At 39.7% G+C, this 288,358-nt stretch overlaps 9 protein-coding genes across 21 annotated transcripts in view; 5 read left to right on the top strand and 4 right to left on the bottom strand.

The window, feature by feature from the left end:
* The window catches only part of ehd4 (EH-domain containing 4), a 36,341-nt gene extending 12,979 nt beyond the window's left edge, over positions 1–23,362 (bottom strand). Inside the window, exons 1-3 of the mRNA XM_086274386.1 lie at positions 22,910–23,362; positions 16,930–17,106; positions 13,949–14,046 (exon numbers count right to left, since the gene is read on the bottom strand). Coding sequence (XP_086130512.1) covers positions 13,949–14,046; positions 16,930–17,106; positions 22,910–23,139 — 505 coding nt within the window. The 5' untranslated portion in view covers positions 23,140–23,362. The remainder of the gene's footprint in view (positions 1–13,948; positions 14,047–16,929; positions 17,107–22,909) is intronic.
* A 107-nt stretch (positions 23,363–23,469) lies between these two features.
* Positions 23,470–39,285, top strand: g2e3 (G2/M-phase specific E3 ubiquitin protein ligase). Of its 2 annotated transcripts, none has more exons than XM_086275576.1 (17): positions 23,470–23,608; positions 26,895–26,969; positions 27,303–27,400; positions 27,828–27,929; positions 28,605–28,729; positions 30,727–30,895; positions 31,710–31,816; positions 31,939–32,055; positions 33,072–33,196; positions 33,381–33,474; positions 33,547–33,717; positions 33,806–33,960; positions 34,057–34,241; positions 34,338–34,510; positions 35,637–35,676; positions 35,922–36,093; positions 36,285–39,285. In XM_086275576.1, the coding sequence occupies exons 2-17, from the start codon at positions 26,912–26,914 to the stop codon at positions 36,581–36,583; spliced, it is 2,190 nt and encodes a 729-aa protein (XP_086131702.1). In that variant the 5' UTR covers positions 23,470–23,608; positions 26,895–26,911; the 3' UTR covers positions 36,584–39,285. The 2 variants fall into 2 exon arrangements, with proteins under 2 accessions (XP_086131702.1, XP_086131701.1); XM_086275575.1 differs by lacking the exon at positions 23,470–23,608 and adding an exon at positions 25,224–25,378.
* A 3,725-nt stretch (positions 39,286–43,010) lies between these two features.
* On the top strand, positions 43,011–79,592 carry scfd1 (sec1 family domain containing 1). The gene is made up of 25 exons (XM_086274518.1): positions 43,011–43,138; positions 44,321–44,391; positions 45,794–45,882; positions 46,463–46,553; positions 47,520–47,642; positions 48,013–48,100; positions 52,572–52,661; positions 53,577–53,632; positions 54,632–54,717; positions 55,140–55,239; positions 57,593–57,729; positions 58,950–59,040; positions 59,422–59,495; positions 61,840–61,921; positions 62,641–62,737; positions 62,940–63,010; positions 71,573–71,652; positions 71,846–71,908; positions 72,871–72,946; positions 75,220–75,273; positions 77,295–77,347; positions 77,453–77,486; positions 78,158–78,223; positions 79,234–79,302; positions 79,402–79,592. The coding sequence occupies exons 1-25, from the start codon at positions 43,108–43,110 to the stop codon at positions 79,423–79,425; spliced, it is 1,896 nt and encodes a 631-aa protein (XP_086130644.1). The 5' UTR covers positions 43,011–43,107; the 3' UTR covers positions 79,426–79,592.
* A 19,297-nt stretch (positions 79,593–98,889) lies between these two features.
* coch (coagulation factor C homolog, cochlin (Limulus polyphemus)) lies at positions 98,890–114,705 on the top strand. 3 transcript variants are annotated; one of them, XM_086275391.1, is made up of 15 exons: positions 98,890–99,012; positions 100,103–100,154; positions 100,254–100,298; positions 100,857–101,013; positions 102,326–102,459; positions 102,852–102,923; positions 104,417–104,461; positions 106,519–106,666; positions 107,233–107,336; positions 108,190–108,416; positions 109,332–109,446; positions 109,900–110,043; positions 110,126–110,282; positions 110,643–110,737; positions 112,801–114,705. In XM_086275391.1, exons 2-15 carry the CDS (start codon positions 100,124–100,126, stop codon positions 112,971–112,973), a joined length of 1,647 nt encoding a protein of 548 aa, XP_086131517.1. In that variant the 5' UTR covers positions 98,890–99,012; positions 100,103–100,123; the 3' UTR covers positions 112,974–114,705. The 3 variants fall into 3 exon arrangements, with proteins under 3 accessions (XP_086131517.1, XP_086131515.1, XP_086131516.1); XM_086275389.1 differs by having other exon boundaries at positions 104,417–104,473; XM_086275390.1 differs by lacking the exon at positions 98,890–99,012 and adding an exon at positions 99,836–100,021 and having other exon boundaries at positions 104,417–104,473.
* A 4,420-nt stretch (positions 114,706–119,125) lies between these two features.
* strn3 (striatin, calmodulin binding protein 3) lies at positions 119,126–152,052 on the bottom strand. Of its 2 annotated transcripts, XM_086274027.1 has the most exons (16): positions 151,509–152,051; positions 137,622–137,725; positions 134,031–134,104; positions 133,426–133,504; positions 133,133–133,291; positions 132,442–132,580; positions 132,147–132,282; positions 131,776–131,915; positions 131,511–131,689; positions 130,462–130,509; positions 129,506–129,627; positions 128,559–128,726; positions 128,340–128,480; positions 128,141–128,248; positions 127,870–127,956; positions 119,126–123,488 (listed from the first exon to the last, which is right to left on the bottom strand). In XM_086274027.1, exons 1-16 carry the CDS (start codon positions 151,773–151,775, stop codon positions 123,319–123,321), a joined length of 2,121 nt encoding a protein of 706 aa, XP_086130153.1. In that variant the 5' UTR covers positions 151,776–152,051; the 3' UTR covers positions 119,126–123,318. The 2 variants fall into 2 exon arrangements, with proteins under 2 accessions (XP_086130153.1, XP_086130152.1); XM_086274026.1 differs by having other exon boundaries at positions 132,147–132,580; positions 151,509–152,052.
* On the top strand, positions 151,565–159,003 carry ap4s1 (adaptor related protein complex 4 subunit sigma 1). Of its 5 annotated transcripts, none has more exons than XM_086274029.1 (6): positions 151,565–152,306; positions 152,861–153,016; positions 153,101–153,187; positions 153,270–153,338; positions 158,387–158,398; positions 158,750–159,003. In XM_086274029.1, exons 2-6 carry the CDS (start codon positions 152,879–152,881, stop codon positions 158,876–158,878), a joined length of 435 nt encoding a protein of 144 aa, XP_086130155.1. In that variant the 5' UTR covers positions 151,565–152,306; positions 152,861–152,878; the 3' UTR covers positions 158,879–159,003. The 5 variants fall into 5 exon arrangements, with proteins under 5 accessions (XP_086130155.1, XP_086130156.1, XP_086130154.1 ...); XM_086274030.1 differs by lacking the exon at positions 151,565–152,306 and adding an exon at positions 152,376–152,773; XM_086274028.1 differs by lacking the exon at positions 151,565–152,306 and adding an exon at positions 152,390–152,752.
* Positions 159,004–159,575: 572 nt separating this feature from the next.
* Positions 159,576–206,396, bottom strand: hectd1 (HECT domain containing 1). 4 transcript variants are annotated; one of them, XM_086274022.1, is made up of 44 exons: positions 206,212–206,396; positions 201,264–201,423; positions 198,931–199,080; positions 198,596–198,830; positions 197,019–197,246; positions 196,191–196,472; positions 195,828–196,098; positions 195,450–195,526; positions 195,203–195,301; positions 194,935–195,049; positions 194,454–194,628; positions 194,021–194,159; positions 192,837–193,007; positions 192,531–192,753; positions 192,185–192,448; positions 191,819–192,030; positions 191,576–191,722; positions 191,029–191,123; positions 188,868–188,973; positions 188,627–188,761; positions 188,121–188,260; positions 185,287–185,499; positions 183,658–183,768; positions 183,407–183,573; positions 182,980–183,156; positions 178,876–179,883; positions 176,826–177,047; positions 175,648–175,781; positions 175,352–175,508; positions 174,535–174,605; positions 173,940–174,091; positions 173,805–173,859; positions 173,494–173,722; positions 168,560–168,642; positions 168,118–168,245; positions 167,503–167,704; positions 167,236–167,373; positions 163,559–164,043; positions 162,818–162,976; positions 161,827–161,905; positions 161,633–161,726; positions 160,928–161,078; positions 160,591–160,735; positions 159,577–160,510 (listed from the first exon to the last, which is right to left on the bottom strand). In XM_086274022.1, exons 3-44 carry the CDS (start codon positions 199,068–199,070, stop codon positions 160,373–160,375), a joined length of 7,752 nt encoding a protein of 2,583 aa, XP_086130148.1. In that variant the 5' UTR covers positions 199,071–199,080; positions 201,264–201,423; positions 206,212–206,396; the 3' UTR covers positions 159,577–160,372. The 4 variants fall into 4 exon arrangements, with proteins under 4 accessions (XP_086130150.1, XP_086130148.1, XP_086130149.1 ...); XM_086274023.1 differs by having other exon boundaries at positions 178,876–179,733; XM_086274024.1 differs by lacking the exon at positions 176,826–177,047 and having other exon boundaries at positions 159,576–160,510.
* A 5,083-nt stretch (positions 206,397–211,479) lies between these two features.
* heatr5a (HEAT repeat containing 5a) lies at positions 211,480–260,255 on the bottom strand. Of its 2 annotated transcripts, XM_086273757.1 has the most exons (42): positions 259,754–260,255; positions 250,936–251,155; positions 250,635–250,846; positions 247,683–247,791; positions 246,569–246,718; positions 246,190–246,361; positions 245,171–245,331; positions 244,848–245,097; positions 243,773–243,928; positions 242,199–242,449; positions 241,872–241,983; positions 240,847–240,999; positions 240,441–240,540; positions 240,218–240,327; positions 233,332–233,501; positions 233,066–233,229; positions 232,490–232,595; positions 230,548–230,738; positions 229,609–229,768; positions 228,603–228,792; positions 228,344–228,513; positions 225,662–225,688; positions 224,226–224,370; positions 223,670–223,852; positions 223,086–223,325; positions 222,828–223,006; positions 222,570–222,638; positions 222,256–222,435; positions 221,593–221,827; positions 221,325–221,429; positions 221,094–221,228; positions 220,425–220,552; positions 219,878–220,025; positions 218,816–218,989; positions 218,452–218,553; positions 218,100–218,183; positions 217,500–217,676; positions 217,050–217,201; positions 215,401–215,508; positions 215,088–215,190; positions 214,291–214,444; positions 211,480–213,811 (listed from the first exon to the last, which is right to left on the bottom strand). In XM_086273757.1, the coding sequence occupies exons 2-42, from the start codon at positions 251,059–251,061 to the stop codon at positions 213,652–213,654; spliced, it is 6,201 nt and encodes a 2,066-aa protein (XP_086129883.1). In that variant the 5' UTR covers positions 251,062–251,155; positions 259,754–260,255; the 3' UTR covers positions 211,480–213,651. The 2 variants fall into 2 exon arrangements, with proteins under 2 accessions (XP_086129883.1, XP_086129884.1); XM_086273758.1 differs by lacking the exon at positions 225,662–225,688.
* A 6,781-nt stretch (positions 260,256–267,036) lies between these two features.
* hikeshi (heat shock protein nuclear import factor hikeshi) lies at positions 267,037–268,501 on the top strand. Its single transcript, XM_086274543.1, has one exon. It carries the CDS (start codon positions 267,265–267,267, stop codon positions 267,859–267,861), a length of 597 nt encoding a protein of 198 aa, XP_086130669.1. The 5' UTR covers positions 267,037–267,264; the 3' UTR covers positions 267,862–268,501.
* The last annotated feature ends 19,857 nt before the right edge of the window (positions 268,502–288,358 follow it).

Genomic DNA, 288,358 nt, shown 5'->3' with positions numbered 1-288,358 from the left:
AATGCGCCGTATTTGATAGCTTGCTGCGAGACCTCACACCGAGCACATCTACTGCGGGTGTGGTGCCTGTTATCGGACCCGGAGTTAGCAACATCCCCCAAAAACACGAAGAGGAGAGTCCTGGCCCCTAGCCCTGCCAGTGTAGCAGAAATGATGAGGATGATGATGCAGCAGCAGCCGTTCTTCTCTGCGTCAGTAGCTTAATGTTGTTCGTGTGTAATTTACGTTGAGTAGGCTAACCACGTTATTACATTAATGCATGTAAGGTGAACTAGCAAACACCGTCGTTGTTACATGCGGCTGTCTTCTTGTTTGATGGCAGATACTCCCTTCACCCTGGCCAAAAAGGCTAAAATGACCAAAGAAAAAAATCGAAAACAGTTAAACATGAGAGGTTTTTGGACAAAGTTTGTGTTTTTTCCATTGTTTAAGCACTGCTTCCAGCCAAGAATGATACCATATATGCCCTATAGCTGCAGAAAAGGCTAACATTGTTATCTTTTTACAAAAAACAGCTGAATATGAGAGGTTTTTGGACCAATTTTGTGTTCTCCATTCTTTAAGCACCGGTTTGAGCACCGCTTGAGCACCGGCACCGTTTCAAAAGTACCGGTTTGGCACCGGTATCGGATAAAACCTAAACGATACCCATCCCTAATTATGGTTATGGAATGGCCTAGCCAGTCTGCAGACCTCAGTCCTAAAGAAAATCTGTGGACGGCGCTCTTCAAGTTGCCAAACAATAGCCAAGAAACCTGAAGGATTTAGAGAGTTTCTGTAAAGAGTGGGCAAAAATCCTGCCTGAGATTTCTTCAAGTCTAGTGACTAAGTACAAGAAACTTCTTACTGTTGCGATTACAAACAAGGGTTTCTCCACCAAGTTGCCTACTAAGTCATGTTTTGCTTGGGGATCTAATATTATTTCACTCAATGACATGCAACTTAGTGTAAAACTTTTATGTAATGTATTTTTTCTGAATTTTGGGTTGATATTCTGTCTCTGTCAATTTAAATGAAACCACCATAAAATTTAGAGAGTACTAATTTCTTTCTAAATTTCCTTCTAAAACTTACAAATTCAGCACGAGATCAAATAATTATTTCCCTCACTTTAGCATACAGTAGTCCCGATGTAGGTATATTCATAGTGAATTTAACAGCCACAAAACAGTTCTGTTTCTCTCTGGCTCTCTCTCTCTCTGTGTGTGTGTGTGTGTGTGTGTGTGTGTGTGTGTGTGTGTGTGTGTGTGTGTGTGTGTGTGTGTGTGTAAAGTGATATATAGCAATTTGGGTGTGGTTCATCTGAAACTGGGTGACACTGACCTCACTTTTGAAAACTCAAGAGCTTTTATACTCAAACAGGAAGATTGCTGCAGCAGAAGGAAATGTTTCTACTCCTGCTTACATATCTGACTAAATTCTACTTGTCTTTACTGGGTAAATGGGCTGGTATCCAGCACTTCTCTCCTTTTGCTGTGTACTCAGTGCTTCTGCACTAGAAACCATATAAACCCTTCACAAAGATATTTATACAGCATTTTAACTTGAGTTACTTTGTATCTACGGATAGATGCATTGGGGTTAAAATAGTTACCCTCAGTTGAAGGGACAAAAAGTAATTTTGATCTTCTCTTTGTCCTGCCTTGCTTGTCAATCATTTCTGCGCAGTGATGCCTCAAATCACCAAGTATAAAAAAGTAAAATGCCCTAATGGAAACAATAATAATTATAATAATAATAATAATAATCATTGAGGAGCAGCTGAAGCTGAGCAGAAGGTATATGAAGGAGTGTAAGGGTGAAGGAGGTCTGAAACATAAGGAGGACTCTTGCTGCAGAGTTCTGCACCATCTACACCCGACAGAAGAGAGAATGGCATTACAGTAGTCCAGATGAGAGGTGACCAGAGTATGAACCCGGAGTTGAGTGCTGAATTAAAAAAAGAAAAGGGTGAAGCCTAGAAATGTAATGAAGGTGGAACGTGAGACATGACTGATGTGGGCGGTAAAGGAGAGGGGTTTGTCCAAGATGATTCCAAAACCTTTGACACTATGGAAAGCATGGACCTGACAATAGATACAACAAAGGGTTAGGCCTGTAGGCAGGATATGAGGACAGGAGGGGGAAGAGAATTTCTGGGTTCTGTAGAATAATACTATTGTGTGTCATCTGCATGAAAAATGAATTGCATACCAAAATTGTGGACGATATTTCCAAGAGGATGAAGATAAATTATAAAGGCCGCAGCACTGTTCCCTGAGGGACAACATGTTTGACTGACGCGAGAAGTCGGATAATCTTGCCTTGAATAAATTGTTTCCAGTCAGACAGGTAGGCTGTAAACCACTTGAGTGCTGTGTCCTCAATTCCGATGTTAGCCAGATGTTCTAACAGTAACTTGCCATCTTGTGTCTCACTAAATATTAGTTTAGGACCTTTCCTTTCCACCTTACCTACCTTATTTTAGCTGATGTTGGTAAGCTTCAGACAGTACAGCCACTTATTAAGGATGTGTCATTTTAGGATTTTAGAAGACGAGTAAAGGAGGTAAAAACGTATTTATACTATTTATCATAGGACTGTATAAGAAGGCCTGTGAATTGTATGAAGAAAAGGGGTGGGATTAAATAAGCTTATGCTTCTTCCTGCTCCTTTTTGAACATGGACGTTATTTGGAGTTGTGGTTGCTCGTTTTCCTTTTTTGTTTGCTTTGTTCATTTGTCTCTTTTAATTCTATTTTTTTTTTTTATACTTTTTCAACATGTTCAAAATAAAGATTCAATCAATCAATCAAAGAAGGGAAAGGGAGATTCCAGTTAGTTTGTTATATTTTTCCATGCAGTGCTTTTAAGATTTGCACAATAAATCAGGCATAAAAAGGTTCTCAGAAGCTCTCCGTAATTCACTGTCCTCCTGCTCACTTTGAGGTTGCTGGGAAACATATTTATTTGTCCAGGTCTTAACAGGTAGAGCTAAAGTGCACAGTTTACACTGAACACATGGCTTCCAGAGCTGGCTGAGTGTGCATAGAGCACCATCGACCACAGCCAGTGTACCCGAACACATGGGTAGTACAAACACCTTCAGCAAACATTCATACTTTTCTTCTAAATGTGTTTGCCACTTCATCAACCTTAGGTCTAATGGATAACAGACATTTGGAAAATTTTTGAAATACAATAAGAAGCAAATAAGCAAAAATGTACTGCCTAGTAAAAATGTACATAATAATAAAATGTAGAGTAATAAATTAAATGTAATAAAATAAAAAGAAGTACTTGAGAGTGCAAACCACCACGGCAGCTCCATCTCTGGGCAGTATTTAATTTTAAGGGAACAGTATTGTATTTTGAATATATTTATTTTGTTTTCCTTGTTTCCTTTAAACATGCTTTTAGTGTATTAAAAGCAAGGGCAAACCTTCGTTATTTGCCCTGTTGAAACATTTTAATGCACCTGACATAATTTTAAGTATAAATACTTTTTATTATTTTTTTATTTATGGATTAATTCTCTTTCTCTTGACTTCCTTAAATATGTAACCCATCTTGGGGTCAACTTGAAAGAAAGGCAGAAGACTAAAAATGAGATCAGAGGTCAAGTGTGACATGACATTTAGATAAAATTATATTGTGATATTTAGAAGTTTACCAGTATCATTTCCTAAATGCCAATACAAACAATAACAGTAGCATTTTAAAAATAGTTTGAAAAATAAACAATAGACATACCATTTCCTATAGACCTAAATGTTGCCAATACAAACAATGGCATTAAGAAACATAGTTTTAAATAGCTCTATATAGCACTTGTATCACTTTGACCTTCAGATCAAACTATCGACCCTAAAGATGATATCAGAGGTTAAACATTTATATGGTACTCTCTACATGTTGACAATACACCGGGGTATTTTTCAACAAACAAAATTTCAGCATATAAATCATCAAGTTTGCCTTGAAGACCTCGGTCGACCAAGGCCAATGGGTTGTTAACATGACCCCAGTGTACGCCCCTACAAAGTTTAATCACATTTCATTCAACACTTTTCAAGCTATCGTGTTTAAAAACACAACCTCCTTGGCGGAGGTAAAAATGATCTAGAGGTTGGATACCAGCCTATCAGCTGAATTTCACAAATTAAACACAACAGTGGAGCATCCCACTTTGCCTACATTCACAACATCACTTCGGGGCAACAAACATCTGACTGTTTGTGGACACAACACATGTACAATTGCTGATGATGCATATTATGAAGGTTAATGAGGACTACCATCAGCATTTCTAATGTGTAAATTCCAAAACCTAGAACACTGCAATGGCTTTAGTTAACATTAAAAGCTATTACACACCAATCTTTCTGTTCAACCTGACCAAATTATTAAAGTCAATTAAAAGCCCAACAGGTTGGTCTGGTGTCCAAATTTCCAAGACCCCAATGTGATCAAGCATCTACCAGATGTGCTGGCACTAGCCCAACTTATGGAGGCCCCACTAGCTGCCAAGAGAACCAAAAAGGGCCACTGCTTTGTCACTCTCCCCATGGCTTCTGTGCAGGTCTCCTGAGCCCTGCAAGTCTGTTTCCACCTCCTGTCATCACCATTCACATTCACCATTCTGGTTCTATTACAGGACAACTGATTATTTCACATGCTCCAATTCATTTAAAAACGGAAATGCCTTCTCCTTAAATGTCTACTTCCCCTGCACTGCTGGAACATAGTGAATTATTACTTATTCCACAGTGCAGAGGTGGATGTTGCCTTTGTGTACATGTTGGCAATGTCACAAGTGTGCATTACATGAGGGAATGGCACCAAAAACAATGAGGAAATAGTAATTATTAGGATTTAAAGGAAAACAAGCTAAATACAACCTTGAATGTCAAGCTATTAAAATTCACTCTGACTACTGTCAACCCTGAGGAGCATTGTCCAATGAAAAAAATCCAACATTGGATTAATTATGAGTGTTTTGGTGACTCTTAGATAAAAGAAGACATCTGCTGAAGAACTGCAGGTAAGTTTTTTCAATTAAGCTGTTGTTTAGATAGAAAGACTTAAAGTCTACAGCTGGAAGAGACCAATCTGATGATCTCATATTATGAAGAATCTTAATTTTCAGAATGACTGTAATGATCACATAATTAAACACATACACCCAAGAGCTGTCCAGGTTTACTTACCCTACATTAGCAAATCAAAAGGGTGATTGACTGTGACACAGTTAGAATTACACCCATTCAAAGGACAACACATCATGAAGGTTTAACATTTTTTGTAATGAGAATTTCATGATGTTACAAAAGTTGCAAGACTAAACATTCTGAGAGTTGTGGCCACAAAATTCAGCATTTATAGTTTAAAGTTTAGCTTTGGGAGGAAGTAACAGATTTAATATCTAACTAACCGCAAGTAATTATCACAAGTTCACAAGTTCAACTAGGAGTGATGATACGTCCCTGGTCGAGGGTTACCCTAGGCATAACCTAACGACAATTATCTAACCTGATCTCCTAATTAAAAAGAACAGCTCGATTATGGCAAAAATGATAATCACGATTATTTTCACTGAAATTGAGATCTCGATTATTTGACGATATTTATGTAACCCTTTAAGACCTACCATAGAACCAAGTCCGCCAGAGCTTATATTATTTTTTTACATGTTGTAGTGCCATTTGTGGGAGCATTTCAAGTTGCTATACAACTGTTATATTTTAATAATATGTATGCATTAAGTCCATAGTAACTACATTAATTGCAAAAAAGTGCAATAAACTACAAAAAAATTGAAAATAGTTTTTTTTTTTTTAACATATATTTCTACTTGGAGAAATTTAAGAGGCTTATCCCTCAAAACTTTAAATACAAAAAAGTTGCAAAAAATAGTTTACAACAACAGGAAATTTATTTTGAGTGTCTTCATAGTTTTATTTTGGAGATACACAAATTTTTATATATACTGCAGGAAAAACGAAAAAACAATCATATGATGCAAATTTGCAAAGAAAACAGCATGTGCATCAAAATAAACTATTTCCAGCAGTGCAATTTGAGTTCTAAGCATCCCAGAAACTATTCAGAAAAGTCAAACATGACCAGTATAGGTTTTTAAGGCCTACAAGTAAAAAACTACATTTCCGCGAAAATGACGTCACTTCCGGTTTCGGCCAGGAAATGGCGGACATGTGATAGTTCGCGCTGACATCTGTTTCACTGTGGGAAGTGTTACGAACAGCTGATCGGATCGGCAAAGCATGTTTCTGGAATATTATGTTTTTGTTCCTGCAAGCGCTTTTTATGCAATTTTTGCAAAGCTGTATGTGGAAGGAAACCGTGACCGAGGACAAGCTGATGGCATAAGATGTAAGTGCAGCTCCTCCGGTTTCATATACAAAACAAATTATTGCGCTAGCTTACACGGTTCAGGTTCTACAGGGATTTAAAAATAGTTACACAAAACGGAGCGTGCTGCTCTGACCGGATTTAAAGGGTTAACAATGACTTTAAAAAATAATATAAAATAGTGTGCAACACCACTGAAGTTTTTTTTAACCTCTCTTTTCAACCAACAGCAGTCACTCTCCTCTCCAAATAACTTCTGCTTAGCTTTCCGAGCTTCCCTCGGGTCCTCTTAATCAGCGGTCTCCAACCTTTTTTGCGCCACGGACCGGTTTATGCCCGACAATATTTTCACGGACCGGCCTTTAAGGTGTCGCGGATAAATGAGGGAGGGGCTAATAATCGGCTCAGTCATTTTTAATGATCGTTGAAAGCCCAGATCGTAATCGTGATTAAAATTCGATTAATTGAGCAGCCCTAATTTGTGGTAATAGAGATATGAGAAATACAATTCAGCTCACACAATAAACTAATGCAGTTCAGTTTATGGTTCTCACACAAACAACTTTACAAGCAGCTGATTGGCTATTTTTAGGCTGCAGAAGAGGCATGCAAAGGGACGAGGTGGCTGTCAGCAGGAGGTCAAGATGCTGCTGTCCATGCAGTTATCCAGTCTGCACTCAGAAACTTATTTACAACAGCCAAGCCGCAGCCTCCACCTGGCTCAACAGCAATTTTTAATGGGCTGGCTTTAGCTGTGTGGCTGAGGAGGTAGAGCAGGTCATCTACTTACAGAAGGTTGGGGTGGTTCAATCCCTCCATGCCAAGTATCCTTGGGCACGATAATGAACCCCAAATTGCTCCTTGCTGAGAAAAAAGGGTGGGTGGATGATGTTATATAAAGTGCTATGAGTGCTCAAGTAGAGTAAAAAAGGTGCTATATATGAATCAATCTACTAACCATTTATCCCCACACACACACAACCCATACACACATCTTTGAGAGAGGACAGAAAGATACAAGCACCCTGATACTGGGAGGAGTCCAACATACAAAGAAGCATAGACCATGGATCATAGGAGGGAAATCAAGATTTCAGTCATTAATCATGATTCAGTCATATGATCTTGGCCAGAGTGCCAACCGCTACCTGCACACATGCTAGCAGCTCAGCAAGAGACAGTCAGGCTCCAAGTCAATTCTCACTCTTGGGGCATGTCGATGTCACACTATAGCATTCACCTCAATGATGATTGAGCAACGTCCATCCACTGATTAAAGGCAGTGTGTGTGTGTGAATGCTACAAAGAGGTTCTAATGCTCCTATTAGAACTCTGTTACTCCAATCAGACTCCACCCACTGATGACAGACTGGCAGGAGATCAACACATGGGACCAGAGCCCTGTGGGCAAACATCAACTCCACCCTGTAGACAATCCACAAGCCAGCGTCTCTGCCAAACATGCAGCTGTAATGTGTCCATAAAACATGCTCTGTGCTCAGGGAAACACTAGACAGGCAGAGCAGACTTTTGTTATAAAATGGAAAGGATAGTTATTGTTTTTCCTTCCAATAACTATCCACTCTATGACATCACAGACAGATAACTCCCACAAACATTTGCATGGAAGTATATTTGAGATCGGAAAATTTTACCACTGCAAAAACTCAAAAGCAAAAGCCATACCACTGACTGCCAACCCCTTCACAGTCGACGTATTCCTGTTTTAAGTGTCCCCCAGCTCTCCTCCTTTAACTAAATCACTCCCTCAATCATTTGAAAGTTTATATTTGCAAATCATACGTCAAATCCATTATTTTGGACATGAGGAAGCACAGAGAATAGAATCAGGGTGAATGGGGCACATGGTGGTAGGTAGTAGACACCCATTAGTTAGCAGATTTCCAATATAAAGCTTTCAGCTGAGCTTTTAACCCATTGCCATCTTGCTGTTTCGAAACTTGAGATGACAACGATGGGTGAATCTCACTGACAAAATGAGGAATTCTGCACACTGTCCTCCGCTCTAGTCATTTCTAATTTTGTCCATCCTGGTCACACAAAATAAAAAATCTTAACATCGTGAGCTCTGCCACCTGCAGCTCTGACTCCGGTCTTTTTTCAATACCACCGTTTCCAAACAATACATTATAGCAGGCCTCACAAGTATCTAGTAAACCTTCCCTTACACTCTTGCTGGCATTCTACTGTCACAAATCACCCCTGACACTCTCCACCCACTCCACCCTGCCTGCACTCTCTTCTTCACCTCTCTTGTGCATTCTCCATTGCTTTGGACGTATCTCCATGTATTTAAACTTATCTATCCTCACTTTCAATCACAGATGCTTCTACCTACTTTCATTCTTCTTCTCTTCACAGAATATCTCCACCTTTCCAAGCTCTACTCCACCTGCTCCCTACTCTCACTGCAGATCAGAATGTCATCTGAAAACTTTATAGTCCTTGGAGACTCCTGCCTGACCTCATCTGGTAGCTTTTCAATCACCATTCCAATAAAGAAGCCCTGATTTAATCCCACCCCCTACCTTGAATCCATCTGTCACTCCTACCACACATTTTCCTTATAGATGCCCTACACTACTGTCACATACTTCTCTGCCACTTCTGACTTCCTCTTGCAGTACCACACTTCCTCTCTTGGCACCAGCATCACATGCACCACAGCAGAGCTGTTTCTAACCTTCTCTGTATTTCTCCATAAACACTGCCAAAGAAAACATCACATATGTAGTGCTCTTTCTCAGCATGAAGCCATACTAGTCCTCACTAATCATAACTTCTCTCCTCAACCAAGCTTCTACAACTCTTTCCCATAGTTTTCCCAATCTGCTCTCTCTTCAAGACAACTCTATACCTCCACAGGTGGAGTGATTCCCTTCCACTCTTCGCTCTCTTCATACCTGCCCTTTCTTCCTCCTTACTAATCCTATTACCCATTGTTATTTTATAAAAATGCACTCAGTCAAACTGCAGAACTTCATTAATGTTAATTAGGCCTCACAATATGAAAGTCACCTTTCATTAGCAGTGATGATGCTTGACAAATTAAAGGCTGCTACCTGCACAAGTTTGATATCCATGCATATGCACACATTCAAGTTGTCAAATGAGATTGACACAGAGTAATCCTCTGAAGCCCTGCTAGTGACACAGAGATGCACAGGGGACTTTCTTGAATCAATTACAGTTTTTTGGTTTTTAGGTGCAGCAAAGGAACTTTCTATTTTATACCCAGAGCAAAAATTGCATTATTGATACAAAGTGTTGAACTCAGAAAAGATAAAATATGTATACAAATACGAAATATCTATATGATACATGTCTAATATACAGGTGCTTTAGTTGCCGAAACAAATCTTAAATGAAGCCCGACTAAAAAAACATAAAGGCCACATGTCTACACAGCAGGAGGTCTGAAGTGGGTCAAAACATGTTCAATGTGCTGGAAGGCAGCTGCAGCACACACACACACACACACACACACACACACACACACACACACACACACACACACACACACAGAGCTGTTCAGTCATTTTAAACTGCTCAAAGTAACTTAATCAGATGAAACATTCCTGAGCAGTAGCAGCGGCATGACAGTTTGCCATCAGCATGTGCGCAGTGAAGTTTAATCTATTGCTGATGCTGTCTCTATGTGCGTTCATGTTGAGTCACAGTTGGCCCGTCAAAAGTCTTCAAGAGGAATTCAGGCTCAGCTGAGCAGCCCTAAATGCTTCCAGATGGAGGGAAAGCCCCACCACTGCTTCCTGTGGCCCTCATTCCCTCCCTTTAATCCACCATCCCTCCATTGCTGAATCCATCCTTCCATTTGCCCAGCTGAGCTGTTCAAGTAATGGTGTCATTCATAAGGTTGACTCAATGTAAGGGAATCGGGAATTCTGCAATAAAAGGAGAAACTTGTTTCTACAAAAATATTCTAATATAGATAATAAAAAATTAACACATAGTCTAGTTAATGCACCGAAGTTAGATTGGTAGATTTTTGCTATATGCTGCAATCCCTATTACTAGATCCACTACATGTTAAGTGGTGGATCTACGCCATCATCTAATAAAACTGTTTTCATAAAGCTGATTTTATGATAAACCATTCCTGACTATATACAGCTGAGCAGGAGAATGTAGTTGCCCTAATGTGTGTCTTTGTTTTAACAATGTTGCACTTCAGTGGTTAAAATATTCAAGCAATCTAACTAAAGACTACCTACCCACAACATTAAATGTCAACTTTTGTTGCCTCCAAAGTCGAGTTGGTGCCTTATTTGCAAGTTTGGTAATTCAGGCTTGCACACCTCCTTAACATTTTTGATATCTGGACGCACTGTTGTTGACTCTCACTGTCTCTCTAACCACTCGATTCTGACAGATGATCTTCCACAACAAAACTTAAGTGCAGCTGTAATCAGAATCACATATCCTTCCTGTTCTCTGCTGACTTTCATTTGCCAGATTTGTAAAAATGTCTCATTTATACCAGATGGATCTTCCTCTAGGTTTCCCTCTGGGAGCTCCAAGTACTTTGGACAACTTTAGCATCGGCATTTCTGACAATGTAGCATGCCACAATACATACAACTGTGAAGTAAAGGGCTACTTTGAGGACATACAATTTAAAAGGACTCCCTGCTGGTTCCCTGGGGAACTCCTTTGTGACCGTTTATGAACATTAGCAGGTGTGTTTCCCACTGAATCATACAGTCCTGTGCTATAAGCACGACAGCATTAGAAAGCTCAGTATATGGTCTGAGTCTATGTGACTTTCTGGCTCTCCACCCAACATACCACTGCTATTATATAAAACTTTCAGCAAAGATACCCGTGGGATGTAAAATGTAGAGCTTAGTACAGCACAAGCATCTACTCAGAAAAGAGACACCCTTTCATTTCCTTAAAGCAGAATGATATACTTAATAGCATAAAAGCAATTTTGTACTTTTTACCAATGACAGACTAATTTTAAAGTTTTTCATTATTACAAATCATTGCATGTTGTCATTATTTTGCTCACAGAAATTTAGATGATTGTTATAGATATTAGTACTCAGTTCAGATATTTTCTCAATATAATGAAATATTCTATTCTATTCAATTCAGTTTTATTTATATAGCGCCATATCACAACAACAGTTGACTCAAGGCGCTTTATATTGTAAGGTAGACCCTACAATAATACATACAGAGAAAAACTCAACAATCATATGAGACCCTATGAGCAAGCTCTTTGGCAACAGTGGGAAGGAAAAACTCCCTTTTATCAGGAAGAAACCGGCGGCAGAACCAGACTCAGGGAGGGGCGGAGCCATCTGCTGCAACAGGTTGAGGAGAGAGAAGGAAGACGGGATCAAGGACATGCATAATGAAATATTATATTCATTATTTATATTAAAGAACCTCCATGTATTCTGTGGAAGGCTGCATCTTTAGTTCTTCGTTTGGACAAATTTCTAGCAAACTTTATACATATCTATACAATAACACCCTCCTGTTTTTGTTATATCATTGTTCCCATAGACTGTACATGTTAGCCATTATTTGGCAGTGTACCAGTGACCAGTGTTGGGTTTGGGTACTTATTTCTTTTTCCCTGTAGTGAATAATGCAGCACATTTGATTTGCTTTTTATTTTTTAAATGAATGAATACATTATCATATATCGAGCTCCCCAGTGAACATGTTTAGATCAGCTGGTGGAATGTCTTCACATCACGAGGTGTTTGATATTACAAGCCGTTGTATGCCACACTGAATCTTTTTAATCTGTTCATTGAGGGTTGATTTGGTAATGATTCCAGCAAGGAGTGTCATTTTTGATGCCAACTTCACCAACATTTATCTAAAGGCTGGCTGTCAAAGGAGATTTTGTTAGATGTCGTTGGCAAGTGTAGATAGCATCCCTTTAATCCACAGAGCATGAGAAAAGAGATGAAAACAGGTGAAGACAGGATTAGGCATATGGTCTGTGAGAAGACTAAATAAAGCCAGAGTGTTGAAGAACAAAGTATCAGATAGACGATAAGACATGGGGTTAACACAGTTTCTTACAGTTTAAAAAGATGAAGACCAATGTTGGTCCATTTTGAAATATGACTGCTTACGCTGCTGAAACTAAAAATAAGGAAGTTAAATGGAAATTCACATTGTTCCATTTTCTTTCATTTTGATTTTGTGTTGTGAAAGCCGACAGAATTAACCATAACAAAGTGTAATGGGTTAGTGAGGTATGCTGAGCACAAAACCAGAGTCTTCAGTTTCACAAAGGTGGCTCTTTTTATCTGGTTAGACCACTACAGTACCAACTTCAGATAATGTTATGTGCTGGTTTAAAAACAACTGTGGGAGCCACATTTTCCCACATTTTTGACCCAACAGCATGCATTAAAATCAATACAGATTGTTACCTTATGGAATACATTTTTATATTATACATGGTAAGCAGTACGTTAGTAATTCTGGCATATAAAGTCGCCCAGTTACACAAGTGCAAACCTTGCATTCAGTTTACTGTTACCGTCCATAAATACAGAATGTTGTTGTAATTTATCAAGCGTTTAATAAAGGGTGTGTAGTTACTCACAAAAGAATAAATAGCAAAAAAAGAAATGGGAGCCCCGGCTAAAACAACCAAAAGAGGAAGAAGACCATAACCAGCGGCAGGCCCCTGGATTCAGGTTTCTCCCCTAACCTAGTCCTGGGAAACTAAACTAGAAGTAACCAAAACAGAAAACAGTACTACGTGGTTCTTGTCACACATTTTCTCCAATAGATAATATGATTTTTGTCATTCAGGACAGAAAACAGACATTTTTAATGAGGAAAAAAAATAGAAATTTCTTAAAATATTTTTTGACAATCGCTTGAGCCCTGGCACCAAATATATCGAGTCAGGTCAAGATTTTTCAGATGTGTAACTGCTCCCGTGAATTCATTTCCTACGAATCAGTGTCTTTGGTTTCAGATCTGCATTTATAAACACACATCAGCAGCACTGATTCACTAGAGGAAACAGACTGTGAGACAAAAAAGGAAGTGAGACAGAAAAGAGAGATACAGTATTTCACAAGAACCTTTTAGGTTAAATGTTAGCGCAGTTACTCTGTCTAGAGGATTGATCAGCAGGTAAGATCCATAAGTTCTAAAGGAATTTTACTCTAAAACACTGGACCTCAACGTTTGATGGAGATTTAGACTTGTTTGTCTTGAGGTTGTGCAAAACTCTGGCCAGTATTTATCAAAATCTTTTTAAGAAAAACTGACTAATCGTTCAGTCTAGAAAAGAAAAGAAAATTCATGTTGCATGAAGCTAATACATTTTTACTCGACTTAGTCAAAACAAAGAAAAAAAACGGGGAAAAAAGACTTTTCCTTTAACAGAAGACTAATTGACAAACTGCCTTAAGATTAAACTGTGGAGGTCAGCTGCTCACTGACTTAATACAATATGAGGAAGTGAAGGAATGTCAAGGGCTATTATGCAACAACACAACAAACTGAGAGTAGGGTGCCTCCTTTAGGCAGCCAACACACACACACAGACACACACACAGATATCCTACCCCTGCTGATTCGTTGTTTCTCTCCAGACAGGATACCAGGAGTATCAATGATGCTGATGCTCTGAAGAACCTGATTGGGCATCTGGGAGCAGATAAACCTGAACAGTGAGAATTGAGTGAGAATTCATGTTTTCAAGGCAGCAACACTTTTATCTCAGGCTAACGAACTGTCAGCTGGTCAGATAGTTCAAGAAAGTAACATTTCCACAGCCCCATCCACCCAACCACGTACTTTACCCTTGAGGTTATCGTACTACAGCAAATCTCTAAGAAGAACTCTAGTAAGATGAACTTTACAAAAAGTAGTTTAAGCTAGTGTGTAAAAACAGTCACATTGTCAGTGTACAAGAAATATTTCCTCAGGGTGAAAATTCAGGGGGGGTGTGGGTTATCTGTGACATGCAGCAGGATGCAAAGGTTACGGTGTTGCTGCTGTCACCGTGATTGGGGTTAAAACAAAAGGTGGGGTCAAAGGTCAAAGAATGTTCAAAAAGAGTCAAAAATGATAAAGAAAAAAAACTTCTTCTGTGGATAATGTGGCATATCGGTTTGCTCTTTGATGCAGCTGCATATATTTAAGTCAATAATCTGGACCTCGTCTATAGTTGTGACATTTGGATACACCCACTTTCTAACTACGATTGTTTGCATTAGCTGATAATTTTGGACTGCACACTATCGTGCAAATACAGTTTCTTGGCTCCAAAAGAACCATTACGTTCGCAACTACAACATAATGCTGAGCCTGCAAAATACAGAAACCAGTGGGGGATGCTACGTTGGTTGCATCCGTCTTTTATAGGCTATACATTACCATGTAGATTTGCTTGACTTGCTAGACTTGCTTTACTAGTTTATTATTACACCTTGGTTGTTATCATTGTTCTCTCTTATGTTCCAGGTTCTGGTCACTGTACTTCTAATCTCCCTGTCACCTAAATTTAGTCGAGAGGCTACAGGAGCTATAAATTGCCTTGACTTGTCAGGGATGCAGCAGGCTGGCAGCGGGAAAAAACAAAGCCACCATATTGACACATGGTGACGCACACACACACTTCCCCTTGGAAACAATAACTTATTTTGGAGGGTCTCAACGGGACAAGACGGGATTTCAAGCTTAAGGAATGTTTCAGGTGTATATTTACAAACAGACATTCGGAGGGTGGACTGTGTCCACTTCCTCTCTCCTGCTCTTAGACATATTTCTGGACAGAGGAAATACTTTTGAACAGGAGTGGCTTTAGCTAAATTTAAATGCCTGATACAAACTCTGGAATCTGACAGCTAATAGTGTTTATATGTCAGTGTGGGGGGACAGAGGTCACTTCCCACGTTGTAAATGTTTTGAGGAAAGCAGTGACAGAAGTGGGAGGAAGTGCCAGCATTTCTTTGTGTTCATGGAGTGGTGTTTGCCAAAGTGGGAGCAAGGTCATAAGAGCGTCGAAAAAAAAAAAAGAAAAAAAGCCCATATTCAAAATGTGTATTACACGTGAATGAGAGCTATCTGCTGTAAACATATGTACAGACTTACACATTGACGTCATTGGAATAGTATATGTAAAGTAATCCCATGAGTATGATAAATAGCCTATTCAAAAGTTTCTTCTGGATTTAGCTACTTTGGTTCTTGGGTGTGTCTGTCTGTGTGAAAAGTAGTGAAACAAAGTGACAACAATCTACAAAGGCAGAAAATAAGACCAAACCCTCAATTACATGGAATTATTCTCTAAGATCTTGTTGATCTCTTTGAGGACCGGGTCTCTAATGTCACATCAGTCTGCACCCATCTTATTTATCCAACCTCTCTGCATTCTGTCTGCATGAATATAATCTATACAGAAAAAGCAACAAATAAATCACAGCACATCTAAGAAGTCTATAGATCTGTTGTTCCATACTCCTCAGTCTCTCTCCATCAGGAGAAATCACCAGTTTTCTCAGTTGTACTGTATTTCATCGATGACCTCAGCTGCATGATGAAAAAAGGAATTAAGTCTAATGACCAGCAATTAAAATGATTAATGGTTCTGGAGATCAGCAGGCAAACATCCTGAGAGCTCTTCAGTATATGGACTGATCCACTGGTCGATTTGTGTGTTGCTATTATAGATCAGTCAGTCTGAGTTACATTTTATTTGATTGGCTTTGCTTGATTCTTTGTTTTGGTCTCCATCAGACCAAGAAGAGGAGTGGTCCAAAATCCCTCCTGAAATATGAACAAACCTGGTGACCAACTAAACTAAAGGGCTTACCGCACCGCTCGCCAACAAGGGTTTCTCCATCATATTCTCTTTAATAAATAAATCATAATTTTCTCATGATTAAATTTTGCTTTTAATTATTGTAACAAATTTCACTCAAACAGAGAACCAAAACAGAATTTCAAAATTGAAAAGAAACAAAAAAATGGCCTTGGCTAACGATCCAACTAGCTAGTCTTTACCAGCAAGGGTGCATCGACGTTTTATTTTGTTTTCTTAAAAACTTACATTTTTATCATTTTATAGTAAGGTAGGATGTCGAAAGTCTGTTTTTTGTACACTGTGTTTTGGTTTTATGGGGTAATATTGCGCAGTCTGTGGTCTGACACCAAAAATGGAGATTTTTAATCCTCTGAGGTCTACTCTATCATGACCCCAAACCTAAATCTAACCCTAGGCAATCAGAATATATAGTTGGTGTTTTGCTTAAACAGTTTGAAAACAACAAAACACACATAAAAAACTATTCACATCTTGACATAATAGTTCTGTTCTGGCCTAGTCTTAGGGTAGGGTTAAGGTTTGGGTTGCCGCCCTTAATGACTTGGATCTCTGAGGGGTAAATAAAAATTATATCTGAGGGAACCCGATTTTCTCATAAAATACTGTACATCAAATATTAAAACCCTCTTTGAATTCCAGGTTTATAAACATATCTAGATGGACACTGAGGGTTGTTTAAGCTGTGTTTTTCCTTCTTTAATGTGCGCATGCCTTTACCTGTTGAGGAAGGAGTTTCCAAACGCGTTGAGTTTCCTGAAGGGTTTCTTGGGGTCGACGACTAGAGCATTGCCTGGGACAACCCCCTCATTTTCACCATGCATCACTGCTATAAAGCCATCAGTGGTTGGCTCAGGACCGATCCGCATCCCAGGGAAATCTTGTTCCAGTAGATACCTGAGCCAAAGACAGAATATATGTAGTTCAACTTTAACGACTTTCAGGATCTTACTATACTTACAACAATAAGAGTGTTCGAAAAAAACTTTGTTTTAGTGTAGTCCAGAAATTTGCAATCAAGTTCTACATCTGTTAGAATGTCTCGGTCAAATCATTGTTGAAAATCCAGGTCCAAAAACAGGTCCAATAAGATGGAAAAATAAATGAAATACACAAGTCACACAAATGGTTTACTTTTCTTGGACGTGCTCTGTTTGACACCTTCATTCAGTAGAGTCTGGGTACCCCCACCGTTTTAGGCTTCATAAAAAAGGGTGAATAGAAAGCAGTGTTACAATAAGAATATTCTACTAGGGTCAGCAGTGCCTTGCCAAAACCATGCCTAATGTCCAAACTGAAATACTTTCTGAAGTTTTATTGAGTACACTGAGGTGTTTCTGTTAAGTTTTCAAACATTAAAATAAAGGTATTTATCTATAAACATCAAGGCTCTAAAAGTTTTTGGAGGCTTAAAAAACAAGGAAGAATTAAAAAGTTGAAAACTTCGACCCAGAAAAAAGGTTGTTCCATCGTTAATTAACAATTGGATAGTACATTAGGATACAAGGGACCTGGACTTTTATGGATGTTATGTCACAACAGTTACATTAACACAGCACATTATCCTGCTCTTAATGAGTAATAATGTAAAAAGTGCTTAATTTGCTTTTAAATACAACAGGTAACTATACTGAAAATAAAAAACAGGATTGAGCAAGATTAGGGTGGTGCAGGCCGAAACTAAAGCATGGGCAAGAGAATGGAATGCACATGTTAGATCCTGCATATGTTGGCTAACATAAACTTTATGTGGTTGAACACACAACTCATGTGGTTCACACAATAATATCACCTTCCAAAAGATTGCATAACACAAGACTTTTTTAAATAAAACAAAGGTTAAAAATGAGTCTACAATTAGCTCAGACAGCTGACAGCTCAAATAAGGGTGTTTTAAGTAATGGTTTATTACCACAACCTTAAATAAAAACATTAATAATTAATGAGACTTCTTTTAGCAGTCTTGTAGGAATGGAGACCCCATTCCTACAAGACTTTAGACCAAAAGACACAATGATGTTTTAGAGAAAGACTTTTTTGCCATGAACTCAATGATTGCTAGAAAGAAGAGTCTAAGTAAATATCAGCAGCTACTGACGTCGCTGTATATAATGATACATCTGTGTTTACCCTATGACAAAAAATTGTTTTAATGGTTAACATTTTATTTGTGAAAGTTAAAGTTAAAGTACGGTTGGCCCAACAGAGCTCTGACTGTGTGTCAGTCGGGCTACAGTCCTGAGAAGAAAGCTGGATTGTTACTGTTTTCCTTGAACGATGACTGCTTTAAGCTGCACATTTGTGAGTTATAGCAGGGAGTCAAGCATGTCTTACTTGTTGCCTTCCTTTTTAAGAAACCACAGAATCCAGGGTCATATATAGTGATGACGTAACACAATAATCAAATAATTTACCTCTGTGGGAGTAAAGTTTAGGTAGCTGCTCTGCATTGTGTTTGCACATGGTAGAAAATAATAGTGATACTTCTAAACCTCATCAGCCACTTGAATCTAATGAGACTGTCATTTTCAACATCTGCATGTTAAAATCACCTACAATAATTACTTTGTAAGCACAAAATCATATGAAAAGTCTATGAAATCAGATAGAAACTAAGTGCTAAAACAAACAACGTAACAACTAAAACTGTTTTTTGACTTTTCCAAGGCTAATAGTCAGGCTTTCAAACTGTTAAGTCTTGGGTTAATTAATAAGCCAGAGTTTACTGGCTAACAGGGAGAAACCCAATGTTTGATACATTTAATTATGAACTATTGAAAATCAGCTTCACATCGGTCAGACATCAATACCACTATGTAAATTTGTCCCAAAACTGTTCACCCATTATCACTGACTGGGTGTTTAAGAAGAAAAATATTCAGTTTATGATCAGGTTTGTTACAGACAAGAAATAGATAATCACACATTTATGATTCTGAAACAGCACATTTTAACCTTTTTAGTCTTTAAAAAAAAGAGACTAAAAGGGCTAAGTTGATCGTTAAAGCTATTCTTAATTACTTAAACAGCAGTTTGACTTTTAATTTGATGCCAAGGGAAATCCCAGATCTATTGTCACAAAAGCAGGCCATTGGCCAGTTTCTGAGGTTCAGTCACACAGGGCTCTGATCTCTGTAATGGAACAGCTGTGTTTGCACAGACTTTGAAAATAAATCTTTTTCCTTTCCTTTCATCTCAACACTGACCTTGTCTACTTTTCCACTTGCTTTTCCTTATAAAAGAAAAGTGAGAAAGGAAGGAAGAGAGGGAAGATGGCTCTTTCTCGTCATCTCCTGTCTTTGTGGACAGTGCACACTTCAAAGAGTGTGCAAGACCCAAGGATGGAAAACTACCGTGCATGCCCCTATACTGAAATGTCAGAAACGACAGCCCCTTTAATGTTACATGTCACGTGGCCTTACAGTTTAGTCATAATCTTCCCTCATGTTTTCATTCAGCTGCTGATCCACAAGAATTTCCACCTCTAGCTGCAGTTTGAAAAATTGTGGAAGATCCACTCTGATTGTAGTTGTTTATGTGCATTTTTATCTTTGTGCAACTTATGAAAAATGTGAGAAATATCTTTTCTTCTCCTTTCTTGACAACCGCTCATACAGTGTTCTTCAAACTTGGCAGGTAAAATGCCGAGGACCAACGTTAGCACACCGCTGACATATTTTGGCTAAAAGTAATTGTTGCCTGCTGCTTCACTAATTTGTAAGGACAGGTGGACAAATATATTACAGCAGTGGTTGAACATTCATGGATATTAATGCATTCCCAACTCTTCACACAAAGACACCTGGAGATGTTTATAATCTTATTTTGTTAGGCTTTAGTTTCCTATGAAATAATTACTTCTGTCATTCATGCAGAGATTTTGGAGCTTCCACCCATAATCTTCCCATTTCTCCAAGCATTTCCTTATAGCTGTGTAACAGTTACACTGTTTGGTCATTTGTGTTCAGTTAGGAAATTGTGAGTTTTAGTGGGATTATACATTATAGAAAATATGCTAATAGTTATCATCAATTAACATAGATGCAGGTTTGGTCAGATTACTACTACTGTCCAAACAGAATGCACTAAGACCTGTTCGTGTCTATCGAGCCGCCCACTGGGCCACAGCTTACGCCAGGGTTTCAGTTCACCCTTGTGAGACAAGAAGAAGAAGAAAATATGTTGACTCGGCAATTTACTGGCAACATGTTCCCATGATTCAGAGCATTCCGGCGCAAGGTGGAGCTTCGGTTGTGCCCTCACCACCCCCTACCCCACAGACACACACACACACACATTACTAACTGCCAAAGTTTCTCTGCAGCTTGTGTAAGACTTGAAGGGATTGCAGGTCAAATCTGCTGGTCTGCCTTGTTGCCAAAACAACTGTTTTCACTCATCATTCACTCCTTACTTATTCAGAGTTATGAATGTGCCTTATTTGTTTACATTACATCAATGACGTTCTGAAAAAGGCTCAGACACATTCACACATGAGACCTTCAGTGACAAAATCTGCAGGTGCATGTTGGACTTTCAATTCTTCTGCAGGAAGCCCGGCTGCAAATTCATCGAAACTAATCTAACAGCTTATCCGAGAGGTGGTTAGACTGTTACAACCTTAGTGATTAACTCATTAAGATTAAATATGTCAAAACCCTAAAGAGAAGAAGTAATGCAAAATTCCTTTGGAAAATTGGCCAATCTATTTGGTAATTGCAACATTCATTTCTATTATGGGAAAATGAGACTCTGCTACTTTTGGAAACTGTTTCTGATTCTCAGCAAAGCTTGGGTCATACAGAGAGAACAGGTTCCTGAGCTTTTTTAAGGAATATTGTCCCCACACAGCTCAATACTAAACTACTCTTATTAATGGCATGGTAAGATTAAAAGCAAGCTCACACATAAGGCCCTCTATGGCTAGTTTAAGCTAGTGCTATCAGGGGTGCAGCAGGTAAGACACACAGAAGGAAGTTTGGTTTAATTCCAAAAGCCATTAAAACTTTGTATGAAGTGAAAACTCCACTGATAATGTTGACCTGCATCTTTAACTGAAAATAAATATTAATTGCGCTCACTGTAGTCTTCTTTTAGTAAAGACATTTTTTAAATGTTTTTTAAACCTGTAACTATAGACCTGCTAGTTGGATTGGATTTTATGTGACCAGAATTTACTCTGAGACTGCATTCACTTGTTTGACATGTTACAATTTGCTATGATACATGTTCATGCCTTTTTCATGAACATGGAAGGGCTTTAAATTGACATAATTTCACATGAAGTCCTTCCAGTGTAATAAAAATCACTCCATCAGCACGTGGTCTCCAAGCTGCCTTTTTATTCACACCTAATCATCTGGAAGTTTAACCAGAAAACTGAAAATGTATTATTAAGGTTTATGCAACAGGACAATTCTACTGTCAGTTTGCCCATAAAGAAAAGAACTACAGACTTTTAATCTGGCCCTTACATATTATTTCTTTTGCAGCTAAATTATTTATTGAGCAATTGTCCAATATTGAAGGAGGAACCTAAACTGACAGGGATCCTGAACTGTTCCAGTTAACTTTTACCTTATTCCATGATTGCAGGTTATAGAATTCACACACAGTGTCAAAACATAAACATGATGGCAGTGTAATTACCTGTATTTACCTACTCAGCTGCATGAACCTTTAAATCAAATTTCAGATCGTTTCAGGGTTTAAAAAAAAAATCAAAATCTAATTTTGAAATTGAATTCTAAGGGTGACTTAGTTTCTCCCCTTCCCTAAAATCTTTTAGAGGCACACTTTTTTTCTCTTGCTGTTTGTTTCATTTTACCAGTGAGAGGTAAGGGATAATCCAAAAATGCCATCATCTCCTAGCAGCAGTGCAGTGCAGTTCATGGCACCACTGACAGAAATATTGACTTTTCACTTTGAACACAGTGACATAGCACATGAAAAGGTGACTTGTCATGTTTCCTGCAGGTTTTGCCCATGACACATGCTTATATGTGGTTTTTGGTTTGTTTGGTGATTATTTTTGTACCCTGATGACCTTTAAAAGCAGACTGTATTTTTGGTTCTGTTCCTGATATGATGTCACCCCACTTACATAGCAATTATGTTTACTTTGGCCTATCGCACTTAACTGAGGTGGTCATGTCATTTTTTTTTCTCTGTTTCTGAAATAGTGGAACAGAATAATTTAAACTTCGATTCATTATCTAATAGATTCAAAGGGTTGGCTGTGTTTTCCTTGTGTGTTTGTCCACTCTGACTCTGATGAAGGCACGGTAGTGTTGAAATCTCACTCTGTTTGCATAAGTCACGGCTGTGAATTTAACTTGTGTGCTTCCTGTCATTCATAATGCCACAGCTCACTCCCAATGCCCATGAGCCTTAAGATGTGTTGTTTTCAATAGCATGCCACATATTTTTCACAGTATAGAAAGAAAGGATAGTAAAAGTCACTTCGGCACAAATTTGGGATCCCCACGGAGTTTGTCTTTCAATTATATTTCGAGTTGAGATGAAATCAAACGCGTCTTCAACTGTGATATTTTAACGAGATATGACACGAGGTCCCAACAAATAACATTCAAGTGATGCAACAAAAATAGAGGTGGGCTTTTCCCCCTACATCTAGTACAATTTCCGGCCCTTCCAGCCTCTTCACAGACAAGAACACTAGTCAGTTGTAGGTCAGTACCTGATGAAGGTGGTTTTCCCAGTGGAGTACTGGCCGACCAGCAGTACCATGGGTTTACTCTGGAAGTCAGCAGGCTCTAGGGCCGGGGAGTGGAAGTCATGGAAGAGATAGGTCTCTTCCAGCGGCAGCAGCTTCTTGGTGTAAAGAGTCTGCAGTCCCTCCGTAACGGTCTGGTACATCTCTCCTTCTTTGTTGCTGCCACCCTGCTCCTGTTTGACCCAGCTGAACATGCTTCCCGCTGTGTTCTGTATCCAACTTCCTTGTTTCGATGTTTCCAAATATTGCGGCTGTTTTTGCCTCCTTCTCTGTGAGCTCCGTCCTTAGCCTGAGCGGAGGGAAGTGTGTGTCTGGCTCCAGGGAGTCTCGGCTACTCTCAGTACTGTGCCTCCTCTGTGTGCTGCTCTGGGCGTGTGTTTGTGATGTGGAGGGTGCTGATGTGCTTACCTGGGGGCACCGCCCTTCGCCCCGTGACGACACAGACTCTCTCTCACACACACACACACACACACACACACAACGCACATACGGGGACGTTTCAAGAATGTTCTGACAGGGTACCACGGGAGGCTCAGCAACAGCACGGGAGTGCTTTCGCCACATCTAGCGGCAAAACTGAATATTTGCTCACAAACAAATCCGGTGCAGACATTAAACACATGGATAGTTTTTTAGGCCCTCATACAGATGTATGACATGAAAGTAAGTAAAAACTAACTGTAGCCTAATTAAGCCACGGATGGAATAGTACGGAAGGTTTAACTTGAACTAAAAGTGCTCATTATGCAGACTTATATAAATGAGAGTAGCGATTAGATCATAATACTGATTCATTAATGTTTCTATTCCTTTAGTAAAGCAACAGGAGATGGTTCTAATGAATTTAAGCTTAATCTGTAATAATGCAGTAACATATATTAGTAGAAGTATAATGATAAGTAGCAAAAGCCAACATACGGTTACTTCAATCAAACTATTGTGAAGTAAAAAAACTCAAAGGACAGTAATCAAGTAAATATACTAAGTTACTTTCCACCACTAAACTGTCCTTTAGTGGTGGAAAGTAACTTAGGACAGCGAAGAAAGTGAGACAAGTGCAACAATATATGTTAAATAGTGCCATGAAAAAATATTTGCCTACTTCTTGATTTGTTAGTTTTTTAAAAATATTTGTCGCATTTAAATGTTTCAGATCATAAATTACTTCTACTATTACTACTATTAATAATAATGGTAATAAACAAAGATAAACTGTGTAAATACAGTTTTTGAATGATAATGTGAAAATAGAGCTGTTGTTATAGGGAGATGTTGTCCTGTAGCACCCACTATTATTGAAAAACCACCGCAGCATATGTGTTCTATAAGGATTAAATTGCTGGAAGTTAAAATAGCCAAGGGCCAAAACAGAAATTGTCATTTTAGAGATATTTATTTTTTGGATGCTCCTGGTATTGTATAGTTTAAAAGGGTGTACACCTTTCCTTTCAGTGGATCATGCAGTAGCAAAGTTAGACCAAGCACAGTAGCAAATCTAAAAAGAAAAAAATATCACGGTGTTGCAGCCAGTGAAAGTCCAGACATCAACCAGACTGAAATACTGTAGTGAGTTATTAAGAGAGCTATTCATAAAGGAATATCTGTAAACATCAATGAATTGAAGCAACATTTTTTTAAAGAAAAGTTGACTAAAATTCCCCCACAAGTGATGTGGGAGAAAATTGGACAAAAAATCTTCAACCTTCAAGTGACTTATTACTGGCAGAGGTGGTTCCTTAAGTTACTGAATCTTATTAACTTACTTGCTTTTTCACAAACTGTTTCTGCATATTTGCTTAGTGTTTATTAATAAATAATAACACTGTGTATTATGTCATGTTTTGTAGTTCATCTGAGGCTGCATTTACCTAATTTTAAGGCCTGCTAAGAACCATATTATTATTATTATTATTGTTGTTGTTGTTGTTGTTGTTGTTGTTGTTGTTGTTATTCAAAAGTCCAAATAATGAGATCCTGTGTCAAAAGTCATAACCTTTAACTCATGTTAATTTTGAAATACAAAGTGTGTATCATGATTACCAAAGTTTCATTTTAATAAAATTCTGAAAACTTTACCTACCTTAAAAATGTAGTTTGTGTATATATTATGGAGACACTGTTTTTAATCAGGATTTATTTCCTCCACATATCTTAGTTTTTCACCATCTGTTGAGATATTTAATATTATTGAGAGCATTATCAACACCAACCATCAGGGGGCGCGCATGTAGGCAAATGAGAACCTAGTGCGAAAAATCCTCTAAAGCAAACGAAGAAGAGGCGGAAGCGGAAATAAGGTTCTTTTGTTTTGAAAGAGGGAAATTTAAAAACTCGACGGTGTTAGTCGGAAATAAACAAAAGCATTGGGAGTAAGCCTTCAAAAAACGACAGGAAAATGGACGCAAACTAACACTCTTCGCCCCTGAATGTAAAGTAGGTCACCGGAGAAACATTTTGTAGTGTTTAGGTTGCGTTTGAAACCGAGCCTTTCTTTGATGTCAGCGTCTCAGCTGAACGTGTTCAAACTCCTATTTTCCTTCTTGCTCTTAATGTATTTTTCCGACTAAATGTTTACAGATAGGAGTATAATGGAGTAGCTATAACGCAATGTTAGGCATCATGTTAGGAACATTTGGTCGACTGTAGGTCTAACAGAGAGAGCTGTCGATCTTAGCACAACGGAAGCTTTTAGAGCTGCCACAGAAAATAATTTGAATGCTTTTATAGTTAAATACTAATATTAGTTGTAGTTAAGGAAATATCAAAAGAAGAATCTTTCCAGGCATAAAGATTACTTTTTTATTGTTGTTGTTTTTTATTTTTATTTAGCTGATATTATTATGTGTTTTTGTTTTTTTTCGGTGTGTGTGTGTAACAAAACAAAACGAGACATCACTGTAAGACTTTCAGGCTCGATTAACCTTATGAGAGGCCGTCAGTGACTTCCGGTATACAACTTTGTTTCTAATAAAGTGAGACCTCTTTGTAAAATGTAAATAAAATCAAAAGAAAATATTATTTTTGCTAAAAAATATACGCTTGTTCAATTCAATTAGTATTTTAACCATATGTATTTAAAAAAAAAAAGAAGCTTCAAACAGGCTGAATAAAAAATGAAAAATGCAGATTAATCTGAAAGGCTGCCTAAATAATTTAAGAGCATTGTTTCTGCCTAAATAATTGCCTGGAGTTGACACCAGGATGGTTGCTGAAGTGAAATGGATAAAACAGTCCTTTTGCCTGACTAATAAAAACGTGACATATTTTTTGGAAATGTAGGAGCAACTGTAGGCATGTCCTCCCAGGTAACAAAGAAAGAGCACGAAAGCACCTGAAAGGAGGCTTGTTTGTTTTTTAAGCTATTACATCCGTAAAGGCACCATGAATGCTAAAGGATACATTACGTTAAAATAAATAGTGTTGTCTCTTCAATCCTCAGACATTCTAAATGTATTTTATTGTTAAAGTTTACGCTGAGGGGGAGTTTTCTTTTAACTTTCTACTCTTATTTGTTTAATTAAAAAAATATATTTTGTGATGAGTCAAATTGTTCTTGTTATATAATGTAATTTTTGTAATATCATAATGACTTTGCTTGAAATATCTGCATATGTGCAAGTGGTGCAGGCCTTACTCTTAGAGCTTAAACAAATTTGAGCTCTAAATTTTATGTTGAACTTTAGCTTCACTTTCAGTTTAATGACCGTACAGTGACAGGTATTTGGGGCTAGAATATGTCTCTAGATTCATTCCAAATCATTTTAATGAAAAAACTAGTAAAAATGGGAAAGCTTAGGAGTTTATCGTCAACCTGGAATTCTTTTCAGGGAAGTCAAATATGGTCAGGTTGGAAGCATTTGTTCAATAACCCACTGCGTTGTGTAGTGAGCATGTTGTGATGACAGTGTTTGTAAAAGCTCAGTAAATGTGGTCTTTCATTTTCCTGCAGGGTTGATTCACACAAACATGAAGAAAAAGGCAAGGAGGTCGCAGGAGACACACACAAACAGTGTCCAGGAGGAGTGTGAGTGACTTTCACACACAGTTGGAAGTCAATATCTCCTGCTGCTGTTTTTTTTGTTGACAAATGTGTATTTAAACCACCTTTTGACTGCTAATTCCAGCCATTGTGTGTTGTGTGTTAGGCTTGACTTTTCAGCTCTGTTGTGTTGTCGCTGTGGTTTTAGATATAGTGCTCTTACTGTTAAAAAAAGAAAATCAGCAACTAAAGCTATATCTTCACATTTCTCCTTACATACGTTAAAACCTTAATGAGTGTTTATGATGATGTCTTTTGGGGCCTTGAGAAAGCTTTTTTAGTTGAATGAAGGTTTGCATATTTTGTGTGTATCTGCAGGCTGTGCTTTGTGTAGGTGCAGTGATGATGACCCAGCCATGTTTGGGGAGAAAGTCACACTCAAAGAACATAAACTCTCTGTCCACTACTTCTGCTTGGTAAGACAACGCCTGCAAGTATTTCTGTTTTCACAGGAATATGTATTTTTCAGCCTTCAAGCATATTTTATTGAGACTTGCTTTACAAGTGCCTGACCAACAGTTATAGCATTAAAAATATTCTTTCTGAAAGACTTGTACAAACCAAGTCACAATCAATCGAATATAAAAATAAATAAATAAAACAAGCAAACAAAGAAGGAAATGATTTATTCTATGACCTCATTATGATTTAAGTGAATTTATTTGGTGGTAAATATTAGAGGAGGGAGCACAGTCACCACAGAACAAGAGGGCTCATGGTTTGTATTTTTCTGTCCCACAAATAAAGTGACAATGATGTATTTTCTTAGATTAAAAATGCTTTAAAAGGGTCTGTTTGTTAAGAGTGTGTCTTAATAATATTGTAAGCATGTGTTTGTCTCAGCTAACATCTTGTGGAGTTTATCAGCGAGGAGAGGAAGACGAAGGCATCTTCGGTTTCCTGGTGGAGGACATCAAACAGGAGGCCCGCCGGTCAGCTCGACTGGTGAGCAGTTCAATATTATTACCTTGCATATATTAAGAGCTCTACAGTATCTCACAAAAGTGAGTACACCCCTCACACTGCATACAATGGGTCTGCATGGCACAAGAAAGCCCACAAACAGTTTGCTAAAGACAAGCAGACTAAAGACATGGACTACTGGAATTACGTCCTGTGGTGTGATGAGACCAAGATGAACTTATTTGGTTCAGATGATATTAAGCATGTGTGGTGGCAACCAGGTGAGGAGCACAAAGACAGATGTGTCTTGCCTACAGTCAAGCATGGTGGTGGGAATGTCACGGTTTGGGGCTGCCGGCACAGGGGAAAAAATGGTGGCCACAAAAAATATTGACACGTTGGACACAATTTGGACATTTTCATTTAAGGGCGTACTCGTCTTTGTTGCCAGCAGTTTAGACATCAAATTTATACTGTTATATTATATCAAAGTGTCATATCTTCAGTGTTGTCCCTTGAAAAATTATAATAAAATATTTCTTAAAAGGTGAGGGGTGTGCTCACTTTTGTGAGATACTGTAGAGCAAATACAACAAATAAGATCCCAACACCCTTCTACATTTGGTCAACAGCAAATCCTCTAGGTGTGATTTGTGATTGAAGTGTGCGGGCCTGTTTGTATTTACTGTTTCCTTGTGTGCTGTATATGTGTCTCAGACATGTTTTGGCTGTAAGAAGAAGGGAGCATGTGTCGGCTGTAATGTCAGGAGCTGTAGGAAGATGGTTCACTTCCCCTGTGGGAGGAAGCAAATGTTTGTCTCCCAGTTCACTGGACTCTTCCCGTGAGTGCTGACAACACATTAAATTCTTTAATTGTATTTGTAGGTTGGTTAAAGGCATAAAGCACTGTTTGCTAACATGAAATACTCCTGCTGTGGCCAAACGGTAGTCATAAAAGATATACACAAGCTGATTTTTCAGTGTTTGCCACACATAGGCTTTACATGCATGGGTGTTAGTTTCTTTCTATGTCGCCCTAGTATGACAAACGTACTAGGGCAACATACTAAGATTTGTCATGGATGCAACCCACATTCTCATCTCTACTGCTTAATCCACAAATGCATTTTGCTTACAAATGTGGCAACATTTAAGAGAAAATAAACAGACTTTCCAGTGGTATAAAATTTATTGCCAACAAACATTGTTACAGCAAAGAAACAACTGACCAAAAGCAAGTTACTTTGTGTGCTAAGGTACATATAGGGTTCTGGGCAGTAACTTAGCTTTTTGTAGGACTGCTCTCTTCTGGACAGAATCATCTGATGTTGTGCTAGGAATCTGCAGGAGCCACTCTTCCAGTTTTGGGGTTATAGCTGCTAATGGTGGTGGTCAGAGGGCCCGGTGGCGCCAGTGTCCGGCAGCCTCGCCTCTGTCAGTGCGCCCCAGGGTGGCTGTGGCTACAATGTAGCTGCCATCACCAGTGTGTGAATGTGTGTGTGAATGGGTGGATGACTGGAAATGTAAAGCGCTTTGGGGTCCATAGGGACTAGTAAAGCGCTATATAAATACAGGTCATTTAGGCCATTTAATGCTCCTGATTACTGATCTCAGCTCATCTTCGGGGGTCATCTTCTTAGATTGTGGGTCTGACACTCACTAATCTCTGCCCTTCCTCTTTCCATTGCTCACAGAGCCTCAATGATGGAGCACCTGTCTTACCTTCTGAAGGTATTTGACTTGTTGACATTCAGGCATCTTTATCATTTTTCCTTTACCCTGTGGGACACCTAGGTACTTTGGTTGTCCAGTATATCTTTTAGTCTGACTTCTGGTGGCTCCATCCCTTTAGTTCGAATCACCTCGCCTCTATGAAACCATTTGACCACACTGGGAATGTCTTCTGGTGTTATTTCCAGTGCCTACTCATCTTGTCATGATGTGGAGAGGCTGGATGAATGAGTATTTGCTGTTAGCAGCCCATTTATTTTTGTTGCAAGGTGGTCATGGAGTGCATTTAGCTTCTTCAGCCAGTAGGCATGGCTCGTGTCAGGTCTTCATGGTGTACAGCTCTTCATTCCAGAGACTCATTGTTGGATGTCTGTCTTTGACTGGCTGTTGACTGGCTCTTGTTCTAGAAAGCTATGGTCTGCTCTGAGTTCCACCAGGCACTTGGCTCTTTCTCCAAAATGTTCTTCCAGTATTGCTTAGTTTCAGCTCTCGGTGGGTCTCCTCCTGTGCTATTATTTCTTTGAAGCTGATAGTACATCGTGGATCTTTCTTTGGAGAACACACCATTTATTTTCTTGGCCTATTACTTTGTTGCCTCATCAGTTCTATGGTTAGACCTACTCCAGCTACACCATCTCAGTCTGCATCTAGAAGTGGTAATCCTTACTCTGTTGCTGCAGCAGCTCCACAGATGTGATTTAAGAGTGGAGTCTGTCAGAGAGGCAGGTGAAACTGTTATTCATTTATCACCAAGTACTTTGGGAGTGATGTATCTGTAAAGAAAAAATTAAGAAGTAGATGTACCTCTTCTTTGTGAACCCATAAAAAACTGTTTCTGCCACAAAAAGAATCTAATTCTACTGAAAACTGAATTACAAAAATGTCCAAACTATCATAGAATTTAAAACTTAAATTCTTAAAACTTAAATAAACTGCTGTAAAATGCTGTCAAAGTTCAGCTTCAATAGTGTTGGTTCCTTTTAAAAAGTATATGCACCAAATTGCAGAGAAATTGCAAAACTCTTCCAAGCTGCAGCTGCATAAAACTGCTAAACTATAATACTGTAAATATAAAAGATAGTAACTGCCCCTCTGTCTGTGTTTCCAGATCTTACTGTCCAGATCATAGTCCCTCCCAGTCTCTGTGTACTGGGTTAGACATCAGTCTGCCTCGATCCTGCTCCATCTGTCTGGACTCTATTGATCCCGTTTTGTCTTACTCCATCCTCAAGTGTCCATCCTGCCATACCAGCTGGTTCCACAGAGACTGTGTGCAGGTACCATGAGTGTGCAGAGAGCCCTGATTTTATATGTTGGGTTGGCTATTTAGTACTATTTAGAAAGGTTTACAGGAAATGCAGCTCGACTTTGCTTTCATGGGAGCTGAATGTTTTGAAATATTCCCTGAATATGTGGTCCTGCATTTTTTTTAATGGTTTATATGGCTGTCCTGCATACTGGACTCTGCTGAATTGATTATCTGCAGTTCTACCACCAAACTGTGTCCATTCAGTTTGAGAAGATTAAATTCATTTTTTACACTCCATATTACAGTGGTCCCTTGTTTATTGTGGGAGTTACATTCCAAAAATGTGAAATCCACGAAGTAGCAAACTTAATTTTTTACAATTATTATAGATGTTTTAAGGCTGTAAAATCCCTCACTACACGCTTTATACATTTTTCTCAGACAGGCATGAACATTTTCATACTTGTATCTTTTGTTTAAACACTCTCAAAGTTCAAACCTTCGTAGAAAAATAAGTCCAGTATTATAGAATGAAACCAAAGGCACCCGCGGCTGCCTTGGACAGTGTAAAATGTTTCGTCGACGTGTAAATTTGACAAGCTGAATGCATTCTGTACTGTACAGGAGACACTGCACAAGATTGATTGACAATGTTCTACAGCCAATCAGGATGCAGAACACAATGCGCTGTATGGAAAATTGCTCAAAAAAAATCTGCGAAACAGCAAGGCCCCGAAAGGTGAATCGCGTTATAGCAAGGGACCACTGTATATAAAAAGTACAATGCATGTGTAACTTTTTGTATTTCTGTGTATTTTTATTGGCGTGTGTCTGTGTGTTAGCGTCAGGCCCACAGTGCAGGCCTGTTCTTCTTTAGATGTACCCTGTGTAACAACAAGGAAAACTTCCAGGAGGAAATGCTCAGAATGGGAATATACATCCCAGAGAGGTAACCTTAAATTATATCTGCAGCGTTTCAGCACTTGTTTGTCCAGGAAAAACTGTTATTTGCTTTGGTTTGTTTTTGTTTTTTGCCCCCCCACCTGAACCCTTTGTCTGGGCTTCCTGCAGAGATGCCTCGTGGGAGTTGGAGGCAAATGCATATGCAGAACTGTTGGAGGTTTACAAACGCTGTGACGCTCTCACCTGCCTCTGCAACAATGGTTGTACACACTCTGCCAAGAGCGGGTATGGCATTTATATTTTTCTTTCATTAGTTTACAGATTTGTATCTTTCGTATCTAAGGATGCTTGTAAAAACAACATTTTCTGTATATTAGTAATGTATGCACATTACTAATATGTATTCCAAATATATATGCATATATATGTGTGTGTGTGTGTGTGTGTGTGTGTGCGTGTTTATACATATATGTCAAATATACAGCGGTCAGCAGTTTGAATAATGTGCAAAAGGAATAGCAATATGAATGGACTGTATGTAATGGACTGTATAGTGTTGAAGTTCCGGTAGATGAGGGTGAGGTGTCTATGAATGTCACTGTTCAGCAAGCGTTATTACATTAATAAAGTTTGGCCTATTTGAATTAAAGAAATACAGACTCTTAAGTTAGCAGAGTTTCTTAAGGTTAATATCAGTACATAAGTGGAGAAACTATTGAAATCCATCAGATTTCAATAGTTTTTCCATTCAATTAATGTTCAGACTTATTGGAGACAGTTTCAGATTTGCTCCTTTAAGTGGTGTTTAACAGTCTGAGATTAAGAAACAAGAAAAGAATAAAAACTAAGTACAAAAAAGTATTTGTTTTAAGGTCATACGTTATTTCTTATAGAACATTAAAAATGTTGTAAAATTGTTTAGAGCCAACAGGAAAAATAGTCAAGAAGTAAAGTTGCGTCTAAGGATCTATATTTATAACTGCTGTTTATCAAATAAAGACATTAGTTACTGTTAAAAAAAAAACTTAAAATCCTTTAAACAACAGAACCACATTAGCACAGGGGCAGCTGTTTGTGTGCTAATGCTGTGCTTTACATTATGTAAGGCATCAAGACTGGCAAAGTGTAGCAATAAAATGAGTGGAATAAAAAAATTCAGTGCTGTTGTCTCAGCGGAGCAGATCTTAGTTTCCTCAGCTGTGTGAAGCATAATCATTAGTGATATTTCTCTGGCTTTCGTCATCTAGAGATTAGGAAATATTATGGGAATCACTTTATAATTCTGTTTTTGTGTTTCTCAGATGGTTTGAGGTGATCCGCTGCCGACTGTGTGGCTCTAGAGGGACTCACAGGAAATGTTCGGGACTAAAGTTGGACACTAAAGACTGGGCCTGCACTGACTGCACACAAGCGACAGATGGGAAAGGTATGGGTGGTTAATGATGGCTGGTTCCATGTTTGTAAAACACTGGCTAATCCTACCTTTTCCATTTTTTTTTCATATTTGACAACGTCTGAGACAACATGTCACTCAGCTCTGCCTCCTCTTTGCTTTATAAATTGATGGAGAGATGACTAAACACTCTGAACCGTGTTACCTTGTTCTCCAGCCTCCCTTGTTAGGTCTCCTCAGGGAGGTCCGAGGAGAAGTCTGCTGTCCAAACGCCACAGGCCTTCAGTTCACTCCTCCATCAGCTGTAAAAGGTACAAGTTAACCTGCCAGTACCTCATCGAGGATGCAGGATTTGTTCTTAATTGTCACTCTCTGTCTCTTAGACCATCTTTACCCGAAAGATCTGGATCGCCTGAAGAGCTCCTGCAGTCTTTGGTCCCTCAGCTTCATCCCCCAAGTGTCCAGGTGGAGGTGATCGGGGACCAGGCTCTGTCAGCTGGTCTCGACTTAGTCAGGAGGGCTGATTTTGACCCCACACAAACCCTGTCTGTCAGGTCAGTGGCGAAAAGCTTTCCTGAGTTGTGCTTGTTGTTTAGCCTTTTTGCTATTTGTCTTCTTTACTGTGGGATGTTATTTGTCCAGGTTCAAAGACATAGATCAGACTCCCCTTCCCAACAACCTCTGGGACAGTGACACAGCCAAGGAGTACTTCCTGAAGCTGCTGATGCAGCAGATACAGGAGTGTGTAGTGTTCGAGGGCCCAGATGGATCCAAAAACTTGGCGCTGGACTCAGAGGGTACTTCCAAAGCTTATTTTTGTGTTATAAAGCCATTATGCAGTTGTATGTAAATGAAAAATTTGAACAAAGACACTGACTGTGTATGTTATTCAGCTCTGCGTGAGGACCTTTATTTTGATGTCGGCTGCCTGCTGGCCCTCTCTCTGGTCCATGGTGGTCCACCTGTTGGCTTCTTCTCGCGTGCTCTCTATCAGTGTCTATTCAACTACCCAGCCAACCGTCCCCTCAATGTCACACATATGACCCCTGACACACACTTCACCCACCAGGTCACCAGGGTAAGAACAAGACAAACTTTCATGGAAGGCACAGTGGCTAAAAACGTATAAAATAAAATTATAGGTAGTTTTAAAATAGAGATCGAATCATTTCAGATCACAGAGGCAGAGTCTTTAGAAGAGCTAAAAGAAGTCATGGCAGTCAGCTGGGAGTACCTGGAACTAGCTGGCTGTAATCGACCAATCAGCAGCCTGAAGGAGAGAGAGGCTCTGGTGGAGGATTTGGTGAGCTTCACCATAATCACCAGGATGCAGCTGCCACTGCAGAGGTAAGATAAATAAACATGGAAGTACAGTAGATGGCTGTTTTCCTGCATGCACTGCAGTCCTGATCTTTTCTGAATGTCACCTAATAGAGGTGCCCATAAATGTGTATGAAATCAGTCTTAAATAGTTATAGCAGCACCCTAGTGCATGGCCCGTGTGATGTTTAATCGCTCCCGTGTAAGAAAAGTGAAGGTAATTCTCCAGCAAAGTCAGCGTAAGCATGCCAGGACCCCGTGTGCTTTATCCTAGAGGAGAAAGGGCTGCTGTGGCTTGAACTGGTGCTTATGTTATTTAGACCGTTGTTCTGAATATAAGACGCAGAGTATAAAATGACCCCGGTTTTCTTTATGGACAGCTAAAACTCCATCACTGAATATAAATAAAGAAAACAAAGAAAACAACAAAAGCTTGTCAAAATATAATTCTCCTTTTCTAATTTACAAAAATATTACCACTATGGTCATCAGAGGTGTACTGCTTTAAGTCATTAAATGTAATTAAACCTATTCTTTGAATGTGACCTCAATCAGACCTACTCTCATTAAGGAGAATCCTAATCCATCCATCTCTACAGTAACACACAAATATTATTTTCCATTTATATATTAAACTTTGTTACATACAACTCTGGGCAGATGGTGGTGCAATAGTTCACACTTTTACTCACAGGCAAGAAGGTCCTGAGTGTTATTGATCTTAGTCATTTGTTATTTTATGAATAAATACTAAATGAGTTGGGGAAGCAATGCTTAAGTGGAAACTGATGTTGCCGTACACACAAAGATTACTAGTCTCATCCTCACAGTGGAAAATCCAGTTATTAATTTAACACAGTTATGAGATCAGTACTTGGTATCAGCAGATGCATAAAACCAAGACATCGTAGCATATTAGAACGGGAAAAGCCTGGATTGGTGCATCCTAGTTACTAATTGTAGTCCTAATAGTAAAAGAAACCAAATTAAACAACACTTCCTTATAACAGCACCTGCTGATCTTCTTTAGGTGTCTTATTTTGTATTTTTTAAGATATGCTTTTTCCATTGTAATGATTGTGGTGATAACTCTCCTGTTTTCCTTGGTCTTTCTTGTATTTTCAGTGTTTACTTTGCTTATTTTCATCCTCAGGTTTCGGGAAGGTCTACAGACTTTGGGTGTCTTTGATCAGGTGACTGAAGTTTGAAAAGAAATTTACCCTTTTCTAAATCAGTTCAAAAATGTCTCAGAGCTGTTTGTAACCCTGTTAACACAAATGGGAATATTTGATGGGAAAACAAAGACTAAGTGACTTAAACTGGACTGATTAATATAAAAAGCAGCAATTAATGTTATTAAACATCAAGATAAAGTATTCAGAAGTTGAAATGAAGAAAAGTGAAGCTAAAAACTCTAATTACATTGTACTATGATCAGGTTCAGCTCTTCCCATCTGTCTTCTGTGGAGTTTTCTGCGAAGCTGGTGATCATCTCACAGCTCAGAAGATTGGTCAGCTCTTCACCATCAACTTCTCTGAGCAGGAGGAAAAATTGAAACGAGAGACGCCCGTTGTCACCTTCTGGAGGCACTTCCTGCTTGAGTGTGAAGGTGAAATGTTAATCCTATTTTTTATTATTATAAATAAAAAATATTGCATTAGGATGGATAAAAGTGGTAGTGGGTCCTTTTCTAACTCTCTGTTTTATGTGTTGATACGTTTTCCCAAAGTGTCCCACAGAAATGATGATGATAATATTTATGCTCTAAAATGTTTATACTCCCTTTCTGTTTTTCCTCAGTTGGAAGGAGCTCCATCTCCCTTCAGGACCTCCTTCGCTTTGCCACAGGAAGTGCCAAGCAACAAGCTGTCAGTGCCGTCTCTTCTCCCTCCATCTCCTTCCTCCATCCTCTCACACCCTCCCCATTAGGATTCAAAGAAGGGAGAGGTGTGGACTGGAGGGATGAGGGACTCTTCCCTCAGAGTGAGCCTGAGTCCAAACACCTCCTCCTACCCGTCACTTCCTCCTACCAGGCTTTTAAAAGCTCCATGGAGCAGGCCATCAGCCACCATGTGCACCTTCTCCCCTCAGATGGTTAAAGAAGTAGGTGGGGTTGGCTCTGGTCTGGTTTGGGATCTGTGTTTGAAGATAAACTCTGATTGTTTTTTTGTTTTTTTCCAAGGGGTTTCTTTGTGATTGACAGAGAGAAATTTGGGCAATGTACGCATTTAAAACATAATGAACAAGGTTTTTTGATGTTTTGTTAAAGAAATCACTATTTGCTTCAGCAAGAAAAACTTTCAGTATCGTAGCTGGTTGAGTGGTATTGTTTACAGATACCATGACACGGTATTAATGTGTAGACCTTAGTGTTTTCTATATCATTTATACTGAGTTAGCTGGTGTTGTATACCTAGAGGACCGACAGTGTTACGTAATACTCTTCTTTTTTCTGACATATGTATAATATTCTTTAGTAGAATGCTAGCGCAGCATGCCTTCACAAGCTCGGAAGAGTGCAAACTCACAAGCACTAGGCGATTCCTGTCAATAGGCTTCTTGGAGTTGGCTGATAAGAAGAAAGAATGTTCTGTATGTTCTTTTGAAGATGTAAATCTAGATGCAAATATCCATCCTTTTATCTATTTACTTAACTGCTTAAACAAGCACGGAATATGAATTGAACCACAAACCCTTTCCTTCTTGTGGCGCTCTGCTCCAAGCTCAAAGGTTCCTGCTGAGGATCCAAGCTGTTAAACGCCTCACAAATAGTTTGATCTTGACGGCAGCATCCGTGGATCAGTCCTGACTTGAAGCTGTCAGCGACGGGTGTTTGGGTACATTGAAATTTTGTCCTTTCGAAAAAGCTAGACTTCAATATTAAAACACTTCTTGAAGGCTGTAGTTACCTGAAGTGAAGCTACTATCGTATCTCTGTTATTACAACCTTGCAAACACATTCTGAGTCATGAGAGTGGTGCATTATTGTTGTTGTTTGTTTGTTTTTATCTATGTTTCTTTTACAATAACACATTTGACCAAATAGGCTTCAGTTCATTTTTAATGCTTGTCTCTCCATAGAGCTTGTCTCTCTTTTGATTGTATCCCAGTATATCTTAAATACATTTATGCTTATGGTGATTGAGGATTTTGTACATATTGTTTGTAGTTGCCTAATGATTAATCCTGCCTCATGTGTTGTTTTTCTGGGTTTGGAAGCGTGGGGAGATTTTTTTGGGGGGGGAGGGGGGCATTTTAGAGACAGAAAACATTGATGGCCAAAACGTAGCCCCTCATCCTGGAATTGTCCTTGGAATCCATTTAGCATTAAAAGGTCTTCAACCGTCGTCACTTTCTGTTATGTAATCTCAACATCTTTTGTGATACGGTGCTGATTTTGTAACCTTGACTTTTAGTTCAGTCATACTTTACTGTACATATTTTTCAAAAACCTCTTTTAACGAGCTGTCCTTGCTTTCCTTGTACTTTGTTCATATTTGCAGATATAAAGATAAAAAAAAAAAACTCTGTAATCATTATATTTTATCCAAATGTAAACAAACAAGGGGTCTATGTGTTGACATTAAATGATGTTTCGGAAGTGAAATTAACTTTACTGATTTAATATTCTCAGTGATAAACAGATTTTTTTTTCTGTGTTGTGTCAGCTATTAAGCTAGCAATGTAAACAGAGTTGGCAGCAGATTAGGATCAAGCATAACACTTAACATTTCATTTCTGTATGAGAATCTGAATACATTTGTCAGTGGCATATTTTGCACTGCTGTAACTTTACAACAGGACTTGTAGAAGAAAGTAGAAATGTACAAACTTTTACGCTCATTAAATTGAAACTACATTGTCATTTCAATTTCATTCATAATTTTGGCCTATAGCTTCAAAAAAAGCTAATTTTCATTTAAATAAGATGCCCAGAAAGCTGCAGAAGAAGAAATGTTAGCTGGAGCTTTGCCAAATAAGGAGAACTGTGGCTTTCCTGCAACTTTTTACCTTAGTGTCCTGTTTATCACACATAATAAAAAGCATTTACTGTCTGGTTGTGGTGCTCTTTGTGATAGGGCAGCATTTTTTCTTTTTTTTTTTTCTTTTTTTTTACTTCAACTTCTTAACACATTGGGTTTTTCTCAAAACGAACCCAACAACAGCAGTGCATTTTGTGATGAAATAAATTGTGCCGTCCTTATAGCAAATTTGGTTTTCCACTTGCTGTGGAGGGTGAAGCAGCGCACAGTTAGATTAAGACTTGCTCGTTTATCAAGGCAGTTCATAAATATGTAAGCTATAGTTTAGATGTGTAAAATGTGTTAATTTCATTTGGTTTAAGTGTTTGTGTATAGGCAAATGTTTGTCATGCTGAGGGCAAACTGCAGTTTCTGTTTGTAGAGTTCAAAAAACTGTTGTTGATTCATTCTGATGATATCGTAGTTTTGTGTCTGTAAATTCAAACTAGGTCCTTATGCTGCTAATGTCATTTGAAGTTTAAACTGGTGTTAGGCAGCCATTCTTCCATAGCATGAACAACAGTAATATTCTAAGGCAGTTTTGGACTAGTAATATTAGTTTTTGAATTATTGTTAGTTTTAGAAATTTCAGGTATTTTTTAACTGCTTTCATATGCAATCATTCAGGGTGTTTATTTTGATTGAAGTGCTGATTGCTGCCCACAGCATCGTGTTTTGGAATACGGTTTTAAGGGTTTAAAAGCATTACAAGGTGAAAAGAAATGGCACTTGTGTATCATTCTTACATCTACTTGTATGACCAGGGCCTTCTTAAATAAACCGGACACGAGTGAACAAAGGTGACTAAATCTGCAGTCTCCATGAAACTTTTCAACTCATATACTCTTTCACCAGTCTGCAAATAAATACTGTGATGGCGGTCAGACCCACACCAGGTCCTGAGTTTGATATGTAATGAATCTCCACCAGGAGGTAATGTGGCAGATACCCACAAAGAAAAATTGGTATGGCCCGGATCTGGCCCACACAATATGCTTACACATGGCCCACCTACTGCGAAGAATGACGGCCCTTTGGTGGCCCAGATCTGGTTTGCCAGAGGTGGCCCACACATGGGCCAGCACAAGGCCAGTTGCAGACACACTGCTGGCCCTGTGCTGGCCCAGAACAGTTTCAGCTCTGGCCCCAGATGTCCTTAATCAAGCCATGTAATAACAACATGTGCTGGAACATACATAATAGTGCAAAAATACCATGACAAAACTCTGTTCAGACAGTGAATGGACTGATTCTCATATAGCACTTCTCTACCCTCACATATTACTCAAAGTGCTCTATACAACATGCCACATTCACACACTTTTTCTAAACTGAGTGCTTCCTAACTACATTTGAAGTCTCCACACGCTGACTAGAGGAGAGAGGGGTCAAACCACTAACCTTCCGATCAGTAGATGCCCTGCTCTACCTCCTGAGCTACAGCCACCCAGTGTTGAACATGAGTAAACCCTCACTAGGTTTCGGATAAAGTGTACACTCACAAACCTGTCAAACCTGCATTTGAAACGCTGGCTACCATAGGAGTATAGTATTGAAACATGGCATTTGGGTCTTCTAAAGAAAATAGGAACATAAATAGTGCCATCATTGCCAGACCTGGCCCACATCTGGTTGACATACACCCTGCCATGACACCAGTCAGTCAGAAGTGCCAGCTTGGTGCCAGATCCGGGTCATACCCGTTTTCTATGAGTTTGGGCCAGATGGACCAAACCACAATCAGTCCAGATATGGCATGCCATCACATAAAGAGTGCTATCTATGCCAGGCCTGGCCTATATCTGGATGACATACGTCTTATCATGCCAAGAGTCAGCCAGCAGTGCCGGCTTAATACCAGATCTGGGCCAGACCTGCTTACTATGTGGGTAACCCTGGGAATCTTCACCATTAATAAGGAAGGGGCAGAACCTACAGATGACCTTAAAGATGTTGGAAGAATCATGAAGGTGTTAAAGTGCTTCATGACCACATAACATTGCAAATGCATTCGCCATTTTATTTAGCCTCATTTACTCATTGGTCTTGAGCTACCCCACAAAGCCTAAGTACACATTTGAGGTTTTACAAAAAATTGTGATGGAACTGGATGGAAACTGTCTCTCAACAAAAGATCTAGTTTGAACTGTTTGAATGAAGAGTTCAGACAAGAGATTTCAAGAAAACAGGGGAGCACTGAAAGACTGTTTAGTGTACCCTTGAAACCCTTGGACAAGGGTTTTTGTCCCAGACTATCAACACAACTGGAATATTTTGGATCCACACATTGAACTACTAATGGTCTTCGGAAATGATGTCTGAATATATTTTAGCAGACTTTTAAATTGTTCATATGAGGTTTTCATTTTATGTTGGTCAGGGAAGGGGGGGAAATATAAATGGAGACTGTAACAAAGATTGGCATGAAAAAGTGGGCAATAAGAGATGGACTGTGGTCCAGTCCGGTTATGTGGACCCTCAGCAAAGATGAATAATGTCAGAAACACCAGTTTTATTGTTTCACTGTGTTTTTTAATTTATGTATTTAATATAACTGAAAATGAATAAGAAACCTGTAACAGATGATAAAACACATTAACACACAGATTACATAATAACACAAACAATCATACTGGCAGTGATTGCTTGTACTAAATTAAAATCCATTAAGAATGCGGTATTTATTTAAGGTTATTTTTCTTTACACTTTCAGTTGGCATGCGCTTTTCAAACATTACTTTTAAACTATTTAATATAGCAGTTATTCCATTCACTCACTCACATCTTTAATAGTTTTTGAGCTGTTGGTGAAAAATGTGTTCATGACAGTGCAGATTTCACTCATTTTGTGTAAGTTTAAGCATGTAACGATTTGGTTATTTTTAATACAAAAAAGAGTTTGAAATCATGCTTTCATGCTATTTATGCCTTTTTTGTTGCTTTTTTTAAAAACTTATTCTTTTTAAACTGTATTTATTTTTTTAAAACTGTATTTATTCTTGTAGAGGCTGTAGAGGCAGGTGAGAAACAGTATTTCATTTCAGGCTGAGTAACACCATACGAAATGACAATAAACTTCTTGAGTCTTGAGTCTTGAAATTAAGTTAGACTTGTGTTTTTAAATGAACCACCCTATGTTGTGTAGCTTTCTGGATTTTATACTTATTGGACTACATACTTATTTACTATATAGGCTATACAGTACATAAAATCCAAATTTGCATGTTTTATATAACTGAAATGTTTAATTATATGGGCTAAAGAAAATAAGAAAGTTATAGAGTATATTTATATGAACCATGTGTATACTTACTGCATTTGATGTATTTTGACGATATATAATGCATATTACAGAATGTAACACCTACATGTGTGTAAAAGCCTTTGATTTTGCTACCACATTCGATTTCCATGCCACCCTCATACCAGCCTAAGAAAATTTCTCTAGATCTGCCCCTGGAGAAGAATGTTCACTATTAGTGCTATATGGATTGATATTGCTACTATAGATGCTTAAGGGACTAGAAAGAGAGAGCATATTTCTCCTGTTTTGGCTTCCCTTCATTGGCTTCCTGTTAAATCCAGAATTGAATTCAAAATCCTGCTCCTCACATACAAGGTCTTAAATAATCAGGCCCCATCATATCTTAATGACCTTGTAGTACCATATCACCCTATTAGAGCACTTCGCTCTCGCTCTGCAGGCCTACTTGTTGTTCCTAGAGTATTTAAAAGTAGAATGGGAGGGAGAGCCTTCAGTTTTCAGGCCCCTCTTCTGTGGAACCAGCTTCCAGTTTGGATTCGGGAGACAGACACTATCTCTACTTTCAAGATTAGGCTTCAAACTTTCCTTTTTGCTAAAGCATATAGTTAGGGCTGGACCAGGTGACCCTGAATCCTCCCTTAGTTATGCTGGAATAGACGTAGGCTGCCGGGGGATTCCCATGATGCATTGAGTTTTTCCTTTCCAGTCACCTTTCTCACTCACTATGTGTTAATAGACCTCTCTGCATTGAATCATATCTGTTATTAACCTCTGTCTCTCTTCCACAGCATGTCTTTTATCCTGTCTTCCTTCTCTCACCCCAACCGGTCGCAGCAGATGGCCCCGCCCCTCCCTGAGCCTGGTTCTGCCGGAGGTTTCTTCCTGTTAAAAGGGAGTTTTTCCTTCCCACTGTCACCAAAGTGCTTGCTCATAGGGGGTCATATGATTGTTGGGTTTTTCTCTGTATCTATGAAGCGCCTTGAGGCGACTTTTGTTGTGATTTGGCGCTATATAAATAAAATTGAATTGAATTGAATTAAGGCTGAGCTCATTTCAAATATTTCATACTCCTAATCAATTCCTCATATTCTATTAAATCAGTGCCTGTAGTGGCTGTTTTGTGAGGACCACATAACTCTGAAAAACAGCTGTTAAAATTTTCATTATTGGTCTACTGGAAAACGGAACTTTACTTTGATGATCTGCGTTCTTTCTTGTATTCTCTGTTAAACAGCACCAGAGTGAGACCTCTTCACTTTCTACTCTTCTCTGACGTGTGAGCTGACGTCGAGCTGGTGCCACGTCATCAGTCACTCCGTAACTAACAACATCAAACATGGCGGCGTCTGTCCGGGAGAAGCAGACAGGTTTGTTAAAATGTTTTCTTTCCTTCGTTAGCATTATATCAGGCGAAAGACAGCAGCGCTGACGGTCTGTGGAGAGGTCCACCAACCCGAAGTCTGACTGAGATACCATTCCCCCTCTTAAATAGCTGACAAACTAAACTACGCGCTAAACTAACAGGGGCTGAGCTACTTCATTAATGTTCCTGTTTCACTATTTATAGCGGAACTCGTTCATTTTTCCTATATTTACAGACACGTTAACTTGTCAACCACACTGTTAAATTATTTACCCAAAGTTAACCCGTCGTCCTGTCAGCTATCAGTGCTGCTAGCTCTACTACGGTAGAAATAGCTACGGATAGCTAGCCTCCTGCTAACTGTGAAGAAAGCCTTAAGCTATTTCTAGTTTCTAGCTTCATATACACTGGATGAATCCTCTCGTCATCATGTGATTATACTCTTATGGTTTCAGTAAGCTTTGTTGTTTGGATCAGTTTATTGTTGTATTGCTTTTTAATATTATTTATTAATATTAAATATTGGATGGACAGGAGAATGTGGATGTCTTATTCTTGCATATACTTTTTTTTATTCAAGTACATTTATTGAATATTTTTGTGGGCAGTCTGGTCAGTGAATAAAGAGATTTATCAATGTGTGATCTAGAGCTGCAGTGATTAGTGGGATTATCAAATCGATAGCTGGCAAAAAATAAAGCTAGCTGTTTACTGCAGTCCCAGAGGACTGCATTAGTACTCTAGTTTCAAGTTAATAAATATTTTCTCTATGAAATGCTCAGAGAAATGTTTCCACACACTAAAATCACATCCTACAGAATTTCGTTTTTAGTCAAAAGTGCAACAGTTAGTCAATTATGATTATCATAGCAGATAGTCATTATTGATATTTTTAAGAAACAAATGTGACAAATAAAGCCTAAAATGCAAAGATTTTAGGCTTTATTTTGTCATATGGCATGCCATATCCCCAGGCTCGTTTCACTATTAAAAAAAAAAAAGCATGTTAAACCCTTGACATATTTCAGAAGAGTATTTGTTGAGATGTCTAAAACAACATTTTGATTACAGAAACAACTGCTTCTCAGTTAAGCTAGTATTAATGGAGCAGTATTTATTAGCCATGTGGATACTGATCTGGTTGTGTGTGCCCTAACATAAAAGTTTCTGTGTTGCATTTCTGCAGTCGCTTTGAAGCGAATGTTGAACTTCAATGCACCTCCTCTGAAGAACACTGCAGCTGAGCCAGTATGGAAGGTAAGTCACTTTGACAGTGCAGTAACTCAACAGGCGTCAAGGAAAAACATCCAGCCTGAAATCATGACTTAAATACTGAGACTCATACTCGCCGTGCATAAATGCTCAATGTCTTCAGAAAATGCAGTGTGCTGCATTGTGTGTTAAATCTTATTTTTCAAATTCAAATTCAAATTTTTATTTGTCACGTACACAGTCATACACAGTACGATATGTAGTGAAATGCTTGGACAACTGCTCGTGACCTAAAGAAAACAAAAAAGGAAAAGGCTATGAATAAGAAAGGAAATAAATATGAAAAATTAAAAAGGGTAAATTTAACTAGGAAGGAATAAAATATAAATTAAGGTTAAAAATGAAATAACTGTACAACACAAATTAGAATGAAGGGTAAATTTAACTGGGAAGAATAAGATAAAATATATAAATTAAAGTTGAAAATAAAATAACTGTACAACAAAATACACAATATAGAACTATATAAGAATGTATGAAGAAATCTAAATATAAATAAATATATACACAATAACAGCAGCTGTACAAGTATTAACCGGAAATGAAGAATATAGTGACCAGTGTTGTGCAAAACCAAAGTCCAGAAAGTCCAGTGTGTGTGTAAGAACTGTATGTGTGGGTCAGTACTGTGTGGTGGTGTGATTGAGAGACCGTATCGCCTGCGGGAAGAAGCTCCTCCTCAGTCTCTCTGTGTTGGTCTTCAGGGAGCGGAATCGCTTTCCTGACCTCAGCAGAGAGAACAGTCTGTTGTTGGGATGGCTGAGGTCCTTCACGATCTTCCTGGCCTTGGTCCAGCACCGCCTGCTGTAGATTGAGTGCAGGTCAGGGAGCTCGGAGCGGATGGTGCGCTCAGCTGACCGCACAACCCTCTCTAGAGCTCGTCTGTCCTGCATGGTGCTGTTCCCGAACCAGGTTAAGATGTTTCCCGCCAGGATGCTCTCTATGAGTTAGGATTAACTCAGCCTCTTAAAATCCACATCCTGTGTTTCTAAGAGGAGTTGAAGGGACAGTGTACGTGCTTACTGTGTAATGAAGAATGTCATGCTTTTCAAGGTGAACTCAAAGTTTAATAAATAAATACATAATAATTCTATAGTTCACATAGGCCATGTAGTCAACCTAAGCCACAATGCTGGCAAATCAGCTGATGTCAGTGCCAGCCCACATCCCCAACTCAATCTTTCATGCTGTTAATCAGTGTATGTATGTATCAGTAGTTCACCCTCAGATCTGCATTCCACTAGCAATCACTGCTTTCACATGCCAGACTTTTCACACAGTAAAAGCAGTCACATAAATAAGTGTTGTGTGGTTTATCAGTAAGACTTTGTATTTGTGATTTCTGCCTGGGTCAGAAAAAGTCTTTTGATCTCTGCCTTTTCTGCAGGTGTTAATATATGACCGGTTTGGCCAAGACATCATCTCCCCACTGCTGTCTGTCAAAGAGCTCCGAGACATGGGCATCACTCTGCATCTGTAGGACACACACACACACACACACACACACACACACACACACACACACACACACACAGAGCTGTTTTAAGAGAACAGCAAAACAAAATATTACATAATCAAAAATAATCATAATCATCGGTAATCACCACAAAGCCAGCTGGTCACATGCTCCTCTCAGAGAAGGCACTGGAGAGTCACCTCAGCTGTTTACCTCGGTTTAAATATGCTGTGGTTTTGGCACCAAAACTTTCACACACTTTTTCTGAAATCAGTTGTGTATAACAAAAAACTTGCTGTTATATAATCATTATAGAAATTCATAAATAGATTCAAAATATGAATGAATTAATACATTTCTTCAGTTGAATCTGTGAAAATAATAATTGCTAAAAATGTTTCATTTTCCTAGCAAAATATAAAGAAACAAGAGTTTTGCACAACATTGTAGCAGTTGATTATGGGGCAGCTGTTTCCCAAATTTTACTTTTGTTTCGTTTTGCAGTTTTTAACAGAGAAAAATTTTTGTGTTTGTTTGTGTGTGTGTGTGTGTGTGTGTGTGTGTGTGTGTGTGTGCGCGTGTGCGTGTGTGTGTGTTCAGGCTGCTTCATTCAGACAGAGATCCTATTCCAGATGTTCCTGCTATTTATTTCGTCATGCCCACAGAGGAGAACATCGACAGGATTTGTCAGGTGATCGCACACAGTAACTCATTAAGCTGCACTCAGCTCTTTGCCTGAGTGCGTTTATCTACTCTGGGAATTACAGAAGAGTTCCTTTCAGAAGTTGCAGGACCAAAACCATGAGCTAAAAGACGCTAAAAGCTCAAATCATTTTTCAGTTATCCCGTTTAATTTTCATCTGTCATTAAAGTTTGGTAAAAACATTGACAATCCCAGCTTTATTCGTTTATTCGTCCGCCTTTCTGGAGCTTGACCTTTCCTTTTTATTGAGAAATGATTTATCATTTTTCTGTGTTTGTGTCATCTGTGAGGAAAGCTCACGGCTTTCCTTCTTAAATTTAAGCCCAAGTTTCTGTGTTTTTGTGATTTGATGAGTTCATTAACCTCCTAATGCCTCTTGAACTCTTTAATTGCATGAATCTTTAATTTCTCTTTGCTATTTGGGTTGATTGTGCAAAATTTAATATTGTGGTCTAGACATCCCAAAATGTGATGTCCACATATGTGGACGACAGGTTCTTAGAGGTTAAAAATGCAGCAGCAAAATATTGTTATTATCATTTATCATCTTTTAGCAACTGATGATACTCAGCATCCCACACTGGAATATTTTCTGGATTTTTGTTGTCAGAATACTCTAATACAGAACTTGCTTGCAATAAAGAACCAAGTACTGCTGCTTGGTGTGGAGGGAAAACAGAACTTGATGAATTGATCCCGATTCTTAAAGGATGTCTTGGTTCTGTTGTGTCATGTCATTTTTTTAAAATTGTGGCACATATAGCGTGGACACTTAGGGATGATCTTGAGCTCTGGAAACATTTTTGTTGATTATTTAACGATCCAATAATCAGTACTTGTCAGACTGAGATATTTTGGCCTACTACGCACTAATTTTTAGAAATGCAGTGTTCATCATATTCGCAATCTCATCATTGTGTGTGTGTGTGTGTGTGTGTGTGTGTGTGTGTGTAGGACTTGAGGAACCAGCTGTATGAGTCATACTATCTGAACTTCATCTCTGCCATCAGTAGAAGTAAATTGGAGGACATTGCCAGTGCCGCATTGGCTGCTAACGCTGTTACCCAAGTCACCAAGGTTACGTTCTTTCTGTGTTTATGAAGCACTCCTTTTTGGTGCAGTGACAACTAAATAAATGTTTAAAATGCAAAAATATTTCAATAAGGCAATGACAATTTATTAAATAACAAAAAAATTAGCAACATTTGACAAATGTAAATATTAAAAGGTTTATTTGATTTTTTTACTTTTGCTTTTATTACTATCATTATTATTATTATTATTATTGCTAGATTGTGGTCATTATTTTTGCTTCCTTCTCTTTGCAACCTTGCGGGATAATTTATATCAGCTCAGTAACACAGGTTTTGTAATAGATTCACCGAGCAGGTGTAACATTATTGTGTCCAGCACTAATTAATCAGGCTGATATCTGTTTGTGTTTCAGGTGTTTGATCAGTATCTAAACTTTATCACTTTGGAAGATGATATGTTCATCCTCTGCCATCAAAATAAGGAGCTCATTTCCTACCATGGTAAAACAAAGACACACACACACACACACACCTTTCTGTCTTTGTGATCTAAATCTACAGTTTCCCGTTATTTCTACAACTCTGATTTTCCTCTGACAGAGTGATTGGAACAGATACTCTTTTGTCACAAAAAACATTCATGAAGTTTGGTTCTTTTATGACTTTATTATGGGTTAACAGAAAAAAGTGATCACATCTGCTGGGTCAAAAATATACATACAGCAACATGAATTAGCAATTTTGGTGACTTAGAAAGTTGTCAGTGAAATGAGCTTCATAGCATAGCCTCTTAACTTCTTGTGAGTGATTATGAGTGACTACAGCTGGTGACTTCTCTGAGGCCAGTTAAATAGGGCTCATTGGATACAAACGCTACAATGGGGACAGTCAAAGGAGCTCAGCATGGACCAAATTATTGACTTGAACAAGTCAGGAAAGTCACTTGGGGCCATTTCAAAGCAGCTGCAGGTCCCAAAAGCAACAGTGCAAACAATTGTTTGTAAGTATAAAGTGCATGGCACTGTTTTGTCACTGCCACGATCAGAAAAAAAACGCAAGCTGTCATCTGCTGCTGAGGGAAAAATGGTCTGGAGGGTGAAGAGTCAACCGAGAATCACCAAAAAGCATATCTGCCAAGAATTAGAAGCTGCTGGAACACAGGTGTCATTGTCCACAGTCAAACGTGTTTTGCATCTCCATGGACTGAGAGGCTGCCGTGCAAGAAGGAAGCCCTTGCTCCAAAAGCAGCACCTTAAGGCTCGACTGAAGTTTGCTGCTGATCACATGGACAAAGATAAGACCTTCTGGAGGAAAGTTCTATGGTCAGACGAAACAAAAATCTAGCTTTTTGGCCACAATGCCCAGCAATATGTTTGGAGGAGAAAAGGTGAGGCCTTTAACCCCAAGAACACCATGCCTACAATCAAGCATGGTGGTGGTAGTTTGATCCTGTGGGGCTGTTTTGCTGCCAATGGAACTGGTGCTTTACAGAGAGTAAATGGGATAATGAAGAAGGAGGATTACCTTCAAATTCTTCAACATAACCTAAAATCATCAGCCCGACGGTTGGGTCTTGGGCGCAGTTGGGTGTTCCAACAGGACAGTGACCCCAAACACACATCAGAAGTGGTAAAGGAATGGCTAAATCAGGCTAGAATAAGGGTTTTAGAATGGCCTTCCCAAAGTCCTGACTTAAAGCTCATTAAAAACATGGGGACAATGCTGAAGAAACAAGTCCATGTCAGAAAGCCATCAAATTTAACTGAACTGCACCAATTCTGTCAAGAGGAGTGGTCAAAGATTCAACCAGAAGCTTGTGGATGGCTACCAAAAGCACCTAATTGAAGTGAAAATGGCTAAGGGACATGTAACCAAACATTAGCACTGCTGTATGTATATTTTTGACCCAGCAGATGTGATCACTTTTTTCTGTTAACCCATAATAAAGTCATAAGAGAACCAAACTTCATGAATGTTTTTTGTGATAAAGAAGTATCTGTTCCAATCACTCTATCAGAGGAAAATCAGAGTTGTAGAAATAACAGGAAACTCAAGAGAGCCTTGATATTATGTTCTTTACAAGTGCATGTAAACTTTTGACCACAACTGTAAGTTGAAGCTTAAAACCAAATCTGAAGCTTCAAACAGCATTTTGATGTTGTGAGGTTTTTAGATGTATATTATTGTTTTCTAATAAAATAATTTATTTGAAACATTTTATTGAGTCACGTTTCAAAGTGCTTCACGGAAGAAGCTAAATAGGAAGATCAGAAAATCAAGTGACAATATAAGAGATAAAAGTATATGATAGTGACGTACACACACGAAGAAGTCCTTCAAAAGTACTTGGCAATCCATAGTTGTCATGCCAGACTTGGTGGGCAAAACAGTTCAGCAGTTCTTTATTCTCCAGCCCTCCTTTGAATATCTTTGAGTTTAAAAATGCCAGATAGTTACTGTGCTATTGAATGCACTACTCACTATGTATTTATAACTGTCAGAGGGGCGTAGAGTATGGCACCAACATGTGAGCATACATCTCCTAACCCTTTCCTACGGGTTTACCTGACCTGGAAAAATACTCACTCAGCTTTACTGTTATGACACAGCATTTATGAGATAAATGAATACTATAGGAACTTTTTTTCTGAAAGTCCAAGTCAACAAAATGTAAGATTTACGTGTGGCAGTTTGTTTAATCTAGCTATGTAGCACTTACCTGTGTTTTAATGAACAATTTAATGCTCCTCACCCCCCACGTGGTGGCATTATTTCATCCAAATATACATTTACAGAAACCAGAGAGCTCCAGTACAGCACCCACAGCCTGAGGACAAGATGTTTTGACAACATAATTTTTCCCCTCCCTTTCCAAACCAGTGAGCACTGTCAGTAGCAGATGTCACAGCCACAGCAATTGCTTTTTCTCCAGCACAGTTTGCAGCAAATTGCAGACCGCAAACCTTAGTAAATTGGGTTTGTGCGATTCATTTATACTGTTCTTCTAAAAACTTTTGCCCTCTCAAGCGGAAACATATGTATGGAAATACATGGAATTAAAGTACAAAACACAACGTGTTGCTTTAGGAAATTCTGACAGGACCTTTTTTTGGTCATCATTTTTGTGGGTCTTGTTTTTTTTGAGTTATTATGATAAAAGCAGCCAGGAGATGACAGCAAAGTAGAACAGAGCAGGGTAAGGGCAAATACTACAAATAACCCGGAGCACATTAGAACCTGGACCGCTGTGTTCACTTCATGGCATATACATCACCTGCTTGGCACTAGGGCTGCCACAAACGATTATTTTGATAGTCGACTAGTCACCGATTATTTTTGCGATTAGTCGACTAATCAGATCATCATCCATTAGACGTAAAACTACAGCTTATTGCACCAGCAGCATCTGCTCTTATATAACTATCATTAGCTTACAGCTTTAAGTGTTTAAGGTCTGTGCTAACTAAAAATAAAGACAAGATGATAGTTTATTAAATTTTAATGAAATTTGCAGATTGTTTCAGTGAAGTTTAATAAACTCCTTGCCATCTAAAATATAACAGGACACTGGAGTATATTCTGGAACATCTCACACTTCTGATAATCAGTTGTCTGCTTGACGTTTATTCAGCTGTGTAAAAACTATAACTTTAATCTCAGACAAACTGATTTACTCAGGAACAAATAAAATACTAAAAAAAAAAAAGCCAAACAATAACATTTTAAGTTATCTAAGTGACTCATATATATTTAACCTGAGTAGCGAAAGACGGCGGTGGGTTTGAAAACGATTTGCGGGGAGTCCGGTGTTCTCAGGGCGCTAGTGAGCCTAGCCCCCGGCTCGCTAACGAGCTAGTGGGTAACAGATGTCTCCGAAAACGTCGGAGCGCTTTTGAAAATATGTGGTGTCCTGATAAACTGAGCAGATATTTGAGGTTTACACAGCTACATTCTCGCCTGAAAATATGTTAAACGTTTATTTTGTGACCCAGAAAGAATAATAAGAGTAACATTAAAACTAACTAGCTGCCGCCATTGTTGGAAACTGCGCTGGGCCGCGCTATGAATTCTGGGACACAGCTGCTTCTTCTTCTTCTTCTTCTTCGGGGTTTAACGGTAGCTGACATCCTTGTACATGCAATGCTGCCATCTTCTGTTTCAGTCCGTTATTACACTCTTAAATCCTGCCACTTATTCCTGCGTCTTTTGTGATCTTACAAAGTTTCAAACGACGCGTCGACTATTAAATCAGTCGTCGACGATTTTGATAGTCGACGTAATCGTGACTAGTCGACAAATCGTGGCAGCCCTACTTGGCACACTGAGCTAAACAATGACCCTAACACTAAAAGAGGGTTACATGCTGGTGCAGACCATTAGCAAATCTGTCCCCGAGACTACTGAGGTGCCTTCACCTGCCTCGTCTGAAATCATTATTTCACTTATCCATTTAAATCTACTTAGATTTAATTGAAGTGTAATAATATTTTAATTTAAAGGTTCTGCTAAAATATCAGCAGGATATTTCACATTGCAGAAGTAGTTTGTGATGAACTGATCTAAGATTGTGACAAATGGTGGTTTATTGCACATAATTCAGTATAAACCTGAAATCCATGTATTAAGAGTTAAGCTATCAGGTGTGTAGATTAGCAAAAGAACACAACACATTATGTGTCATAAAACCCTGATGGATATGTATGTGTAAAGAGGAGTATCTTGTCTTGTATTTCATATTATGTGTACTGACATTTATTAAATTCAAAGGAAATAGTATGACATACAGACAGCTTTAGTCACTGAAACTTGAATGACCAACACAAACACACTTATATATATAGTGAGCATAGCTTCCTATACTAGACGTAATATAATGACTAGAAGAGACATGTTGTTTTAGCTGCCACCTTTTCTACTTAAATAAACACAGAGTAAGTGTTTCTGCTTTGCCTGTTTTTTCACTCCTGTGCAGCCATCAACAGGGCAGACATCCAGGACACAGACATGGAGGCCATCATGGACACCATTGTAGACAGTCTTTTCTGTTTCTTCGTCACTCTTGGTGAGTGTGGCTCATAGAATGACAGCCAAGGCAAATATCTGATATCTGTGTGCTTACAAATTCACCTGGATTTCACAATGTTTATTTTTTTAGCTGAAGCATTTTTTTTTCAGTTGGGTGTGTTACTGTTACAGTCCACTAGATGGTAATACAATCTTTTTTTATTATCGGGGTAAAAACTCCTCAACTTGTCAAACTCCCTCGACTCTGTCAAAACCACAGTAGCTTTGCTAGTTTACAGTAAGGACAAATTGGCACAATACCACAGTGGCCAAAGTATGTAGATGGGAGTGGAAATCTCTTAGTTTTCTGTTAACGATTTATAATCACAAATGCAATCAGTCCTCTTCACTAATGTAGTATATACAGTAATACTGTTTCACACATGGCAATTTAGATCAGTGAAAACCAGCCAAAGAAGAATGAATAAGCTTTTCATGTAATGGTGAACTCTTTTGTCAGAATTTTCTGGGGATTGTGTGTTGGTCTGTAGGTTGGGACAGCTATTCACTGGGTCGATCTGAAAGTTCAGTTAGAAAGTTAGACTAACTCTCTGACTCTGTCAGTAAAACTGACCTTTTAGAGTCAATTTTTCTTTGTAAAACTGGTCTCAACATTTTTAGACCACAATAGTCAGTATAGTATTTGAAGGTTTTTTTGACAACCTTAAGTTACCTGTAACTCACTATTTGCACATCATTCTTATTAAATAGTGGCTCAACATTGAACCAAGTAGTGATGCTTCATTGGAAGAAAACATCTCTCTGAATTCTATTTGTCTGTAAACCATTTTAACCTTCTAATTTAGGGATTCTGTTGATAAAGATGTGTATCTCTTTGGCAATTGGCATTATTATTTTTTTTGTTGTTGTTAAGTTTAATGAGACTTCATTAAAGTGTATTGTTGTTGACCAGGTGCGGTTCCGATCATCCGCTGTCCTAGAGGAAACGCAGCAGAAATGGTTGCTGTGGTGAGTCCACTCTAACATGTAAAAACTGCTCATTGTATCTCAAAGTATTCCTTCCACTGCCCACCTATGACCTCAGTTGAGACTAGCAGAGTCCCATCCCCACTATATTGCATGTTGATGGGAACCTGCTCTTCCTCTCCTGAGTCGTTTGCCAGAAACATTTCAAGGCCGACCAAAAGTCTTGCTCTGTGACCTCAACGAACTCTTCCCACACCCCAGTTTTTGCCTTGGCTGCTGCCTTGGCTGCTGCCTTGGCTGCTGCCTTGGCTGCGCTCCGCTTAGCTTGCCGGTACCTGTCAGTATCCTCCGGAGTCCCTCAAGTTAACCATGTTTAATAGGACGACTCCTTTAGCTTGAAAGCTCTCTTCACCTCCAGTGTCTACCATCTGGTTTGGGAGTTACCACCACAACAGGCACCATCCCCCTTGCAGCCGCTGCTCCGTACAGCCATGTCAGCAATGGAAGTACAGAACATGTTCCACTCAGATTCAGTGGCCTCAAGTACTAGCCCAGACTCCTCCTCCACTAGCTACCTATTCCAGTTACCCAAAGCAGAGTTTCAGCAACTGGGGATCGGACCATGGTCTCTGGCTTCAAATGTTACCAAATCCACATTCCACTGGATCTCTATTACCCCTTCTACAGGTGGTGGGTCCATAGAAGGGGTGGCCCATATGGCTTATTTAGGCTGAGCCCTTCCAGGCCCCAAGGGCTAACACCCAATCACTATATGCACGTTGATCCCCCTGGGCCTAGCTCCAACAAGAGGTTGCTCAGAAACCCAAATCTGGTTGTTTTGTTTTGTTGTTTTTGTGAACTGGAACAACATTTAGGTGAATAGTTTGTTTTAAAAAAAATCATCCCTATGAATACAAGCATCCAAGATTTCCAACAAAAATAACACATTGGACAGAAAAATATTAAAGGCATTCACTTTAGTCATTATAATTTTGTGGAAATAGGAATGCTTTGTGTTGAATTGTGTACTTGTTTGTGTAGAAACTGGACAAAAAGCTCCGTGAGAACCTGCGTGATGCCAGAAACAGTCTGTTCACAGGAGACAGCATGACTGCTGGACAGTTCAGGTCAGCATTCTTAACGAATATGTTAGTTTCTGCAAAATTATAAATATTGGGAATATAAATCAGGTGATGACATTTTTTCTTCTTTGTTTCAGTTATTATTTTAGTCTGTACCATTCTCATTCTGTAGTGTTGCTCAACTAGCATTAGCATGAGGAGTTAAATGGTAGAAAAACACACAGTATATACTGTATGTACTTATATTAGAGGAAGATCTAGATCGACTTTCAACATGTTAACATTAATGTTAACATTGACAATATTGCTTTAGATATCCACTGAATAAAAGGTAATCAGTATGGTTTACTTTAGTTTTTGAGTCCATGTGAGACTCTATCTCCCATCATGCAATATTTTTTCTCTGCCAGTTTAAATATTGGCCCTGTGTTTAACCACGCTCAGCAGTATTATACTCTCCCCTCTAGCTTTCAGAGACCCCTGTTTGTCCTGGTAGATCGTAATGTGGACATGGCCACGCCCCTCCATCACACCTGGACCTACCAGGCGCTGATTCATGATGTGCTGGTAAGAAGTCACCTGTCTGAGAATGACCAGAAATACTTCTGCTTTTCCTTTTGTCTTTGAAGCTGCAAAACCATGTGGTACACAACAAATTTCATGGTGCCATCACCATCACAAACACAGTAGAGTCCATTTCATTGGCTGGATTCAGTGAAGGCGATTCCTAGCAGACTACAAACAGCTACAGCCTCTTTTGTTAGCACACCTGTCAATCAAAGAAGCCACTGCCATAACTTTAAACTTTCCAATATTCCATTGGATGAGTTTTTTAAAAAAGAAAGCAGTTATCCATTATTCAATTTTTAAGTGGGAAACTATCTATAGAGACCAAAACCTTTAACAAGTACTGGGCTGAAAACATTCTGTTTTTTGTCCTAAATTTGGACATTTTAAGATGGGGATTGGGGTCTGTGGGGATTAAATCGCTTCTGGAGTCAAACTCAATTGACTTTTAGAGAAACAGTAACTTTTAGCATGTCACTGGCCTCATTTTTCAGTCTCTGCTTGGTCTCTGACAAATGCTTCACAATTAGGGAAAATAAAAATGGAGCCGTTTTGCTTTCAGTTCTCAATGGTCATTTGAGTTTTGATGCTACTCAGTGCAGCATGTCAAAAGATTCTGTTACAAAAGAAGATTAAAGTTGTGTTAAGTTTGGGAATTCTAATTTCCATATAGTACGGAGAAATGAATGGACGATTCTTAGATTTCTCTACTGCGCTCATAGCTCCCATGGGTTAGCGACCTATCATCATTTTTCCTATGCTCTGTCCCTCCTCCTTGATACAAGCCCACAACACAAAGTCTGAAACTGACAAAAATCTAATTTGTAGCCGAAAAAAATTGAAACTGTTAAAAAAAGAAAAAGAAAAAAGATTAGCATTAAAAAAACATTTCATTTTTTTCATATTAAGTGCACTTGATTATCTGCCCCTGACTATTATTTACCCCTTTAATTTCTATGGAAGCAGAAACGGTGTACCTAATTTCTAATATACTACTTTGGCATCTTGGCTTAATTTTTGTTAAATAATAAACGGGTGTAGTGTGTTGTATTTTTCAGTGGCTGTATTTAGCTGATTTTAAGAACTGCTAAGGACTGGATGTTTTTATTAATGTCCTAATATATAAAACCTTAGAACTGAAGGAGGGTGTATTTTGTTTTTCAGATGACTGTACGCACATTATGGGGGCTTACTGAATCATAGTCACATTTATATGACTGTCAGAAACACATATCCCCATTTTCCCACAATGCACACAAATTCTCACACTAATTCTTGCCAGAGTGCTGTCAACTAGTGAGGTGTTGAGGTTAATACTGACAGCACTGGAATGTAGAGGTGAATGATGTATTATGTAATCAACACACACACACACAAATGTGCTTGCTCTCATAAAAGTTCAGCTTTTGCTAATAAAGCCCATAAACCATCACTCTTAAGGAGTCATTTGGTCTCATATTTATTCTTTATCACTTTCTCTTCAGAAAGTGTGTTAAGATTTTTAGAAAGTCAGATTTTTACATATCTGGTTAATATAGCACAAATAAACTTCTAGATCTGATCTGATTAATATGGGTAAGGCAGACCTCATTGCTGGATAGTGTAGGCGTCTATGAAAGCTGCTAGACAATACAAATAAAAAGTGTATATAAATGATAAAAGTAGCGTCAGAAGTTATCTCATCTAGCCTGCCTGACTTATGGATGTTATTAGTCAATTTTAGCTTAGTTTGTGTGGGAGTTATTTTGAAATTAGCATCTTGAAAGAAGTCTGAATCAGACACTTTACTATAACTTTTGAACATACTGATTTTTTGTTGGAAGATAAAAAGAAAAAGTGTCAGCCTGCTTTAGGATGGATTTCTGTTTGTGGCCTTGTTTTGCCAGTAAGTGCTGCATCAGTCCAGATGGCAGCATTGCCGACTCCACATCTCCGTCTCTATTTCCTGTAAACGTGACCACGCCCCCCCAACAGGAGACTGGATTGTAACACCAAGTGTTTGTTACTATGCCTCCTCTGTTTTCATGGTAACAATAATATTATGGTTCTTCTCAGCGTTTGGCGCCATTTAGTGTACTGGAATTAGCAACGATGTGCTGTAGGAAAGATTGTCTTTGCTCTGTAGCTCATTCCAATTTTCTTTAGCACACCAATACTTCTTCTCGGAATAGCTTTCCTGGATTCTTGATCAGGTTTTATAATAAAAAAATATATTCCAGAAAACTGGATTAGTTTTAGTTCTGTGATGAGCTCTAACATACCAAAATAACCGACTAACAGCAATAATCATAGCACTTGGACAAAATATTAGCCAACAATACTTAAAAAAAAAATGTTTTCCTGTGTCCACCAGGACTTCCATCTGAACAGGGTGGTGATGGAGGAGGGTATGGGGGCAGAGCCATCAGCTGGTGCTAGACCAAAGAAGAAGAGCAGGAAGACCTATGACTTGACTGCCGCTGACAAGTTCTGGCAGAAACACAAGGGCAGGTCAGTTCCCAAAGAGGTGGTGTTTTGTTTCAGTCTAGATCATCATCATTTAGAGTAAAAATGCTAACAACTCTAAATTAAACTTCATTCTTAAGAGGACTTCTTTGTTTTGTATGATGTTAAATGAAATATCTTTGACTTTTATGACATTTTTATTTTAGAAAATCTTTTTGGCTGTTTTCTGGCACCTGTTTTGAAATCTTTTAACAGAATAATCAGCAGAATAATCATAGAATTAAATTACATGTTGTTTCCCATATATTAGTTGTTCATTCATCTGTGAACATGTGAAAGCCTCTTTTCAGATTTTGAAGTTTAAGTGCAACTAATATGTGTAAGATATAATTGAATGCATCCTTATAGTCCTGGTATTAAAGCTCAGTAACCGCTGAAAGTGCTTTTTACTGAACAATAAAAGCTAGGGCATTGACCAAATATTGAATGGACAGATGACCGCGTTAACGTGTGCTAATCCACCATCACGATTAACACGCTTTAAGTTTTTAACGCAATTAACCCATCTGGAGCGCAGAATAGACAAACTGCCCGAAATGCGTTGACAGAGACATTTCAAGGATTTTGAGTCATTCTGCACACCTGATTGGTTTATTGCATAAAAAATTTTAAGGTGACGGATTAATGCAAGTTAACATTAACAGCCCTACAATTTATCTTAACTTGGCACAGAAATGTGGGATTTGGGGCTAAATATTATTTGGACTAGGCATACCATTCCTGACATGTTTAAGGCCAGGATGCCACACTTCTTGGCCGTATTGATAGTGTTCATTTTAATCTCCTGGTTTTCCAGTACAGACATGACTTTTAAGGAAAGTTGATAAATTTTCAGTAGCGTTGGGAAGGTTAATATTCCCAACGCTTTATGTCCCATTTTTACTTTTCTAAAATCTGTATTTAATTTAAACAGACGACAGCAAAAACCTTTGTGTTACTATTTCTGGAGTCACACTGGAATAACTACAACAATGTTCAAACATTTTGCTATTTAAATTTGTATTGAGGAAGTGCTTTATTAGGTGCCAAACAGTAATAGGGTGTATGGATGTGTGTGTATCAGAACATTATAACATTGGTCTCTATGCTGATGATGTCTGAGTTTATCTGACTAACACTTCATCTTCTTTAGTGCCTTTTTCTTTTCTTTTTATTATACTGAATATCATTATAATATGGTTATTATAATTGGTTGTTTGTTACAGTCCATTCCCAGAGGTTGCAGAGTCAGTTCAGGAGGAGCTGGACACGTATAGAGCGCAGGAGGATGAAGTCAAACGGTTGAAAAGTATCATGGTAAGACTCACATATACAGCATGAGACTCAGTATGGTACAATCCAGCTCCAGTTTCACAGTGTTTGAGGCTTTGTCTGAGTCACAAAGTTAAGTCATATTCAGAGGTCAGTCACATCAGTTTTGAGTTTCAAGTCTAAGGTGATATGTCCAAGTTTATGTCCCAAGTTTTCAAGAGAATTTCCAGATCCCATGTCTAACCATCTGCTGTTGTACTTCAAGAAATTTAAGATGATATTGCATGGCAATCAAGGTTATAATCACAATACCTTACATGAAGACTATATGGCAGATTAGTCCTGATGCAGTCCTATTTAAGGCGGTTGTAAACACTACAGCATGATTTTGCATGCTACTTCTTGTGATGTCTGTTCTGACTGCAGGGCTTAGAGGGGGAAGATGAAGGAGCCATCAGCATGCTTTCAGACAACACAGCGAAGCTAACCTCTGCTGTCAGGTAATGAACAACACAGGGTAATTTAAATACAGTGGGGCAAAAAAGTATTTAGTCAGCCACCGATTGTGCAAGTTCCCCCACTTAAAATGATGACAGAGGTCAGTAATTTGCACCAGAGGTACACTTCAACTGTGAGAGACAGAATGTGAAAAAAAAATCCATGAATCCACATGGTAGGATTTGTAAAGAATTTGTTCGTAAATCAGGGTGGAAAATAAGTATTTGGTCAATAACAAAAATACAACTCAATACTTTGTAACATAACCTTTGTTGGCAATAACAGAGGTCAAACATTTACTATAGGTCTTTACCAGGTTTGCACACACAGTAGCTGGTATTTTGGCCCATTCCTCCATGCAGATCTTCTCGAGAGCAGTGATGTTTTGGGGCTGTCGCCGAGCAACACGGACTTTCAACTCCCGCCACAGATTTTCTATGGGGTTGAGGTCTGGAGACTGGCTAGGCCACTCCAGGACTTTCAAATGCTTCTTACGGAGCCACTCCTTTGTTGCCCGGGCGGTGTGTTTTGGATCATTGTCATGTTGGAAGACCCAGCCTCGTTTCATCTTCAAAGTTCTCACTGATGGAAGGAGGTTTTGGCTCAAAATCTCACGATACATGGCCCCATTCATTCTGTCCTTAACACGGATCAGTCGTCCTGTCCCCTTGGCAGAAAAACAGCTCCATAGCATGATGTTTCCACCCCCATGCTTCACAGTAGGTATGGTGTTCTTGGGATGCAACTCAGTATTCTTCTTCCTCCAAACACGACGAGTTGAGTTTATACCAAAAAGTTCTACTTTGGTTTCATCTGACCACATGACATTCTCCCAATCCTCTGCTGTATCATCCATGTGCTCTCTGGCAAACTTCAGACGGGCCTGGACATGCACTGGCTTCAGCAGCGGAACACGTCTGGCACTGCGGGATTTGATTCCCTGCCGTTGTAGTGTGTTACTGATGGTGACCTTTGTTACTTTGGTCCCAGCTCTCTGCAGGTCATTCACCAGGTCCCCCCGTGTGGTTCTGGGATCTTTGCTCACCGTTCTCATGATCATTTCGACCCCACGGGATGAGATCTTGCGTGGAGCCCCAGATCGAGGGAGATTATCAGTGGTCTTGTATGTCTTCCATTTTCTGATGATTGCTCCCACAGTTGATTTTTTCACACCAAGCTGCTTGCCTATTGTAGATTCACTCTTCCCAGTCTGGTGCAGGTCTACAATACTTTTCCTGGTGTCCTTCGAAAGCTCTTTGGTCTTGGCCATGGCGGAGTTTGGAGTCTGACTGTTTGAGGCTGTGGACAGGTGTCTTTTATACAGATGATGAGTTCAAACAGGTGCCATTCATACAGGTAACGAGTGGGGGACAGAAAAGCTTCTTACAGAAGACGTTACAGGTCTGTGAGAGCCAGAGATTTTCCTTGTTTGAGGTGACCAAATACTTATTTTCCACCCTGATTTACGAATAAATTCTTTACAAATCCTACCATGTGAATTCATGGATTTTTTTTTTCACATTCTGTCTCTCACAGTTGAAGTGTACCTCTGGTGCAAATTACTGACCTCTGTCATCATTTTAAGTGGGGGAACTTGCACAATCGGTGGCTGACTAAATACTTTTTTGCCCCACTGTATATACACAATGTATGCAAAACGACTCTCCCTCTGAACTGCATCAAAACAAGCATAGGTCATTTTAAAATCAGCCCTTTCAAATATAAACCTTACATGAATGACGTTCCTCATCATAAAAACGAAACAAAAAATATGTGTATTTACAATGGTTCTTTGGGTTTAAGGTGTCCCAGTGTTTTATTGCTCAGACAGACAGGCTGATATTTTATGGCCTAAAAAAAAAATCATCGTCATACTGGCTCTATAGTTCTGAGTGGAAGAAAAGTTTACACCACAGTGCAGGTTGTCCCTGAGTCATGCACTCAGTGAATGAGGTGAAATTATGGTTAAATGGTTCAAAAGTGAACACAGAGCTTTTTATTTAACCCCTTTCACTGAATGTCTTTGGTTTTGCGTCAGTCTGTTTCTCAACAACAAAGAAATTATTTCCATGAACTTAAGAGGACAGATGAGTACTGATGCAGGGAACATCTGATTTAAGTTTTGGTTTGTGAGATTTCCATAAAATAAAGCTGTGTGTGTGTGTGTGTGTGTGTGTGTGTGTGTGTGTGTGTGTGTGTGTGTGTGTCACACTGTCTAAAACAGCCTTGTAGTTGCAAATTCTTTACAGACTTGGGTACAATAAGAGTTTTGACCATATGATAGGTAATAAAATGCAGACTGAGTTTTATTTGTCTTGTTTTTGACATTTTTTGTACCTTCTGCAGCTCTCTGCCAGAGCTGTTGGAAAAGAAAAGACTGATTGATCTGCACACCAATGTTGCCACAGCAGTGCTTGACCACATCAAGGTATACAGTAGTTTCCAGAAACTGAGGTTCGATTTAAGTGCCACACACCCAAAGACTATGTACTATAAAATGAGTTTATAAAACTCTAATATTACATTGGACTTGAAGGTTGACAGTTCAGTTGAGTTGAAAAACTGATTGCTTGGCTTGTTTAAACAAATGGGAGCACTGTTGTCACCAGATGACAGATTGCAGACGTGGCTGGGTCAATTACTGGAGCTAACCAATCACTAGCAAGTTAGTTACTAGCAAGAATATAATGAAGCAAGGAAAAATGTTCTTTTAGATAATATTTAAAAACAAAGGGCTCTAGAAATTTGAGAACCTCTGCTGGATCATATAGGAATGGTGAATAGTCAGAAGGTGGAGTATTTGTGTTTCTTGTTATCTTGAACATAACCTATTCTCCATTAAAAGTCAAACATAAAGCACAGTGACATCATACCTTTGCTAAAAGTCATCCACCCTTTGTAATACGGGTTGCTTGTTAGGTGGACCCAGTATCACTGAAGTTTCTCCTCAAATTACAGTTACTTCACTTTACAGGCTAGGCCTGCTAGCATTGGAAACATGTTACCATTACAAAACAGTGCACTAATATGTATAAAGATAAGAAGTGTTTACTGGATGGTTTACAGCAGTACCAGTGCACTGAAAATACAATACAGAGTGTGAATATAGTGTTTGTTGTACTGATTTTATGCTCTTTGTGTCCTCAGAGTCGGAAATTGGATGTTTACTTTGAATTTGAAGAGAAACTGATGAGCAAGTCAACTTTAGACAAATCCCTTTTGGACATCATCAGTGACCCAGATGGTACACACACAAACACACACACATAAACACACTCACATGCAGGTACTTAATTATCATATACCATACTGGGATAAGTGCAAAATCTGTAACTGCAGGGTTATTTTAAATGTTGTTTTAATTGTATTTGTTTATATTCAGCAAGCATGTATTACAGAGACAGAATAAACTGAATAAGCTGTGTGTAAACGTGTGTGTTTGTCAGCTGGCACTCCAGAAGACAAAATGAGACTTTTCCTCATCTACTACATCACTGCACAGCAGGCTCCTTCAGAGGTAACACACCCACCGACACTAATTCATAAAATGTCAGGGTAAACACTTTAGTAGTATTAAAAGGTTGGGAAAGGGGGGGTGTAAAACGTGCCGCTGTAAAGGTCAGAAAACCAAGTTATTTAAAGTAGATTAGACCTGAGTGTTGTGTGGCCTGTGGGCCACGTCTGGCCTATTTGTTCTTGCCTGAATGAGGTTAGCGGAAAATTAGGCTTCAGGTGTAACGTCATGCAGCTTGTCCCATTTCAGTGTGTGTTCTTTCATTTTAAAGGTGGCTGGTATTTCTTTTTGTTTTTATTTGCATACGTACTTGTGTGCAAGTGAAGCAGCTTTGTTATAAATGTGTTATAACGTCAATTAGATGATATGAATTTGATAGGACTGAAAGATGAATATAGAGTCATTAACATACATAGACGCCCAAATATTTATTTACTGAAGGAAGAGGTAAAGCCACATGCATAAACTGTGGAGAGCAGACTTCTGTAAGGATTACAATTTCAATTGCCATTACAAGACTGAACACGGAGAGAATTACAAGAACTTGATTGATGCAGAGTGGGAACAGACAGATGTATTCTCATTTCTGGAAATCGTTTGAGTGGTTTAAGTGAGGATCGTTTATTCAGGAGACAGCGCACAACAGCGACTCACTCGCCACGTAATCACCTCCTTTATTCTCACAAGTATGTCAGTAGGCCTCCCAAGGACTTTGTGCTCAGGGGTTAGAAGTTTAAAGACTGTTTGTCTGAAACAACTTTATCTGACATTTGTGCTCTGACATGAACCTCCAGTCAGGCAATAACTAGAAAACAGCTGCAGTTCATGTTTGAAAGCAGCTTAAATGTTGTGAGGTAGAAAATCAAGTGTCATCAAACACCAACTTTTCTCATACGTATTTTGAACATCTTAAAGGTGAAAAATGATTTAGAAAAGCTCCTTCCATATTTATTGTAGGAACATTCAGTGAATTGGCAAATGTGTTTTTGTTTTTTGCCAGCACACCAAGTCTAACTAATAGTGTCAATGAGAAAAACGGCTTCTGGTTTCCAGAGTCTAAATATTTTCCAATGTCTAAAACGTTTTTCTCTCCAGCCCTACTCTGGTCTATTTTTTATTCACCAAAAACCATCCAAACTTTTACCAGAACAGAAATCCAAACTTCTATTCTGGTAAATGTCAACAGACCATTTTGAAGGTACCAAAGTCATGATCAACATGAAGTCCCCAAATCTTTCCTGCAAAACATCTCAATTATTCTTGTAGTGGTTTATTAAGATAACCGAGTTGGCAACAGGAACATAAACATCTCAGCAGGGATGAGCCTACAGCAACAGAAGAACACACTCAGGGTTGGCTATTCATCCATCTGTTTGGTGTGGAAAAAGTGCTCGCTTTACAGAAGCGTTAACCTTAACTTTCCTGATGCAGCTGTAGAAGAGAATTCAGTTCAGATGCAAATGCTTAATGCTTGACTAGATCAGGATCATTCAAATCAGTTTTATTTATATAGAGCCAAATCACAACAACAGTTGCCTGCAGGCACTTTATATTTTAAGGTAAAGAGCCTAAAACAATACAAAGAAAACAAAGAAAACACTGGATACACTTTGGCGACAGTATGGTATGATTGCCTTTATTTAAGATTTCGTTAAGATCATAGATGATGATGATAATAATAATAATAATAAAAAGATTTATAAAGAAGATTTATTTAAATATATTTATTGACACAATTTATACGCTATCAGTCAAAGGTTTGGACACACCTTCCCATTTCATTTTCCTTTACTTTTACAGTGTAGATTCTCACGGAAGGCATCAAAAATATGAACGAACACATGCGGAATTATGTAGTAAACAAAAAAAGTGTGGAATAACTCAAAACAGGTTTTATATTTTAGATTCTTCAAAATAGCCATCCTTGCTTTGCACACTCTTGGCATTCTCCCGATGAGCTTCATGAGGTAGTCACCTGAAATGGTTTTCCAAAAGTCTTGAAGGATTTTCCAGAGATGCTGAGCATCTTATTCTGCGGTCCATCTCATCCCAAACCATCTCCATTGGGTTTAGGTCAGGTGACTGTGGAGGCCAGGCCAACTGTTGCAGCGCTCATCACTCTCCTTCTTGGTCAAATAGCCTTTACAAAGCCTGGCGGTGTGTTTGCTGTCATTGTCCTGTTGAAAAATAAATGATGTTCCAACTAAACACAAACCGGTTCGGATGGCAAGATGCTGCAGGATGCTGTGGTAGCCATGCTGGTTCAGTGTGCCTTCAATTTTGAACTATTTCAGCATATTTCAAAGATGAACACACATTAATTGAGCATATATAGAAATATGTTTATATCTAGCTTGTGTGGTGGTGCACCATCTTGCTGGAAAAACTCAGGGAACGTGCCAGCTCCAGTGCATAAAGAGGGAAACACATCATCATGTAGCAATTTCAAATATCCAGTGGCCTTGAGGTTTCCATTGATGAAGAATGGACCCACTATCGTTGTACCCCATATACCACACCAAACCATCACTTTTGTTGGTCCAACAGTCTTGGAGGGATCCATCCAATGTGGGTTAGTGTCAGACCAATAGTGGTGGTTTTGTTTGTTAACTTCACCATTCACATAAAAGTTTGCCTCATCACTGAACAGAATCTTCTGCGTGAACTGAGGGTCCTGTTCCAATTTTTGTTTTGCCCATTCTGCAAATTCTGTGCGCCGATCTGGGTCATCCTCGTTGAGATGCTGCAGTAGCTGGAGTTTGTAAGGGTGCCGTTTGTGAGTAGCTAATATCCACCGAAGGGATGTTCGACTAATGCCACTCTCCAGTGACATGCGGCGAGTGCTACGCTGTGGGCTCTTGCTGAATGAAGGAAGTGTTTCTTCATTAGTGACAGTTTTCTTCGTCCACATTTTGGCAAATCAAACACTGAACCAGTTTCATGAAACTTAGCAAGCAGGTTGCTGACTGTAGCATGGGAGATGGGTGGTCTCGTAGGGTGTCTTGCATTGAAATCTGCTGCAATGACCCGGTTACTGCGTTCACCAGATATCAACACAATTTCAATCCGCTCCTCACGTGTTAACTTCTTCAACATGTCAATGGCTGTGAACAAAGAGAAACTTGTAAATAACTCATGAAAGAATAAAGTTACGTTGAAACCAAGCACACCATTGTTTTTCTTGTGACATTACCAATAAGTTTGATGTGTCACATGGCCCTCTTCCTATTGAAAAAAACAAAAGTTGTATCCAAGATGGCCGACTTCTAAATGGCCACCATTGTCACCACCCATCTTGAGGCCTTTGCCCCCTCACATAAACTAACGTACTATTACGGTGCATCCATATAAATGGCCCACCCTGTACATGTGCAATAACAATAATGGGCTAGTCTAAACTATCTACTAGATTTTACATAAAATTAAAGTCAAGATTAGTCAAAATTCCAGCAAATTCAGTGCTAGCACAAATCAGCTTATACTTTTCTACACATCCAAATCTCATACATGATCCTTCTTTTAAATTGTTTTGGTTTCCCTCTAATTGCTAGACATTCCAGATTTGTCTTGAATGCTGTTTCTTGATTTGTCACTGTCTGATCTGTACTTGTCAGAGGCAGAGATATTGTTTTTGCTACTCTCACTACATCTGGCTGTCCATATGCACTTGGAAGAGCAGGGAGGTCTCAGAACAGAGTGGCAGCCTTAATTGTAAACGCATATTTCTGCAAAGGAAATTGGGAATTTTAAAAATACCTTCTCATAAACACGTAATGAACTGCAAGAAGTGCCACTATGAGATAAATGGTGAACGATACCAACTGTACTTTACTGATACTGTAGGAGAACCCCTAAATAAAATCGAAATGGAAATAAGAATCTTTTCTGGCTCCTTAAAATTTGCCTAGATGTTTACGTTTTTGCCCTTTTGGGAATACAATGTTGATGAGGCTGTGAAATTTGCACTTCGGAAAAAGAAAGACAAGAATATCAAAAGCCGGTATAGTAGCTTATTTCTCTGTGATGGTTTCCACTATTTGACTTCAGCTCTTAATACCTTTCTCTGAGAGAGATGTGTTAATAGAATGCAGCATATACAAATAACATGACATTACAAAGTATTTTTAACACGTGAGATCATAACGAAATTTTCATGTTTGTTCATAAGGAAATGTAGTGTGGTACTGCCACTGCAAAAATCCAATGAATGTTCTGTAATGGGTAACTGTTTCGCAAAGAAGCGAGTCAACTTTCTTGACTTTTTGCCAGTGTACAAGCCAAAATAATATTCTGTTATGGGTTGTACACATTATGGCTATTCTATTCTATTCTATTCAAAGCTAGCAAATACTAAAAAAAATTATAAGACTACTCATTATGCAAAAAGGCACTTTTAAAAATGGTAGGCGTTATTTTATAGGATCACAATTATGATTGAACAAGAGATTAACTAGATTTATTCTCTCAGTTAAACACTCTATTATAAGTTCACTGATTAAATAAAACTCCTTCCGTAGTGATCTCGCTGTCTCTTCCATGTTTTGAAGTGGAAGCTAACCCGGCCTAGTCTCAGCATCTTGTTTCAGACTTCTGAACCCAACAGAATTTAATTTGTCATCTTAGATGACAGTGCTCTAGATCATCGCTCAAAAAAATGGCACAGAGGAGACTTGCAACACCAGCTGTGGTTTGGCAAATAATAGAAATGGTTTGTGCAGATGGCTTGAAGTAGGTTGCGCTCTTGTGTTCTCAGAACCAAAGGATATTGATCGATAGCCACATTTTGGATGTGCTGTATGAGAAACATCTTTTTGGCTGTACCGTATTTATCATTTCATTATGAGCCACTGACAAATGGCTGAACCAAAGTTTCTCTCAGAAAAAAACTGACTTGGTTAGATTAGAAGACACCAAGAGCTACCTGTCAATTGAAGCGTCCCATTGCCCCTAACTTTAAGCCTAGCCAAAAATCAATTTTAAGATAGGAATATTTGGAGAGCCAGCCTCAAGTGGCATCAAGAGTAAGTTCAGTTATGTTTTGTTTTGTTTTTCTCTTCACTGTTTGTTCTCATCCACACCTATTTTCCCTCCACTGGATTCTTGAAGAATGGATCTTTGATTCACATCTTGTCCGTCACAACCATTTCCAGATGACAGAAATGTTTTTTTCTTTTTCTTACAACCCTTGGATGTTGTTTTATGAAAGCATCCCATTTTCCGCAATGCCTGATAAGTTTAAAGTACACTGGGGGAGGTCACATTACTGATTTGGCTTTCTTGATGCATGCTTAATCATCCAGGTAAGTAAATCCCAAAAGCTTGATTCTGTTCATCTGGACGTAGCGTTTTCAGTGGGAGAACTCATCCAAGTGACTTTTTCACTCTCAGCTGAATGCAGGTATCCCCAGCCTTATAAACAGTACCTTTGCACAATGACTGAAAGTAGCCCATTGATTCAGCTATGAAGAGTATAAAGCAAAACTCTTGAGCAACCCTTCATTTCTTTGTATTTTGCTTGAAAGTCGATATTTGAGAAGAAACCTTTATTCTTTACACAGTCAGAATTCTCTCAGGCAGTCTTTTTTTGTCATTTGTGTAGTAACGTTGGGCAATATGTAAACATTTCCAACTGACCATTCCACCTGATGAAAGGGTGGCAATTAATGAGGCTGTTGATGACGCTAAATGTGACCGTCAGGTCTCAGTTCTTAAAGACATGACTTTCAGATACTGTTCGTCTGCTCTAGATAGTTTTTTAGGCCTGGCACTTGTATTTCTTAAGGACGCACTGCACACCATGCTGAGCTATGGTATAGTTTATTGGGATTCAAACTTTTTAGTGTAAAAATACTGTATATTGTCTCTCAAACTGTGTTATTCTTGGCATTTTTAGTAGTTTGGACCAGTATAATTCTTATTGTTGAGATGATATGTACCAGTATGTTGTGGATAATGCAGTATAGTATAATTCTAAGACATTCCCATTTCAAGGAGTGATTGGTCAGGTTTGTGAAGGAGACCATGTCTGGAGTTGTCTGTTGAATCGTCTTTTTCGGCGAAAAGTTTCCCAAATGTGAACAACAGAAAGGAGACTGTTTGATGGTTGTTTAAGATCTCCACTTTGAGCTCTGTGATTCTCAGAGTGTTATCCTCCATTTCCTCTGCTGTGAGATGGTGTGACTGCTCGCCCCTCTGCCAAAATGTGAGCCTCACTCTTGCTTTCATCTTTCATCCAGCTGAGAGATGTTCCCCATTGGGAGTACCCTCTCAGCCCCCTCTCCTCCACCCCCTCTTTCACTCTTTCCCCTCTTCCTTCCTGTCATCTCCGGTCATCCCTCTCCCTCTGTGACCAACTCTTGGCCTTCTGTCCATGTCTTTTTGTCTCTTGCTCTCTTTCCTCTACCTCCTGTTTTATATCTCACAGACCTCGCTCTCACCCTTTTCCTTACTCTCTTCTATTTGCTTTAAGGTTTCTGCGACTGCTGCTGGATTTTCATTAGTGTGGATTAGATAAATATCAGATAGCTACAAAAACAATCAGGCACACTTTTGTGCGCCCTCTAACATGGTTTGGCACTTTAATAATGCCTGGGTGGCTTCCACGAGCTGCTCATCAGAGTAAGCTATGTGTGGACGATCCACACTGCATCATATTCTTTCACACTGAAGTAAACTGAACTATATACACTAATGTCTTACTTTACTTGGCAGGACTCTGAACAGCTAAATTCTGTGTTATGATTAATGCATAATGAAATATTTGACATGGGGTGGCTTAAGTGATGTTTCATTTATTTTTGTTTCAGTCAAGAGTGCAGGCTAAATAAATCCCACATGTACATCAGTGATAACTGACAATAACTAAGACTTTTTTCAGACAAAAACACATCACAGAGCACTCCTCTTCCATTAACCTACTCTGCTCTATTGTGAATGGCACCAGCTTATCCAAAATTAAATTGGTGCACAAAATTCAATCATTCCTATTATGATATGCCTTGGCTGACAAACTCATTTTAGTTCATGGGCCACATACATTGCAATTTGATCTTGAATGGATTGGACTGTTGGATAACCTAAGAAAACACCTTTTGTATTTAATGAATGAAACAGGTGGTGGACCTTTTGAGAAGTCCTAAGAAAAATATTTATTTCAGTTAAAGTTTTTTATACATTCACACTCATAAGTCAAAGAAACTTGTTCATACAGTTCTAGAAGAAGGCTTACGATAATGACCACTTGGTCACTTAAAGTGAAAAGTATTGGTTTCTGGTGCAAAATAAAGTAAAAGTCAAAAGATTATGCCTCGTTCCTCTGTCATTTTTATAGTGTAAAACAAACTCCAGTGGGTTGGATTGCCACAGTTCAGCAAACCTATGTTTGACACTGCTGGTGTAATATTCTGCCACGGTACAGTAAGATTTACTAAGTGTGTGAAAATTAGCTTGATGTTGCAATCACAAATATGTGCTGAAAGTAAATTTGGGGGTCAAAAATGAGCAGACCTGATAAGGGAGTTAGTAACATTATATACATAATACAGTGTAAGAGCAATCTTTAATATATTGAGAATCAATGTTTTTCGTATATTTGCAAACTTTTCTGCTAGAAATTGTTTGGGACTGTGTGCGGTAGAATAGTTGAGATAGCTGTTCATTCAATAAATCTGACAGGTCAGGTGGAACATAGGGTTTATGCACACAAACCTGAAATCCTTGTATACAGTATTGCCTTGTATTGCATATAATAGCACTGTGTGCACACTGCTGAGAGATAAGACGCAGAGATTTTTGTATAGAAATGGGACTAAAAATCTAAAACACTACAAACCAGTCATTCGCTGCAAAAAGTGTCTTGACTTTCTTGTTCATGTAAGTTCTCTCTTTCATGAATATAAGTGTTGCTGTAGACCAAATATATTTGGTGCTCAACTCTAAACATTCAGGGTGATGACTCAATGAAGAGTTACAAGACACAGCCAAGTTTTGGAACGCGATCTACAGCTTTGATCATTTTGTCAGTGTCAGTTACACACTTGTTTTGACAGCATCTCCCTCTCAATTCTAAATAAATAAACACTCCCAAGAGCACCTATCACAATCACATCAAGTGCAAATAAGATGTACGTTTTGCAATATTCAAAACAATTTGTGTTAATTTGTGTGCTGCAAACTTATGTGCTTCAAATCATAATTATATTATTTCCTTAAATGTTCTCCTCCCAGAACTTTTGCCAGTACCTTTTAGTCGCAAAGCTGACACTGCACCTATTTCAAAATACTCACAGTGTCTGTTTAGCTTTTTATTGAATATAAACAGTCACTCTTTATTCAATGATGTAAGAACATCTTGATTACATGTTGGTGGCACTATTAGGAAACATCTCTTATGCTGAGGAAGGTTTGTGCGATTGATTTTTTCCCCCCCATTATTTAACCTTTTATTATTTTATTATTATTTTCTGTTATTATTATTGTTGTTGTTATTTTCCACCTATTTTCTAGCCTTGGGCGTCTTTATGTGTTAACATTAGATGACTGTGGGATTTTGTTTTTGTGTTTCAGTCTGATTTGGAGCAGTATAAGAAGGCTTTGTTGGATGCAGTCTGTGACCTTTCACCTCTAAACTACATTAAACAATGGAAGTAAGTTGTGTTTTTTCCCAGCAGCATCATTTAACTCCACATATTTTGACCCTCCAATGGTCAACAGATTTTGTAATAAATGCTGAACTCAAAATTTCCATCAAGGCTTTATCTAAAAATCATTTAATTTACACGGTATTGACTAATTCGTCAGTATGCTTAAGTCTTTCTGGTTTCTTCTCATGCTTTCAAGGGCCTTTACCAAAATGGCTGCCACACCAGCCAATTACGGCAACAGTGGAGTCAAACCTATGGGGTAAGTAAATAATATTATTAGTTTGTACCTTTTTAACATAGTTTTAGAATTATGAACTAATAAGTGAGATGACAAGTCTAAAATGATGTTATATGACAATTTAAACATTCTTTTCATTGAGTAATCAGCAGTGAATTAAACAGCTGGACCAGCTTTATGTATTAATTTTGTAAGGTTTTTCCACTGAGATTTAGCAGCTTTAGAAACTGTTTAGAAACAACATAACCACATATTACTGTGCCTTAATTGCCTCTCAATGGCTGTGAAATATAACTGGAGCCTACTATGATTACTCTCCTACTGTTATTGTTAGTCACATATTACACCCTATTTCCGTGTGTTATTGAAGTCTAATATGTCCAAATTTAAGCTCCAAAGGAATGGCTGCTGTGTGTGCTTCATTCATGTAGTGAGCTGTTCCTTTCCTGCCTCTGCCATTAGATACACTAGTGAAAAATGAGACAATAAAATAGTGGGTCATACCTTTTCACTCTGTGTATATACGTCTATATTCGTAGCCCTCTAAGAAAGTGGTTCTCTGTGTGTAGGCATACAACCAAGGTTGATGGTGATAGCAGGCACACTGGTACCATAGTGTGACAGCAGTTATGATTTTGCTATAGTAGAGGTAGAGTAGGGGGTGGATCCAGGTGGGACTAATTAGGTGCTTGGCTGTGTAATTGTGATATCACAGTGTAACACAAATCCTGAAAGTTTGTTTTCCTGAGTGTAGGCTGTGGTCATGTTTTTTATTACTCTATTTTTGTAAACTGACTTTTTGAATCAAAAAGTCAGGGACATCCCACTCTCTCCTTTACTTTAGAGTTTCTTAGACTACCAGCCTAACCCTGTCCTCCTGCCCTCCGCCTCTTGCTTTCCTCCATCCTGTCTCTCCTCCCGTCCTGGCTTTTCTTCATCTATTTCTCCTTACCACCCCCACCCCCCCAACTCCATCCCCACAGACTGTTCTCCAGAGTGATGAATACTGGCTCCCAGTTTGTCATGGAGGGTGTGAAAAACCTAGTGCTCAAACAGCATGTGAGTAAAACTCCTTCTGTTACCATTTCAATTCCAGAAAACCAGCTGAAACAATGAACTACTCTTACCAAAATCAACACAAGAAAAGTAATTAAGAACTTGTCTAAAGTCCAGTTCATCAACCTGAACAGTACCCAGTCTTATCTGACCAAAGATGCCTTACAGCCTTCAAATTAAAGTGATAAAACTACATTTAAAGCCTGCCACACAACTGCTGCATATTTACATCATCAGAGCTACACATATTTATTATAATGTGCTGTATTTATGGAAACTTTGAAAGCTGTTTTACATCACTCATGCTCATACATGTGACACGTGTCAGAGTTTTTGAGGACCTTTTAGCACCTCAGAAATGGCATTCGTTTGTAAGAAGAAAAAGAAGAATCATTTTAGTTTAAAAATAGTCCCAAATGTCACAGAGATCACATTTTTTCTCATTTATATGAAGATTATCTGAAGATTTTTTTTATTTAATTGTAGTTAATAAAGTGCTAGGTTGGAGGGACAGGGCTGTAATCAACAGCACTTTTCCTTCTTTTTCTGTTTTTTTCCTTTTCTCACATTTTTGTTCATGTTTGTCCATGTAACACTTGGGAAACTTCCTTGGCATATGTTTTCACCTGAAAACGAGATCATTTTCTTTTTTTTAAATTATATTTTTATTTAAGAAAAAAAAAGGACTTGTTACAATAAAGTGCATTGACATTATTTAGTCAAAAAAAGAAGAAAAAACCTTTTTCTTAGTCCTTTTGTTTTACATTCTGATAGCAAAAAAATAAAATTAACTCGTTGGCTTGACAGTGTGTTACATAATGCAGCATGTTTAACTTATTTACAAAGACTACATTAGGTACATATTATGAAGTTGAGGGTCAACCTGACATTGTACGATACATGGGAGATACACCAATTCAGGGCTGGTCTTACCTAAATTTAGGGCGGATGGGGGACACAAAGCTAATCCATTTATTCCATATTTTGTAGAATTTGTCTTTTAGAATTTTTAAAAAGAATGTCAATTTTTCCATTTTAAATATTTAGAAAATCACATTAAACCACTCCTCAAGTGTTGGCGGATTGGATTTAACCACTTTCTGGTTATTGATTTTTTGCTGGCCGCTAATAGCGCTTGTAAGAGTTTTGTGTCCCCTCCCCGGACCGAGCCAGCAACCAAGCCCAAGTACAAATTTACAAAATTGGTGTCAAATTTTATCTTAAAAACCTCACACAAAGTTTTATGAATTCCCAGCCAGTAATTTTTTAAGTTAGGGCAGTCCCAAAAGATATGATAATGATGTGGCTCTTCTGATCCACATCTTCTCCAGCATTCCCATTTTTATATTTAGATATATATATTTATATATACGAGATAATTTTGAACTGCATCTGCACATTGCATTTAACAGCCTTTGCACAAAAGCACCATCCTCCGTCTGCTTGCATCTGGCAGAATATTAAATCAAGTGCACACAATGTGACGACGTTCTCATTCCTAGACAACAGGAATATGGATGAGCACGATGACGATGACAGGGTGTTTCAGACTAAAACTGGCACAGACAAGAAAGTCATTTATAATCATCACACACACACACACACACGTACACAGTGGGAGGGTGGCGTCTGTTTTCTTCATACTGAAATTGGACCCGCTGAAGTCACCTGTTCTGCTTCGCTGCCAGAACATTATTAACAGTGAGAGTAGATTTGAATGCATCTTTTGATGCTCTGTTAGGGAAGATATTTGAAGTTATTCTTGTTTTTTGTTTTTTTTTCTTCACTTGCAACTCCAGTTTTCCAAAATAGCTACTTACCAAATATCTAAAAAGAAAAAAAGTCCAACCTAAACACAAACTCATGATTCTTATGAAATATCATAAAAAGTAAATGAATTTATTGTAAGAGATTCATTATTCTTTGTTATGTTTAATCTCCTAAGACCCGAACTCTTCCACAACGTGCGTTTTTCATTTCTCTCTGATATTTGGGCTGATTGGGGCCCGATGAATGTAAAAACAAAGAATTAGCAGATTTTTTTTCTTTTACCTTATTTTTTTTATTTTTTTTAAGAAAAATAAGAGCCACATATGAGGATATTCGTTTAAAATTTTGATAGAACAGTAGCAGTATAATGTCCTCGTAAGTGGATATCAGGCCCATGTAGAGCAAAATTGAATATTTTAGTCTAAATAACCCAAAATGTGATGTTCACATATGTGGACGCCAGGTCCTAGGAGGTTAAAAGTTGTTTCTTTTTCTTTTTTTTCCAGAACCTTCCGGTTACCCGTATCCTGGACAACCTGATGGAGATGAAGTCTCATCCTGTGAGTTTTGTTTTTGTTCATGATTTAAAAAACATATTTCCAATATTAGTTAAAAATATAGGAAGTGTTGTGAAAAGCGGGAAAAGCCCAAGCCCTTTTATAGAAACACTTAATACGAGTATTAAGAGGGGGGGGATTCTAGTCCCACTGATGTGTCTCTGGTGTCCACTTCTGCGGTACAGATTGGGAAAAGTTTTCCAAAAAGCCACATTTTTACGTGAATCATTTTAAGTTGTTTTCTCTTGATGTGAAAGAAAAGTTACTCAAATGGAACTTTAATATACAATATAAGTGTAAAGTTGACTGACAGAAAGACACATGATATAAAAGCAGCTTACCATGTACGTATAGTGTGAATACAAAACTGCAGAGTACTCTATATTACATGTAGAACTTCTCTGCTAAAGAAAATATGAAAGGTTCCTCTGAAAGACCTACATATCTGTAGGCCTCAACATAACTTAATTGGTGAGAGGAAACTCAGAAGAAAGACACGTTTTTGTGTCACTTCAGCTGTGATTGACAGCTCCAACACACATGCCACAAATTACATTAGCTTCATATTAACTGCTGTGGTCCATGTGTGAGAGGAAGGAAAGTACATATTCTATTACTCACGTTTGAACCCACGTGAACTAGCAAACACACTTTATCACATTGAACTGAAAGTGCAGTTTCTGACTCTCAGCCCATGTATTCATTTTGACCATGCGCACAAATATGCATGCAAAGCAAAACCTGAATCTAACGTGAACCCTAAAACAAACTCTGAACTTTCAAAAATTCCTTTTGAAGTTAAGTCCCAAATGTCTCTGCTCAAAGCTTAAACCGGTCCTTGTAGTGACAGACTTGCAAGTGAACACACACACACCCCCTGCAGGTTTCTCAGCGTCTGGAGTTACAGACTACCAACAAAGGTCCTGTTGTTGTGAATAAAAAGGGAAAGGGTGGAGCGGGGATGGAAGTCTGGGATGAAGATAAAAGAAACGGAGCACATTCTCCCTCTATCAGATTGTCCTCAGTGTAAAACTGTTGCATTTCGAGGTTATGTTTTAGTTAAAGTATAGCAAAATGGTGGAGAAGTTTATAGAGGTTATTACTCATTTTTTAGTTAGATAAAATATTAATATTAATACTAACATTAATCAGATAAAGCCACGTAATAAAACCATGTTGCTGTTCACAGTGGAGGTTTTTGTACGATTTTCTCTTGATGTGGACAAACTGAAAGCCTTTAAAGTCTCCAACGACTTTTAGAAAATCACAGTTTAACTTTGTTTTTCTGCGTTTGTGAGGTGCTCTGGCACAAGTTTTAATTTTGACCTCAAAAACTACTGGTGCCATTGTAGACACCGGCTCAAAGCAGTTAAGGAAATACTTTTTAAGTTTGAGCTAATAAATAGGTTGTGCTGTTTTTGAGTGTCTGCATAAGAACTGAGATTTCCTGTAATTAATTTAGGATGGAGTGGGAGACGTACAATTTGCAGAGCTTTGTGTCATTAAAATGAGGAAAATATGAATATGATCAATCTGACTCGTCTTTGTTTTTCATGGTCTGCTTGGGCTTTTACATCACTGACAAAAACGATCCTTCTCCAGTACAAATACTACTTTGAACTAAACCTGTACCCACCTGCATCTAGGTCATGTGACAGTAAGCCAAAAGACACAGTGCTGTGTCATTCTGTCTGTGTTTAGTCCTTGGAGCTGAGAGACAACACAACCAGGTCAACCTGTGAAATAAATCTTTTGCCTTTGTCGTGCTTTCAATTTGGTTAACTCTGTTTTTGTTTGGTTGTTGTTGTTGTTGTTTTACATTTTGACACCAGCAGGTTTTTTGTTTTGTTTTTTAAGTTACAAATCGGAGGCTCTTCTTCATCTAATAATATCAGAAAAGCCAAACCAATCTACATATCCCTCTACCATCTACATTATTTAGGGTTTATTTTTGTGGCTGTTGAGTACAAGTGTGTCATGTGTAGTACGTCTGACTAAAAAAAATTTTCTATCTGATCCTTAAGGAAACAGATGATTATCGATACTTTGACCCAAAGATGCTGCGAGGCAGTGAAAGGTATGAAAACAAATCCAAAATCTCATCTGTAGCTTGGCAGAGCTCATCTTCTCGGTGGGTAAAATACACTCGAAGATGTCTCATCATCCTTTCCTTCTCTTTCAGCTCCATCCCCAGGAACAAGAACCCGTTTCAGGAGGTGAATTTGTGTATCTGGACCAAAGTTTGACTGATGAGATTCAGTTCAGGTTATTTCCAGGATAAACAAAAGTTGAAAGGAAACACAAGACAGACAGGAATTTCTGTTGCCGCACATGATTCTCTCATAACGCACAGTTAACTGTTTCTTAGCTGTGATGAAAGTTGCAGAGTTTCAAATCTGGAATTTTTTTATGAGATTGAATTTGATTTGGACTTTTATTAATCCCGTCACCACACAATCACATGTAAAACAACAGTTATGCGAGCAAGTCTGTGGTAGATCATAAAACAGTAACTGTGGGACTAGTAATTACATTACTATTATTATAGTAAGTAATTATAGATGTGAAAAAATAAGATACAATATCACAAAATTGATTTCTTGAACAAGTAAAAACATATCTGAAATTAAATGCATACATAAGTATAGTAATGAAGTAAATAATTACAAATCCTGAATATTGGAATAAAACTTGATTTCCTGCATACAATTAGAGGCGTCTACCTCTTTCAGTTCATAAAACTTTTGTCTTTGGCAGTGTTTATACTTGAAATTCATTCTGTAAAATCACTTCAGCAGCTTTTTTTAATCATTTGCAGTCTTTCTGTCCATCACCTTCAACATATCCTCTGATATAAGCTTGATTTTTTTACCTCCTGCTGTTTCAGGCCATCGTCTTCGTAGTGGGTGGAGGAAACTATATCGAGTACCAGAATCTGGTGGACTACACCAAGGTACGGTAGTACATTTCAAAGTTCTTTTCCATATTTTAGTCTGATGTCTCTTTAGATGAATACAATGTAGTTTCACATGGGATGGGTTAAATATCAAACTAAAACTCTTAAAGTTTAATGACACTAAAACAATTTAGGTCCTTCAGTGAAAACACTGTCACATTATATAAAATAGAAGTCGGGAAAATGTACTCAAAGTCAAAGTAAACTTTATTATCATTTCTGCTATATACAGTACAGTATATAGAGAGACGAGACGGCGAGGCTGCAGTTCCAGTCAGTGCAAAAGAACAAAAATAAATATAGGAAGAGTAAGAATATATATATATATATATATATATATATATATATATATATATATATATATATATATATATATATATACTTTGAGACTGAGGTAAGGGGAGTAAATGTACACTTTGGAGTAAAAAAGGGTTAATAACAGTCTAAAATTTACAGTTGAGATTTAAAGGGACTTTGAAGTGGTTTAAAATGACCAACGAAGCAGCTTTACAGTTTACAGTGTGAAATAAAGTGACCAACATGAGCAAGTCATAACTGCGATACTAATATTCAAAGTTTGTTGGACCAAACTTACAACACATACTAACACTAACATAACAAAATGGCATGCAGACTCTTTATATCATTTTTGTTATTTGCAAAGTTCAGTGCTTTATTTTTACCAGTAAGTGAAAGCTTTGAATACCTCCTGATATAGGCAGCATTAACCTAGTGATTTTGATGGTAGGAGAGACCGTAGCTCCCACGGAAAAACCACGCAAGCACAGGGTGAATATACCTATTCCAAACAGAGGGGCCCTACTGTGCTTTGAACCCAAAAACCTCTATTCTTGTGAGGCAACATTACCACCGAACAACCAGCTAACACCAAAGGTGTTAAATACATGTAGATTGGTAAAAACAACAGTATTTGTGTGGAAGTGTTACTTTCTCCCTGCAATAATAGGTTCAGTAGCAAACGTCATTTTATTTTTCTGTATTTCCAGTCTAAGCAGGGGAAGAAGATTGTTTATGGCTGCAGTGAGCTCTTCAATGCGTCTCAGTTCATCAAACAGGTGAGGAACCACACAGCACCAGTGAGGGGATAAGCCAATAAGCCCATAGACGTTTCATTGTGTCTATTTAAAAACCTGTTGTGGTCTTCATTTTCACAGCTCTCCCAACTTGGCCAAAAGTGACACGGACACTGACAACATGTGAATCTCCCTCTCTCATTGCCGATATCTTTATTCCACTTTGTTTTATCTGCTCTGTTCTGTTAATGGACTAAATATTTTCTGTCTTCACCGTAATTTCTGTTCCTCATACTAAGCGCTACTAATAAAGCTCAACAGTTCCAACTCACTGTCTCTGGAGTCACGCATTTCTTCATATTTTAGAGCATTAAACATTACTTCCTGCATACATAAACATAAAACTACAAAATCGTCTTTAGACAAGTGTGTCTTTAACTCATCTTTAAAGAACCTCCTGCTATGTGAATTTGGGCAACTACCTAAAAATTTCCTTTTTAGGTTTTGTGCATTAAAACCCCCACTAAGTTTCAATTGTAACTATCAGTAGCTAATACTTTAAGGTATTAGCTACTTTAAAGCTAAATATATGGAAAATTAGAAGTAGATACATTACTTTCAATTCCTCTTGCAATTAATGAAAATGAAATTGATTATGTTTAAATGCAGCATTTTAAACAAAATTCTTACATTTGGTTAATTTGTGGACAGAAGACCATAAAATATTTGTTTTATAACTCGTCACTAAGTGAAATGTAGATGTTTCCTTTAAGAACGTTTCACATTATTATCCCATAAAGTGCTTTTTTGTATTTTATACTTATTATATAATTATAATTACACGTGTCTCCTTCAGTTGAAGCTGGTAACACTGGTTCTGTGATAAAAGTTATTGTGCATTGAAACGGAAACAGACCTCAAATCTATACTGCAGGAATAGAGACAGTCATCACTAAGCTGTTTTTATTTTTTCATTTGTTCTTTTAAAATTATTATTTGTGTTACTCTGTGTTTACCTCACATTGTTTTATATTTTTTGCATTTGGATTCTTTCTGTCGTTTGTGAAGATGGCTCTCAAAAAGTACACACTGATTAAACTGATTCTGGTCACAGGTGATATCGGTGTCTTTAAAATAACCAGTGGTGTTGGAAAAACCCAGATGTGTGTTTAAAACCACTGTTTTGAAGGGATTTCCAAAATCCCTAATGGAGACATTTATTAAAAGTGGACTTTAACTTCTTACTTTGGCTTTTTTCCCATGTAGTAACAGCACCAAATACAAAGAATTCACACTGAGGATTATGTCAGCATGGCATTTTAATCTGCGTGTGTGTGTGTGTGTGTGCTCGTTTAATTGGCTAGGTGGGGACCAGTTTGTTTTAGAGCTTAGAAACAAGGACACTTTGCAACCTCAAAGATGATATGTTCTGTCTTCATTTTACTAAAACAGTTAAAATCTCATTTCTGCTTGTAGGTAATGTCTTTCAGTCATATTCAGATATACTTGTGTTGTGGGGGCTTCAAATATTATTATCTTCATCAGAGGCTGTTTGTGTATTCCTGAAACTATGTAAGAACACATTTACAACATTGGATTAGGGGGTCAAAGTCGATGAAAGCTTCTGAACCAGGTTATTGTATGGGCCTGCGAAGAGAGCTGGGGATTGTTTCAATAAGTGTGCCTTCATTTGGTTTTGTCAAACAATATTTCCACTCCCTCCACCTCCATCTTTCACTTCTAATTTCCATGGATGACTAAAAACACCCCCGATTTCTGAGATGGCCATACAGTATATCTAATAGTTAGTAATTATCTTGTATCTAATTATAAACTATTTGTCTTAATGTCTTGAGAAACGTTTCATCACTTATCCAAGTGACTTCTTCAGTCTCACCAGGTTATTACTTAATTAATTAATGACAATTGATACATGGCCATAAGTACCATTCACAGAGAGTTGGGGAAAGACTCAGATCTTTTGGAGTGAAGGGCCCAGTCCTGAAGACCTTCTAGAACTCTGTCGTGGTCATCATTTACAGTATGATCTGCTGGGCGGCAGCATCTCTGGATCAGCCTGTTCATTCTCTTCCCGTCCCCAGCAGAGGGCCAGCTCTGTTCTAGGATGCCCTCTGGACCCATTGGAGGTGGTGAGTGACAGGAGAATGGTGGCCAAGCTGTCATCCCTGTTGGACAACATCTCCCACCTCATGCAGGAGACCCTCACAGCACTGAGCAGCTCCTTCAGTGGCAGGCTGCGGCACCCGCTATGTGGGACGGAGAGTCTCCGGTCTTTCCTTCCAACTGTTATCAAACTCTACAACATGGTCTTTGCAGATGACCACACATGTGCAGACAGACACACACACACACACACACATCCCATACACAATTGTAACTGTCTCCCTGATGTGCAGTATTACCAAGTGCAATTTTTCCTACCATAATAAAGTATTTTATTCTTGTTGTATAGTATGTTATTCTATTTTTTTTTTCTTGTCCTGTTCTAATGTGTTTTTCTTAACTTTTACTTCTCTTCAACTTGTTCTTTCTGCCGTGACCAAAAAATTTCCCATGTGTGGGACTAATAAAGGTTTGTCTTATCTTTCTCCCACTGAAAAGGCTACATCCAGATGAACAACTATAAGCTACAGAGGTAAAAATTTGTTATTTAGACGCACTGTTGTTTTCAGGGTTTTTTTTTTTTTTTTTTATATCAGATGTGTTTTTATTTATTAAGCTTGTTAAAACATTTCAATAATTTATGATGAAGGCAGATGTTCAGCTGAATGAGACAACAGACTGCCTCCTTTTAATGTATTTATTCATGGCAGTTTGTTTTGATTTTGGTGAAGTGCTCTGCTCAGTGCCTTTGTACCACAGAATAAATTAAGTCATGGATTTTTACATATCTGATACAAGTGAACACCTTTGCTGTTTAAGCACAGTTCTGCAATCTTTTTAATGACAAATTATGAAACATTAAACAGAGTTTACATTTTGTAGGAGACGTCTTCTAAAACAAATGAAAAATAACAGAAATAATAATAATATTAGAAATTAAGTACTTTCTGCCACAGCATTGTCATCCTTTTGACCAGAACAAAATAACCACTTGATCCATACTCTGCAGTTAGAAATTTGCTGTGAATCCTTATTGAAATGTGACAGATCCCCATGTTGTATGTCAAATAGTTCACCAATTTGCTTGAACAAAAATCGTGTAAGATAAGATAAGATAACCTTTATTAGTCCCACACGTGGGAAATTTGTTTTGTCACAGCAGGAAGTGGACAGTGCAAAAGTTATGAGGCAAAAATTAGAATACAATAAGAATAAATACAGTACACAACTGTACAGAATAGAATAAAATAAAATACTATATACAGTAGAATAAAATAAAATAAATATACAATAAGATAAAAATAGAATACAAATACAAATACTATATACAACTGAGTAAAAATACAACGATGACAGAAAGGATTATTGCACTTAGTATTATTGCATATGTATGGATGTGTGTGCTTGATCAGTTAAAGTCTTTATTATGGAGTCTGACAGCAGTGGGGAGGAAAGACCTGCGAAATCTCTCCGTCCCACACCGTGGGTGCCGCAGTCTCCCACTGAAGGAGCTGCTCAGTGCTGTCACAGTCTGCTGCATGGGGTGGGAGATGTTGTCCATCAGGGATGACAGCTTAGCCGCCGTTCTCCTGTCACTCACCACCTCCACTGGGTCCAGAGGGCATCCTAGAACAGAGCTGGCCCTTCGGATCACCCTGTTCAGTCTCTTCCTGTCCCCAGCAGAGATGCTGCCGCCCCAGCAGACCACACCATAAAACACGTTTCCGTTTTAATTTTTTATGCTGCAGACTTCCACCCTCACACACTACCTAAAGGTTAGAAGTGCTTAGAGAATAAGAGAATAAGAATAATAAAAGAAAATGGGAGAAACAGAAAATAAGGTTTTCGTGAAATAGACAGAAAAGGAATTCACGAGGTTCAGAGAAAGAATTTTGCATCTTGTATATTATCAGATTTTTTTCTCTTGATCTTTAACATTTTGTTCCCAGACAACACATAATAGCTTTATTTAGGGAAAAATCAACTAGTCAGTTTAGAAAGTTCTTAGTTCTTAACAGTGTCACTGTCTTATATCATATACACTGTTTTGCAAATTCAGAACAAATGTAAGTTCACGCTTGAACTTTGTGTTGTCTTATCAGTGGATTTAAACTAACAATCAGCAAAACTGTTGTTATAGTTGTGCTCTAGGAAAATGTAGGCAGACTCCCCTGTGTACAAATATCAGCTCATGTATCAGCAGCCTGCAGTGTGGAGGGTTTTTTTGTTTTGTTTTTTCTTGTCTCAGTCAGATGTGCTAATAAAGGCATCTGTAGTTTAAGTCTGTCTGATTTGACTTTCTAATCTGAACCCCTCCACTATGATTGTGGTGTCTTCTGGAGCCTTTTATATTTACAAATAATATTCCCTGCCCTGTGGAAAATTTTGCTTTAGGCTTTTGGTGAAATAAATTCGTACATTTTAATTTCCTTTACACTAATTTGTACTAATTAGCCCGGGTAAGGCAAAGTTGACTAACTGATCTTAGCAGATAATTTGGCACTTCATCTTGTGGCCCTAAAAACTCATCATAATCACATTGCTCTGGAACTGGTTATCTCTTATTATCCGGTTATCGGAATTATCTTCGTGACAGTCAGCAGCCTGTTGTCAATGAGGAAATGTCCAGAAACACTCACATCGACGGTAATGTTCTTATTCCAGCCTGTTGGACCTCAAAAGCAACCAAGAGCGCTTTAAGCACTTTTTAATTCTGCTTTAATACAGCCACAGCTCACATTGAATTAGGGTTTAACTGTTATGTAAAAAGGATGTTCTGGGATTAGAGTGGACTAAAAGCCTCAGCAGTGTCCCCTACAGACTAAAGTCTGTCTTGATTATGACAAATCAATAATTTTTCTGCTGCTCGTTGTGTTTGCATGGTATTTCCAATGATGCGTTGTGTTTAAATTCAAATTGCTAAATTGTATTTGGATTCAGCTTGTGGTCTTTTTCATCTTTTATCACCTCCATCCATTTTTTCAAGCATCTGATTAGTTCCCATCTTCTTCCTGCTTTGGCAACTGCTGTCCATTAGACCTTTTGTTTGAATCATGTTGACACTTGACAAACTCGTCCTGATCTGATGTCTTACAGTAACATTGGTCCCGTAAGGTTTTTGGCAACAGAGACATGGAAGACTCATACAAAGAGCTATTTGTTCTCAGAGGACACTGACACACATAGATCAGGTGTCTGCAACTTTTCCACTCCCTCATAGTTGGTTCTCAGATGGAAAGGAGACCTGTGCTTTTAAATAAGGGGGAAGTTATGTGTAACACTTACACTAACCCAGGAGGAAAATGATCCAGGTGTACAAAGAACTGCTTCACTTGGCCAGATTGCGGATTAATTTTCTTCCTTTCAGACAGCTTGCTTCTTTTCTTCAGAAGAAAAGAAAAGAAGTAGCCATTTAGATTTTCTTTTAACAAATCTGAATCTTTGTGGTGCATTCAAGGACACTTGTCCCCAATCTCTGTTACCTTTTCTGTCAGTTTTGCTCAACAAATATTCAGAGTCACACTCGGCAAAACCTCTTAACTGCACAAATCACAAGTGCATCAGAGTTCCTGTCCTCTTTTTGTGACAGTTACGCACATGTGCCTTTTTCTTTTCTCACTCAACAGATATGGTATTAAGTGCCAGTGACTAGTTTGCTGTCTGTAATAACTATGGCATTGGTTAGTCAGTAGTAGTAGTTAGTGGTATGCAGACTCGTGGTGGTATACAGACTTGAAGAAATTAGACCAGACCAGAAGTTTCTGTTTTCCATCTCTAGTCCTCATCAGTTATTATATGAGTTGAATGCCATTAAGCAAATTCATGGAGAGACTTTATTTATTTATTAAGGTATATTTATTATTATTAAATATTTGAGATCACTGTAAAACCTTTTCTTAGCCAAATTTATAAAAAGATGAATGTTGTACAGAACAGTAAGTTTGAACTGGATATCTTTCATCTACTATTTGGATGTCCTCGTTACACCAGAACCTCCATGTAGCCTTTGGGGACGTGGATATTTTTCCTTGTTGGCAGATTAATAATAATAATAATAATAATGGATTGCATTTATATAGCGCTTTTCGACAACCTCAAAGCGCTTTACAATTCCACTATTCATTCACTCTCACATTCACACACTGGTGGAGGCAGCTACAGTTGTAGCCACAGCTGCCCTGGGGCAGACTGACAGAAGCGAGGCTGCCATATCGCACCATCGGCCCCTCTGGCCAACACCAGTAGGCAAGTAGGGTAAAGTGCAGATTAGCTGCATTGCCAGACTATTCTGTTACAACAGTTTTAAATTATGTGGACAGTGGCAGTAAGATGGCCCGGCCACATCCAGACTGTGCTCTTTTTTAGTTTTTTATTTTATTTATTGTTTTGTTGCATATTCTAAAGTCAGCTTCTCTCAGTGCATTGCTGTGCTAACATGGCACAAAACACTTTAACATTCCACTCGCAAAATGCACATTTTCAGATTTTTAATTTAAATTTCCAGATTTTTAATTTCAATTTCCAGATTTTTAATTTCAATTTACTTCTTGTTTATAATGTCTGCACAGGTTAGGACACATTTCATTGTGTTTTCTACTTGTATGACTATGCATGTGACAAATAAAGAACCTTGAAGAAAAACAGTATTAATCTCCTGTGATGCCAGGGTCCCATAGTATGTTTTCTCTCGTCATATTTTGGCCCTCCCCTTCAAGCTTGGCAAGACCTCTATGGGAGATGATATACACAGATCTCATTCCTGCTCCAGACATTCCTCTCAAGGAGCCCATCTGATAAAAGATTTACAAAGAAACTAAGATCTGTTTGAACTCTGCCAGGCCTGGAACAGGTATAAAGCTAATAACATCATGCCCGCCCATTAAACCACAGCTAATAGGTCTGTCTACATCTCAAATAAGTCAGCAGCCATGGCTTCCGTATTGAGGAGGTTTTTCATTTGTACTGGATTAAACTGTGGAAGCAGCTCATCTTTACGGACTGTGATTGGTCACTGGCAGTATTGATAGGGTGGGGCTAGGTTTCACAGTGGGTTCACCCGAAACCTTGGCTGATTGTGACCAACACCTGTTTTCACACCTTAGCTCGTGTGATTAGGTAGAAGATCAATAGGCCCTATTGGAGACACTCCCATAGGGTTTAAAATCTGGGACTCTCCACCAGTTGCTCTTGGAACTGAAGAAGCTTCTCGGATGAAATGTCTTAAAGGAAAGACTATATTCTTGTTTTAGGTTTTAAGGAGTTTCCCCACTCAAAACCACCAGATAGTTGCAGCACATAATACCCAGTTGGTCATCAGAATCAGAGTACTTTAATGATCTCTGAGGAAATTATTTTTGTTTGAATCAGGTGTGTTGGAGCAGGGATTGGGATTACTTTCTGAGAGCACTGAGTGATGGGATGTGTAATCAATCAAATTATCCACTAAAATGAGCACAAGAACATTTCACAGGAGGATAAAATTTGACTGGACAAAACATGATGTGAAAAAGTGTTTGAACACTTTCTGATTTTCTGAAAATGTTTCAGATCATCAAACAAATTTAAATATTAGACAAAAATAAAAACAAGTAAGCACTAAATGCAGTTTCTAAATGAAATAGTTTATTATTAGAAGAAGAAAAATCCAAACCTGCATGGCCCTGTGTGAAAAGTGATTGCCCCCCTAAACCTGATCAAGCATTTTTGATAACTGGCAACAAGTCTTTTATAGCTTTGGAGGGATTTTGGCCCACTCATCTTTGCTGAATTGTTGTAATTCAGCAACACTGGAGGGTTTCCAGACGTGAACCATCTTTTTAAGGTCATACCACATCATCTCAAATGGATTTAGGTCAGGACTTTGGCCATTCGGAGGTGGACTCGCTGGTGTGTTTTGTATCATTGTCTTGCTGCAGATCCCAAGTGCATTTCAGTGCACATTCTCCTTCAGGTTGTTTTGGTAGACAGCAGAATTCATGGGTCCATTTACCAAAGGAAATCTTCAAGGTTATGAGGAAGCAAAACAGCCCCAGACCATCACACTACCACCAACATATTTTACTGTTGACACGATGTTCCTTTTCTGAAATGCTGTATTAGTTTTATGACAGATGCAACAGGACACACACTTTCCTTTGTTTTCTTTTGTCAAGTTGGTCAATTAAATCATCATTTAAAAACTGCATTTTTTATTTACTCGGGTTATCATTTTCTAATATTAAAATGTGTTGGATACCACAAGGAAAACAGGAAGGGCGCAAAAAATGTTAGATACTTATGTGGTACATGTATTTTGACTTTTGTTGCCATGATGCTAGGTCTCTCTTGGAAAGGAGATTTTTAACCTGGATAAATGAAGGACTAATAAAGAAACAAACTTTTATGATACACTTACAATTCAATGTTCACCATTATAACAATCATCATTTTACATGTTATTATTCACTTAAAAGTAACACAAAATGTAGCTGAAGCTGGTAGGAATATTGTTTGTTTTGCAGATTTCAATGTGAAAATATTTTTGACCTGACTGAGAAAAGTTAGTGGAGTCTTGAAACCAGACATTCAAAGCACATGCAGTTTGAAAATGAAATGTTCTTCTACTCTGGGTAAAGACTTCAGCCTTGCTGTTAATCTTGCTTGTCAGAAATAACCACCGCCTCATATCATTTTACAAAAGCACCTGTGAGCTGCAGGCAGGCTGTGGAGATTTCATACAACGATGCTGCTGATAGCTCAAAGTCTGCCTGGCAACAGGACTGTTTTGACTGAAGCTTTCGTCCCATGAGGCCCTGAGATGCAAAACAAACCTACTCAAAGTGAATGAACAAGAACTAATAAGTCAAAAGCTAAAAAAAGAAAAGAAAAGTGAAGTCCAGGAAATTGATTTTCCATCAGAAATAATTTAAAAGACCTGATCTGATGACTTTGACAAGAGGAGTGGTCATTTTTACATTTTATACGCTACCTCTCTGCCCTTCTGTTTTTCTATCTGAACCGGCATGAGTTTGAGAAAATGTTCATCTTTGCTCCAGTTACCTTCCTCCCTTCGCCCTTCTCATTTTACAAGGTGCATGCTGGGAGTTAACCAAACAGAATTCCTGACTATTGCTGTCTGGTCTGCTAGTATACCGACACACAGTTCTGCTCTTTTGTTACCTAGATGATTCTGGACTCTGCTTTCCCCATGACAATAACCACAGCCACAGAGATGATAAATGAGACTGACATTAATTGAAAACAGAAATTATGATGACAGAAATTCTGGATTCTGTGATTTTGCAATTTTGCCCTGTTGCTAAAGGCCCATTGCTACAACAAACCTTTTACCTTTTATTACTGATCCCCTCCATGTTTATATTCTTGAACTTTGAGTATCTAATACTTCAAACTCATCTTTATTGACCCTTTGTGCAGCCTTTAAATTCACACATCATAAACAAGCTGCTTATTTTCCTTTAAACCACCTTTCTTCTGATTATTTCCGCCTCACAAACAAAAGATTGAAACATCAGGGCTCACAGTCAAAGGTGTGTGTCTGAGACGGTCATACTACATCTGCTTTTAGTGTCATTCAATTCAATTTTATTTATACAGTGCCAAATCACAACAGCAGTCACCTCAAGGTGCTTTATATTGCAAGGTAGACCCCACAATAATACATTAACAGAAAAGCCCAACAATCATATAACCCTCTATGAGCAAGTGCTGCGGTGATAGTGGGAAGGAAAAACTCCCTTTTAACATGAAACCTCCAGCAGAACCAGGCTCAGGGAGGGGTCGGCCAAATGCTGGGACAGGTTGGGATTGAGTAGATGAAGACAGGACAAAAACATGCTATGCAAGAGAGACAGGAATATATAATAGCATATAATTAATGCAGAGAGGTGTATGAACACATACTGAGTGAAAAAGGTGACTAAAGAAGAAGATCAATGCATCATGGGAATCCCCCAGCAGCACCTATTGCAGCATAACTAAGGGAGGATTGAGGGTCACCTGATTCAGCCCTAACTATATGCTTTAGCAAAAAGGAAAATAAAAAGTGAAAGTAGAGATAGTGTCTGTCTCCTGAATCTAAATTGAAAGATGGTTCAACAGAAGAGGGGCCTGAAAACTGAAGGCTCTCCCTCCCATTCTACTTTTAAATACTCTAGGAACAACAACTAAGCCTGCAGTGCGAGAGCGAAGTGCTCTAATGGACTGATATGGTACTACAAGGTCATTAAGATAAGATGGGGCCTGATTATTTAAGACCTTGTATGTGAGGAGCAGGATTTTGAATTCTGGATTTAACAGAAGGGAAGCCAATACAGGAGAAATATGTTCTCTCTTTCTAGTCCCTGTCAGGACTCTTGCTGCAGCCTTTTGAATTAACTGAAGGCTTTTCAGGGAGTTTTTAGGACTTCCTGATAATAATGAATTACAGTAGTAGTAGTTGTAGTAGTCCAGCCTAGAAGTAATAAATGCATGAACTAGTTTTTCAGCATCACTCTGACACAGGATATTTCTAATTTTTCTAAAATTGAAGAAAGTGGTCCTACGTATTTGTTTAATATGTACATTGAAGGACATGTCCTGGTCAAAAATGACTCCAAGGTTCCTCACAGCGTTACTGGAGGCCAAGGTAATGCCATCCAGAGTAAGAATCTGGTTAGATACCATATTTCTCAGATTTTCAGGGCCGAGTACAATAACCTCAGTTTTAACTAATACATCAAAACTGAAGAGTGCAAGCATTAGTCCTGTTTTATACTTAACAGAACTATCTTCCAGCACCCATTTATATCTTAGCATATACACTAAAAGTTCTTATTTATTATATTTAATTATATCGGATGGAAAAGTCCAAAACACGAGTGTAGACAGAGGTCAAATAAAATTTAATGAAAGTTACACCAAGCTTGTTACACCAGACAAGCAGCCGGGGATGGCTCCATAAGGGGTGGGTTAGCTAAGCCAGTCTCCTCGGTGCTGTCCAACTCCATGTGTTGTCCATAGCCGGGCACAGTGACAGTGGTTTACTCCATGATGCAGTTAACTCAGATACAAAGTCTGGGAACATGGGAAGGCAATTTTTGGTCGTTCTGGGCTCCAGTGGGAGGAAAAATCCTGCAACCCATGACAGCTTCTGAGCTGACAGAAGAGAGGGCCAGTCCTCAGCTGTACGGTGAAACAGCATGGAGGCTGATGATGGGCTGACGATGGGTTCTCCTCCTCATCCTCCAACCAAGTACAGATCTCCAGACCAATGTCCAGCACGTCATTGTCTTTCCACATGGTTCTGACTTATCTTCGGTTAACCCATGAACATATCACATGTGGTCAGCTAATTAGCTGGGATTCTCCTCGTCTTCGGACTCGGATGAAGCCAAGGCCCCAGACTCAGAGAGGAGAGTGTCATGCCATGCGACAGCTGTTCGTCTCAGCACTTTCTCCATAAACATCACCTGCCTTTTCGGAGCTGGCGACAAAATGCACAAGCTTTGGGCTCCGTCAACGCTCTGCTAGCATGTAGAATCCTCAGGTAGACATGCTTGTCTTGCAAAGAGAAATCCATTACAAAACGCAAAGCAAAACACTGCACAAGAAAACTAAAAATTAGCGCTCCACTGGCAGTTAAGCTAACTTCAAGTTTGTAGGTAGCTAGCCCAACTCAGCAGATAAGTTTTCAGGTAAGGAGTGTAAGAACTGAAGGATGACTGTGGATGCTATGATATCCCATACTTATGTGTTACACTGAGTGAATCGACTGAAAAGGAACCCTGTGGAACTCCATAATTAACCTCAGGGTGTGAAGAAGACTCTCCATTTACATGAACAAATTGCAGTCTAGATGGATATGATTTAAAACACTGAACCGCAGTACCATTAATACCTAGCCTACAGCATGCTCTAATCGCTCTAATAGAATATTATGGTCAACAGTATTAAACCCTGCACTGAAGTCTAGCAGGACAAACACAGACATGAGTCCACTGTCAGAGGCCATAAGATCATTTGTAACCGTCACTAAAGCTGTTTCTGTGCTGTAATGAGCTCTGAAACCTGATTGAAAATCTTCAAGCCATTCCTCTGCAGATGATCTGTCAACTGTTTGACAACTACTCTTTCAAGAATTTTTGAGATAAAAGGAAGGTTGGAGATTGGCTCGGCTGCCGGGGGAGAGCTAACGGGGTCTAGCTTCGCCTGCACCAGCTACAAGGGCCTGCCTATTTTTTTGATGTGCACACACCAATTCAGTGATCCTGGCGTCCAGAGCTGCAAATGGGCTACATTTATTACATTAATCATGCTGCTAGTGAGTCAGTTATGAGCTAAGCTAAGCTAGCGAATTCCTAAAGACACAGGGAGTGAATGAACAAAGAGTGCTTTGGATGAAGCACTTGGAGATTACACTTAGTAAGTTATCTTGCTTAAATTAGCTATACAGATAAACTACACAAAGCCACTTTGTGTTGTAACAGGAAGTGATACTCTGCAGAGAGAGAGAATGATGGCACCGCCCTACTGGATTTAGGAAAGGTCAATGGTTGTGGTTGTTCATATCCAGTGATGGGAATAACGGCGTAACAAGTAACGGCGTTACTAACGGCGTTACTTTTTTCAGTAACGAGTAATCTAACTAATTACTATTCCTATGGTTACAATGCCGTTACCGTTACTAACAAGAAAATGCGGTGCGGTCGCGTTACTATTTTTCAACAAACAAACGGTTGAAGCTATCTTCAGCTTACCGCTTCTTATATCAGTTGCACGGAAGTAGCTGTCTACGTAAGTAATCCGGGCGCTACAGCTTTAAGCAGCTAAGTGCTCCCGCGGACGGCAATCATTTTCTGGCAGACGATCACTTTTTGGCATAACACCTGGGGCTAAGGGGGCAAAACAATTGCATGTGTGCTGCTGTTTGACTGAGGAAGAATAAAGTAGTCGTGGTAAGCCAATCACATGACCACTTCAAGATGACAAAGCAACAAGGTGACATATACCAGTCATGATAAACAGTATATACACCTGTTTTTTCCTGAATTTAAGGACAGCGCTAGGAACCACTCTCTGCTTATGACAAAAAAAAATTAAAAAACAAAACAAAAACAGCCCTTTCGTGTTGGTGGAAAAAATGCACCATGTCGGCCAATCAAAAAAAAAAAAAAGATATGGCAACATGACATTTGGTTGTTTAGGAAGACGGGGAAGTTTTAGGTGTGACGGCGAGAGAGAGAGAGAGAGAGAGAGAGAGAGAGAGAGAGAGAGAGAAAGACAACAGAAAAAGAGAGAGAGCGAGTTTTGAGAAGTGAGAGATTTGTGACGTTTAAGGTGTTTGGAGTGTGTAGTTAATGTGTTGTCTTGTGTAGTTAGTGTGTAGTGTTGTGGATAGTTTTGTGTTGTGTCAGAACAATGAGGCGACTGCTGAATGAAAACAGGATGAGTGATACACCTGCTGCTGTCAGACATGCAGGTATCAGGCTGTGATGTTCTTCTTTATAGTGGACAGAAATTATTTTTTTGGAGTGGCACAAATAATTTGTGTGGCATCTTATTGAATGCAGAACAGCTGATTGTTATATAAATAGTTTGAAATGGTTATTTAAAAAAAAAAAAAGGTAAACAGCTGCAAATAACTTTGTTTGCAAAACTTGTACATAGGATTTTAAAATTGACAATTTATATTTGCATTTAAAGTTATGAAATATGATTCAATAAACATGTTTGTGGTTGTTACAGTAAAAAATATAACCTTTTTTACTTGTTATGTTTTTTTTAATGTTTTGTGTCTGATTTTATATCAATTGAGTTAATACAGTGCCAGACTAGAGTCAAGCTCAACAGGGTCTTCTTTCCCCGCTGATTTTGCCAAGCCCGTTTCCTTGGCTCTGGTTTCGCTAGATAGCAGCTAGGGATAGTGGGAATCTCGTTCATCCATTCATGCGTGTCTCTAATTAGATGATGAGGCATTTGGCTACCTTAAGAGAGTCATAGTTACTCCCGCCACTGGGCAGAAATCACATCGCGTCAACACCCACCGTGGGCCTTCGCAATGCTTTGTTTTAAACAAAAAACCTGAACACAAGGAGACTGAGATTGGAGGTACATGAAGAATGACAGCATAGAGGAACACAGGGAGACAACACAGAAGGACCAGCAACAAGCAAAAGGAAACACAGGGCTTATATATACACACAGGAGCAATCGAAGAATGGGAGACAGGAGGGAAACACAGCTGGGAGAAATCAGGGCTAATGAGACTAGGGACGCAAAACCAGACACACTCACATAAGACATTGACCTTCAAAGTAAAACAGGAAACATAACACAGCAACGTGAACCTAACACAGAGACACAAAAAAGGCAATACACTAAACACAGGGAAGGCATACAAACAAAACCCAAGATAGAAATCAGGAGACAATAAAGAACCTAGGGAGCAAGAAATATAGAAACCAAACCACAGAAACACCAAGTCAAAGAATACAACATACAAAACCAAAACCAGGGTCACTGGTCAGGTACCCTGACAGGAAAGCATATTGCCCTGTAACACGGAGCCTGCTAACTGAAAGCAGCTAATCATTCCAGCTAGCTCTAAAGTTACCTTAGCTTTGCTTTCAGTATTTCTTTCATTGGTCTTTGGTTAAAATGAAAACTGGTTCTTATAGTCCACTTAAGGGTATCAAGAGGTTAAAGACTTAATAGTAAAGAATCCAATTTAGTTCATTTCTTAAAAATATTGGTATTACTCCAATGAAACCCCCAGTGTTTGACATAATGTGCTGTACCCAGCAGCTTTGATTCTTTTGTGAGTGCCAGTATGTCAGCCAGCATTTGCTGTCTTTAATATTACACTAGACACAATCCCGTGATGAGGATTCTTGTTCTGGCTTACTATAAACAGAGTACTGTACAGTTTTTAAATTAAATAAAAATAACTACAGATAAGAGTCAAACCAGGTTGTAGTGCGAATCGATTGATTAAATTATTGCAGTTACAGCGCAGATATAAACATCTATGTTTGTTGGGAGCAGTGTTGATTGTACAGTCTGACAGCTGCTGGGAGGAAGGACCTACGGAAACACTCCTTCATGCATCGAGGACGCAGCAGTCTGTCACTGAAGGAGCTCTGCAATTCAGCAACATTTACATGCATGGGGTGAGAGACTCTGTCCATCAGAGATGTTATTTTGGCCAGAGTCCTTCTGTCTCCCACCACCTGCACTGGGTCCAGGGTGCATCCCAGAACAGAGCTGGCCTTCCTGCTGAGTTTATCCAACCTCTTCTTCTCAGCTGTCGATAAACTGCTGCTCCAACATACAACACTGTAAAAAATGACAGATGCCACCACAGAGTCATAGAAGGTCTTTGAAAGCGCTCCCTGTACTCCAAATGACCTCAGCCGCCTCAGCAGGTAGAGTCTGCTCTGACCCTTCCTGTAAAGAGCATCAGTGTTGTGGCTCCAGTCCAGTTTATTATTCAGGTGAACACCCAGGTACCTATAAGAGTCCACTATCTCAATGTCCACTCCCCCTAGATGTTCACCGGTGTCAGTGTGGTGGGTCTGCGTCTCCGGAAGTCCACCACCAACTCCTTGGTTTTCCCGGCATTGATCAGCAGGTGGTTCTGCTGACACCAGTCTACAAAGTCCAGAGTCCACTGTCTGTACTCTGAGTCGTCCTCACCTGTGATGAGGCCGACTATGGCAGAGTCGTCAGAGAACTTCTGTAGGTGGCAGCATGGGGGGCCCGGCCCTGGCGCAGGGTGCCGCCAGTGCATCAAGCCACCTGGGGGGCTCTTCAACTGGTGGGGGAGGTTGTTACATCTTGCAGGAGCTCTCCTCTCTTCAGGAACTCACTCTGCAGGAGGGGAAGATACAGGAGAGATGGAGGAAGATCTCAGCCTGGGCGTCTATTGTCTTGTGTAGTCTGGAAGATGAGTGGATGACAGGGTGGGTGCAGTTTTCTCTGAGGTGGGGTCAGGTGGGCTGTCCCGGGCTCTGTGGGGCCGGGCGGCGCTGCTGTTCTGGGCCCCGGTCCGGATGGGCCTGGCCCCCTTTCCCTGGCGGGTTGCGGAGTATGGGGGTGCTTACTGGGGTCAGTGGGGGAGCTGGCCAGCACAGTTTCCGTGTGGGGCCTCCGTACTGCAGACCAGTGTATCAGAGACACAGCCCTGTGACCTCACATAATGTGGATGTTCTGTGAGGCAGTCCAGCATCCACTGGGACATGTGGTGGTCCACTCCCGATAGTCCCAGCTTGTCTCTCAGAAGTCATGGCTGGATGGTGTTGAAAGCACTGGAGAAATCAAAGAACATGATCCTCACAGTGCTTCCAGGCTTCTCCAGGTGAGTCAGAGCTCGGTAGATGATGGCGTCCTCCACCCCAATGCCTGGCTGGTAAGCAAACTGTAGCGCATCCAATGAAGACCTCACCAGGGGGCGCAAATGGTTTAGAACCAACCTCTCGAGGGTCTTCATCAGGTGCGATGTCAGGGCTACCTGTCAGTAGCTGCTGAGGTCCTTGGGATGGGAGGTCTTTGGTACCGGTACCACACAGGAGGTCTTCCACAGCTGTGGTACTTTCCCCAGTGACAGGCTCAGGTTGAACTGATATCCTAGGATGCCACACAGTTCATCTGTGCAGCATCTCAGGAGCCAGGAGCTGATGCCATCTGGACCTGCAGTTTTCCTCACCTTGATCTTGCGAAGCTCGTTCCTCACTTGAAGTGCTGAGATAGAAAGAGTGGATTTTGGGGGAGGGGGGTGTATGTTGGAGTCCACAGAAGCCGGGGGTGGGTGTAATGACTGGGAGCTGGGAGGTGGGAAGCTGAGAGGTGTGAAGTCCTGAGATGAAGGAGATTGCAGCAGGGGGGACGATGCTGTGGGAGGGGTGGGTGGTTGATCAAACCTATTAAAATATTTATTTAGGTCATTCACCCACCCCAAGTCTCCTGCAGCCTGGGGGGTTGGTTTTTGTCCTGAGGTCAAAGGAGCATGCAAAGAAAAGCGTCTGGACTTCTTTAAGTTACTTGAAGACGTTTCACCTCTCATCCAAACCCCTCTGATGTTGTCCTGTTGCTGCTCTTCCATCTTCCTCCTGTAGTTTTCCTTCCCTTGCCTTATCCATTTCAGCTTCTTCTGGACAACTCTCAGCTCCTGTTTGTCTCCAGATCTAAAGACTCTCTTCTTCTCTTTGAGGAGAGCCTTAATTTCAGGATTTATCCATGGCTTGTTGTTAGAAAAACAACGTACCTTTTTGATGGGCACGGTGTTGTGCACACAGAAGTTCATGTAATCCGTAATGCAGTCTGTGATGCTGTTGAGGTCATCCTCCAGGGGGCTCCAGAGGTTGTTCCACACAGTAGAACGGAAACAGTCCCTCAGGGCCTCTTCAGTCTCTGCCGACCATTTCCTTACTGTGCGTTTCACAACTGGTTCTCTGTGTACTAGAGGTTTATACACACCTCCTTGGTGTTGGTATACAATAAGTCCAATGTTTTATTGTCTCTGGTGTAGCAGGTGGCATACTGGGTGAAGGTGGGGAGAGTGGAGGACAGGGAGGTATAAACTCTCGCGGTAGATAGTACGGTCTCATGCTAACCACTAGCAGCTCAATGTCCTTGTTGGGAAGCATTTAAGTAACAAAGTGTTGCAGGTTACCTTTGTGGTGGCCATCTTGTTTTCCCAGTAAAGAGGAAGCCTGCCTCAATTGCAGCTCTTTTATAGGCCAGTCTGTATTAAGAAGGTGTGTCTTTAGAGTATTTAAAGGGAGCAGGAAATGGATTGGGGGGCCATTTTGAAAAGTTGCTGTCTGCATGTGCATGATGTTGGCAAGAGACAATAAAACAATTACTTTAATTGGGATGGAGTGAAGTCTGATGTTTCCCTCACCACCCCTCACTGCATAACAGTCCTTTCAGCATGGCGTCTCTTTGATAGATAAATGCCCAGAGTTACACCATCTATCGTTCACAAACACAACCAGACCCCCTCCTCTCTTCTTACCACTCTCCGCTGTTCTGTTGGCCCGGATCAGATGAAAAACATCCATGTTTACGTGTGAGTCCGGAGTTAGCGTAGTTAGCCACGACTCTGTGAAGCACATCAGGCTGCTCCCCTGATGTTGGGTAAGAGCCGCCAGTTCGTCTACTTATTGGGGAGAGATCTCACATTCCCCATAATAATAGATGGAATCACTGGCCGGTACCTCCTAACTTTACTGCGACGCCGGTCCCGGCCCGAGTACCGCGTCTCTTCCTCCTCACCTCGCGGGGGATGTTAGCTTGCTCGGCGGTAGGCAGGGCAGCGGATGCTCCGAGGGCAGGGATCAGCTATTAAGCTGATCCCTGCTGTAAATAATGGGAGGTTGGACCTCCACGCGCTTGCCGGACAAAGACGCCGTAAAAAATGTAATAAAGAACACAACTGTCCATAGAATTCTGAGCTCCATTGTGGGGGGCAGCAGTCCACAATAGAAAAACAAAAACAACAAAGAAACATGTATTAAAGAGAAAAAAGGACTCGGTCAGGTCGGAGCTGCTGATACTGGCTGCCAGCTCGGAGCAGCGCCGGAAATTTAAAAAAAAAAGGGTTGCATTTTTTTTCTAGATATTTTTTACACTTGAAGTTGCTGATAGGAAAAAAATGTTATGGAAAAATTGTGGTTGTGGAATTTGTAATCAGTGGCACTACCAGAATTTTTTTCATAGGGGAGCCACTAAAACACACACAAAAAAACACAATTTCCAGATTTATTATGCTGTTGTCAAATATAGGTTACTTGAAAAATATGGCAAAAAAGAGAGAGCGAAAAGAATTAAATATACCTATTTAATTATCTGCTATTAAATTTGATATCACTGAAAATATAAATAAATATGAAAACCAAATAAGATTTTGAAATCCTTAATAATCTGTTTTAAGCAGGAATAAATAACAAGTCAGGGTTTCAACTCACTGTAGTGTGTTTTCCTCTCTCGTGCACATGTTTATTAGAATTATTACCAACATATGACAGTCTTACCAGGGGTGGCCACTGGGGGAGCCAGCAAATTTAGGGGATGATCAGTGCCTCCCTGGCCCCCCTTTGGTGGCGCCTCTGTTTATAACAAAGCTTAAATGTGGTTTTCCGTCCTGAAGCTGCTGTGATGTAGCTAGCTATTGCACTTTCAATAATTTAGGGCTCCAAATATACTGGAAGCAGCATAAAAAATACAAATTAGAAGCACCACATTTTTAATCCTTTCAGTGTACCTCATGGGCTTTTAAGGCATGTCTTTATTAAACCCACTCAGGTTATTGTACAAAAATATCTAGTGCTATATAAATTGTATTTATATAGCACTAAAGCACAACAGTTATCTCAAGGTTTTTCTGCAGTTCACTCCTCTGCTCCATCTCAGGTTGACCTGTCACTGAGGCCCCTCCTCCCTCCCCCTCTGAAGTCACCACAGTAAGGTGTGTATGAATGTGTGTGTGTGTTGTGAGAGAGAACGCTTATTTAAAGGGCTACCTCTCTCTCGCCAGGCGATCGACACCAGCTCAGCATTGTCATTTTACCGCCTGCTGCTCCTTCCAGGGAATAACGTGTGAACAGTCTGAACAGTTTTCCTCAGAGACGTCTGCTGAAGAAACAGTTCGTAAGACTGAAATTCCTGCTGATTCTGCACAGAGATCTTTCTTTAGAAATGACTAACAGGCTGGGTGATTTACATCCATTCAGTGATTAACCAATAACTTTATTTACTTGCTGTATGTTTATTACACCCTCTACTAACTGCTTATCTCTTTTTTTTTCCATCTTTTTTTAATGTATTTATCGACTGTTTAACCTGCCAAGCTTAGGGATTGGTACTGGCTTGCTTTCTGGCTTCTGATTAGTCCTTGTATATAGGAATATATGGAGCTTACAAACCACTACTGGTTACTGGCTGTTGTGTCATTGGTGGATTCGGTCACAAACAAATTTTAAACGATTTCCTGAGATAGCTGTGGACTTGACATTTAACCATTTACTGCCTCTTCTTCTTTAGTGATGTGATGACATTGTTTTCTAATCTCACTTACGTGATGTGTGGTTCACACATAACTACATTTCTAGATTTCTTACTAATCCATAATTAGCTTGTGGACTGGTTTATTGGCCAAAATAAAATACGTTGTTGGAGCACCTTTAGCTTTGATTATGGCACGCATTTGCAGTAGGATCATGTCGATGAGCTGAATTTTATCATTTCAGCTGTGTCAATGTTTATTTCCATCCAGAGCTGCATTGGTTTTTTATCATCTCATACTAATGATGGGAGAGTCTGACCACTCCAGTGCATCCCAAAGAGTCTCCGTGGTGGCCAGTCCGTGTTTGAAAATAATGTCTCATGCTCTTAGAATCACTCTTTCACAATTTAACCCTGGTGAATCCTGGTGTCTTTCTCTTGGAATATTCTTTTGGAATTCGGGGAATGAGGAATGCAAGGAAAGGAAATGAAAACCTAGTCATTCATTTTGTTCAAGTAGTCAGCTGGCCTCATTTTGGGGGGTAGATAATGTGGCTGAACTTAGACCTCCACACCAATGGAAAGCTCTTGCCTATTTGCTTTATGAAATATAGGTGATGGTTTGTTTTTGGCTGGATGAGCCAGAGGAGGCTGGGTAAACTCGTTTAAAAAAAATACGATTTAAAAATAATACTCATTATTATTAGAGTAACTATATGTAATATCTGTTTTTCAGTATACCGAGCTTGTTGCAGAAATGCCTCAGCTGTCTGTGCTGCCTCTGACAGGTAACTTCTGTTCTTTTTTTTCCTTTTTTTTTGCTTTTTTCTTTTCTTCCTTTCTTTCATATGATGACAACTTTGTGTGATCTGTTTTTTCCCCATCAGGCCTTTTGTTCCTGCTCTCCTCAGTACTTGGCTCAGAAGTTAGTGGTGAGTCCTGAAAAATACCTGATTGCCTGACAGCAGATAGATCCACTTAGTTCTCTGGTCACGTTTGTTCCTTAGAATCATACACTGTAGAAAATGTAAAGTACACACACATATATAAATACGTGTCTATTTGTGTAATTGCTGCAAAAAGTAACCAACAAAAAAAAACACAATTGTAGTAAAATCACCAATAGCCATAGCTATTTTCTGTTTTTATTAGCATTTTACATATTTTACTTTTTTGTTGTTGTTATTATTATTAACATTTACATTTGATATATGTTTATACTTTTACACTTTATAAATGTTCCTTCCCCCTTTTATCTTTTTAGAAAATTATTTTATAATGAAATTAATAATATATATTAATAGTAAAAGAAATCTGTTTAGTTGTATTCTGTCGTTTGTCTTTTTTTATGTTTCTGTCTGTTTTTAAAAATGCTTGGTCTTGCCTCTGGACTAAACTAGCTTACTCTATTTAATGAAGATGAAACCTACTACCTAGATCAAGGATTTTAATGGAGTATTTTGACTGGACATCTTCTGTTTTCCACTCAGTGCCCTATCCAGTGACCTGTACAACACGTGGAGCAGACCTGACCCAGGACACCGTGGTGGTTTTATGTCCACCACAGTGCACACAGTGGAGGATGTCTGTGTTTGGGACAGGAGTCTATGCTGCTGTCTCATCCATCTGTGGAGCTGCAGTCCACAGGTACAGCTTTCCTTTCATATCAGCTGTACCAAAATATGTTTTAATTACATATTATAGTAAATATTAACTGTGATATTTCAGTCTATCACTGAAAACACTAAAACATAATGTTGTACACTTGCTTGATTTTAAAGCTACACAATTAAACCATGGTAATATTTAGAGGACCGTGACGTGGTTGGCTGAAAGGACCGACAGAAAAATAAGCAAAATGGAAATGGAAAAAAAAAAAACAAAAATAGAAAACAAAGTAAATCCTTCTTATCTTCTGATTTTCATTTCCATATTTTGTTTGGAGGGTTTTTGTTACTAGTTTTTCTTTTTTTCTTTTCTTTTTTTAACTTTTATTCATGTATTTATTTAAAATCAGTTTTTTCTCATAGTTGATTCTATTTTGTATTGTCGGTTCATTTTTAATTTTCATTCATTTTTTCATTTAGTATATTGTATTGTTTTGTGTGTATATTTTCAATTAAAGTTTTTTTTTAAAATTTAACCTAGGCTTTTTCAATATTGTGTTAAAGTTCCTTCAGTTTAATTTTTCTTTGCTTTTATTACATTTTTAATGATTAGACGCTCTCCTTCTTATTCAGGGTCTTCAGTCATTTTTTTTTTTGTATTTTTTTATATTTATTTATTTATTTTTTAGTTTAATGCAACTTTTTTTTGGTGGTGGAGCTCTATTTGGTTATTTTGCTTTGTGGTTCACTGATTACTTCCTTGTTACTTCCACTGCTTCTTGCCATTGTTTTTAGTTCCCTGTATATGATACTCTTAGCAGCCTTTTCAGAGCATGAACACCTCGTCACAGCGGTGCCGTTGGAGTGAGAATTGTTTTTTCAAACATGTGGATTAGACTCTGTGTTCCGCTGCCAAGATGTGACATAATAGGGAGTAGTGTGAGTCCGGCTGCCTGCTGAACCTTAACAAAACACCAACACCATGAAGGAATGTGCATGAAAGGAGGATTAAGTTCTCAGCCCTGAGTGACCTCCTCATTCCTCTGCAGAGGGCCTCGGTGGCCTACTGAGAAGAAAAATTATGCTTATTCTTATCTTTTTTTCTCCTTCACAGCTGTGTCTTCTCCTTGTCCCATAAAGGTTTTTTTTAGTTATTTATTTTACTATGAAAAGAACTTCCTGCGCACGTGTGTGTTTTTAGACACAAATTTTTTTTTTAACAAGGTCTCGGTCCAGATGCACTAGTTCAAGCTGCATTTGTAATTGACTTCACGAGTAGCAACTCTCATAACTGTTAATGATGATCTTTTTCCACTGTGATAATAATACTTTTATTTTGTCATTTCATACAGAGGTATCCTGGGCCCAGCTGGGGGCCCTGTTAGGGTTCATAGGCTGCAGGGACGGCACAACTACATCAGCTCATATGCCCACGGTATACACTCACAGGCCCTGTCTCACTGGACCGCCTCCTTCAGCCTCACCAGTAGGTGGAGCCACTTTGGTGAATTGTTTTTAATTAAGTAATAATCCAATATGAATAACCTAATAATGTTAATATTTATTATTATTTATTATTATTTATTATTTATTATTGCGAGATATGCTTAAAGTACCTAGAATTGTGATTTCAGAATGATATATACATTATTTTAATATATAGTTATCTGGAGATTGTTTAAACTTATATAGTACTGGAAAGCTTTACCTGTAATTATACAACAGAAAAAATAATTTTATTTTATAAACTGCAAATTAGCAGGGATTAGACAAAACAAAAACACAATTTTTAATTGATTAATATCATCATTTGACTGCAGATGTGAATGATCCATATCTGTCTTCTCCACTAATTATCATACCTTCTGTGTGTTTTAGAGCCCATTAATGTTCCACAGGAGCTGATCAGCGAGACCAGCACCACAGCTCTTCCTGCAGCTGCGCGACCAGGTAAATGATACACACCTTTATATTAGGAATATATATTTGTTCTTGTTCTGTCTGTGCTTTCCTAGTGTCATGACACCACCCTGATCTGAGCACTTTTTCTAATTAACTGTTTCCTTTTGGTAATTCATCTTGTTATGTCTTTGACTTTCTTTTGTCAGATTTTTATTTTCATTAGTATTAGTGGTTAACAGATTTGTTTGGCAAGTGAAGGATCACCGGTTTCCAGCTTGAGACAAAAATCTCCGTTGGGGTTGTGTCAGGAAGGACATCCGGCGTAAAACTCTGCCAAATCAAATAAGTAGAGCAACCCACTGTGACAAGGGGACAGCCAAAAGTGGCTTCTTTATTTGCACTGAGCTTAAGTCAAAGGCAAAATTAAAAGAGAAGCTCATACAGAAGTAAAAGGACGGCATCACACATATACACACATATAAATATATTTTTAAAAAATCCCCTCTCGCCCTGTGGGCAGTCCTCAGGCTCAGGTCCTCTACCAGAGGCCTGGGAGCTTGAGGGTCTTGCGCAGTATCTTGGCTGCTCCTAGGACTTCGCTCTTCTGGACGGGGATCTCGGTTGTTGTTCGTGGGATCTGCTGGAGCCACTTGCCTAGCTTGGGGGTCACTGCACTGAGTGCTTACTACTGGGATCACTGTTACCTTCACCTTCCCCATCTTCTGGAGCTCTTCTCTGAGCCCTTGGTACTTCTCCAGCTTTTCGTGTTCCTTCTTCCTGATGTTGCTGTCACTCAATATCGCTATATCTATCACTACGGCTGCTTGTCCACCACTACTATGTCCGGTTGGTTAGCCATCACCATTTTGACCTCGAGGCTTCCAGGCCATACTCGGCACAGATGCTTCTGTATACTGTACTGACCACTTTCGGGCCATAACTTTCATTATGACCTGTTATTCTCTTTTGCTCTTTTTCCAGCAGATCAGAATACAGATCATGTGAGTATAACTTGATGGTTGAGATAATTACCTGTTTGGCAGGATTAACTTTTTTTCTGCCAAGTAAATGTCTTATTACAAAATATAATTAACCTGTTCCACAAGTCAGACTTTGTTCCACATCATACTTTTTTAATGAGAGAGTACCTAGAGTGCCAAAGTTAGGGAATTTATACAAAGTACAAGTTACTCAGAAAATGCTCTTTGAATGTGTACTGTCCATAATTTATTATGACAGTCCCTTCCCATTCCTATTTAAGCAATAGGGGTGACTCAGACAGGAGATATTCTGAAAATATAAAGGCATAAACACAATAGAACACTGGATATGGATTACTCAACAGGAGTTTGATGCTTCGACCATAAATACTGTGTTACCTCAGTTGACCTTTATGTGTTTGTGTATTTGAGTGTGTATATGAGTGCCAAGCCCTTAGAAGTTTTAGTTTTTAGTTATAGTAGTGTAAGGATGGGTGAAGCGCTAAGGAATGCATTGTATCAATGACTGTTTACAAAGATGTACAAATGTGTGTGTTGCAGTAAAGAAACTGCTGAAGAAGCCATCAGTGAAAAAAGCCCTGGCAGGTGGGAATAAAGGTACATTGTATATATCATTGGTTATACAGTTCATCTGTATAGTGACAATAAAGGCATTCTATTCTATTCTATTTTATTCTATTCTATTCAGGATTTGTTTCCAAGTATAGAATATCAGTTTGGTAGCTGTTTAAAATCACTCAACAAAAGGTTCAAACAGATGTTGATACAGGTCAGGGAGACATAATTAAATAAGAACTTAAGGAGTGGCCAAATCAACAGTCTGGTAAAAAAGAACCACACTTGCGTTCGCAGCAATAGCTAAAGACCTAATATTTCACAGACTGGGGCTTCTGCTAGATGCTCCCAGCACACCTTCATTACACATTTGAGCACACTAGACCTGTCCCCTGCCATCTGATCCCAAGCTTAAGCTTACAGATTAAAACTTAAATTAAGTTATTATTTTTTATGGTTTTTGTTTACATCAGAGTTTATTATGCATTACTTTTTTTTTAAAGTGAGCCAGAAATGGGTACAAGACAGTAACTGTAGAACAATGACTGTAGAAGGTGGTTAAATAGAGTTTAGTCATCTGCATATATAAGTATCACATGCACTTTTTAATTGACTGTAATAATTGTGGCAATTCAATTCAATTCAATTTTATTTATATAGCGCCAAATCACAACAGCAGTCGCCTCAAGGCGCTTTATATTGTACAGTAGATCATACAATAAAAGATACAGAGAAAGACCCAACAATCATAGGAACCCCTATGAGCAAGCACTTTGGCGACAGTGGGAAGGAAAAACTCCCTTTTTAACAGGAAGATTCCTCTGGCAGAACCAGGCTCAGGGAGGGGCGGGGCCATCTGCTGCGACCATTTGGGGAGAGAGAAGGAAGACAGGATAAAAGACATGCTGTGGAAGAGAGACAGAGATTAATTAACACATAGTGAGTGAGAAAGGTGGCTGGAAAGGAAAAACTCAATGCATCATGGGAATCCCCCGGCAGCCTATGTCTATTGCAGCATAACTAAGGGAGGATTCAGGGTCACCTGGTCCAGCCCTAACTATATGCTTTAGCAAAAAGGAAAGTTTTAAGCCTAATCTTGAAAGTAGAGATAGTGTCTGTCTCCCGAATCCAAACTGGAAGCTGGTTCCACAGAAGAGGGGCCTGAAAACTGAAGGCTCTGCCTCCCATTCTACTTTTAAATACTCTAGGAACAACAAGTAGGCCTGCAGTGTGAGAGTGAAGTGCTCTAATAGGGTGATATGGTACTACAAGGTCATTAAGATAAGATGGGGCCTGATTATTTAAGACCTTGTATGTGAGGAGCAGGATTTTGAATTCTGGATTTAACAGGAAGCCAATGAAGGGAAGCCAAAACAGGAGAAATCTGCTCTCTCTTTCTAGTCCCTGTCAGGACTCTTGCTGCAGCATTTTGGATTAACTGAAGGCTTTTCAGGGAGTTTTTTGGACATCCTGATAATAATGAATTACAGTCGTCCAGCCTGGAAGTAATAAATGCATGAACTAGTTTTTCAGCGTCACTCTGAGACAGGATATTTCTAATTTTAGAGATGTTGCACAAATGGAAGAAAGCAGTCTTACATATTTGTTTAATATGTGCACTGGACCAGGACATTTTTGACATGTCCTGGTCAAAAATGACTCCAAGGTTCCTCACAGCATTACTGGAGGCCAAGGTAATGCCATCCAGAGTAAGTATCTAACCACTCACTATGTGGTTAGATACCATATTTCTAAGATTTTCAGGGCCGAGTACAATAACCTCAGTTTTAACTAATACATCAAAACTGAAGAGTGCAAGCATTAGTCCTGTTTTATACTTAACAGAACTATCTTCCAGCACCCATTTATATCTTAGCATATACACTAAAAGTTCTTATTTATTATATTTAATTATATCGGATGGAAAAAGTCCAAAACACGAGTGTAGTCAGAGGTCAAATAAAATTTAATGAAAGTTATATAAGCAAAAACTGCAATAATAATTATTATCTATAGTAACACTGAACATAAAAATAATCAATGTTGTTAATCTCTGGATCAACATCTTTACTTTTTTGTGTGGGCAGATTGTCAGATGGACATTGCGATGGTGATTGACAGCAGCAGCAATATTGGGCAGCGGAGGTTTAACCTGCAGAAGAACTTTATTGCCAAACTGGCGGCTATGCTAAGAGTCGGACCAATAGGACCTCATATTGGTTTAATACAGGCCAGGTCGGGCACACCACACAGAGTCACTTCAGAAAAATCTTTATTTCTTTCTTTTTACCTCAGCCTTAAACCACCCAACAATGTCATTTATACTAACAAGTCTTGAGAATTGTGGTATTTTGGGATAGAGGTGAGTAAATAAATGTAAAAAAATAAAGGCAACTTGTCAGCCATTTTTATTTTATTTCCAAATAAAAATGGAAAAGAGGACATTTCATTCATAGATGTTCTGTTGACAAATCTCCAACAACTGATGATCAATTGTATCATTTCAGTATTGATCAAACTCTGTGAGGAAAACGTCCATCACTCACAGCTTCAACAATCTATTGAAGACTGCTGAACCTGTGTCACAATTCTGAAAGGAAATCGGGTATTTAATAGAGTATCCAATGGTGTGTTATACTATGCCACATAAAATTCCTTTTACCTCCCTTATGAGTGAACTCGGGTTTATGCTTTTTAAAGTTTAGATTAAAGTTAGGTTTAAGGGCTAGATAAGAATTATTACATCAAAAATGCAGATATATACATATACACTAAACATTTGTCTTCATATGTGCCTGCAGTGACTCTCCCAGGACAGAGTTCCTACTGACTAACTACACTCAACCTAAAGAGCTGTTGTTTGCTATTAAGGAGCTGGCCTACCTAGGAGGAGACTCGAATACAGGTAACACACACTTACACATATCTTGATTAACCTGAATTATAAATTGAAAAGTTAAAAAATACACATCCTGTAGCCCATAGCTCTTTGAAAAGGTGACAATCAGACAAAATTTCCTCATTTATGATCAAATGAGGTGAAAAGAGTAAGTACATGTGATGATTCAGTAGGCTGTAGGATCACCTTTAACAGCATTAATGTCTGTATGACATCAGTCTCCCACATTTTGTGGAGGAAATCTAACCCACTACCTGACAAAGTTCAATTCAATCTGATTTATATAGTGCAAAATCACAACAACAGTTGCCTCAAGGTGCTTTATATTGTAAGGTAGACCCTACAATAATCCAAACTGGTCATCATATCACTACCTCTCTCTCACTACCATCCCTATCACGCTTGCTGCTATCCTTCTGTCAGTAGTTGCCACTGACACTCTTCCCCACCCTGCCTGCATTCCTTTCATCAGTTAGACAAAAAAAAAACAGGTGATCCAGGTGTTTTGTTTCTTTTTCTTTCTTCCCCCCTTTCTCACCGTCTCTTCTCCCCTCTGTTTTTCTTTCTCTCCCTCTCTTTCTTTCATTCTTTCTCCCTGTCCTATCACCCAGTCATGTCTGTCCTGTTTGTAGCAACCGAAAATAAAATAAAATAAATACATAATTATAATAAAGGTCAATCAAATGGACCAATATGGCAAGGCCATGATGATCCACTTGGTAAAATAAATCCGCTTGGCATCTTTCTTGGCCTTAAGACAACAATTCTGATGGCTAAAGATCCAAACGGGACAAAAACACAAAACAAAAAAAAAAAACAGGTAATGTAAAAATATTTATCGTGTTGTTGGTCTTCCTAGGTAAAGCCATCATGCATACAGCAGAGACCTTTTTCTCTCAGGAGAATGGGGGGAGAAGGGGTCACCCCCGGGTGATGATGGTGTTAATTGATGGCTGGCCATCTGATGACCTGGACCAGGCGGCCATGTTGGCCAGAGAGAGTGGGATCAATGTTTTTCTGGTGTCTGTCGCCAAACCAGCGCCTGAGGAGCTCAGCATGGTTCGAGACAAAGACTTCATGAAGAAGGTTCACATGTTATTTGAATTGCCTAAATGTTAGATAAATGTTCATATGTTTCATTAATAAGGAGTGACACTCTAACATGAAATATACTTTAGACTGAATTGTCCCTTCTTGTTTAGTTTAAACTTAAAATGGATACATTATGCTGCTCCTTTTTTTCTTTCATATAAAAACAGTGATGCATGGCTATTAAAAATAGCCAAAATTTAAGATAATGAGGTCAGTAAATGTGCAGAAGATGCTTGTTGTCAAAAGAGAGGATATATTTAATATGGACATCTCAGACACAAAGATGTGAGCCCATCTGCTGTTCAAAAACTTCTGCTTGCAAAAGTCCAGTAAGACTTTGTATTAAGGCCAGGGAAAGGAAGTTAAAATGCTGTGTTTTAGACAGGAAATCTGCCCTGGTTTAAGATAAATAAGGATTATTTTAAACAGTGTTTAATAGTGTCCACAGTTGCAGAGTTGGATTTTTAGTTCCCTTTAAACAACACAAAATCGCATATAAACCTTGTGTAATGTTGACCCTAAACAAACAGCAGTTTTCAGACAGATCCTGTTTTCAGACAAAGAATTCAACTCTGCTTGAACATGTTGGTGTTCAGTATTGTGTCTATGACTCCAGAAAACAAAAAGGACCTGATACAGGTCCTAGAAGTCTGAAACAGAACTGCCTTAGCTGAAAATTTTCCAAAAAGCACAATCTGTCCATCCATGCTCAGCTGGACAACAAAAAAACAACAACAACAAAAAAAAAATGTAGCATATGCATGCGGTTATTGAGAGTGGTTATGTGCAGCATAAAAGTAGAAACTTGAATTATTATTTTATTATTTTAGTCAAACCCAAGAGGCATTCATCAAATCACAGTAAACATGTTTTGTATTAATGACAGAATTTCTACCTGTCCTCCTGCAGGCTGTGTGTAAAGACAACGGTTTCTTCAGTTATCCAATCCCCAGCTGGTTCAGCACTACCAAACACATCAGACCTCTCATTCAGAGACTCTGTTCACTAGACGGCCTGCTCTGTAGTAAGACACACCTTCATCAACTACTGTAATGCAGCTGTCAGGAGATACCTTTGAAAACACACAGGTCATGGCCATCACATTACATTTGATAATCAAATATTAAGGTATTAACAGTTCTACCTTTGCATTAAAAACAATACCAATAATTCTTTAATTTTGTAATATCAGATTTGACCAAGAAAAATGAAATAATATTGTTTTCTGCTTGGAAAAAAAGTTTTGAAAGAATTGCTACACTATAAAATATCTTTTGGACATGCAACTATCACATGAAAATACTTTCAGTCTCTTCAGCATCATCTCTTTACAGCTGTGGTTTCACCATTAACAGTATAGCTTTTTAAGTCATTTTGTTTATTACAGAAACAAAATTAATGAATTCATAATATTTACATTTGATTATTTAGATGGATGTGGCTCTGCTGTGACATTGACATAAAATGTATTTTTTAGGTAAAACCTGTTACAATTCTGTGAACATCGGCTTTCTCATCGATGGTTCATCTAGCGTTGGGGATGGGAATTTCCAACTTGTCCTGGAATTCCTAGCAGGAATTGCAAGAAGCTTTGAAATCTCAGATGTGGGAGCTCACATTGGTCAGCTTCACAACATGCAAACCACTGATTATCTTATACGTTATTAATGCTGGTTGGCTGACTGGCTGTATTGGTGTTGTAGGTGCAGTGCAGTTCACCTATGAACAGAGGTTAGAGTTTGGCCTGTCTGACTACTCAAACAAGGACGATGCCATCAATGCTCTGAGAAGGATCTCCTACATGAGTGGAGGAACATCGACCGGTTCAGCCATAAGCTACACCACTCAGAACCTGTTCAGGTAACAGTGGCGCTGTTTCCTTTCTAAGCAAAGCTCTCCACACCTGCAGTGTTGGCAAGTTTAGCCTTAAAAAATTATTTTATTCATTATTTTATTGAAACTGCAGGGCCTTGCAATACTTAATGAGATAATTAATGATAAAAAAGTGTTAATCTTTGTCTTTAGAAAATGTAATTTTATGAAAATAACGCTAACATTTGTACCACAACAAGAGACAGATGTCAGGTGCTCTTAAGGTTCGATCTAAAATACTCAAAAATGGAAATACTCAAATCAAATTTCTGAAAACTGTGTTTACATTCTGCAGGTTTTTTTTTTTAACTGTATTAGAAGTTACACTGTATTTGTTGTTTATGGCAGACGAACAGGACCGGGTCGCAATTTTCTCATAGTGGTGACAGATGGCCAATCATACGATGACGTCAGAGGCCCAGCAATGGCTGCACATAAGCAAGGTATGTGTGAAAACAATAAATGAAAGCTATTTGATGTTACTACTGTAACATCTGTAACTGTAACAACTGTAACAACTGTAACTGTAACTGTAACAACATCGTTACTATTTTAACTACTCTGGATACGCTGGATACTGGACAGGAAGATCCCTGTTGGACTGCTAAGGAATGGAGTCCCATGGCCTTTGCTACATGCCCAAGTGCATCTCTTGGGAGTAAGCTATCTTCACCTGAAGACTTCTCCGTCATTATGATCTTTGTTCCCTTTCAAGGAAGACCACTTCTATTCCAGCTTTACTGATAAGTGCTACAAGGTCTCTGTCAGCAAGAGCATTCAGTGTCTCTTCTATAGCTTACCAAGCTGAGCTAGAGTGAGATTGAAACTAGAAGGCAGTATATCCTCAAAGGTCCTTGCCTTTAAGGCTCCCTAAAGTGCAGGCAGCCGGCCAGACTGTAGGGGGTCCAAAGAATCCATGGACTAGCAGTCTCCCCAGGCCAGACCTCAAGTTGCTCCTCCCCCTGCTGCTGCAATCAAAATGAAAAAGAAACGGCTGGCTTGACAACCTCTCCCCCTGGCTGCTCTGCCCCGACCCAGCCCCGTTCCAGAACAAGTTCAGTGGAACACGTTCCATGCAGGGTCAGTGACTCTGTTTCACTGGAAACAGAGTCAGTGTTTGTAGTGTTGTTTCACAAACATTTCACTGACATGTTTTGTATTCAAAAAGTCCAAACTGAATGTGCTGTAACTGAGTTTAAGAATATGATCCACCCACTGTTATCATCTTTAATGCCCTGTACCAACACAGAGCAGAGCAGCTACCCGAACGCTACTCCCACAGAGGTCGGTTATCTTGTTAATAATTTTACCTCCTCACTATGTATGACACTGGATACTGAAGTCTGTGAAAAATAGAGCCTCAAATCAGAAGTACTTGACTCCGTGGTATAATTCTCAAACATGTAGCCTAAAGCAGATGGCTCGTAAGCTGGAGAGGAAATGGCGTGTCACAAATTTAGAGGATCATCATTTAGCCTGGAGAAATAGTTTGTTGCTTTATAAGAAAGTCCTCCTTAAAGCTAGAACATCTTACTATTCATCACTGATTGAAGAAAATAAGAACAACCCCAGGTTTCTCTTCAGCACTGTAGCCAGGCTGACAAAAGGTCAGAGCTCTGTTAAGCCAACCATCCCTTTAACGTTAACTAGTAATGACTTCATGAACTTCTTCACAAGTACAATTTTAGCCATTAGAGAAAAATGTACTCCTCGTCATCTCGCAGATGTAACATTATATACAGCTACTTTCAGTACCACTGATATTTATTTAGTCTTTTTCTCCAATTGATCTTTCTGAGTTAACTTCAGTAATTACGTCATCCGAACCATCATCTTTTAGATTCCTACAAGACTGCTCAAAGAACTCCTACCATTAAAAAATGCTTCAATCTTAAATATGATCAACCTGTCTCAATAATTGGCTACCATAGCTCTTCAAGCTGGCAGTAGTTAAACAGCTACTTATAAAGCCATCTCTTGACCCAGCTTAGCTTATAGGCCAATCTCCAACCTTCCCCTTATCTCACAAATCCTTGAAAGAGTAGTTGTCAAACAGCTAACAGGTCATCTACAGAGGAATGGCTTAATTTGAAGAGTTTCAGTCAGGTTCATTACAGCACAGAAACAGCTTTAGTGAAGGTTACAAATGATCTTGTTATGGCCTCTGACAGTGGACTCATCTCTGTGCTTGTCCTGCTAGTGAGGTCTAGCAGCATTTAATACTGTTGACCATAATATTGTAGAACAATTAGAGCATGCTGTAGGTATTACAGGTACTGCACTGCAGTGGTTTGTATCATATCTGCATAGATTGCAATTTGTTCATGTAAATGGAGAGTCCTGTTCACACACTAAGGTTAATTATGGAGTTCCACAGGGTTCATTGCTAGGACCAGTTCTGTTTACATTGCTTCCTGTAGGCAGTATCATTAGAAGGCTTAGCATTCATTTTCACTGCTATGCAGATGACATCTCACTTTTTCTCCTGTTTCTCCTTCCCAACCAGGCATTACCATCTTCTCAGTGGGCGTGGCGTGGGCACCCCTGGATGATCTCAAAGCGATGTCATCAGAGCCAAAGGACAGCCACACTTTCTTCACCAGAGAGTTCAGCGGCCTTTCTGAGTTTGTCCCACTAGTGGTCCGAGGCATTTGCAAAGACTTCACTGAGAATAACTGAGAACACACACAAGGGTTTGCATTTCTTTATTTGTGAGGACCCTTACCTCGTCGTTCATCCTCATTAGAAAGTACTGATTAAAGTCACATGAACGACCATTACATTCACATAAACACTGTCAGAACAACACGCGTATCTACAGTGACAAAAGTTTCTACAGCAACATCTTTTATATATCTTATTTCTTATATTCTTTTACACTGTGTACTCAGACATGTAAAGAAACAGATATATTTAAGGACAATGGATTTTCCTACAATTTCCTACACAAAGTGTCCAACACTTGTTTTTTTGTGTGAGTACAACCACTTATTTAAATTTATAATCTCTATTAAATCAATTATGTTACCTGAACTGATTTGCTCCAACCGACACTTAACAGCATACTTTAACTGATATTGTTTGCACCTAAAGTATGAAAACCCCACAACCTATATAGCTCTCTATGACATTCACAGTTCTCCATGTAACAGTAACAGTAGTTCTAATTGGCTCTCATTTAATAGTCTAAAAGTGAAATGTGCCTTTGTAGCTTACCGATCTCAAATCATATTCTCTAAAATAAATCATGAACATCCTCCTAGCACATTATAACAGTGCAATGATTCAAAGTTTCACGAGCTAAATAATGACTCAATGCCTTAAAAATACACTTCTTATAAAACTTGCCATTAGCTAAACCCGTCATAAATTCAATAACATATATACATCTGTATATATACTGTACACATTTATTTTCAAATACAGAAAACACATTAATGTACATAAAGGTCTCTTACACATTAAAATGTTAATTCTATTTAAATTTTTCAACAAGCTGTTGGAAAATCATTCAAAAATCAACTAATTAATAACAATAATTAGCTGTCTGTATGAAAATATCAGTAACTCCTCACAATGACAAGTCCAATCTGAAGCCATAACCATTGCAGTGTGTAGCTATAAAAAAAATTAAATTTTAAAAAAGCTATATGAAGGCAGAAAACAACATGAAAGAAAATTGCTAAACAATAATCTTCGATCAGGTATGATTGTTTAAGAAAAATGCTAGCTTTGTGCTATAAAAGTTTTAAAATAGGTTTTAGCCATGGAGGGTATAAGGAATATATTCATAATCCATGGAATACATTGAATGAGGCATTATAATAGATTTTGAGCCCAAAATACAATCCCCATTGTTAATTTACATGAAATAGGCCTTATAATTCTGAGTAAAAAAAATTCTTTTCAAAGGTTACTTTGTAAATATGTTTTTTATATATATCACGGGTAATCCACTAACAGTAGTTTGTACATTCATGTTTATATCACAAAGCTGCTAAGAGATTATTCTGGAATATTTTCTAACAGCTAACAGTTTGTAGACAGAGCAGCTCTCCTGATGAATGTTTGTCTTGAAAAGCTTGCCGGGGGTGAAAGCTTTGCACAGCAGTCATTTCCTGCAGGAAGGTGTATAAAATCCTCTATTTTTTTTTTCTTTTTCTTTACTTTGTCTGATTTGTGGCATCTGATGATTTCAACTTTTTATATAGACTAACCCATGCCCTTAACTCCATCTCACAGCCTTGCTCCAATATGATCACATGACTTTTCTTTTGGTATATGTTTTACCGGTGATTGTTTGTTAAATTCTGCCAAACAGAAATAAAGTCTTTGGTCATCTCCTATTTGCATTTGACATATTTTATTTAACCTATAAAGCCATTTGGCACGTCTGTTATTGTTCTAATATACAAACTGTGTAGATGTCTGTGGATTTCCTTAAGGTGCAGTCTCTTTCTCTGTAATATCTCATTAACAAGGACGGAAGTGTTGCTGTGTTTACACCTGTACACCTAGACACATAAATCTTTTGGTTTATGTCATTACTTTAGAAAAATATCATTTATTTAGCTTTGAGCAAGACTCAGAGCAGGACTACCTGTTTTTTCTCCATTATGATTAAAAATCTGCTGTCTGAACAACTACAGTTTTAAAGGTAGGGAGATATAAGAAAATAGTGGCTGGAGTAGCTTGTTTTACTAAATTTATTGCATTTTGTTTGCCAATTTTTGCATCTGTTTGCATTTAGTCTTTGACAGATTACAAACAACATGTTTGTAAGTTGAGGCAGGGTGCTAGTTTAAAAGAAAGAAAGAAAATGTTTCTTTTCACCAGTTAAGTAATCATCATCATTTCTGTCACATTTAAAATTTTGCCATATTGGATTTTTATATCGAAACTATATTGAAGACAAAAAATTCGTCTGTAAATAAGTTCGGAAAATTGTGCTTGTTATCATCACAAAATCCCCTCTGTATGGAATCTGACACTTCATCTGTCAGACAAGAGATCAGTTCTTCTAAAAATGTCCATATACTCAATTTACACAATTCTAAACTGAGGAAAGAATTGGCCAAGTATTTTTAAATTGCGACTCTTTGATGGAAACATTTAACTGTATTTATTTTCTATATTTGCCAATAGCTGTTTTCACACCTGCTCCACTTGCCTGTGTTCATGTTACTGACATAGACAGGGCACCATCTGGTGGCCAAAATATAGACAACAGGAAACAATGAGGAACAGAGACGTAAGTTCATTTACTGGAGTTTCTTCTTTATTATTGGCTGTTGCTCTGTTAACAATGTAGCTGATAGCTTGTTACCTCAGCAACATGCTAATCCAGTGATAGAGGTCTGTGTCTCCAGGGACACTACAAACAGGAGTCTTCATGCTTTATAAAATGTAGCCTAATGTAAATGTAAAGCCCTCTGTGTAAATCAGTAAATAAAATAAAACACTTAGCTAATATTTTCATTAGAGTGCGAATGTGTGTGCGGATGTTGCATAGAAAGCACTCAAGCTAGAAAAGTGCTATATAAGAACCAATCGGAACCCCCCCAAAAAAAGAAAATTGTGGAAAAGGTTTTTTGGTCATAAATTACATAGAGTTGTACATTCTTAATGCATGAAGTGAAATATTTTAAGCCCTTTCTTTGTTTGAATTTTGATTATCACTGTTTGTCTGTGAAGGTTCTCAGTCATTATCACTGCTTATAATTCATAAAAATTCCAAACTTGGTAAGTGAAAATTATTAGGATAAATGTCAGTCGAGTTCAGTAAACGGAGAAAAAGGAACACGTTTCCCATCTTTATCTTTAGATCACATCATCATATCATAATCACACACTTTATCAAAGATCGAAAGAGTCAGCTATTAAACCCGATTCTTTGATCACCATGGTAGAACAGAGAAAACCCGAATCAGAGTGGTCAAAACATTTATATTTCTTTATCCAATCATCTTCCGGAAGAGAGAGCCCTGCACAGCCCAAAGCCAGTTGCAGAATCTCTAACATTAGAAGCTAAAAATGTGTCTCATACAGGTGTTATTTTGGTACTTTACACGTCACACATAGTTTTGATACAAACAACTCCTTATATGTTACTAGTTTCTCTTTTTGTCTGGGTTCCTGTTTTTATTTATATGCTTGTATAGCTCTACACTAACTTCCTGTTTTACAGTCTGGCTGAGCACTTAGTTTGAGTCAAAAGTGGCCTTGCTTTACAAGCCTTTATTACTAAAATACATAAAACAATATAATCAGAAAATAAGCACTAAGAATATATGTTTATTCCTTAACACAGCCTCAAATGAGACTGCAGGAAGCCATCAACCAAAGAGCGAACTGACTGCAGACTGGTCAAGCTGCACAAAGTTGCAGTGAACCTGATGGTTCCCTGTTTCCTGATCTAGAAGATGGAGATTAAAATTCAAGATTAATTCTTAAATAAAATCCTTATAATGTAGTCTCCTGTCTTTATGTGTGTTTTTGGTTTCAAACATTTCAGTTGAAACTGTTACATTTCTAAAAAGCAAAACCAAATCTTGTGGTCACACAAAAGAAACAGGACCTGAAACAGAGAGGCTTTAAGGGACACCAGAAAATCCGATATTCTAACCATTAAATACTCACTGAAACATCCATCCATCCATCCATTCGCTTCCGCTTATCCTTTTCAGGGTTGCGGGGGGCGCTGGAGCCTATCCCAGCTGTCATAGGGCGAGAGGCAGGGTACACCCTGGACAGGTCGCCAGTCTGTCGCAGGGCCAACACACAGGGACAGACAACCATTCACACTCACATTCACTCGCACATTCACACCTAGTGACAATTTGGATTTTCCAATTAACCTATCCCCACAAGCTGCATGTCTTTGGATGGTGGGAGGAAGCCGGAGTACCCGGAGAGAACCCATGCAAACACGGGGAGAACATGCAAACTGGTGTTGGAATTGAACTCAGGACCTTCTTGCTGTGCGGCAACAGTGCTAACCACCGTGCCACCGTGCTGCCTAAATACTCACTGAAACAGTAAAAAAAAACAAAAAAAAAAACTACCTAGATGGGGGAAAGGCTGATCCTGGTAATCTGGGACAAACTACAAGCTGAAGATGTTATCAAGGAAATTGCTTCAGGAGCTTTGGATAAAAGTATCAGAAGGACGTTTGTGTGCTGATGAATACATCCAAAGTAAAAAATAAACCACAATGGCAAAACACCAGACAGAGAGAGTACAGGAAGAGAGGGAAAATTGATTTATCTGACTTTTAACCCTGTGTGGATTGGAGATAATCCCCCAAAATAAATTCAAAGTGCTACATCGAGTTCTTGTTTTTTAAGTCTTTAAAGATGTATAATATACAATCATTTCACCCTGGAAAAAGAGCAGTTCAAAGACATTACTAAACGCTCAAAATTACCATTTATGCCCATGATGAGTGTTTGTGCCTTTCTGATTCACATCCTGTGAATCAGATCAGATCCGTCGCTATTTCACCTGGTATCTGTGTATAGCAACTTCACAGCTGTGGAAATTTTACTGAAGCTTTCGATTGAGATGAAATTTTACAAACGACTTTTTCATAGATCAGGTTAATATGATCACCGGTTTATTCTTCATTTGTATTGTCATTATTGTTAAAAACAGAGGAAAACATGATGCCTGTGCCTGAAGATTACCACTGAATACAGAGCTAACAGATCAACTGAAGATGCCTGTGTTACAACACTCCACACCACCATCTCCCACCTTGAACAACAGGGGCGTCACGCCAGGCTGCTCTTTGTTGACTTTAGTGCTGCCTTTAATACGATACTCCCGGACAGACTGATATCTGCTGGATATCAGATTTCCTTTTACCACCTGCTGCTGGATCAGACTTTCTCTCAGACCATGTACAGAGAGTTAGAGTGGGGTCTCATCTTTCCCCAGCCCTTAGCCTTAACACTGGCTCTCCACAAGGCTGTGTACCGAGTCTCCTGCTGTACACATGACTGTGTCAGTACCCACCCAGACACTACAGTAAGTTTGTAGATGATACCACTGTGGTGGGGCTCATCTCTGGTGGTGATGAGACAGCATACAGAGTTGAGGTTCAGAGGCTGTCGGATTGGTGTGCAAACTACAACTTGGACCTCAATATCACCAGGACAAAAGAGCTGGCAATCAACTTCAGAGGCAGGAAGTCTTTGCTGCAGCCGTGGACGTGGAAAGGGGGGCCAGCTTTAAGTTCCTGGGTGTGCACATAGACACAGACCTCTAATGGAGCTTAAACACCTTGGCGGTTTTAAAGAAGGCCCAACAGCCTCTCCATTTTCTGAAAATCCTCAGAAAGGAGCTGCTGATCGCCTTCTACTGTTGCTCCATTGAAAGTGTGCTGACATACTCACACTGACGTGAGAAAGTTTCCAGTTTAGTTGTACCATCGCACTAAGTATGACTGTCCAATGACCAAAAAAAAAAAAAAAAAAAAAAAAAAAAAGGAAAGAAGAAGAAAGTTATATTATCTGAATAAACAAAACCTCTGGCTTCCATTAGTGCAAGTCCTCCAACACTAGTACCTTACATCACTTTAGGTGGTTTTACCACCTGACATTTGATTTATCGCTGCCTGAAAATGAAACAGCACAAGAAAGAGCAGTCACTGTAGCACCTGTGCTGTTGCTGTAGAACAGACAGCAAAGCTTACAGACAAGCGTTCCATTGCTTAAATGTTGCAATGACTAAATTTGATTAATTTTAATTTGATGGTATATGGACCGAAGGAACTCCAATCTATTGAACACACCGAGTGCTTTCCTACAGAATGAAGAGCAGGCAGCAGGTGTTGTACAGGTACACAGTTTAATAGTTATTATAGACATTTTATGTACATTTCAACAGCTGTATTCTATGTGGTACAGCCTTTAAAATCTGCTGTTCATAGTTTGTAAATAAAAAACAAAACACAAAACTCATCAAATCTCGCAAACAGAATTTTTTTTTTCATTTTTCGGAAGACTAAAAAAAATATTTTATTGTATTAATCATGCATTACACAAACGAGAGTTACACAGTAAACTGTAGCATTGGTGAAAATAAAAGAAAAAAATTATATAATAATAAAACTGTGGATCGTAACAAACCAGAACAACAAATTAGACTTCCCCCTGTGGGCCAGCCAGTGAGACAGCAGCTTTTCAAAGATTGAAGCGATATGATGGAGGCGGAGGAGCAGAAGTCTCAGCCTGAACCAAACAAAGCTGTAACTTCACCTGTTCACACTCGAACTGAGCTCGTGCTGCATTCAGGTACCATTTCCCAGCTCATTAAACCAATTATTTGCCGGTTTGTTATTGGAAGTTGGCCTTTAACTGGAGCAGCCCTGCGTTCAAATCTGTGTACATCAAACTATTCTTTGCCCTGTTTGAGGACAAAACTTGTTTTTACATAAATTAAATTTGCTTATTACTAATCAACAAATTTTAAAAAACAAAACAAAGCAAAAGAACCCCCCACAGTGACCACTTTATTATAGGTACCTAAACACGGATGGTGTTTAGTACAGCTGCCTTGCTGTAAGATCTGTCTTCACAAATATCAGAATATTCCACTTAGTGATAGTGTCAAAAATGCATACTTGCATGTGTAAGAGTGTGTACACGTATACAAATGAGTCAGTTCTGTGGGTTCAACATATAAAATGTGGAACTCTGACACAAGTGAGTGTACAGAAAATATAATTAAAAAAAACTACTTTTGATGGGTCAGAATATTAGAAACACCTCTCAACCTGATGAGATTTTGTAGTTTATACCCATGACCTCCCTTCAGATGATAACAAAAAAAAAATTACAGCCATATCAAAATGATCTTTATGGCAGCTGTATTATACTATAACAAACTGCTCATGTGTACAGTGTACACAACATTTTAAAACTTCATTTCTTAAAAAACAAACAAACAGAGCTAATTAGATGCCAAATATATTGACTGTGAGGAAAAGGCATCATTTCAGCAAGTTGTATATTTGTAGTTCAAGAAGTTCTCACCTGTAAAACCTTTTTGCTATGACCTCACGTCATTTTATCCAGTCTACATAAACAAGGTCATATAAGACTGGCCTAGGAAGGAGTTGGTCAGGCTTTTTTTCCCCCAGTGATTTTATCGGCTGCAGTGACAAAGACTAGATACTGCAGTGTAAATTAGAATGAACAGAATGACTTAGTAAGCATTCGGCACCTTGCATTTATTCATAGGTCTGCATTTGTATGCTTGGATTACATTTTCTATGCAAATTAATTTTGTTTGTACATTTCTTTACAGGACATAATTAGTTCTGTCTTACACCAGCATTAAGTTGGCATATAAATGTAACTTTCTTATGCCAAATAAGTCTTTTAAAAATGTAACTTTTTAAAACTAATTCTAGCATAAGACAAAGCTAATAGTTAACATGCCAAGGCTGTTGTGTAAAAGACGCAAGGGTTTCACTGTGGAGTAATTAAAATGTATCTTGTGCTTGGAGTCTTTCAGTTGATGATATTGGACTTGCATGCTCTACCCTCTGGAGCAAACACCTTATCACTGTGATAAGCTGCTGTTTCACACTGGAATGTGTGCCATGTTAGACATTAGCTCGAATGGACAAATGTATATTAAAGGTTGATATTTAACATCAGGACAGACACTAACAGATACAGCTGACCCTCTCCTCAGCTGTCTCAACACTCAGCAGCAGCAGTTCCTGTGTTTACATGATCTGAGATCAGGGCCCAAAACTGAAGCCAGACGTCCTGACATATCAGACTGAGGTGAGGTTTTTGGTTGATGGGTCATCCATTGTGGCAGTAACTATATTGTGGATTTTTAAAAAGAATTAAAAAGGACTATAAAAACTAGATTTGTTTTACACAAACAAAAATATGTAACTACAGTAATGCTGAATCCTCCGCTTGTTACACTGTTAAACGTGGGGCTCTGATAGGCCCAGCAGGAGGCTGAGGTCGGTGAGTATTAACCAAACTTCCATTCTCACCAAAACATTCTCAGAGGCAAAAACAAAATCTGATATTAAATCCATTCTGTTTGCTCAAAACATATTTCTTCTTAATTTTTCCCCATTTACAAACTGTAAAACTTGCTTTGCAGAAGTTTTAGTTCAGATTTAATTATTAAAAAGTGAAAGAGAGAAAAAAACAAGTTCAAACATCACATGTTCTGTTCTCAGGTTGACGTTTCTGAAGGTTTAAAGGAAAAATCCCCCTCGGATGTGACTCCAACATCTGATTAACCTCCGGGCTTTCTCTTTAGTACAGTTCCTCAGGCAGTCTTAAAGCAGGGTTTAATGTGGCTAATATGATTTCACTGTCACTAAACAGATGCTGAAATTGTTGTGACAGGAGGAGTGTTTCCATGGACACAAGTACCCCTATTCTGATCATACTATGGATGATACATAGAACAGCTTACAGCTTCCTGTGTTGGGACACGGGCATCTCGAATAATGTCCACCAGTGGAACAGCTTAGATGTTGTATGATTATAAATTGGCAAATGTTTTTTGAGCAGCTAATTAAAATGCACTTTAAACTCATGCACATATGAATTAGACTACACACAAAACACTTGATTACTAGGTATTTTTGCAACTTGGAAATCATTTTGAACAGGCCAAACGTCTAAAATCAACTTAAATAGCTGCTACTTTTCAGTGTTTCGGCATTTAAAGATTGATGATAGTCTATGACATAGTTCAATTTTTTGTTTCTGTGCAGGTAGCTGTGTGACACACACAAAAAAGATCTGAACAGAGACGCTCTTCTCCACGTAAACACTGTGAAGAAGCAGTGTGTACAAAGCACAACAAAGACAGTACAAAACTGTACTCAACTCGAATTCTTTGCTACTCTATATTTTTGCTAGTTCAACTAGTGGTTAGCTCTACTAAATGGATTACAGTAGGAGAAAGTGCAGACTTTGGAGACTCATTAGAATGCTCCACTCTTGGACATTTCTAGCTGTATCACCTCATGTCAAGTGTCAGACTGGGAGAGCAGACTGCTTAATGCACTACAGTTGTGCTTAGATTTGGTTTCATATGCCACTGAAGCTTCAACACCTGGGGAGTAATAGAGCTTTTATAATGTATAACAAACATAGAGAAAACACTGGCAGCCAATTATAACTGTTCGGGACTGCAAGCCTGCTCTGAACTGCCTTGAAAGTAGAGTTCTTTAGAGTTATTGGAGAAAAATTAGCCAAATGGGGGTGAATTCAATACAGATTCCAGGCAACTTCTCACGAGGGCCATTTTTCGAGTTGTAACTGTCTCCACTCAGACATGCCTGAACATTTAGCATTGACTCAGCATTGAGTCCAGTGGGACAGAAAGAGAAACAGGGGAAAGGTGCAAAAATGTCCCCACAACATGTAGGCTGTAGTGCTACGATTCCACAGTTTAATGTGCTACATTTGACCGCCGTATTACGATGCTAAATGACAACAGTAAGAAATAAAAGAGCGATGGGTTAACTCATCTAGATGTCAGGCTGCTTTCCTTGGCCAGCTCTGACCAGGTCTAATTTTGGGGGGATTTTTCCTTTACGTCTGCCCTCAGCTCCAGCTCTTCTGTCTGGGATCAGGAGTCACAGTAGTGTTAGTGAATAGGGACAGGCATGTAGTGTCAAAGCTACCTTAGGGATTTGTGAGGGGCCAGATGGGTTTCAGGCAAGCTGCTCCAAGTTGATCATTAAACGCGTTTCTGCTGTCTCTTAGCTGTAGGGAGATCACACCACTCCACCTCTTAACTTAAAAATTTGTGTAAGAAACCTGTGTGTGTTTGTTCAGTTGTCCGTTGGAGATTCTCCAGTCTTTCATATTAATATATATTCTGTGTTCAGAGACCTGAACAGACCTGAATCCTGTTTGTGTACAGACTAGCCCCTCTCTCTCTTTGTCTGTCTCTGTATCCCTCACCTTGAGGTCATCTCCTCTTTTTTGTTTTCTTTTTTCTGTTGTTTAAATCTTCTCTTCCTCGTCTATACGTAGACTCTGGCAAGGGCGTCGGCTCCAGCGGAGGCAATGTAGGCCTTGGAGGGGTGGAAGGCCACGTCGTAGATGGCCTCCTCGCTCTTCTTACGATGAGCTGTGATCTCTTGAACACACGTTTTACTGTCTAGGTTCCACAGACGCAGAGAGCAGTCGTGACCTGAGGAGAAGAAAAAAATGTAAGCCATTATGTCAATGTTGTTACAAAGTAATTTAATTGCACAAACCAAACTCATTTCCGTTTCTTTTGACTTGAGAAGTGATAGAAACAAACGATTAATGTTATATTAAAATCTTGAATGCACTGACAGTTTTGTCATACAGTTGCCTTAACTGCCATAACATGAGCAGAAGCAAGGCACATGTGCTTAGTTCCTGTGATCAAAACTGACCCTGCGCTGAGCCTAATCTATCTTAGCTGCTACCTGGACTAACTGCAAACTATCTTATGTACATAGAAAGTGAGTGAAAGAGGTCAGCTAATTAATCTCTAGCTCTCTGTGCTTAAATAGCTGTAAAATTAGCTTGCTCTGTAATGTTTCAAATTAACTACTGCCAGATTTGTCTGCACAGTGTCTCCCAACCCTTTGGAGCCACGGCACATATTTCACATTAGAAAAAAAATCACACAGCACACCATCAAACCAAAAATGTCACAAAAAGCACATTGATAATTTTCCCCCGTGCATCAGGCAGAGTGGAATTGGTTTGGTTTGTCCCCAGTGTACCTTTTTTGCTTTCTGACCACTACTCATGTTAGGGCCTTCATCTGGGTCAGAATTTTCTCCAGGGCCCAGGTCAGATTGACTACTTGTTCTTTTCAAATATTTATCTATTGCTATTACGCACTGCATTGTCTCATTCACAGCATGACGGTTATGTCATTTCTTCTTCGTCTTCTGTTTTACTGGCAGTTGGCATTCTATTTAATTAGAGTAGGTAGTTTTACTGCCCTCTAGTGGAAGAGAATGTAATTCTCCAAAAGTTGATTTTGTTCATCTCTTGTAGCGTTTACAAGAGATTACAATAGAATGTAATTGTTCTGCCCATTACTCACGCCAGTCATTTAGAGTACTAATGAGGTGGAACCAGATAATCTTTCACGGCACACCTATGTGCCGCGGCACAGTGGTTGGGAAACACTGGTCTAGCAAAGGACAGGAACAAGCTACAATGCATACATAGCCATATAAGCACAAAGCATATCATCTCTCATTTCTAACATTTTAAGTATCAAAAAATTAAGAGAGTGAGAAAAACTATGTGAACCTTAGTGCTTCCAAACCTACTACGCCATTAGGAATCAAGAGAGTAAGTGGCAACCAGATTCTGCTACTCAGATGCACTTAAGTAATTATCAGTGAGTATGAGAACCTGTGCAACAGGAGAAGTTCTTGGCAGTTTGAAGCTTTTAAAAAGATGATATTGGAGAAGAAATTCTTTCTGCCCTTCAGTTTGGGAAGGGTTATAAGGAGACTTCTAAACAGTTTAAAGTCCAGCGTTCTGAAGTGAAAAAGATTCTAAAAGAATAAATTAAGCCCATAAAGAAATGTCAACAACCCACAATGAACTGAACCAATGTTTAGTGTTATGCCACACACTGTCTGTAATAATAATGGTATAAATGTTTACATGCACTGTAGCCGGGCTCTCTCAAAGGATAAAAAGCTAACATGCAAGGAGCAGCTAGGCAGAAACTGAATTCACCACTGACATGCTGTCATCCTTAAAACCTTGATTAAATATTGTTGAACACGCCAATATATTGGTAAGGCGATTTCTTAGTATTGCCAAATAATTTTAATTGTTCTGCTGATAACTGAAAAATAAATAAGGAAGGAGAGACAAAAAAAAAAAAAGACCGTTCAACCATGTTAAGAGGGTTGCCATTGGATAGTTTGTCCACCAGACTGCAGTATGCTCGGATCAGCTGGTTGCCGTTTCCCAACAGGGAAGTTGCAGTTGGGCAGAGCAAGTAATCCAAGACTTCTCGTGTCAATAAAACAAAACTATTTTTAAATTTCATTTTCATACAATCTTGGTAAGGACTCAAATGATTACACCTAACAATTTTTAGGGAAATCCATTCATATTTTGTGTGTCTAGAAGATAAAGCTTTATTGGCCAATATATATTGCCTATTTTAAAAAAATCACCAAATATTGGTCTGAAAAATACTACATCAGTCAGGCTCTACAACCATCATGCCATCACCATGACATAAAATTGCAATATTATGTGGAAATGCAGTCTGTGCCCCAAGTGAAACTGAGTGCAGCTATTCTGTGCCCTGACAAACATCCACAGCTGGAAACTGAGCATATTTCCAGCCCAAGACAAGAGACCTGCTGACTTGTGGTTAGCAGGCATTTTTTGAAAGGTCAGAGAAACTGAGTACTTGAATGTGTGACAGGACCAGTGAAACCCGCATCACAGCCTGCTCTTTGGATCCTGCTATCAAACCCCAATTGTCCAAATAGGCTAAGATGTGACCACTCCTCACATTGAGCTGACAGTTCGTTAATACATTTGGTCAAAGTACACAGAGTGAAACAGTGGATGGAAATCAGTGTGAACGGCTGATGTCAAACTGAATGTTACAACCTGAGACACCAAAAGTGTTTTTGTGGGGGTGTGCCTATCAGACTGTGATAGGAAAGTGCATCACCTTTTGGGGCTGACAACCTGAACAGAACTTGGGCCAAAGACATCTGACCTCAATATGGAGAGGCACCAGTGGGTTGTCTGGGGAACCAGTGATCCAAACATAGATGGGCAATGCCTGCACCATGAGCTCTGTCACTAAGCCTGATTAATGTGTCTAAATGAAATGTGGAAAATCTTGGATGGAAGAGCTGTGGGGGCACCTGTGTTTAGATTGTGAGACAGGGCCAAACAAACTGTCAGTAATGGATCTATAGGTGGTGGTTAACTAAATCAGCTTTTTCCAGATCCTGTCTATAGCCAGACACAGTGAAATGAGTAGATTTCGGATTGATACATGCAGTGGTTAGTCCTGAGAAGAAGAAGAAAAAAAAAAAGAAGTTTTTTTTTTACCGTCATCAGAAAACCTCACAAAACATAAATGGCTTCTCAGCTGTCAGAGGAGAGCTTCTTAGTTATACGGTGAAACAGAGGAAACAGGTGTTTTGTTTTGGCTAGCCAGCGCAGCAGGACTGGCAGCATACTGGTCTGACGACTCTAAAACTGGGTCAAAGGACTCTGAGAAGAGGATTGTGCCGTGTAAGAGCAGCACCTCCCAGGACTTTCTCTACTAACGTGACCCGAGTGAAAGAGCTCATGACAAAATGCATGCCCTTGGGTCTTAGTCAAAAATCTCCTCACATGGAAAAGCCAGCTTGCCAAATGAAGTGTTCGTGGTGAGGTGAGGAGCATAAGGATTGAGGAATAACTGTGGTGACAGGGGTATATACGCAGACGGGGTCTAACATATAGCACTGCAGGTCATTTGACTTAAAGCTGTGAACAAAGCCGTTGTGAGGCAAGTGTCCTAGTTGAGCACACATGATAATCAATGCGATGTGCTGTACAAGTAAATAGACTAAAGAGAATACTCAGTCATGTAATGGTACAAAGCAAAGTTGAACTAACTTACATAGATAATAGGATGGGTTTTGATTATCGATTTATCGATTAAAATCAATTCTAGCTTGGATAACGTGATATCGGTTCATTAAAATCCTGAATCGATTTTTAAATATAAATTTATTTTGCCCAAAATGCCAGAATCTCAGGTTAAACCTCACAAAATTTCAACAACCACCAAACAGCTAAAACAGTAAATGAGAGCAGGAGCACGGGTTCTGCACAAAGACGTAAACGCAAAGAGCGGACCCGCCGACGCATCAGAATCAGTGAGATGTCGCCTTTCTCACCCGACGGCACGAACACGGTCGGGGCTGAAAGCCGACAGCTCACCGATTCTGGTGTTTCGCGCTTTGTGTTTATGTCCTTTTTGCGCTAGATTCTGAAGCTGCAGGTTTTATCTCTGACTGAACCCGCAGCAAAATGATCCAAACTACGCTTCACATAGACATCGTCATGAATTCCCTCCTACTTACTGTTTTGCTTCCACCAAGATAAAAATCACACTTCCTGCACAGCTCTCCCTCTCTCAGGAATAGTTTCCCATCTAAAAATCTGTTTTCTGCATTATTTGCTTGCTTATCACCCACTGCCGTTGTTTACAGCGCTGTCGGCCGCTGTTTCTTTTTTCCTTTTACTTACTTCGGAAAAGAAAACCTAATTTCTGCTGTTCAGTATGCTACTGAACAAATTAAAACTTTTTAAAATTATGCAAAATTGCAAAACCCTTAGCTGTGTCTCTAATAAAACGAATCGAATCGATTCTAGAAATCAGTGACGATACTCAGCCCTAATAGATAACCTTTCAATCTTCACTAGTCACCATCTACAGCACGCATGAAGAACTGTAATAACTTTCAGAATTTAATTTAAAAAAAGCTAAATTAAATTCAATGCTTTATTCTGAGCTCCAGGAAGACTTTTATGAGACTTACTGCCAGACATCAGGTAGATGCCGTTGGGATCCACGGCCAGGCTGGTCACTGCATCCAGATGAGCCACCATGGCATGAATCACTTTACCTGCATAGAGGACACAAGGCACACCTAAGCACTTCCAGAAGGACTCGTTTTTCTCAAGTCAAAATAATTCTGAGTCACTCTGTACACAGTGTCTGTGAAGTGGGAGCTGTGAAACCTGATCTCACCAATCAGGCTCACCATCTTTGGAGTGATGGACACAGCTGGGGAGTAGCTGCAGACTGACCTGACTTGTTATCAAAGAATTTGATGTGTCGATCTTCATGAGCAGTGATGGTTACTGGAAGCGTGGGATGACTCACCACCTTATTTATATGATTTGACCCCGACAGAGCTGAGGAGGGAGAGAAAGGGATAACACTGTTTACTGTCCTCAAAAACCCATCACACACCTCATATCTGTTCATGGTTGTTTGTGCTCTTACTGCCATCTCCCTGTCCTTTGAGCACAAGTGCTTGCTGGGAAGTTTCCAGGTCATACACAACCACGTCTCCGCTATTAAAGGATGCCACCATGTGAGCAGGGTCACAACCATTGAAGTCCACTGATGTGGGGATCCCATGCTCTGTTGACAGATGTAAACATCAGCAAGTCTGTTCAAACTCCCTCCTGCAAAGAAGCGCACCCTTTTTCTTCTTCTTACCATGGTTTGTATTGAAAGTGCTAATGCAGGGGTTTTTCTCTGTTGGGTTCCACAGCTTCACTGTTCCGTCGGCCGAGCAGGACAGGAGGCGGTTTTTGATACCGCTGTATGCCAATCCCCACACAGCGTCCGTGTGTCCTAACCAGGAACCTGCCAGGACGCTTGGATCTGATTGGAAGAGAGATAAGAAATGAGAGGGGCCTTCTGTTTTTATAACTGTACATTCATCTAACTGACAAATATTCCCAATTGAAAGAGAAAACTTTAACAAAGGGAAGACATTTTTGGTGTCTTTGTAAGGTTTTGTGAAATAAAATGTTCCCGAAAAATTGTATTTTTCCCCAAGTAAAGACATCTTTTTAAAATCCAGCATTTTGTTCAGAAAGTAAAGACATGAGGAAAGCAGCCTTAATAGGAGCAGACCTAAAAGAAAAACATTCAAACTTGGGAACCGAAAAGAATAAAACAAAAAAAGAAAAAGAAATTTTTTGGGGATAGCAGAGCCATGTGAGGTAATCTAAGAAATCTATATTTTTGAAAAAACAAGGAGATCATTATGAAAGGAGACAACCGGTTTACTTGTTTTTCTTTTGGCTGTTACCATAACAAGTCGCCACAGTGGATCATCTCCCCATTATTAGTATACCCTTCTGCTACACCAGCCCTCTGCATGTCCACACTCAGCATGAATCTTCTCTGTGGTCCCATTTCCTCCTGCCTAGCAGCTTCATTTTCAACGTCTTTTGTCCAATATATCCGCTGCCTCTCCTCTGTGCATGCCCAAACATCTCAACCTTGTCGCTCTAACTTTTCATATCTGCCCAACCTGAGCCGTCTCTGCCATCTTCAGCTTGGCCTCTCCTCTTTTTGTTAGCGCCACTCGAAACTATAGCAGGGCTCACTACTACTTAAACCTTTTCCCTTTCACTTAGTGAAATAGTGTGTACCATAAGTGTCGTAGGGATCAACATTTGAGCTGGGGATGTTCCACCACTGGATGGTTGCGTCAAGACCACCACTAAAACACTGTTCACCACTGGAGGTCATCGCCAATGACAACACTGGTCCACTGAAGACAGAAAAGAGCATCATCACCAGAGGTTTGATAAAATACATATATTTACGGATGATGTCAAGTGCAAACACGTAACCTCGACAGTCATTTAATCCTGCTGGTTACTGAGATCTCTCACTTACACTCACAAAGAGTGTGAGTGAGATCAACATCTAGCAAGTTTAGACATGAGCAGTGAAAAGACCTTTATAACTATAATATACCAAAAATGTTCTATAAATCTAGTTTGTCCAAACATGATACTGATAGTTTTTAGTTTGTTAAAGACATTTTCTGATATTTTAATCAAATTCTTTTTTTTTTTAAATATTAAAAAAAACAAAACAACTTTTCAGACATATTTTAATACAGTTTTTATTTTGATTTAGTGTTTTATTTGCATTTTAGTTATTTTTAATTCTACTATTATCTGGCAATTTGGTCCATTAAATTTTCCAGATTTTTTTAAACACTTTTCTGTTACTTTATAACAATTTTTTCCTGGTGTTTGACTTACATTTTCTCAGACATATTTCCTGCTGCTGAGATTATTCTCATGCTGTAGCTACAGGGTGCCTGTCAGTCTTAATCACTACTAATGCTCATTTATTCATAGCTGCTGCCACTAAAAAGCATCATTTCTGTCTTCCTGCCAACAGCAGTTCACCACAGGTCTGAAATTACCTTTAAAAAAAAAACAAAAAAACAACTCACTTTTTTTAAATATTACTTGTGTCACTTAAAACGTGAAGAAATCTGATGTAACTTGAAAAAGTTAAAAACACCATGGAACCTCAACCATCAAGTCAAATAGAGCCTTAGACACACTGTGTGTGTTTGGATACATACACATGGGCTCTGAATGTGTAGATCGGTTCCACATCGAAAGAGGCACTTCTGGAAAAAACAAACAACAACAACAGTGAAATAAACAAGCAGATTGTTACTTCATCATCAAACAGACTCTTCTTCAACTCTGTTACAGGCAGCAGTGACTGTTTTTCACTGTACGACAGTAAGTCCTGAGGGGTATTATTTAAAGGGATTATTTGTAAGACACTGACACATCAGAAGCTTGTGGTGTGAGTTTGATCAGAATAGTGCCATGGAAACGCAGTGATGAGGAGAAAATGAGATGCTAATACTGAAAGGATCTGCCAGGTTTGTAAGGAGAGGATTTTCCTCTGAAGCAGAGTGAATAAAAGCTTTTCTATGTGATGAGGAAATACTGTCCATGCTGAGCGTTCTTTTCTCAACCGACTGAACTTTTTCTTCTTTCTTTTTTTAAAATTTAGGATACCCTTTAGAAAATGATTTTTGCTTTGATCACAGCTTTGCAATGTTGCCAGTATTTCAACCAGCTCTGAGGTCTCCACTGCAAATGGTTTCCAGAAGCAACCGTTGCAACAAGTTAATCACTGGAAATTCTTTCTTCAATACAAGACCATCACTTAGGTTGTGTTAATGTAATGCTGGTATAGAGCAAACAGCCTTATTTAACTATTGCAGTAATCCCAGTCATGGCAAGAACTGTTCAGCTAAGAGAAACAAGCATAATCATGCTGTAACTAGAGAAGGTCCCATTGGGATCACAGCAGCAAAGACTAAGGTGTTCAGGTGCTGGCTATTTAAGTAAAGGCAATGTCTTATTTTACATAAACAAAGTCATCCAGGTCATTGTAGTCTAAGGAGCTTGAAAAGAAAAGAGTCTGGACTTCTTTAGGTTTCTTTGAAAACGTTTCACCTCTCATCCGAGAAGCTTCTTCAGTTCAGAACTGAAGAAGCTTTTCTTTCCAAGCTCCTCAGACTATATATTTTGGTGTAATTTATGCCAGAGTCTTTTGATTATTCTGGTAGTTCTGCTTGGAGGTTTATGTGTACATCTGGTGTTACTCTACTTTTTGGCAGGGACAGTCTTGGTGAGGTTCCACAGTTTAAGGGTGTGATCCTCGGACACGGTGACCAGGCAGGGCTCAACGGGGTGAAAGTCCAGTGCTCGGACACCATCGAAGTGGCTCCTTAGCGTGTACTTGGGGTTCCATGTCTTCCTGAACGAAGACTCCTTACTGGACGGCAGCTGAGGAAAAGAAGATGTCATTGTTAGGGCAATTTCTAAAGAATGTTTGAGTTTTAAACTGCAGCTTAGTTTTTTTTTTTCCTTACATCATAGCCATAGTCTGTTTCATCGTTGGTGACTGTGAGGTCGGCAAGGTCACCCAGTCCCAGCACGCTCTCCAACACATCATCTGACCCCCCAAGTAAGAAGGACTTCCCCCCGCCAGTAGGAAATGGTAGAGGCTCCGCTGAAGAGTGAGAGGCTTTAATAAACACACTGTACCTCTCCATTACAAGATTATATTCATTAGCTGTTGTCATAATGATTTTACAGCCACACAATTCATTAATTGGAAAAATAATCATCAATAATTTACAATTTGCATTTGTTTATTTAAGGTGAATATCATTCAACAGACAGAGCAAAGGACACAGCCTTCATATATTTACAATCAGTGGGATTCATGTACATCTCTTACCCCACTCTGTCCCGTCTCCGGAGCTCCGAGCCTCACCCGCCCCTTCTCCATCCTCAGCCGTCACCAAGAAGTCAAACTCCTTTAGAGCCTCCTCTGTGTCGGCATCATCCTCTGACGCTAAGCCCTCGTTTCCCACCTGAAATAGCAGGAGAGGAAAGAGAGAGAAAAAACAAAAAACAAAACACAAGTTAAGAATTAAGGAAGAGGTGTTGAAGGACGGCAGAGTAAAGGAAGGAGGTACAGGGGAAAAGAACAACAGTGGTGATTTAAAAGGGGCTGCCTGCTCTCTGTTTACCTTGGTCTTATGTTTCTTGGCTCTGTGATGTTTGTCAGTGGTGATGTCATCCATCAGGTCCCCCTCCTCATCATCGTCTTCATCGCTGTCTTCTGTGTTTTCCAGAAAGTTAAAAGTCTCCAGAACATCACCTGGACTCCTGGATATAAACACCAATGTTGTTACACTTAAGTTGTCTGCTGGGTTGTGTTTGTGCTTGCACTGTCAGTGTGGTGGGAGATGTCACACTGGGGAGACTTGGCTCCTTTTCATGTGAAAGCGATATTAGGTTAGGTTTGGGTTCGGGCCCACTATCTTAGGCAAAGGCTAGGTCATGGTTATAATAACTTAAGGCAAATGTTAGATTCAGATGTAGCTAGAATAATATAAACACAGACACACTGACCAGCATGAGAGGAAGGGGATGTGGTGCTGCTCATGTTGAGATGGTAAACACAACAGTGGACAGTGAGAATCCATGTTTTACAGTGGGGCATGAAACAAAATCAAGCCTTGAGAGCAAAGAAATGAAGCTTGATGCTGAATTAACTTATTATAGATAGGCAAGTAAGCAGTTTGTTACAAAGGAACTACCAATTTGTGTTTGTTTTGCTGTTTTATGTTTTTTGTTACTGGAGCGGTTTTCACAAAAGCTGAAATCAGTAAAGTACTGGCTAGTACTGCATGTGAACAGCTGTGCGTGTGTCTGTACCTTTTGTCCTTGCGGCGCTCGGTCCCATTGATCAGGTGCTGCAGGTTCTTGTTCTCCACAGATCCATTCTGCTCTGAGCCCGACAGGCCAAGCAGAGAGCGAACCCTCTGAGTACGAACGTCCAGGATGGTGTCTGTGTATCCGACTTCCTGTAGGTACCTGACCGCCAAACAAACACACACTGTAAACTACACATCATTTGGTCAAATACTGATTTTTGTTAACAAATTAATTCAAAAAATTATTTCAGCATTTTGCTTCCACTGCAAATACAAGTGCTCAAATGTTCTTACTGTCTGAGCAGCTGTCTTCCTTGTTTCCAGGTGAGCTGACTGTTGGCATGAACAGCAGAGACCTCTGAATCTTTGGTGTCTAAGGACAAAAACAGAAACAGTGATTTATACAGCACTGCCTGCTGGACACAAAACAGAGATGGCTTTCATCAGTTGTATTTAAAGCTGTGAGTTAGTTCAAGTCTAAGAAGAAAGGTCAGGAGTCCATCAATCAATCCATCTTCTTGTGCTTATCCAATTCCAATTAACAATTTAAAGAACTGCGTATGATGAGGGATTTACATCACAGTGTTTAATGCTCATGTGTTTCCGGTTTATTACAAAACCCCACTAACTGCATGTCTTTAAACTGTGGGAAGAAGCCCGAGTACCCAGCGAGAACCCATGCAGATACAGCATGAAAACTCCAAACACAAAGACCCTGACCAGGTGACTGATTTGAACGCAGGAGTTTCTTGCTGTGAGGCGACAGTGCTAATCGTTGCACCACCATGCTGCCCAGGGGCTAAGAACCTACATCTTTTATATGCAGTCTACAAAAGGCCACACTGAATATAAAGCATGTGTACAATGAGAGATTAGTGGAGGGGAGTATGACATCATACCTGATTCAAAACTTGGCATCTTCATTTCTCCTTGGTTTAGCTCTGTTCCATATTTTAACTTGTGGTATTTTGCTCTGAAAATGGAAAAAAGAGAAACTAATCATCAACCAATCAATTGACATGGTTAAAAATTAAAATTAACATAACATATTTTTAATGCATATTTTCTGTCACCCCCAAAACAGTGAAAAAAGCTCAAAGTGTGTGGTCTAAGAGAAGGGAAACAGATTTCCACCATAGCAAAAGTGAAAATGTAAATGGCTTAAACAGATGAAACTAAAAGAAGGCTTTGGCAGATTCTTTATCAGTGAAACAGAAAGAATCTGAAGTATACAAATAATCTATTACATCACTAGTGCACAAAAGCAACCCAAGAATCACAGAACGAAGCAGTAATTTAACAGCAGTCTGAAGCAGAACTATAGAAAGCTAATTAACTTTGTATTCAAACAAATTAAACATATCCCTTTAATACACTAGTCCAGGTTATTTGGTATATTAACTTCTGTGCTCTATATTTCAGAGTACCTGTGCTGCTTGGAAAATAAGCAAGTGGCAGACACTGAGACGACACACCCAAAGACAAACTTCTAATCCATCACAACATAACCCTGACAAGCTATCCAAGCATGCCAATGACTGTGAATGAATTAGCCTTCTGCAAACTGAAGTGAAAGACTCAGCACAGTGAAATAAAAGTATTTGCTCCTTTCTTGACTTCTTTGTTGGTTTTTTTTTGCATGTTTGTCACAAGTTTCAGATTGTTGAACAAATTTTGATATTAGACAGCCCTCGTACAAAAAACAAAACACCGTTTTAGATGATGATTTTACTGAAAAAGTTATCCAAACCTACCGGGCCCTATGTGGAAAAATGAATACCGTATTTCCCGCACTATAAGGCGCACTTAACATCCTTTAATTTTCTCAAAAATCGGCAGTGCGTCTTATAATCTGGTGCGCCTTATCTATGAATTCTGGCTGTGTTTACTGACTGTAGCAATGGGAATTGCATTTACCTGTGTGTTCCACCCGGAGTCTCTGCTTCTCACCTTCCGGTGTTACACTCTCAAGACTCCGGGCGGAACACACAGGTAAATGCAATTCCCATTGCTACACTGACCTCGAGCGGATTTTATGTGGTACACGGCGCTCAAAAATCTGTCAAAAAATGTTTTAGTAGGACTTTGCTAAGCTACGAAGCTGCACCGCTTGATGAATTGTCTGAGCGTTATGGCTACCGTAGTCAGGAGCCTTGCGGCTCATAGTAATCTGGGTCCAAAACTCCGTCCATGTCAGGTCCCAAACAAACACTGTGTAAATTCTTTCATCTTTAATAAAATGATCAGTGTTGCTGCTTTACCAGGTGTATCAATTAAGTTAAACATCCAGGCATCCATGAAAACAGAATTTATTAAATTAAACGGAGTTAGAAGTTAGCAGGAAGTTAGTAGATAGTTAGCTCGTTGGTTTTGCTAGTTACCTTAACATGGTATATCATGTTCTGACTGAGAGATTTCTGGAAAAAAATAAAACGTACAGCTCTGCTATCACTTCCAACATGAATGTAGAGAGAAAGCTACACAATAGTGATGTTTGTAGGATTACTGAAGTTGGGCTAGATGGTATATAATGCTGTGCTAGTGATCGCTAGCGACACCGCTATGTTAGCATACCAAAGCATAAAACTGAACCTGGAGAATGAACGCTAACCTTTTTCCACTTTTTTTGACAAATGCAATCGTCTGGAAAAGTGCTGTAAACGGACCAAACTTCAGTAGGAGAGAACAACTGAGATAGTCCAGCCACAATATGAGGTTAGTCATTAATGTAAGATAAGATAACCTTTATTAGTCTCACACGTGGGAAATTTGTTACAGCAGAAAGTGGACAGTGCAAAGTTACATAGCAAAAATTAGAAAAACACTGGAATAACATATACTGTTGTTCCAGCGTTTATAGAGCAGCTACCAGAGAATTCAACATTAATGAATTAATGGTATGGAAGTGGAGGAAGCAAGCGGAATGAGTTGAGTAAAGTTTGACTTTTCTGACTGATTTGTTTAGTTAAATGCGCTTTATAATGCGGTGCGCCTTATGTATGAACACAGACCCGTTTGTCGACAGTGCGCCTTATGGTCCCATAAATACGGTAGTCCTCTAACAACGGGTTGGGCGCCAGTTTAGCTCAGTCAGATGAGCAGGCGACCATATGCCGCATGGCTGAAAGTGGCCGGCCCAGGTTCAAGTCCGACCTGTTCCCCTTTGCCGCATGTCTTTCCCTCTCTCTTTCCCTCCACTTTCCTGTCGATGTTTGCTGTTTCTATCCAATAAAGCCAGTTAAAAGGCAAAAAATTATATATTTAAAAAAGAAAAAACCCTAATAATTGGTTGTGCAACCCTTAGCAGCAAAAACTGGCAATGGATCCTTCCCACTGTGGAGGAATTTTGGTCCACTATTTTTTAGCAGAGTTGTTTAAATTCAGTCACATTGGAGGGTTTTCTAGCATGAATGACTTATTTAGCAAATCAGATTTAAATCCGGAGTAGTCCGCTCAAAAACTTTGATTTTATTTATGGGTTTGTTTGTTTTCTTGTTTTTATAAAGTCATTCAGAGGTGGGCTTGCGTGTGTGTTTTTGGATCATCGCATAAGCCAAGTGGGATGAATTGATGGCTGGAAACCAGGATTTTCTGGTACAGAGCACTTTTCATGATTCTGAAGCAGTAAAGCAGCCTCAGACAATCACACTACCATGTTTGACTGTTGATGATTTATGACATGCTGCGTGAGTTTTACAGCAGATGTAACAGGACACAAACCTTCAAAAAAGTTCAAATTTTGTCTCATCAGTCCACAGAGTATTTTCCCAAAAGTCTTGAGAATCATCAAGATGCTTTTCGCACATGTGAGACGAGCCTTTGTGTTCTTTTTGGCCAGCAGTGGTTTTCTCCTTGGAACTCTTCTATGGGTGCAATTTTTACCCAGTCTCTTTTTTATTACTGAAACCTGGACACTGATTTTAACTGTGGCAAGTAAGACCTGGAGTTGTTCTGGGTTCTTTAGCAGCTTCCTGCAGGAGTGTTGTTGCCCTCTTGGAGCCTGGATGTGGCTAGTGAAATCAAACGCAGATTTCCAAAAAATGCGGTTAATCTCTGTTACTTTATGATTTAACAAGGGAGGCAAATACTTTTTCAAACAGGTCAACTTTGTGACAAAACTGTATATTGTACATACTTGGATTATCTTTGTCTGGTATAACAATTTGTTTGATCTTCTGAAACATTTAAGTTTGACAAACGAGGAAAAAAAACTCACTAAGAAATAAAAAAGGCAGCAAATATTTTTTCATGGCACTGAAAATAAGGAAATTAAAGATCTAACGGGATTTTTTTTTAAAGATCAGCAGTGATCTAAAGTTATAGTTGGTAGCCTTCAGTGTGAAGTCCAGTTTAACCCCTACGGATCACCAACAATTCAACTGAATTTTATTTACACAGCACCAGTTAACAACAACACAATTCACCTCAAGACATGTTATATTGTAAGGTAAAGAGACCCTCTAATATATTATGAAGATTCTGTGTCTTACCTTTCCTGCTTTAATGCATATTCTAACATTTTTATTCTTCTAACCAGGTCATGCTTCAGGTTTTCCTGGCCCTTCCTCTCCCCCTGCAAGAAGGCTATCCTCGCCTGGAGAAACATACAAACAAAGCATTAATGAGGAGTTCAGTTTACAGTATAATTATTCATTTAAAATGTTTAAAAACCTTTAATTACAGGATGAAACATGTCAGTACGTAATAAAAATCTCTTCTTTAATGGAATTTCAGTGATGATTCATAATCTGACCATAAACCCGCACTGTACTGCAAATTTACCCACATATTAGAATATTTCTTTTGTTTTGCGTGGAAACTCAAAGACAAGAAAGAAAGATGATGATCAATTGGAATTACTAGACTCTGGACTCTTTTTGACCAGTGAAGTCCTCTCACCTGTCAGAAAGCAATGCTTCCTGTCTCACTAACCACACCTGTCTGTCAGTCAGTCCAGCAGCTGCTCTTGAAACCCAACACTAATAGGTCCCAAGAGCCATTTATACACAGTGTTCTCTGCCAGCGTGCCCATATTGACATGGCCTGGTAACAGGAAAACCAAAGGTCCTCCCCCAGATTGAAAGAGACAGCCAGAGTGGGAAGGAGAGAGTGGTCAGGGGTAAACTGGGATGTGAGAAAGAAGATTACATAACAAACCACACTATTTCAGCCTCGCTATGATTGGCCAGCTCTATGACTGACAGCCACAGCTCCACGGCAACCCCCGAGATCACTCTGACATACCAGAATATGTGCGTGAGAGTGTGTTAGATGGTATAAGCTGTGAATGCATGCACGCAGCGTTACAAGAACGGCACAGTGTGCTTCTTCTGTTCCTGGTGAACTCTGAAATAGGAGAAGTGTGTCGCTGCCTTCTGCTTAATTTATGCTAGTACATTTATTTCCATTTACATATGTATTTGCCTGTAGGGAACTACCAAAAGGGGTTTTTCAGTCCCGGCAAACTTGTTCCCATGCAGTCCTCTGAAAATCCCAAACTATAATGTTGGAAAAAGCGACAGCAGAGTTCACCCTGACTGGATGAAATGAGGAAAAAGAAACCCTAAAGATCATAAAACACGGTATGAAAAGTGCAGACACTGGTTATGGTGGACACTTTTCATTGTTTTTAACGCTCAGTTTCACTTCAGCTTTTGGCATGTTAAAGAGCATAAGACAGACTGCTTGTATCATCCATTTTCACTCTTCAGGACTACTTGTCAACTAGTGATGGGATTTCTGGCTCTTTTCAGAGAACCGGCTCTTTCGGCTGCCAACCGGCTCTTCAGGTTGTTTTGTTGCTTTAATTAATTTATTATTAACAACAATATAAAATTATGCACAAAAGGAATTACTAATGTAAAAACAAAAAAAACAAACAAAAAAAACCACGTGGTTTTAAAAAAAAAACAAAAAAAAACGGTGGCCTAGGGCTGTTCGATATAACGATATATATCGGATGACGATATAAAAACGTCTATCGTTTCATTTTACGCTATCGTTTGTTTCGTGGTGTCGCAAAATAAACTGTTTACAGCAATATTTTTTCACCGTTTTGATGGTCACTGTAGTGGCTATATTCATTTCTTAAAGTTCTCTCTTTCTCTTATATTCAATATAACCACACTACGGACAGACAAGCGCCTGTCTTTATGCGTTGTCGTTAGCAACAACGACGGTAACACCATCGCGTGTCCGCTTGTTTATGTTCCACATAAACCTTTCACAATAAAGCTCAAGATCCTGTTGAGACTTTTCAAAATAAACTGAATCACGTGAAAGAGCAGATTATTTACAGATGAGAAGTAAAAAAGAGCCGCCAGGTGCTAAAAAATAAACCTTAGACTCAAACGTTAGAACAGGCTTTTCCCCGCAGCACGCTGTGTAATAAATACAAAGAAAACGGCGGCCGTTACAACTTATGTCTAAAAATGTATCGTTTCATGTATCTGTTAAAACACTCAACTCCAGCTACATGACGCACAGCTGGAAACACTTCCCGCAAGTCGAGCTGCCTGAGATTCACAGAATTTACAGAAAATGTTACATTTTTGTGATTTATATCGTTATCGGGACGATAAAATTCTTATATCGGGATATGAGATTTTGGTCATATCGCACAGCCCTGCGATGGCCCCTACAGACAAAGCACGTACAAACTCCAAAAACCACGTACAAATTCCAAAACACATTTCTAGCATTAACTGAACTTCCAAAACAGAGCTACCTAGTTCACTTAAATTACACAATTGAAAGCATATGTGTATTGTTTGTGTATTTATACACAAGCACTCATATATATTCAAATAATTTTTAAAAAAAAAAGTTAATTTACGTGGTCGTTGGTACTTCCTGGCTTGTGTAGCCACTAGGTAACAAAAGCTCAACACTGCTCCTAGCATCCTGGAGCACTTCTGTTGTGTTTTGGACGTGCTTCGGGGTTTGCACGTGTTTTGGAGTTCGTACGTGCTTTGTCTCTAGGGCCCAACGCAAATATACTTTTATTTATTCACTCCACATAAAATGTGGAGTGAATAAATAAATCATATAATACAATAAACAAAAGTTTAAGCCCGTTGAACAGGTTTTTCTTTAAAAAGGCTTATTTTGTTTTTAGACACAAAGGCTCTGACTGCACTTGAAAAAAACAAGTTTAACCATCTTTCACTTCACCTTGGTTCACTTTCTGCTGTGCTACCGCTTCTTTGCTGTCTGTCATTTTGTTTATGGGTCAGAGAGACAAAATTTCAAGCCAAAACACCGCCAAAAGAAAACTCTGCAGCAGTGTTTTGTCTAATTTAAGTGCCTCGAGTCCTGCACTTGATTTATAATTGGGGAGATACAACAACACTGGGCTCGCATTTGAGCTCCACAGACCACATGTTTGGACAGTGAGTGTCAGCACTTGGCATGTGTAAATATAATTGCTCTTATTTTCTTTTTTAAGGCAGACTGTCACAGTGTGTTCACTGCACAGCTTCACATATACACTATATGTTAATTAGGTGGTTTTTCAAAGGAAGGTGGAAATTGTTATCACCATGGCCTCATCCGGGCAGAATGCAAAGAAAACAGCCATCAATTAGTTGCCATATATCTGAGTTTATTTCAGTGTAATTGGTGATAATTTAAAGGAAGACACATGTGGACTGCTAAACTCTGAAAGAGTAAACAAGGTTCGACTGTAAGTCACTAACTTAAGAATAAAGTTTTAAATTTAGAAGAACAAATCAAACTCACCTCAGCTGCCACCGAATGTGGGAGTGAAAAGAGGGAGCTTAAAGTGAGTTCAGTCCTTATATTATGTGTGCCACGTGAGTTCAATTAAGGGACAAACTCCAGAGTCAATCAGTGGTGAGAAAGCAAAAGAGGTAAGTCTGGTGAGGCGAGGGAGAGTGAGAAAAATGGTAAATAGAATAAGAATCTTTACAACACTATACAAGATTGAACCACTCTTTCTTAATCTTTGATTTCAGGTGTTTTTAATCCATTGCCACAGGTGTATAAAAGCCCCTAGTCATGCAGTCTGCTTTTAAAAATATTCAGGAAAGAATGTAATTCTAAAGAGCTTATCAAATTTGCATGCCATCACTACAACAAATCAGTTTGTGAAACATCTAGTAGGGAAGAAATTTCACAATCATCTGTAAGTGGCAACATACAAGCTGCAAACATTTAGAAACTACAGCAACTCAGCCAAGAAGGTGTGACAGCACAGGCACACAGAGCATAAAATTAATCAGAGCTCTGATGACTCACTAACTGCAGAGTTCTAAACTTCCTCTGTCATTAACATCAGCACAAAATCTGTGTGCCCAGAGCTTTATAGCATGGCTTTCCATAGCAGAGCAGCTCCTGTATATAAATATGCATTGTGTAGGTGCCCCTTTTGTCCGTATGGTGTAGCAATGACTGCTGGAAGGTTAAGGTTAAGATAAAAGCGAATCCAGGTTTATGAAATTGAGATGTAATGTTTAAATGTGAAAACACACACACACACACACACACACACACACACACACCCCCCCCCCCCCCCCCAGTCTGGGTTAGAATCATGTCTACGTAAGCACAATGTATCAATGGACAAATTATTACTGCTATGTTTGCTGCTGCAACCGTAAGCTGATTAGGCAGAAATTTTTAACCACTTTCATAAGCCAAACTGTTCTATTGGATATCTAAAACATTTTTAAAAATTAAAAATCAGAACAACAATGCTGGAAGGAAAGTATATATAAAAACTGACCTGTCTACTAATTTCATATTGTACCATTTTTGTGCAATTACCCTTGCCATATTTGTAAACGGTACTGGTTTAACTTCTTATACTCATAATTAATGCTATATAGACTTAACCAAATAACAAATTCAATATTTTATCAAATCCAGCAATTGTTCCTTGCTGGAACAGAACTGGATAAGACTTTGATTCTGATTTTTTTTTTCTTTTGTTGAAACGTCCACAGTCATAGTTGTAGGTAGGATTACCCTCACACTGCTTGTATTTTTACAGAGAGACTTCAGACTAATTAGAAAATATCCTGCAGTTTGTCTTTGTTGTTGATCACATTAATCTGAGAAAGGCTGCTCCTCAAGGCCAGTTCACTGGATGTGTACAGGTCACAAAACCCCTTCCAACCAGTGCACCTGGTGTGCATGAATCAAACGCTCCTTAGAGACCAAGGTGAAGTCAGAGTACTGGGGTGATGATGACAAAGGTGTGTGCGTGTGTGTGAAATGAGCTCATTGACCCAGATTTGCCACACTGACAGATAAGACTGGTCTGAACATGGGGGTTGGGGGCATCGGTGCAATTCTTCTGAACAACTGTATGACTGAGAGACACAGATTTGTACTTGTTTCCTTTGTGAGAACACTTACTGACAACCTGTCTTTAAGACTTTTAAGCAGAACCCAAAAAGATCTCAACCTTTTAAAGTTGTGGAGAATGACAAAAACATCCACAGGATCCAGAAATATCCTCACTGAATGTTTTGAGAAACAAGAACAGGTCAAAGACCAGAGGAACTCTTCAATCCTGCCTCTTCTAACATAAATGATAACTTAACTAAAAATTATATTACAGTTTAAAAAAAAAAAAAAAAGTCACAGATCGTTCAATCATGTTTATGACTGACAGGTATTTGGGTCTCAGTCTGTGTGTGTGTGTGTGCGCATGTGTCAGTTATTTCGGGCTTGTCTACTTTTAGTGTCCAGCTGGGATCAGGCTGTCAGAGCAGGTCCCAGTAGGCCAGGCTGCTACAGCCCTGTCCTCTATATCAAAACATGGAGTTACCATTGCCCTGCCCCAACTACTGCTACTCTCTCTCCAGGTAAAGAAGACGACCTTTGACCTGATCGTGATCAAAACTCATGGGTTTAGTAACGTCTTGTGAGCAAAGATCAGATTGAGTTCTACAAAGTCGCAGAACCACAGAACAAAGGCAGCAAACAGCTCACATATTAGGGCTGCCACAAACGATTATTTTGATAGTCAACTAGTCACCGATTATTTTTGCGAATAGTCGACTAATCAGATCATGCATCCATTGGACGTAAAACGTACAGCTTATTGCACCAGCAGCATCTGCTCTTATATAACTATCATTAGCTTACAGCTTGACGTGTTTAAGGTATGTGCTAACTAAAAATAAAGACAAGATGAGAGTTTATTAAATTTTAATGACATTTGCAGATTGTTTCGGTGAAGTTTAATAAACTCCTTGCTATCTAAAATATAACAGGACACCGGAGTATATTCTCGAGCATCTCACACTTCTGATAATCTGTTGTCTGCTTGACGTTTATTAGGCTGTGTAAAAACTATAACTTTAATCTCAGCCAAACCGATTTACTCAGGAATAAATAAAATACTAAAAAAAAAAAAAAAGCCAAACAATACCATTTTTAAGTTATCTAGGTGACTTATATTACATGTTTAACCTGAGTAGCGAAAGACAGCGGTGGGCTTGAAAACGATTTGCCGGGAGTCCGGTGTTCTCACCGGCTCTAGTGAGCCTTGAACCCCGGCTTGCTATCGAGCTGGTGAGACGTCTGTTACCCACATAAAACATCGGAGCGCTTTTGAAAATATGTGGTGTCTTGATAAACTGAGCAGATGTTTGAAGTTTACACAGCTACATTCTCGCCTGAAAATATGTTAAATGTTTATTTTGTGACCTAGAAAGAATAATATGAGTAATATTAAAACTAACTAGCTGCTGCCATTGTTGACAACTGAGCAGGGCCGCGCTACGAATTCTGGGACACAGCTTCTTCTCCATGGCAGCTGGCATCCTTGTACATGCAGTGCTGCCATCTTCTGTTTCAGTCCGTTATTACACTACTTATTCCTGCGTCTTTTGGGATCTTACAAAGCTTCAAACGACGCGTCGACTATTAAATTAGTCTTCGACGATTTTAATAGTCGACTAATCGTGGCAGCCCTATCACATATGTCAGTTTGTTTTACACAACAGCGTTCTTTGTAGGCTTATTTGAATTATTAGGAACAGGTTATCTATATAAAGACAAACTCCAAACTTGCTTTGCCACATATCTTCACATTTGGAGGTTCTGGTATGCAGATCCCTGTGGGGCTTGAGCAGAACAGAATGCAAAAAGGGAAGTGCAAAAGGGAAGCTGCGGAAGGACAAAATTATGCTGCATCTGCAGGTAGATCGCAATCTATCAATTCTGTCCAGTTTATGCAGGAAAACAGGACATAAATTGGACTATGGGTTGTCATGATACTAAAATTTCAAGCTCCATACTGACATCCAGGAAAAAATCTCATACTCAATACTACTTTTAAAAGTAAACAAACAAACAAAGACGGTATTTTATGCTGTTGTTTCTGTCTAGGTGCTGGTTAACTTTTTCACTTTCAATCTGGGTTTTAACACTTAACATAACACTTTGTTTCATCACACCCAAACATTACAATATTATCCCAATACATTGCTAATAATTTGCGATTTTTAGCTTTTTTTTCACCCCCAAATACACACCAAGTTACAAAAATCAAGAGGCGCTTGACTGGCTGACATGCCACGAGACTGTGTCATCAGTCATCACTGTGTGAAGAAGAAAGAAGAAAAAAAATAAATAAAAATCACACAACACTTGCGACACAAGCGACGCAGCGAGCACAAAAACGGCCTTAGCTATTCGTGAGGGCAGCACTGTGGCTGTGTGTCATCTGGAGGAGGCGAAGACAGCACTGTCAGTATCAATATTGCTGCAAATGAGCATATAAGATCATGAGCAATTTTTAGTGTCAATAGTATTTGAGTATCTTTTTCTTTTTGACGACCCTAGATCACATCACTGAACCTGAGAAGACGTCAGAGACACACTTGCTGAATCCATGTCACCAAAACGCAAGTGATTACCACAAAGAAACAACACCAACAGGTTTTTGTTCTCACACTAACAATGTACACTATGAAGTACATTATGAATTTGAATAAATAACACAGAGAAAACAGGAAGTCCTTCCATTTTAACAGTCACAGCCACTAAACTGAAACATTTGTTTGTTGCCAACAAATCTGAAGCAGAGTGAAGATTAGGCAAATTAGACCAATAATGGATTAAAAAGCCTGTGTGTGGATTGAGACAGGATTTTAGAACACAGTTAGACACTTATGTTACTGTATAGCTTGAATTGAGACTTGTCTAACATCAAACTGGATCAGAGTTCTGACATCCACAAGTGAAACTCTGTCTGCCAGGGAGCATTTTATCTTGATGCACTGATCCAGTATTTGGATCGCGAATGGGTCAAATCCTGACTCAAAAACCTGGATCACATATTGGTGACCTGGGCTGGCCCATTTAACTTAGTTGTCTATATGTAGGCATTTCACACCTGTGATGCTGACATTTACGGCTGCAACGATTCATCGAATAATTCGATTTAAAAGAAACTCTTGGCATAAATTCTTTGCTTTGATGTTTCGTTTTAATGCACATCTCAGTAGGCGCCGATGTGTTAAATGATGTAAATGTGAGGGTTTCATCCACATTTGCTGCTAAAACAGACCTGAAATACAAACGTATTCAGGAGCAGTGTGTGAGTAAGAAGTCTGATGTCATTAAGCCCACAGAGCCCTAGATTTAAACAAAACCACCAATAACAACAGCAGCAGGAGAGAGATGGTGAAATCAGGTAGCATGGAAGAAAATGTGTTTCTAACATCCAAAAACAGCAGCGCTGTTCCTGAAATCACCATTAAAATTTTTACTGGGAAAAAGCTAGTGAGTCTTTTATCAAACCACCTGATGAGAAAACTCTGACGTGAAGAAAAACAAACTTTGTAGCTGCTCCATCGAAACTTCGTTGTTTCACACAGAGAAACATCTGCAATAAGCCCCCAGAAGTTGCATTAATATGCAGATGAACAGTTAACATACAATGTGCTCTGTGAGCTATGTAAACTAACTGGATATCTTGTTTTGACAATCACCAAGCTCAAATGAAAGGACAGAAAACAAAGCACAGAAAAATGTCAAATAAACCAGGACCACAAATTTTAAATATTCTGTCTTTTTTACTTGTCTGTTCAAAAGGGTTGTGCATCCTGTAGTTCATCCTAGGGGTGCAACGATATTCGTATCGATATTGAACTGTTCGATACAGTGCTTTCGGTTCGGTACGCATATGTATCGAACAATACAACATTTGTAATTTATTTTATCAACTTTCCTTCCGACGATGCTGTCTGTGTTGAGCGCTTAGTGAATCTGCGTTCGACTACTCCGCCTAGGCTGCACTGTCGAGCGCAGATCCACTGAGCGCTCAACACAGACAGCATAGTCAGAAGGAAGAGCGCAGGGCAAGCTAGCAAGACACATGGACCTCCCCCACCCTCATTCAGATCTGGCGTTTGGAATTATTTTGGTTTTCATGTGACGTATGACCCTGAAGGTAAGCGAGTCATGGACTAAAGTAAAACAGTATGTTGGATGTGCCATGCAATGCTCAATTACATGGGTGGGAGCTAGTGTGTTAGCGCAGTTAGCTCGTTAACGTGTTGGCTGTCTAGCCCCACACACGGGGCGATCGGCGGTAGCTCGTTAACGGAGATTTGCCGTGTTGTGGCGTTAAGGTCATTTCAACGAGATTAACCTGAAAGCACTAGTGGGAACACAACGAATATGACTGCACATTTACGCCGACATCATCCTAGTGCAAAGACCAAAACAACAAGCATGCTACTAACTTTAGCCGAGTCATTTAGACAGCTGTTAGCACATGATTCTCCTTATGCTGCTGAGAATATAGCCCAGAAGAAGCGGATAGTATAGCTTTTATTTTGGAAAGAGACATTTCTCTGTAATAAACTCTCTTTTCCAAAGATGAGTGATTCCTCAATCAGATACAGGGCTTGCAATATCGCTAGCCCGACGTCCTGGAGCTAGCGATTTTTTTCAGTCGGGCTACCAAAATCTATCTCTTCCCTGCCCGTCGGGCTTTTGTAGGAAGGAAAAATATATGTCAATGCTTTTGCATTCTTTCAGAAATGTAGCTGGGTAATTATGTCATTGGCATCTGTGAGCCACTGTCAATATGTGACATATTGAAATTGCGTTTGAATTTGCGCTTGTTTTTTTGCTTTCACTTTGCAATCGTGCGAACTGTGTATAGAGAGCGACAGCACTGATCTGTGAGTGATGATAATTTGCGCACCAATTCCTCTGACATCGTCTTATTAATCGTTAGCTTACTATGCAAACATGACAAGTGAAATCTCCCACAGCAAGCTTAAACATGTGAGAGGTTGATCGCGCAGAGAATCGCTGAGCTTATGTGAGTGCGTGTGTAAAAGCAGCAGGATATATATATTTTAGTTCTGCTGAGCCAAATAAGACAGGTCAGGGTGAAGAAGTGACAGCCAAAGAAAAGCTTACCACAAAACGGAGAAGTTATGACAAATCAGACTATAAGGCAAAAAGAAAGTGCAGCTTTATGGTTTCATGGACAAAATAATTTCTGTGGCTGCAATATGACGAACTATATAACCAGGGCTGCACATAAGTGGTCCGCAGGTGCGCATTCGCTGTCAAAATAAAAAACACGCACAAGGGTTAGGGTTAAATTTAAAAACTGTACTTTTGAGTTAAAATATAAATTTATAATTTTAATAAATGAAAAATTAAAAAGGCATGAACATTTTTTTGTATCGAAAAAATATCGAACCGTGACACCAAAGTATCGAACCGAACCGAACCGTGAATTTTGTGTATCGTTGCACCCCTAGTTCATCCCTACACGGGCTTGGATGAGAGAATAAGAAAATTAAAAAACAACAACAACAACAACAAAAAATGTGGCTAAAATCTAATCTTCTTACAAGTAACTTCAAAACAACCACATCTAATCATACAAATTCATACGAACAGGGAGAAACTAGGAATGAAATCTCAGCCATTTGGGCTGAGCTCTGATTTTGCTGTGGGAGGCATTCCGTTGGTATGTTTTGGGACCATGCAAGCCTCACTCCAAATCAAGACAAGACATCTTTGAGGATCAAAAATGTCTGAAGATGTTCTGGTGATGTTCACATGTGAGGCTAACACCTTACTGAGACACTTTACCGCTTGTTCCTTTACATTTGTCTCCTGTCTACACCATTTCATTCTTTTCACTGTGAGTTCATAGACTGTGGGTTATACTAACTCACATTCATTCATTGACAGTTTGTATTAATAAACCAGCGTCCAATAATTCCTCACTGGCCCCTTCTCCTGCACGCCAAGTTCACACCTCCACTTATTTGTTCCGCTCAAGCTTTATCAGCAGCTGGTATCCACTCTTATCAGGAGCTCTGACAGTCACGCTTAAGGCATCCAGCATCAGTGACGCTGCAATACAAGTTTGACTCTTTGCCAATGGGACGAGGAGAGCGCTCGGGTACTGATAAACATACCAACTCAACAAATAACAAGAACAGAACAAAGTCCAATTCCGAGCTTGCCTGCAAGAAACAATGACGGTCAGTGGTGATAAATTTGATTGATGGTGGCTTTTAATTAACTGGTCCCAAAGTACAAGGCAATCGGTCAAACCCAGAGGTATTTCACAGATATAGACACAAAAGCGTCCACCATTACATAAACTAAGGTAGCTTTTTTAAAATAACACAGGCTTGGTGACACAGCTGCAACTGGATGGGCGTGATTTGTAGCAGCCTGACTGTGAGAGATCTGCTTTCTGCTGTACTTAGTAATAACTATTTATAACTTTAAAACAAACAAAAAAACCCATCTCTTCAATGAATGGTTTTTACTTTTAAGTATCACATATTATTTGAACTGTTCTACATTTTTAAGGTTAAACATTACTGGGGATGAGGAAAGAATTGATACAGGACAGTAATGTGATATTCTGCATTGCAAGGTTATATTGATATAGGGACAAAATCAGTATTTTATTAAATAAAAGTAAAATATTTTGGGAATACTATGAAGAAGAGGTCACAGTTTTACTTGGACTAACAGCAGTCACTCTCAGTAAGTTTGCAAATGGCTGCTGTTTAGTTTATAAATGTAGACAGATTGCCAACATGTTGCCATGAGTCTGAACGAGTCCTTACCAGTGAACACAGTTCGACTCAACTCAACTCAACTCAACTGGCTGCCAGCTAGTTGTATTCTGGTTACATTCCAAAAGAACAGGAAGGTTATCGAGCGCAAATGTAATATTTAAATATGAATTTCTGTCTGTGTAGACAGCAACAGGTGTGATTTTCAATGATTTATCACAGTTTACTGCTGTATTATCAGAAACAGTAGATGTAATTGCCAACCTGTCCCCATTCAATTCCAGACTGACAGCAGACTGAATCCATCTTATAGCAACAATTATACCAGGTGTTGCTATTGACGTTCTCATTTTGCAGCAAATAAATAAATAAATAAATAAATAAATAAATAAATAACTCAAGTGAGACAACTTTATTTTACTGGATAAAAACAAATACTAACAAAGTTCAACTTTGAGGAAATTATTTGCAGTCAAAAAAGGTCACAAATCATAATATATGTTATGGCAATACTCAGTATATCCCAAACAAAATGTTCAAAATTGCAATATCATCATATCATCACTGAGGTATTGTGATAATATTGTATCGTGGGGTGTCTGGTGATTCCGACCTGTATTAGAGCTTTATATAGAACAATGTATGTAAAAAATCTACTTTCGACTGCTTTCCTGTCACAAAGGCTTGATACAAAGAGTTGCCACAGCGGGTAGCTCCACGTTTGATGTCAGATGTTCTTCCTGACCCAACCCAAAAGAGGATTTATGTTGCCGGCTAAAATCAAACCTGTGCCCTTTCTCTTACCATTACACCATTGGAGACACATACAGAGCAGTATTAAATTACATACATTTTCTATGTATTTAATAATTGTGTGAATTAAAACATTTTCTTAAAGCAGGAACTATACAAGTAGCAGGAAACTTATAAAAGCAAATACTATTGTTCAAATAAATACATAGAATGGTTCTGCCATAACCCTATTTGATGGCCTCATGGTGAATACACTCTAAACAGTGGTCATAAATAGCTTCAAGAAACTATTAGTTAGTCCAAGTCTATGTAACACTAAACTGATCTTACATGGATACCTTTCAAAACAGATAAAAGATTTGATAATAACTCATTTATATGTCAATGAATTAGCCTTGTTTATTACAAAACAAAGACACTATTCTTTTTACAAGGAAACCAAAGGCACTCTACACTGGTGTGGATTTAAATAAATCTACATGGTTTAAAAATGTCTTTGTTTTGTTACTTAATGCCACTGATTATCATATTAGTACATGCCACATTCAATAGGTGATTACATTTTATCATCTTAAGTGCATGGGCAGCCCATTTACTGAGGTGAAAGTACTTCTACCACCTGAGACTGTGAAAAACTAGAAATGCTCTCATTTTATCATGCCTGCTAAAAGCTTTGACCTTTTATCTGATTGTCTTACCCTCCTAACTTACAATTGTAACGCTGATAGTTAAGGCCTGCCTTTTATCTTATGATTTTAAAATTCAAGTGTTTTTATTCTTAAATTTAAATTTAATTTATAAATTAGATTTTTATTTTTATTTTTAGCAAATATGACAGTAAGATATGACTAATATACGGGCTTGAACATTTTGTTTTTTTATTTTGTATCTCATGTTTATAATATTTTGATGTCGCAAATTTTTTATCTTTCAATACTAACTTAGTAAGTTAACTACTGAGTTTATTTCATCATTCATACTGAAAAGAATAACTTTTAAATGGTTACGTAGTTTTCCTCCAATTTCATTTCTTTTCCTTATGTGCTGTGAATCACAGTCGCTCGGGCCCAGCTGTTGACTCAAAAGCAACATTAGCGACTAACACTGCTAACAGCTAGCGTGACAAACCAAAATGACTGAGATTAGATAGCTGACAGTCGGTTGGATTCACTTCTCTATTACCAGCTAGCGCCTGAACTCAGTAGCCACAGTGGGAACGTTTTAGCTTCATATGAACAAATCAGCTAACAGAGGAGAACGACAACAACAGCTTCGGCTACCTGCTAAATTTGTCTGACACCGACTGAAGCTAAGCGCTACCACTAGTCGAGCTAACGGTAACCCAGAGCTGACCCTTTAGCTTAGCCACTTAGCCAGTCGGGTTACAAATATCGAGTTTAGCTGCTTTTGCCTCCCGTTTAAACCAAGGCCATGCCTAACTAATCGATGAAATAATAAATTAAATATTGCAACACTGCCACTACCTCTCTAAAACCAATTGTCTACACACTGTCCATGTTGTTGTTGTTGGGGGTTAGCATGGTTGGAATTCAGTGCTAAGTTGGGAGGGCTAACCTGAAGCTCGGCCCTCTCCACTTCCCAGTGCGCCCTCTCCATCTCGAACCGGGCCCACTCATGCTGGATGTAGTGCAGGATGCCGGGGATTGTGTACTGCTGCTGCGGCCGAGGTAGCTCATCGGGCTGGTGTGGTACCATGACTGCTCCGCCACCACCGCCTCCAATTGGCGGATTAGCACTACTGTTATTCCCCTGCTGCTGCGGTGGCGGAGGCTGTCGTGGGGCACTCGTTCCGACCCCTCCTCCGCCGGGGTGTTCGTCCATAATTTTTTTTTTTAAGTAGAAGGAAAGTCTCCACAGGCAGCAACGATCCGCGGAGGGATCCCCGCCCCCTAAAGCCCGTGTCTCAGCTCCGTCCCTGTCTCGCTGGCTCCGCCGTGTTGTGTAAAACTGGCTTTCCTCGGAGCGATGTGGTGCGCGCGGCTGATTGGGGACTTGGTGTTTTGTATAGAGCTAACCGGCCGCCATTGCTGTTCTCTCCCCCGACCTCTCTCGGATCCGATGGTCAAGGTGGGAGAACCCAGCCGCAATGCCTGACGGGACACATCCATCCTCCTTTTCCCTTCCTGCTATCCAAATATATTATGGAACCTTCACTGCTAAAAGAAAGGGTAGTAAAATATAACTCTTTAACGGAGCATATATTAAGATGTATAGGGAAATACAGCAGTTTTACCTTTAGCTAGCAGATACATTGTGGTTATTGTCTATTGCTCATTTTAAGTACCACAACCACAACTTCTAAACAGCTGAATCTAAAACCCCGTCCAGGATCGTAACGAGCATTTTTAAACCGTGAGTACAGTACAATAAATTATGTACAAATTATGTATTATGCATCTTTCAAAGAAGAAAAATGCAAACGTTAATGGGATTTTCTTTTGGATTGTTTGCGTGGAATAATTACTCCCTCAAATGTCTTAAAGCTTATATTACGAGCATGTTTTGAAAGTATAAGTAGAAAGTACTTGCGTTCAAATGTAGGGAATAACTGTTACCCTGGAATGCACCTGTCTACGCATGCGTACCAAATGCTATGGCTGTATATTGTTGAATGTCCTCTTTCGCTGGTATTTATTTACCCTTACAGTACTTTACAGTAATCTTACTTTAATCCTGTAAACCGACAGCATTGTGTTTAAAATAACATTAGATTGGGGCAAAAACTCGTTAACAGAAGTTCCCGTTTTAGCCCGTTTGATGGAGTTAATGTAGCAACTGGCACAAGCTAACAGCTGGCGGTAAGTAAAACAAACGTTCAGGTATGGAGTGAGGTATTAGATTGCAATATCTCATACCACGGGGCAATGGTCTGTGCTGATAATATCGACTTTACGATTCCTCTGCAGCCAGCAACCGATCGGATAATGATCAAGTTCGTGCTAATGGTGAACCGACAGGGTCAGACCAGGCTGTCCAGGTATTATCACTCTGTGGAGCTGAGCAGAAGAGCAGCTCTTGAGGCCGATGTAGTACGCTACTGCCTGAGCCGCAAGAAAGATCAGGTGTCTGTCTGCGAGTTCCCAGTCTTGTTTAGATCAAATAAATAACATAACAATATCATGTTTATAACCCCTCTCTGTTTGCAGTGTTCCTTTGTGGAGTACAAAGACTTTAAATTGGTTTACCGCCAGTATGCTGCTCTGTATATCGTGGTGGGCATCACAGACAGTGAGGTGAGTGTGATCGGAGGTATTTTACACCTCTTTCGTCCTTTCAATGGTCAACAGGACGTGTTTCTCCTCTTTACTCTCACAGAATGAGCTGTCCATCTACGAGCTGGTTCATAACTTTGTGGAGGTCTTGGATAAATACTTCAGCCGGGTGGTGAGTTCAGTTTGATCGAGGTTCTTACAGAGATAAATACTGGTAGCCGCCAGTGCTACACCTCAGCATCCTAGTAGATGCATCTGTGGTAGAAATGTGAAAATCCTAAAAAGCCTCAGAACTTGAGGTCAAAGTCACAATGACTAGCTATTTTGTAGATGCACCTTTTGAATTGGTAAATTTTACCTCACTTCATTCTCGAGCTATACTGCTGAGGGGTGAAAACCATTGGATCCATTATCAGTGCAGGTCTAAGGCAGGTCTCAAAACTGGCGTCAAGCCAGCCTCCAGTTTGTTTTCTGTTCCCTGTGTATTCAAAGTATTACGGGAAGAGATGTAGAAACCTGACTTCAAAATATAAGCCAACTTCGAGTGAATTAACAGATATGTTAAGAACATAATAACATATAATTTAGTCTTGTTTACACACTCTAATGTTAGATCCACATGACACAACCCTGTATCCTAGTAGCGCCCTGTCAATATCAAGGCCATCTTATTTTGGATTCCAAAGTAAAAGCCCTGTGAATTTTCATTTTTGAACTACTCTTTCAATAGAGTAGACTAGAATAAAATAAAGCTTTATTATCCCACGGATGAGAAATTTCGGCGTTACAGAGCTCTTGCAGCAAGGGAAAATAAAATGTAAAAGGAAGACACAATGTGGTCCTATAAACATAAGCAACCGAAGTTCGTATATACAGGTATATACAGATAACAGTGTACAGAATGTGTATAGAAAAATTGGAAAATTGTACAGAGATATGTATAAAATGTACAGTAAACAAGCTGGTGAGTAAGATGACCAAAAGAATGTTAAGTTGCATTATAGAGTCTGACAGCTGCTGGTAAGAATGACCTGCGGTAGCGCTCCTTCCTACACTGTGGGCGTAAGTCTACTGCTGAACGAGCTGCTCAGTGCTCGTACAGTCTCATGCAGGGGGTGGGAGGTGTTGTCCATGATGGATGTTAGCTTAGACAACATCCTCTCCTCCCCAACCTGCTCGATGGACTTCAGTGGACAGTCCAGGACAGAGCTGGCACTCCTGACCAGTTTGAGTTTCTCCCTGTCCCTCTCTGCCATTCCGCCACTCCAGCAGACCACAGCATAGAAAATAGCAGACGCCACCACAGTGTCGTAAAATGTCCTTAGGAGTGTCCTGTTCACCCCGAAGGATCTCAGCCGCCGTAGCAGGTGGAGACGACTTAGACCCTTCTTGTAAAGTGCATCTGTGTTTGTGGACCAATCCAGTTTGTTATTGAGGTGAACACCCAGGTATTTGTACTACTCCACCATTTCAATGTCCAAACCCTGGATGTTCACTGGTGTAATAGTGGGTGGCTTCTTGCTGAAGTCAATCACCAGCTCCTTCCTCTTGCTGGCATTGATGCGAAGATGGTTCTGTTCGCACCAGCTGACGAAGTCAGTGATCAGTTCAATTATTTCAGAATGCTCTTAAAAGCAAAACTCATATTTCCAAAGACTAGTTGCACTTTATATCAACAGTATCCAACCCCACAGTGATACCATGTCAATTTCAAGTCAGTCTGAGTTTTGCCTTCCAAAATAAAAGCCATTTCAAATTGCCCATATATGACTTAACTTTCAATGATTTCAAAATGCTCTAAATAGGAAAATTCCTGTTTTCACAGGATAATTTTTCACCTTAAATCGACAGTGTCCAACCCCACAGTAAAACCATGCCAATTTCAAGTTGCTCTGATTTTGCCTTTTAAATTAATGGGCCCTTTGAATTTCCCCATATATGATATACTCTTTCAATTTCTTCAGAATGCTCTTAAAATGAAAATTGCTGTTTCCACAGGATAATTTCATTCTAGATCAACAGTGTACACTCTCACGGGGATACCAAGTCAATTTCAAGTCACCTTAATTTTGCCTTTCAAAGTAATGGCCCGTTGAAATTGCCCATATATGACCCACTCTTTCACTGACTTCAGAACACTCTTAAAAGCAAAGTTGCTGTTTCCACAAGTTAATGTCACTCTATATTGACAGTTGTCATGTTCACAATTTTTGGAAGGAATCTCAGGAGAAAGGTTTGTCTTTTAAAAAAGGATTTACTTTGCTTTTGGCAGTTGAAATTACAAGTTTACACAGCGCTGTGGACATCTATGTGAACCAGCAGCATGTTTCACAAAAAGGATGACCCTCAAGTGTGCTGTACAACATTATATAGTAAGACAAAAACATAGATTAAAGGAGCTATCTTCCTCCCGCACGGACGTGGCAGTCTTGGTGTCATCCTCGTATTTCCGTGACCTCGTCTGGTATCTGCTCCCTCGTCTGTAAGAGACAGAAAAGCAAAACACCTCTCTGCCTAGCCTTGATAATCTAATGGTATTATCCATTGTTCTTCTAGTGATTCAAAGTTGGTTTAGAATATCATGTTCGGCACTCTCTGACCCAGACTTATTCTAATCATAATCTATGTGTGTAAGCATGTTTGCAGTTATCCCTCTGCACCTCTAAGTCATTTCCAACAATATATCAGTCCGGACAGTCACGTCGAACGAAGCTTTTGAAATTCAAAAGACTTAGTGCCAACTTATTATTGGGCACATTTGCAATGTGTGTATGAAAATGATTATAACCGCTTATTTTAGTAATAGAAATCAAACATTTTCAATCCCAACATTCCCTCCTTTCACACGTTTTAATGTGTGAACAAAAAACATGTTTCGTTCAGCCTGCTGTCCCACAGGTTCCCTCCAGAGTGATACTCAGCCTTTCAGCTTTTCCCTCTTAACTGGGATGGTGTCCTGTGGTCGAGTCAGCGCTAAATCAGCTGTCGTCCCCATTCAGTCGGTCAGATACTGGGTCTTCCAGACCGTCAGCCGGCCTCCTCATGGGAACGCATTAAACGAACACAGGCATCTTATCTTCTAAACACGATTCAGTTTCTTTTGATCATTAAAGCTTAAACACAAAATTGCAATATACATTTTGCCTTTCCTACCTCTAAACACCTGGGGGCAATTTATGTCTTGGTTCAGCCATGAAGCCAGCTCACCTGATTCATCACAGAGCCCAACCGACACTGGCAACTGATAGGGTTGCACTGCATGTTCTTCCCTTAGTGTTGCTGTTTTCAATCTGTTAATTGGAGTCCTCAAACATGGGATAGACAACATCCACAACAAGTCAATACAGCTGTGAATGTGGCCAGTTATCAGTCAATTACCAATCAATGACAAAATGATAGCTTTTAGCCACTCATCCAGAGGATCTTCAATCCCAGAAAATTCCTTCTCCTCATTTGATAATGTCTATCCTACTCTGTCAAAAGTTCAATTTTCAATTCAATTCAATTTTATTTATATAGCGCCAAATCACAACAAAAGTCGCCTCAAGGCGCTTCATAGATACAGAGAAAAACCCAAAAATCATATGACCCCCTATGAGCAAGCACTTTGGCGACAGTGGGAAGGAAAAACTCCCTTTTAACAGGAAGAAACCTCCGGCAGAACCAGGCTCAGGGAGGGGCGGGGCCATCTGCTGCGACCGGTTGGGGTGAGAGAAGGAAGACAGGATAAAAGACATGCTGTGGAAGAGAGACAGAGGTTAATAACAGATATGATTCAATGCAGAGAGGTCTGTTAACACATAGTGAGTGAGAAAGGTGACTGGAAAGGAAAAACTCAATGCATCATGGGAATCCCCGGCAGCCTATGTCTATTGCAGCATAACTAAGGGAGGATTCAGGGTCACCTGGTCCAGCCCTAACTATATGCTTTAGCAAAAAGGAAAGTCTTGAAAGTAGAGATAGTGTCTGTCTCCTGAATCCAAACTGGAAGCTGGTTCCACAGAAGAGGGGCCTGAAAACTGAAGGCTCTGCCTCCCATTCTACTTTTAAATACTCTAGGAACAACAAGTAGGCCTGCAGAGCGAGAGCGAAGTGCTCTAATAGGGTGATATGGTACTACAAGGTCATTGCGACCCATCCAGGGTGCAGGGTATGGTAGCTGGAATAGCAACATACCCAAGGATAAGCAGAAGAGAATGACTGATATGATGAAACTGGGATTTTGTTACACTTAATTATTGCAAACACAACTAAAACTATAACTGAAACTAATCAAAACTAAACTGAAACTAAGGATTTTCAAAAAAATAAAAACTAAACTAAACTAGCAAACAATTGGTAAAAACTACTTAAAACTGATATAAAATTGAAAATCTGAAGTCAAAACTAAATAAAAATAAAAACTAATGAAAATTGCAAAACTATTAAAACCCTGACTCCCACACACGATACCATTGTGAGGGTGTATAAATATGGGCGCCAATTGTGGTCATAAATATTTTGTACTTGTAAATTAGGATTCGTATGTGTAAAAATAATTTGTGTGTGCGTAAAAAAGATTTGTGTGTGGACTAATAGGTGTGAAACTCGGCACTCAAGTTACAAGTACGAATTTTGACCCGGTTTTTCTTCCTTTCATCTGATTGGCCAATGTCATGTTAATCACAAATTTAACTATCCAATCAGAGAACAGGTGGGTTTGGCTATTGGAGGGGTGATTTATGGAGCATCCCTGGGATAATAAAACTTTATTCTATTCTACTCTATTTGAAAGAGCAGTTCAAAAATGAAAATTCACAGGGCTTTTACTTTGAAATCCAAAATAAGATGGCCTTGATATTGACAGGGTGCTACTAGGGTACAAGGTTGTGTCATGTGGATCTAACATTAGAGTGTGTAAACAAGACTAAATTATATGTTATTATGTTCTTAACATATCTGTTAATTTACTCGAAGTTGGCTTTTATTTTGAAGTCAGGTTTCCACATCTCTGAATACACAGGGAACAGAAAACAAACACGAGGCTAGCTTGACTGCAAGTCTCGAATTGGAGGCTGGCTTGACACAAGAGTCTTACAAGCATTAAAAGTAATGATTACAGTTTCAAACATATATTGTACACTTTTTGAGATGTCTGTAACAACAAATGAAGACACTGTTGAAATGCATGAAGCTGCAGCTGTTTGAATGTTTCAGTCTAATGTGCATTTCTCCCTACAGAGTGAACTGGATGTATCCTGTAACACAACCACAGCTGCACACACTGCATGTATAAGAGTCATGCTAAAAGCACAGTGTATATTTTACCAAAGCTCAGTAATTTTTAATTGCTTGTTAACTAATTTCAAATAATAATAATAAATAATATTATTATTTAAAAGCTACTTCATATACATTGTATAGTCAGCTGAAGGACAGTGACCATTGACAAGGACAGAGAATGGCAAAAATAAAATAACCTGGAGACACACAATAGATTTAGAGCTGAGGTCAAATATTCATGTAAAAATTACCCATCACTAGTTGTTCAGTAGGAGTCTTTGTCTTTATTTCCTTGTTTCCTTGACCCTTCGCCTTTATCAGATAATGTTCAATCTGGATCGAGTTCATATCATCCTGGATGAGATGATCCAGAACGGACACATTGTGGAAACAAACAAGAGCCGCATCCTCGCACCCCTCACCACTATTGACAAGATGGTGGACAGCTAACAAAAAGAAAGGAAGTCACGGACTGTTCTTCAGGCTGAGGACTGGCCTGCAGCTTACAGTCTGAATTTAGAATCTGCTTAAAGGTACTGATGTTAAAATAATAAAAAGAACTCAGTGCCCACATGTACTCTGGTCAGTATATTAATACACATCTGTACAGTGTATCCAGATGTTCGATCTGCACAGCTGAGAGAAGGAAGCCTCCCTCTGAAGTTGGCCAGTTTGAATTTATTCAGGAAGAAAACCGGTTGTGTGAATTTAGCGGGGAATGAATTACATTTTATTTTTTTATTTTTAATTTGCCTTTCGGGGTATTGGCAGACCACAGGAATTGTTTGTAACAAACCAAAACGTAAAGACATTTGGTGGTATTATGTCTAATATGTAATAAAACAATAAAAAAAAAAAAAAAAATAAAAATTCTATAACTCTAGTTCATTTTTTTAAAATATATCCTTAATACTGAAACATCTGTATGATAAGTTTGCAAAAAATTTTTAGAAAAAGGCTACAAGATAAATATCTAAATCAATTACATCTCTACGCGGTGATTCTCAGCAACTGGACTGCTGTAGATGATAAATCTGCTTCAGCCTCATGTTGGTTGAAGTGCGGTTGTAATACTGAAACACTTAAACGTGCAAACGAAATGGGAAAAAAAAAAATATCAAAGATTCATATTCTTCCACAGACCACAAGACTCATTCTTTACTTCATACTTTGCAAACATTTTAATGATTATTTTTTTTGGAGCATACACATTTGAAAATATCTGTTTACCTCAAATTGCAACTTGAGTTAAATAAATGTTTATAATATACAAAGAAAATACAGGGATAGCAGAGCTTTCTTTTTTTTATTTTAATCTTTCTCTTTAGATGTGCCTTGCACACAGCCAGTGTTTTTGTCTCTATAGCTTCATTGTAAAACAAACACCAAAGGCTCTCTGACCTTTGACCTTTACAACTGGTCAGTAACAACCAGAGAACTGTCGCGCACACACAAAAACAAAAAGCAATAAATGGGGGGAGGTGGGGATCCATGAACATTTCAGGGAGGAGGAAGTGAAAACAGAAGCTACGAGTCAAACCAGGCACCAAACTGAGAGCAGACAGGAGGAGGAGATCAGCGCACGCACACACACACACACACACACACACACACACACACACACACACACACACACACACACACACACACACACACACACACACGTAAGCCTGCAGCATCAAAGCTGGGAACAGACCAGCAGCAGCAGCTCAGGATGGTGAGGAAGAGGATGCTGCTGCTGATGATGAAGGAGGCGGTCAGAGAGGTGTGAAAGATGTGACAGCGTTTCTTTCATTTTGTTTCTGCAACATAAATCCTCCTCCTCCTGTAGCAGGAGGTCCGGCCGTCAGTCAGTCAGCTGGTTTGGATTGGCTGGCTGATCCGTCAGTCACAAGGCGAGACGGACAGATGACTTGAGAAGCATGCTCAGTGTGGCAGCGGTGGTCAGTTGAGGTGGAAGCCTTTCTCCATGGTAGCGGCTAACAGGCGCTCCCTCATGATGTCCTCAGATGAGTACTCGGGCAGCTTCAGGTAGTGAACACAAGTGTTGACAGATGGGTAGCTGGAGTCTGTGGCATCCACCTACGGAGGCAACAGTCAGTCAGCTTACTGACTAAAACTACACACATTAACAAACTCAGTCATTCAGAGAGCCAGTTTACCTTCCTGACGATGGTGAGTCGGGGGTGAAGGTTGGCAAGACCACCAGGTGGCAGGGTGGAGCAGCCAGTGGTAAACTGCAGGAAGGCTTTACGCTCATCAGATGACATTCCACATAAGACTCGCACAAACCGCAAGAAGCCAGGGCTGAAGGAAGAGGAGAGGTTAAATACACGATGCCGTGGCTCAGTGTCTCCATTAGCATTCTCAATCACCCAGGAAAGTAAATCTCCAAAAGTTGATTCTGTTCATCTGGACATAGCGTTACCATGACGCTCCGTCCAGATGAACAGAATCAACTTTTGGTGTTTCCATTAGTGTTGATGTAACATGTCATACCTGTCTCTGGTGTAACCAAGCTTTGGTTCTGTGTAGTTGATGATGTCGTCAGCAGTCCAGGAAGGGGACTGGTTGCCACAGAGGATCATCTGCACCTCCTTATGGCTAAAAGAGCTTAGTTTCTCCATTGGAAACACTCGATTAAAACCCTCTGAGGAGGAGAGGAAACATTTATGATATTAGATACCCAAGTATTCACTCGATTTTAGAAATAATCACAAATTTACTAAACTGCCAGGGAAAGGGAACCAAAAAAGTTTCTTGTCGCAATGGAATCAATTCTATTGTGACAATGAGTCGAGAGAACATAAGGGTCTAAAATGAGAGTCAATCTTTAGGGAAAAAAAAAAAAGTAAGGAGCTCAGGTTAGAAACAGGTGTGAGAATAGACTGGCAGCTGTGTATTTTTCAAAATTTCATGTTGTTGCCAATAGCATCTCCTCCTGTCGGCCTCGGTAAAGCTCAAACTTTACCAAGACCAAGTCCAATTAGGTCAAGGGCGTCCCCAGCATTAAAACAACTGCCTGTGAACACAGAGCACTACTTTCTTGCTTTATGTTGTCCACCTCTTTCCTCGTTTAAACAGGAAACCATTTTATTTTGTGTTTTTTGGTTTTTTTTCTGAAAAACTAGCAAAGAGGGCAAAACAGATTTCTCCACAGACAGGACACTGTAGAGAAGTAATGTGCCAGTTTTGCACATTTACCTCTGAAGGCCTCCATCTGTTTCTGGATGCCAGTGTGCATACAGAAGTCAAACATCAACTCCACGTACTCTTCTGCATTCTCCATGGACACCATCTATACACATAGTAAACACTCAGTGAACTCTTGTAAAATGTGCAAATTTACGTGAAGATATTTCCATCCACATAAGAAGCTTGCTCTGAGGCATTTTTACCTCATCGTCTCCATTTGGTTTGAGATCCACTGCAGAGAAACCATGAACCTTGGAGGATGGACAGAACTGAAAGTTTAACCTGCAGAGAAAAGTTCAAGTGGCTGTCAAACATCTGGTCCGTGTCATATGGGAAAACAAGTCAAAAATCGTAAACTTTCTGCTTTTGCTGTGCAAACTCTTTCACTGCAAATACTGAGCTCAAGTATTCGACAGTCCTGACAGCATGTGTGCTTGTCAGCTGGAACTAGAACACAAGTTATTTACTGAGCTGCTCCTCTGCTCAGATGTTTTTGACCACAACAAAGATTGCCTAGTTAAATCTCGGTACCCAAATACTTCATAAGACTTTATTCTAACCCATGTGGTCTCACATGAAACAAGATTTTTCACATCTCAGTTTCTGGTGAAAACATTATTGTAAGAAAATAGTGCTGTTAAGTGAATGTCATTTTGTTTCAGTCCAGTTGTTTATTTTAAGCAAACAAATGCTAAACCTTTCCTGGTACCACTCATCTTCATCTTTTCCCAAATAACTATGTACCACTTTCTTTGCCATTTCATTTGTCTTTTTTGATTTTTAAATGAATTGCTAATGCTATTATTAGCTCTTGGTAAAGGGTAGCTCCAGTTTGACTTCAGCGTGCTGTGTATGCTGTGATTAGAGCAAGGAGAACCCCCTGAGGCTGATGAACAAAGCCAACACACAACAAAACTGCAGTTTCTTTAGGTACCACTTGAGGCTGGCCCCAAAAGGAAGTGAATCCCTTAGACTTGCAATGTTAAAATGAAACATTTAGAGCATTAAAAACTATATCTACAGTCTGGTATCCCCAAAAGGACTATAGGCGTAACAGTAAAAAGCAGCTATTATCACGGTCCTCTTGGTCTTGGTCTTTACTAACCTCTAGCCCTTCTAAGCAAACACTAAAGATGCAGATCGCGTTACCACAAGAGTAACACCTTCAGCACCTTTGTATGCGTCTTTTCTTACCCGAGGTCCTCGACACTGAGGGGAGGTCCAGAGCCCAGCGGGTTCTTCAGCATCAGGTCCTGCAGCCTAGTGTTCTTCTCATCCTCAGACAAACTCTTACTGGCCAGAATCTGCCTCCTCTTCACTGCCAGATCCTTCACTTCCTTCAGGAAACTCGCCCTGGAGGAGGCAGGAAGAGGAGCGAGAGGAAAAGGGCATCATGAGTCTGCTGTAGTGTAGTTATTCTATTGTTGACCTGCTTTCTCTCTGACTTTATCATTTCCTACTCATTTAGTGCGTCTCTCTCCCCATTTGTGTTTCTGCTGCAGACCAGAACAGATCCTAGAATTTCACAAGTTTAAAATACATATTCTTTTTATGCTCTGCTTCCTTAACTTTGCATGTTAATTCTGTCTGAATGAGGTTTCAGTCATGCTTCACTTTAACAAAATTGAACCAAATGTTGTTAAACCACATCAGCTTGTGCAGATGATAACACAAGCCTTTTAGTGTTGGCAGACACTTTCCAAGTTTCTGTTGTTAGTGCTTTAAAATTAAGGCTGCTCAGATTTCAAGAAGTTTCAAAATGACCAAAACTCACATCTTATATTTCATGGTTTTCTTAGAACTTAACTTCAGCAGTACTACATGTCACGGGATGTGTTCAGGTTCAGCAGTGAGCTAGAGGGTGACCTGCTTGGGTAAAACATGAGCTTTCAGGCTGACTGTGAGAACGCTAAACATTAAAAACTGTCTCGAGACCTGTGTGGGTTGATAAGCTGGAAGTCGTCCCAGGTCAGGATACCGTGGTACCAAGCTGGAGGTTTTGGTTTTGGTGGGTCCATGATGAACTCAGATTTGGAATCCTCATCAAAGCTGCCCACTGAGTAAGTCTCCTGGCTTTCCTCAGTCGATGCTTCAGACTGTACCTCAGACAGTAGCAGGAAGGGCTGCAGGTGGGGCCGCTCAGGGTCGTTACCCTGCGGTGAGCTTCGAGACTGGTATAGCAGCTTGCTCATGTTAGACTTGATGTCCCCCATGCAGAGCAGCTTAAAGAAGGGCTGTGATATTGGTAGGTCGACCAGCCGGTTGTCCTGAATGCACTTGGCCAAGAAGATGCCCAGGAAGTAGAAGAGTTTGGTGATTCGCTCCAGTTCCTCGCTATCCTGAGGGAACGGAGCTGGAAATAGACCACAGGAACGCTGCACATAGTAACCGGGAGGCTTCAGTCCACCACCCAGGTCCACCTGAGACAAACATAAGAGGGACATCTGTTAATTCTCATCTGTTACTTTAAAATGAGCTAAGGCACTGAAGATTCCTGCTGTGGCAAAGAGGAATCAAGGCTCTTTTGGGGGGTTTTCTCCTTAATTTTAAAACTTACTTTTTGTGGTACTTCTTACTAGAGATGGACCGATCCGATATTACGTATCGGTCCGATACTGACCTAAATTACTGGATCGGATATCGGAGAGAAATAAAAAAAATGTAATCTGATCCATTAAATATCAAAAAAGCACCTCACAAAACTTGCGACATGGCATAACTCGGCTCATAACCGTAGCACCTTGGAGCAGTATGCATCACGTGATAGAGCGGCTGTGGCGTGGGAGACCTGTCGGCGGTCTGGTTGAGTATTTGGAGCCTCGCTACCAAACCGGCATTTCATCTCCGAGGAAGTGATCCCAGAGAGAAGTAAAGCAAGTGTGTAAGTTCATCTCTGAATGTTTGTAAAGCATTCCAGTGTTAAGCTTAACAACCGATATGTGGAGCGACTGCCTCTTCTCTCCCCCTCCCTCTCCTGCTGCTACTTCAAACGTGAAACTGATTAATGATCAGCTAATCGGCTTTTCTGTCACGAGTCTGTTTCTCTTGTTTGTTTATCGCCCACTTCGCGCCACAAAGAGGAAACCAGCAGCTGAACAACAGCAGCACGTTTAAGCTTGATAAGCTGTTGTTAGAATTTATTCAATATTACTTTCTACACCAGGATCCTTTTCTACGTTTAAAATGTCGAGCTCTTAATAAATAATTATCTGAATCTGACACCCAAAGTTTTAATCTGATGTAAAAAGTATAGAAGTCCATTACTGTATATATTAACTATTAAGTCTAATATACCCTAGTAAGCTGTAGTACTTTTTCCTTTGGGAAGGTACCATCTGTGCAGTCTGCAGTTCTGTTGAAGAAAGATGTTGAATCTATTTAATTATTCTTGAAAAATAATTGATTTCTGTGCATTTTTTTCACACTGTATCAAATTAACGTTGATTACGTCGATTAGGCATCATGAGGTGGAGGGTGGTTCCCTATTTTTTTTTTTTTTTTTTTTTTTTGCTGAGAGTTTGCAACCCTATTAGTTAGGTTGCTTACTCTTTAAAATACCAGAATAGGGAGGATGGAGCAGGTGTAAGTTTATTAGATTGATCAGTATTGCTGAACTATGAAATATTTTGGGTGCAGTGTATTTTTTGCATACAGGTATAACAGAATAGCTTTAGTGTTGCTGCATTTTGTATAAGCTCAAACTGAAGTTAAAAAAAACAACAACAAGATATTATAAAAACAGTTTTATTGATTAGAAACTAGAGATGGCACGATACCACTTTTTTATGTCCGATACCGATACCGATATCATAAATTTGGATATCTGCCGATACCGATATGAATCCGATATAGTGTTTTTTAATCAACAAAACTGTTTTTTAAATATCTTGCTGCATTTTGTATAAGTTCATACTCAAGTTTAAAACAACAACTACACTAAAGCTATTCTGTTATACCTGTATGCAAAAAAAAAATATTTCATAGTTCAGCAATACTGATCAATCTAATAAACTTAAACCTACACCATCCTCCCTATTCTGGTATTTTAAAGAGTACTTAGCGTAAATATTAAGCAACCTAACTAATAGGGTTCCAACTCCCAGCAACAACAAAAAGAAATAAATAAAAAATAGGGAACCACCCCTCACGCTCCACCTCATGATGCTTAATCGACGTAATCAACCTTAATTTGATGCAGTGTGGAAAAAAAAAAGCACAGAAATCAATTATTTTTCAAGAAATATTAAATAGATTCAACATCTTTCTTCAACAAAATTGCAGACTGCACAGATGGTACCTTCCCAAAGGAAAAAGTACTATAGCTTACTAGGGTATATATATTAGACTTAATAGTCACTATATACAGTAATTGACTTCTATTCATTTTACATCAAATTAAAACTTTGGGTGTCAGATAATTATTTATTAAAAGCTCGACATTTTAAATGAGAATAAGAAAGAAAAGTATGTCTTTGTGCCCCCTTTTCCCTGTTAATGCCCTATCGGCCCCCCTGGCTAAACTTTGCTAGATCCGCCCCTGCACAGTTACCAGCCGTCAGCTACGTAGAAAAAGATCCTCGAGTAGAAAGTAATATTAAATAAATTCTAACAACAGCTGATCAAGCTTAAACGTGCTGCTGTTGTTCAGCCGCTGGTTTCCTCTTTCTGGTGCAAAGTGGGCCAAAAACAAACCAGAGAGACGGACTCGCGACAGAAAAGCCGATCAGCTGATCATTAAGCAGTTTCATGATTGAAGTAGCAGCCAGAAGAGGCAGTCGCTCCATATATCGTTTGGTAAGCTTAACGCAGGAATGCTTTACAAACATTCAGAGATGGACTTACACACTTGCTTTACTTCTCTCGGGGATAACTTTGTCGGAGATGAAATGCCGGGTTGCTAGCGAAGCTCCAAATGCTATCCAGACCACCACAGGTCCCGCATGCCACAGCCGCTCTATCACGTGATGCATACTGCTCCGACGTGCTAACGTTCTCAGGCGAGTTACGGCGTGTTGCAAGTTTTGTGAGGTGCTTTCGTGATATTTAATGGATCGGATTACATTTTTTATTTTTCTCCGATATCCGATCCAGTAATTTAGGTCAGTATTGGACCGATACCGATACGTAATATCGGATCGGTCCATCTCTATTAGAAACACGCTATATCGGATTCATATCGGTATCGGCCGATATCCAAATTTATGATATCGGTATTGGACATAAAAAAGTGGTATCGTGCCATCTCTACTTCTTACATAAAAAAAGCATCATCACTGTCACTGTTTGATAAATTTATCCCTATTTTTAAACTTACATTATTTTCCCTTGCTTAATGACCACTGGCTTTTAATGCCACCTTCAAATTTGATCACAGCTACTAAGACAGACTAGCACTGACATTACAACATTTAAATATATAACACTAATGCTACTGCTACTACTAATAATAATAATAATAACAACAGCAACAATAACAACCCTTTTCTATTATTATTTTGCCATACTAACCTCATTGTTTGATCCTCATTTTAATGTCTCCTAATATGACAGAATGGGATTCTTCACCAACTTTACTTTTAAACCTGTCACTTTGTGAACGTGGTAATACTGACCTGTCGTGACTCATCGTCAGGGAAGTCATCATCACACAGCCAGATTCCCAGTGACGTTTTCTGAAACTCTGCAGCCACCAGAGCATAAAACTCCAGAGTTGGACCGAGACCCGTTCCCTCCTCACCCTGAAACTCCACCTGGAAACACACACAGACACACTTAGCCTGGCATGCCACGGACCGATAATTGTAATGCATGTTGCAAATCTAGCAGTAGACACAGAAGGTTTTCTTTTGTGATTTGTTAAAAAACAAACCACCTCTCACCTCTAGCACAGACTTTTGGTCAGCATGGATGTGCATGACGGACTCAGCCCATTCCATCATAGTCTCTCCTCTGGGAACTTTCACTCGTTCATGTTTCAGTCGACCCACCCTGAAGTCACCAGGATCGTCCCGCCGCACTGTGGTGGACGGCCGAGAACGCTCCATGGTTGCCTCTCGACGGTTCTGGAGCCACACAATTGCCCTGCAGACAGAGTGGGGTCAGAGGCCAGAGTGTTGGAAGTACACCAACAGGACGTGGTCTTCAAGGTTAAACTTTAAAAAGGCCAAATTCAAATGTCGATAACGGGACTTTCTACCGTCTTTGAAGACCAAAATGCTAAATCTGTCAGTCATAAAATGATGTTTTCAAAGAGTCACATTTAAATCGATAACAAAAGAAATTGTTGTCGATTTTATTTTATTATTTTACTTTACAATTTTTATGTTATAAGCACAAAGGAGCACATTTTTAAGTTGTGTTGTGAGGGTCTCTCCCTTGTAATATCAAGTGTCTTGAGGGAACTACTGCTATGGACTGGAGCTATATAAATAAAACTGAGCTGAGATGCCTCAAGTTATGTGTGGTATGTTTGTTTACTCCTGTATCACACTCACCTGGAGGCTCCAAAAGCAGTGCAGGTAAAATAGAGCTGTCGGGTCTCAAAAGGGATGAGGAAAGGACACTTGGAGGTGAGTTGTTCACACCAGTCGGGCAGCGCTCCACTTGCAAGGGCTAGAGGCTCCTGGGAAACCAAAACATTCAATTAAAACCTGACATCGTTAACTAATGAACTATAGCACTCACTGGAGCTTGTATTGCATTTAGGGTTTTTTCCACCATAATTGTCTGAGGTTTCAGCAGGTTACACATTTTAATCACTATACTGAAACCTGGTGTTGCACGTTGTGCACTACAACACATTATGTTAACAGAAAAGGGAGTTGTGATTTTTGACAATATTGAAAGGCCAACTTTTTAGAGACTTTCAAGAAGTCTTTTTTAAGGAAGTCTTGAAATTTTCAGATTGATGAAATGACAAAAATGGAACAAACTGACCTCAATCTGTTGCAGGATCTTTGTAGTGATTTTTTTGCTGGTGAAATCTTCAGGAGATGCATTGAACTGAAGCTCATCTATATCTGCAAACACAATTTCAAGATTTTGAAATGAGAGCCCCATTCCCCCCTCAAACCTCCAAGTTAAGTCCCCATTTTTAACAAATACAACCATGCAAACATTTCAACATAAGCAACTATTTTAACCTTTTCCTTGAAGCTAGTTTATCATACCATGGTATTGCCCCTTTCTAAAGATATTTTATAAAGGGGAGACGGCAGACTGCAAACCTACACATACTCCCGTCCAGTACCCTGGAAACCTGAAAGCACATAACTTGAATACCACTGGTTGACTAGCCGACCAGAATAGGGAAGGGAGCAACAGTAGAGTTTACCATGAAGAAAAAAACCACACATCTTGAAACTTAAAAAAAAAAAATACATAAAATAATGTGGGTGGAAAAATACATTATGGAAAGTACAGAGAGTGGTTGCACACACTTTTCATGTTTTTAAACAATTGGTTTTCATTTCAAGTAGGGACTAATAAGTGTATACTTCTGCCTACTCCTTTTCAAACAAAAGAATGGAATGATATTTTGTAACGATTGTGAACTAAGTAAGTAAGTAAAATTTATTTATATAGCACATTTCACAGATAAAATAAAAAATAAAAAAAAAATCACAAAGTGCTTTACAATAAGATCAGACATACAAGTTAAAATTAATTAAAAGCCCGTTTGTATAAAAATGTCTTCAGCTGCTTTTTAAAGGAGTCAGTAGAGTCTAGACAGCGTAAAGACAACGGCAGAGAGTTCCACAGCCTAGGTGCCAGTGCCTGAAAAGCTCGATCCCTACGTGTTTTAAACCTAGTACGTGGGATCACCAGTAGCCTCTGACTTGAAGACCTAAGTGCTCGGGATGAAGCATGAGGTTTCAACAGGTCAGAGATATACTGGGGAGCTTCACCGTGCAGAGCTCTAAAAGTTACAACTAAAATTTTAAAATGAACCCTAAAATTTACAGGCAACCAATGAAGACAAGCCAAAACTGGAGTAATGTGTGACCTCTTGTTTGTACCAGTTAAAAGTCTTGCCGCTGCATTCTGTACAGACTGAAGGCGATCCAGAGCTGATTTGTTGAGACACGTAAAAAGACCGTTACAAAAATCCAAACGAGAAGAGATAAAAGCATGAATAATCATCTCAAGTTCTGCCTTTGACACCAGTAGCTTGAGTTTAGAAATGTTTCTTAGATGATAAAAACAGTTCCGGACAAGTTGTTTAGAGTGTTTCTCAAGAGACATTGAACTGTCAAATATAACACGTAAGTTTCTGAGACTCGACTGAAATGAAGGGTCTAAAAAACTGATATGCTGCCTAATTTCTGAGAGCATGTGATCAGGTGCAATAATCAAAGTTTCTGTTTTATCTGCATTTAACTGAAGGAAATTGTCATTTAACCATTGTTTGATTTCTGACAGACAATTATTTAAACAAGACAATTTAAACTACTCAGAAGCTTTGAAAGAACAGTACAACTGAATGTCATCAGCATAGAGATGATAAGAAATATTACTGTAACGTCTGATAATGTGGCCTAGAGGGAGTATATACAGCAAAAAGAGAATAGGACCTAAAACAGATCCTTGAGGTACCCCAGAAGGCAGAACTGATGTTTCCGACAGCACATGATTTATACAGACAGTAAAGGATCTCTGAGATAGATACGACATAAACCATTTTAAAACAACACCAGTAATCCCAAACAAGTCCTTCAGCCTATTTATCATGATGCTGTGATCAACAGTATCAAAAGCAGAGCTGAGATCCAACATAACCAGAACAGAGAAGTATTAATTATTTCCAGAATACAGGGGCCAATAGAATCAAACACACTAATGAAAAATGATGGAGGAAGTACATCAAGGTGGCTTGAAGTCAGTTTCATTCGACCAAGCAGAGCACTGATGTCCTGTAAGGTAACAGGAGTAAAAGAGGAGCAGGTATCAGAGGTAAGCAACGTGTCAGTGTGATACTGAGAGGATGATGGAGAAATATTAGACCTGACAGCAGCAACCTTATTAACAAAATAGTTTAAAAAGTCATTACAATCAGATTTAGTATAGACTGGTACATGAGGAATATCAGGAGAGACAATACTCTGGGATTTTTCTTTTTTGAAGCTATTAGATTAGCAAAATATTCCGTTCTGGCATTTTTTATCATGTCGTTAAGTGAGAAAATTGATTCCTTGAGATGTACCCTATGGACCTCAAGCTTGGAAGCCTTCCATAAACGTTCTAATTTGCGACAATATCTCCTAAAATTTCGAATACTTTCATTTATCCAAGGACAGAAATTTGAAGAAGAATGGACAACATTTAGTTTCAGAGGTGCCACCGTATCTAAAATAGATTTACATTGATTGTTAAAAGACAAAATAAGTGAATCCATATCATTTTGAGCCATGCGAGGGACAAACATGGCAGAAAACCTTCTAGCAGCATCCTGGTTTATAATCCGCCTTTGGATCATCAATTTAGGAGGTGAAGGATCCACGTAAAATGACAAATTAAAGAATATACAACTATGGTCACTCACATGGACATCTTCCACACATACATCATGTATATTTAAACCCAGGGAGAAAACAAGATCAAGAGTGTGGCCCTTCGTATGTGTGGGGCCAGAAACATGCTGCTTAAAGTTAAAAGACTCAGTGATAGTGATGAGCTCAGCAGCAGTGTTACAGGAAGCGTCATCAATATGAAGGTTTAAGTCTCCCAATATTACAACCTTCTCCAGTTTAATGATCGATGTCAGAAGGTCGTTAAATTCAGTTAGAAAGACCCCAGCAGGTCCAGGAGGTCGATAGATTAAAATACAGTAAAAGGTTTTCAGAGAACCGACCTTCATCATCTGTGACTCAAATGAAGAAAAGAAGTCCGAGGTCACCAGTTTGCATATGAGTTTGTCCTGGTAAACAGCAGCAAGTCCTCCACCACGTCCTAAAAGACGCGGAGTTCCAATGACAGAACAGCCAGACGGGCAGATTTCATTCAAGTGGACGTAATCCTTATTTTGCTGCCAAGTCTCAGTCAGACACATAAAATCTAGAGACTCTTTAATAAAAAGATCATTTAGAATAAATGATTTGTTCGTTATAGAGCGAACGTTAAGCAGGGCGAACCGAATTGATGACAGTTTATCTGCGGAATCTACAGCTGACTGCAGCGGTACTTGAATTAAACACCTGTGCAAACCTGTGGACCTGCCGGGCAGGGCGGCGACTCCAGAGTTGGGAAAAACCTTGATCGATGAGCAGACGTAGCTGTCACCAGCAAAACGGAAAATGGATGACGGACACAGAGTGAGCAAACTGCTTTCGAGCCATGGGGCTCGGGTCCCAGGCGGCGGCGTAACATCCCCAACAAAGGACAGGAGAGGAACTGGTCGCAGGCACCGAGAGTCACCCCACAGCCAAGCAGCTAGCCTCCGGTACCTTCTCCGTTTCACCTGGACGCCGGCCCTCGTTCCCCTTTTTCGTCTCTTGAGGGTGTAAATGCCACGGGTTGTGCACAGTAGCACGCAGTCAGGTGCGGAACACTCCAGAGGAGGAGGAAAGGTTTTTCTGTAGCTGTCCCAGCTGTCACAGTAGATCTCCATTGAGTCTTTGATGTTTAACAGTGTATCCCGATCATAAATTAAAGCAGCAGGAGAAACGTCAGAATACAAAAGAGCAAAAAGTGTCTCTTGACACACCAGGCGTGTTTGAAATAAAAATGAACTGAACTCTTTGTATGTTAAGCAACTCTTCTCCATGGCTGGTTGATCGACCAACAAGAGCACGAGTAAGAGTGGCCCACACAGTACCATATGCTTTATATCCTTTATATCCTCGATCTGGCAACAGACATGATGTTTGTAGCTCTCTACAGCCAGTGCATTGCCAATGGAGAATCATGCACAGTAGCCTCTGCTGACCACTGTTAATTAGCAGGAGGATTTATAGCTGATATTGACAAACATTGGCTCTGTTGACGTATTTATTGGCAATCAGCATTTTCTGATGTTTACGCACTGTGCTAAAGAAAAGGTCAAAGAGCTAAAAGACAGTTACACTTTTTTTTTTTAAATGAAGATTTTTGTTTTTCTTTGGGATAAAGTTGTCACATACTGTCACATATTCTCATTGTGTCATGCACTCTACAGTCATTTAAATAACATTTTTCTAATTCTACTCACCACTTAAAACACTTGTCATATTTTAACCATACATTGATACAATACCTGATAGTGGATATCACACTAAGTTTGCACTTAGGGGCTGACAGATTATAGTGGCTGATGTCAGATCACGCTGTGTTGTATTACTTGCTTTCTGCCATGCATGTGGAACAGACATAGTACAATACCCATAGTACGAGGATTTTACACCGTCACGTTTCCGTATTCCGTAGAAGCGTATTCACACCTGATGACCTGTGATAAGATATGTACAGCCTTGTCTGCACCCATACACCTCTGTCATCACAGTATTCCATCAGTTCTTACGTTCGTCACTTCTCTAAGAAGTCCTCTGCCAAGTCAGGCTAGATCACTGCTGCTAGTTAGCTCTTTTGTCTGTTGAATTAAAGCTAAGCTTAATTGTCCACGTTGTTCTTAGACAATCCTTAGGCAAAATTCTCATTTGCCTAAGGATTGTCCAACGCACCGTTCTCATTTACCCAATTTCATTCCAAATGCAGGTACTACATATAATCATTAATGTGGTTAAAGTGGAAATGTTGAATAAACTGTTTTGTTTTCATGTATTTTATAGTCCCAAAAGTCCCCAAAAATGCTACAGATTTAAGGAAAATGCGCGTGTACATTAGACCCAGTAGCATAAAAGCAGTGTGTTCCAGTGTGCAACTGAGTGTTTTCGTACCCTCCTGCAACGTGCGCGTGTTAGCAGCCGAGTCTCCTCCGATGATGTAGAGGATCCGCAGTAGCTGCAGGACATCCTCCACTCCACAGGCATTCTGGCTGCATCCTGCCTTCGCCTGCGCAACCTCCCTGGCACCGCCCAGAATCTCACTGCTCTGATTGGCTGAAACTGAACTGGGGCTCAGGCCACCAGAACGGCCCCCGACCCCAATGCTGTGTTCACAAAACTCCTGTGAAGAGGAACAGATCCGAGGTCAATGAAGAGACATCAGACATCCGTCAGACATAAAGAGAAAACTTGGACAGACTCACCATCTTTCCACTCTCCTTCTCTTTATCAGAGTCTTTCAGCTCTCTGTACATTATCCTGCATTAAAAACAGAAGTCAACAATTGTCCAAGACCTGTCAAATGCAGTAAAGTTTGCATCAGATGTCTCCTCTCTTACGTGTACGTGGGCTCCCAGATGCGCCTCAGTTTATCCGTCTTGACAGCTCCGTTGCAGGAGAGCTGCAGCAGCCGCTGGACATAGAAGAAGATGGTGGACCTGTAGTTGGTAAGAGGAAGCTCCACCTCCCGGGTTGTACCCAGCCCAGCCACCTGAACACACAGACAGGACAGATACAACAACTCTTTTCCAAAAATATACACGCAATAAAGGAAAAGGATAAATGATATAAAACTGAATATGTTCCTAAAATTATTTTGGTACCAATTAACTTTCATTTTAAATGCAACATGAGGGTATTTTTTGTTTGTTTGTTTGTTTGTTAAATCAACTACCATGGCAATTTTTGCACAGCACTGCAAAAATCTGAGGATACAAACGTGCTTAAACATTGTGACCATCCTGTGATCGCACAGACAGACTGATAGACTGGGCAAAAGAAAGAGTATTCTGTGGATGAATCACCAATGACAGCTGGGAAAGGAACTGACTGTATCCTACAAAATATACTCAAAGTCTTCTGCTGATTAAACTGAAATAATTATTTTAAGGGAAAAAAAAACATTTCATTTGAGCACCAAGTAATTTATCTTACCTTAAGGGTGAGAGCGAGGTGAGGAGAGGGAGCACACTCCACCTCCTCCTGAACCTCGGATCGAGGAGTCCCTGGACCAAGGGAGACAGAGAAACCCCTTTTTAAAAACATGGATGGAACATTACACTGCAGACCTTTCATAAAAGAGTTTATTATTCTTTGAAAGAATGATGATTTCCGATCTAACTAAGATCTCAAATAAACAACTGAACTCTGAAAAAGATTTCTACACCAGTAGTCAAAATTTCTGTGCAAGTTCTATAGCCTCAAGGATTCTTTCAGTCCTCATTTCCTGACTTGTATTTTTGGTTAAATATCTTCTATTTATACTACTCCATTAATATCCATAAATACTCTCTCTACCCGTTTCAGCCTTTAACATCAACAAGGTGTTAAACAGAATATGCTACATTGAGAAAACAAATCAGTTGGGTCCATCATAACATAGAACTTTTATTCAACAAAATGAAAAATGAACTTAAAACTAATTTCCTGTACTGCAATTATTAGTTCAGTGGTTGGTCAGATAAACAACAGGAGGCACCTGCCATTTAACTGATCACCAGTCCGTGTCATTAAAACGCCACAGAAGAATAGGATATGTGACATTAGAAGTAATATTTTTCTAATATTAATTACTGTTTAAATAAAATCATATTAGCATTGCTGCAGGACTATCACCGATCAGTTATGTTGCCGTGATGTCAAAGCTTTGACAACTAACAAAATAACAAATAAATGCCAACAACAGCATTTACAGAAACTAGCTGAAAGTCCTGTCATGAGCAAACACTTCCTCCTTTGCATTTTTTTTTACCTGGAGGAGGGATCTCCAGGTCTGTGGTCTGCTGGACATTGGTTCTTCCTGGTCGGGGGTCAAAGGCAGGAACCAGAGCAGAGAATTGCCTCTTTAGGACAAAGTCGTCATCCCATGTCCTCCTGCGTCCTCCTTTGGTCTCATACTCCTCCTCTTCCTGCAGAACAGCAGTGACATAGTCACCCCTCTGAAGGGCTTTTGTACAAAACATCCACAGCTACAGCGAGAGATCATCTTTGAATCATCGGGGGGAAAAAACCCAAATCTTTAAAATAAGCCCAGATCTATTTACGTACCAGGACCTCCTCATACTCTTGATCCTCCTGATTGTCATCTTCGTTCTCGTCATCATCGTCATCAGGCTCTGGGAGGTCCTCCTCATCGTCCAGCTCAGCCAACAGTGTGTTGGCACGGCAGCTGTCCAGAAAGTCTAAAGGGAGAGAAAATGAGCGGATGGACATGAAGTCGGTTAAACAACTGAGAATAAGGGAAAGAGGGGAAGATGGCGCTTGGCACACATGTTGATAAATTCTAGAAACATGAGCTTAGGTTTGGTTAATTCTGGTCCGGTTTATCCAAATCCAACCAGTTACTATACATATTATACAAAGACATGCAAAGACAGTCTTAAATGATCAATGTTTATGTGTTTTAATGATCTCTGCACGTTTTCTATTATAAAGATGTAACTGGTGTTATGACTTGTTCTAAAGAGCATGTACACACACAAGCAGGGAGGTAGTAACGTAGCGGTCCCCAACCTTTTTTGCGCCACGGACCGGTTTATGCCCGACAATATTTTCAGGGACCGGCCTTTAAGGTGTCGCGGATAAATACAACAAAATAAAACTAGTACCGGTACCGAAAAAAAGAAGATTTATTCATAACACACGTGAAAAGACCCAGGAAAACTGAGTTAACGATAAAAACGATAACAAACTAATGCTGAAAACCGAAAAAAGAAAAACCCTGAAAACCATACATTTCACACCTGAGCCTCAACTCTTGCGGCCCGGTACCAAACGACTCACGGACCGGTACCAGTCCGAGGCCCGGGGGTTGGGGACCGCTGTAGTAACGTGATCGTGAACCTGGGAACAAGTGTTAGTGTCACCGTTTGCCTTTAATAACTTTGCTTAAATATATGATTATGTTTAAAAGCAAAACTACTTGGTTTAAAGATTTGCGTCAAGATATGCATTGTAAGGGCTCACAGGACGAGAGCGAAACAACCTGTCTCCAAGATGCCAGTTGTTAAGATTTTCAAGGGGATTTTCACCATCAAGCTGAAAATGATTTCTATGTTTTTCTTTTCTGTTATATTTACAAATAAAATTAAGGCTAAGCTCTATGCTCCTATCTGCTAACTTTTACACAGTTCAGGTAACCAGTGTGCTGACTTATATGAGAGACAATAGGCAGCACAAGTTAGCTGAAGCAGGCTCAGTGAGTGAGTGAGAGTGTGGTCACCAACCATAGAGAGAGAACTCGGCCTCCTGGCCCGTGTCGCTCTCGCTGGATGTAGACGTCAGGCTGGTTGTAAGGGTGTTGCTTAGTAACTGGCCCACCGACAAACCCGTGGTGGCTGTGGCTACATTATTGCTGCTGGTTACTATGGAGGTGGACATGGTAACGGTGGAGGTGGTGCCAGTGGTGGTGAGGTTAGGAAAGCTCTGAGCACCCATGAGAGGAGAAGCTGCAAACAAACACACACACAAAAACAAACAAATGGTGGTTAGTTTGTCAGAAACCAAAGAAACAAAGCAGCAGGTGAAGCTCGTTATGCTCCAGTCATCTAACTGGAAACAGCTGATTGGCTGGAGGCAGCTCATGCGGTTTACCCAGTGATCCAGAGGAACGATCCTCCACATGTGGTCTGAGTAACTTTGGACTTAAAAATACTACGAGATAATATTTGAAGCTGAGAACAAGCATCTTCACACAGCCATTCAAACAGCAAACTCAGCTTACTGAATCGTGCCCTCTGAGTAAATAGTGCATCCGTTCCTAATTTTAAAAGCAATTCTAAACACACATCCTGTGGTCTCCGCCTCACTGACCCAGTTTGGGAACTTTATTTGTTACTAAGTGTCATTATTAGTTTGTGTAAAACTCTAATCCACTCCATTATTCATCTAGTACAGGGGTCAGCAAACCTGGGCACACGTGCCACAGCTGGCACGCCAAGGGTTAACTGATGGCACAACCATAGGGTGTTTTTTTGTTTTTATGGGCTGATGTTTTGTTTTTTTTGGGGTTTTTTTTCTTTTTTTTTGGGGGGGGGGGGGGGGGGGGGGTGTAACGGTATAAACAGTGAAAGGTGCTGGATTGGCCAGATGCTGGCCGATGTGTAAGAATAACTCAACTCAATAACATATGTATCTCTGTATTAACAAACATGCCATATTGACCCAGTTTATTTATTTTTTTAATTTATTTTTTTAAGGTTTCTCTCATGCACTACGGTGGGTTACCCAGTGCCGGTCCAGCAATGGACAATGGATTAAGTAAATGCTACAGTTGCATGTTTTACTATAAATTTGCTGATTTGTGATAATGACATACTAACACATTAACACATATGCCACACTCATGGAAAGTGCACTTAACTAGAAGGAAAAAATAAAAAAAAATGTTTTTATAAAAGAAAAAAAAAAAAAAAGGGAGAGAGAGAAAAGGATTTTTAAACTCCTGGTCTAGTGTAAGGGGCTTGGAAATAAAACCGTCTGGAGAAGAAGTTTCTCAGATGAGAGGTGAAACGTCTTCAAGCAACTTAAAGAAGTCCAGACGTAGTCTAAGGAGCTTGGAAAGAATAGCGTCTGGACTTCTTTAAGTTGCTTGAAGACGTTTCACCTCTCATCTGAGAAACTTCTTCTCCAGACACTTTTCTTTCCAAGCTCCTTAGACTACGATGACCTGGATGACTGAGAACCTTCACAGGCAATTCCTGGTCTACTTTGTGCAACGTTTTAGTGGAAGAAGTACTGCCACTGATTATTCTCAAAGCAGTAGGCTGTGGTTGGGCTGACTGCTGTGGTGGTTTCTATTATCGTCGACTCTAGGTAACACACCAACTGTGGACCTGAATTTTAAAACAATGAAATGATTAACATTTTAAACATGAGAATGAAATATGGAAAATTATTTTACCAAGATTACTAAAAATTGAAGAAGGTCCAGACAAAAAAAAAAAAAAAATGTTTTGAAGTATTACCCATGAGTTTGTTTTTTGCATTTTATACCGATCAGTGCATTTCAGAATCGGTGCCTGTGACGACTCATATATTGCTTTTGTGGCAAATATTTAATAAGTTATATGCACCATGTATCACCATTCAGCTGAACAATGTTGCCATACGCCCCAGCTCCAACTCAAAAGATAATTAGATTGTAATACTCAAGTTATTTACTTGCTGGCAGTACCCGTGATGTTCCGTGATAGTGGACTGAGGTGTAATACCAGTCTTTTAATGGTATGTTGTAAGAATATTGTAGTATTAGTGCAGTAATCCTGCTGTACTCACTGGCAGTACTCATGACGTTTCTGCCCAGCGTGTTGGTGTTGTTGTCGCTGCTGCTGCGGCTCAGGTTCATGTTATTTGTGGCATTGGTGCGCGACATGTTGGGTGCGCGGCGGACGAAGGACTCCATCAAGCTGGCCTCGCGAGATGACAAATTAGGGACGCTGGCACTGGAGCTCATGGGAGCGCCGGCAGCCAAGAGGGAGCTGACCGATAGCCGGGCATTAGCCACCGAGCACATAGGCCTCTGGGAAGGCGTGTCCTTGCTAGATGACTCCGACACCGAGCTGACATCAGGGGAGCTCACGCTCACTAGCCCCATGGAGATCGCTGTTGCCGGGTCAGTGGTGGCCATTGCTGTGGATGAGTCTTTGTTTCTGGTTTCATCTGCTGTGGTGGATGCATCACCAGTAAGTGTGCCTGAGCTGGATGCTGAACCAGATCCGCCCTCTGCTGCAGAGGACAGAACGACAATTGGCTCTTGCTGATGTCCATCAGAGCCAACCCCGCCTCCCATTACTCCTCCTATCCCGGTTCCTTGGTCAAGCACTAGCCCATCAGTTCTTCTCTCCAGTCGCAGACCTCCTGCACCTGGAAAACCAGCGGAGGAACTTAGGCTGATGTCAGAGGAGGAGGCGACACTGCAGACAGAGCTGCTGCTCCCCTTTCTGCTGGAGGAGCTGGCACCCCCAAGCGATGAGGCCCCGCCCTTATCAGGACAGTTATTTTTAACCAGACTGCTCCATGACTGCTGAAGCGAGGATGACGATGTGGAGGAGGAAGATGATGAGGTGGTGGTGGTGGTACCGCCGCCGCTCGCCGCCTGCGTCACAGAGGGTCCCACCGTGGTGGAGGCGGGGCCTGAAACAGTGGATGAGACAGGTTTGGGTGACGGCGCTGTGGCAGGCGACTCAGGGTCGTACCCTGGAGCAAGCTTGAGGTCAAACTTCCCTTCAGCGCCCATACGGTAAGAGTTAGAGCCGCCAGCATCCCAGGTTACATCAATCCAGCCTGGATGGACAGAGAGATGGGAGGGAGACGGACGGATAGATGTCAGAGACCCGAGAGAGAGACAGAGAAAGAGAGACAGTAAGAGAAGTAGACAGCAGAGAAGCAGCTTACAGTCAGAGCAGCTCCACACTGGGCCAGATCAAATACTTTACATGAAATATTGCTTTAGAGTCACAATGAAACAAAGCACTAACTAGCCTGAGAGAAAATATAGAATAGTATAGTGAGAGAAAATTACTATACTTGAGTGTTTTGTTTTGGGGGGTTTGTGGGTGTGGGTGTTAAAACATCTTTTGCCTGATAAAAAGAGTTGTTAACTGACTACCACATTCCCATCTTAGATCCAACAATGTGTCCAAATAACCAATTTTTAAAGAGGAAGGGATATTATTTTAACTAACCAATAACTATAGATAAACAGATTTTCATTAATATATCATTCTTTTTAAATCAACACTGACAAGTACATGTGCCATCATATGGTTTTCAGTTTTGTTTGTTTTGTTTTTTTGTTGTTGTTGCAGTTTTAGGAGTTGAGAGCCAAGCATTTGCTGAGCTACACTCCACAACAGTTAAATTTCCTCCAAGCTCTGTCAGTTTGCTTCCTTGGTCCTGTGGGGTCATCATTTACATGTCACAACTAGGAATAATGGGCAGGAAACTGAATCAAACCACGTACTGGCTCTTTAGAGCACTAGCTCTAGCATTGGCTCTGGGTTTGGTCAAGAGTTTTTTAAAGACAGATTGAACAGTTTTAACTACATTCCTCAAAAATAAATAAATAAAACTTAAAAAAATAAATAATTAACATTAACTAAATAATAAATAATAAGTGAATATTTGCTGTACTGTTTTTTACTTTATGCTGATAAATATACTAAATATTTAAGTGATGTTTCTTCAGTAGAGTTCACGCAATATAAACCTATTGAACCCATTTGTTCCTTCCTTTGTGTATTGTACAAACAAAATGTACAGAACATAAAATAACATTGCAAAAATATCATGTAATTCCCGATAAGGGTGCCATTTCATTTGATTTTAAAGAACAGCACACTCATTGATGTTGTCTGTTTAAATTTCTAATGTGGGGTTCTGGGTGCAGGTGGAGCAACAAGAGAGAAGAATATGGACATGATCATAGAAAATGACAAAGCAAAAGTAGAAAATACTTCTGGCAAATGCAAAGCATCAAAGATGAAAGGAATTAAACTCAAATAATGACAGTCATCTTGGCTTGTAATGATTTTTTTTTTTTAGAAAAAGAAATGGGGAAAAAATGGAGCTGCTGGTGGTGTATCCATTCGTTCAGCTCACTGAGATTGCATCAGATCTGGGTAAAAAATAAAGGTGAGAAGCACAAATGGGATAGGAAGAGAAAGGAAGAGGAGGAAAAGAACAGGAGAAGAAGAGAAGGAGGAGGAGGAGGAGGAGAGGATGTTTGCCCTTATCTGACTCTCCAGGTTAAATTGTAGAATTGCAATTTCTGGTTTTGAAGCCAAAAGGGAAGACTCCAGAAATCCTGAAACAAAATTATCTCTAAAATTTTTATGTCATTTTTCACTAATTTCACACCTTACAGAAAGAAAAGGGCCCATTTCTTTCAGTATGACTAGACATTCCACAATCTATCCACTCCAACACTAACCATTCCTCCCCATCTGGCCCTTTCAAAAACCACTCAGCTGGATATAATGTTGTTGCTTAAAGTTACAAAAAAACATTACAAACTAATTAAGTTATAACTCACTTGCCAGCTTCATCATGTCAGTTTTTGTTAGGGAAACTGACTAATGATGTGTACATGCGCAAGTTTCACCTACTTTAGCCAATTAGATAAGTTACCACAATCAGGGAGCTGTCCAATTATCCTAGATTCAACAATTCACACTCAACCCTTCATTCTAACAGCCTATCACAGACAGATTTAAACTGAAAGGTATTTATCTACAGAACACTTCCTAAATGCAGATTCCACTTGGCTGTTTACCTTTTACTGTAACCACAGTCCCCTGTGGAGATCAATTAAACCAGTGACATGTGCCTTGTGAACATGAAGCTAAATACAAGAAGAAAAAAAAGACACCGCTGACACATCATCCTTCTGACATCTCAAGGTGAAGAAGGGAGCAGGGAGAAAAGTGTAAACACAGTTGTTCAGTAACCTGCTGTGTTAAAACATATTTTACACAGTACAAAGACCTGGGTGGGGAGGCTGAAGCCAGGGTTTAGATTTTAGTTCCTGAAGACAGAAACAACAGGGCTGAGGCCTGTACTACAAAGCAGGATTTCATCTTACCCAGGTATCTTCAGGGTTAATCCTGGGTTTTCTGCACCACAAAGGTGGAGATCAACATGTATAAAGTCACTATCCACTGATCAATCAAGTCCTCAGATAATAGCAGCTTCTACTATCAACGTGTGCTGCTAGAAGAAGGGTCTAAGGTTTTGTGCCACATTTTCACTGATGCCTTTACAGCATGTCGTAAGTATGTTTAAGTGTTTTACCCATTTCGAAAATGTGTAAAATCTTGTTGTACTTTATTCTAATTCTAAGTCATCTTACACTGGTGGAGTTGCAGCCATAGAGCACAGAACACAAATCAAGAATACCTGTCTAATCACTAACCCTGTAAAGCCTGATGCCTGAAATAATTGCCAGAATATCCTAATTATTTGAAACTGGAGTGTTTATTGAACATTCTGATTTTTTTTTAAGTGTTATTAGTTAAGTGCATATTTGAGTTTTAATATGTATCATTTTGCTACATCTGGCATTTTTTGTGCAATTTATAGCTCACGGTAGCACTGCGTGTCTTAACTGTATTCATCAGGTGTCACTCGACACATGAAACCTCCCTTTTAGACTGGTCAGACATTATCGCCACCCCTTTCATGCGAACGCACAGGAGAAATAACAGGTTGAGCCCGCTTCATAGTACAGGCCCTGGACTCCTGCAAAACATTTTGGAAAATGCACTACAGCAGTTAAACCAGCCGGGATCCACCAGCTGTTGGGTAAACGGTGCATTGTTGTTGTTTTTTTCTTTTCTGTTCATCACTTTCTCTTTCATCTGGTATTGTGTGTTTGCTTACCATTGTGAGCCTCTCCAGTAATGGTGCCCTCTCCAGGTGGGTTTCCATCCTGGTCGCGCCACTTCCAGTCGATGCCCCGAACAACCCGTGCCCCTGGTACGATGTACTTCATCACCTGAGAACGAAACAGGCGGCGCTGGCGGCGAAGGTTTGCTTCTGCCTCCTTCACAGCTTTACCTGCAGGACAAAGAGGCAGCCAAATTAAAATCTCACATTTAACCAATTTGACAGTTACTTAGACAAAAAGCCAAAACAGCAAAAGAAAACAAATCAAACCCTGATAGAGGAGGAGCAGTAATGCAAGGCTTTAAGATAAGGTTCATAAAATGTTAAGCTACTGACATAATTTTCAAAAATGACACCAACAACTAAAATCCTCTGGTTGTCAATCACTAGAAGCAAACTGCAACTGAAGCAAAGTTCTCACCCAACTGGTCCTCACAGACTGCAGTGACATTGCCGTACAGCTCAAGTCCAGATAGTGACAGATAGTGTGTCTGGCCGCTGGCGTTCTTTCCCATCTGTTTAATTCTGATGTGCCTCCAGCCCTGCTTCTCTTCTTTAGATGGGTCCAGAGGCCACGTGGCTGTCGACCTGTGAAAACAGTTAGATAAAATTTCAACCATCTATGGACTTTGGTTATTCAGCAGTTTAAATGAATTTAGAGAAAAGTCTTACCCGGGTTCATTTAGGCTGCTGTCATCTACGTGGGTGTAAAGAGTCGTCCAGTTCTGACCATCTTTGGACACCTGAAAGACCCAGTTCCTCAACGCAGAGCGGCCATAACCCCTGCAGGAGGATTAATATTTTAAAAATTAGACATGCTAATTTCATATCTGCCATTTGTCAGGATCTGTGTATGTTAGTTATAGGATGCATAATGTCTTAAAGTCTACTTGTTTCTTCCCCCCTGCAGTTTCAGTGTTTTATTGCATGGAATGGATTAGATTTATCATCCAATATCTCTCAGGAGGTAGGCCCATTCTATTCAATAATGTCTCATTGTGTCATTCTGTTTAGGGCTGCCACTATTAAAATCGTCGACGACCAATTTAATAGTCGACGTGTCGTTTGAAGCTTTGTAAGATCCCAAAAGACGCAGGAATAAGTAGTAGCATTTAAGAGTGTAATAACGGACTGAAACAGAAGATGGCAGCACTGCGTGTACAAGGATGCCAGCTGCCGTTAAACCCCCAAGAGGTGTAGAATTGTTACCACACAACTTGGTCAGGTGGTATATTGGTTTTATTTCCTGATGTCTTCAGTAGTTTCTACACTACAACGTGAGGTAATAACTGGCAGACAACGTTTTATTTTTCTATACGACATAATCATGAAAAACGATGATGATGGCGATATTGATGCCAGTATGTTAGAAAAAATTAAGGGACGGGAGCATGTTTCTCACAAGGTTTCATCAACTCCTCTGTTAAGATTACTAATTGGTATGCTTAGTTTCTTGCTTGAAGACTTTTTATTGATTTTATCACAGCAAATACTTAGTGGGTTAGCAGACAGACTCTTGCTACAAAGCCATAATTAGAATTGCATGTAAATGGCTTTTTGGCAATAACTTGCTGAAATTAGCAGGGCCTTTTTTTCTAAAAATGGCTTTATCTGTACTCCAAAACAAATATATACTATACACGGGGTGATTTTGGCATGGATAACTTGCACATATATGGCACCATCATGAATAACCTTTGAACTATGTGTAGATCTTCTGTGTACTTCACAGAGGACCCTGCATAGATTTTTTTTTTTAACATTTTTTTTAGATTGCTCAAATTCAAGTCATTATTCTGGACCTAGTTTATAGATTTTAATGTTGCACTGATACTAGCGAATGCCTGAAAGAGTAATGCTGAAACTGCCATCAAGGCATAAGAAAAGATAAAAGAAAATGTAATCTCTTAGAGTACACAACTGTAATTACATTCAGATCTACTTGTGCATTAATGCCGTGGCAGTGACAAAAACTACAATTTACCCAGCCATTTGTTGGGGTTTTTTTTTAGCCTGGATTACGTTTTTAGCCGCCTTGTGTAGCTCAAGATTTGGCTCAGTTTTTACACTTGTAATCTGGTGCCAGACACAAGTAAACACCTAACTGAATATCTTGCATCTAAACTGATTAGCTTAGGATAATTTACGCCAGTTAGAGGCAATCAGACGTTGCCAACACCCAACATTCCTAGATAAACCAAAGTTAGATCTGGAGAGTAAATAGCACCTTCATGATATTTCAGATTCTATATTACCATCTAGATATATGTGTTACATCATATGATGCGCCCATCTTATTACCTGGCATGCCTCAGAGTGTATGCTGAGGGAATGACCCACAGGCCGAGGTCGATAGCAAACCAGGCATTCTTGTCGTCATTCGTGTGGCAATTCAGAGCAGAGCTATCCCGACTGAGAATGTCTTCCAGTCTCCCGTAGGGGAGATTCCGGCCCTCTGAAGAGGTCACCACCACTAGGCCATAAGCTGCGGGGTTCACCCACTCATAGGCAGTCCTGAAGAAAAAAAAATATTGGTTTACTGGGAAAGAAAACAAAAACAAAACAAAACTCCACTAAAGCTCCCCTAGCTCTAAATGTAAACATCTAAAACGTTGCATTACTTTTTAAAAGAACCGAAGGACTGAACAGAAAAGTGTGAAATATAGCATTTTACATTGATTGCAAGTATACAGAAAAATGATCACAAACCCTAGAAACTTGATTCTGTTTATCTGGACGTAGAGTTTTCATTGGGAGAAACATTTCATTACTCATCCAAGTGACTTCCTTCAGTCTGACCTGATGGCCCACTGTTAGTCAGTGGTGCTAATATCAGTCATTATGCAAATGTACCGTCTATAGGGCTTTGGAGCGCCCCCTCCCACCATGACAGTAGGCCAAACAGAGCACACGGAAGCGTCAGCTATGGTTCGTACGTACTGTGTTGTTGGTTGCAACGTTAGATCACACGATAGGGAAGGCAAGAAGCTGGAAATGGGCTCTCTTTTCATCGTTTCCCCTCCTGGAGGCAACGGGAGGGATCTCATGTATCCGATATTACTAAACGAAGACGTCAGGCTTGGATTGCAGCGGTGAGACTCGGACCGGCACGCAAGGCGAGTGCAACGAAAGTGAAAAAGAGCACCCATCGGAGGTAACCCCCACCCCAAAAACACAAAATTGTGCTCATTGTACGCTAATCTGCACATAAACTTCAGATGAATCACGCACCTGGAATACTGGTGTACATTTACCTTATGTGTATGCACTAATTTTATTTTACATGCTTTCATTATGCAGCTGCAGAGTATGAAGGTGTGCCCAGTGCAGAAGTAATAGATGAAGATCTGACAGAAGACCAACAACAAAATCACCATGTCACGGAGGCTGTGGACGGGAGTTACTTATATTATGTGAGGGTGAAGACACGACACTGCTTGATAGGAATGTTAAGGTGTGCTGTGTTTTGGTGAATATGTGCCCCAGTGTGGTCGTCAAACCAGGGCCAAATGAAACTTGCTGTTGTTGAATATTCATAAAACTGCTGTGTTGCATGTACAGTTCATTGTAAATAATTGTACTTTCTGTCAAGTGGTTTCAATAAAACAGAAATGAAAAGTACGTTTATTTTTTTATTCAAGACCTGTTCACATGTACTTAGCAAGTACATGTGCAGGTACACGTGAAATGCAAACTATTTACATGGCAACGCACAGCTGGCATCAATCGTGAATCGTTCATCTAGAGCAATTTGGGGGGCAGCTCCGGAGGAGAAGTCAATGTTGTGTGCAACCTCTAGCTGTATCTTGGTCATATGGTCAATATACTCACAACGTGGAGGCTTAAAAACAGCCAACGCTGACTCCATGGACAAGGTACACGAAAATATCGGAATAGGACAACGGCGGTAGGCTGTCTGGGTTTCCACTCCACTGCCTTATTTCATACGGGTCAACATTACAGATGCACGCTATTTTTTCCAAGTACCGTCTCTTGGCGTCTGGGCGCAATCGATCGCGATACATCCCTTTGTCTTTTGTGCTGATTTTAAGCATGGTTCTGCTTCCAACACAGTGTGTATGTTTTGATTTGTGGCTGCGGCGTGACATCAACTCCAAAGCCCTATAAGTGTGGGGGAACCTGCAGTCAGCTGAGACTGAAGAAGTCACTTAGGCTACGTCCACACTTATGCGTTTTTGTTTGAAAACCCATCGTTTTCTCTCCGTTTTGGCCTCCCGTCCACACTGAGACGGCGTTTTCCCCAAGGAAAAACACAGCGTTTTGAAAACGCTCTCGAAGATGCATACATTTCAAAACGGAGCTGTCCCGTCGCAGTGTGGACACTCCAAAACGCAGACTTTCTAAAACAATGGCGCATTTTTGTCATGTGATGCAGTCATGTGACCAATTAAACAGCAGTTGTTTTGTTTGCTCTAAATTTTGGCAGCCCTATTAAAGATTTAATATCAGTCTGTACATGCTCCAGATAGCTTTTCTTTAAATTATTTAATTCTCACTCGCTTTGGCAACTTTGTACTTTTGTGTTACTCGCAGCAACAACTCCACCTCATTGTTAGTCCATTTAAAAAACTCGGTGCTTTTCCTCGACCTTTTGCCGCGACGTTTCAACGAGCCGGAAAGTAAATAAACGGCAGACAGAAATGAGGTAGGTCAAATCTTCTTGCGCTTCACGCATGCGCAGTACTGGAAAGTAAGCGTTTTCGGCCGTTTCAATGTGGACGCACAACTCTCTGAAAACGCTAGTGTGGACGTGGAGCGTTTTCAGACGAAAATGCCGTTTTCAAATTTATCCGGACTAGTGTGCATGTAGACGAAACGTTTCTCATACTGAAAAAGCTAGGTCTAGATGAACAGAATCAACTTTCTAGGATTTCTTTATTTGGATGATTGAGCAAGCTATCAAGACAGTAACATAAACCATTTTAAAATCTGCTAATTTCTTTCTAAAATGTGTATGCTGAATAAAATGTAAGAGGAACACTAGTTTGACATGATATAACCACAAATTTGATAACATTAAATTTATACCTGCAGTGCAAGATGCAAATCATTTATGCAAATCAGCGATTACTAAGACTCATGTTAAATTTATAGCTAGCTGAAGTTGCTCTTACTTGGCGTTTGTTCCGACCCAATAGATGATACCATTTTCATCAAAATCGTGTTGGTGCCTGAAAGTGAAGGTCTGCCCTTCCCTCAGCTTCCGCACAAAGACAAAGGATGAGCGCTCGAAGTCGTACCACTGCTTTGCCACCTAGAGGAAGAAGAGGCCAAAGAGGAAGAGAGGAAGGGAAGTCAAAAATCATCTGGAATCAGGTTGATACACAACAAAAAAGTAAGATCAAAACACATTGGTTCCCAAAGGGGTTGGGGGTTCTTTTTCATGCTTTGGTTCTTTTTCATAAGAAAGAAAAAAATATGAAAAAGATTTTTTTTTCATAAAAAATCTTTTTTTCTTATGAAAAAAAGATTTAACGAAAGTCAGACTTGGGCATGCTGTCTGTGAACGGCCATAAATAAACTTGACTTAGAGTACCAAAAATGTGATTTTTTTTCCCCCGCACTGTCCAAGTATTTCCTAGCTGTATTTTGGTTGAATGCATTTTTAGTGTCTCCTCACCATCTTCAGCAGGTACTGCTCCAGAGACTCCACAGTTGCAAGTGGTTCCATCTTCAACATACGACCTGTCCGGTCGATCAGGGCCGTCTCTCCCGGCGCTCGCTCCAGCCGGAACCGCAATCTCCGTGTAAGAATCTAAAGCACAGAAACATATTTTATCACAGGCTGTGATTATGGCAAGCAACATTACTGAGAGCTTCTCCAAATAACACACCAGGACCTCGAACACACGTTGACTCACCTGCAGGTTGTATGAGGATCCCGGAGTGTCGTACAGGTGCAGAGGTAGGCGTTCTATTGACTCCAGGACAGCTATCAGTTTACGGATTAAGGCAACAGCTGGTCGGCTAAACACACACACAGAATCATTTATCAACTTTAATCAGTTCAAACAAAACATAGGCAGTTTAAACATCTTCGACAGTGCTATGTGACCAAGTAGAATCCAAGTGATAACTAAGGAGACTAAAGGATCCTTCAGTTCTTCATAATGATTTTATATTTCAGTCAAACTAGGCTGGAGACTACAGCGCAAACAAAATTACAGCAACTGTGTGTAATGAACTCGGGATTTCACTGCATTTGTCATTTTTGCTTTAAAAAATGTACACATTTAGAGTTGGGTAAATTTCTCAAATCTGAAACACAAAATCCTCCAGAAATAGTGACATAGTTGCAGCCTGATGGCTATATAACTGCAAAATAACAAATGCTTGGCAAGCTCGCTTCGATATGGGAATATAACCAGTAGGGCTTCCACAAACGATTATTTTGATAGTCAACTAGTCACCTATTATTTTTGCGAATAGTCAACTAATCAGATCATGCATCCATTAGATGTAAAACGTACAGCTTATTCCATCAGCATGCATCTGGTCATTCATATATATATATATATATATATATATATATATATATATATATATATATATATATATATATATATATATATATATATATATATATATATATATATTTTTTTTTTTTTTTTTTTTTTTTTATTTATTTATTTAAGGTCTGTGCTAACTAAAAATAAAGAAAGATGATAGTTTATTAAACTCAGTCGTCTGCTCTTTGCTCCCTAAAATTTAACAGGACATTGGAGTAAAATCTCTACCATCTCACACTTCTGTTTAATCAGTTTTCTGTTCGACATTTATTCAGCTGTGTAAAAACTGTAACTTTAATCTCAGCCAAACAGGAACAAATAAAACACTGAAAAAAAACAAACAATAAAATTTTTAAAAGTTATCTAAGTGACTTATATATCATGTTTAAACTGAGTAGCGAAAGCTCGCGGGGTGTTTGAAAACGATGTGCCGGGAGTCCGGTGTTCTTGCCAGATCTAGTGAGCCTTGAGCTGTTGGGTAAGAGAGGTCTCAGAAAACGTCGGAGCACTTTTGCAGATATTTGAAGTTTACACAGTTACCTTCTCACCTGAAAATATGTTAAAAGTTTATTTTGTGACCCAGGAACAGTCATAAGAGTAATATTAAAACTAAGTAGCTGCCGCCATTGTTGGAAACTGAAATTGCCTGGGCCGCACTATGAATCCCGGGATAGGTTGGGGCACGAAGGATACACCCGACCCATCCTTGAAATCTGGGGAAATGAAGGACGCATTTGGTCCCGTCGCTGTAACATAATCGGCCTACAAATGCAACCGCCAAAGGATATGGCCCCTGAATTTGTATACAGCTATAAGACTGGAGATTGCTGCTCCGCCATCTTCTGTTTCAGTCCGTTATTACACTCTTAAATCCTACTGCTTATACCTGCGTCTTTCGGGATCTTACAAAGCTTCAAACGACGCATCAACTATTAAATTTGTCGTTGCCGATTTTGATAGTAGACATAATCGTGACTAGTCGACAAATCGTGACAGCCCTAATAACCAGAATGCAACCAGCAGGCACTCCCTGCTTGCAAAGACAGGGACTGCTCAGTGCAGACCAACCCCGACTGTCTGCATTTATGCGTTTAGTAAAGCTTGTGATTGCCTTACAATCAGAAGTGATTGAGCAGTCAACACCCTCAACCTCTGGGCAACCAGCTGGTTACCTCAACTACTTGTAATTGTTCTCGTGATCACCAGGCAACCACAGACTTTGTCCTAGTCCGAGGGAGGTTGCCATCCTATTTGTACTCTAGTGTGACTAAGCTATCACTTTTTTAGTTGTCATTCTGACTAACTTTGTCTGCCCTTTGTCATTCTCTGTATATCTTTTCTCTTTAAATCAAATTTTTTGGGTCTACTTCATGTAGAAATGTCCTCATTTATGTCCATCTTTCTTTTCCTTGTCTCTGTTTGAACAAACAACAAGTATACTGTCCTATAAATCATTATGCATAAGAGTGCTTTGTTTTCATTTATCGAATTCAGAATATGAGCATGACATTACCTTTCATCATCTTCATTCTCGCTGAAAGCCGCCTTAAAGACATTGATTCTTTCCATTAAAGGCTTACAATCATGTTTCAGGTCCAGTTCCACACTCTACACAGAAGCATAAGACATGTCAAATTTTCATCTTTAAGGACAGGGGTGGTCCCCCTTCACCTCTAGAACTAGCATGAATTCAAAAACATTCCTCAGATTTTGATCCATATTGACACGACAGCACCATGCAACTAATACAGATCTATCATCTACACATCCAGCCACATCAACTGTAACTGGACCCACACAAGAAGTAGATACGCAGTATTAACTTGTAAATAAAATTTTTTTTTTTTGTGTGTGTGTGTGTGTGTGTGTGTGTGTGTGTGTGTGTGTGTGTATATTATTTATATATATATATATATATATATATATATATATATATATATATATATATATATAAAACAAAATATAAAATATACTAATTAAGGCCTTTGAAAACCAGTACCTTAGAATATTTCAATAAAGAATAAATAATCAGATGAATGAGAGATTTAGAATTAGCTCACATTGTTAAGGACTGTAAACAGAGCCTGGACCAAGCCACTGCTACACATCTCATACGGAGAAATCGTGTTTTCATCCTTCAAAACTACAATCAGGTTTTCCAGAGCCGTTTTCATCAGGTCCCTCCAAGTGTTCTCCCCTTCAATACACTGTTAACAATATAAGTCATAAGCATGTAAGCATTTACATTACTGTTTATTGTTGCAATCCAATGAGAGTCTGTCTACTAATGTGTACTTGTGTACCTGTCTGTTGGTGTGCAGCTCCCAAGCAGACTCCAGCTGTGTTGAAATGTTCCGGAGAGTAACCACCACTCCTCTGGGCATGCTTTCTACAGCTTTGAAATGATCATCATATAGCTCTCTTGCCATACTTTTCACCTTCTGCTTTGTCTTCTCCAGTTTTGACTTTAATTTCCTGCCTCGCTTCCCCGTCCAACCAGTCACAAACTCTGAGCCTACTCAGGCACATGCGAACACACACAAAGACACACGAAAATGAGACATTTAACAACGCTGCTGAACACGTTTGTAAATTTCAACGGGAAGAATATTTTCCTTTGTTTGATAGCTTACCTGTATACATTTTGCTTATTAGACAATGAGACTCACCCAAGGATGTTTCTGCTGTGAAAGAGTGCTTGGTTCCTCTGTTAGACTCAAAGACAAAGCCAGGCAGGTCTTCCTTCAGGATGGTGGCCTGCTGCCCATCTGAGTTGTGGATAGCAATCTCTCCATCCTTCAGGCAGGTCAGAGACCAGTTCCCTACGGTCAGCTTGGTGGGGCCAACACTGGACAAGATGGGCTGACTGGCTGTTACTGGCTTCACCTGACTCCGTGCCCGCTGTAGCTTCTCCAAGAACTCGCTGCGAGACTCTGCAGCCCAAAAGAGATGGACCATTGTCAGCAGAACAAAATGACAGATATGCAAGTGCATTATAAGCATGTTAACTCATACCGGAGCTGTCCGATCCCCCTTCTGGACTTCCGCTGGAGTACATGGTGGCTAGCTTCCCATCCAGGATGAACCTGAACCAGCCATTGGAGCCATTGGAGAGCTCAAGGGCAGCAGCGTCAGACCAGATGTAGAGACAGTCCCTGCCTCTGATGATGGACCAGTCCCTCCAGTGGTATGGCTTCCCCTGCTGGATCTCCCTAGCATCCTCCTGCACCTCTTCCTCCTGCGAGAAAAATGTGTATATATGATATACACATACTGAAGACTAAATCTTAAGCTTCATCTCATCGTCCTCTCGGTGTATACCTTCTCAGGTTTTGCTTCATCCTCGTTCTCATCATCAGATGCTGGTCCAGCCAAAGTCGACACCTTGTTGATGACGCCTAGTCGAGCCAGCTGGTCAAGGAAAACATCTCCACCCTTATCCACCAGATCCCTTATGATCTGCAGAGCCAGAAGGTGACCGTCGTCATCGTCCTGACACAGGGAGAGAGAGAAAGCAAGAAAACATTTTATCATATCCCTCCTTAAAAGAAGAAAAAAGATTTAGGACATATGTGTCTGGCTAAAATACATGTAGTGTGTAGGCATGCTTAGACTGTCACATAACAGTACGACATCATGGTGAAAAATGTTGGTTTTTTTTGTTTTTTTTAAGAAGATCAACCTCAGGTAAAACATCATGTCTTGTGGTCAAAACACTAAAGTGGTTCCTTAGTCTTTATCATCCCTGTGTTGCACATCTTTGCATCTCTATTTCCTCAGGCTGTCTAGAGTGGGGAAGAAGCTGCGTTAACCATAACACACTGCTCAGAAATGTGACACTACTTTATAAAGAGTTGAGAGACTTTGAACAAGATCTGGGATGCCACATTAGTGAATATACATTACAAAAAATTAAATTAAATTAAATAAAAACTACAAAGGAAAACCTTTCCCTGTTCAAAAACACAAACATGGACAACAGATTTGGAATCAGACTGCTGGTAAATGAAACATACACTGCTGAAACAGAACATTGAAATGCAGGATAAGATAGCGGACTTGAAGAACTGTGATGGAAAAAAATAACCTCCAGATCTATGGCGTAGCCGAAAAAAAAGGATTTAAAACTTAGAGTTAGTTAACATAACATGTAATTAACTGTGGGAGGTAGCCCAGCTTCGTTGAGAAAATTCACACAGCCTTAATCAGCTGAAGGAGAAATGCTCACCACTGGACCACTGTGCTGTGTGGCACTCAAGCACCCAAAACCATGTAAGTCAATGTGATCATCACCTTTCGGCCTTTGTAGTATATACACGGCAGCGTTTGAATAATTGTAATTAATTAATTTAATTAAGCATCTGCTTAAGCTAGTGTTCATTCTCTGTTGGGCTAAAATTTGATCTATTCCAACTAGGTATGTCCTGCTAAGATTCTGGGTTTTGGAAGGTTTGACAAATAAGACCCAAAAGGATGTCTGTGTCTGTGTATTTGAGTGTTTGTACCTCTTGATCGAGGACAGTAGCTGTGATCTCCACCAGCACCGTGGGCAAGTTATGTCCCGCCTCGCTGTCACACACCTCCTTCAGCAGCACTTCGCTGCTATAGTGAACCATTTTCCTGATCAAAGCCAGACTAGCTTTCCTGAAAACCATCAAAATAGAAACATGCAACTTCATTTTTCTAGTGAGAACTCCCAGCCTGGTTTTAATTATAGACAGCAGTTCCTTTTATGTCCACTTCTGCTCCTTTAATTAAGATTTGCACTGGACATAGTAGTGAAGTTTGATTCAGAACAGAAAGAACACAATGTAATATGATTCGATTAACTCATGTAAATTCGACAATATTTAAAGTTTATCTGATGTAGCCTAGTAAACAATGGTAAATTAAGGTGAATGAATGGCTGCTGCAGAGTGCTTAGACACTGTCATTTACCTAATAGAAGGCAGCATGGTATGCTGAAATGTTTGTGCAAAAACAGGCAGAAGTCTCTTTAGGTAGATAGGAGCCATTTCTGGGTCTCCTTTGGGTTCACTGCCCTCCTCCTCCTCTTTGTTAAGATCTTTCTTCTTCTTGTCATCACTCTTGTTCACTGGACACATCCAGTCTCCTGAAACACACAGATTGTTTGCCTTTCGAGACCGATAGACATTTGTGCATCACTCTCTGTCAGCAAAACCAAGTGCAGGTAAGCATAAAGCACATCTACTGTAGGTGCAAAGGGCCTGGTTAATTGGGTTAATTTCAGTTTGTTGTTTTTTTAGACATTGCAAGGAAACTTTAGTTTTTGGCATAAGAAAGGCAAAAGTGCAAAATTAACACAAGTCAGAGACAGAAAAGGCACGTTACAATGAAATGATATAGCAGCGGAACCAGCAATAGCAGTAGTGGTCTTGCATAGACCTGGTTTACTTACCAGGAGACTGCAGTATAGCTACAACTTCACTGTGTCCCCTCTCCCTAGCCTTGTCCAGAGGTGTTTTTCCATCCTCATCCCTCAGGTCAGGGTTGGCCCCATGACGCAGGAGAGTCTGCACACACACATTACAAAGGAAGCAATGCGCAAAAAAAAAAAAAAATTAAAATCAGTCAACAAAACACATTACTCCAGAAAAAAAAATGTTTCAGAAACTGGACTACTGCAGGACTAAACGTGCATTTCATCCTTAGCTTTCGTGTGTTACCTTGGCTACTTGCGGGCGTCCAAAACAGGCAGCATAGTGCAGTGACGATGACCTCTGACCTCTATTGACATCTGCTCCTCTCTCACAAAGAAACTCAACCTACAACAACAGACAGTTGGTGAAACTGAAATTAAATAATACACGGATAACAATTTGTAATAGTATTAAACTGAAAAACTAATATCATTGTCAGTTAGATGTTCTTCAGTTAATTTAGTCCAGATTAAATGGCAAGTTTTATCGTTACCATTTCTTGCGTGCCGAAAGCTGAAGCCCAGTTGAGCAGCGTCTGTCCGACATCATCCATAAAGTTCACCTCAAATGCTACAAAACAACATTCCATTATTACCGATAACGCACACACACACACAAACAACCTTCAGCAAAACACCACCTGTTTTCTACCTAATTTCACTGAAGTTTAACCTGTCAATACGTTTAAAGCCTATACTTTTGAAGCCAACTTTAAAACCAAGTTCTATTATTTTTTTTGTAATACATATGCAAATATATAACAGTCTAGCTGATATGATTACAAAGTTAAAAGGAAGTGTGATGAAATTTTTCCAAACTATCAACACTCAGACTCATGGCTTCTGTAATATTTATTAGTTTGCATCATCACCTCCAGTGTCAATGGCATCGATGAGAGCATCTGTGTCCTTGCTACGGATACAGTCGATGAGCTGTCGGTGTGATCTCTCCCCAGAACTGTCCAGACGTCGCAGCCCTGGGATCCTGCCCGTCGACCCTGCTGTGGACTTTGGCAGCGCTTTTCGCCCCTCAAACAGGAGCACCAGCAGGAGGTCAACCAGCCGCATGGTGTCCAGTACACAGCGCTCATCTCCTCCCAGCGCTGACTCCATCGAATCGGGCAGTGCTGAACGCAACAAGTCCTGGACACCCAGAAAGAGAACATTTAATGTTGATCAGACTTCTTACTTAATAAAGTAATAAATACATCTTCATTCAAGGTGTTTTGACCTACATGTGTCACTAGCGGAGACCCCCTGCAGAGTGTTGACAGCAGGCTGACAATGGTAGACACCTGGTTGCTCAATTTCGAGTCAGAAGCCGAGGGGCCTGCACCTGCTGAAGGCCGGCCTGGCTTGCAGGAAGATGCGGGGCCTGACACTGTCCCTCCAGCAGCCGCCATGCGGGACAGCAGCTCCTCTGTCAAGCCATGTTTGGCTAAAGGGGCAGGGTCTACACCACGACGTGTGAACCGGTCAGCCAGTGAGGCAAAGCAGCGCAAAGCACCGTCTGACACCTGCAGGAGAGGAGAGTTTTGAGTTATAGCATATTCAGCCTGAACAAGGTTAAAGATCTAGCAATGCTTTTCACAATTTTCCCTCTTTAATGAGCTTCTAAAAGGAAATTCGAGTTATTAATGTTCCAACACAGTACCTTTTAAACAAAACATTATAATTTAATTAGTTCTAAAAGTCCCACTACTTCTTTCTTTAAATCATTTTTCTCAGAGGCACAAAGCTATAGTCTCTGTGTTGAAGCTAGGAGTTGGTACAGCATTAGGAGAGAACAAAAACCTAATCTTTCATTGTAATATCTATTCATAGAGAAAGAGACAATCCAAACTCTGAAACTTCAGTTATCTCAATACTTGGTGCACCCCCTTCATATAGTAGAAAGAAGCAGTTTTAGCTCCACCCCTTTTATGACCACCCTCAGTTTAGGAAAAGTGGCAAATAACACAAATAAGAAGGGAGGGCAGCAACTATTTCAAAGTCTCTTTCATACCATGTATTTGTAATCAGAAAAGTGCATTAACTGGATGCAACCCCTGTTCTATATTTACCTGGTGGTCTTCGTGTTTGAGGAGGCTAGACAGAGACTCCACACAGGTCTCCAGAGAAGAGTCCTGGGGCTCCATTTTGCTGCAAAGGCGGGACACAACAGCCATGGCTGAGTGCAGAGTGTCTTTATGAACAAGGTGCCCACTGTCTCGGATGAAACTCAGCACACAGTTCAGCCCGCCTGCCTCAAACACTGCGCCAGACTCTCTGGTACAGATCAACTCCAGCACCTGGAGAAACACGAAAACATATGTTCAAACTTAATCTCTAGAAGGAATATGTAACTCCAAATCTTGGTGTACCTGAATCACAGACTTCTCCAAACTATGCCATTAGATAACATTTTTGGGTGAGTCAATGATTTATTTAAAGCACTCAACATAGAGACTGATCTCCCATCATCCTCACTAATTGATATTTCTACCTTTTCTCAGAAGATCAAAAAAAGAAAATTTGAAAAATTGAGAATAACAGGATCAAATGACAGAAAAACAGAAAATCTAGTGGATAAAGAACCCCTCTGGGCCTCTAGCACAAGTCTGATCTAACACATCGGACTGGTGACAAAGTAAGGCCTGAATAAACACCACTGTTTGGGAAAATAATTAATAAACATCTGGCAGCACATTGTTGTGATCTCATGTCTATGGCATAGCTCTGTCTCCAAACCCCAAAGAACCCCACCCAAACAGAGAAGCAGCTGATCAAAACTTCATCTCATGTGTTAGCTTTCTGTTCAGGACAATAACACAGCAACAGATCAGGGAGATGCCCTCCTCTCTGATTAGACTCCATTGAGGTTTTAAATACTCAAGTATTTGACTTTTTTGTATTAGTATTATTATTTTCCACAAATTTTACCTGTTCCACTATCATACTGCTTAAAGTGTAAAAATCACATGCGTGCCACACAGCCCAATGCTTTGAGAAAATCTGTGACAATTGTGTGCAGGAAACAGCTGGAGACACTGAAGAGCGTGTTGACAGTCAGCCCAGTAGGAAAAGATGAAACTGTAATTTAGTTCAATAGATTAAAGGTTGTAACTATTTCATCAACTGCTGCAACAGCAATAATCAAGTTTAATCAAGACATATGTAACAGCACATGCTGTGCATCATGTCTGGTTCTCCTGTACAGCAGTGGGATCAGCTGCTTGCGACTGATATTACCCTTGTTTTGATGAGCCAGGGTAGTGTGTTAGAACTATAACAGAACATATACTTTCAGTCAATTCATGTCGTGATACAAGATTTTAGTGGTGAAGTGAGGAGGTGTGATTTCAATGATTCAATGATTGTTCCAAATGTTAATACATTACTATATGACATGAGCAACTATGTATACAACTTTCCTTCACATATGGACTTTCAATGTGTGACAGATGTCATGTCAGATCACAAGACTTCCTCTTATATAAGGAAGTACGTTCCAATTTTGAGGATTTATTTGAAAGCCCAGCAAAGCAAGCTGGACTGAGGCTTTTGGCTTATGTTTAAAAGCTGTCAACAACCACCATAAGACAAGAAACAGATCAGAGAAATGAAATGGGCCTCTCTCTTATAGTCAGTTGTCTCCTACCTTGACACACTGCTCAGCCAGGTCTCTGCTGGTCCTGTTGTTCAACTCCACTACCACCAGTCGATTACACAGCGCTTTGATGGCCCCATCCACTCCCACAATCCTGCGGGTACATTCTGCCGACACGTCCAGGTAGTAGGTTATTGCTCGGGCTGTAACCTCCAGCACGTTATCTGGAGCACTCTCATCCAAGAAGATCTTACAGAGTGCTGGAAGGAATGTCCGAGGAGGACATCTGGCAGATAAGAGAGGGGTGACGGTGAGGAAGAGAGAGTGCTGAATTCTGAAATCATGACCACCAACTGAATGCTTGTGAGACAAATACACAAACTTACGTCTCAAAGCAGCGGTCGACGTTATCTGACATGAGCAGTAGCATGCAGAGTTGCTCCAGAGCAATGAGTTGCATGTCACGCTCATCACCCTGACCCATCTGCAGCCACTCCAGCAGGGTGTCTGGGTCCACATCGGCCATGATGGCTAGCCTAAAGCAACAGAAATATACAGAAATCTTATTACTGTCACTCACAGCTGTCATTTATGTGCAAGCAATCAAAGTAGAGATGAAAGATGCATAATTTAGCTACATTTAAGTAGCTAACCGAGCCCCCGTGTAAGCTATTACCGTATTTTCACGACCATAAGGCGCACTTAAAAGTCTTAGATTTTCTTCAAAAAGTACGGCGCGCCCTATAGCGCAGTGTGCCCTGTGTGTTGTAAGGAGGACGTAGTAGAGAACACCATGAGAACGCTAAAGGGTGAAGTGTGGGGGCAACCCTGAAAATGGCAAAGAGACACGCTTATGAAGCACAGTTTAAACTGAAGGCCATCAGCTACGCAGAGGAACATGGAAATCGAGCAACGGCGAGAGAATTTAAGATTAACGAATCGATGGTTCGCAAATGGAGGAAGCTAGAAAACAAGCTCCGGCAGGTCAAGAAAACGCAGCTGAGTTTCCGCGGACATAAGGCGAGGTGGCCCGAGTTGGAGGAAAGACTCGAGCGGTGGATCATCGAGCAAAGAACGAGCGGGAGAAGCGTTTCGACGGTCACCATTCGGCTAAAAGCAGTTTCACTTTCACTTTTTATGAAACTGTGCCATTTTTCCATCCGGACCAGGACTACGGTAGCGCAGCAACTTCCAGCGGATTATAAGGAAAAGCTGGCCATCTTCCGCTCCTACTGCAGCAAACACATCGGCGACAAAAACATCCAGCCCAGCCACATCACAAACATGGACGAGGTCCCGCTCACTTTTGACATCCCGGTGAGTCACACTGTGGAGAAGAAGGGGACCAGCACGGTAGCGATACGCACAACGGGGCACGAAAAGTCTTCTTTTACTGTTGTGCTTGGCTGCCATGCTAATGGACAGAAACTGCCGCCTATGGTGATTTTTAAGCGAAAGACTTTGCCTAAAGAGAAGTTTCCAGCAGGAATCATCATTAAGGCAAATGAAAAGGGCTGGATGGATGAGGAAATGATGAAAGAGTGGCTGAGGGAGGTGTATGTAAGGAGACCAGGTGGTTTTTTCCACGCATCACCATCGCTCTTAATCTGTGACTCTATGCGTGCCCATCTCACAGCCGATGTGAAAAAAACTAGTGAAACAAATGAACTGTGAGCTTGCTGTCATTCCGGGAGGCCTGACAAAGGATCTCCAACCGCTGGACATCGGTGTGAACCGCCCGTTCAAAGTAAGGCTGCGAGCGGCCTGGGAGCGATGGATGACCGATGGAGACCACAGTTTCACCAAGAGTGGAAGGCAGCGCCGGGCGAGTTACGCCACAATTTGCGAATGGATTGTAGATGCTTGGGCTAACATGTCTGCTGGCACTGTTGTTCGAGCTTTCGCAAAAGCCGGCATCATTTCCGAGGAGCCGCACGGCACGGAAAGTGACTCTGACAGTGAAGAAAGTGAACCTGGCATGTTTGATGGAGATTTAGCGCAGCTGTTCAATTCAGACACAGAGGATGAGGACTTCGATGGGTTTGATTGATGATAAAAATGTGAGCACCAAACTTTGTTTTGCTCCTGCTTTATTTTTAAATACGCACACTTGTGTGCTTGTGTGTTGTTGATGATGACGATTACTGGTAATAAAAATGTGAGTAAGGTACCGAACTCAGGTTTGCTCCCGCTTTATTTTTAAATATTTTTAAGTGCGCCTTATGTGTGTGTTAAATACAGTAATGGCACACATAACTGAGACTGCGCCTTTTAGTACAGTGCGTCTTATGGTCGTGAAAATACGGTACTGTACTAATGCTCAAACAAATCTGATTTGTACGGTTTATTTATTGTTAGATATAATTAAAAGTGTTAGCACTTCCTATTAAATGTGATTTTGTTGGCCAGCTCGCTGTAATTTACCCAAGCTATATGATCCTGATCATGTTTTAATTTGTACCAATAGGGGGGGTAACAAAAAACTTACTTGCCAGATATATCACCTTTGGGGGTTTGTATCAATTTGCCATTCATTTGTAACAGCATTTTTCAACGCTTCCTTACTTGACAATGACGTCACTAAGTGAAATACGATCTGAAGCTACATCAGTTTTTTGGTATCTGTTATGTGGACTTTGTGTGCAATCAGTGTGCTGGAAGTAAAATAAATTATTATAATTTAAAAACAAAAAACCAACAAACAAAATGAAAGCCTCACCTAGCTTCCCGTTGGCTACCCGGTCTGGCTCAACACCCAATCAGTTGTGTCGCTGTTTGGGACTCATCCAACCAACCAGAGAGAGAGAATGGGAAAGGGAACACACTTAAGAGGAAGTGCTGACGTTCACAGGGATTTCTGGGACATGAAGTCTCTCTACCTGCAAACAGGAAGAACAGAGGAGAAAGGCTCAATTGACATTCATCTGTCTGTACATGAAACACACTAAAATGATTATCTGATCCACATTTAGAAAAACAGAAGGGCCGAAAACCAATGCTAAAGTAAAGGTGGCAAAAAAAATAAATAAAAAATGCAGTTCATCTAATGGACACAAATTGGGGTCCAGCCACACCAACTCCCATGTCAGTCCTATGTTACAGCATTAACCCCCACCCCCCAAAAAATACAACAACAACACATATTTTCATCCATTTATATATTTACTATTTTATAAAGTGGGAGGTTGAATGTTTTTCCAACTCATCCATCTGGATAACAGAGTTGTGGCTGCTTTGATTTACTGGACCTCTCAAAAGCATTTGTGATGTTGGTGCCTTTAAATGGAACTGACTGACTGATATTAAGGCCACCTTTGAGGTACAGACCATCCACATTTGTACTTCTGTTTTGGTGAGTGAAACTTTTCAGTTTCATTAGTCTGTTATTTAGTACCCACCAGCAGCTACTTGTATCTGTACACTGTATCCATATAGGTTTCTGGATGTAGCTTGATAAACTTGGCACTCCACCCTTTCATTTGCGGTCACTTGTGGCTCCCAAAAACAAAAAACAAAAAAACAACACTAATGGCAGCTGCCAAAGCACTTATATTAAGGCTTTGAAATCTTGACTATTGTTGCAACTATACTCCTACCAGCCACTGACTGAAAGCAGCAGCCTATAAACATTAAGTTTACTGTGACAATGCAAAACTCAATACCAATTTAGAATTTTTTTATTGTTAAACACGTCTTCAAACCAGAGGCTCTGTTCAGAAGCATTACCATGCAGCAGTCCCTGCTGAGAGTCTGTTGGTTGCACCCTAAGTTGATTAGTGGCTAATTTGAAGTCTGCTTGCTTGTTTGACTGTCTGGATATAAACAGGCTGTGCTGATGCAGATCCTCTTATCCACAGATTAATCATCACAACTGGCATCCTGTGCATCCTGACCTCTTCTCAACCCCACCACCACCATGGGACAACCACAGCAAGACAGAATTTGGCTGGCCCTCCCCCTAACACCTTTTAACCCCTGATAGTGTTTCTATTGTCCAAGTCCAGACAGAAGTTGGGAATTACACAGTGTGATAGAAAACACTTTCTCATTCTTCCTGTTCATGACCAAAGCTTACCCTGTGGAGGTTGTCTAGGCTCTTTGAGTGTAGCTGAGAATTGGAAGGATGCCTCATAGAAACCACTTTCTAGTCTAAAAGCATTAGTTACTGTTCAAAACATTAGATAGTGAAATCCACTATATCAGCGGTCCCCAACCTTTTTTGCGCCACGGACCAGTTTATGCCCGACAATATTTTCATGGACCGGCCTTTAAGGTGTCGCGGATAAATACAACAAAATAAAACTAGTACCGGTATCGAAAAAAAGAAAATTCATTCATAACACACGTGAAAAGACCAAGGAAAACCGAGTAAACGATAGAAATGATAACAAAATAACGCTGAAAACCGATAAAAACCCTGAAAACTATACATTTCACACCTGAGCCTCAACTCTCGCGGCCCGGTACCAAATAACTCACGGACCGGTACTGGTCCGAGCCCCGGGGGGTTGGGGACCGCTGCACTATATATAACAACCAAGACTTTAGGTCAGCCATTAGTATATCAAAGCTTTAAGATATAGTTCGAATTTATAATATAGAAGATCTGGCAATGGCATGTGCCATAACACAATAACTTCAGTAAAGTCAGTGTTTCCAGACGCTACTATCACAACACTCTTAAACCCCTGCCACCACTCTCCCTCTGCACCTCCAGTTCTCTCACAAAGTTTTCCTGCAGCATGGAGGGATACAGCTCAGCTACGGTCACCCTGTAAGAATTGATCAATTGATATGAACTGCATGTGTGGCAACATCTGACAAAGCTCTTGTGACTCATCGAGTAATGCGACCGACTAGCCAATAGGTGGCACGTCATATTTTTGGGATCACTTGAAACCCTAGTCGAGTAGGTACTAAAAATGTACCTGGTACCAAGTACTATCACCCTATTGGAAAAGGGTGATAAAACAATTGTCTTATACAGTTGAAAAAAAAATATTTTAGTTTGTATGAGGTGGTGCTGTGTAGGGGTGGGCGATATAAACGATATACGATAGAAACTATATAAATTTGGCCAACGATAGAGATTTTGACTATATCGCTCTATGATTGATTGGTAATTTATTTCAACATGTGAACAATATACAAGTACATTTAGAAAAGAAATAAGAGAGAAAAAAAATACTATACAAATTACATACAAAAAACCATTCTGATTAATTTACATGTTGAAAGGGAGTGGGAAGAAGTATACACTTATTTAATCCCACCCCTTTGCCATATCGCGATGATGTCGTCAAGCTGCGCCTGTTTTGGTCGAAAGCATCGCAGCGGCTAAAACCATTATCATCTGCAAATTATGCCGGTCGACAGTCATAGCAAAGAGATGAAGCACTTTTGAAATATGGGGAAAGCCAAAAACTGCGCTTCCTCCACTTCCGTAACATTGATTCATTAATGCTGAATTCTCTCGCAGCTGTTCTATTCCCATGTTGTTGCAGTATATTAATAACTAACCTCGTATTGTGGATGAATAATCTCAGTTGTTCTCCTGACTGAAGTTTGGCCCGTGTATAGCATCCTGCTATGCGATTGCATTTGTCCCTAACCACCAGAATCCCTCACGTTAACTTTTATCGAGTGGAAAAAAAGTTGGCGTTCATCCTCCAGCTTCACTGAGCCAATTTCTAACATTCAAAGAGCTCAAGCAAGAACAAGTGTTGTGAAAAATGAAATGTGTCCACTGCAGCCACTGTCTGTGCTTTTCATGCATTAATTTTTCATCCACAAAATTTCTTTCACAGTTTCCCTGTTCCCAGTAAACTCCACTATTGCTCCCTTTTTCATTTTGGCCCACCTGTCAGCCAATCAACATTGGACAATTGCTTACATCATTCAATTCTAGTGACACACAGTCAGGATCCTAGAACGTGCATGGGAGTGCATTTCGGGTGGGGGAAATCTCATCTCCTCCTTCTGTCTGACCAAAAAGTATACGTGGACACAGACATTTGCAGGATTAGTGAGTCACAAAGACACAATACTGGTAGCACATATGAAAAGTTTTACTACTGCACACGTTAAGGACTGCTATGAATTGTTAACTTGGCAGTTGCTGTGTGTTCGAATAGGTATTCCAAATTCAATTTCCAACGAGGAACTCAGGAATTACAACTTATTCAGGAATGCACCGCAAGTCAGACTTGAGGGGGCATTCCAGCTGAAAATTCTATTAGAAACTGAGAAAATCTGACTACAAATGAAACAATCAATTTGGAAGTGACCTCACTCACAGTTCTGACATCCAACTTCAGAGGTAAATATGGCAGCATTTAACCAGGCAAGTATTAAGAACCAATTCTTATTGTACTTACAGCGATCTGGCAAATGGAAAAGCTTCTTAGGGAAATGTGGGTAGACTAAAAAGAAAACTAATTTAACACCAACACATACTGGAGAACACACACCTGTAAAACTTTGTTAAATTATCTAATCACAAAAAATTACTTTTGCATAGACTGTACTGATTTTGTTGAAACCAACTTGCCGAAACATAGCTTTTCCAATAAGGAGTGGATACCTGAGACAAGATTAAAAGAATGTAAGCTCTCCATAAAGCATTTCTTAAACCAGAAAGACAGCAATTGAAACATGGACATTTATTACTCAGTAATTCGGCAAAGTTCGCTTGACATGACTGAAACCTACAGAACAGCTGCCACGCTCACAATATGGTGAAACAGTTACAGTACACCAACATAATAAAAGTTACACATCACATAACAGTTACACAGCAAACTGTTAAGAGAAGTGACCATTAGGTAAATAAAACAAAACAATAATATAAAAATAAATGTTGATGTAGTAACACAAGAAATCAACATTTAAATGTTCCCATGTTGAATTCAAACTTTTATACTTTATATATACGCAATGTTAAAAAGTCGGGCAAAGAAAGCTTTGTTATGACTAATGGAAAACAAACGTTCAGCCATATCCGAGAGAGCTAATCGTATGACCGCAATTTTTATTATTTGACGAGCCATACGGAGCCGAACTATTCACACAAACCAACTTAAGAGATATAGAACAGCTATGTTATTGGAAGCGATAAGCCTTAGAGTTAGCTGTCCAGTTGGGTACATACAGTTTTATAGTCGAGTAGTAGCTTCACTTCCAGATTCGCTAATGTAAAGCATTGGCCGATTTCAGGCCGATAAAACGAAATAAAACTTAAAGAAATCTCCATAATCCCTCAACCTCAGACTCGGCTGCTTTCAATTAAGTCATACAATTGTTTGTCGCTCAATATAAAAGTAATTTCATGTACCGAAACCCGGAAAGCCGGCTAATGTTAGCCGATTAGATAGCCTTAGCACCACGTTAGCTTTCAAAAGCAAGCTGACTTTAACAACAAAAAAGCTTTCTCCCTACTAACAACTGAAGCGTCTGGTCCAAAAATGTTTTTTTAACTATTCAAATCATTTATATCTGTATTTTATGCTTGCTTTGTCAACCAACTATACATGCGGCCTCGGACTTCTAAAGGGAAACCACCGGACTCGAGTTCCACGAGAGCCGAGAGGCCACGATGAAACAGCGGACACAAAACTCAAGCGACAACGGCCTCGATCTTCAGGTCACCAGCAGAACGATTCACTCACCGTTTTTGCTCTTTTCGACAGAGAGACGATCGACAAGTGTATGAATAATTCTTCAGGGTTCAAATACAGGGTATAGAGCCGTTTGTGTCGGGAGTTACGTCAAGGTGTTTCCATTTCTTCTCAAAGAGTCTTAAGAGGTCAGAGTGGACGGCGGCCCGCAAAACACAACAGACCGGACTGAAATGGAGAGCTGAGGCGATTGAGCCCGCTGCCTTCAGAGGTCACTATCTGCCTCGGAAATGCCAATGTTCAAAAGCTATTCGCTTCATTTTTTCATTAATATTCTTAATTATTCTCAAAAATGTATATATCACGACTTGTAAATCACGAGCTCTCACATAAATATCATTTTAAAAAATAATATATAACACACTGAATATTAGCACGGCGTGGATTTAAATTTACAGATGTCCCCAAACAGCTCCCACATCTCCCTTAAACTTTAATTTGTACTTATGTAGAGCCACGAAGTAGCATGTGCAAGTGGCCGTTTGCCACTGTCCCTGCATCAACAGCCATGTATAGTTAGATTACTAGAGGTACACATCAGAAGCGTTTGCAGTTACAACTTAACTAAGGTGTTGATGTAATGCAGAAGTATAAATATATAAAAGTAAAGCAGAAGTACAAATAGAAAAGTAAAAGTAAATATATAAAAGTAAGTATAAATATTTATAGATATTCTAGCTGTAAGGGCCAATATATTTTCCTATATTTTCCAAAGTTTGTTCATAACAAACACCATGTTTGAGCTGTTCATAAGTTCACATGGCAACAGATCTGTGGCCATATGTCTTGGACACTTGGGTAAAAAGAGCTTCTATGCTATCAACTGATCACCACCTGGTGGTGAATTGGATCAGGTGGCGGGGGAAGATGCTGGCCAGACATGGCATACTCAAAGTATATTGAGCAAGCATTGGGGACATCTGGCAGAGGCCCCAGTCCTCCAGATCTTCAATTCCCAGCTCTGACAAGACTTCAATTGCATTCTGAGGGAGGGTGGGGACAGTGAGTCTGAGTGGACCATGTTCTGCATCTGTATTGTTGAGGCAACTGCAAAATGCTGTGACTGCAAGGGCATTGGTGCCTGTTGTGGCAGTAATCCCAGAACCAGAAGTTCAAGGGAGCTATCAGGTTGAAAAAGAAGTCTTATCATGCTTGGTTAGCCTGTGGGACTCCAGAAGCAGCTGACAGACCAGCAGGTCAAGCGGAGTGTAGCTGACCCAAAAACTCGGGTGTGGGAGGAGTTGGTTAGACCACTGAACAAGACTTTTGGTCTCAAAGCGGTGGTGGGATGTCACTGACCTCAACTGAGGACATAGGTAAGGCAGTGGAAGGAACACTTAGGGAATACCTCAATCCCACTGTCACGTTTTCTGTATGGAAGAAGAGTGAGGCTGAGGGGGATGACTCGCTTATCACTTGAGGTGAGGTCACTGATTGAGTTGAACAACTGCTCCGTGGTAGGGTAGCTGGGCTGGATGAGATTCACCCTGGATGTTGTGGGGTTACCCTAGCTGACATGTCTCTGCAATGTTGCATGGAGGTCTGGTGGTGGCTTAGATTATATTGCACCAATTCATTACTAGTGTGCATAGGAATTTGTCCAATCAGTCTGCATGTTTTTTGTGGACCTGGAAAATCTATTTGACTGCATATCTCAGGACATCCTGTGTGAGGTATTTAGGGAGTATGGAATGTCTGGCCAGTTGTTACTGGCCATTCGGTCCCTGTACAACTGCAGCAAGAGCTTGGTTTGTATTGAGTACAGTAATTTAGATTCATTTCCAGTGTGTGTTGGTTTCTGCCAGGGCTGCCCTTTGTCACAGATTCATAGTTTTTATGAACAGAATATTTAGACATAGCCAGATGGTGGAGTCTCCAATTATTGGGCTTTGTTGAAAAACATCTTTGTTTTTTGCAGATAATGTGCTTCTGTTGTCTTCATTAGCTTGTGACCTCCAGATTGCTCTGGGATAGTTACTTTTGTAACCTGCTGTAATGTGGATTTTATACCAGGTTTTCGTGGTCAAGAGAACTGAAAGTGGAGGAGTCAGTTTAGCAGTTAAGACACCTTCAAACTCTTATCTATGGTCCAACATGTGGGTAGGGACAGAAGGAACGATTGGCAGAAATTAGCTTCCTCCAAGGGGTGTCTGGGCTCTCCCTTTTGGAGATGACCTTGGTCATTTGAGAGAGCCTCAGATAGGATAAACAAACTTAAAATTGCTCAGCCTATTATGAAAAGTGAGTTTACTACCCTGAATACATCAACAGCCTGTGCGAGTTTTGTAATAAACTCTTCTGCTTTCAGTGGAGGCTCCATTTGTTACAGTAATATAGCAGTATTACTGAGCAACAGAAACACACATGACCTTGTTCTAACAGTGTGAGAACTCAGTGAAAAGCTATAGGATGGAGCCAAACTGTTGGCACTATGATGACGTGACAACTTCCCTAATCACTGCATATTTGCAATTATCATAGGCATTACTTAAGTTTTAGGCAGTGTTGGGAAGGTTACTTTTAAAATGTATTCCATTACAGAATACATGCCCCGAAATGTATTCTGTAACGTATTCCGTTACGTTACTCAATGAGAGTAACGTATTCTGAATACTTTGGATTACTTAATATGTTATCATGCTGTTTACAACTACGTGAATGTACTATTGCTGTGATTTATTACTGTTACTGAAGGTCCGCGGCTCCGAACCGTAGTAAAGGGACCTCTGGATAATACGTCGGGCTCGTAGCCGAAAACTAGCTTTACTTTGTTGTCTGGGTCAACTTTGCTAGCGAGAGACAGAGAGAGGCGTTGAAAGGCTGCTCCAACGGAGCTTATTGTTTTTGGAGGAAAACACGAACAAAGCGTACAGTCGAGTCTTAATAGCTTACTTACAACTGGGCTCGTCAGGCACTCTTCTTGGCTGCAGTGGTTATTATTATATTTACATGCTTCCAGCTCCCGTTTTTGCTCGATGACAACTCGTACTTCCTTTTTCTCCCTCCCTCCCTCCCTCATAGACAAATAACGGGTATGGCAGTCCATTCTCCCTGCAGCACGGACTACACTGCCTATGATGCTACATTCTTTAGAGCTATACCGGTAGCATTCCAACAACAAAAAGGCCTCTCTCATCCAGGAAACACGCAGAGAGAGAGCGTCACCCTGTAACCATGGCGCTGCCGCCTGGAACAACAGAACGTAGCTGTCAAACAAAACCCAAACAGTCCTGACCCGCCACAATATGAAACAGGGAAGTACCGCCGTGTAATCCATTTATTTCAACAAAGTAACTGTATTCTAAATACCACCTTTATAAACGGTAACTGTAACGGAATACAGTTACTCATATTTTGTATTTTAAATACGTAACGGCGGTACATGTATTCCGTTACTCCCCAACACTGGTTTTAGGTGCTCTGTATGTACATAAGACAATAAAAGACAAACATGCCTACAGGAAGGCAGGATGGAATCACAAGGCACTATAGAAATCAAGGCACTTTATATTGTAAGGTAAAAACCTTACAAAAATACAAAGAAAACAGAGAAAACCCCAACAATTATAGGACTCTCTTTAAGCAAGTGCTTTGGTGAGAGTGGGAAGGAAAAACTCCCTTTTAACGTGAAGAAACCTCCAGCAGAACCAGGTTCAGGGAGGGGCGGCCATCTGCCGCGCCAGGTTGGGGGTGAGTAGATGAAGACATGACAAAGACATGCTGTGGAAGAGAGACAGGGATTAATAATAACATGTAATTAAATGCAAAGAGGTGTGTAAATACATAGCTCCACGGCGGGTGTTGCAGTATGGGGAAAACCGATTATACACAGGAAAGGGTTGGTGGTGTACCATGGGCTTTTGTTTACAACTACGCTTCCTCCTCACTGTTACCTAGCCATCCTGTTTTCCCTTGGGACAATCTGCTGGGGGAGAGCCAACGGGGCCTACGCTACCTTTGGCTGCTCCAGCTAGAGGGGCCTAGCTACGGGTTTTTCAAGGGTGCGAAGCCGGTTCAAAAAGTGATTGCAGGAATTTAAGCTGTTAGAAATTACTCGTTGACCTAAATTCTGTCAAAAACAGATCAATCATATCTCTCAGGAAGAATGTCAAGTAATTTGGAGCCAGTAAAAGCATTCCTATCATAAAATAGCTGCTGCAACCAGTTTTTGTTAAAGAGACCAATTTATCCTGGTACAATGTGCCACTGACATTAAAACTAGATGATAGTAGTTCTATAAAAGTATTTGAAGTGACCAAAAAGGACTGGACTGACGACAATATAGGTACAAATACGCAGAGTCATGAAGATACTTCAAAAACAGGTATTCTTTTTAATTTGATCTACAATCCCTTCATGAATCATGTTCACTAGAGTGTATTTACTAATATTAGTAAAGACAGTAGACGTTAAAAACACATAATGACATCAGAAATCACTTTTTGGCCCAACACTGGGTCTCCAGAGCTCCAGAGAGGAGTTACTAAACACACTGAGCAGGAAAGCGCAGGAGGGAAAGAGGAAGAGGCCATGCTGCAGGTAAATCAAATAAGACGTTATCAGTAAGTTGTTAATTAAATGGGCTACACAAAAAGCGGTAAAGAGAGCCAACTTGAAAGAGAATCACCTTTGAGTTAACTTTTTATTTCAAAGCTGCGCTATTACACTTTACACAGAGCCACTTTAATGTCATCTGATATTTGCTGTGCTGTTTTTAACCACATTTAGTAAATCGTAATTGTTTTTGGTTCTTTTGTAAATTGACTTGTTATATGTGTAATATTACTTTATATTTTGGTTTAAATGTATCATGTAGAAAATTCCAGTATTTATTTTCAGATGTTTTTGCCTTTTTTAAAAATATGTGTTTGGTCATATTTGGTCACATTTTATGCATTGCACTATGTACATTCTACTTGTTCTGTCTGCTGGGTTTAGTTTATCTATTGGAAAAGCAATGGTATTTCTTAACCGTAAGATATATTGCCTTACTACTACCGTACTTTGAACTCCGATGATTAGGATGTAGATCTTGAAATGCACCTTCTTTAACAGTTATTTCTGCTGGTAGGGTCAAGTGATTGAATTATGCTGTGGTCCTTTTACCAAATGTCTGAGCGGTACTCAAATTTAGATTGAATTCATGACTCAGTTCTTTGGAGGACATGATCATTTGGAAGGTTTACATTTACCATCTTTAAACCCTTCATAGTCAGTTTTCTAAACCATACAAACCTAAATGTGAAGAAAACAAAGAGATGAATTTAAAGACAGTTTATTTGTACATGTTCAGAACATTTAACTGTACCTACTCGTTCATTCAGTTCACACCTGTACACTGCACAAATGAGATGGCCAGGACAGAGACAGACACTCAATCTCTGCTGCCTCGTACACTTATTGCTGGTCAGTACTTTAGTGTTACCCATCATCATTCAAGAAAATCATGTTAAGAGGACAACATTTACATTTACAAAGTCAAGACTTTTTTTCTTTTTAAACAAACTGATGAGATTTAGGTTTAAGTAACCAGTCAATGCTTTTTACAGCAGATAACAGCACACTCAAAAAAACATTAAACTGTTAGTGTAGTGTTGTTTGAGGGGCAGTTAACCTCAAAAATCACAAGTATGTGTTTTCCTGTGGTCTGCAGTGCTGTTTCCTCATCTAGATTGCTTAGATTTGCAAATATCTACTGTAGATGTGTCTGCTTTTGCTTGAATAAAATGTATGTGGTGCTCAGAGCAGCAGAAAAATGACATGTGATCAATCCTAGCACAATGTCTTTGAAAAAAAAATCATGAATGGGTTCATAAAAAAAATCTAATGAAAAAATAACAAAGTGAAATTGGCAAGTGTGCAAAACTTATACTTGGGGGAAAAAAAAAAAAAAACCTCAGGCAACTGAATGTTGCCTTTTAGGACATGCACGCTAACAGCTGTTGGTAGTTTTACCATTAAAGTAGCTTTAATGGTAAAGCAAACACACGGGCAAATGGAAAGGGATACTAACAATATACAGGAGCAGTTATGTCACTTTTTGTTATTGTCCCAGTCTTGACGATAGAGATTGGATTGAGGTCATATGCAAGAGGTGAAAAATGTAACTCAAAAGACTTAACTGATGACCCAGGTATCCCAGGGTTGATCAGTTAAAGTCCCACCTTTATGATGGCATGCTGTGACTTAATTCAAATTAATGCTTAATAACCCAAGAAGTTGCAATACAGCAACACTTAATACAAAATGAATTGTAGTAATCCTTTAATACGCTTTGATCATTAAGATATAGCTCATAATTCTTTACAGTACAAATAATTGTTCCCGTGGCAACACCTCAAGAAAGCAAATCTGATCACAGCAGTGTAATGTTCACAGTTCAGCTGTGGGTTTAACAGCCTATCATTGATGGTTTAGGACATAAGAGCGGTGTGAGGCACTATTAACCTGATGTGTGTATTAAATGATGTGCGCAACTTATGTTGATTGTTTTTATAAATGATCTGACGAATGAAATCTGGGCAGGATTTATCTCCTCTCCTTTCAGAATGTTCTATTGTATCCTCTACTAAAGGGGATAATAAAGGAAGCAACAAGGCATCTTCCCTTTAGCTCTAAAAGCTCTTATTATAGCTATGCAGATGGTTTCTGTTCATGTTACTTAGTCAGGAACTGAGGAAAATCTGACTACCTGACATTTCTCGTGTGTGACTCTGGGTCTCCTACCTGTTGGATACACCTAAAACAGCTCATTCAGGAAGCATCTAGGAGGCGTCCGTGTCACATGCCAGAACCAATGAAACTGGTTCCTTCTCTTGTTTGCACACAGCTCTATCTGAATACAATTGAATCACATTCCCTTCTTTTCAAGGTGAATAAAGCTCAGTCGGTTTCACACAAGACTCTTTTTGATATTGTTAGCCATCATGTTGATCATTCACCAAATTACTGACACCGGCCTCAGTTCGTTTTGAAGCTGAGTTTGAACTCTTCAAGTTCATTCTCGTAGATATGAACTGAAGCTCATGTGTCCTGGGGAGGAGTCAGTCTGTGATTTGATCAACAGGTATGTATGACGTATGTATGATGCACAGTTCGTGTGATAAAACATGCCAACCTGGCAGAATTGATTTTTTCAAATGACATAATAAAGGTAAGCGTCAATGTGAGGTGGCATGCAGTGTGCTGGAAAAAGTAAAAGAAAAAAAAAAAAATCGAAATTCGATCTAGTTTTTTTTTTTTCCTTTTTCCAAAATGAGACAGGAAGTGAACTCACAGAATTTTTTTTGGTCTGCTATCTGCATATATTTCAATATGGTGTACCACAAAACCAGTCAGAATGTCCCTCAGAACAATCACAAGTACCACAGTGTGTTAGTGACGTTAAACTCCAGAGACAGTCTCTGTGTGGCGGATCTAAGCTTGGCTGCCTCACAGGAACTTTGTTTTGAGCGTGATGCTGGGAGAGGACTTCCCAGTGCTGTGGGCAGCTGGGTTAGCACTGCTAGCTTTAATATTCAAACTCTCCTGATTTCCTTTGATGGCAGCTTGAAGACGAGACTTCAGGTGAGGCGATGTTGTGATGAGTGACCTGTAGGAGGAAGGAAAATATATAACCGCCTGCTTCATATTCACTGATCCTTAAAAGCAGCATGACAAAACATGGCTTTGCTCTGCATGACATGATTTAATTACTGATGGAGACTGCCAATCTCTCCTTCACAGGTAGGGTGAAACTACAGTGGAAATGATTTTGAACTATATGAAAATCATCCAAAAGTTCCTGGAGATCAATAAAATCCTAAAACCTCAGAGAGGAGTCATACAATGCTTTTTCCTACAGCCTATAATCACATTATTGTAAACTTTTTTCTTACTGAGGAGAAGAGCAGGAAAATAAAATACTCATGAATCCCAGAAATCAACATGTAATCTACATAAAAAAAACAAATTATGAAAGAGCTAAAAAGGTTGCTTGTACAGTTCAGTCCACTGAGAGCAGCAGGAGCGTTTCATACAAACCAAACCAGACCCGTATGCAAAAAAATAACTGCACACATCACTACCGACCTGAAGACAGCTGGGTGCTGAGGGCCAAAGCGCATCAGATCCTTGAGTGCCGAATCATGAAGAGACCTGGATGGCAGGGGAGCAGAGCTAAGGGCATTTTCGTCCAGGAGAAAGGAGATGAGGAGGGGCAGCAAGACTGCCACCAGCTGAGGACCTGAAGGGCAAAATACACAAAACATGGGAACAAGCTTCAGATGGGGGAGAATGTTTTATCTGTTAAATATCTCAGCAAAAGCTGGATGGACTTGTACCTTTGCTCAAGGAAGCAAGAACAGCTGAAATCACTGACCTTTAAACAAAATAATTGAATGTAACTTGAATTTATCTACTTGTGTATAACATTTTAGTGTTTTTTTTGTTTTATTGGCTTGACTGTAGTCACAAGGTCTCGTTTACGTTGTCTTTCCTGCTGGCAGCGTGCTCAGTCATATTTGGACAGGGAGTATCAATCCAGAGTGTTTAAACCAGTAATTTAGTCACCTTTAAGTTCTCACAGCAGACACATTCATCTCTCACGCACACCTACAGCCAAATTTGAATCACTGGTTAACCAAACTAACATTTCACAGCTTCTCACTTCAGTGCGTGGTTGTGAAGGGCTGCATGCTGGTTAATCAGGAAGGGAGAACACATCAGATATGCGAGCAGTGAATACTGAGAAGGATTCGCACATTTAGAGCACAAATCAGGCTGCTGCACTCCACCACTATCCTCCTTTGGACAGAGAGCCTTGCTTTACCTTCTTCCATTCTATCATCTCCTGACTCCACCATGTCTCTGCTACAGACTCTACTCACACTGTGATTCATCAGCTGCCTGGATCAAAGCCTCCATCGCTCGGATCCCCTCCAAGACTCCAAGCAGCTCCTGTGGAGTTTGAGGACGACTCCGCTCCACCTTCTGAGGAGGAAGCAGACAAATATATGCTGAAATCACCTGAACAATGCCTTCTAGTGATCATATAGGTTTTTATTTCATTTTCCCTTAGTGTACATGCAAGCATCAGTACAGAAAGAAAATTAAACATATTACAAAAAATAATATATATATTATTAATGAACATAAAGCAACTCAGATACTCATGTATGGTAAATAAGTTTGGTTGGATACCTGGAGGAATCGAATCAATGTCGGACCAAGGGCCTGGATGTATGGGATGGCCACACCGGGCTGAGCCTGAAACACTGTCGTTAGCAGCTGACAACAGTGACTCACAACCTAGAGCAGAGAAGGGAGGAAACACTGTCACTGTCGAACCCCACACTTACTCAAATATCGACTTAGAGGAACATAACTCTGTCCTTAATCCAGAGTTTTACTGGTCTGGAAGAATATGGCGTACCCCAAACTGTCTAGATTAAGGATGTCAAACTCTTTTACATTGTGGGCCCACATTGACTTGAAGAGGGCCGGACCAGTGAAACTATTTTATCTCGCTGTAAAGACGTTTTCCTACATATTTAATCCCTGAGATATTCTAATATAAGAGTTTTATTACATGATAAAGGAATGCCACTATAGTGAATGAAAAATCTGTAGGGACAACTCTTTGATGTCATAAAATTTAAGCACAAGGTGTAAAACTTTGGTAGCTCATTTCCCTAAATGTCCTCTAATCACGAAACACAGTTTTGTTAACTTGCAGAAAATGTCCTGTTTTAATGTGGACCCACTTTAAAAACAAAAACAAAACAAACAAACAAAAAAAGTCTACATTTAATTGTGAAACCTTTCTGCTGCTTAATTCTTTATCTAACCCTTAATTCCTTCGGTGCCGTGTGAAACTGGATTTGGGAGAGTTGGGAAATTATAAGGAGCAAAAACTGTGAAACATATTAAATGAAATTACAGTTAAAAGTTTGAAATTTATGCCCCACATTTTTCAACGCTGTCCAGTGGACTGGATGGAGTTTTTGCTGGGCCAATTGTGGTCCCCGGGCCTTGTGTTTGACACCACTGGGGCGATCGTAGCTCAAGAGTTGGCAGCTCGAATTGTAATTGGAAGGTTGCCGGTTCGACCCCCGGCTCCGACAGTCTCGGTCGTTGTGTCCTTGGGCAAGACACTTCACGTTTCCTACTGGTGGTGGTCAGAGGGCCCGGTGGCGCCAGTGTCCGGCAGCCTCGCCTCTGTCAGTGCGCCCCAGGGTGGCTGTGGCTACAATGTAGCTGCCATCACCTGTGTGTGAATGGGTGGATGACTGGATGTGTAAAGCGCTTTGGGGTCCTTAGGGACTAGTAAAGCGCTATATAAATACAGGCCATTTACCATTTACCACTGGTCTAGTTAATGGCAACAGGAATATGTGGCGGAAAAACACTTTGAGGCACAAACTGTATATGAAAGATGGTCATTGCCACACTGTATACATTGTTCCTTTTAAAGAAAACAAACAAAAAGCACTGATTGTCAAAACACAAGGTTGAAATGACTGAAACTGCAGAATGCTGCATGCTCAGTTCATAATGATTTCTCTGTCACAAGTTGTTAGTAAATGAGCAAACCCTACTTTATGCTACTCTCCGAGTCTGAAACAGACCCGAATTAACTTCACGGTGTATTCAGTAAAACTTGAAATTAGTGACTGAGCTCACAAAGTCAACAGGAAAGTGTTTACTAAGGTTAACAGCAAAGGCGCCGAGGGCTGTTTTTATATAGACCTCTATACTACCTGAGGTCTTGCAGACACTCTCTGGCTTTTAGAATGTCCATCTTCTAAGAGAGGTCATGGTCAGAATATAGCCTAACTATCAGATATTACCAGAGGGTCTTTGGAGTCTATGCTGGTGGTGAAGCGCTGCAGACAGAGCTTGTGCAGAGGCTCAATGGTACAGACATCAGGACCAGCAGATAGCAGGAAGACGGTCAGAGCGGTGAGGAGGCTGACCTTGTCTACAACACAGCTGGAAGGCCCTGAAATTACACAAAGAAACAATTTCAGGCATTCTCTTCAGTGTTTGGTAGTTTAGCATTTTTCTGCCAGTGGCTGTAATTTTTAATCAGTCAGTGTGGAGTCTACAGTTCTCTCCATCACCTCTCTGGCCATAGGGAGTACTGCTAATGAGGACTTTATTATTAGCACAGAAATACCTTACAGCTTTATTGCATAGTGCCTGTAGGTATATGGGTGGCAAATTGAAGATTTTTTAGAAGCACTTGCTAAAACTACAGAGAGCTGCACGTTTGTAAGTTACAGTCACACTGTACGTACCACTGTCCCAAAATGTTAGAAGTGTATTTAGAGCTGATTGCAGCAGCAGGTTCCAGGATCCTCGACATTTCTCTTGTCGGCTCATGGGTGAAGTCAAGACGGACTTCAGAGCCTGAATAGCCGCCTGGATGACCACACTCAGACAAGCCCCACCTGCCGATTCAACTGCTGAAGCACCTGTAAGCAAGTTTAACATCATCATTGATATCAAACATGATCACTGAGTGGACAAAATACTTATACATTTTACTGAAGTCCATTTCTAAACTTGCAGAAACACAATTTATTGTTATTTTCAGCTCTGACGGTTTGGCTTTGAAGGAGAGAAGATGTGCTTATTTAAAAACTGAATGAGATGCTGTTAACGTCCACCCGATTAATCCTGACTCTTTTAGTTTTGTTTTTGGTAAATGTCACTTTTATGTATTTATGTCACTTTTATGTGACAATGTCAGTTTAATTATTTACTTTATGTGTATAAAATGCTCTTGGTATAGACGTTTTTACTTTGTTACTTCACAGTTAGTATAACACCCACCTTAGCCACATTAATAACATAAATTATTTATGGACATTACAGTCTAAATTATTTGTCTTAACCTGTTTGCGCGCTGGGCTGGTGGACCAACTCTCTCAGGACTCCCAGCAGCAAGTAGAGGACAGTGGGGAGAATGGACACACTGCCTACAAAGAGGACAGACAGCCATCAAACCAACAACAGACCAATAAAAGGAGATGCATCGCATGTGTGTCCATTTGCATAGATATTTGGCTAGACAAACTGAAGGATTATGGGTATGCAACCTATGCAGATGTGCTCTCCTCCAAAAAACCAACACACAGCCCAGAGCCCTTCAGTAGTAAGTAGCTAAAACTCAAGGGCTCTAATACAACCATGCCAGTCCCTTTATTGTTGTGTTAGCATGAGAAAATGGGTGATTCATGCTCTCACCTTCAGGAGAGCAGATGGACGGCAGCTCAGAAAGCACACAAAGAGCTGATGCTACCAGACGACAGTCGCTGTCTGTCAGAGTCCACGCTGAGCCTCCAGGACCTAAATGCACACCCCAAAAATACTGATAGGTTTATATGTGCAGACGCTTTTATCCGCAAGAATGAAGGAATGCTATTTTGGAATTTTTTTTAAAAAAAATTGTTTTTGACAGTAGCTACAAAAATCTTTGTCTTGTGCTTGTCTAGCCAATCATACACCACTGACAGAGAGTATCTGAAATGAAGTTCCCTTGAGTCCTTCCATTTATTTATTTCTTCTCCCTCTCTGCAGCAGCCCTCCCTGTTCCCATCCATCTCCTTACCAATTGGACTAGTTCCAGCCAGTTTGGGGCTCAGCTGTGGGATTTTCCGGACCAGTACACAGAGGCAGAGCTCCAGAGCACCAAAAACCAGTGAGTGACCAGGAACCAAACCACCAGTGTCTCGCCCCTCCCCAAACTCTGGAAGTGTTTCCTTCTCTGCTGCGCCATCATCCACTAAGAAACATTAAAGTTAAATAGTATGAAAGGAGCATTTAAATTATTCTGTTTGGCAACAATCTAGATAGGTTCAGACATATACAAACTGGATCTAAAAATTACAGATTACAATTATTAGAACTGTTGAGACCTGATGAGAAAGATTCAATGTAGCTGGAAGTTCCAGAAAAAGATAAAAAGTGAAGCTTGCGTTACGATTTTGTTGAGATCAGAAAGGAATTTTTGCCGTCTGGTTGTAAAAATGGTTTATTGCTTCCCTTGGTTGAGAAGCTGGTTTTACTCCTCTAAGAGGATTTATTGAACACAAAAGAAATGATACATAAACGAGTGAGGTATCTCACTATTGGAAGCACTTTCTGGCTTGACCACTACTACTATATCTTACTAAGACAGACCAATCATTTCAAGGACACGGGATCCCCTGATCCCCTTTATAACAGCCCCTGAACAAGACCAGGCATTCTCTGTGTGTTTCTTCCACATCCCAAGGAGGGCATCGCTTATTTTAAAGAGAAAACAGAGTGATATATCTCCCCTGTGCAAAGACAGTGACTTTGGCTGGCTGTGGAGCAGACAAGCTAGCTCTACCATCCAGTGCCTGCTGGGCCAGTAAAGAGCAATCAAAATTAGAGACTGGTGCTGGTGTCAGTTCCATGTAATTTATATGTGCGAGACAGACTATTTAAAAGTAGTCAGGGGACCCTGTGTCCTTGAAGTAACTGATCTAACTTACATAGATGTGGTAGTAGTAGAGTCGGTGTGGTTAGTCACACCAGAAAGCGCTTCCCGTACTGAGATACCACGTGAGGTTTCAAAAAGAAGAAGCAGAATAATCTTTTTAGAATCAGAATACTTTATTAATCCCTAAGGAAATTTTGTGTTTACCTTCAGCACTGTGGCGTTTCTCCCTGATGTGCTCATGAGCAGCAGCTACAATTCGCTGCAATAAATCCAACACAGCGAGCTGAACTGATACAGACTCTCTGGTCACCATGAGTCTGTGGAGGACGCTGAGTAGCTCCACGCTCAGAGCCTAAACAGACAAAGAAAGTCAGCACTCGACCAATGCAGTTTATTATTAGGAGTTAAATGAGCTTTGAATGACCCTTTCTAGGTGAGCGCATGCAGAGTGAAGCAGTAAACCATGCAACACAGAGAGAGATGACAGCCATTAATATTAATTGAGGTTTTAGGTTTTTGTTGTGCCAGCTAAAAAAAACAAAACAACAACTATTATTTACACTACCCTATATTGCATTTAACTGTACAGAAGAGTCATAACTTCACGTCATTATTCACTGGGAAATAAATACCGCACATATAGAATTGCCAGTCAAATTCAAACCTGTACAATTTAGTTTGGATTCTAGTGTCGAAAGGCTAATGTTTCAAATCGTGTTTACTGTGAAAACTAGTAAAAGCTGTGCCTCACCTGGTCATTTCCAATCTTTGCTCGGGGCCACGAAACTTCCAGCAGCACCTGCAGAGCTCTCAGACAGGAGGTGATGGTCTCCATCTGGTCCTCTGAATGTGGAGAACAGAGAAACTCCACGCTGATCCCTGAATGCGAGACCAACATGATTGGAGTGAAACTATGGAACAGTCTGAATATGGAATTAAAGCAATGTCCAAACATAAAACTGTTCAAAAAGAGTTATAAAAATATGATCTTCTCGATCTATAAAGAAAAGGAAAATATTTAAATTAAGTGAATGTCTCTATTTAAAAACAAACAAACAAAAAATTCATGATGTGATATTATAGTATATAGTATATCAGAAATCTGTTCACTATTTTTATTACAAATTATATCAGTAAGGAAGCTGACTAAATATTCACTGATAATTTATGGCAAAGGGGTGGGATTAAATAAGTGTATACTTCTTCCCACTCCCTTTCAACATGTAAATTAATCAGAATGGTTTTTTGTATGTAATTTGTATAGTATTTTTTTTCTCTCTTATTTCTTTTCTAAATGTACTTGTATATTGTTCACATGTTGAAATAAATTACCAATCAATCAATCAATCAAAGTCAATACAATAGGACAGAATTTAATACATAAACACATTTTACTCAGCAGTTATAACCAGTTTGTTACCAAGTATGAGGTGCAATCTGTCAGTATTAATGTCTTCCGGACTCTTTGCTCCACCCACAGAGCTTCTGTTTCCCATGGAGGTAGGTGTTGCTGGTCTAGATAGGTTAGCAGGCGCTTCATCTGACATCACGAAACCTGCACACACACGTAAAGTAACAGATACTTTTACATGTATCTGCTTATTGCAATGAAAGAACAGCGGTATTAAGAGTGAGAAGGAGGAATACTAACCTGTGCTGTGGAGCCAGAGGGAGGTGGCATGGAGGATGGGAGCCCAGGACGATGTGTAATGACGTCTTGCTTGGCTGACAGTCTCTGCTGTGTAGAAGGAACCTCCTGCATGAGAAAGAGGGAGAGGAAAAAAATAAAGAAACACCATATCTCTCAAAATAAAATTATCTAATCACAGCTGTGGTCCGGATTACTTTATTAGGGGAGAAAAGCTATCTATACCTGGCCCTATATGAAAAAAAGAAATCAAAACAAGTTTATATCCCACCTGTTGCAGGTAGCTGTGATGAGTACTCCTGTGGGAGGGTCAGTAGTGCATAGTCCTGTAGTGCTGCCAGCCATAGACGGCTCAGTGTCGATAGCTCTGATTGGACCAACTTCAGAAGGCCCGCCCCTCCTGACTCAGAGCCTGAGCTGTCACTGGCCAGAGAGGAGACCGATGGGTCAGCTGGTCTATGAGAGCTTTCTTTTTGTTTGCTCCTCTGAACAGCTACAATGTAAACCTGACAGAAATGAAGAAAACCACAGAAAATTGCAGCAATAATTTAATTTATTTTCTGCAGAAATATTTACGATTGATACACAATACTCATTATCTAGATAATATCTTGCCAAAAACAAGATGTTGGAGACATTTGGTGCTTAGGGCTGTTATTAAAAACACTATCAAGTCATTCTGCCTAACACGCAACAAGTTGTTATCAGGAGAGTATTGAGGTAAGTGCTATTCGAAACATTATCCCGAGCTGTATCATCAAGAATATTTTAGACACACGAATGGACGTTTGGATTCAAGTCTTTGCGCTACTATTGCTGCAGAAAAAAGCAAAACAAAAAGAGAAGTATTTTTTTCTGCAATAAAACATTTCAATAATGATGTAAGATGACGAGAAGATTAAAAAACGAACGACTAAAAAGGGTAAATACTCACCTCAGCCCAGGCTTTGAGAACAGCCAGTGTCTCCATGGCAGCAGCAGCCTCATTGTACAGCTGGCTTGACGCTTCCCTTCCACTCTGGACCTTAGCCAATGAGGAGACAAGGAGCTGGTGGACACGTCGCAGGTCACGGAGGTCACTGACTACACCACTAGCGATCCATGCACTACACACCTGTAGAGGAAAAGGCAGCATTAAAGGTAACACTTTACATCTCTGTTCATTAGCTGACGACCTGCAGGGCAGACAGAATGACCCGAGCAGCGCAGCAGTGAGGATTATGAAAATGATTACTGACAACTGTTCACCTGGCAGGCTTTGGCAGTAATGTCAGGAGGAGCATCAGCGGTGAAGGCGGGTCTGAGAGCAGCTCCAACCTGCAAACACATACAAATTAAAATACTACAGGACTCTGACACAGCAGATTCTGTAGCATCTTTTCAAATAGAAAAAAAGTCAGGATTTTCAGGAGCCCGTTTACCCCTGTGTAATGTCACCTCTTCTTTTAGTAACTTGCTGTTGATGGCAACTAAAATCAACAGTTCAGATGAGTTACTGATCCTTACATTAGCCTGGTACTGCTCCAGGATCACATGACCAGGAAACTCTGGTTCTGGAATGGCTGAGAACTGTCTGATGATAACCAGGAGTGTTTGGAGCCCTGCTAGTCGCAGCTCATCACTGTGATCTGTTGATGCCATAAACGCCATGCGTACCAGGTCGCCAAGATGGAGGACCAGGAAATCTGAGAGAAACGGGTGAGAGATCAACGATGTCTGAGACATCCAGAAACATAAACCGAGCAAATCCCTGTGAGGTCTTACCAGTGGAGTCATGCAGGCGTCGTTCCTGAGCAAGAGGCATGTCAAAGTGAGCTGGGTCGGCAGTCTCGCACTGTGCTATGATGCGACACACACACTCCATGGCGAAACAACGTGTGGCTGAGCGCAGCGCTGTGAATGGGCCACCAGACTCAGACCGGGCTCTGAAGGCAGAGGAGTCATCATCTTTGCCAGGGTCTGCGTCTTCATCCTCCTGTTTCGACTCCAATGGGGCACGACCATCTTTAACACAGATTTTTAACGTCACAGACGCTATCAGTGACCCATTAACTCATAATCACCAGGTATTATCTTAATCCTCAGTAGTTTTCAAACAAACTGCCAGCTTTTTTCCATTCTACACATTCAAAGCAATCATCAATGAAATATTTCTTTTTCAGCTGACCCCTCCCTCCTTTTTTCTGACAGAACCCAGATTCCATAAAATAAAATTCTGTCCTTTAAAAAAATATCTTATTCTTTATATAATTTAAGCCCTTTAACTTTTAGTCTGAAAACAGAAATGTAAACTTGAGCTTTTGGGTACTCAAAGAAACAGCTACAGGCTGCCAACCTCCTGAGCCCACCTGTAGTTGCAGACAGGACATCTTTGCAGAGCTTCAGCCAGTGGGCCAGTTTGCTGCTGGTGGCACTCGCTGCCATCATATGAACCAGAGTCTCTTGAATGTCCTTCCTCAGACTGAAGTCTGACTCCTGGTCCAGCAGAATGAACAGAGCACCTTCGAGACCGACCTCTTTTATAGTGACATCTGCTCAGACAGATCGAAAGGATTAGGTGAGCAAAGATGTAGAAGAGAGGTGCGCTGCAATAAACTGCTCATATGCTACAAACAGAAGCAAGTAACTGTGTGTAAGTGAAATTTAATGATAAAACAAAATCAAGCAAATTTCACTGCACAAAGAGAGCTTCACAAGCAATGAAACACACATCAATAAAAACGTGAGATCAACAGAAGTCAGACAACAACAGTGAGCTGAAGGGCCAGAGAATAAAGTTCATTTATTATCAATCCAAACAAAAAAAAATGGACTGCTAACACTAACAAACTGAAAAATGCAGTCCTGTTAAAAAAGAAGGCTGATAATCATCATAGTTTCCATAAAATGTCTGTTTCTTCTCACCAAGTTGCGTGTTGTCTCGTCTTGGGAGCTCTTTGACCAGAGCAATGGCATGCTCAGAGACCTCCAGCGCTTCCCGCTGGACAAGCTGGCGCAAACACGCCACCACGGCCCGGCGCAAACATAGGAACGAGCTGCACAGGTTTGCCTGAAACACAAACACACAGTTCACACACATAACAACTCTACCTGACACTGTACTTTTTCATCAGGGGAAAGCATGCTGCTAAAGACAGTGTTTCATCCAGGAGTTGTTTCCACCAAATCTTCAAGGTCCGCAGCTGCGGACCTTAAAAACAGCCCATCAATATGGAACAGTATTCTCTCAAATAATAACGTTTACAAGTTCCTAAAACTGAGTTTGAGTGGAATACTTTGTTTTGTTTTTAAAAGTCTGGCTAACAGCACAAAAAACAAAACCGGTATATTTTTGGGTTTAATATTCACATTAAAAATTCTACAATTATAGAATATTGTGCTTTTAATCAAACTTTGTTGTATGAACAAACAAAAACAATCTACAAACTAATAGTAGCAACACTTTCTCCAGAGGAAACACTGTGGGGGATAAAAAAACAACGGAGGAACTTTTTGTCAGAACTGCACTTGAGGCTGTTAATGTGTTAGCTGAAAAGCAAACAAAGTGAGAGTAGATAGTAAATTAAGAATAAACACTCAAAGAATAAGAAAAAAAACTTAATTAATACTGTAAAACAGGGAAAAAGGTTAAAATTCTGCAAAACAGAAAACTGAGCTGACAGGATTCATTCCAACAGAATGGTGTGTTCATAAGTGACGAGGAGCTGTGTTAAAACAGAGTGTCAGTGACACAGTGACTCTGGGCGATACGGGCATCTTTTTTGAGATCACATTTAAAACTGTTATTTATAACAAATTTCTGAGCTAGCATACCCTGAAAAATACAACTGTAAAAGTAGTACAAATAGGCACTATACAACTACTATACTAGTGTGTTAACAGCCTGAGGTGTGTCTAAAAATCTCACTACGCCTTCCTAAGATATGTTCCAATACCTAGCTGATGTATAGATATTTCCACTAACAGTTAAGCAGATGGTGATGTTTGTGGAAAATCAATTTTGTGGTTCTTCCTGGATGCAAAAATGTCAGCTAAGGAAGAACAGCCAAGTCTGAAGCTGCTAATCAGGATCCTGATTAAACAAAGCCACAAAAGCAATCATTTTGTGCTTAAATAAAGAAATAATATAAAAATAATCTAAAATCTTTCCTATCTGTCTAAGTTCTCAGGATATTTATTGTGAAAGGAACTTTGTGTGAAGAGTATTTTTATCGCCCAGACCAAGGTCACAGCAACAGAAAAGTCACAATGAAAAAAAAAAAGAAAAAAAAGAGATTACAAAGCTAAAACTGAGAGACAGCAGCTGCGGACCTTGGGGGAAAAAAAAAAAAAGAACCTACCAATACGGAATAATCCAACAAGATCTCCTGTAAGACAGAATGATCAAAAACAACACACACTATAAATCTGGACGAACTCTAATTTCGACACAGCAGAGAAACATGGCAGGAAATGCAGTATGCAGAGATGAAATATGAATCCAGTCGAGTTTGGACAAGTTGTGTCTGTCAAACAGGAAGCATGATGATGTTTAACAACATTTTATCAAAACTGAACCCAACAACCCTATAACAGCCATGACCGTGTATAAAACCTTTTTGTACTCAATGTCCCTCTGCGATTAATAAAGTCTCTCTGATAGAATAGAATAGAGAACAGAATAGAATAATCCTTTAATTGTCCCACAAGGGGAAATTTGGTTGTAACAGCAGCAGAATGAAAAACACATATACAAACAAACAGTACACAGCACACATACACAACATACACATTTTTTTTACACATTTACATCAAGGCCAATAGTTACCAAAAACAGAGTTCTGTATAGTTATTAATATTAAATAAAATTAAATACAGATAAGAGGCCCAGGTTGTAGTGTGAATCGGTTGATAAGATAGTGCAAGTTACAGCACTGATGTAAACATCTATGTTTGTTGGGAGCTATATTGATTGTACAGTCTGACAGCTGCAGGAAGGAAGGACCTGCAGAAATGCTCCTTCATGCATCTAGGAGCATGGATAAAGTCTCTCTCTGAAACACCATATTTTAACATATTTTAATAATAAACATCTAGTGACAAATCAGGAAAAAAAATCAGAATATTTGTCAAATATTTTGCAATTATTTGTTCTTTTTACCCCGAGTCACCTCAAATGGGCTGGCATTCATCAGCCTATCAGTCCACTGTTTACCTCAGCTGTCAATATGCCGGGTTTTCACATCTATTTACTCTGGAGGAGGGTGTAAAGCTGCATTTGTGAAAGCAATCTGATTTGTGGCGATGACTCAATTAACCTCTTTTTCAAGGTATCCCTTGAAAAAGAGGTTTTTAATCTCAATGGGATCTTCCTAGTTAAATAAAGGTTAATAAATAAATAAATAAACCTCACTTCCGCCCCATGACAGCGACACTGATGGTGTAATTATGTAATCAAACTGTTTATCATAGGGAAAGTGTCATTTTTAGAGCATTTGAGCCCAATGTTAGCTAGTTAGCTTATAAATAGCTGCTACTTTTACACCCAGTACTTTGTCAGCTATCTGGTGATGGGTCGCATGTTTTATCTGTTGACAGTAACTAACTGTGACAATATAGTAGTAATAAATAAGTATGTTTATGCACATTTTCTTATGTTAGAGTCTTGATTTAAGTTCAGGACATGAGGCTTGAGGCGAGAAGGAAGAGGAGGAGATGGAAATGATGCAGGAGAGAGTAGTGGTGGATGAGGCAGATGAAGAGAAGGAAATGATAATGCGAAATACAGTGGTGTAATTATTAAGTGGAAAAAAATCCTAACCTTAATGTTCCTGAGTGAAAAACTGATTGCCCTCTAAACCCAATAACTGGCTGGGCTACCCTGGAGCCAGCAAAAACTGCTATCAAGCCTTTGTGATAACTGGCTTCTAGAGCTGTGGAGGGATTTAGAGCCACTCATCTTTGCAGAACCACTGGAGGGTTTTCGAGCATAAACCCCCTTTTTTAAAGTCATGCCACAGCATCTCAATTGGATTCAGGTCAAGATTTTGAGTAGGCCAATCCAAAGTTGTCTTTTTGTTTTCCTTAAGCCATTCAGAGGCGGACTTGCTGATGTGTTTTGATTTCATTGTCCTGCTGAGAAACCCAAGTGTGCTTCAACTTGAAATCACTATTTCACACAGGGTAGATTTGGATTTTTTCCCCCTTAACAATAAACACCATTTAGAATCTGCGTTTCATGTTGACTTGTGTTATTTTTGACTAATATTTACATTTTTTGACGATCTGAAACATTTTAGTGTGACAAACATATAAAAAAAAGAGTTATTTGTGACTGAGGCTTTACAGAAGTAGAGTTTTAAGCTTTGGTGTTTACAATATCAATGAATAATCATAAGGTGAGGTTTAAAAAAATATACCTTCTTTGCCAGAAAATGTGATAAATGTCAACTTTTTTGGTCCTTGTTTTCTTTTGTAAATACAAAAAAAGGTTTCTTGACCAGTGTTTCCCAACCACTATGTGCCGCGAGAAATGAGTAGGTACGCCTAGGAAGATTATCTGGTTCCAACTGATTAGTACTCTAAATCACCAGCGTGAGTAATAGGCAGAACAATTACATTCTCTTCCACTAGAAACCAGTACAACTACCTGCTATAATTAAATAGAATGCCAACTGCCAGTAAAACAGTCATGCTGTGAGTGAGACAACGCGGCAAGTAATAGCAATAGATAAATATTTGAAAAGAATCTGACCTGGGTCCTGGAGAAAATCCTGACCCAGATGAAGGCCCTAGCATGAGTAGTGGCCAGAAGAAAGCAAAAAAGGTATCCTGGGGACAAACCAAAACCAATTCTGCTATGCCTGGTGCATAGGGAAAAATGATCAATATGCTTTTTGTGACCTTTTTGTTTGGTGGTGTGCCGTGTGATTTTTCTAATGTGAAATATGTGGCGTGGCTCCAAAAGGTTGGGAAACACGGTTCTAGTCAGCTTATAGAAAAGAAAAAGCTATAGAAAGCCATGCCTCCTCAGGTGTACTTACACAGAGTGCAGGTACAAGGCTGGTCAGGTTGACGTGTGGAGGTGAGAACATGTGCAGCTGTTGCAAACAGGAAATGGCCCTGGCCTGAACAAGACAGTCTGGACTGTCTTGCATCACTCCACATGCAACCAGACAGCTGGAGCGCAGACCAGACACTGCTGCGCCATTACCTGGAGTCAAAAACACAAATCACTTACACATCCCTAAAACATTCTCTAATTTTGAAACTGTCCTTGGGTATGACAAAGGGGTTCCATACCCTGCAGGTCTGGGCCCAAACAGGTGATCAGGCAATGCAGGCAGCGTCCTAGGCTGTAGTGCACCTCAGGGTGGGTGGGTGGAGTGGAGAGCAGCAGCCGGAGCACGAGAGTGAACGATGGTTCCGCATGGGTTCTATAAAGACCACCTGACAGGTCGACCACCAGAGAAAGACTGTAGAGAGACCAGGTCTGGACACAGAGATACACAAAAGGTATGACCAGCAAGAAGGGAAAAAAACCAAAAAAAACCCCAAAACAAAACAGAAACCTGGTCCAGTCTTAACTTTCTCACCTTAAATCCTTTATACCTTGAGACTTGAACAAATCAAACGAAGCACCCTTTGCAGAGCAGAAGGAATGCACATCAAGTTGCCTATTAGCCAACCCTTCTCCTGATTTAAGCAACAGTTGGGTGGGGCTTTTGTGCTCACACCTAGAGCTTAGACTTTAGCTTAGCTTGTTATTCTCCGATGTAAACGTGGTTCTTATATCTTTTACATTTGTACATATAGAGTCAAACATACAGATATTCCCCCACTTGTCCCTAAGCAAGTTGCAGATTATACCAGATACTGCACTTAAAGTGTACCTCTAATTCCAAGTCACTTAAAACAAAGTAATGACTTGCCAATCTCATAAACCAATATTTTCTTTACAGGAACATAAAGAACAAATCAAATGTTTAAAATGAGACATTTTACTATTTCATAATAAACATTTGATATTTCCTAACGTCTATTGTAAAAACAATGGGTTTATCAGATTTGCAAGTCATTGCATCTTGGTTTTATTTACACAGCCTGCCGACTTTTTCAGAATTGGGGTTTTAAGTGTTGCAGAAGTGTAAGCAGTAAAGAAATAGTGCAATTTAGCTTGAAGGTTCCTGTAATGTGGTTTGGTGGAGAACAGAAGCATAATGAAATAATTTATCAAATGTTTTTCTCAATTTTCTCATTCTGGTATACAGACAGATAGATTTAGAAGTGTGTAAGGGTAAGCGTGTACCTGGACCTCGGGTGAGGTGCTGTCCTGGCTCAAGGTGAACAGGACTCCCAGACAGGTGGACAGGTGTTGAGGTGAGCTGATTCCTCCAGTGTAGCGGTATAGCACCCCCAGAGCCAGGGCATAGCCACTGCGTGATGCCGCATCTCGAGCAGTCTTCAGCCTGCAGACACGATCAACAAAGTCAACTGTGATATTAACCAACATTATATTCATGAAAAACGTCCAACTCTATTTGTTCTAGTCTCCAGGGACTGCTTTTAATTCATTTAACACAGCCAATATCCAATGCTAGAGTATGAAAGAAAAACTACAGGTTTTGGTAAGGTACAGGTTAGTGGTCATTTAGTGGCCTATTCTGCTCTTGCATAATTTGAAAAAAAAAAAACCCCAAACAAACAAAAAACATATTTACATTAAACAGGGTCGTACAGGAGATTAACTGAGGTGTTGCACATAGATAAACATTTACTATTGAAGACTGAAAATCATGCAATAAGATCAGTGAAGTCCAGGAACAAAAACGTGAAATTGGGACACTAAAATCCCACAGCTGCAGTTTTCTTTTTTTAAACGACAGACATCAACTGTCATCGTTTCCTGTCTTGAACACAGTGTGATATCTTTGGGTCCAGACTCATAGCCACAGCTATGTGAAATTTGTTTTGAACTATTTCTGGCTTATTATGCAACTTCTGTGTGTTTCAGTATATTTTTGTATCATGACCTACTTTGTTTATGCTGTTGCTCTTTTAAAGAGAGCACAGATCCAGATCAGTTTCCTGGACGTTTTTGCCTTTCCCCTGCATTCTGTGGCAAGAACTCCTAAAAGAACCAACTAACTAAAAAACTTGAATTTTGACTACTATAACTATTTTCATCAGTGGGATGAAGACAAGTGTAAGAAGTGGTACACAAAGCTATGATTTAACATCTGCCCACCTATCAAAGCAGAGCAGGGAGATAGAGACAGTGAACCCTGGATCTCCAACCACTTGAACCAGTCGGGCTAGACCTTCAGCAGCCAGGCAGCGTAGCAGAGGACTGGTGCTTTCCAGTGCCCCCAACAGGAGCGACAAGGCTGGGGGCCGGATCTCCTCAGGCCCCAGAGAGCCCCGATTGCTACCTTGATGCTGAGGAGAGGTTAGTTATGGTTATTTCGTGATAAAGTCATGAATTGTGAAAGGTTTATGTTTTTCAGAGACTGGAGCAAAGTTATGCTTAAAAAAAATTTGTGATGCACAATTACTTTTTTTTTTTTTTTTTTTTTGTAAATGGACATCTTGGTGATGTTAAAAAAATGAGACTCCTAACAGTCTGTAAAGTAAGTATTGTCTCTCTAAATGTCACTCTCCAGCACGGGTGTCAAACTCCAGGCCTTGAGGGCAGGTTTTAGATGCGTCCTTGATCCCACGCAGCTGATTTAAATGGCTAAATTACCTCCTCAACATGTCTTGAAGTTCTCCAGAGGTCTGGTAATGAACTAATCCTTTGATTCGGGTGTGTTGACCCAGGGTGATATCTAAAACCTACAGGACACCGGCCCTCGAGGCCTGGAGTTTGACACTCCTGCTCTACAGTCTCTTGAATTTTCTACAAAGAGATGCTGTGACCCCTGTGGTTGGCCCTGAGAGCTTTGCCTCAATACCACTCTACCCTGTCTGTGTTGGCAGACCACTCCAGCTTGTGATCCAGTTGAACTCCCAGATACTTGTAAGGATGTGACTATTTCGACATCAGTCCCACCAATGCAGACAGGGTCGGGATCTGTTCCTGCCAAAGTCTACCACCAGCTCCTTTGTTTTGGCCACATTCAGCTGCAGGTGATTCACCTCACACCACCACCTCATGAAGCAATCAATCAGTCCTCTGTACTCCTCTTCCCATCCCATGTCCATACTTCCAATAATGTCTGTGTCGTCAGAGAATTTCTGGAGGAGACAGGTTTCTGTAATATACTTTAAGTCGGCCGTATAGATGGTGACAAGGAAAGGGGACAGGACACTTACCTGGGGTGTTCCTATGTTGCTGTTCAGACTCTCAGACACAGTCTGTAAGATGATCAATGTCACTGCCATGTGGTTCATACAGGGCATTCTAGTTGATGGCTTCCAAAGCCCCACAAAGTGTCTCCCTAGCCCCCTGAGACCACCTCTTCACAGTTTTTACAGTCACTGACGTCCGCTGAACCACTGGCCTATATGCTGCTATGAGCAGTACAAGGTTGTGATCTGACCTGTCCAGTGGAGGGAGGGCAGTGGAGGTGTAGGCATCTCTGACAGTAGTAAAAAAATAGGTCCAGTGTTCTATTGTCTCGTGTGGTGCATTTTACAAACAAACATCTTGTTCTCAAGTTATCGCAATCACCGGATTCTTACAAAAACGTACTCTGACCCTAAGGGGGAATGCACTGAGATTTAAACTTGTCTGAGATTTTTAATAAATGTACCTTGTATTAATTTAAATTGATCAATTTAAAAATCCAAGGCGACTTCCTACTTGAGTTATCACATTCGCAAACTTAGGTGTCCACGCCACCTGCCCATCAACCTTTTAGAACTGAGCGGTAAAAAATCAACAGTAATAGCAAACACAGTTAACCAGCTAACTACACAATATGCATCTTGGTCCTGAGAGTGGTATGCTGATCTCTTGGGTACTATACAATACACATGCGTATTGTATAGTGCACTATTACGGAGCATAGAAAGTGCAGTTTAGTGTGCATCTCATCACTGCCTTGCAAATGCAAGATTGCACATGAAGTGTAAGGATGAGCACAAAAGATTAAAAACAGAATAATGGCAACTGTTCACTTAAACATCAGGGTTTTCATTAATACCGGTTTTCTGGAAGATACACAGGGGTTACGCAGTTGCAGTACCTTGAGCAGACTGCAGAGGGCAGCACAAAGGTGAGTCTGGATAGTCTGCTGGCGTTGACCCTTTAGCTGGTTCACCGTTTCCACAAACTGCTCCAGTATCTTCACCCTGACACACAGGACTCATTATTCCACAGCTTTCTAAGCTTGGCTTAGAAAGCTTATCTATCTGGCAGAGCTGCACCAAACTGTAGCCCTAACTGAGAACAAAAACCTGCATCTCAGATTAGGACCGTGTCCTTCTAAAGAGTACAAACTTGTTGTAATGTTCAAAGAGAAAGCTGTGAGGGTTAAACTATTATAGCTCTCACCCCCTGGGGCAAGTTTTAGACATAACTGTATGTGTTCGTCACTGATGTAGTGGTGCTTATAATGCCAAGACTTTCTTCAAATATAAAGAAAGAAAATAAATAAGAATTGTAAAATGTGCAGAAGTGCTGCCTTTATTGAGGCAGCTTAAATTTTTTTGCTGTGGTTTGTTATTACAACAACATTAAGCATGCAAATGAACAGCTAAATAAATACACAATGTCCTTCTCGTGTCAGTCTGTGCTGGTTAGGCTGTCAGAGGTCGCTTACCTCTGAGCAGAGATTATGTGAGGGAACACGGCTCCAAAGAGATGGATGGAAGTGGTAGCCAGAGCGACAGGGGATGGAAGAGGAGCGGGAGCTTCGTAGCCCCTCTCACAAAGACTGAAGGGGTCATTGTCCAATGATCCTCCTCCCACACTGCTACTGTGGAGCTGCAACATAAAAATAAAGCAGTCTTTCTGATTCTAATCCTCAGACTTGTCAAGTTTCTCCCCCTTTGAGCCATCACTGTTAAGAGCTGGGCTGAAGCTCACCTGTTCTTCGATGTATCTGTGGTCAGTGTCATGGAGGGCAGGGCCAGCCAGTGGTAGGTCGTCACAATGACAGAGGGGAGGCAGCAGAGAAAGCTCTGAACATGTCTGATTCAGGTTGTCCTGACCTGACACATCAGACACCAGCTGATTCATCACCAGCCCAAAACTCTCTGTAGTTGGAGAAGAAAACCGACTCACATCAACTACTGCTGCAATCTTTTTTTTTTTTTCTTTTTTTTTGGCCTGTCCCGTTTGGCTCTTTTGCCATCAGAATTGTTGTCTAAAGGCAAAGAAAGATGCCCAACGGATTTACTTTACCAAACTGACCATCCCAGCCTTGCCGTAATGGTCCATTTGATTCACCTTTTATTGTTTATTTTATTTTCACTTACTGAATACGGGACAGACTTGACTGGGGGAAAGAAGGGGAGAAAGAAAGAGGGAAAGAGAAACAGCTGAGAAGAGGGACGGGGGAGAAGGGCAAAAGACAAAAACCAACAGAACGGGCAGAGAAAAAAAAAATGCATATATCAATCACCTGGATCACCTGCTGAGAAAGAAAAAAGAAAGCAAGCAGAAGAGAACAAGAGTAATAGAATAAACAACATCACAATGATATATGGGAATATGACAGTAAATACTAAATGTTAAACATTATTGTGCAGCACATAAGATCAACAGAACACAGTGTGCTTTGAGGTAGGAGCCAAAAAGGGTGTAGTTTGTGGGTGTGATCACCCGTGTGTACACCTGTGAGCATGGACGCGCTTGTTTTTTGTTTTTTAAAAGGTTCCTTCATGTAATAATCTGCTAGAGGGTGTGGGGGGGCCACAGCCCCGTCCTCCAGGGCGTGAAGCAGGTGTGGAGGAGATCAAAACTCCAGACATCCAGAGGCCCCCAGAACACAAAAGACCAAGGAAGACCAACAGAGGGGCAGCTGCGCCACTGTCCCGGAAAGAGCTGAGGAGAGTCCCAGATGAGGGCTCACTCAGCAGCCGCGGAGCAGAAGCCAGGGGGAGTTGCAGTGACGCGCCCGTGAGCTCCGCCGGCAGCCAGCTGCGCCTGAGTGACCGAGCCCCAGGCCGAGAGGCCAGGGGCACCCCACCTCCAAAGTGGCCCAAGCGAGCCCCAGGCTCCAGGCCCCGATAAGCGGCCGCCAAGGAGTGAGCCGGTGTGTACCTGGACGCCCATCCCCGGACACAAAGAACCACCAACGCACCGATGTCTGAGGGGGTCCGCCACTGGCAGGGGAAGTGGTGGTAGGGGGAGATAGGCCTCCAAACCTTGGAGGGCCTGAGATGTCCCCAGAGAGGTGGCGCCTGACACCCAACCTGACATATAGACACAGACATACAGGCACACACAGATACAAACATCCATTCCCACCCTCATGCTCTCATATGCACTTACTCCACACTCAACCAACGTGGAGACAGACATAAAGAGACGTTGTACACACGATCACACTCCCCAAGCGTACTCTACAAACCGGGTCTAGGTGCCCCCGCCCCTGGAGGGGGGAACTGCACCCAGACCCAGGTGGTGTTTCCCTTTTCCCTGCGGTGGGGGGAGGCAGACCGCCCCGACTCCGCAGCAGCAGGTTGTCCTGACCTGACACATCAGACACCAGCTGATTCATCACCAGCCCAAAACTCTCTGTAGTTGGAGAAGAAAACCGACTCACATCAACTACTGCTGCAATCTTTAGCTACCCATTAGTGTCTACAGGAACGGTTAGATATTGAAGTTCTGCAGATATGTGAAGTGACAATAAACACTGGACAGTGTGTCTATAAACACTGTCCAGGTACTCTGTTTTCTCATTTTTGCCAAACTTTTACCTTCAGTAATCAGAGCTCAAAGGTTCAGCTTCAAAGTAAAAATTGCACCTTTGAAGGAAACCTCCATTTACAGTTCCAGAACACCAAAAAACAATATTCCTGAAGATATTCCTTCACCTTTACCAGATACATTCAGTGGGGCAATTTAGAATAATGCTGCAATGGCAAAAATGAGCAGATGTGAGTGGAACGTTATGTCGGTAATATAACAATATGCTGTTGTTGTTTTTAAGACACTACCAGCCAACTCATTTGAATTCTAACAATCCCTGTTCCCCAAAAAGTTGGGACATAAATAAAAACAGAATGTAATGATTTGCAATATTTTATTCACAACAGAACATAGAAAACGTATCAAATGTTTTAACTGTGAAAAGAAAAAAAAAAACAACCCCAAAGTAATGTAACTTTGAATTTGATGACAGCAACATGTGTCAAAAAAAAAGTTGGAACAGTGTCACTGTGCCCAGTGATAAACCACTGGGGCATAAACATCTGGAAACGGATGAGACCAGCTGCTAGACTTTTGGGAGAAAAATGTTGCCCCCATTCTTGACTGACACAGGATTCTAACTGATCAATAGTCCCGAGTCCTGTTTATTATATTATTTATTTCAAAATGTTCCAGATGTTTATAACTGGTCAAACATCTGTACTACAGGCAGGCATCTCTTCAGACTCTGTGAATCTTTAAATATTATGAGCTTTATTATGCTGTAATCTTTTGCTACCCATCACTGTCTACAGGAGGTTATACAGATATGTGACCCAAGTTTTTGCAATTTTGCATCGAGGAACATTCCAATGAAATTATTCAAGATTTGTAGATTTCTCAGTTTAAACATTTGAAATGTTTTCTATTGCATCCTCTTTCTTTTTTTCTTTTTTTTTAAATTAACATTTTACAAAGTAGGGACTGTTTTCCAACATGGGATTGTGAGAGCAGAACAAATAAATGTGTCAAAGACAAGCAGATCAAAAGGAACAAATAATGTACTAACAAAAATAAGTAAGTAAGCACACTTTTTATGCTTGTGTTTCTCAGAGTTTAGGGTACATAAGTTACCATGAAAGAAGAATCTATATGTTTTTGATATACAGGTGAATCCTTAGGAGTTGCTCACAACTGGTCCTGAAGACGGTGACTCAGGTGGAAAGCTGGATGTATTCAGCTGGGAGTTGCGTTACTAAAAACTAATATGAACCTGAAATCTGTGTGTAATGGCTGAGCTATTGGATGTCTAGAACAACATAAATCACTTATTGGATTATGAACTGTCTGTCTGTTAACATATTTATCTGAACCTAATATTATGAAATTGAGAAAGTAAATGAAAAGATCTGCTAAAACTAGAAAAAGTTGCATTTCCTGCAAAAATGCAGTGTGAATGCCATGTAGTGGAGTCTGCTGAAAACAGCTGAAAAGCGGTGTAGAAGCAGAAGTGCTTGCTGAAGATGGCTGTATATGTGAAAGGATACACTGAAGAGTGTCAAGAAAACAGAGTGCATGCAAGAGGGGAAGATGTGTGGCAACCGTCACAGGTAGGATTCGAACGTTTGCCACCGGGTCTCACGGCAGCTGCTCAACCAACTGAGCCTAACGAGTTCTGGTCCCAAACAAAGATATGATGAGAGAAAAAATGTGCACTGTGGAGCAAAGCTGAAATTTGCTGAAAAGAGGTGAAGAAGCAGAACTTTGTGCTGAAAACAAGTGAAAAAGCTGAAGTTTTAGCTGAAAAGGGGTAAAGGAGCTGAAATTATTGCTGAAAAGAGCTGAAAAACTGAAATTTGTGCTGAAAAGAGGTGAAGAAGCTGACAATTCTGCTAAAAAGTGCAGAAGAGGCTGAAATTTGTGTTGAAAAGAGCTTAAGAATCTTGGATTTGTGCTAAAAAGAGCTGAAAAAACTGAAAATTGTGCTGAAAAGAGTTAAAACAGTTGAACCGTTTACTGAAGAAAATGTTGCCATAAGCAGTATTTGAACCCGGCCCTCCTGCTCTGAGAACGGCAGCTTATCTCACTGAGCTAAGACATGGCTCAGCCCGGCAAGCTAAACTTGTGATCACACTGATAATGTGCTCCCTGTCAGCAAAAATCAGCCAAAAAAAAAAAAAATGGCATAAAAGTTTAATATCTCAAAAAGTATAAAAGTTATGAGCACCAAAAGACATAGCAGGCATTAGCAGAAGGAGCAGAACAGTTTAAAGTTTGAATGGTGAAAATCGGCTGAAAACTGAGGGAGTAGTTAACCAGCAAAGGTCGGAGCAACTAGAATAAGGTAGAAGAATAAAGAACTAGAAAAAGTTGCATTTCCTGCGAAAATGCAGTGCAGTGGAATCTGAAAAGAGCAGAAGAAGGAGAACTATGTGCTAAAAACACTGTGTTGAAGCTGCACTCTGCTGAAAACTGCTTTATTTGAAAGGGTACACTGAAGAGTGTCAAGAAAGCAGGGAGAGTGAGAGGAGGGAAGATGTACGGCGAGGACCACAGGTAGGATTTGAAGCTGAGCCAAACTGGTTCTCAGGTGACTGAAAAGAGATGAAACTGAAAATTGTCTTGAAAAGAGGTGAAGATGCTGAAAATTCTGCTGAAAAGAGGTGAAGATGCTGAAAATTCTGCTGAAAAGAGGTGAACTTTTTGAACTTTCTGCTGTAAAGAGATGAAGAAACAGAAAACTGTTCGGAAATGAGGTAAAGAAACTGAAAATGTTGCTGAAAACAGGTCAAGAAGCTAAAAATTCTGCTGAATAGACATGAATCAGCAGAATTTCTGCTGAAAAGAGGCAAAGAAGCTAAAATTTGTGTTGAAAAGAGTTAAAAAAGTTGAACTGTTTATTGAAATTTTTTTGTCATAAGTGGGATTTGAACCCGGGTCTCCAGCTCTGAGAACGGCTGTTCATCTCACTGAGCTAAAACACAGCTCACCCTGGCGGGCAAAACCAGTGATCACACTTGTAATGTGGTCCATTGATTTTAATGGGCCAAAAAAAATGGCGAAAAAAAGCTTAATATCTCGAAAAGTATAACAGTTATGAGCACCAAAAGATATAGCAGGCATTAGCAGAAAGAAAGAAAGAGCAGTTTAAAACTTGAATGGTGAAAATTGGCTGAAAACTGAGGGACTAGTTAAAGAAATTGGCAACTAGAATAAATTTTATTCTAGTTGAAAAATTGCATTTCCTGCAAAACAGACTGATGAGCAGTCAGAATTAGATCGCGGTGAGAGGCGAAAAATGCCGTTTTTTGGTGTTACAAAACGTTGTGTAACTCAGAACGTAGGTGGGATAGAGGCATAATTCTTGTACTGGGTGAATCAGCAGACTTTGGTGTACTTTCACTGCTCTTTGTACCTCCGTCGTGGAGATATGACGAGAGAAGAAACAGCTTCATTTTCAGAGTTAGAAAACTGAGAGAAGGACAGATTTCCGCCCCTCAAACAAACGTAATTCATGGCTCAACGGTAAGATAATTGTGAAAACTGCTTCCACTGTGAGTGTCAGCAGTGTCTGAAGATATATTGGCACAAGCCTCATGTCTTAACTTCGCTTCATTAAGGAGATATGACAATTTGAAAATCCCTCCCGTTACAGGATTTCAGCACTGAGTTTCACAACCTCCCCATAGACTTTGAATGGGGAATTTTCAGACCTTGTGTCACTTCGAGGCAAATTGTGAAAAAAACGTAACTCGCACGATAATGATAGTGACACTGTCTTAAAGCCAACAAAAATACCTACGTTTTGATGTATAATTTGTGTGGGTTCAGCGAACATTGAGTAAGCAACAGGAGTTTGTTCGTACATGAAGAAGGGATTCAGAGCTTAGAGTGCACGCACTCAAACTCTCAGTCCATAGCAACGATAACAACCCATGCAAATCCTCATAATTCATACAAAAGTTAAAAATTAATTTAAGGGAAACGGTAGAACTTATGGAAAAGCTGAATTAGACAATAGTAGCAGAAGGACAGGAGAATAGTTTAAAGGTGGAATGGTGGTTCTAGGTGAAAGTATGTGGAAGTAGTTAAGCTTCAAATAATGCCACTTAGAGCATTTTATGGGATGTCTGCCATTCACTTCAATGGGAGCAGAAACTGGATGAAAAACTTAATATAGCAAAAAATATAACAGTTATAACAACCAAAAGATATAGCTGGAAAGAGCAGAGCTGACAGAAACTGTAAAAATTTGAATGGTGATAATGGCATAAAAACTGGGGGACTAGTTAAGCGGCAAAAAACGTACGGAAGCAACTAGAAAAAGAAAAAGAAAGAATAAAGAGAAACAGGATCCCAATAGTGTGAATGCCTGTGAGGCATTCACACTATTGGGATCCTGTTTCTCTTAATCAGGTCAGGTCCTTAGTGTGGCAATAAGGACCTGACCACATAGTTCATACTTTTGACACACTTTGTTCCCCAGTTGCTGCTTTTCCAATCCCAGGCTGCAGCTTTTCAGCTGCCAGCGACACATACACATCAACCCCCAGATCCCAGCACACTCCTTTGAACAGGGGAGGCCACAGCCTGCCACATACCCCCATCGCCCGATCTAGGCCGGGGAGTCGTCCAGCCTAGCCTACCCACCCCCAAACATCTGCGTCCCCGGCCCATGGACCAGCGGCAGGGATGAGTGGGACCAGGGGTCCAACCGCATCACCAATGTAACGGGAATGACAGACCCGACCACATATTTCACTGGTTTACACACTTTATTTCCCGGTTGCTGCTTTTCCAATCCTAGGCTGCAGTCTGCAGATGTGCCCAAGCCACACCCTGCCACAATTGGTTTTTAAACATCCACATAAAAATATATATAACTGAAATAATCAATATATTTTTTGTAGCTTTGTCTATAGGGTTATTCATGGATGCAAAAAAAGAAGAAAAATTGTGATAATAAAAGGCAGAAACAAGAGACTTTAATCAAAGGAAAGGAAAGAAGGCAATGAGATACAAAAAGAGGACAACAGGCAAAAAGATGCAAGTCAAAGGAAATGAAAAGAAGAAAGAAAATAAGTGCAAAACAGTATCAGAGGTGAAGCATTACCCTGGTAAGTTTGTGGATGCAGTAGAGCAAGCAGCTCATATACTCTCAGCCTGTAGACGATGGACCAGCTCTTAACTGAATTGCCATAAGACCTGAATAGAGCAGGCAACCTGGAGACATAAATAAATGGATACTAAGACTATATAACTGAAAATGACATTAAACAAATTTTTTAACATACATTTAAACAATTCTATACAAGTAAAACCAACGAGGCACTAACTTGGTAAGCAGAGCCACAGCACAGGTTAATGGTGTGAGTAGACGGCTGATGACTTCATCAGTCACAAGCTCTCTACAGTGCTGCAGCAGGTTCTTCATCGCTGTTCAGACACACAGTTGAGAGAAATTTTAACTTTCTTTCTTAATCTCACACACACACACACACACACACACACACACACACACACACACCTACACCTCTCTTATGGTGACATCTAATTGACATCTAATTGACATAATGCTTTCCCTAGCCCCTTACCTTAACACTAACAATGAAAAATGAATGCCTAACCCCTACCTAACCATAACCCAAATTTAACCCTGTCACTGAAACCACATTTGGAGTCTCAAAAATGCCTTCCAACTTGTGGAGACACAGATTTCTGTTTGGCAGTGAGTGTACCAACCACTGAGTGCTCCAGAACGTCCTTCGAGTGTAACCTGCCACGTGAAGTAGTCCCCACGTCGGAGCTCCATCTCCTGCTCACGAAGTGAAGCAGGAAACACACATCTCCACAGTAGAAGCAGGCGGGGCAGATGGTGCTCCACCACAGCTGGACCTATAAACACAGATTAATACACAAGGCACAACAAATTCCTATCAAATCTTTCATCTCTCCAGATACAAGCTCTCCAATCTACCACAGGGCCTCCTCGGAACACCTCAATGTAGAGGAGCAGCAGCTCTGAGCCCATTCTAAATAACTGAATTCCTTACTGTGTTGCTAAAGGAAAGCCCATCCACCCCTCAGAGAAAGCTCATTGCTTGTATCTGAGATCTCATTCTTTGGAACTAACAATAATAGTGCTAATACAGTTTGACGGATTTATTGCATTTCTCACCCGAACATTTGAAACATTTTTATAATTCAAAAAAAAAAAATAAAATAAATCATTACACTTATCTGTTTTAATTTAAGAATGTTCTGCTGGTCAGTTACAATAAATTGGAGATTTGGAGCAACAGAGAGAAAAAGCAGGAAGTGGAAGTAATTATTAGGCATGTTTGTCTCACCATCCACTTCCCTGCCTACTCTGCTGGTGCATCAACAGCAAACTACAACCTATAAAAATTTACCAGTCAACAGCTGATGGTAGAAACAGGTTACTGAATAAACTCTTTGGTGTGACAAGGGATTTAATCAAATAAAATGTTAGTTCAAAGTTTAATATTATATTGTTATATTAGAGAAGAGGAGATTTTATTGTGGTACTAGATGAAATGATGTCAGTCATGGGGACCTGTATACCATGAATTTCTTTCAGGGAAAGCAAAACCTTTCAAATACTAATATCCCCTAAAGAAGCTGCAATCTGTAAGGGCATGCTTCTACTCCATCTCAAACACAATGGTAATGAAGATGTTTGCAGATCTTCACAGTTTCCTCTGGTATGGTGCAAGAAGATTTAGAGTGTAGTTCAGCAGTTTTACCCAGCGTGATTAAAGAGGAGATGAGCAGCCAGCCAGCCTGAGTCCTCTGGAGAGAAATCTGACTGTTCTGAGAGGCTGAACGGAGGAGGTCTTCTGCCAGATCCAACACCATCTACACACATAGATACACAACATAAATAATAACAAAGTGGAGCTATCAAACAAACTCATAAACAGGATTTCAGCAATAAAAGTAGTAGCCATGAAACTGTTTCAAAATAAAATTGACAAAAGCTTCAAATCACTCTAATGATGATGTGGTGATGCAATTCTGAAGATGTGTATGGCAAAATGTTCAGTGTAATAATGTGGTGCCAGTGTACACACCTTGTCCTTTGTGTGTGGAATTCCAAGTGGGCAGTGCTGCACTGCTGCCACCAGGGCAGCAATAGCAGCTCCATACCCAGCTACAGCGTCGGGTGAGGATTTCAGTGCCACTAGACGTTCGACGCAACAGTCCAGGAGGAGAGAGCAGTGAGACGGCATAGCCATGGCAACGCAGCGCAGGCACCAAGCAGCAGCCAGCCTGGCCAAGGTGGCTGGGTGAAGGAGGACAGAGATCACCGTGTCCAGGAGGGCTGGATGCATGAATGGGAGAGACAGTCAGTCATACGCTGAGATTTTGCAGGACTTACGTCCACCTTTGTGAATACATTTGTAAATCACATTTCTTACATCACAACAAGTATTTTATTTGCCAGCTACTCTGAAAAGTAATCAGCTGCAGTGAGATGGATGTACTCCAACTTCACCATCTTAAGCTGCGATGGTATTAGGTTCTTCTCTGTAGGTTCAGTGTGCTCAGGGGTATAGTGCAGTGGAAATGCTCCCAAAATTTTGAGATATATTAGAGACATTAGCCAATATAAAAAATAAAATAAAAAACACTGTTGTGCTTTGTTCTACCTCCAGTATGACCATCTCAAAGTCTTGGGAACATTTCCAGCTAGAAGAGGAGCACCCTTAATCAGCAATGTACAACTGGAGTTAGTATCCACCTCACAGCAGTGTGGAAGATGTTGCATAATATGTGATGCATAGAGAGACACAGAGGTGGTTACAAAGAAAGAAACAAAGAAAGAAATATCTAAATTAAAACTGCAAGCAGTGATAAGAGGGCTTTTGCACTTTGGTGCACACCCTGGCTTGCTGTGGTCGAGCTGTGTTGCGATCCACCTTTGCTATAACTGAGCCTGGGAACTCATTGTTGTGGGCAGACTGATGGTCTGCTATGCCCACTAAATGGTGGTGGAGAATACCCACTAATTATGCATCCGCTCCTATATATATCATGAACAGAACTACCAATGAATTTTATATACATGGGATGATAAGATGTTCATTAAAGTACAATAGAAATGTTTAATTTTTACTGTGAAACATCATCAGTGTTTGAAGTTTATTCATGGTATCACGGACACGCCCTTCAAAAAAAATCTCTTAAATCCCAGGAGGAGTTTGAAAAAGTACAAGTGGTGGGAAATGCAAAAAAAGATGTCAAAATCAACTATTAAATTCAAAATGGGGGACTTATGGCTGGTCGGGTTTAGGACATCAATCCAAAATAATTTTTGTGTCTCTTAGGATGTTACATGGGTGTGCCAAATTTCGTACATGTATGTGAACGACAGAGGTGGAGTTAATTGTTTGCAAATTTATAGGCGCTATGGAAGCATTCTGCACTGCACATATCTAAGACCAATAAAATACACAAGTTTTCACAAGACCTGATGTATGTGCAAAAATTTTTAATGGGATTTTGAGCATGGTTAAACTGTCAACAAGGTGACTCGTTTCCCTGAACAACAATAAACGGAGCAGATACAATAAGCCTTTTGCACTGTCAGCGCTCAGGCCCTAATGAGTGTCTTTAACACTATAGAAAAACACATCTTGCAGACCTGTGGTAGTGTCTGTGAGCAGGGGGGCCGCAGAAGATCCCAATCCCTGAACCAATGCTCCCATTTCCAGCAGGCAGCAAACCAACATGTGCTGACTGGCTGAGACATCTGCAGACGAGACTTTGGTCTCCACGTTCCTGTCAGTCAGAGCAGCATCTAAACACACATCATCAAAAACATGCATACTTTTACTAACACTTAATAAATAATGACACTGTAAATCAAATGGCTTCAGAAGCCAGTTACACCAAATATGGATATGGATGTTATTTCCTTTTTTATTTAGCACATTTTACTAAATAAATCTGGCAAAACAATACCCCAGCAACCCCAGCCCCATTTTCACCTATATAAGGTGATTCCTGTGCATCCTACAGGAATTTACAAGTTGATAATAACTTCACTGAAAAATTTGATAGGTGATGTGTCATAAAAGCTCAGATTCTCCAACATTCAGAAATGAAGGTCAAGATTATCACTGTAAGACTGTCAACGTTGAGGGGGGGAAAGTGTTGCTGTTACTTTGTTTTAGCTACTGGCTGTACTTTGGAATACAGTTGTTCTCACATCAGGTTTCAGGGGTGTTGCTCCCAAGAGACAGTTGTATTTGTTTGAGTAACACAGTGAACTTAGCTTCACATTTGGCCTAAACGTACCACAAGGTTGTTATTTATAATACTTTTCATTATCAAAATGGAAAATATTCATAATATTTGGATGATTCTTCAGCTTCAAATGTTCAAAAATAGTGGGGAAAAAAAGAGTTACTCCCAAAAGTCAAAATAAATTCTAGAGTTCAGAAAAAAACAAGGTAACAAATCTGATACAGCAAAAATTCACATCTGAGAAGCTAGTACCTGTAAAATTGTTTATATTCATATGCAGTGACTTTAATCAGTTGGTACAACTGATATTTTCCGATATGATTTTTAGCATTATTTCCATAATGTTCCTTCAGGAGCTATTCTAGCAATCATAACATGCTGTTATTGAGTGAATTATATATATATATTTAATACATTTGTCTAATACAGAGAAGACAGCCATATACAGAATTTCCTTTCACCATGCTCACCAACTGCTCGTTTCTGTGTGGCCACAGCGAGACAGAGCTGTTTTACAGCGTTGATCTGGGCCTTCTCTCCCAGCAGAGACCCCAGAGTGCTCCTCAGGATAAAAGAGACACACCGACGCGTCACTGCAGCATCAGCTGGTGTCTGCGTTGCCCTGACGTGTGACGCCAGCTCCATCAGCAAGGACAGGAAAGCAGGGAAGTTGGCTTCAAGCCAGGAGCTGCCCAAAGTGGAGACAAACACCACGTAGGCCTGAGAGGCAGGGGAGAGTGAGTTCACAACAAACATCTAAATAGCATGATTCCATGCTGTCACTGTGGTTCACCTGTGTAACTCCGATGCGGACGTCCTTGCTGACAGAGCTTGTACCCTTGAGCATGTCTCCACTGGCTCGGAGAAAACCCCCTCCACCCCGCAGAAACCCTCCAGACAGTAATTCCATGACCTCCTCCAGAGAGCCTTGACTCCGAGCACCCTGCCTGGGGGCTGCAGGGGAGGAGGGGGGCAATAGAGTTTATTGATCTCATATATGTGCAAATAGCTGTCTGAACATACATGTAAATGCCAACGTGGAGGGTTGGTAATTCAACTCACCCAGCAATTACAGTGTGAGACTGCAAATCTAATAAACACTGGGAAGCTCTAACTGCAATTGTACAACTCCAATAATGTAATCTAATGGCCAATTAAATTACATAATAATATGTAATCTGTGAATATGTCTTCACTGACATACTGATTGTTGAACTTGTCATCTATTGTCATAACCTGATGCAGAGAGCTGCTTATTTATAGGTACAGTGCAGCGGGAGGAAAAAAAATAATTTTTTGTAAAAAATACAAAGTAGCTTTATTTATTTTTTGGGAAGCTGAGTTCAGTTTCACACCCAGTAACACCCAAGAATGATTACTGCTAGATTGGTAAAAAAAGAAATCACAAAAATAGAACGGATTTGACAAACTGGAATAGGTTGAAAGACCTGAAAAAGCAAAGCATGATTCCATAATCTAAAGAAACAGATGAAAGACAAATTTATTAATATTCATCAGTCTGGAAAGGGTTACAAAGCCATTTCTAAGACTTTGGGATTCCAGTGAACCATGGTGACAGCCATTATACTTGGCAAAAAACCCCGTCTTTTATGACCCCTAAGCCTTTTGGGAAAATATTCTGTGGACTGAGAAGAAAACAAAAGTTGAACTTGAGTCCCACTAAATCTGACACAAAACTAAACACAGCATTTTATTAAAATAACTTAAAGCATGGTGGTAGTGTCATGGTCTGGGGCTGCTTTGGGTTCGGATAACCTGTACATATTACAGAGCCCTATTTTGGGGTCATACCAGTGAACTGTCGCGGTTCCACAGCAGCAGCTAGGAGAATTCCCAGCAGTTTGGATACAGACACTCTGACGTTGTAGTTTGATCCTTCAAAAGCTCTGAAGCACACAGTGGCCACATTCTCCAGCTCACTGGTCCACAAGAATGCAGCCTCTCTCTGCAGCTCCAACAAAACCTGACCGGATGACACACAGAAGTACTTAGCTATCCAAACATCTGAGCCGAAAATGAGCACAAACCAAGACAAAGTTTCATAGACCTCCAGATTCAGATTGATTTTTAAAACTAGCTGCATGGAAGGAAATCAAACCTAAACTGACAGGGTGTTACAAGAACAATAAATAATAAATAATGTCAAATGAGACATGACAGCTGCTGTTACCTTGGCAGCAGCACAGCGTACAGCCATGGACCGGTCTGTCAGACAGGCTCTCACTACCTTGTAGATGTCACGGTGACACGACACTGCACTGACACCCAAACCTCGAAGGATCCTCTCCATGCTGAGCATGATCTCATAGCGACCCTGAGACTGAGAGCAGCACAGAAGGTTATTTGTGAAAAATCATCTCACAAATCTGCAGCTGTTCTGATTAAAATCTTTCTTTATCTTATAACTACTTTGACCTGTTCAAGTGAGAAAAGCCCTTCAAAATCTCAATCAGAATATCTAGGTAACATTTTCAGCATTTATCACTACACAGTTTCAGGGCAGGCAGGGATGTCACACACATGAGCCAGAGCCAGAATTAGCCTAAAGGTGGTGGTGTCAGAAGTCCATTCCAATGTGTTGTTTTTTTTTCATTATTTCCCAAAGTGAAATTAATTACACACACAAACACATGCACGTTTTCTTTGAATTACCACAAATTACAGAACAAGGTCCTGATAATGAACTGCATTTTCTTTCCTATAATTGTATGTAAGAGCTGTGGTGATGTATTTCTTTGTTTTACTAAAACCGCATGTCTTGGATAATGTGGAAAATATTATAAATCTATTATTGCAGGTATTTGTCCTAGGACATCACAAAGATCCAATGTATAATTAAACTTCTTTAACCTGAAAGAAAGGGAAATAATTTGGAGGTGTTTTTAAAGGTTGCTGGGCAACAGTTTTAGAGGACCCCTCTATATAGTGTTAGACAAATATTCAGCCATACTTGTGCCAGAGCTACAAACTTGATGATAGCTACTAAAAGCTTCTGGTTGAGATAAAACTTAAGTAAATATATAAATGTCCCTGTGTTATATATTTGACCCAGATCCAAAATGAATTCAAACCCAGTTCTTGTTATTTAAAGCCAGATGTGTGCTGTACAATCATTCTACCTCGGAAAGAATTACATATTAATGTCTGAATAAATGTCTGGTTTGTGGTTAGTCTGCATGTGTCCCTTTTTTGTTCCAGCAGAATCACTGACAATTTGTTAAACCTGCTTTAGTCTTTTCTACATCTTTCTGAAACTTACAAAAGCAGGAGATAAGTGAACAAACCTCAGCACTCTTCATAGCCTTCAGCAGGCAAACTAACGTATCTTTGAAGCAGCCGATGAGCATCCGACCAAGCTGTTCATATAATGTGCCAAGACATGCAATGGCTGCCCTGAAAAACACATAAGAAAACGGTAAATGGACTGGCACTTACAGGGAGTGCAGAATTATTAGGCAAATGAGTATTTTGTCCACATCATCCTCTTCATGCATGTTGTCTTACTCCAAGCTGTATAGGCTCGAAAGTCTACTACCAATTAAGCATATTAGGTGATGTGCATCTCTGTAATGAGAAGGGGTGTGGTCTAATGACATCAACACCCCATATCAGGTGTGCATAATTATTAGGCAACTTCCTTTCCTTTGGCAAAATGGGTCAAAAGAAGGACTTGACAGGCTCAGAAAAGTAAAAAATAGTGAGATATCTTGCAGAGGGATGCAGCAGTCTCAAAATTGCAAAGCTTCTGAAGCGTGATCATCGAACAATCAAGCGTTTCATTCTATTTTGTCAACAGGGTCGCAAGAAGCGTGTGGAAAAACCAAGGCGCCAAATAACTGCCCATGAACTGAGAAAAGTCAAGCGTGCAGCTGCCAAGATGCCACTTGCCACCAGTTTGGCCATATTTCAGAGCTGCAACATCACTGGAGTGCCCAAAAGCACAAGGTGTGCAATACTCAGAGACATGGCCAAGGTAAGAAAGGCTGAAAGACGACCACCACTGAACAAGACACACAAGCTGAAACGTCAAGACTGGGCCAAGAAATATCTCAAGACTGATTTTTCTAAGGTTTTATGGACTGATGAAATGAGAGTGAGTCTTGATGGGCCAGATGGATGGGCCCGTGGCTGGATTGGTAAAGGGCAGAGAGCTCCAGTCCGACTCAGACGCCAGCAAGGTGGATGTGGAGTACTGGTTTGGGCTGGTATCATCAAAGATGAGCTTGTGGGGCCTTTTCGGATTGAGGATGGAGTCAAGCTCAACTCCCAGTCCTACTGCCAGTTTCTGGAAGATACCTTCTTCAAGCAGTGGTACAGGAAGAAGTCTGCATCCTTCAAGAAAAACATGATTTTCATGCAGGACAATGCTCCATCACACGCGTCCAAGTACTCCACAGCGTGGCTGGCAAGAGAGGGTATAAAAGAAGACAAACATGGCCTCCTTGTTCACCTGATCTGAACCCCATTGAGAACCTGTGGTCCATCATCAAATGTGAGATTTACAAGGAGGGAAAACAGTACACCTCTCTGAACAGTGTCTGGGAGGCTGTGGTTGCTGCTGCACGCAATGTTGATGGTGAACAGATCAAAACACTGACAGAATCCATGGATGGCAGGCTTTTGAGCGTCCTTGCAAAGAAAGGTGGCTATATTGGTCGCTGATTTGTTTTTGTTTTGTTTTTGAATGTCAGAAATGTATATTTGTGAATGTGGAGATGTTATATTGGTGTCACTGGTAAAAATAAATAATTGAAATGGGTATATATTTGTTTTTTGCTAAGTTGCCTAATAATTATGCACAGTAATAGTCACCTGCACACACAGATATCCCCCTAAAATAGCTAAAACTAACAACAAACTAAAAACTACTTCCAAAAACATTCAGCTTTGATATTAATGAGGTTTTTGGGTTCATTGAGAACATGGTTGTTGTTCAATAATAAAATTATTCCTCAAAAATACAACTTGCCTAATAATTCTGCACTCCCTGTATATTGTGCTTTTCTACTCTGAAAGCACTTACTTATTGACACGTCTTATTCACCCACACACACACATTCATGCAAACACTTTTTTCTACTGTATGCCAAGGGGCTTTTTAACCTTCACGCACTCACACTTAAGTGGATGTAATTGCAGCTCAATGTTCAAACATCCTGCCTAAGGATACGTCAACATGCAGACTAGAGGAGCCAAGGTTTGAAAAACTGCATAGGGACAGGGAGCGTGTTCAACAAACCCTAAACATCAGCAAGCATGAATTTCGCATTTCGTAACAGCATCTATTTTGTGGTGGAATATTAACACATGTCAGCATGATATTTATCTTAAAAAAAAAAACAGGAGGGCAAGAAAGAGCCATATATATTAGCTGAGACCACTGTCGTCACAGACAGAAAAAAAAAATGGAAATCAGTGGAAATTATATTACAATTATATTAATTATAGTACGATTCATACTCAATTTCAGAACCTTACTTTTCAGAAGCTTGATAGCATTTAATGACTCATTTAATGTGAACAAATATTAACAAGCAATGTTTAGAGTGTAAACGGCCCACAGACTGCATTTAAAAACTAGCTTGAAAACTGAACTAAACATATTTTAAGTCTTAAAAAGTTTTCAGCTTCATTTTCATTCAAATAATCACATCACAATAACATTTCCAATTGTGACATCAGTGAATAGAGATTTATTCTTTAAATTTCAAGCTTTCAAAAAAATAACACTGTTGTTATTAACACTGTGTTACACCCCGGCCTAGGCAACCGGCGTGCAACACAGGAACAATAAAAATAAGGGGAAAAAAACAAAACAACTACTACGGTTTTCCACAAAAATATCCCAAAACGAAAGTATCGACAGCTATTTACATCAAAACACCAAACTATTTACAACCGGGGGGGAAGATTGCGACCATCACAAACTGAAACACAAGGCTTAAATACATAGAGGGAGCAATCAGGGAATGGACCACAGGAGGGAAACACAGCTGGGGCAAATCAGAACTGACGAGACAAGGAAGCGTAAACTGAACACACTGAGATACAACAGACCTTCAAAGTAAAACAGGAAACATAACCGTCACGCCTAAAACAAAACACTGACAACACCGAATCGTAACAACTGTCTCACATGCTCCCTGAATGGGTACTGCACCCACATTTTTAAGGGGATGGAAAAGAGGAAAAGTTTTTTTTTCTTCCCTCGTGATCATAAATGTATCCAGACTTACAACCGGGTTGGAAGGGCTGACGGCGAGTCATCTTTGCTGCGTATTATGTCGTTACACCTCTCCACCATTAAGTTGGATGGGATGGGGTCTCCTAAGCGATAGAGCACAGCCAAGCAGTGGGCCAACAGCCAGCGGGTAGGCCCGCTTGGAGAGTTAATTAGAATTTCCCACAGCTGGTCAACCAAACACCGCTGGTTCTGTCTGATATCGACCTAATGGGTAACAAACATTAATAGAATTACCACTCTCAGAGTTACACAATTAATTCCTTTTTATTTTCCATGATCATATGACCTCTTACCTTGTCAGTGACTGGGAGGAGCCTCTTTAGGTGGTTAAGCCATTCCAAGATGAACTCGGCCTTCTGGTGTTTGCCCACCTGATTACATGCCTCCTCGTCCAGGAGGAGGCTGTGAGCACGCTCCATCGCACAACACCAGTAGTGCTCCTCTTTCACCTTCTGTCTTTTTCCTGTGCTCTCCCAAGTGCTCAGTGTGGATGACCTGCCATCCTCCAAAATTCTTTGAGACATAGGATAAAAAACAAAAAACAAAGGCAGTTTAGTTTATCTAGCGTTAGTAGAAAGACAGCACCAAGGCACACAAGATTTGGCTCAGACTTTGCTCCAATCAAGGACCCCAGCTGTGGATACTGGGAACAAATATTCTCATTCGGTGAATACTGTGGGTGATGTTAACAATGAGAGTAATATTTTCTAGCATATTTCTTTAAGTTTCCAAAAATGTGTGTATATGTATATATATATATATAAAATTAGAGCTGGGCGATAGAACGATAACGATATGTATTGCGAAATAACTTTTTCTCGATAGAAAAATTAAACTATTGCGATAGGCTCTTGAACAGCCAATCCAAATTAAGTAGCGCAGAGCCGAACCAATCACAGCCGCAGCGTCACGTCACGTGACTTGTTACGTGCGTGCCAAGCTGCACATGTGTATTTGTTTGGGAAGCAGCCAGCCGCCATGCCGCCCAGGGTAATGGAGGAAATGAGTGTGCAGACTAGAGAAAAATCAACCGACAGCGTGACCGAAGGTTACCGAAGAGAAAACCAATGATGGTTCCAATGCCGGAGAGATTGTCGAACGGAAGAGCCATAGAAGTTCCGTAGTGTGAAGGTATTTCGGCTATTTCAAGTCTGACAAAAAACAGAGTAGCGCACTGTAAATTGTGCCGAAAGCAAGTCTGGAAATACAATAAAGCGGTGCATGCTCAATCTCTGACTGGAAGCGCTGATTCGTCATTCGGCTTTTGTCAGACTAAAGTAACTGTTAAAACTGTTTGAAAAGCTAAGCTATATAACAAGGAGAGATTGAGAATTTCCTTTTAGTTCTCAGTTTATTTGATATTGACAAAAGTTAGTCAGTTTTGTCTGTTCTTCTGTAAAACAAACTAAGATTTATTTTTAGAATTAATATTTTGTTTCTAAGTGGAATTGACAATTTAGTCGTCTGTTTCGTTTGTTCTATTTTGAAACTTAAACGCTTTAGCGGCTGCCTTTTGTGTAGTTTGCAATATTTGCCTTTATTTATCTGAAAAAGTCTCATGTTCCTTAAGTACTTCTACCCTGTTGAACTTATTTTGGAAAATAAATATTTAAATCAAAACAAGCTGCTGATTATTTCACATTTTACTTGTGAGCAACGGCACATTTAAATCTTACAAATATAGTTATTTGGCTTATATCGTGATAGATATCGTTATCGCCTGAAATGAAAAAAACATCGTGATATGAAAAATTTTATATCGCCCAGCTCTATATAAAATATACATATTATTATATATATATATATTATTATATATATTATTTTGCTGTATACACCATTTAAGATTGTGGTTGGGTTTTTTTTTTTTTTTTTTTTAAATGGACGTACAGATCAACTTGACATTGGAACTAGAGGATTCCCAATAGCCAACAGCTGCCTTTGGGATCCTGATGGAGAACTAATGAACACTATGGTCTCCCTGTGCCCTAAACTGCAAAGCAAGCCAGGGCTGCGTGATATGATGAAATATGCCGGATGACGAAATTAAAACATCTATTGTTAAAGGACCTGTTAAAAAAAACAAAACAAGTCGAGGACCTTATTCCTAAATGAGTGGCTACCTATGTAGCTTGGACATGGTTTGGTTATAAAAAGTCTGACATGGACCAGAAAACTGTACTACGTAAATTATGCAGGAAATCGGTACCCACCATGGACTCAAACACGACAAACCTTTTCTACCACCTACAGAAGAATCATGTGAAACTGTATGGAGAGAGTTTACGGATGAGAAGCAAAAAGGAGTCAAAATAAAAAACCTTAGACTCAAATGATAGAATAGGCTTTTCCCCGCAGCAAGCCATGTAATAAATACTCACAAAGAAAATGGCAGCCGTTACAACTTATATCTAAAAATATATAGTTTCATGCATTGGTCAAAACACTCAACTCCAGGTACAAAATACCCAGCTGAAAACACTTCATATAAGTCAAGTTGCCCGAGATTCACAGAATTTACAGAAAATGCACCATTTTGTGATATATAGGGCTGTGCAATATGACCACAATCTCATATCCCGATCGCAATATATTTCGAGAAATAGTGCGTTTTCTGTAAATTCTGTGAATCCCGGGCAACTCGACTTGTGTGAAGTGTTTTCAGCTGGGTGTCGCTTGACAGAGGCATGAAGCTATACAATTTTAGATATATAAGTTGTAATGACCGCCATTTTCTTTGTATTTTTTACATGGTGTGCTGCAGGGAAAGGCCTGTTCCAACATTTAAGGTTTATTTTGAGCACCTGAAGGCTCTTTTTTTGCTTCTCAGCTGTAAACTCTCCTCATGCTCTTTCACATCATTCTTGCGTAGGTGGTAGAAGAGGTTTACCGTGTTTGAGTGTGGTGGGGACAGTTTGTGGCATAATTTGCATAGTACAGTTTTCTGAGAAATAAGAATAATGTATATCATTTCAGTTTATTTTGAAAAGTCTCAACAGGATCTTGAGGTTAATTGTGAAAGGTTTGTGTGGAAAATAAACAAGCGGATGGCGGAGCCACATGATGGTTTTGCCATCGTTGTTGTTAATGAAAGTAACCAGTAACTTGCTTTCGACTAATTAGATCTGGTGTTATAACCTGGTAAAAAGCAAACCACCTTATAAACACTGAAAATCCAGGATTAAATTTAAAGTTACCTCACTAAGCCCCAAATTGTGCTTCATAGTACAGGCAACATCCCTCTGTCAGGCAGAGTAAATTCTGATCTGTGCTAAGATCTCTCCAAGTTATCCTTACAGAAATCTAAAGCATAACATCAGAAATTAAAGCTTTGACAGAGGGCAGTGCTGAGCTCTGATAACTATTGAATGATTGCACTTGTTGGAAACAGTGACTCCAATGTGATTCCAAAATATAACATGCAATGTTCATAATGCATGATGCGAGATGACGCACAGTTACGCATTGTTGATGAATGTGACCAATGGTTTCAAATGCCTTTGTTTAATGAGTTTTTGACCTTAAGTAGTTCTCAAATTTAACATGATATCTCATTGTTTCTTAGTTTTAGACTGCCTTTAAAAAAATAAAACTGTTAGTCATGGTTAGCCTAATTTTTTTTCTTTGTTTAGTCGGTTAAGAACATAGTTGCCAAGAAAATCCCTAAGCCGAACTAGGGCTGTTCAATATAATGATATATATCTGATGACGATGTAAAAACGTCTATCGTTTCATTTTACGCTACCGTTTGTTTCGTGGTGTGCCAAAATGGATGATCTGATATCGTCGTGTTGGTGTTGTTTCCAGTTCCGGGTTCAACATTGAAAGTGACCAATCACTTTCAATGTGGGGCAGGGATAGCTCAGTAGGTAGAGTGGTGGCCCCATGATCGGAAGGTCGGGGGTTCGACTCCACTGAACGGCTACTCTGAGGTACCCCTGAGCAAGGTACCATCCCTACACACTGCTCCCCGGGCGCTGCATTGGTGGCTGCCCACTGCTTCACTGGGTGAATGGGTTAAATGCAGAGGAACTATTTCCCTATGGGGACTAACACGCACACTTCTTCTTCTTCTTCACATTGTTGTGACGTTATTCTTTTACGAACCAAGCCATTCGTGCATTATGAAATTCCGATGTTGCAAGGACAATATCAGTTCTGCTTACCGTTTATTAAAGGGTTACAGTTAGGGTTAGGGTCCGTTGATCGGAGGACAGAGGCGGTTTCTTGCAGCTTAAGTACAGTTTTTTGTTTTACGGCGGTTTTTCCCGAAGTTGCAAAAGTATGACGTCACAACATTCTGATTGGTCACTTGCAATGTTGATCCTGGAACAAAATGTTTTAGTATGACGATCTGGGAACAACACCAACACGACGATATCAGATTGTGTGTCGCAAAATAAACTGTTTACGGCAATATTTTTTCACCGTTTTGATGGTCACTGTAGTGGCTATATCAATTTCTTAAAGTTCTCTCTTTCTCTTATATTTAATATAGCCACACTAAGGACGGACAAGCGCCTGTTTTTATGCGTTGTGGTTAGCAACAACTACGGTAACACCATCGCGTGTCTGCTTGTTTATGTTCCACATAAACCTTTCACAATAAAGCTCAAGATCCCGTTGAGACTTTTCAAAATAAACTGAATCACGTGAAAGAGCAGATTATTTACGGATGAGAAGTAAAAAAAAAAAAAAAAAAAAAGACACCAGGTGCTAAAAAACAAAACAAAACCTTAGACTCAAACGTTAGAACAGGCTTTTCCCCGCAGCACGCCGTGTAATAAATACTCACAAAGAAAACGGCGGCCGTTATAACTAGGGCTGGGTATCGTCACTGATTTCTAGAATCGATTCAATTCCGATTCACAAGGTCCCGAATCGATTCGATCCACGATTCGATTTAATTCGATTCGATTCAATTTAAATCTGGGAAATTTTGACAGTCAGAAATATAATTCAGATCAGTACATTTACATATTTTTGTATCTATAAAAAGGAAGCTGACACTCGCAAGACTTTATCCAAGCTGTGAGCATCACAGCAGATGCCTTTGTGTCAAAGTAGCTGAAGATAAAACACAGAAAAACATGTAGGTGATTTTCCTGGCCTGGGATTTTATAAAAAATATTCTGCAGTACATCAAAAACGAAAGAAAACCATTAATTAATGAACATTACCTCTGACGTTACAGCGGTTTTATTAGAGACACGGCTAAGCATTTTGCATTTTGAATAATTTTAAAAAGTTTAAATTTGTTCAGTATTGAACAGCAGAAATGAGGTTTTCTTTTCGGAAGAATGTAAAAGGGAAAAAAACAGCGGCCGACAGCGCTGTAAGCAACAGTAAACTTGTGCGTAACAAGCAAGCGAATAATGAAGAAAGCAAAACTGTTCGAGAGAGAGAGAGAAAGAGAGAGGGAGAGGGAGAGAGGGAGAGAGAGAGAGCTGCGCATCGCAATGGAAGCAAAACAGTAAAAGAGTGAATTCATGACGATGTTTATGTGAAGCGTTTGGATCTTCTTTTGCTGCTGGTTCGGTCAATATTGTTTGGAGAGAGATCAAACTAACAGCCTTAGAATCAGCGCATAAAGGGCGTGAACACAAAGCGCGGACCCGGATCAGCGAGCTGTCGGCTTTCACTTTCAGCCCCGACTGTGAGAAAGGCGACATCTAACTGATTCTGATCCGCGGGTCACGCCCTGTGTTTAAGTCTATGTAAAGAATCCCTGTACCTGCTCTCATTTACTGTTTGGTGGTTCTTGAAATTTTGTGAGATGTCACCAGAGATTCTGGCATTTCGGACAAAATAAATTTATATTAAAAAATCGATTCAGGATTTTAATGAATCGATTTTACGTTATCCAAGCCAGAATCGATTTTAATCGATGAATCGATTATAAAAACCCACCCCTAGTTATAACTTATGTCTAAAAATGTATCGTTTCATGCATCGGTTAAAACACTCGACTCCAGGTACACGATGCCCAGCTGGAAACACTTCATGCAACTCAAGCTGCCCGAGAGTCACAGAATTTACAGAAAATGTTACATTTTTGTGATATGTAAAGCGCTATACAAATACAGACCATTTACCATTTATATCGTTATCTGGACGATAGAATTCTTATATCGGGATATGAGATTCTGGTCATATCGCACAGCCCTAAGCCGAACTACGGTTTTCACTGACAGTTTACCGAAGGATTTTTCTATTTTTAAATACACTTACAGATGGTCACACTGCTATAAACCCACTGTTCCCAAGTCTGGATCTTCAAAAATAAAATAAATCAGAGCAACATGGATACCTCCTCTTTGAGTGCCTCTATATACACTCAACAAAAATATAAACGCAACACCTTTGTTACTGCTCCCATTCCCCATGGGATGGACGTAGAGACCTAAAATTCATTCCAGATACACAATATAACCATCCCTCCCAAACAGTGGTCACAAATCAGTCCAAATGTGTGGTAGTGGGCACATCTGCTATATTGAGATAATCCATCCCACCTCACAGGTGTGCCACATCAGGATGCTGATCTGACATCATGAGTAGTGCACAGGTGTACCTCAGACTGCCCACAACAAAAGGCCACCCTGGAATGTGCAGTTTTTTGCGCTATTGGGGGTCTGGGGACCCAGAACCGGTCAGTATCTGGTGTGACCACCATTTGCCTCATGCAGTGCAACACATCGTCGCATGGAGTCTATCAGATTGTCAATTGTGGCCTGTGGAATGTTGGTCCACTCCACTTCAATGGCTGTGCGAGGTTGTTGGATATTCGTGGGAACTGGTACACGCTGTCGTATACGCCGGTCAAGCACATCCCGAACATGCTCAATGGGTGACATGTCCGGTGAGTATGCTGGCCATGCAAGAACTGGGACATTCTCAGCTGCCATCTGCCCTGAACAATGTGAACCATGATTCATCCGTGAAGCGCACACCTCTCCAACGTGCCAGACGCCATCGAATGTGAGCATTTGCCCACACAAGTCTGTTACGGCGACGAGCTGGAGTCAGGTCAAGACCCCGATGAGGACGACGGGCATGCAGTTGAGCGTCCCTGAGATGGTTTCTGACAGTTTGTGCAGAAATTGTTTGGTTGTGCAAACCAATTGTTCCAGCAGCTGTCTGGGTGGCTGGTCTCAGACAATCTTGGAGGTGAACCTGCTGGATGTGGAGGTCCTGGGCTGGTGTGGTTACACGAGGTCTGCGGTTGTGAGGCCGGTTGGATGTGCTGCCATATTCTCTGAAACGCCTGTGGAGACGGCTTATGGTTGAGAAATGAACATTCAATGCACGGGCGACAGATCTGGTTGACATTCCTGCTGTCAGCATGCCAATTGCACGCTCCCTCATTGCTTGTGGCATCTGTGGCATTTTGCTGTGAGACAAAACTGCACATTCCAGGGTGGCCTTTTGTTGTGGGCAGTCTGAGGTACACCTGTGCACTACTCATGATGTCAGATCAGCATCCTGATGTGGCACACCTGTGAGGTGGGATGGATTATCTCAATATAGCAGATGTGCCCACTACCACACATTTGGACTGATTTGTGACCACTGTTTGGGAGGGATGGTTATATTGTGTATCTGGAATGAATTTTAGGTCTCTACGTCCATCCCATGGGGAATGGGAGCAGTAACAAAGGTGTTGCGTTTATATTTTTGTTGAGTGTAGATCTGGCTCCAGTCCACACACCCTCAAATATCAAAAGTTCTCATAAAAGTATCTCATACTGTGAGCCTGTAGTGCATATGTGGAATATATTTTATCAATACCTATTTTTTTCTGCATCTTGTTACATCTTATTTCAAGCCTCTCTCCACTGCTAAAGCACCTCTGAGCTCCACTAAGTGCTTTTTAGACTAAGCTATTCAGCCTTTGTCCCTAACAGAGTAGATTAAACTGGAAAAGGAGGAGAAAGATGCAGAAGAAGAGAGAGCAGCTCATAAATTATTGAACAGCACAACTTGGTCTTCTTCGTTAACACACACAGTGTTCACTGAAGTGCAGGAAGACTCTAAAAATAACTACTGTCCCACAGAAAAGAGCAGACCATGTCCCTGCTGAGCAGCCCCAGTCTGAATCAAAGTGAAAACATAGACAGGACCTACTATTCGGAATTCTAACACCAGAATTTGTCAGGACATCATGAGGACAGAACTGAGCTGCCGAACATTCAGAAATAAATTGGGTGTCAGCAGCTTCATGCTCATTGTTTCATTCACAAAAACTAAGACGTTTGGTTTCCAATACACCAGAACACAGTGATAGTCTATCTTACATGACATACACCCCACATCTTAGTAGTAAAGGAGACAAGCAGCACTGACTGCACCTGCAACCACACCCCACAGAGACATCACACTTCTCCAAGAGTGCCAGGCAAGAAATAAAACCATGAATTTCAGCTGCTGTTCTGCTGCTCTTTAACCTTGGTGCCTGAACTTCATTTCCAATCCTAAATATATCAAAACTGCCAGGGTAATTACGGTAATAGAGAAAACTGTAATGAGTAAGGTGTTAAAATAATAAATAAGGAATTACAAATCTCTTTTGAGGGAGTGGTGCTGCCATCACTGTCTACTTCAGGAAAGGTTTAAAGGAACCTTTTGTTGAAGAGGTTTAAAAGGTATTCTGGTTAGAATTCTAATGTGCAGCTGTAGCAACACAGTCTGGTTTGGCAAAACTCCCCAACTTGTTCTATTGTATTCTATTCTGCGATCTTTCTGTTTACATGGACCATGAATTCGAAATGAAGATAGACTCACTGATTAAACCCAACAGCTTCAGTGAGGATTCTTAGAGGGATTACGAAGTATCTGACACTTTTAATCTCCTGAAAGTCACATACTCTCTCCTCTATTTCCAAAGACAACATCCCACTGAAGTCAACCACATGTACCAAAGTAAGCTAACAATATGAGCCGAAAAACATTTCTTTCTCTCCACTTAAACATCTATTAAACAGTGTCGTCATTTAGCTTTAACAGCTACATTAAGCAGAGGCTTACAGGTAACAGGCTGTTAGCCTGGGTTGGCTAGCGAATGGGCAAAAGTTTGCACAAAAACTGGAGGAAAAAATGAAGGTGATCATTTACCTGGTCGTTCCGGCTACAACACGTTAGTCCTTATAAGAAAATGACAGTCCACAAAAGCAAAAGGGAAAAATTTACTTCAGTTGTGTTCAAGATCTCTGCATTCTCACCGCTGCTCCGTCTGCCGCAGACCTGAGTCGGCGACAACTCAAAGGAACGGAAATATCCTGTTACTCTTCCGGCTTTTGTTTTTTCAAATTAAAATATAACCACGGCATCTCCCCATCAATAGCCAGTCACAATTATTTCCTGTTTTCATGTGTCTAATATATATTTTGAATTTTGAACTGTACTTCACTTCTCTGTGTGCAGACTGCCTGACATTGACACCTGTGTCTTTAACGAATCTTTAACTGCCTGATTACAAAATAGTGTAAACTGCTAAATTGTCTCCCAAACTTCTCTCAGCAAAAAACAAAACAAACAAAACAAAACAAAAAACCACACACGCATCAGTCCATTTTTGGCAGAGCCACAATATCCTGTACAATATCCTACAGTAGGGATTTGAAAATACTCTTACCTTTATATAAAATCCAAAATCAGTTTGAACCTTCTTACCTTCATACCTTCTTATGTTTCTGAAACTCACTCTGTATTCTAACTCACCGTTTTAGATTTCCATTGCCAAACTGTGGGGAAGCAGCCTTCCTGGCTGTTAATTTTAAATACTGGTAAATGTTACTAAAATGAGGCACAGACTACCAACTATCCGAATGCCTCGGACCTTTAACAGTTACAATTAAATGTATAATTAAATGTGACCTAAATTTGACATTAACGGTCATCTCATGCTTTATAATACAAGTAATGACCTTATAATATCAGAGAGAGAATTCTATTTATTCAACAAAACACTATAAACAAGCTCTTGGTGACAGTGGGGAGGACGAATTCCATTTGAAGAGGAAATGATCTCAAGCAGAACCCTGTTCAGCAGCCTAAGTTTACAAGAAGGATAACTATGGGCTGGTTAAATTAAACTGAATGAAGGCTTCATTGTTTCATATGTGTTTTAACATTATCTTGATTCATTATCTAGATTCATATACTTTCATTAAGGTTGTTGTTACAATCAATCAGGCAAGACTCAAACGATTGCAACCAGGTGTGTTGGCCAAGGGCGGGGACCCGGAATGGAGTGGCGCCCTTACAGAGAGGAGTGAGGAGAAGAGAGAGAAACACAAACAAACGGAGCACTGGAGAGGACTGGAGGAACATGACAGCAGATCATTCACTATAATAGTGATAGGTTTGTGTAGCACACACCTATTGCTGGAATAACCAAGACAATTCTACTACAACAGCAAAAACATCTGTATAGCAGATCCATTTCACTTACCTGTATTTTTATTCATTTGAGGGATTGGTATTTTTAAAAACTACATAAAACAGAATTACATTTGTGGGTTAGTGATTCTTTATTAGGTTTATCAGGTTTGATATAGTATTTAAGTGACTGTTTGAGGAAGATGAGGAGGACTGGCCATCCTACGTGTGTGAGGAAAAAGAACCTGAGTTAGAGCTGTTCAAAATTTATTATTTGTTTTGTAAATCTAAACTCTTTGTACATGTATTTAAGAGAAGAGTGTTAGCAGTATTCACCTTTTCCTGGTTGCGTCCTTCGCTGTATATTGAGCAAAAGAATAAAAGGAGCTCAAAGTTTATGAGCGCCGCGAGTAAACTAGTGTGCCAGGTTAGGGAGCTTTGGTTATGGTGTTCCTAATTTATATATAAGTGATTGAAGTATATATGTTATTGAATTATTTATAGGACTTGGTCCAAATATAAAAAACGTCTTCCATGCGCTTTATTGCAGTTTGAGCTTTGCTTATGTGGATGTTTATTTTCTCCTTTGGTTTGATAACCCCTGACTTAGGCTATTCAGATGCTCACCTGAATCAGGTATCATATAAAAGAGACCATGCCAGAACTTTTTTTTTTTTTTTTAAAGTCTGAAGTTCTGGTTTCTCAAAATACTGTGCACCAATTGGACCAATTAGAGGGGGTGGGGTCTTTTGTGAGTAAATTCATCCTTTCCTTAATAAAGAGTACCATTTGATGGATACATTTTATTCCAGCCTCAGCCATGTTGGATTTATTTGATTCAATAGTGGACATTGAAGCCAGGGTACACCCTGGACAGCTCACCAGTCTATCACATAGACACAAACAACCATTTGCAGCAGATTGTGGATTTGAACCCCAGGACCTTCTTACTGTGAGGCAACAGCACTAACCATCAAAAATAGGAAAGCTATGATTTCAATTCAATTCAATTCAATTCAATTTTATTTATATAGCGCCAAATCACAACAAAAGTCGCCTCAAGGCGCTTCATAGATACAGAGAAAAACCCAACAATCATATGACCCCCTATGAGCAAGCACTTTGGCGACAGTGGGAAGGAAAAACTCCCTTTTAACAGGAAGAAACCTCCGGCAGAACCAGGCTCAGGGAGGGGCGGCCATCTGCTGCGACCGGTTGGGGTGAGAGAAGGAAGACAGGATAAAAGACATGCTGTGGAAGAGAGACAGAGATTAATAACAGATATGATTCAATGCAGAGAGGTCTGTTAATACATAGTGAGCGAGAAAGGTGACTGGAAAGGAAAAACTCAATGCATCATGGGAATCCCCCGGCAGCCTATGTCTATTGCAGCATAACTAAGGGAGGATTCAGGGTCACCTGCTCCAGCCCTAACTATACGCTTTAGCAAAAAGGAAAGTTTTAAGCCTAATCTTGAAAGTAGAGATAGTGTCTGTCTCCCGAATCCAAACTGGAAGCTGGTTCCACAGAAGAGGGGCCTGAAAACGGAAGGCTCTCCCTCCCATTCTACTTTTAAATACTCTAGGAACAACAAGTAGGCCTGCAGAGCGAGAGCGAAGTGCTCTAATAGGGTGATATGGTACTACAAGGTCATTAAGATAAGATGGGGCCTGATTATTTAAGACCTTGTATGTGAGGAGCAGGATTTTGAATTCAATTCTGGATTTAACAGGAAGCCAATGAAGGGAAGCCAAAACAGGAGAAATATGCTCTCTCTTTCTAGTCCCTGTCAGCACTCTTGCTGCAGCATTTTGGATTAGCTGAAGGCTTTTCAGTGAGTTTTTTGGACATCCTGATAATAATGAATTACAGTAGTCCAGCCTGGAAGTAATAAATGCATGAACTAGTTTTTCAGCGTCACTCTGAGACAGGATATTTCTAATTTTAGAGATGTTGCACAAATGGAAGAACGCAGTCTTACATATTTGTTTAATATGTGCGTTGAAGGACATGTCCTGGTCAAAAATGACTCCAAGGTTCCTCACAGCGTTACTGGAGGCCAAGGTAATGCCATCCAGAGTAAGAATCTGGTTAGATATCATATTTCTAAGCTTGTCAGGGCCGAGTACAATAACCCCAGTTTGATCTGAATTAAGAAGCAGAAAGTTAGCGGCCATCCAGGTCTTTATGTCTTTAAGACATTCCTGCAGTTTAACTAATTGGTGTGTGTTATCTGGCTTCATGGATAGATAGAGCTGGGTGTCATCAGCATAGCAGTGAAAATGTATGCTATGTCTTCTAATGATGCTGCCTAAGGGAAGCATGTATAATGTAAACAGAATTGGTCCTAGCACTGAACCTTGTGGAACTCCATAATTAACCTCAGTGTGTGAAGAGGACTTCCCATTTACATGCACAAATTGGAGTCTATTAGATAGATATGATACAAACCACTGCAGTGCAGTACCTGTAATACCTACAGCATGTTCTAATCGCTCTAATAGGATATTATGGTCGACAGTATCGAATGCTGCACTAAGGTCTAGCAGGACAAGCACAGAGATGAGTCCACTGTCAGAGGCCATAAGAAGATCATTTGTAACCTTCACTAAAGCTGTTTCTGTGCTGTGATGAGCTCTGAAACCTGACTGAAACTCTTCAAATAAACCATTCCTCTGCAGATGATCTGTTAGCTGTTTGACAACTACTCTTTCAAGGATTTTTGATATGAAAGGAAGGTTGGAGATTGGCCTATAATTAGCTAAGACTGCTGGGTCTAGAGATGGCTTTTTGAGTAAAGGTTTAACTACAGCCAGCTTGAAGGCCTGTGGTACATAGCCGATTATTAGAGATAGGTTGATCATATTTAAGATCGAAGAATTAATTAATGGCAGGACTTCTTTGAGCAGTTTTGTAGGAATGGGGTCTAAAAGACACGTTGATGGTTTGGAGGAAGTAATTATTGAAGTTAACTCAGAAAGATCAATTGGAGAAAAAGAGTCTAACTTAACATCAATGGTACTAAGAGTAGCTGTAGATAATATTACATCTGTGGGATGATTACTGGTAATTTTTTCTCTAATGATAAAAATTTTATTTGTGAAGAAGTTCATGAAGTCATTACTAGTTAACGTTAAAGGTTAAAGATTTCAAGTCTTGATGCAGAATTTTCTTTACATTTTTGTCCTTGACAGGTTACCCCATAATAAAAAGCAATAACATACACGTGGTGTGTGTGTAGTTGTCTGCCTCTTATAACTCCAGTGATTTTTCTGCAGTTTGAAATCTCATGTGATCTTGTTAATTTCATGAGTCCAGCAACTAAACACTACAGTAGATTGTATAATGTCATCTCTACAAGAACAAATTAAGTTGTTGAATTTCATACAGATCCTACGTGATTTAATTCAAGATAGAACCAAGACATTTATGTGTTCAAATTACAAGGTAGACTTTTTTAATGAAACAACCACCCATTTACTTTTTTTGGTATACCAAAAAAAGTAGAGGCGGCTGCTCGACTTGACTGAGATGGATGCCTTCCTCAAACCACGATCAAAAGCGCGCGAGACTGAAATCCCGTGCGGTGTCGCAGGATTTAACATTGCTATTTTATTGACTTACTTTACTCGAACATGATATGAACAATTTAATCTACCCGCTCTGCATATTATGTAGTTTCTATATAGTTACACTTAATTTTAAAGCATGAGGCACTTGTGTTAAATACCAGCAAGATGCTTACATAAATCCAAGAGCTGGCCAATCCCTTTTTTTTTAGTGTAGTAGCGGTACTTCTACTTCTACCACCTCTGGTTATATGCAGAGAAAAGAATAGTACAACAATCTTTACAGACAACTACGAAAGCTTTAGCCTACCTTTATAAGTATACATGCAGTGCTCATAAAGCCAATTTAGCTTTTGTATCTTCTGTCTAAAAGATCATAGAATATGCAGAATATGCATATGCATCTCCCGGTGCACTTTGGTTAAGATGCAGGGTAGCACATATCACCTTTCACTAATGTTTCTCTCCTTAGCCTCTCAACCTGCCTCATAGCAGGTTGGGCAAGTACTAAATCAGAGAGTACTTGATCCACTTTAGCTCATGTGCTGCTGGTATGCACTCAGTCAATAAAAATAAAATTGGTGGAATCAATATATAATATTTGCTGGAGAAAGATGAGAGAAAAAGATAGAAAAAAGAAATAAGCAATAATAATAGAGAAAATTCAACAAAAAGTCTAAAGTTCTGGTTTCTAAAAATACTGTGGACATATGTAAAATCAGTATTTTTTCAGAAAAAAAAAAAGAAATAAAAAGAATCCTGATGTTGTGCACTAAAATGGCCTTATCTGCTTTTCCTGTGTGATCTAGTTAAGACCTATGCAATCTATGCATCCGAGCTGAGCTGAAGTTCTCTCATGTCCTCTCTTCATTGGCTTCCTGTTTATCACAGAATTAATTTAAAAGTCCTAATGTTGGCTTATAAATCCCTAAACAGTCTTGGTTCTCCATACATTTCTTACCTTTCGTACTTCAGTCTTATATGCCCTCGCGGGCCCTTATATCAGTTGACCAGCTGCTTTTGGTTGTCCCCAAAACTAGGCTGAAACTTAGAGAAGAACGGTTTCAGGGGCCCATGTACAGTTGTGGGACCATTCAAGAGGCAAGTGAAAAAAAAAGACCACAATAGTATTTTCTCAAATACTGAGATCTTGAAACCATATATTATCAAAAGACAGACAAATGTGTTTTTTTTATAATTACAATTGAATTGGTGGAATACAGTAGTCTACCTGCCCTTTTCTTTCCTACACTACTAAGGCTAGTGGTATTTCTTAAAGTCAGCTAACTGGTGGATACTTCCAAAGTAAGTGAAACAGGCATGAAAGGAAAACAAACAAACAAACAAACACATTCATTGTGATGACATGCAAAGTAATTTGCATGACTGTGGTACTTTCAGGAGCTGCAGGAGTTGTTGGAAGAAGACAACAACAAGTGTGTATGTTTATGAATGTGTATAAAAACCATATAAACAGTATATTCATTGTGAAAAACAAAACAAACACACAAAACAACATGAAAAGCTCTGACAGTTTAGTTTTCCATTCAATATAAGATACTTTAGATATTTTACACAAATTATACAGTTATGATTCCTTTTTTTTAAAGCAAGGCACACTCTCTCTATTTCAAACTATTGTGTATGATTTGTCTGATCATCAAAACAAGTTGGCTAGACCACATCAAACATTTGTGCCTAGGGGTCTGTAACTTAATAGGCATACATGAAAGGGTCTAGCAGGGTGACAGGTGAGCCACACGAGAGTTATAGCAAGCGGTGTACTTCTGTCAGAATGCAACAGAGTCGCTGTCATGTCTGACCATATGTGTCTGTTTATATATCCATATTGTTGAACACGCCGGTTATCTTCAATGCATGGCTTTTATTCAAACTATGTAGCATTTTTTAACTTTGAAAGTGCTATACAAATAAAGTTATTATTCATTTATATGGTTGAGAGGCTGAAAAAATGTTGTTGTCTGCTTTGCTGCAAATACAAATACAAATTTAAATTATTTTGGAAAATTGTGGACAACATGATTGAGGCTTTGCCTCATGTTTGATAACTAAGGTGCTCAGTTTGAAACTGGTGTATTATACTGATTGCGATTATTCATTTTGAATCATTCTTAGACACTACAATAGGTCATCCAACTAATTGATTGCTTTTGAAAGAAACATTTGCATGTGCCCCAGCTGAATTTGGGTTTGTAAAGGAAAAATAATTGAAAATGTTTGCAAGCTGCTTATTCCAATAATATTAATTGCACACACTGTACACATGACATCATGTATGGCGCCTCTGACCCCTAAATGTTTGATCCTAGCTTCGTCCTGTAAAAGAAAAAGAACAAATTCACTTTTATTGGGTGTATTTAGTGTTTAGGCTAATGAAGTAATTATTCCAAACCAGTCGGTGGCGCCCAGGCGTCGAGTTTGCCACCGTCACATGAAGAAGAAGAAGACGCCACAAGAGGGCAGGGCTAGTATAACTGTAGAAGAAGTTTCTGGTAACCTTGGGAAGCTACGCTCATGTTTGCTGTCCAACACTTTTCTGTGTGTAATTGAGTGTCTCAGTAACTCCGGTTGTTAGACGGCGGGAGCTGCAGTACTGACTCTAACCTGGTGCAGGCTAAGCCGAAGCTATAGGCTGTTTACTAACTGTCAGCAGTGATGTTCGGCTGTTTGGTCGCAGGGAGGTTGGTGCAGACAGACGCGGTGCAACTTGCCCCGGACAAGTTCCTCTTTAACCTGTCGGACTACGAGAATGTGAACCATGTGGTGGTATTTATGCTGGGTACCGTGCCATTCCCTGCCGGCATGGGCGGTGCCGTATACTTCTCTTTCCCTGATCCGGCGAGTGGCGGTCCCGTGTGGCAGCTACTCGGCTTCATCACCAACGATAAGCCAAGTGCCATCTTCAAGATCTCTGGGCTGAAGGCTGGGGAGGGCGGGGCGCACCCCTTCGGTATTATGACCTCTTCTGCGTCTCCCTCCGTTGCTCAGGTCGGCGTGTCAGTGGAGGCTCTGGAGCAGCTGGCTCAGCAGATCCCGGTGTCCAGCGCCGCCGTGTCCACCGTGGACACCTTCCTGCAGTTCACCCAAAAGATGTTGGACAGTCTGTACAACTTCGCCTCTTCCTTTGCTGTGTCGCAGGCCCAGATGCTGCCAAACCCCACAGAGACTTTTATTCCTTCCAGTTGCATCCTCAAGTGGTATGAAAACTTTCAGAGGAGGATGGCGCAGAATCCGAATTTCTGGAAAAACTGAAGGCATTAAAGACCAAAGAGCAAACCTGCTAAGACAATTCCCAGGGTGCCTAACAAAAGCAGTGTCGACCTTCATCTCTGTCACAATGCCTCTTCACCTACAGAAAAACTGCTGCTCACAATGACTCCATCCCATCTTTTATCGGTCTGAACAATAAAGCACTTGAATTTAAAAGGAAAACACAATTAAATTGAATCCATTCAGTTGGTTTTCAATGTCTTAGTCTTGCTTAATAGTTTTCCTCCCATGAGAGCTTTTAGTTGTTTTGTTAGGGCATAGGGCATTTCTTCAGTATGGTCAAGACCATGTCTTTGGAAGACATGATCAGAAAAATGAAATAAGGAAACATTTGGATTTTTGTAATGGGCATAAAAATCAGAGGGAAAAGCAAAACAAAAAACAAGTCAGTATGATCCAAAGAGATACACAAGTGCAAGAACAAAACTAATTAATTAACATACATGCTGATATTTAATTATCATAAACTGTATAAAAACTAAAATGGGGCAGATTCAAGAGGTTTGAGAGTGTGTTTATGATTGAATTATTAGTACTTGTGTTACAAGATTGCAGTGCTGTGCTCTCAAAGCTTCATTGAAGCTTCAGTTTGAAGTTATGTTAAATAAATAGTGCATTTTAATTTTTGCCAGTTTATTATATTTATTTCTTCAAAAGAACTATGTTTTCCATTATAAAAAGTCCATTCTCAAAACTGTTTTCTTTTCATTTTTTTGAAGAATGAATTTTGATATTTTACAAGAAGATAAGTTTTTGATTCTTTTATTTTATTTAGAATAAAATACATTTTGCAAGTGCTGTGCAGTTTTGCATCACTTTTTATCATGTGCCAAATCTGACAAGCCTTTGGAAATCTAAATAAAATAGAAAATTGTTACTTTTATGGTTTTCTATTCTAAAAAACAGTTGGAACAATTGCCAGTAGGTGGGGCTACTGCATTGTTTCATATCTAAGTGAATTGTTTTTCTTCATCTTTCATGCGGTTGTGTTCAATGTGTATTCAGTGTGACATATTACCCAATGCAGGGCTCGCAAAATTTCAAAGTCCCTGGTAGCCCTTCGGGCAGGGACTCTTCAGTTTTTGGTAGCCCAAAATAAATTTAAGTAGCCCGAATAAAAAAGAGCGCAATTTTTTGATTGATGTTTTGTTTCCTGTTTTGTTTCTGTTACAACATTATACATTAAAGTATAATATTGTAACAGAAACAAAACATTAATCAAAAAATTGTTGAAACACAAATTACAACATTGTATAAAAATTTCAATCATCAACTCAAATACTTGGTTCTAATTAAACAGAAATTTCTATGAACTTGTAAGAACTGTAGAACATGAATTGGTCTGTGTCAGATCCTGAATTTGAATTTTCCACTGAAGTCACGGGTTTTTGAAGTTTGCAAAGACTGCTAAATTGTGCCTGTGGTAGTTCACTCTTTGCAACATAGTACGCTGTTCTAAGCAGATTTTTCAGGTTTATTTTTAGTATGTTATTTGCAATTGGTGTTTGTTCTGGGAAAGATAGTGCAGACTGAGCAATAATGCATTTCTTATGGGTTCTAACGGGGACCTTTCTTAAAATGACTGGTCCCAATAACAAAGGCGCTTGTCGACTCGGAAATCGAGGCAAAACCAACGACACACCCGGCAGAACATTATGTTATTTACACGGGTGCACATAAGTGGTCCGTATGTGTGCATTCGCTGTCAAAATAAAAGATAAGAAGTTGCAACACGCGTTTGCGTCCATATAAAAAGCACTGTTTTTGTCCGCTAGAGTGGGATTTTCACGGCACATTCTGAACCACATCTCTGTGCGTTCATCATTTGTTTGAAGCCAGCTCACCTCCTGCAACCACTTTTCCGATAATACGTGCTTCTTTTGTGGTTTGGACTCCTTCTGACATTTCTTTGGAGGTGGAGGAACACCAAAGTAATTGCTTAAAGGAGCTTCTTCAACATCTTTAAGAGTTCTAAACAAATGTCTGTCCTTCTCCAGAAAATCCTATGTACGCAAACACGCGTTGCAACTTCTTATCTTGTGCGCGTTTTTTATTTTGACAGCGAGTGCGCACCTGCGGACCACTTATGTGCAGCCCTGGTTATTTAGCTTGTCATATTGCAGCCACAGAAATTATTTTGTCCATGAAACCATAAAGCTGCACTTTCTTTTTGCCTTATAGTCTGATTTGTCATAACTTTTCCGTTTTGTGGTAAGCTTTTCTTTGGCTGTCACTTCTTCACCCTGACCTGTCTTATTTGGCTCAGCAGAACTAAAATATATATCCTGCTGCTTTTACACAACAGGGCCTGTGCTTCTGGATGAGGCCATCCACATTACACCAGGGCCCTACGGGGACATTGAGTTCTATAAGATAAAGCCATAAACATGTTTGTCTGAGTCTTCTATCAAAAGTTACAGCGATTTATATGAAGTTGTTCAAAAACGCTTTATTTCGCCAAGACAGTGTGTTTCTCACTGTTACATGCATTTGAATGGGAAACTCGCCCGAGACAAAGTATAGGTTTTCATTATGTGAATAATTTTAAAATCTTAGCTCAAACGGCTGCAAAACCTGTTTGCCCAGCACGAGGATATTGAATTCTTTAAGATGAAGCCATAGACATGTGTGTCTGAGTCGTCTATGAAAAGTTACAGCGATTTATATGAAGTTGTACGAAAATGCTTTCTTTCGCCAAGACAGTGTGTTTCTCACTGTTACATGCATTTGAATGGGAAACTCGCCTGAAACAAAGTATAGCTTTTCATTATGTGAATAATTTTAAAATCTTAGCTCAAACGGCTGGAAAACCTGTTTGCCCAGCACGGGGATATTGAGTTCTATAAGATAAAGCCATAAACATGTTAGTCTGAGTCTTCTATCAAAAGTTGCACCGATTTATATGAAGTTGTTCAAAAACGCTTTATTTCGCCAAGACAGTGTGTTTCTCACTGTTACATGCATTTGAATGGGAAACTCACCCGAGACAAAGTATAGGTTTTCATTATGTGAATAATTTTAAAATCTTAGCTCAAACGGCTGCAAAACCTGTTTGCCCAGCACGAGGATATTGAATTCTTTAAGATGAAGCCATAGACATGTGTGTCTGAGTCGTCTATCAAAAGTTGCACCGATTTATATAAAGTTGTGCAAAAACGCTTTATTTCGCCAAGACAATGTGTTTCTCACTGTTACATGCATTTGAATGGGAAACTCACCCGAGACAAAGTATAGGTTTTCATTATGTGAATAATTTTAAAATCTTAGCTCAAACGGCTGCAAAACCTGTTTGCCCAGCACGAGGATATTGAATTCTTTAAGATGAAGCCATAGACATGTGTTTCTGAGTCGTCTATCAAAAGTTACAGCGATTTATATGAAGTTGTACGAAAATGCTTTCTTTCGCCAAGACAGTGTGTTTCTCACTGTTACATGCATTTGAATGGGAAACTCGCCTGAAACAAAGTATAGGTTTTCATTATGTGAATAATTTTAAAATCTTAGCTCAAACGGCTGCAAAACCTGTTTGCCCAGCACGAGGATATTGAATTCTTTAAGATGAAGCCATAGACATGTGTTTCTGAGTCTTCTATCAAAAGTGACGGCGATTTATATGAAGTTGTACGAAAATGCTTTATTTCGCCAAGACAGTGTGTTACTCACTGTTACATGCATTTGAATGGGAAACTCGCCCGAGACAAAGTATAGGTTTTCATTATGTGAATAATTTTAAAATCTTAGCTCAAACGGCTGCAAAACCTGTTTGCCCAGCACGAGGATATTGAATTCTTTAAGATGAAGCCATAGACATGTGTTTCTGAGTCTTCTATCAAAAGTGACGGCGATTTATATGAAGTTGTACGAAAATGCTTTCTTTCGCCAAGACAGTGTGTTTCTCACTGTTACATGCATTTGAATGGGAAACTCGCCTGAGACAAAGTATAGGTTTTCATTATGTGAATAATTTTAAAATCTTAGCTCAAACGGCTGCAAAACCTGTTTGCCCAGCACGGGGATATTGAGTTCTATAAGATAAAGCCATAAACATGTTTGTCTGAGTCTTCTATCAAAAGTTGCACCGATTTATATGAAGTTGTTCAAAAACGCTTTATTTCGCCAAGACAGTGTGTTACTCACTGTTACATGCATTTGAATGGGAAACTCGCCCGAGACAAAGTATAGGTTTTCATTATGTGAATAATTTTAAAATCTTAGCTCAAACGGCTGCAAAACCTGTTTGCCCAGCACGAGGATATTGAATTCTTTAAGATGAAGCCATAGACATGTGTGTCTGAGTCGTCTATGAAAAGTTACAGCGATTTATATGAAGTTGTACGAAAATGCTTTCTTTCGCCAAGACAGTGTGTTTCTCACTGTTACATGCATTTGAATGGGAAACTCGCCTGAAACAAAGTATAGGTTTTCATTATGTGAATAATTTTAAAATCTTAGCTCAAACGGCTGCAAAACCTGTTTGCCCAGCACGGGGATATTGAGTTCTATAAGATAAAGCCATAAACATGTTTGTCTGAGTCTTCTATCAAAAGTTGCACCGATTTATATGAAGTTGTTCAAAAACGCTTTATTTCGCCAAGACAGTGTGTTTCTCACTGTTACATGCATTTGAATGGGAAACTCACCCGAGACAAAGTATAGGTTTTCATTATGTGAATAATTTTAAAATCTTAGCTCAAACGGCTGCAAAACCTGTTTGCCCAGCACGAGGATATTGAATTCTTTAAGATGAAGCCATAGACATGTGTGTCTGAGTCGTCTATCAAAAGTTGCACCGATTTATATAAAGTTGTGCAAAAACGCTTTATTTCGCCAAGACAATGTGTTTCTCACTGTTACATGCATTTGAATGGGAAACTCACCCGAGACAAAGTATAGGTTTTCATTATGTGAATAATTTTAAAATCTTAGCTCAAACGGCTGCAAAACCTGTTTGCCCAGCACGAGGATATTGAATTCTTTAAGATGAAGCCATAGACATGTGTTTCTGAGTCGTCTATGAAAAGTTACAGCGATTTATATGAAGTTGTACGAAAATGCTTTCTTTCGCCAAGACAGTGTGTTTCTCACTGTTACATGCATTTGAATGGGAAACTCGCCTGAAACAAAGTATAGGTTTTCATTATGTGAATAATTTTAAAATCTTAGCTCAAACGGCTGCAAAACCTGTTTGCCCAGCACGAGGATATTGAATTCTTTAAGATGAAGCCATAGACATGTGTGTCTGAGTCGTCTATCAAAAGTTGCACCGATTTATATAAAGTTGTGCAAAAACGCTTTATTTCGCCAAGACAGTGTGTTTCTCACTGTTACATGCATTTGAATGGGAAACTCGCCCGAGACAAAGTACAGGTTTTCATTATGTGAATCATTTTAAAATCTTAGCTCAAACGGCTGCAAAACCTGTTTGCCCAGCACGGGGATATTGAGTTCTATAAGATAAAGCCATAAACATGTTTGTCTGAGTCTTCTATCAAAAGTTACAGCGATTTATATGAAGTTGTTCAAAAACGCTTTATTTCGCCAAGACAGTGTGTTTCTCACTGTTACATGCATTTGAATGGGAAACTCGCCCGAGACAAAGTACAGGTTTTCATTATGTGAATAATTTTAAAATCTTAGCTCAAACGGCTGCAAAACCTGTTTGCCCAGCACGAGGATATTGAGTTCTATAAGATAAAGCCATAAACATGTTTGTCTGAGTCTTCTATCAAAAGTTACAGCGATTTATATGAAGTTGTTCAAAAACGCTTTATTTCGCCAAGACAGTGTGTTTCTCACTGTTACATGCATTTGAATGGGAAACTCGCCCGAGACAAAGTATAGGTTTTCATTATGTGAATAATTTTAAAATCTTAGCTCAAACGGCTGCAAAACCTGTTTGCCCAGCACGAGGATATTGAATTCTTTAAGATGAAGCCATAGACATGTGTGTCTGAGTCGTCTATCAAAAGTTGCACCGATTTATATAAAGTTGTGCAAAAACGCTTTATTTCGCCAAGACAGTGTGTTTCTCACTGTTACATGCATTTGAATGGGAAACTCGCCCGAGACAAAGTACAGGTTTTCATTATGTGAATAATTTTAAAATCTTAGCTCAAACGGCTGCAAAACCTGTTTGCCCAGCAGGAGGATATTGAATTCTTTAAGATGAAGCCATAGACATTTGTGTCTGAGTCTTCTATCAAAAGTTGCACCGATTTATATAAAGTTGTGCAAAAACGCTTTATTTCGCCAAGACAATGTGTTTCTCACTGTTACATGCATTTGAATGGGAAACTCGCCCGAGACAAAGTACAGGTTTTCATTATGTGAATAATTTTAAAATCTTAGCTCAATCGGCTGCAAAACCTGTTTGCCCAGCACGGGGATATTGAGTTCTATAAGATAAAGCCATAAATCATGTGTTTCTGAGTCTTCTATCAAAAGTTACAGCGATTTATATGAAGTTGTACGAAAACGCTTTCTGTCGCCAAGACAATGCGTTTCTCACTGTTACATGCATTTGAATGGGAAACTCGCCCGAGACAAAGTATAGGTTTTCATTATGTGAATAATTTTAAAATCTTAGCTCAAACGGCTGCAAAACCTGTTTGCCCAGCACGGGGATATTGAGTTCTATAAGATAAAGCCATAAACATGTTTGTCTGAGTCTTCTATCAAAATTTACAGCGATTTATATGAAGTTGTACGAAAACGCTTTCTGTCGCCAAGACAATGCGTTTCTCACTGTTACATGCATTTGAATGGGAAACTCGCCCGAGACAAAGTATAGGTTTTCATTATGTGAATAATTTTAAAATCTTAGCTCAAACGGCTGCAAAACCTGTTTGCCCAGCACGGGGATATTGAGTTCTATAAGATAAAGCCATAAACATGTGTTTCTGAGTCTTCTATCAAAAGTTACAGCGATTTATATGAAGTTGTTCAAAAACGCTTTATTTCGCCAAGACAGTGTGTTTCTCACTGTTACATGCATTTGAATGGGAAACTCGCCCGAGACAAAGTATAGGTTTTCATTATGTGAATAATTTTAAAATCTTAGCTCAAACGGCTGCAAACCCTGTTTGCCCAGCACGAGGATATTGAATTCTTTAAGATGAAGCCATAGACATGTGTTTCTGAGTCTTCTATCAAAAGTTACAGCGATTTATATGAAGTTGTACGAAAATGCTTTCTTTCGCCAAGACAGTGTGTTTCTCACTGTTACATGCATTTGAATGGGAAACTCGCCCGAGACAAAGTATAGGTTTTCATTATGTGAATAATTTTTAAAATCTTAGCTCAAACGGCTGCAAAACCTGTTTGCCCAGCACGGGGATATTGAGTTCTATAAGATAAAGCCAACAACATGTTTGTCTGAGTCTTCTATCAAAAGTTGCACCGATTTATATAAAGTTGTGCAAAAACGCTTTCTTTCGCCAAGACAATGTGTTTCTCACTGTTACATGCATTTGAATGGGAAACTCGCCCGAGACAAAGTATAGGTTTTCATTATGTGAATAATTTTAAAATCTTAGCTCAAACGGCTGCAAAGACCTGTTTGCCCAGCACGGGGATATTGAGTTCTATAAGATAAAGCCATAAACATGTGTGTCTGAGTCGTCTATCAAAAGTTGCACCGATTTATATAAAGTTGTGCAAAAACGCTTTCTTTCGCCAAGACAGTGTGTTTCTCACTGTTACATGCATTTGAATGGGAAACTCGCCTGAAACAAAGTATAGGTTTTCATTATGTGAATAATTTTAAAATCTTAACTCAAACGGCTGCAAAACCTGTTTGCCCAGCACGAGGATATTGAATTCTTTAAGATGAAGCCATAGACATGTGTGTCTGAGTCTTCTATCAAAAGTGACGGCGATTTATATGAAGTTGTACGAAAATGCTTTCTTTCGCCAAGACAGTGTGTTTCTCACTGTTACATGCATTTGAATGGGAAACTCGCCCGAGACAAAGTATAGGTTTTCATTATGTGAATAATTTTAAAATCTTAGCTCAAACGGCTGCAAAACCTGTTTGCCCAGCACGAGGATATTGAATTCTTTAAGATGAAGCCATAGACATGTGTGTCTGAGTCGTCTATCAAAAGTTGCACCGATTTATATAAAGTTGTGCAAAAACGCTTTATTTCGCCAAGACAGTGTGTTTCTCACTGTTACATGCATTTGAATGGGAAACTCGCCCGAGACAAAGTATAGGTTTTCATTATGTGAATAATTTTAAAATCTTAGCTCAAACGGCTGCAAAACCTGTTTGCCCAGCACGAGGATATTGAGTTCTATAAGATAAAGCCATGATCATGTGTTTCTGAGTCTTCTATCAAAAGTTACAGCGATTTATATGAAGTTGTACGAAAATGCTTTCTTTCGCCAAGACAGTGTGTTTCTCACTGTTACATGCATTTGAATGGGAAACTCGCCTGAAACAAAGTATAGGTTTTCATTATGTGAATAATTTTAAAATCTTAGCTCAAACGGCTGCAAAACCTGTTTTTGCCCAGCACGAGGATATTGAATTCTTTAAGATGAAGCCATAGACATGTGTGTCTGAGTCTTCTATCAAAAGTTGCACCGATTTATATGAAGTTGTTCAAAAACGCTTTATTTCGCCAAGACAGTGTGTTTCTCACTGTTACATGCATTTGAATGGGAAACTCGCCTGAAACAAAGTATAGGTTTTCATTATGTGAATAATTTTAAAATCTTAGCTCAAACGGCTGCAAAACCTGTTTGCCCAGCACGAGGATATTGAATTCTTTAAGATGAAGCCATAGACATGTGTGTCTGAGTCGTCTATCAAAAGTTGCACCGATTTATATAAAGTTGTGCAAAAACGCTTTCTTTCGCCAAGACAATGTGTTTCTCACTGTTACATGCATTTGAATGGGAAACTCGCCTGAAACAAAGTATAGGTTTTCATTATGTGAATAATTTTAAAATCTTAGCTCAAACGGCTGCAAAACCTGTTTGCCCAGCACGAGGATATTGAATTCTTTAAGATGAAGCCATAGACATTTGTGTCTGAGTCGTCTATCAAAAGTTGCACCGATTTATATAAAGTTGTGCAAAAACGCTTTCTTTCGCCAAGACAGTGTGTTTCTCACTGTTACATGCATTTGAATGGGAAACTCGCCTGAAACAAAGTATAGGTTTTCATTATGTGAATAATTTTAAAATCTTAGCTCAAACGGCTGCAAAACCTGTTTGCCCAGCACGAGGATATTGAATTCTTTAAGATGAAGCCATAGACATGTGTGTCTGAGTCGTCTATGAAAAGTTACAGCGATTTATATGAAGTTGTACGAAAATGCTTTCTTTCGCCAAGACAGTGTGTTTCTCACTGTTACATGCATTTGAATGGGAAACTCGCCTGAGACAAAGTATAGGTTTTCATTATGTGAATAATTTTAAAATCTTAGCTCAAACGGCTGCAAAACCTGTTTGCCCAGCACGAGGATATTGAATTCTTTAAGATGAAGCCATAGACATGTGTGTCTGAGTCTTCTATCAAAAGTTGCACCGATTTATATAAAGTTGTGCAAAAACGCTTTATTTCGCCAAGACAATGTGTTTCTCACTGTTACATGCATTTGAATGGGAAACTCGCCCGAGACAAAGTATAGGTTTTCATTATGTGAATAATTTTAAAATCTTAGCTCAAACGGCTGCAAAACCTGTTTGCCCAGCACGGGGATATTGAGTTCTATAAGATAAAGCCATAAATCATGTGTTTCTGAGTCTTCTATCAAAAGTTACAGCGATTTATATGAAGTTGTACGAAAACGCTTTCTGTCGCCAAGACAATGCGTTTCTCACTGTTACATGCATTTGAATGGGAAACTCGCCCGAGACAAAGTATAGGTTTTCATTATGTGAATAATTTTAAAATCTTAGCTCAAACGGCTGCAAAACCTGTTTGCCCAGCACGGGGATATTGAGTTCTATAAGATAAAGCCATAAACATGTTTGTCTGAGTCTTCTATCAAAAGTTACAGCGATTTATATGAAGTTGTACGAAAACGCTTTCTGTCGCCAAGACAATGCGTTTCTCACTGTTACATGCATTTGAATGGGAAACTCGCCCGAGACAAAGTATAGGTTTTCATTATGTGAATAATTTTAAAATCTTAGCTCAAACGGCTGCAAAACCTGTTTGCCCAGCACGGGGATATTGAGTTCTATAAGATAAAGCCATAAACATGTGTTTCTGAGTCTTCTATCAAAAGTTACAGCGATTTATATGAAGTTGTTCAAAAACGCTTTATTTCGCCAAGACAGTGTGTTTCTCACTGTTACATGCATTTGAATGGGAAACTCGCCCGAGACAAAGTATAGGTTTTCATTATGTGAATAATTTTAAAATCTTAGCTCAAACGGCTGCAAACCCTGTTTGCCCAGCACGAGGATATTGAATTCTTTAAGATGAAGCCATAGACATGTGTTTCTGAGTCTTCTATCAAAAGTTACAGCGATTTATATGAAGTTGTACGAAAATGCTTTCTTTCGCCAAGACAGTGTGTTTCTCACTGTTACATGCATTTGAATGGGAAACTCGCCCGAGACAAAGTATAGGTTTTCATTATGTGAATAATTTTAAAATCTTAGCTCAAACGGCTGCAAAACCTGTTTGCCCAGCACGGGGATATTGAGTTCTATAAGATAAAGCCATCAACATGTTTGTCTGAGTCTTCTATCAAAAGTTGCACCGATTTATATAAAGTTGTGCAAAAACGCTTTCTTTCGCCAAGACAATGTGTTTCTCACTGTTACATGCATTTGAATGGGAAACTCGCCCGAGACAAAGTATAGGTTTTCATTATGTGAATAATTTTAAAATCTTAGCTCAAACGGCTGCAAAGACCTGTTTGCCCAGCACGGGGATATTGAGTTCTATAAGATAAAGCCATAAACATGTGTGTCTGAGTCGTCTATCAAAAGTTGCACCGATTTATATAAAGTTGTGCAAAAACGCTTTCTTTCGCCAAGACAGTGTGTTTCTCACTGTTACATGCATTTGAATGGGAAACTCGCCTGAAACAAAGTATAGGTTTTCATTATGTGAATAATTTTAAAATCTTAACTCAAACGGCTGCAAAACCTGTTTGCCCAGCACGAGGATATTGAATTCTTTAAGATGAAGCCATAGACATGTGTGTCTGAGTCTTCTATCAAAAGTGACGGCGATTTATATGAAGTTGTACGAAAATGCTTTCTTTCGCCAAGACAGTGTGTTTCTCACTGTTACATGCATTTGAATGGGAAACTCGCCCGAGACAAAGTATAGGTTTTCATTATGTGAATAATTTTAAAATCTTAGCTCAAACGGCTGCAAAACCTGTTTGCCCAGCACGAGGATATTGAATTCTTTAAGATGAAGCCATAGACATGTGTGTCTGAGTCGTCTATCAAAAGTTGCACCGATTTATATAAAGTTGTGCAAAAACGCTTTATTTCGCCAAGACAGTGTGTTTCTCACTGTTACATGCATTTGAATGGGAAACTCGCCTGAAACAAAGTATAGGTTTTCATTATGTGAATAATTTTAAAATCTTAGCTCAAACGGCTGCAAAACCTGTTTGCCCAGCACGAGGATATTGAGTTCTATAAGATAAAGCCATGATCATGTGTTTCTGAGTCTTCTATCAAAAGTTACAGCGATTTATATGAAGTTGTACGAAAATGCTTTCTTTCGCCAAGACAGTGTGTTTCTCACTGTTACATGCATTTGAATGGGAAACTCGCCTGAAACAAAGTATAGGTTTTCATTATGTGAATAATTTTAAAATCTTAGCTCAAACGGCTGCAAAACCTGTTTGCCCAGCACGAGGATATTGAATTCTTTAAGATGAAGCCATAGACATGTGTGTCTGAGTCGTCTATCAAAAGTTGCACCGATTTATATAAAGTTGTGCAAAAACGCTTTCTTTCGCCAAGACAATGTGTTTCTCACTGTTACATGCATTTGAATGGGAAACTCGCCTGAAACAAAGTATAGGTTTTCATTATGTGAATAATTTTAAAATCTTAGCTCAAACGGCTGCAAAACCTGTTTGCCCAGCACGAGGATATTGAATTCTTTAAGATGAAGCCATAGACATGTGTGTCTGAGTCGTCTATCAAAAGTTGCACCGATTTATATAAAGTTGTGCAAAAACGCTTTCTTTCGCCAAGACAGTGTGTTTCTCACTGTTACATGCATTTGAATGGGAAACTCGCCTGAAACAAAGTATAGGTTTTCATTATGTGAATAATTTTAAAATCTTAGCTCAAACGGCTGCAAAACCTGTTTGCCCAGCACGAGGATATTGAATTCTTTAAGATGAAGCCATAGACATGTGTTTCTGAGTCGTCTATCAAAAGTTGCACCGATTTATATAAAGTTGTGCAAAACCGCTTTATTTCGCCAAGACAATGTGTTTCTCACTGTTACATGCATTTGAATGGGAAACTCGCCCGAGACAAAGTATAGGTTTTCATTATGTGAATAATGTTAAAATCTTAGCTCAAACGGCTGCAAAACCTGTTTGCCCAGCACGAGGATATTGAATTCTTTAAGATGAAGCCATAGACATGTGTGTCTGAGTCGTCTATGAAAAGTTACAGCGATTTATATGAAGTTGTACGAAAATGCTTTCTTTCGCCAAGACAGTGTGTTTCTCACTGTTACATGCATTTGAATGGGAAACTCGCCTGAGACAAAGTATAGGTTTTCATTATGTGAATAATTTTAAAATCTTAGCTCAAACGGCTGCAAAACCTGTTTGCCCAGCACGAGGATATTGAATTCTTTAAGATGAAGCCATAGACATGTGTGTCTGAGTCGTCTATCAAAAGTTGCACCGATTTATATAAAGTTGTGCAAAAACGCTTTATTTCGCCAAGACAGTGTGTTTCTCACTGTTACATGCATTTGAATGGGAAACTCGCCTGAAACAAAGTATAGGTTTTCATTATGTGAATAATTTTAAAATCTTAGCTCAAACGGCTGCAAAACCTGTTTGCCCAGCACGAGGATATTGAATTCTTTAAGATGAAGCCATAGACATGTGTTTCTGAGTCATCTATCAAAAGTTGCACCGATTTATATAAAGTTGTGCAAAAACGCTTTATTTCGCCAAGACAATGTGTTTCTCACTGTTACATGCATTTGAATGGGAAACTCGCCCGAGACAAAGTATAGGTTTTCATTATGTGAATAATTTTAAAATCTTAGCTCAAACGGCTGCAAAACCTGTTTGCCCAGCACGAGGATATTGAATTCTTTAAGATGAAGCCATAGACATGTGTTTCTGAGTCGTCTATCAAAAGTTACAGCGATTTATATGAAGTTGTACGAAAATGCTTTCTTTCGCCAAGACAGTGTGTTTCTCACTGTTACATGCATTTGAATGGGAAACTCGCCTGAAACAAAGTATAGGTTTTCATTATGTGAATAATTTTAAAATCTTAGCTCAAACGGCTGCAAAACCTGTTTGCCCAGCACGAGGATATTGAATTCTTTAAGATGAAGCCATAGACATGTGTGTCTGAGTCGTCTATCAAAAGTTGCACCGATTTATATAAAGTTGTGCAAAAACGCTTTATTTCGCCAAGACAGTGTGTTTCTCACTGTTACATGCATTTGAATGGGAAACTCGCCCGAGACAAAGTACAGGTTTTCATTATGTGAATAATTTTAAAATCTTAGCTCAAACGGCTGCAAAACCTGTTTGCCCAGCACGAGGATATTGAATTCTTTAAGATGAAGCCATAGACATTTGTGTCTGAGTCTTCTATCAAAAGTTGCACCGATTTATATAAAGTTGTGCAAAAACGCTTTATTTCGCCAAGACAATGTGTTTCTCACTGTTACATGCATTTGAATGGGAAACTCGCCCGAGACAAAGTACAGGTTTTCATTATGTGAATAATTTTAAAATCTTAGCTCAATCGGCTGCAAAACCTGTTTGCCCAGCACGAGGATATTGAGTTCTATAAGATAAAGCCATAAACATGTTTGTCTGAGTCTTCTATCAAAAGTTACAGCGATTTATATGAAGTTGTTCAAAAACGCTTTATTTCGCCAAGACAGTGTGTTTCTCACTGTTACATGCATTTGAATGGGAAACTCGCCCGAGACAAAGTATAGGTTTTCATTATGTGAATAATTTTAAAATCTTAGCTCAAACGGCTGCAAAACCTGTTTGCCCAGCACGAGGATATTGAATTCTTTAAGATGAAGCCATAGACATGTGTGTCTGAGTCGTCTATCAAAAGTTGCACCGATTTATATAAAGTTGTGCAAAAACGCTTTATTTCGCCAAGACAGTGTGTTTCTCACTGTTACATGCATTTGAATGGGAAACTCGCCCGAGACAAAGTATAGGTTTTCATTATGTGAATAATTTTAAAATCTTAGCTCAAACGGCTGCAAAACCTGTTTGCCCAGCACGGGGATATTGAGTTCTATAAGATAAAGCCATAAACATGTTTGTCTGAGTCTTCTATCAAAAGTTGCACCGATTTATATGAAGTTGTTCAAAAACGCTTTATTTCGCCAAGACAGTGTGTTACTCACTGTTACATGCATTTGAATGGGAAACTCGCCCGAGACAAAGTATAGGTTTTCATTATGTGAATAATTTTAAAATCTTAGCTCAAACGGCTGCAAAACCTGTTTGCCCAGCACGAGGATATTGAATTCTTTAAGATGAAGCCATAGACATGTGTGTCTGAGTCGTCTATGAAAAGTTACAGCGATTTATATGAAGTTGTACGAAAATGCTTTCTTTCGCCAAGACAGTGTGTTTCTCACTGTTACATGCATTTGAATGGGAAACTCGCCTGAAACAAAGTATAGGTTTTCATTATGTGAATAATTTTAAAATCTTAGCTCAAACGGCTGCAAAACCTGTTTTTGCCCAGCACGAGGATATTGAATTCTTTAAGATGAAGCCATAGACATGTGTGTCTGAGTCTTCTATCAAAAGTTGCACCGATTTATATGAAGTTGTTCAAAAACGCTTTCTTTCGCCAAGACAGTGTATTTCTCACTGTTACATGCATTTGAATGGGAAACTCGCCTGAAACAAAGTATAGGTTTTCATTATGTGAATAATTTTAAAATCTTAGCTCAAACGGCTGCAAAACCTGTTTGCCCAGCACGAGGATATTGAGTTCTATAAGATAAAGCCATGATCATGTGTTTCTGAGTCTTTTATCAAAAGTTACAGCGATTTATATGAAGTTGTACGAAAATGCTTTCTTTCGCCAAGACAGTGTGTTTCTCACTGTTACATGCATTTGAATGGGAAACTCGCCTGAAACAAAGTATAGGTTTTCATTATGTGAATAATTTTACAATCTTAGCTCAAACGGCTGCAAAACCTGTTTGCCCAGCACGAGGATATTGAATTCTTTAAGATGAAGCCATAGACATGTGTGTCTGAGTCGTCTATGAAAAGTTACAGCGATTTATATGAAGTTGTACGAAAATGCTTTCTTTCGCCAAGACAGTGTGTTTCTCACTGTTACATGCATTTGAATGGGAAACTCGCCTGAAACAAAGTATAGGTTTTCATTATGTGAATAATTTTAAAATCTTAGCTCAAACGGCTGCAAAACCTGTTTGCCCAGCACGAGGATATTGAATTCTTTAAGATGAAGCCATAGACATGTGTGTCTGAGTCGTCTATCAAAAGTTGCACCGATTTATATAAAGTTGTGCAAAAACGCTTTCTTTCGCCAAGACAGTGTGTTTCTCACTGTTACATGCATTTGAATGGGAAACTCGCCTGAAACAAAGTATAGGTTTTCATTATGTGAATAATTTTAAAATCTTAGCTCAAACGGCTGCAAAACCTGTTTGCCCAGCACGAGGATATTGAATTCTTTAAGATGAAGCCATAGACATGTGTTTCTGAGTCATCTATCAAAAGTTGCACCGATTTATATAAAGTTGTGCAAAAACGCTTTATTTCGCCAAGACAATGTGTTTCTCACTGTTACATGCATTTGAATGGGAAACTCGCCCGAGACAAAGTATAGGTTTTCATTATGTGAATAATTTTAAAATCTTAGCTCAAACGGCTGCAAAACCTGTTTGCCCAACACGAGGATATTGAATTCTTTAAGATGAAGCCATAGACATTTGTGTCTGAGTCTTCTATCAAAAGTTGCACCGATTTATATAAAGTTGTGCAAAAACGCTTTATTTCGCCAAGACAATGTGTTTCTCACTGTTACATGCATTTGAATGGGAAACTCGCCCGAGACAAAGTACAGGTTTTCATTATGTGAATAATTTTAAAATCTTAGCTCAATCGGCTGCAAAACCTGTTTGCCCAGCACGAGGATATTGAGTTCTATAAGATAAAGCCATAAACATGTTTGTCTGAGTCTTCTATCAAAAGTTACAGCGATTTATATGAAGTTGTTCAAAAACGCTTTATTTCGCCAAGACAGTGTGTTTCTCACTGTTACATGCATTTGAATGGGAAACTCGCCCGAGACAAAGTATAGGTTTTCATTATGTGAATAATTTTAAAATCTTAGCTCAAACGGCTGCAAAACCTGTTTGCCCAGCACGAGGATATTGAATTCTTTAAGATGAAGCCATAGACATGTGTGTCTGAGTCGTCTATCAAAAGTTGCACCGATTTATATAAAGTTGTGCAAAAACGCTTTATTTCGCCAAGACAGTGTGTTTCTCACTGTTACATGCATTTGAATGGGAAACTCGCCCGAGACAAAGTATAGGTTTTCATTATGTGAATAATTTTAAAATCTTAGCTCAAACGGCTGCAAAACCTGTTTGCCCAGCACGGGGATATTGAGTTCTATAAGATAAAGCCATAAACATGTTTGTCTGAGTCTTCTATCAAAAGTTGCACCGATTTATATGAAGTTGTTCAAAAACGCTTTATTTCGCCAAGACAGTGTGTTACTCACTGTTACATGCATTTGAATGGGAAACTCGCCCGAGACAAAGTATAGGTTTTCATTATGTGAATAATTTTAAAATCTTAGCTCAAACGGCTGCAAAACCTGTTTGCCCAGCACGAGGATATTGAATTCTTTAAGATGAAGCCATAGACATGTGTGTCTGAGTCGTCTATGAAAAGTTACAGCGATTTATATGAAGTTGTACGAAAATGCTTTCTTTCGCCAAGACAGTGTGTTTCTCACTGTTACATGCATTTGAATGGGAAACTCGCCTGAAACAAAGTATAGGTTTTCATTATGTGAATAATTTTAAAATCTTAGCTCAAACGGCTGCAAAACCTGTTTGCCCAGCACGGGGATATTGAGTTCTATAAGATAAAGCCATAAACATGTTTGTCTGAGTCTTCTATCAAAAGTTGCACCGATTTATATGAAGTTGTTCAAAAACGCTTTATTTCGCCAAGACAGTGTGTTTCTCACTGTTACATGCATTTGAATGGGAAACTCACCCGAGACAAAGTATAGGTTTTCATTATGTGAATAATTTTAAAATCTTAGCTCAAACGGCTGCAAAACCTGTTTGCCCAGCACGAGGATATTGAATTCTTTAAGATGAAGCCATAGACATGTGTGTCTGAGTCGTCTATCAAAAGTTGCACCGATTTATATAAAGTTGTGCAAAAACGCTTTATTTCGCCAAGACAATGTGTTTCTCACTGTTACATGCATTTGAATGGGAAACTCACCCGAGACAAAGTATAGGTTTTCATTATGTGAATAATTTTAAAATCTTAGCTCAAACGGCTGCAAAACCTGTTTGCCCAGCACGAGGATATTGAATTCTTTAAGATGAAGCCATAGACATGTGTTTCTGAGTCGTCTATCAAAAGTTACAGCGATTTATATGAAGTTGTACGAAAATGCTTTCTTTCGCCAAGACAGTGTGTTTCTCACTGTTACATGCATTTGAATGGGAAACTCGCCTGAAACAAAGTATAGGTTTTCATTATGTGAATAATTTTAAAATCTTAGCTCAAACGGCTGCAAAACCTGTTTGCCCAGCACGAGGATATTGAATTCTTTAAGATGAAGCCATAGACATGTGTGTCTGAGTCGTCTATCAAAAGTTGCACCGATTTATATAAAGTTGTACAAAAACGCTTTATTTCGCCAAGACAGTGTGTTTCTCACTGTTACATGCATTTGAATGGGAAACTCGCCCGAGACAAAGTACAGGTTTTCATTATGTGAATAATTTTAAAATCTTAGCTCAAACGGCTGCAAAACCTGTTTGCCCAGCACGAGGATATTGAATTCTTTAAGATGAAGCCATAGACATGTGTTTCTGAGTCGTCTATCAAAAGTTACAGCGATTTATATGAAGTTGTACGAAAATGCTTTCTTTCGCCAAGACAGTGTGTTTCTCACTGTTACATGCATTTGAATGGGAAACTCGCCTGAAACAAAGTATAGGTTTTCATTATGTGAATAATTTTAAAATCTTAGCTCAAACGGCTGCAAAACCTGTTTGCCCAGCACGAGGATATTGAATTCTTTAAGATGAAGCCATAGACATGTGTTTCTGAGTCGTCTATCAAAAGTTACAGCGATTTATATGAAGTTGTACGAAAACGCTTTCTGTCGCCAAGACAATGCGTTTCTCACTGTTACATGCATTTGAATGGGAAACTCGCCCGAGACAAAGTATAGGTTTTCATTATGTGAATAATTTTAAAATCTTAGCTCAAACGGCTGCAAAACCTGTTTGCCCAGCACGGGGATATTGAGTTCTATAAGATAAAGCCATAAACATGTTTGTCTGAGTCTTCTATCAAAATTTACAGCGATTTATATGAAGTTGTACGAAAACGCTTTCTGTCGCCAAGACAATGCGTTTCTCACTGTTACATGCATTTGAATGGGAAACTCGCCCGAGACAAAGTATAGGTTTTCATTATGTGAATAATTTTAAAATCTTAGCTCAAACGGCTGCAAAACCTGTTTGCCCAGCACGGGGATATTGAGTTCTATAAGATAAAGCCATAAACATGTGTTTCTGAGTCTTCTATCAAAAGTTACAGCGATTTATATGAAGTTGTTCAAAAACGCTTTATTTCGCCAAGACAGTGTGTTTCTCACTGTTACATGCATTTGAATGGGAAACTCGCCCGAGACAAAGTATAGGTTTTCATTATGTGAATAATTTTAAAATCTTAGCTCAAACGGCTGCAAACCCTGTTTGCCCAGCACGAGGATATTGAATTCTTTAAGATGAAGCCATAGACATGTGTTTCTGAGTCTTCTATCAAAAGTTACAGCGATTTATATGAAGTTGTACGAAAATGCTTTCTTTCGCCAAGACAGTGTGTTTCTCACTGTTACATGCATTTGAATGGGAAACTCGCCCGAGACAAAGTATAGGTTTTCATTATGTGAATAATTTTTAAAATCTTAGCTCAAACGGCTGCAAAACCTGTTTGCCCAGCACGGGGATATTGAGTTCTATAAGATAAAGCCAACAACATGTTTGTCTGAGTCTTCTATCAAAAGTTGCACCGATTTATATAAAGTTGTGCAAAAACGCTTTCTTTCGCCAAGACAGTGTGTTTCTCACTGTTACATGCATTTGAATGGGAAACTCGCCTGAAACAAAGTATAGGTTTTCATTATGTGAATAATTTTAAAATCTTAGCTCAAACGGCTGCAAAACCTGTTTGCCCAGCACGAGGATATTGAATTCTTTAAGATGAAGCCATAGACATGTGTGTCTGAGTCGTCTATGAAAAGTTACAGCGATTTATATGAAGTTGTACGAAAATGCTTTCTTTCGCCAAGACAGTGTGTTTCTCACTGTTACATGCATTTGAATGGGAAACTCGCCTGAAACAAAGTATAGGTTTTCATTATGTGAATAATTTTAAAATCTTAGCTCAAACGGCTGCAAAACCTGTTTGCCCAGCACGAGGATATTGAATTCTTTAAGATGAAGCCATAGACATGTGTGTCTGAGTCGTCTATCAAAAGTTGCACCGATTTATATAAAGTTGTGCAAAAACGCTTTCTTTCGCCAAGACAGTGTGTTTCTCACTGTTACATGCATTTGAATGGGAAACTCGCCTGAAACAAAGTATAGGTTTTCATTATGTGAATAATTTTAAAATCTTAGCTCAAACGGCTGCAAAACCTGTTTGCCCAGCACGAGGATATTGAATTCTTTAAGATGAAGCCATAGACATGTGTTTCTGAGTCGTCTATCAAAAGTTGCACCGATTTATATAAAGTTGTGCAAAAACGCTTTATTTCGCCAAGACAATGTGTTTCTCACTGTTACATGCATTTGAATGGGAAACTCGCCCGAGACAAAGTATAGGTTTTCATTATGTGAATAATTTTAAAATCTTAGCTCAAACGGCTGCAAAACCTGTTTGCCCAGCACGAGGATATTGAATTCTTTAAGTTGAAGCCATAGACATGTGTGTCTGAGTCGTCTATCAAAAGTTGCACCGATTTATATAAAGTTGTGCAAAAACGCTTTCTTTCG

Source organism: Aulonocara sp. 'chitande type north' Nkhata Bay, linkage group LG19 (assembly GCF_057382095.1).
Source record: "Aulonocara sp. 'chitande type north' Nkhata Bay isolate Kocher_YH1m ecotype deep benthic linkage group LG19, A_spYH_male_GT1.1, whole genome shotgun sequence".
NCBI lineage: Eukaryota > Metazoa > Chordata > Actinopteri > Cichliformes > Cichlidae > Aulonocara > Aulonocara sp. 'chitande type north' Nkhata Bay.
The sequence above is the reverse complement of the archived record's forward strand: the minus strand, read 5'-3'. Positions and strand labels throughout refer to the sequence as shown.

Excerpts from the sequence above, each read along its gene's own strand:
- g2e3 (XM_086275576.1), top strand. The coding sequence starts at position 26,912 with ATGAAGAAAAAGGCAAGGAGGTCGCAGGAGACACACACAAACAGTGTC. Across the intron at positions 33,197-33,380 it reads ACAAGCGACAGATGGGAAAG|CCTCCCTTGTTAGGTCTCCT; the intron begins GTATGGGTGGTT and ends CTTGTTCTCCAG. Across the intron at positions 34,242-34,337 it reads TCACCCACCAGGTCACCAGG|ATCACAGAGGCAGAGTCTTT; the intron begins GTAAGAACAAGA and ends GAATCATTTCAG.
- scfd1 (XM_086274518.1), top strand. The coding sequence starts at position 43,108 with ATGGCGGCGTCTGTCCGGGAGAAGCAGACAG. Across the intron at positions 43,139-44,320 it reads TGTCCGGGAGAAGCAGACAG|TCGCTTTGAAGCGAATGTTG; the intron begins GTTTGTTAAAAT and ends GCATTTCTGCAG. Across the intron at positions 47,643-48,012 it reads CTGTTACCCAAGTCACCAAG|GTGTTTGATCAGTATCTAAA; the intron begins GTTACGTTCTTT and ends TTTGTGTTTCAG.
- coch (XM_086275389.1), top strand. The coding sequence starts at position 100,124 with ATGCCTCAGCTGTCTGTGCTGCCTCTGACAG. Across the intron at positions 100,299-100,856 it reads ACTTGGCTCAGAAGTTAGTG|TGCCCTATCCAGTGACCTGT; the intron begins GTGAGTCCTGAA and ends TTTTCCACTCAG. Across the intron at positions 109,447-109,899 it reads ACTAGACGGCCTGCTCTGTA|GTAAAACCTGTTACAATTCT; the intron begins GTAAGACACACC and ends TGTATTTTTTAG.
- strn3 (XM_086274026.1), bottom strand. The coding sequence starts at position 151,775 with ATGGACGAACACCCCGGCGGAGGAGGGGTCGGAACGAGTGCCCCACGA. Across the intron at positions 137,726-151,508 it reads TGGAGAGGGCCGAGCTTCAG|GCGAGGATAGCCTTCTTGCA; the intron begins GTTAGCCCTCCC and ends ATGTTTCTCCAG. Across the intron at positions 133,292-133,425 it reads GGAAGACAGCTGCTCAGACA|GTACCTACAGGAAGTCGGAT; the intron begins GTAAGAACATTT and ends TTTGGCGGTCAG.
- ap4s1 (XM_086274029.1), top strand. The coding sequence starts at position 152,879 with ATGATCAAGTTCGTGCTAATGGTGAACCGACAGGGTCAGACCAGGCTG. Across the intron at positions 153,017-153,100 it reads TGAGCCGCAAGAAAGATCAG|TGTTCCTTTGTGGAGTACAA; the intron begins GTGTCTGTCTGC and ends CTCTGTTTGCAG. Across the intron at positions 153,188-153,269 it reads TGGGCATCACAGACAGTGAG|AATGAGCTGTCCATCTACGA; the intron begins GTGAGTGTGATC and ends TTACTCTCACAG.
- hectd1 (XM_086274022.1), bottom strand. The coding sequence starts at position 199,070 with ATGGCCGATGTGGACCCAGACACCCTGCTGGAGTGGCTGCAGATGGGT. Across the intron at positions 175,509-175,647 it reads AAGAGTATGAGGAGGTCCTG|GAAGAGGAGGAGTATGAGAC; the intron begins GTACGTAAATAG and ends GCTGTTCTGCAG. Across the intron at positions 168,246-168,559 it reads AGATCCTGCAACAGATTGAG|GAGCCTCTAGCCCTTGCAAG; the intron begins GTCAGTTTGTTC and ends TTGGTTTCCCAG.
- heatr5a (XM_086273757.1), bottom strand. The coding sequence starts at position 251,061 with ATGGAGCGTGCTCACAGCCTCCTCCTGGACGAGGAGGCATGTAATCAG. Across the intron at positions 220,553-221,093 it reads CAGATTGCACCTCATACTTG|GGATCAGCGTGGAGTTTCTC; the intron begins GTAACAAACTGG and ends TCTCGCATTCAG. Across the intron at positions 215,191-215,400 it reads CATTGATTCGATTCCTCCAG|AAGGTGGAGCGGAGTCGTCC; the intron begins GTATCCAACCAA and ends CTTCCTCCTCAG.
- hikeshi (XM_086274543.1), top strand. The coding sequence starts at position 267,265 with ATGTTCGGCTGTTTGGTCGCAGGGAGGTTGGTGCAGACAGACGCGGTG.